General features: G+C 43.0%; 4 protein-coding genes across 6 annotated transcripts; 1 reads left to right on the forward strand and 3 right to left on the reverse strand.

Moving 5' to 3' along the window:
• The first annotated feature begins 20422 nt into the window (after positions 1–20422).
• On the forward strand, positions 20423–164864 carry WDFY4 (WDFY family member 4). Its single transcript, XM_064463735.1, has 62 exons — positions 20423–20539; positions 26508–26781; positions 33103–33217; positions 33822–33925; positions 35366–35512; positions 35893–36082; positions 37233–37422; positions 39511–39671; positions 40009–40461; positions 42063–42167; positions 43040–43230; positions 45805–46415; positions 50732–50825; positions 57110–57324; positions 59441–59538; positions 59919–60126; positions 60393–60469; positions 61178–61396; positions 62428–62612; positions 64999–65230; positions 67201–67352; positions 67899–68010; positions 68124–68314; positions 69922–70074; positions 70470–70543; positions 71384–71545; positions 73245–73336; positions 74330–74429; positions 75201–75406; positions 76023–76192; positions 76740–76865; positions 77324–77485; positions 77600–77797; positions 79321–79438; positions 79998–80155; positions 80599–80837; positions 83098–83207; positions 84148–84339; positions 84904–85043; positions 102555–102632; positions 103741–103944; positions 104743–104794; positions 106202–106368; positions 115388–115536; positions 116664–116784; positions 119162–119247; positions 120682–120744; positions 133728–133770; positions 134555–134674; positions 135239–135356; positions 136062–136171; positions 141326–141479; positions 142921–143012; positions 149641–149850; positions 150374–150521; positions 151357–151514; positions 153181–153339; positions 157210–157389; positions 160162–160344; positions 160958–161045; positions 163239–163350; positions 164454–164864. Exons 2-62 carry the CDS (start codon positions 26521–26523, stop codon positions 164518–164520), a joined length of 9573 nt encoding a protein of 3190 aa, XP_064319805.1. The 5' UTR covers positions 20423–20539; positions 26508–26520; the 3' UTR covers positions 164521–164864.
• On the reverse strand, positions 123320–124384 carry LRRC18 (leucine rich repeat containing 18). Its single transcript, XM_009504997.2, has one exon. It carries the CDS (start codon positions 124367–124369, stop codon positions 123590–123592), a length of 780 nt encoding a protein of 259 aa, XP_009503292.1. The 5' UTR covers positions 124370–124384; the 3' UTR covers positions 123320–123589.
• Positions 164865–172655: 7791 nt separating the features above from the next.
• VSTM4 (V-set and transmembrane domain containing 4) lies at positions 172656–213167 on the reverse strand. 2 transcript variants are annotated; one of them, XM_064463736.1, is made up of 8 exons: positions 213001–213167; positions 207219–207617; positions 200032–200097; positions 198510–198617; positions 194371–194404; positions 189360–189466; positions 188452–188513; positions 172656–176372 (listed from the first exon to the last, which is right to left on the reverse strand). In XM_064463736.1, the coding sequence occupies exons 1-8, from the start codon at positions 213053–213055 to the stop codon at positions 176247–176249; spliced, it is 957 nt and encodes a 318-aa protein (XP_064319806.1). In that variant the 5' UTR covers positions 213056–213167; the 3' UTR covers positions 172656–176246. The 2 variants fall into 2 exon arrangements, with proteins under 2 accessions (XP_064319806.1, XP_064319807.1); XM_064463737.1 differs by lacking the exon at positions 172656–176372 and adding an exon at positions 176380–183221.
• Positions 213168–232644: 19477 nt separating this feature from the next.
• Positions 232645–256233, reverse strand: TMEM273 (transmembrane protein 273). Of its 2 annotated transcripts, XM_009510519.2 has the most exons (6): positions 256016–256233; positions 251115–251165; positions 250213–250323; positions 247982–248006; positions 235751–235777; positions 232645–234949 (listed from the first exon to the last, which is right to left on the reverse strand). In XM_009510519.2, the coding sequence occupies exons 1-6, from the start codon at positions 256068–256070 to the stop codon at positions 234904–234906; spliced, it is 315 nt and encodes a 104-aa protein (XP_009508814.2). In that variant the 5' UTR covers positions 256071–256233; the 3' UTR covers positions 232645–234903. The 2 variants fall into 2 exon arrangements, with proteins under 2 accessions (XP_009508814.2, XP_064319808.1); XM_064463738.1 differs by lacking the exon at positions 247982–248006.
• Positions 256234–288358: the final 32125 nt, after the last annotated feature.

Raw genomic sequence — 288358 nt, forward strand, 5'->3', positions numbered from 1 at the left:
AGCACATGATTTGGTTCATTTTTTTCATCTCTTAAAAACAATGAAACAAAAATACATTCCTTGAGACTGAAGGATGTAGTCTGAAAACGGCTTTCCGTGCTCTCCATACTGAAAGTTCTCTTGCCTCCACTCTGGAAGGCAGTATTTCTATGCCCTGTCACATAGAAAGAATGTGAAAAATAGATGTTTTCCATTGCAGTCACTTATTTCAGAATCCTGGACTCCGCCAATTGCTGTACATAAAATACTGTAGACGAAAAAATAAAGTGAAATCCATTGAGGCTAGCCAGGATGAATGATTTTCCAGAAGGCCCATTTATGCACATTAAGATTTTCAGTCTGTGAGATTTTACACTTTTCTAGGTCTTATGAAAACATAATGTGCCTCTGAATGCATGTTTCTGAGTTACAGATGCGAGCCTGCTGATGAAACGGCAAGGACTGCATTACACTTGACAGTCACCTCTAGAAAGGCAAATTATTCTCCTCCATACCTTTCACAGATGTTAAGAACTACACCCCAGATGTCAGGCTCAGGTTCAGGCTTTTTCAGAAAAGTTAGCATTTTCAAAAGCCTGACTGTCTTTAAACCCAGGAGCTTTCTTAAGGACCATCCACAGTGGAACAAAAATGACAGCATTAGACGTCGCAAGTGAAGGTTTAAAGGTACATTCTCAGCAGAGATTTGGAAATACAAGGGGAGCTGGTGAAGCGTTCCTGTTTACACTGGTGCAGGGAGCCTGAAGCAAAGAGCTGGACATGCACACAAGGTGGTTTGAGTAATTCAGCAAGAAATCTACACCAAATACATGAACACCCCCAGCTTCAGCGTTATTGCTGCCTCCTATCACATTCAAGTGAAATCACAAGCTGTATCCAGAGCTTTCTTGTCCCTTCTCTTCATTCTGTCTGCTCAGAGAAGTCACACTGCCTCCCTTACACAATGAAGTCCTCAATGGCAGAGCTAACAGCCACTATTCTGAGAAGCTGGCCAAGCTCATGCAGAAGCTTGCAGCAGATCTCCTGACCTTGTTGATGCTCACTGTCAGCAACAGATTCTTGCAGCCTTCTCAATATTTTGCTTGCCCACTATTTACCACCTGAACCTGCATTGGCCATCCCAACTGAGAGCCCAGGGAGCGTGAACTATCGTTTCACATTCAGCTCATTCTTGCAAGGTGGGAGACTTACCGTCAAGAAGCATTCAGCCTCTTCAGCACTGCCTGTTTACAGCTCCTGTGAACAAGAGCTATAGAAGAAACTTGCAGGATTAGGTCCTACTTGGTAGCCTTTTTAAGAGGTTACCAGTGCTTTGCCGCAACATTGCAAAAGTAGGAAAATCCCTGAAGTTTCAAAAGCCATCAAGCCAGCTCTTTTCATGACTTCTAAATTCACTCAGAAATAAACCTAGCTCTGCACAGTTAATGAACCAAACAGAACAAACCCTGAGAGAATGACATATACCGCTATAAATTGAAATTGAATCACAAAGGTACACTACAGTTTGTCCCCCAAGCAGCAGTAGCCCAGAATCTAGAATAATATCTGTCTCATAACCAGACTTCAGTATATCTTAATATACAACTTCCAGATGAATTGAAAAAAGTGGAAGAATGGCAGGCACGCAGTTGTGAAAGCCTGTGTTCCTTGCTCTGACACAGACTTCCTGCACCACTCTAGTCACATCAATTAGCTTGTCTTATCAAAGCTATAATAGCCCACAGGAACGCTGGATAACAAATATATTAAAGACTGGAAGGAGATTAGACACCCCTTAGAAGAGGGAAGGCAAAAAGGCAGCACCTACAAAAGACTTCCTGAACTTCTACAGAATTGTGTAACTAAAAAATAAGTACATATAACTTTACTGGGGGTGAGGCTGTACGTATCTGATCCTGACACCTCCAGATGGCAGGAAGCTTCTTCCTTCCAAGATACTAACAGCTATTTAATGGGCTGTTGGCATTTTAAGAACAGTTCGGCACGTAATACTGCTTTTATATATATGAGGCAAAGTGACATTTGGCTGGAAGTATCTGTCTCAGAATCACAGCAGCTAGAACCAGTGGCAATTCCCCATTTTATAATGTTGAAGGAAAACCTAATCTTTACATACTTTTCTGACTGCATCTGCTTTTGCTCCTAAATGACATTAATCTAGCCTCTGTTCCTGATGGGTGGGAAGGTATCCCTCTGAGACCAGCATTAGGCTGCGAATGGCAATGATGCTCAACAAATGCCATCTCAAATGAGGAACTGGTGCTGCAGCAGGAGATCACATAATACATCCCCTGCCAGAGCACCTCCTCCAGGTGAGCAGGAGTGGAGACATCAGCTGTGCCCAGCTCCAGCTGATCGCTTTACAAACACTGCATACTACAACTCTTGGGTCTGAACAGCTCGAAGCAGCTGTTGCAAACACAGGGCAGGTTTTTCCTCCTTCCTTTGTCTTGCCCGCAGCTCACACAGAACGACTTTCCCCACCTCCTGCTTTCAGCCCTGGAAGGATAAAATGCTACAGCAACCTGCTTCTCCAGGATGCTGCAGGTAAAATTGTCACAACTGTGTCCAGCTGCTGTAATGAATTTCAGTATTAGAAACACAGCATTAGCAACCACCACAGGGGTGCAAAGCCTCTGTCAAGTCCCGGGACAGAGTACAATTTTTGAATCATCCCTGCTGCTCAGTCCTGACATTGGAGACGATGTTGCTGAACACAAGCTCAGGTCCCCTCCACCTACGCTTCGTTCTCCCCGCACCTTTGCAAGCACCGCTCGCTCCCGCAGCCCTCCCCAGGGCTGGCTTTGGCCAGCTGGGCAGCAGCCGCTGCTGCTCGGGGGGATCTCCGTGGGCAGGGGTAGAGGCTCTCCACCACTGCCGGGAAGTTTCCCCGCACCAGCAGAAAGTCCCCCTCCCCACAACATGAGGCGCAGGGGAAGGCACACTCACCTCTCCTGGCCTGCCTGATCTTGGGGCTCAGCATGCTCCCGGCGGGGTGCACCGCTGCCGGCAGCCTCAGCAGCCAGCCCTGGCCCCAGCCGCCGCCCCGCGCATCGCCGCGCCCGCCGCTCTCTGCTCAAACGCCACTTCTCTCCACTTCCAGCTCTGGCTCGGGGGCGACGCTTCACATGGGGCTACATAAACCCTAATGCATTATTTATCCAGCCTCGAATTAATTCCCATCCAAACTAGGCATTAAGTGCCTCGGTAATTACTGTCGATAAATCACTAGCACGCAGACACGAGGGCTGGACCTGGCTCCTTCTGCTAATTGGCCATGCATCAGTGTTATTAATATGCCTCTTTCAGGGAGCAGCGCTGATCCTGCACTCCCCCTCCGCATCTTCGTCCGGTCGCGCTCAGCAGATGCTTTGACTCGACAAGGATCAGATCAGAAGCTGAATATCTTCAAGCCTGAGCCAGGGGGAAAAAAGGGCACAAAGCAGATGCCGAGAAGCTTGTATATCTGATAAGGTTGTGCATTAGAAGAAATACCAAGTGCACTGGTCCAGAGAGCAGCGGCGTGCTGGGCTGCCTGCTGAGCCCTGCATCCCTCCTGGGGAGGTATTCCGGCGAGAGCCGGGGAGCTGAGAGAGAAACGACCCACTGCTGCTCTCTGCAAGGAAGAAAATTCTCTCCTGCCTGCACTGACAGCCTGGCCGGAAGGGCACAGGGGAATGCCATCACTCCATTTTAGCACCCATCAGTTTTATTTGTACTCCTTGCTAAGCTCTCCCTCACCCCTCCCTGGGAGGAGGCAAAGTCTGCAGTCAGTAATGGGGGGAGGAAAGGACAAACATTTGATGAAATAGTTAGATACTATTAAACAGATACATGGAGGAAAACTGAATCTGAGTAGTTGACACCACCTGCCTCTGGGCTGCTCTTAGCACAACCTCCTTCCTCACCATCCCCACCTAGCAGGTCCTTTTGCAGTGTCAAAAAGGGGGTAAATATTTCCCTAGCAATGTACATGCCCTGCAGTATCACCCTGCAGGTTTATATTGCTGGGATGCATTGACAAAAAGCATCTGAGATTGGCCGCTTTCTCCTCTGCCAAGAAGATCCATCATATCTTGGGTACTGAATACTGGCCATCAGGTCATGTCTCCAATAGTGCAAGAGGTACTCTGGCCCATTCCAGAGGCTGTACTTGTCAATGTGCCACAGTGGCTAAAGATGTTCTGGACCTTTAGCTGCTTTAGCAGCTGGTGGAACCAGCTGCTTAGAAGTGATTGTAAATCTCTGGGTTCATGTCTGGGTTCATGGTGGCCCTCTCAGATTTACACACTTGCAAATGAGCCTAGCGGTGGGATCTGAATTGGGGTCTCTGCCCTGAATACACAGGCTCCTGCAGTTATCTCCCCACTAATCATCTTTTACCTGGGCTTCAGCACAGTGAAGTGATGCCTTGGCTCACAAGACTAGTGAGTGTCCTGATACTGCAGATAACCAGCAAGAGCACTGGCAGAGGGAAGTTATGCTTCTGCCTTTCTGCCCAACCTCAGTCCCTGGATCAAAAAGTCATTCCCACCAACCATTTAACAGAATTCTTTCTATCCTCATATTTTTAGCATTTCTTGTCTGCTTTGATGGTCTTTATACACATCATTTTGCAGCTTGAGCAGGAAGCCAAAAGGTGTGTACAACAAAAACAAGAGATAAAGTTAACTGAACTTTTAACCTCATGGGAAACATGGGACGCTTCATCCTCCTAAGTCACTTCCCATGAAAGCTTGATTTCCCCTCTGGGGAAAGACATTATATAGGGGCCTATATAAATAATTATCATGTTTGTGGGTAAAAGGAAAACATTCAAACAAATTACAGCCAAGTTCAACACTAAACCCTAACTTCGAAGGTTTTTTTGTTAAATAAAAAAATACTCAGTGTAAACAGAGATAATCAATTTGATCCTGTTTGAAATGCTTTGCTTTGACATTTTCTTCTTAAACAAATTGCTGCTTAAAGCAATTTTCAAAAGAGACACATCATTTAAATGACTTTTTAAAAGTTGGAAAATTCTTCTTTTTTCCCCAGCTTACACAATAAATTCAGACCTGAATTTCTTCGATGTACTGTTTAGGGTAAATAAACTATTTGGGGGGGGAAGAGGGGAAGCTATAAAAAATGCCAGCTGAGAGAGAAAGAACCAATCACCTCCAGCAAGTGGTTCCATGCTGGCTGTGGTGCTTTGCTCTGGCAATTTAGAGAAATACTTCCTGAAAGAAACACTGAGAATAGGTCCAACAGAAAGGTAGCCTAGCAAGTGTCTAGAAGGAACTAGACCCTATGGGAATGTTTTATCCCTGAAGCTTGTGGACCGAACTACTTAGACTGAGCAGGATAATTAGGACAACATATCTCAATGTTATGTATTTACCGTAATTCTCCTGTGAGTGGCACAGCCCCTTTCCCTCCCACAGCTAGTTTCTCAGGGTGTGTGTTCCTCAGCTGTACTGACCTCACAGAACCACATCCCACAGGGATCCTGCCCGTGGAGCAGGGCTGGGAATGCACTTCATCTGTAACCCAAGTCAGCACTTCACCTGCAGCTGTCCCACACCACTGCCAGCTGCCCCTTCAACACACATACCTAGCAAGAGGCTTTTTGAACATATACTCTTTTATATAAAAAGCCTCTATGTAAAAGGTGACAGAGCTCAGAGTAGTCTGTGGTGATGCAGGAGGGGAAAAAAAAAAGGTTGATAATGGCTGATTTAGGTTCTTCTCTATACACCAAATTTTGTCTGACTCAGATACTGCTTCCAAATGGCAATGGTATTGACAACCTTAATTACTTGTGAAGGAGAGTAATTGCAATCTGAAGAGTACATAATTTACGTATACTGAAGTTCATCTTGCAGTTCATCTAGGGAGAATTATTTCAGTGCAGAAATTTCACTTAAAGGAAAGGATTGTAAAGATGTGAGAAATGAAGGAATAATATGTGAAAGTTTTACTTTCACCCTGTTTGCATCGGGTCTCTCCCCAATTATGTAGTCACATAGCAGAAAAAAAAGGGATACTGGTTTAGCCCAGCCAGGGATATATTAGCCCTATATTTCATTGTTAAATAAAAGCTGGTAAGCATAGCGGTGGTAGAATTGAGGAAAGAGAGACACCAGTTCTCCCCTAGCAAAGGTATCTTTGAGGGGAACTTGAAAATATCCTGCTTAGAGAATTTAGACAGAAATGCCAGAAAAGGCACATGTGCAGGCTCCCCAGCTTGAGAGTCCCTGAAGTTGGGTGCTGAGCCTCAGACTGAGTCCTTGTACCAGCAATTCTGAATAATGCCTGGCTGTTGCTGCAGAACACAACTCATCTGTGTTTTTGCTACTGAAGCCCAGGGTTGTGATACCGGAAAAATTATTTTGCAGAGGTACAGAGGGAGTGGCAGTAGAGTCACAACAAGCAGCAGCATTGTTCTTGCACCTAAGCACACTCTACAAGGACTACAGAAACCTACACTGGGCCCCTGAAGTGCATTAACAGCCCTAACAGCCCTGACCAGCCTCACCTGGCCACCACTCACACCCTCTGCCCATAGGCCCAGGAGCTCCATTTAAGCCCAGGCTCAGGGCTTTGTATCTAGTCTAAGCTATCTTGTAAGAATATTGATCTTCAGATCAGCTATACTGTTGTATAGGTCTGGTAATGGGATTTATGGACTATTTTTTCAGCTTGGCTTTACATCTGCCTTATTGCTGTAGATCTAGCAATTGCTGGATTATATCTGATATGGGTAATGTTCATCCAACTTAATTCTGACTATGAGCTGTGGGTGGCTTTCCTAGCTTGACCCTAGACCTGCTTCATCATTATGAATGCATCTGATGATCTGGACTCCTGATTGAACCTCGCCATTTTTTAAAGTCTTTCCTCCTTACCTCACTCAGGTACTGTAGCGACTATTCCTTACCTTGCTGTGTTATCCCTCCCTTTTCCCTGGGGAGCAAATGGCCCTTGCTGGTCATCCCGTTCCAGAGCTAGGCTAAAAGTGGCCCAATTTAGCAGGCTTCTTGGAGAGACTTAGGAAGATGCTGGAGTGTAGGTAATAAGACTTTTATGACTGACTGATCGGAGGCAAGAGGGGCGTTACTGATGGCTGGAGATACCACTGTGAAGGTGTGTACCAGTTGTTGGAAGCCACTGCTCTCATGGATATATCTCTCTGCTTGTCCAAATACAGAATGGCAGTCTATCATAGACTACTAGAAATCAGCTGACTAACCAAGTACTGGAGAAGCACTACTACCTGCTTTTATGTGAATCTAAAAATAAATATGCTCATTAATTATCTGCTGCCTGTTTGGAATGTGGAAAAACTCTTCTGTATATCACAAGTGTTTGCCATTGATTGCTAAGCATGCATAATGAAGGAAGGTGATGTAGCCTAGGGATTAGAAAACTTAAGGAGAGGGGGGATGCATGGCCTCCAGCCTGAATGCTGACTTATTTCCCATGGCTACAAGCAAGATATTAATTCCCAGGTCCCATCCACCTCCACGCAGTGTTTTGAAACTTGGGATTGGCAAGTGATACCTAAATGCAGAGGATGATAATAAGTTACTGCAGCACGGACACTCACAGAAGATATGATTCATCTGTTGGCGCCAAGGCTGATGGCTGGAGGCTATGAAACATGTTGGGTGCTTGAGACGGAAGAGTGCGTGGGCCAGTGAAGTTGCTGAATCTGTGTGGGGGGATTGAATGGATCTGTTTCCCCAGGCTGCACACACAGCATGCTGTCACCTACCAATTATTACACAGCATATGCTTTTTCCTTCCTCCTCATCTTCTGATTCCATCTGCAGGCCAAGGACTTGTTGTAACTAGCTGATTGATATATTTTCTTTATTCATCAGAAAGATGTGTCTGGATCAAAGCCCAAGATCTAATCACCCTGGACTTTGGCACCATTGAAATCCAGATCCAGTTTATTTAGATTGCAACTTTGGTTACAATCTGTTCTCATATGGTATAAAATGGAGTTGATGGAAAAGGGTCCAAAGAGACAAGGATCATGGTTTGCATTTTGCGATCAATAACTGCAGCAGCATTGCCTCTGCAAGACAAGTTAGAATAATTAACTGTAAGGAACTGTGGGAGTTCTGCTGAAGGAGATTGCACATATATTGACAACTTTTCAGGTATCTAATGACCAGAAGGATTTTCAGTTTGATGTGACCCCTGCTTCCAGGCTAAGTGATCACCAGTTCAAGCCTTTTGATGGTTTTCCAGATGAAAAGGGCTGCTGGTCTTCCAGCTGCCAGTAACCAATGGTTTTACTGGCAGTCTTAGGCGATATAGCAAGAAATACTCAGATTATGAAGAGAGAATTCCCCAGTTCTCCTTTTGAGACGGCCTCTCTAGTACCAGGTAAGCTGATGATACAGGATGGAGAAGGCTGTGCACATGTTCTGGGGCAGCTCTGGAAACTGGAAGCTTAAAGGTGTTTTTGATGAAAATTAATAGTTCAGGGATTATCTAAGGCCAAGAGATAAGAAATGGAACAATTTCTTTAGGTTTGGCTAAAAATTAAGAAAATGCATAAGGCTAATGGCATCTTGGGCTTCCCAGGGGTAATGCTTCCTGGAGGAGGCAGTGAATATGCCAAACACATCAGGGCTTCCAAGAGAGGACAGAACTATGATCTCATGGAATTACACTCAGGAAAGGGGGTTAAGGTGGAGGCTGTAAATAAGAATAACTTTGAATGTTTTGCAGAGTGAAACTAGGCAGTTTCTGGGTATCTTTCTAATTCTTTGAAAGTTACTCTTCCTTCCTCTCTAGTCACGTTCCACAAACAGGTCAGGACTAATTAATCTTTCATTTCAGGATGTAAGAGTGAATCTCTAGAGAGCAGCTACAGCTTGAGAGGAGGCTGTAACACAGCTGTCATAGACTTCAGCTGGGGCAAGAGATGTACCAAGCAGAAATACTGCTGGCAGCCAAAGATGGCTTTAATTTTTTTCTCCTCTGCAGTGATGAACATGCACAAAGCATACCTATATCCCTGCAAGGTCTCACCTACTACTATATCAAATACCTGAAAATCATTTCACTTCATTCAGAGAGTGCCCTGTGGGTAGGAAGAATTGGTATTTCACACGTGATCTGCAAAAGCACTTTGAGATTACATGTTATTCTTCATAGTAGATAAAGAAAGCCTGACTTGGTATTTTCTTTCCCTTTTTTTCTTTATACTTGACAAACATCAAAGATCTTGATGTGGCCCTTCTGGTTTTGCTGTAAACAGTGGTCTCTGACCATGCTGAGGGTGTGCTCTGTACTAATGGGAAGCAAAATCTTTAACAGAAATTCCTGATTCCTGAAGTTGTTGGGCAGTGGAACTGAAGAGGTGAGAAAGGAAAGGCTAGACAATTCTGAATGATCTGATAAAGATTCCCAGCTTTGTTTTGTGATACACCTTCATACATTGGAGGCAGGCAAGACTTAGATTGTAAATGTAAAAACTTTCTTAAAAACAACAAATCTCTTATAAGTCCATAGATTCCAGACTTCTCTAAGCATTATAAACAGTGAGACAAAGCATGTTCTCAGTTCTTATTTAAATTTGTATATTTTCTGTTCTGTACTAGTCTTTGTGGTATCATCCTTATTACACCAAGGGCAACTCAAGGAATGGAGGTTATATGCCCCCTTAAATACCAGAAATTCTCTTGCTATTGCAGTATTCCTAAACATGTCTGCAAGCAAAGTTTTTCTTCAGTAATGAAGGGAAACATAGGGTTACTGAGGCAGGACGGCTCCAAATATAGCATCTCATTTGCCTTTCACAGGGTAAGGAGATAAATTACATATAGAAGGGACGGTAGTTGTACGGACAATGAGTGCCTGTCTTAAATTTGTGCCTAGATGATAGCTTTATTAATGAGGCAGACAGAAATCTTTTTACCCTTGCAATATCTACTGGAGATGCCCCAGGGAAGATGAGAGACTTTGAAGTATTTGTTTCTGCTCCATACAAGATCTAGTAGATATTTTCTAATCTGAAACAGAATGGCAATGACACTGGAATTTGTGCCTTATAGCCTGGTAAAATAACGAGTAATGTAATTAAGGTAAATACAAATAAATTATTCCCAAATTGCACTTGGCTTGAAATCTGTGTCATACCTGAATGTGGGCTACTCAGATCATTGAGGACTAGGGCACATCACCTACAAGGAAGGGTTAAGGGAAACAGACTTGCTTAATCTGGCAAAGAGGCTAATGGGAGATCTAATAGCAACCCACAGCTAGTTAAAGAACAGTTTCAAAGACTATGAAATCAAACACTTCTTGGTAGTGGCAGATGCTAAAACAAAAAGCAAAGCCTCCAAGTTTCAGCTTAGAAACTCAGACTGGAGCCTAAGAAAAACTTTTCCACCAGGAGGGTGGTGCAGCACTGGGGCAGATACCCACAGAGCAGGTAAGATCAGTCTTCAGAGGTTTGCATGATGGCGATCGGTCTGGTGTCGATGCTAGCTCTGTTCCAAACAGCAGGCTGGACTAAGTAGCCTCCAGAAGTCCCTTCGGTCCAACATTTTTGTGAGTCTGTCTGAAAGTGTGGTTTTTGCTGCTATATTTGCTGGTCTAACAAAACGCCGCTTTTCTCTCCAACCCTTGCCTCACTATCACCTTCAGACTGTCGCAGGTCTAACAGAGCTGCTACACAATCAAACCTGTCACATCAGGGAAATAGCAGCTGAAGGTCTTCCCTTCATCATTGCCTCTTTCAAATGGATGATTCTTCTCTCAGAAATTCTCTATTAAATGAATTCTGATATTCCCTGAACTTAATTTCCTGATTCCAATACAGAAAAGCATTTAAAGGCTTAAATTAAACCATGAGAGGCTACTCACATGCTTCACATCAAAATACACGCTTAACTGACCTGCTGGATCAGAATTTATTGGAGTAGTTCATGTTGTTTGGATTTTGCAGTATGTAAGCAAAGCTTAGAGCCTCAAGCTTCAAAGGAAGCTACACGACCATGTCCCAGCTAACTGTTCTGTCCAGCCCAGGTGTCTGATTCTCATTGTATTATTTACGCAGTTATGCCTCCACTTGTAACTTGACATCAGTCTGCCTCACTCAAATCTCCAACAACATTTATCTGTTTGAGTTTCCCTGACAATCCTGGGACCAGTGGGGTGTGAAAGCCTGAAGAGATTACTGATTTTTCCCTCATTCGTATGTTCCTCTACACCCCCAGACCTTCCCTGCACCTTTGAGACAGTGACAGCAATATATCCTTTAGTCAGGAGCTGCAGGACCTCATGAATCAGCTGCATTAAAATGCAGTAACCTGGGCAATCACTTATCCTATCTGTTATCTATGGGCCTAGAAGAAATGAGGTCCTTGATTCAGAGAGGAGATACAGAAATGCATTATTTAAAACTTAAATGCTATCTCTGCAGAATGGATTTTTTTTTCTTCTTTTAGTGGCAGGAACCAAAGAGAAGTGGATGCATATTTTAGACACTGGGGACTGAGGCTGGCATCCTCAGGAACATACCTCCTCCTGCTGTCTCAGGGAAAAATATAGTCATTTAGGCAGATCTGATTCAAAATGAAACTAGGGTGAAAACTGGAGGCTAGGTGAAAAATGAAGGGAGCTAAAAATTTCAGATGTGATGTTATTTTAACACTGACCAATTTTTCTTCTCTTTCAAATCATTTTAAGTGGAGGGGAAGAAAATAATGACATTAAAACAGAACTGTACTGATTAATGACTTCTGGACTTGGATTTTGGAGGTCCAGGTAATATCTGTGGCTCTGCCACTGCTTGGCAATGTGGCCCTGGGTATGTCACTTCAATTCTTAATGTCCCTGTTTCCAGCCTGTGAAATGGAGATTGGAATACCGACCTCTCTGATAAACTTTTCAAGATGTGTGGAAGAAAAATGCCCAATAAAATGGGTTTAATAAAAGTAATATTACTTATTAAGCAAAAATGTGACCTGAAAATTTCTTCCTGTAAATATTTTTGGATCAAAATGTAACTGAAAAATGCAAAAAGCATTTTTGTTTTTTAAAGAATAATGTGAGATTTCCATGTGGGGAAAAATAATTTAGGGATCATAGTTTTTTAAAACGAGCATTCAGTTTAGAGCAGATATAATCCTCATAAAAGTGGTAATCTGCATCTTGTTTACAAGGATACCTGTTTCCTAGAAGATGACAAATATTTCTTCCCTTTCCCTTCCCCAGTATTACTAAGTGGAGCAGACTTATGTAGACTATCCAACTGTGTATTTATACAAATGTCTTCTCAGATACAATCTGTGGAGGTTGTCCACTTATAGCAGCTGCAACGTAATGAGTCTGCACAGAGATACTTCATTTGAAAACCAGAAATTTGTAGCACCAAAAAAACTCCCCATGGTTCTAAATCCTTAACAAGACAGCTCCTAAGCTTGTGTTTCTGTAGGGAATTTACAGCTTGGAAAAAAAAAAGTGTACCAAAAAGCTCTATATTACTGGATTTACAGACACAGAACTGAACTGTTCATTAAAGTTGTATGAATAGGAATTTTTTGTTGTTTAAAAACAACCAAATAACCTTCTAAAAATTATTAACTCCCCACAAATGACATTTTTCTCAGGGTATTCTCTTTTATGCTATGCTTTATTTAGCCTTACTAATATTTTTGTTCAATGTTTAAATGAAAATCCCTTTTCAAAAGAAAGCATCAAGTAGTTTACTTTTTAAAGTATTGAAAAAACCCTCTTCTATTAAATATCCTTTTTATTTTTTTCCCTTGCGAAAGCTGACCCAATTTACAAGTAATTTGCTTCCAGCCAAAGGTCCATTCTTCATTCACAACCTTTTATCTGCTCTGCTACATGCTGACACCTGTATAATTTGTGCCCCAGAGTGAGAGGGTCAAAGTAGACCATTATTTTCCAAGTGGCTTCTCTGCTGGGTGCCTGACCGAAACCTGTCCGTTCTAGAGGCTGGTGGGGGTGTGAAAATGTAATCCTTTATATCCTCAAATTCCTGAAAGTAAATAAACAGGAAAGCCAGTCGTTATGGTCTGGGCTGTGATACTCTCCTGTCTCATTATTTAAGATGGACTAAGGACAAGAAATGGAAACTGCAGTTACAACATGAAAATTAACTGCCTACCTACAGCTATATATGATTTCTGCTGCCTCATGTAAGAGCAGACCTGGAAAGCCCTTCTGTCATACTGCCACCTGGTGACGCTCGGAGAGGAAGGTACCAGCACAAAAGATGCTCAGAATGTAGTGCCCATGCAATCGCCGAGACCCACAAACCAGGCAATGTCTGGGGCACAGGCTAAAAGGCTGTAAGATATAGTTTCCTATTTATGGTCCGTATTGTGTGGGAAAGAAAGGCTCTGATATGTCTGGCAGGAATGCCTGCATTGGGCAAAGGCAGGCTGTTTGAATTTTTCTTCTTTATTCTCATCTCATTTGAGAAAAATAAAAAGAAATAAAAATAGAATATAAAACTTTAACAGAAATGAAAAAGGAAAAGAACTGAAATAGAAATAAAAACACCACTAGGGCCTGGTGAACCTACATTAAGTATTTAGTTATACGCTTGTCATCTGTGCATTTAGGATGGCTTTTAAGATGGATCCCATCTCTGAACTACTCCTTCAGCTGTGCAAAATAAAACACAAGCCATGAGACTGACTTTGACCAATGTTTTTTGCACTGGTAACTCTGCACAGGTTCTGGTACTAGTTTGTTGGTTCTGGTACTAGTTTGTTGCTACATAGTTGGCATGAAGGGGACAGACCTTGCAGATTATATTGTGAATGTATGTTGGTCCCAGACTTTTACAAGGCAGACTTCTGCTTCTTTCAGGTTAGAGGGAACTGCAATTCCTCTAATCATTGTGTAGTGACCGATGCAATGACAGACAATTATTTAAGTTTCACCTCATGACTGGTGTCTGTTTTTTAGGCAGCTTAACAACCCTTGCTACTGAGTAAGCCGCCTCAGACCTTCATGTAAAGCCTGCCATTCACATTTCCCTGCTTACAGAGAGACAGTTTTTCCAGGCAGAGAGAGCCCTAGAGACCCTGTGTCTGACTGGCACCCTAACACACAACCTTGCAGAAGGAATTTGCCTGTTTGTCAGCTCTGAGCCCCTGCTCTCCAGCCCTGGAAGGGTATTATAGCAAAAGGGACTCCTCTCCGACACATAGCCGCTGAGGAGTCTGTTGCACTTCCCTCTTGTGGTGAGCCTCTCTGCAAGGTGACCACTGCAGTCTCTACAGTTCCTCCCTTACTCCATGTGGTAGCAGCCCCTGCTTCAAATTTGAAAGCTGTGCTTTCAGGTTCTGCTGAGTACAGTGAGCTTGCAAATAATCACGGGGCCAATGGCTAGTTTCTTGTTGCTCTACTTTGTTTTTCTAACAAAGTATTTCTACGTGTTTAGTGCCAGAGTTTAATTTCAAGTCTAATATTACCTCTCTGCTGAGCAACAGCAGCAATTTTGTGTATCCTTATAGGTCAAGTTCCTAACATAAAAGAAAACACTAGCATAGAACCTGGCTATAAATTAGGTAGAGATTAAGGAGGTTTTTCTTATTATTTACCAGCCTAGAACAGAGTTATCTGAACACCGTAAAAGCAGTCCTTTCCTAGAAAAAAAGGAAAGCACAGCCTCCAGGGAAGCTACTCAGCTTCAAGAATTGTTTTTTAAACCAGATCATATCAGGTAGCAAAACTACTGCGTTCATCAGTTTCCCCATCCCTTCTGTCCAGAATTTTGCATGCTATGGCAAAAGCTAGCAATCAAATGCAACTGGAGTATTAGTTCTGTAAATAAGGAATTAGAGAGAGGAGAAGATACATGAGTCTAGTTCAGAGAGCTAGAAGAATATTTGTGGAAAAGCCAGGCTTATCCATTAATAGGGTGTGACATATTCTTAAGCATGCTTATTAGCTCTTTGAAGGTACCTGAGTAGTTATCACTGTGTGAAAGCAGCTTTCCTGGATACATGCAGAGTCTCTCTGAGGGCGAAGCTTATAGGAGAGTAAGGTTGCAGGAGCTTATAGACTTGGAAGCTGCAAAAGGAAAAATAATAATAATTAGTAGTGGACAGATCAGAGATGGAAATGTGTTTTCTCTCATACTTGTGTTGCAAGGATTTTGCTTAATTTGTTTAGCTCAAACTTCAGGCTCCTTATTTCCTCTACGATGACAGTTGCTGCAGACTGTGCAAGCTCCGCAACATCCTTGCCGAGAGTAAAGAGCAGTGTTAAACAGGAACTAGGACCAATTTCTGAAACTTAAGAAAGTGGTGTTGTCTGCAGAGGTTTTGGTGCTGCTTCTGCAGAGAATGAGAAGAGTAAATCTTCCAAGAAAACAGCTCTTGGTCAATATATGTTTATGTAACTATATCTTGTGCTTTTGTCTGAGGCTGTGTCTGAGAGTGGTATTTTCTGGTAGGTGCTATGTGTTAAAGTCTACTTCTCTGTTTTGTAAATATTTGTGAAAATTTTCCAGCAGAACTTCTGTATCATGATCCTTTCATTCAACAGCTTTTGAGCTGATTATGAAAAGAATTAATTCCTTTGTATCCTGTAGCAGCAGAAAGTTAATCTGAGGTCCAAGAGGTGGGAGAAGTGGTATGCCGTTATATTTTGCATTAGCCTTTCGACTTCCTCAATTTCAGTAGACTAACATGCCTTCTAGTGTGGAGATCATGCGTTCAGCCAAGCTGCCTCAAAAATTTTCCTGCACAATATTTTTCTATTCAGTAGGTGGCATTTAATCAAAATAGCAGCTTCCCAGAGGAACTTTCATATTTGATACGTCTTTTCTTCCCGGGGGGAAAGATTCTGTTCATTTGATCAAAGTGTTTGGTTCTGGCACTTTCAAACAAGAATGTTGTCGCTTTTGTTACAACCAATTTTTAAATGTGGTTTCTTTTTTCTTGTGTTTTTAAAAGTTGATATTGTTTCACTAACTCTAGAATATTTTTGTGGCATTTAGTTATGCATAGAATTAAAAAAAAAAAGTGTTTTAAAATTAGTTAGGGTATTTCTGTGATTATATAGTCCAGTGATTTCCCCCACCCCACCCCCCACCACTGACTACTTTTAAAGGAGCCACAGAAGATGAGCAAAGTGAGGGGCTGTCAAGCAGCAGAATTACACTTGCTGTGTAAGGGTTCATAGGAAACTACTTCAGGATTGCACAGATTGGAAAAGGTGGAAAACCACTGCACCAGTCTGACCCCTAAGATGCAGGCTGTTGGATATACTGTGGTTCATTCTGTTTAAACTACAGAACCATATGAAAAAAATCCCATTTTGATTTACAGATTTTTGTTGATGGAGGGAATTTGTTCCTATTTCCAATTAAGTATTTTGAAATAGCAGAATTTCATGTGAAAAATTATCCTTGTCATGTAACACCGCTACCACTGATCAAACCTTACCAGTGTCAAGGTGCAGGCTGCATGCCAGGAGGCACAGAGGATGGCTTGCGGACCACCTGGCCTTGCTCAGGTGGAAACTTCCCCAGGGGAAGAAAATGGATCCCTTTCCTGAGACAAGGTAAGAGCTTGACTCCAGCACCGACATTACAAACTGCCCCACATTTTTACAGCCACTCAGTCATGGTGCCAGAGTCGTCAGTGGTGTAACTAGACCTCCCGACTGACTCAGAGTGCTTAGGCCCGAGGGGTGCGGGAGGGCAATGGGCAGAGAAGCGTTGCCTCGCAGTTACACTTTAAGTCTCTACCAGCTACCAATCTCGTGTCTTCATCAGCCTGAGCTCCATTTAATTAATTTAAAGCTGAATTTTAGTTATCAGAGCAGGTGTACAAATATGCAGGTAAATGCTGCCTTACCTTCCTCAGAGGTGGTGGTGCTGCCTGGGGGTGGCAAGCCTGGGCAGGAAGGGCCCTGGCCCACTTGGGGGCTGCCTGGCAGAACCGGCAGAAGCTGGCTTTTAATTCCTGCCTCCTTGGGGCTCTGCCCTTCAGGGAAAACCTGGCCAAAGAAGTGGCGTGGCTGTCCCTGCTGCCCCGGGCCTCCCTCATGTATGTGCCGGGGGGGAGGCACAGAGATGCTGAAGCTCACAGACCTGTGGCTTTTCGCTTCATGGTCCCCTGCTTTCGCTTCTTTGGGAAGGTTTGCTGAAGGAACTGAATGCCTCCTTCATTGCAGATTTCAAGGTTTACTGAGAAAAGCAATGAGTGAAAATGATGGTTAAGCAGGTAGTTTAAATTTTTACATTGCTTTTCTCTGTGGCCTCTCTGTCAGCTTCTGTTCTGCCACTGAAAAGAGGGGAGGAAAAAGAAACAGGGCCGCTCCCCTTTACAATGTTAAAGAAATGAAAAATGATTCAATGAACATTTTTAAATCAACAATCTTTTTATCAAGAAAAAAGAAAGAAGATAGCTGAATTTTAGCAGCAAATATGAAGAGTGGAAAAAAACCTGCAGTTAGCTGAACTTTTGGGCACTACAGTGTTGAAAGGGCCGTGCGTTTAACTGGCTTTTTTTCTAGACTGAAGGTTATGAATGTGCAGCAGAAAAATGCATTGGCTCAGCAAAATCAGCTGCATTTTATTTCTTTAGTCTACAGGGAGAGAAACTTGCTGAAGGGAGAAATGCAGGCTTTTCGGCAAGGTTCTGTCCCATTCGGGTTTGCAGTTGAGCCTCAGGCAATGGCAACTGCACAGCAATTGCCGAGGACATGTTTGCTCTCGGTGTAACCAGTCAGCCCATTTTGTGAATCTAATGCAACTGAAATCTACTGCAAGCTGGGCTTCAGGACAAACCTGCAGTAGCGGACCTCCAGCCTCAAACTGAAGTGCTGTTCTTCTAGCCATTCTGGAGCACTAAGATAACTAAGATACCTCAGTGTGGGTGGTAGTATTACTGTAAAGGCACGAAACAGGGTTTTTCCACTTGTGTGTGGAGGTTAGAGTGGCAAAAAAAGAGAGAAGCTTAATAAGGATCAACATAAGGGACATTATTTGATGCTGAGAGACAGATGGACCTTGCAGTTATCTCCAGATCCTTGCCTCAGGAAGCCCACTGTATGTCCAGCTCAGGCAGGACATCTCATCTCCACTGGGCTGTACATGATCTACTTGAGAGTGCTGCCTCTATCAGATGACAGTTTCTCAGTCAGTAGTGGTAGGGCTACTTCTTGGGTCCAGGAGGTTACTAGTGCCCTTTCTAGAAAACTTCAACCAAGATGACGGTTCCTTTGAACTAGGTGCCCTGCACATAGATGTAAATGCAAGTACGTAAGGAACACGTGCCTTTTTTCCCTCTGAGACTGCGGGGAAAAAGGATGAAGAAAGGAAGGATTTTTCTCTCAGTTTTTGTAGGTGGAGGCACAATGGAAGTGGTTATTAAAATAAGAGCTCAAACTGACAAAGGGCATTGTGGCACCACCTCCTATTACCTCAGCTATTAGCTTGTCTTTACCCTTTGAGATATTTTTACCACAGATAATTTGGTTACAGTTGTTTTGCTCCAGTGAAGCAGAGATTAAGTGGAAGGGCATGTTGAAACTCTGGACTTTCGGCCCCTTCAGCAGTTAGCGCAGAAGGAAAAAGAGAAATGATGCTTCCTCTGCTATGTGGATTAGAAATCTGCTAATGACTGTGTGGCTGCTTGAGTCCTGACAGCATCTAGTGAGGGGGGCACCACTGGGTAGGGAAGGCTCCTGGGAAATAAACCTTTCTGATCAAACAGCATGGAGGGGGTGCTGCAAATGACCTTCTCTTTTGTGGTCTTAAACTGACACTAAAAGGGTGGAAATGGAGCCCGTTTAGGCTTGTTTCTGAGTTAGGAAAGGGAAAACAATGATGTTATCTCTGGGCTGGTATCAATAGTCTCCTCTGTGTCTCTGTGTTTCTGCCATTTATCTCACCACTGTGGTTTTGGCTAGATTGTAACTGGGAAAGTATCGGCTAATATGAGAACAGCCTAAGGCAGAAAAGTAGTGGATGTGTTGGCATAGCCTTCCTCCGGCTGTGTGAGCTTGCTTGGCCTGTGCGCAGAGCTGCCCAGAGGCCTCGCAGCCCCATCGGCACAGCGCTGAGCTCAGCCAGGCCTGCGTGTGGCTACTCAGTGGGCTCAGTAAAGCCTCCAAAGACAACTTCCACTGGAGCTGCCCTGGGTGTGGGTAGCTCAGAGTGTGACTTTGCATCTGCCTTGAAAACACCTTGTAGATTATACTTAGTTTGGCTAATGCTTTCCAAACCCTGGTCAACTTAAGGCCTCTGTGTGTACAGGCTGGAGTGGAGTATTTTCCTCAGGATCGAAGGTGTATCTCTGTTTGCAGCAAAGCTATGGAGCTGCTTAATTCCTGGCATAACCTGTAAAGGGATGAACTAAATCATGACTGTGTTGCTGCCTCTATTGTTGATATTCCTTTCAATGAATACAGTTCCACAGTATGGGATGAGAACAGTCCTCTGGGAATGTTCTATGCCAGAAACATGGCTGCATTTAGAGCCTTGTGGTGTATAGGCAATCGCTGTCCTGTTTTATTAATTAACCCTATTGAACAGTGAAATCAGTCCCTTCAAGATTTGCTGCTTCTACCTGCAGAGACATCAGGAGTCTCCAGTCTGGATATTGCCCTACCTTAGCTGGAAAAGAAAGTTTTCCTCCTGAATACTTTTTCAGGCATTTGTGTGAAGTAGATGTTAAAGCCATCTGTTTTCTGTTAACCACCTAAGACAAAATCCCCTCAGGTTTCAGTCACTGTAAGGCCATGGCCCCACTGATTCTCAAGGTGACCATAAAATTCTTAGGGAGAAGCAGTTTAGGAAACACTTGAATTTCCTGTGTAAACATGTTTAAACTCCACCTCCCCTTAAAAACTAATTATAAACCCTTTCAGATGTATTAGGGAGAACAAAACAACTAGGAAGTAGGCTTCCCCCAAAACCATAGATAATCTAGGCTCCTTTATGTTGTCAGTGAGCTTACAGTGCTTGTTTGGCTCTTGATCTGAGTAGCTGCCTTGACCATTTTAGTAGAGGGGTCAAGGACGTAGCATTTACCTCAGCACTCAAACATTTCTTTTAAGAGTACTGTGTTTGAGGAAGGACTCCGACCACAGGTTGCACGGAGAGCATGAGCTTTGTAGTGCTGTATTCCTGTAGTAGTTTGGTAAACCTTAAATCTAAAACCAAAATGAAACAACACCCACCCCACCCCCGACACCCCTTTTCTCTGTGAATATGGTATGGGGGGTAATACTTGGTTACTCTTGACCCAGGGAGAAATATGCAATGCCTGCCAGGTTTGTGTGTAAGCTGACTTGTTCTAAGCTGCTTTGAGAGCTTGGCAGGGCCTGAGCATGTGGCTCATTTGGTCTTCACTTCTGCTTTCCTCAGGAAATAAGTGCAGCAGCTCATCAGGTGATTCACAGTGGAAAGTTTAAACAGCAGAGTGGGAGCTGCTGCATACACCAAGATGCCTAGTAGAACAGAAGCAGTAACACTCGCTTCTCTGGATGTGGTTATTGACTGCAACAGGAGCTGCCATATCTAGGAGCCCAGGTATGTCAAGAGATATGCTGTGAACAGGCTGTTAACTGTTGAAGGAAACTGCCATATTATCTGCGATTGGCTTGTTACAGTAGGGTCATTTTCAAAAAGCAAAGGTTTCAGCCAAAGTTCACCCTAAACAGCAGTACATGGAGGAAAAAGGATCAGCAGTTCAGTTGTATCCTTTAATCTAGAGATGATAATAAGATTGCAGGTGTCACAGGTATATCTGTTGCTGATGCTAGTGTAGACTTGTTAGACTTGGTTCAGCTGCATGTCCTTATCTAATGAGCTGCTGTTGTGAGATGATCATAATTGCCCTGGTCTGGTTCCTTTGAGTTTGTTGCAACCATACTATCTGTGACTGACCAGAAGCATTCTGTTTGCTCTTGAGATGGGGGCATTACTTCACTTCCAGGACGACGACATCTCAAAAGCAAGTATATCTGTGTATATATATCTGTGCTTCTCTCTTGGCTTAGTAAGGGTATCTGCAAGTCAGAGAAGAAACAGTTCCCAATTAGATACTTAGAAGCTATTTTTTAAAACAGAAAAAAATGAAGAGTGAGCACACGAGAGACAGCCTAAGTCAGTTTTATAGCTACTTTTGGATTGCATTGAGATGGTCTTCAAACAAAAATAGAGAAATGCAGTTAAGTGTTTGAAACTGAATTAATAATTTGTGAAGTTGTACTGCAGAAATGCCTGTCCAACTTAGATGTACTCAAAAAGTAAAAACATACCTGGACAAATAAAGTCCTAGTGTAAATGAATGCAACTCATTTATTTGGTAGCAATAGTGTCACACCTTCTTGAAACAAGCTGAAATTATATTTATAATGCTTAAAAAGTAGCAGCAGTGCCCTACTGGAATGGGGCTTACTCTTTGAACACTATTCAACCTCCTCTAATCTCAAAAGTGTTTTATAACCCCTGTTATTTGTATTTTGTCAACTATTTGTATTTCAAGGTACCAGCCAGGTTAGACCCCTATTGTATAAAACGCTGTGCCAGAACTTAGGAAGAGAGAATACCTTCCCCATATAATTTACAATTAAATGGACCTGGCAAGGATGGGTAGGATATTGAATTCTGCAACTTGTTTTAATTAGTTGCAGCCCACGTTTCAGAGAAGATAAATAGAGTAAGATCAAACTGTAAATCCTTTTAGTGGTGTTTTTAGGTTTGTCTCATGAAATATATCAAATACGATCACTAGACATAGGACTGATAGGTGTAACTAATTAAAGAAAGGCAGAGGGAGCTTGGGGAGGAAGAACTGAGGTGTTCAGGAAGGACAGAGGTAAGACAGTAGTACGCACTGGCACAGTGCTCATTCTGAGGTACTGACATTCCCTGTGAGCAGGGTGGCATGAGCCACAAAGAGGGAGTTTGTGACTGAATTGGGAGAGAACGAGAATTTGTGAGATAAGCTGTTTCATAAAATAAACAAGCAATGCCTTCTACTGCTTCTGTTATGGCACCAGACAGCTTTCCTGGGGAAATAGTGGAATCCCTGTTATTAGCATTTAAAATGATTGACTGGCGTGACTGTGTAATGAACAGATTTATCTTGGTTGCCAAGGAAAAGAAGGAGGTATTTTAAAAAGGTGTCCCACAGTGGATTTTTGGGGTGCTTTAAGCCGTGTGTTTCTGATACTGTCATGGTTTTAGCTGGGATAGAGTTAATTTTCTTCACCCTAGCTGGTATAGTGCTGTGCTTTGAAATTAGCGTGGAAAAAAAAACTGTTGAGATAACACACAGATGTTTTGGGCTGTTGCTGGGTAGCGCTTGTACTAGTCAAGGACATTTCTAGCTTCCCATGCTCTGCTGGGTGCACAAGAAGCCGGGAGGGGAGGGGGCACAGCTAAGAGAGCGGATTCAAACTGACCAAAGGGATATTCCATATCATGTATCGTCATGCCCAGTATGTTACTGGGAGGGGCTGGCCGGGAGAGGGAGGAAGCAATCGCGGCTCGGGGAGGGGCAGCGTCGGTTGGCGGGTGGTGAGCGGTTGTCTCACTTGTGTTTCCGTGGGTTTTTTTCCCTTTTTTACCCCTTTCCCTTCCTTTTCCATTTTATTATATTAACATTAGTGTCATTATTATCATAATGCTTCTTACTATTATTATAATTTTATTGTAATCATTAAACTGTGCTTATCTCAACCCACAAGTTCTTTTGCTTGTCCGATTCTCTTCTCGCTCACTCCCCCCCCACCCCTGTGGGATGGAGTGGCTGCGTGGTGTTCAGTTGCCAGCTGAGGCTGAACCACGACAGATACTCACCAGAATCCTAGATTTTAATACTCAAGAAAAGGCTATTAGGAGAAGAAAATTTTTAAGCAGGTAGTCCTAGTACTATGGGTCTGATATTTAGTCTCATCTGCCTCTTGTTGTCTGGACAGTTGGAGTAAATAAGGAGAAAAGTTGTAGTCCTCATTTTGCCTTCATGTACTTTTGGAGATTAAAGATTTCCATCTATCAAATATCTAATCTCAATATCTAACTCAAATATCTAACATTTTTTTTGCAGATACTTACAATAAAAAGTGGATTAAACTCTGAAATTCGGTATGAGACTTGATTGTATTTTGGTCAACCATCTTGCTTGGAGGCCCTTCTGTGATAAGAAATGATTTTTAAATATATAAGTAAACTCCTTGATCTTGTGCAAACTGGGATTTTGTAGATGTATGGGATCATTCTTTGGACTGCTGGCGGAGTTAATCGCAGATAAATATAATTAAAATGTCACTAAAATAATAATGCTTGTTCAGCCCATTAGCTTTTAGTATCAGAGTTCTGCCTGTCCTGCCAGCTTTGGACAGGCCTTTCTTCCCTTTTGTCTTATCAGTCTGAAAAGGTGTAGCCACATTGCAGTGTGATTTTGCACAAGCTTAATTTAGAACAAAAGGGAAAATACATGAATAAGTTCCACTTCCTCTTTGTTACTGGACACTACTTTCTGAATGATAACGAGATTTATTTGATATATTTTCACTTTCCCATCTTTAAAAATCTTTACAATAATACAAAAAGTGTGAATAATAATATTTATAACTTATCAAAACTGAAATAAGCTGTTAATTTACACTGAGGATCAGGACACATAAGACTTTCAAAATATTTAAGCTATCTGTAATACCAAAGACACGTGAATGTTGGACCCTGTGATATTGTGATTGATCTAGAAGAATCATTGTCCTCCAAGAATAATAGAAAACACAAAGGATTTAGAAGTCAAATGAAACTGTAGGTGCAAGAAAAGGCTATTAGGAGAAGGAATATTTAAAGCAGATAGTGCAAGTGGAGGCAACAGTCTAACACTAGAGGACTGATACTTAGTCTAATATGACTTCTGTACTCTAGACTGGCATAAATAAGGAGGCAAATCATAATCCTCATTTTGCTTTCATGTACTTTTGGAGATGAAAGACTTCTATGTACACTCAAATGTCTTATATAGTCTGTTACAATTAGGTGTTTATTAATGAAGTTGTGTGTGCGTATATGGTTTTAATAGTTTCTGTGGAGAGAGGAAGAATTCTTTCATTACGTAGATTCATAGAGTGAGAATTTTTTGAGTGACCAGCAGTGCTTGCCTTAGCTGTGCCACCAGCAAGGAAGTCCTGCTAATTATGAATAGAAAGGGAGAAAATTGGTAAACACTCTTGAAGTGCCATTCAGTGTAGTGCAGTTCAAATATTGCTGTTGACTGGTCAGTCACTGACCTTCTGAGGCCAGCGTAAGCACTTCATTTCAGCACTTCATGCCACAGTTTCACCATCTGTAAAATGTTTTTCTAAAGGATTTTGGGCTTCTCTATACAAACGACCAAGGTGAATGTAGACACTAGGAGGGAGTTACTTCTTAGCACTGATTTCAGCGTAGCAGAGTAGCTTCCAAGTTGAGAAATTTCACTTAGGAAGAGAGTGGTGGCATTTGGGATGGGAGAGCAGCCTCATTGCAAAAAGTAACTCTGAACTATGCTCACTGAACCCCCTAGAACAGTACCCAGGCTTTCTCAACACTCTGTGCAGCTTCATGATGACTCAAGCGGGCTGAAATCCCATACCAGGGTTAAGTATAACATATGACAAATATAACTCCCACGCAGTCATGAGGAACAGAATCTTCCTGTTTACTCCGTGCACTGTCATCACACTTTTTCTGCTCACAGGACTGTGTTGTCTCAGCACAGATAATTAAGGAAAACAACAGCAGCAAAACACAAAATATTGCTGTGGTAGGAGGTTTCAGGCTGACATCCTTGGAGACTGATCGAAATTTTGTAGCCCTTCATCTCCTAATGAAGGACAGTGTATGGGCTGTGGTAGAGTAAGTTACCCTCTGCAGTGGTGTGAAGGATCATCATTTGCATCCAAGCGTAGGTGTCTGCTGGGACCATCAGCTTGCTGCAGGTGGTGTGGTGCACAGTCACAATGTAATGTCACCCTCTTCACCTCTGCAGTATGGAGCTCTGCCGTGAGTGTGGAAGTGAAACTTGTTCATCTGACTTGGAGCCGGCAGGATGCAAACAGTAAGCAAGCTTCATAGCTGATGGATGGTAAAGGAAGAGAATCCCAAATGTAGTATTAGTGTTGGCTCATAATTTCTAAACCAGTCTCACAATAGCCTTTTTCAAAATTTATTTTAAGGGTTGTATGTATTGGTAGTGCAGGAGATCTGACTAATTTTTTTAGTTACACTTGCTTTTTGACATTTTTATTGACAAGCTAGAATGGCAGTCAAAGAGGCACTATAGAGAAGGAACCTATTTCCTAGAAATGAAGGTATAGTGGTGTTTTCCTCTGAGGGGTTGTAATGATGTGTTAAAGATTCTTCTAGGGTCTCAAAAGACAATATACTTGGTAAGTAAAGTGATGAGCTACACTCATCTTGGTGACAACTCCCAGCCCACACTATGATAATTTATGTGTCATATTTTGAGTAGTCAGACAATGTCCTAGACGCCAATAAGCATTTGGCTGATTTTAATGGAAACTGGAGAAGCCTGATTTCCACTGGTGTAAGCATTGTGATTATGTAGGCTCTGGGTAGCAGGGTGAGCTCACAGAAGGCTAAGGCAAAGGAGCAGAGTTGCTGTGGATTCAAGGCTGTGTCAGTGCCTTCCCAGAAGACTATGGATGAAAACAGGCCTGGAAAGTAGATGAGAGGACTTGGGGTTGAGATAAGGGTACCAGAAGGATTCCTCTACCTATAGTGTGAGATGGACCCATTGCATATTCAATAGGATGGAAAGGAGGCTGCTGGAAGCACCTTGCTCCTTCATTGAGGCATATTCATTTCAGTTTAGAGGAACAGCAAAACAGGTAAAGTTGTAGTGAAAATACCTACCTCTTGTACAGACCTGTACATCTGCAGGATAGAAGAGCTGAATGTGGCTGCCTGTATGGGCCAGCACACTCACGCAGGGAATCCTTGGCTTTTCCACACAGCTCCTATTCCAGCCTGTGCTTCAACCCTACTCTAGGTAGGGCATGCATCAGAGATGTGCAGCTTAGTATAGCGTCCATACTCAATGAAATGTGTATCCTGGCTCTTGGGTAATGCTATTCTGTTAGAGATATGGTGATGGTAATAGTTATGACTTGTTTAGAGCTATGGTGACTGAAGTATAGGGAGAAGATTGGGCTCAGTGGCAAAGCTGAGGCTGGAATCCAGATTTCCTGCATGGTTTACCAGTTTGTCCTGTCAAAGCCCAGATGAGCTGTGTAGCATATGCACATGTGTCTCATGGGAGAGAGATTGTTCATGTGATTGCAAGGTGGTAATGCTCCTGTCCAGGAGCAGAGAGCTTTGCCATCAGAATTGGAAGAGTCAGTGGCTGCCGGCACTTCCATGCTTCTGAACTCCCCAACTCTAATAATTAAGACTTTCAATGTCTAGTTTCGTGGGGCAGTTGGCTGGTAAGAGATGATGCTAACTGTAAATAACACAATATCTTTACCTTCAGGTCTCATTTCGGCATGGACAGAGCAGCTGAACTCATGTGGCAGCTGGAGAAGTCACCTGGCAAAGCAGGACAGCAAGAGCAAAGCCCTGATGATGGAGACAAAGCAGAAGTGCTGGGACAGCCTGATCACAGCAATGACAAGGCACCTCAGAGCCACACTCTCCAGTGGGAGACTCTAAGCAGACAGTTTGTAGAGTATGAGCAGGTGGCTCCATTTCTTATCCCAGAGGAGCAACAGAGAAGGCTGCTGGACTTCCTTCCACTCTTCTTAAAGGTCTGTTCTCCTTGTTGCCTTTGGTGCAGATGCCAAGGATATACATTTACATTGCTCTGTCCGTTCTGTGGTCACCCTAACTGCCAGTGGAGTTAATTGGAGCATAATCCCTTTGTCTAGGTGATAATTACCTTCATTCCATTGGGATCCTGGGAAAACGGTTTCTTGTCCTCCTTTCATCTAACTAGCCTGCTATGTTAGCATGAGAAAAGTATATGGGGAGCACTGCTTTACTTTCATGAATGGCTAAATTCTGTTCTTGGAGTCAAGGGGTATGTTGGTGCATGTTTCAAAGTGAGTACCCTGTGAAGAGGTTACTTCATGTCTGCCTCATCTATTTTATTACGCAGGGCAGCCTGAGCACAGTTTCAGTCTGGGAAAATGTGGCTGTGGCATGCAGCCAGTTAGGGGAAATGCAGGAGTACGGTCTTAAGAAGGAATTTTTGGCGTAATGGCAGTGCTGATGTCTAATTTTAGTGCTTGAGAGAGGAGTTGTGTTCTAGGCGGGGAAACTGTGGCATGAGGAGAGGAAGGTCATACTGTAGGTGAGGTACACAGCTGAGAACTAGAACATCTTAGTTACCAGGCTGCCCTACCCACACCCTAGAGCTTCCATCAGGCAAAAGTTTCTGAGATGGCCATATTGTTAGGTGAAACTGGAAAAGCTCTGTAGTGAATGGGAACCTTATGGGTTGGTTTTGTTTGCTAGAGTGTGTGAAATGTACAGGGTGACAGAATGGCAGAGCTTAATACTGAGAGGAGCAGAACACCTGGCCTTTCTTTAAATGAACAGTGGCCATGTTGTAGTACAGAAGAATTGGTTTTCTCTTTAATTACTTTAGGTATTTATGTGTATGGAATCTGTGTTTTTACACTCTCTCACTATGTAAGTCTTTCAGAAAGAAAATAAAAGCTTCTTTTTGGTGAAACCATATTTTAATCATGGCATATTTCAGCCATCTGTACTTGTGAGTTTTCAGTGTTTTGAGTGACCAAACTGAGACCCACCTGTTCCTTACCTAGCTGAGCCAATTTTCTAAAAAGGAGTTAGTGGGTAGGTGAGAAAAAAAAGTTAGTGACATGGTCACCCTGTTTATATGAAAGCACTGTGGGACATAAGAAGTGATACTCTGTAGTGAGAGGGACATTTTGAACTGTGCATGCAGGGAGATCACTGTGCTCAGGGCTATGAAATGTTTGGTGTCCATGACAGTAAAGGGGAGGAATAACTTCCAGATAGTCATAACGTTTCGCTGAATGGAGCATGGACCTGTGAAGCTTGTAAATCTTGCTGCAGAGCAGGACTTTGAAATAGCTGGTAGATGCTGGTGTCTGTTAACAGCAGGTCACCCGCTGGTGTGAGTGTAACGCAAACAGCTGAGCTGCAGCTAGGATCTGGTGATGCCCGTGGTGGAGAGTTTGCTGTGTTTGAGTACAAGCTTGCCCTGGCCCAAGACAATGAAGACAAAATGAATAGAAGGGTCTGAAAAGGTAGTGAGTGTATAACCTGGAGCCTCAGAAGGGGCCTTCTCTTTTAATCCAAATGGCCCTACAGATATTTTATTACTGAACAAAGCTTTCACTTTTCATCACTTCCTTCAGCTTCTGGATTTGTTTGTCCCTCCTGAACCAAGGCTATATTTGGACAGAAGAGTTGTTGCTCTCTGCATACACGCCTGTCACTGGAAACGAATCTCTCTTTGCATATGGCACTACGTGTGCTAGGGTAGACTTTGCCCTCTTGGGAGCTCACCACTGCTTTATGAGCTCAGAAAAATTCTGGCTTTGCAAAGGGGCAATGTTCCTTCCTCAGCCTTCAAAGAATGCTCTTCAAAGTCGGGTCAGGACTGAGAGTATGGCATTTTTCTGTAGAGGAGCACCTTCTTATTCCATGTGTGTATATATATTTTTTTTTTTAATGGCTTGCTGAAAATTGCATGGCAACAAGTTGCAACATTTTTGCTTGGAGCAAGAGCCATGTGTTCTGCTTTTCCTAGAGCTGTTTTCAGACCTCTTGTCTTTTCTCCTCCTAAAGCTTCATGGAGATCATACATGCTTAATGCTTTGAGGGTAGAAATTCATCCCAACAAAGATAAGCTTTGTTGTAGAAGATAGCCTCTCCAAACTGCTCCCTCCCCCCCTTGTAAGTAATGTATTATAGGCTTTTTGTGAAATTCTTCTGCTGAGGCTTTCCTGCCTCAAATATACAGTGAAATTGAAATTCCCAGATCTCAAGGTTTCTGGCTTCTGTTGTGGCTTTAGTTTTTGAACACCATATAGTGAACATGAAGTAAGCAAGTCTTGGCAAGATGAAATTATACAGAAAAACTTCAGATTTACTGATCATTAACTAAGTATGAATAGTGAGAATGCCTTCTATGCAAGGATAATTTTTTTGAGTGAAACTTTCAAATGACAGAAGTTGTTACTGAACAAAGGTGATGGAAGCTATAAAATCCAGAAGTCTTAGGAATTCAAAATTGGGCAGCAAAGCAGGAAAATGTTTATTTCTCATGACATATGAGAAATAAACTTTAGTACCAGTGGGTCGAAGGACAGCTATTCCCCAGGAGGCAAGCTGAGTGTTGCTAAGGGGCTGGCAATGTTGTGTATATGCATGTCCACCATGTGTTTCCCTTTTATAGGGCTGAACTTTATATGCTTTAAGGTTGTAGAAAGTGATTTCCTGAGTTGTAGCAATGCTCACAAAGAGGGGATTTAAAATTCCTAAAGGATATTTTGGCTACAGAATATATTCAGAATGGAGATGCAAATTTATCATTAGCCTAACACTTGATTTTGTGTCCAAAGAGAGAGATTCTTCCCCTTCACTTTTCTTAGATGTATCAGTGGAGCTTTTCGGTGCTCTGTAGGTATTTGGGTTCAGATGTGTGTCTAGAGTATTTTGGCCTTGCATCATTGATTTAGGAGTACATTGTGGAGGATCTGGCCCTTTAGCTTTGAGTCATCATGTCCTTCCCCATATGACTTTTACTCCCTTTATACACCAGCCTTCTGCTTTGCGCTAAGCCCCTGGGCTGGCTTGCGGAAACGCGTCTCAGTGAGTTGTACGTGTTATGAAGTTCTTTCAGAAACTACCTTGCTTCCTCATGTTTAACAGGGGACTCTGCATAAGTCCTCTCCCTCCTTGGAGAATTTTAATATCTTGTTTTTCCTTTCCTTGTTTGATCATGCAGATGCCAGTGCATCTCTGTCTTTTTGTCTTAGAGTGCTTTAGGTCCTACTCAGTTGGCTGGAGAGAGAGAGCACTAACCAGGAGCTACCTGGGATGTGGGGGGTCGTTACTCACTGATACTCCTTGACGTAGAAGGAAAAGGTGTAGGAGGGAAATGCTAGTCATCTGCTTGTGATTCAAGCCTAGGATGGGAGTAATTTTAATGTGCCCTTTCTATTTTCCCTCTTGGTGCCTCAGAAAGTGTCAGAATGTACTATTACATGGCTGGCTTTTGAGCTAGCGTCTCACCATGAAGCATGCAATAGGAAGGACAGATGGCAACAGCAGACACGGGGAACTTGTGGCAGAATCTTAAACATGTAGAAACAGGCTTAAGAGGAAGAAAGAAAATCCGATTACATTGATACCATATTATTTGAATTTCCCCTGAAGGCAGACATCCTGGAATGGAGTCAGGTTGATATTCTTTCCGATACAGATCTTTTATAGGCTCAAAGATGAATATGGAGCTGATGAGGCCTGTTCTTAGAAAAGAGCAGATTCTAGAGGTTGGTGTCTGACCCACAGGAAGATCCCCTGTAAAATCAAATCAGAACATTAGTGGTCTGGTCTGTAGTGAGATGGAATAGCTAAATTTTTGCACAAGTAGCATTGCTATGAACCTTTGATTACTGCTTTCTGCTACGTTATGATCTAAACTTCTAAAATTTATCCTGCGTTTTCATTTAGCAGTAGAGTGAGTATAACAAGTCCTTTCTGAAGTGTTTAGGGGGTGTTCCTCTTTGAGGCAGAGGGACAGGAATCTATCACTGCTTTCTTCTGAAAAAGTGTATAGCTTAATGACAAACAATGTATATTCCTAAGTGGCTGTGGATTTCTTGTCATTATGTTTCTTCAGTTTGCTTCTGTTCTTTACAGATCTTCCCTTACTTCTGCATCAGATGCAGATGATTCAGTGGACCTTGCTCCTGCAGCTGATGGTCTCTGAAAATCATTTATGGTCAAAATCTGGAAAAAAAAAAAAGCTTGTTTTTTTTTAAATATTGTTGATTGAAAATTAATTGATAGGCACACTTTTTTATTTCACACTTCTGTAGCCCAGGACAACAAAAAAAGAGTTGGGTGCAGTTCCAGAGAGGTCAACATAGTAAAATGAAGCAAAAAGTAGGTGCTTGTCTGATTGCTGACAGACAGCTGGCACTTGGTGGGGAAAGAAATAGCTTGTCCACAAGCCACCATCAGCAAGGAAAGAACAAGTAATTGAAAGCAATGGTTGGGAAGGAAATAAAGTGTGTAGAGGATCATCTTTCACAAAGAGTTGCACTGATTTCTTGGCAGAGAGTATTATGGGTTATCTGCTCCAAATTATTTTAGGAGAACAGATGTCTTATTATTTTTGTTACTCTCCTTTCATCATCTGGCCTTGCAGCTTGATTTTTCTGAGCTTTTAGAAGGAGGAGACTTTTGTGAAGAAACTTTTCAAGGTTGCCGGGCACAGAGGTGTCTCTGCCTGGTATTTAGAGGTGAATGCTGCACTATTGCTGATACACTGATGTGTGTAGCATCAGTGTTCTGTATCAAAGTGTTGGTATCTGATTGTCAGAGGCCAGTTGGGTGTCATAGTATTAGTCTACTGGAATATTTTTTTTTATTGCTTTTGAATTTTTTTCCCCCAAAGTCAAGGCTAAGAAACATTTGAGAGGGGATCTGTTTGTCATACTCAGAGCAGGGAACCATCAGTTGTTTACTGTTGTTCCTTTTGTCACTTTTGCATTGATCACTTGTCCATTCTTAAACAAGTAATTTATAAACTTATTTATAAATTGTTTATAAATTTGTCAATAAATTAATTTTCCTTGTCTAGCTATGCATTTAGGACTATGCCTTCCTGTTTAGGGGTGCTTATTGTAGCATAGAAAATGTTTAGAAATCCTTATCTGGTAAACATTTACTGTCATCATGTCAGCATTTTAGAAGGGCATTTTCTCCTCTGTTAGCACTGATCTGTACTCATGGTGTAAGCTGGCTTGTAATGTTGTAAATTCCTAGCCGGGCAGGGTTGTCACTCCTTATCCTCCTTAAGCACGGCTGTACATCTTAACCTCATGGGTGGATGGGTTAGGCAACTCTTACTGCTGCAAAATCACATCCAGTGCCTTTTCAGCTAGAATATTCCTGGTTTTTTCAGCTCCTTTCCTCATGTTTTCTTTTATTTCCTTAGTTCGCAACAAATATTAATTCTGTCTGGCAAGAAATGCTGATTTTATGAGCCTTACTTTCCTCCACAAATAGAGTAGAATTGAGAGGCAGCAACTTTGTGCATGTATTGAAAAAACCAGCAACACCCCCAGCCCCCAACCCCAAATAAACAAAAAAACCCAAAGGATTTTGTTCTGTGATTTTTATTAATTTATTTACTTGAAAGAAATAGTTCAGTTTCAGGTGAACCTTGCCTAGTATACTGCTACCTGGGAGCAGAAGTCCTGTGTTTCAAAAAGACACCTTGGTTTCTTTCTGACAGATGTGTTGCAAATGCTCCGTGAGAGCAGCAGTTCCAATCCCATTTCAGTCTTGAAGTAGCTGAGACTGTGCAATGACTTGCTGAAGAGGGAAAATGCATTTTTTACTTTTAATTTTTATTCAATTGAAAAGTCAGGTTTTGTTGATGACTAGCTTCAGTTTTGGGGAGACCAGTTTTTGGAGAAGGATGTACTTTTACTGAAAAATCCTTGGACAACTGTAGCTGTAACCTCTTCAGGGTACAGGGTGTTTATGTTGTATTTCAAAAGGGACTAACGTGCTTTTTGATACAAATAATTAGTGGCACAGGGGCTATGACAAACATTTACAGTGTTTTTGTTGGATTCAATGGAGAAAATAATGTAACAGCTCTCTAGTAGGTGCATTATGTGATTCAAAAGGTAGTTCCAGGTTGATTTTCTGTGTCTGTAGTGTCGGGCTCCTGCCTGTCTGGCAAATACTGCGTAGTGGACTACACTGGCTGGGGAGGGACTTTTGCAGGGGAATGTTAGCTTTATGTTTGTTTGCTTATATTTATTAGCACTTCTCAATCTTCCAAAGACATGCTCTATCAGAAAGCCTTAACAGTAACACTTGAATTTCAGGCCTGGGAAGAGTCTGATGGAGTAATTGTATTCCCCAACATTCAGCTGTTAGCCAGTGAGGTTTCCAAGCTCCTGACAAAAGAAATTAAGAGGAACCTCAATGGCAAACCTGCAGGTAATGATCCCATACCATATCCACTGGCTCCACTTACTCTGGGAATAGGCTGTCATTCAGCCTTCCTCTGTGCTTACCTTGAGGGAAATAAAGGGGGAACAGGAAAATGCTAAGTGTAGCACAGCAGATCTTTTAGTAGGTGTGAGCTAGCACTGGTTTTGGATGATTGCACTGAAGATCTGCCCTTGTATGTTGTGCTGACCTTGGTTTTGGAACTTTTGTAGCTGGAAACGTATAACAGTGCAGCTATGCAGTAAAAGAGAAGGCTACACGCTATTCTGAGGAGCTTTCTTTAATGAGAAAAATACTGCTAGCCACACACAGCTTTCCTGGTGGCCGCTGCACATTCTTTGCACTGATCAGCTGGCAGACTTCCTGAACTGAGCTGGTATTTCCAGTGAAGATCGTCCGTTTGAAACATGTAGTTTACATGAACCGACCTGAGCGTGATGCTGGATGAAAATCCTTTTATGTCCTTCTATGCACTTCAGTGGACTTGTGCTGCTGTGATTTTGTTAAATTTGTCAGATCTGTTAAGAAAGGATCAATGCAGCATATTCATCTTTCATGAAGGATTTAAAGTTTGATGTTTTTATGGTAACAGAGGAAGCTCGTCTGGCTTTGGAGCAATTGCTACAACGAAAAGGGGAAGCAGGAGATGGCCGTTTGCTCCTGAAATCGGTGTATGTGCTCTCACAGACTGACTTGGTAAGAGAAATGACTACAAAGGGTTTCTTTTTTGTTTTGTCTTGTTTTGGTTTTTCCTTTTTATTTCAGAGAAGCTGGGTAGCCACCCCAACAGTGGAACACGTAAGTCTCATAATGTTTGTTATCCCCGCTGCTTTGTGCTTCAGCATGCCCATGGTATACAGTCAGATAGAGGACACACTACCAGGTTTACAGTCCAGGCTTTTCTAAAAGAGGGAAGTAAGTGCTCAGTGCTTTCAGATACCCTTTTTGTTTTGATCATCAGGCACCTGTTTTTTTCTAGTGCTCCTTTGATTTATCTCCACCACCCACTTACGTATCACTGCTTTTAAACATTTTTTTTGTCACTCCAGCTTACATATCAAAAAGATGACTAGTAAGGACCTGTCTGTCTGGTAATGTAATGGTTGGATTTTCCATCCTCATATCCTCTCACTTCGAAGCATTTCAAAGCATTTCACAAACTCTACTTGTACAGCCATCCTGTATGCAGACTGGTCTAATCAGTACACCCTGATGGGCATCAGGGATGCCTGACATTGAGCTGAGCAGTTTGTCTCAACCCTTTTTCAGATATGTGAAAATAAAATCTTACTGTCAGCTTCTAGTGGACATGGTCTGTGTCATAAGGTGCTCTATAAAATTATATATTGTTAGAGCATGAAGTTTCTGATGAGGTTTGGTTTTTTTTTCACAGATTTAAGACATTACCATTTTTTGTAGCGCACACACTCGCAAAACTTCATACCACAAACCTCACTTTTCTGTTTAATTTGCTGCTGATTTTTGGTTTTATTATCATGTGCCCAGCAGGCACACTGGGACTTCTCTAAGTTGTACACTGCCGTAGTAAACATGGAAAGAAACTAAGTGTTGAGAAACACTGTGGAGAAACAGTGCCTCTTGTATTTCTAAAAGCTATAATTAGAAGTGTGCGTGCAGTTATTCAATGTTACAAAAGGAAGGGCATTACAGCTAAAGTGCTGCTATGGTGGGTCAAGGAGGGAGTGGAGAATTCATGCTTTTAACATATCAGGCCTCTGTAGCCGCAGGTGTCCTGCGAACTAACAATACAGGGGGCACTGTCTGCTCCTGGACTTACTGCTATTTTAGCTGCTAGTTAATTTGCAGGTTGTGTGCTTTATCGACTATAGGTCTCCTTCTGCAGAACGTAGAAAGTACCTCTGTCAAAGCTGGAGTTCAGCTGGAGTGAGAAGTCCTGGGAACAGCTATAGCAACACGCAGTCAGTGTGTTTACTTCTGCCAGGTGTTTTTGTGCAGCCATGCTGTGTGACTGCCATGCTGGTGTGCCCTAGAGCACTTGTAAGGACAAAACACTCCAGTAGCTCTTTCATCTGCCACGACCACAATCAGTGTGTAGAAACACAAGGAAACTGTGGGCAGCTTCTGGAGGGGCTGATTTTTATTTTCCTTACTTAGAGAACTATGTGGAACATCATTGGATCTGGCCTTCCAGCTGCTCTGATGCAGTGCCTGTACCTTTTCTTTACTTGTCCTCTGAAGAAAGCCAGTGATGATGGAGAGGCAAGTGAGGATGACATTCAAACTCAGGAAATGCTTGTTAAGGTGAGATGTGGCTCTGGGGGTTCGTTTGCCCTGAGTAGTCAGGTGTTCACTTAGGCTTTTAGCTGGTGATTGATTGAAACTGCCAAAAAAGGGAGTAAATTTGGACTGAAAACCATTGAACAAGCAGCAGGAGCAGTATAAAACAATCTGAGATGATGCTACTATATGTCTTTTTTTGTTAAACAAAACACATGACTTTGTAAGTGGGGAAGAATCCATTAGGAATATCCTAGTGGTAGTTTTACTTGTTCATTTCACTGCATCCTTCCTCTCGGCAGTAGTATAAACTATAGCCCCTGCTCCTTCCCCAGTGGATTTTTCTTAATCTCCCAGATATGTGTAGAGGTGTTTATTGTATGTGATGTTTGTTTGCTTTTCAGATAATGCTTAACATGTACAGAGAGGAACAAGGTGTAGAGGAACTTCTGGCAGCTGATAAGCTTCAGTCATTAATTATAGCAACTGCTTCCCTCTGGGACCAGTGTAACCACTCATGGAAAGTACCTACGGGCCATGTGCTGAGAACAATTTCAAAGGGTCAGACCAAAACCAGCATTGTCTACCTACAAGGTTTGGTTTAGTAATCTGGCTTCTCCTTTCCTCATAGCTCCACTGAGAATCAATTCTCAAGAAGAGTCTTCCTGGGATAGATTTTTATTTCTACATCATCTGGTAGTCAGTCAGCTGCAAAGTGTGGGCTCTTGGCTTTCTAGACAGGAGCTTTATTTCGTACTGATAGCCCTCTGGGAACTGAAGTTTTTTCTACACAAGACATGAAAATACAGGGAAGAGCCAATCCTATCTGATCACACCAATGTAGGCAAGGACAAGATGTATTATGGTATTGTTAATTTGTGTGACTCAATGTGTGACACTAAGGCTCATGCACACTCTAAATACAAGGTTGAGGACACTGCCAGAGGAACGTTATCTTTTGGGACAGCATCATGATTGGTTGAGTTACATCCTCGTTTCTTCCTAGGCTTCATTAGAGTAAGAATTTTTTTTTTTTTTTGTAATTAAGAAGTGCAAAGGCCATGAGTCTCAATTTTAGAAGGAAAAAAAAAATTATAATCCACCCTTTACTGTCAGTATTCCTTGTCATGGGGTAACTGCATATAGGTACATTTATTTTTTAAAACAAAAGTTTGGCTTCCTCAGTGAGATTGAAAGCCTAAGGAACAATAGTGATAAGAGTCCATTTGTGCTAAGAGACATTTTGAAACTGTCCTGGAAGGTCTGGCCATCAGATTAGACAAGAAAACTAGGCTTCATTGCTCAGAGCAAGATGTGTCTACCCCATTACATATGCCTCATTGAGCAAAGAATTAATCTGTGAACTCTGCAGAGAATGTGTGATTGACTTAGTATAAGACAATTAAATATGTCCGCCTCAACTTACCTTGTACTTAGCTGGATTCACTGTATATGAATTTTGGTGAGTACATGGGTTGGAAGTTTATACTCCTGAAATTGAATCAGCTTATGAGGTTTAAGCAAAGAAACATGAGCATACTATAAAACCAGAAATGTTCTTCATGTAGCCTCTGAGATGAGTGTGATGTTCATATATCCTCTTGTCGTCTCTTTCTAGAACAAGAGTTAACAGCCTCCTATTTTGCTGGGAAATAACTTTTCAAGCTTGTTCAATTTTTGTGTAACTTTGAACTTGTTTGACTGTCAGTTCTTAAATACCTGCTATATTTTTTTCCCCCAACAGCTGTGGACTGCATCAAAATAGCTGTTCAGAATCTCTTTAAACTGGCTGATACCCTACCTGCTTGTGATGTGTGTGAAGCTGCTAGTATTGTCTTGTGCTTTGTGAAAGATTCTTATCCCATATCATCAGCTTTATTAACAGAGTTTGAAAATAATGATGGCTACCAACTCCTGCTAAAAATTTTACTCAGGTAAGTAGAGGGGTTTTTAGTGGGCTTCTAGAGGATGGTAAAACTTCATTTTCAGAACACGTGGTGGTCTGTTGTAAAATATGAATCATGTAGGTAATCCTGTGTGGATGCAAAGCCAGTAATAAAGACCCCGATATGGGTCTTCTGTTGCTGTTTTAGGAAGGGAAGCAGTACATAACTTCTACTGCAACCATAACGGAAGTTAACGGTAGGAGAAATTTGTCTACAGGTGGGATAGGGACTTACTGGACACAAGACAGAGGCTCTTCATCAATTAGTATTAGAGGGGATGTAGGTCAGGGACATTTGTCTCGGTTAAGGTGAGCTCCTGATCCAGGAATGCAGTCAGCTAGGGAGGGAAAGCTGATCTCCTTGCTGTGCAGAAAACGAACAAAGAAACCTGCCCAAACTTATACCTGAAATGGTTACGTTCTTCAGAACTGAGATGAATACGAACATATCGGGACAAATCCCCACTAGTTATCCTAATCAGAGGTACGAAGTAGAATCTTCTACTCTCCTTGTCTCCTTGCATTGTCTAACCAGGCTCTGAGTTTTGCTATGTCAAAACAGTGCACTGTACCACCTCCCCAGAAGCACTTAGGAGCTTTGTTCTGGTTTTCTTTAATATTATATAAAGAGAGCATTTCCAGATGTTCTCAATCTATTGTTGTTTCCATTCTGACTTTGCCTTTTCTTGTGCTTCTCCAACACTTCCAAGAACTTTGGTCCCTGACGAATGTGCTAGACTGAAGGGAGGTATTTTGTAATTTAGATCTAGCGGATTGTAATTTGAATCATAAATCTGAAGATGTCCATAGGTGGGTATGATTTCTGATGTTTTTTGCATGGCACAAAATTATTAACCTACAATTGGAAAAAGTTTTGTCTTTTTCTGACTATATTTTCTTTAGTTACCATAGATTGTCTAGCTTTCCCATACAAATAATCTGTGTCGAGATGTATATTTCTGATTACATTCTAGCCAGAGAAGGGCAGAAACACCTAGTCTTTACCATAAGGGCTGTGACTGCCCCCATCCTTTTTAACTGATGCAATTAGGCTGGAGAGACAGAAATAGCATACAGGTGTTCAGGGCTTCAGGTTAGTCTCCCTTCTCAGCATATGCTGGCAGAAAGGAATAGACCGAGAGATTCTTTCCTGAATGTTCTGTGTGACCACGTTTTCTCTTCTCTGATGTTCGGAATTTCTTTTTCAGCTGAAAAGAATCTTGCTGATAGCACTCTTTCCTACCAAAACAGACAGCAGCATTTGTCCTGGTCCCCCCCACCTTTTTTGTTTTCTTGATTTGAATAAAACAGAACATATTTATTTTTCTTCTGAGATCTTCCTAACTTCCAGGATCTGTCTATTGCCATGCCACTGACCCATGCCCAAATGCTGCAGCTTTCCTTTAAGAACTGACCCCTCTAAGCAGTACAAAATGGGATGACATGATAAACAGCTGTTTATCTGCCCTTTGACAGGCTCTCACTTTAGACTAAACTATGGCAAACCCAGGGTTACAGTTCAAACTGTTTCCTTACATAGGAGAGGCTTCATGTCTGACTCACAAAGCTCAGGCAATACAATATTTTTCCCTTCCTAAAGGCTGAGATTTTTCTGTCATTTATCTCAGTTAGCAAGTCCCTTACCTTACCAACCATAGACCTCCCTTTTAATGCGAAGAGTTTGGTTTAATTCTTTGATCTCTCACAAAATTTAAGTTTTTACTCCCCAAAAGAGGCATTCTTTTGGAAAGAATTACTTTAAAAAAAAAAAGTACATGTAACTGGACTAAACTCCAACATTTATCTTCCTTTTCTTCAGAAGACTCTTACAGTGTCACTTCAGTTTTCTTCTTCAGTTTTTAAGTTTTGTTCTGATTCAGAATGTGCCACCATGGTGTGGAGTTACTGTTTGCAAGATGGTTAAACAAGTCACAGAAATCAGACAAAAACAGTAAAATAGAGTGGGGAGGAGTGGGGAGTAAAATGGGTAGCTCCTGTGTGCTCAGTACCTGGTGATATATATAAAATGTTTGTATTAAACGCATGAATATATGACTGTCCTAAGTTTTGTTCCTAGATGTGATGGGTTGCAGCAAAATGAAGGAGACCCCTATCTGGATGAGATCTTGGACATGCTGACTTGCCTTACAACCTGTGGAAAAACTGAACTGAAAGTTTCTGGCAATATTGTACACCCGCAATTACCGCACTTTGATTTTGAACAGACGCGGTCTTCTGGTATAGTGTGTATATATTTCTCTATGTGGCTATGCAGGCAGGTCATAGAAAAATGAAGCGCTACTCATTACATGTCTTAAGATGAAGAAGTATGAGATAGCATCTTCTGATCTATGTGCTTAACGCTGCAGGAGCCTCAATGCTACCTACATCAAACTGGACTAACCGTGTCAGCTGTAGGGTCTGATCCAAGGTTGAGAACATGCCACCTAATCATAACCCTCATGTCTGTGACTCCTATTTCCACCCTCAGACATGATTTAACATTATAGTTATGGTGCTTGCAGTCTTAAATAGCCTTGATGTAAAAATGATTTCACTTGGTTTTATCCCACAGGAATGACAGTGAAAAACCTCCAGGCTTTTCAGGTGTTGCAGTCCATTTTCCAGAAAAGTAATGATGAGCACCTGTGCAGAAGAGTCTTGGCAGCAATTGGTACCATCTGGGCCTGGGACACAGTGAACTTCTTTCTTCTGGAATGGACACTACAACCTATCAACCAGTTTACTGACATAATCCATTTCAAACCACACCCAGTCCAAGTCCAGTTCTTCAGACTGGTGGAGTCCATAGTGCTAGACCTGTCCTATGTCCCCCATGAAATTTTGAAGAAGGTTCAGTATTTGATAAAGGAAAACATGGTGCCATTCTGCACCTTAACAGCTCTCCGGTGCCTTCTCAGCATGACCAAGAAGGACGTGTTATTCAGTGACATATTCCGTGACTCTGGGCTTTTAGGCCTACTGCTGGCACTTCTGAGGAAGCAAGCCAAAATCCTGAGGAAGTCAGGTACAACGTAATGTCATTCATAATGGCTGTTGAAGTAGGCAGATCAATAGGGATGGATGAATCTATACAGCCAATTTATAAATTTTATATACTGGGTAGCTGGATTTTGTCTGCAAGACAAATGGCCCAAGTTTATGACATACTAAGCTGAGTCCTCTCTGAAATCTTAGCTGATTATCATTCTGTTCACTAGCCAAACAGTTCTGGGCTATTCTTCACCAGTATACGATGAATTTTTCTGGAGGGTACCATTCAGCCCACCCTTTTAAACAGGTCTCAATTTGGGGTTCTCTAGAATGCCAGCTTGAGAGTAGAGGAAGAAAGAGTTTTCCACAGTGCTTAGTTCCTCAGAAAATAACATTTAATCCTGAGGACTGATGATGGAAAACAGTTTCTTGAATTTTGGCCATATATTATCCACAATTACTACCACCCATTGCCCTCTGATATAGTTACCTCCTGTTATGAAAACAGGAAGATAATAGTCCTGGTGTGGTAACTGTGGGATACAGCTGACTTAGGGGAGAGACTCACCTATTTAAAAGTTTATACCTGCTATTTTAAAGGAAAAAAAATGCATGATAGCATTTTTCTGTGCTTATGAATTGGGAAATACCTCTAAATTTCAGTAATAGTTGTTTAAAAAAGCAGAAGGGAACCAAAGTAGTAGGTATCACTTCTGATGCAGCAAGAACAATTGAATTATTTATACGCATTTATTTCAAGCAACAGAAAGTTTATGAATTGTAACAGAAGTTCTGGAGTGCAGACGTCCGTTACCTGCAAGGACACTTAGATTGGTATTCTTTCTATCAGAGAACAAGAGTTTTGTGCAAGAGCACTGAGATAAGGATTGTAAAGATAAATACCAAGAAAACGTACCTTTGATTATGAGCTGGTGCATCGGGGCTTTCTTCTGTCTTTGCATTAATATCACTGCCTTAGATCGCTAAGTGATCTAAACTTTGTTGAATGGCTATGTATTTTGTAAATTGAGACACGTGGATGGAGGAGGGCAGGTAGGAAGACACAGCATGAAATGATCACTACTTTGCTCTTTCAGCTTCCAGAAGTTTAGCCTGCAAACTTCAAGACTTTTAGATCTAAAAATAACCCACCTTATGCTGTCTGATCCTGGAAATACTTGCCTTTGAACATGCAGAGGGTTTCTCCTCTTCGTTTTTAGTTTAGGCATTTAAGTACTCCCTGCTACTATAATATTTTACAATTTCATAGCTCATAATCTGTAATATTCTTTTATTTGTGTGTGTTCTTACCAGGTATCACTAAGCATGTAACTCTACATCAGTTGGGAAGAGGAAACACCTCTGTAACCAGTATTACCTATGGTTATGCTGGAGATCTGGGCTGCAGAGCATAGAATCAGACCTGTGTTTCCCAATCCCAGACTAGACTGATGACTAGATAATGCCCTGTCTGTATTTTGTTGCTTATTTCAGGGTTCAAGTAGCCTGTAAGTAATACTTAAGAGAAAACTAGAATTTGATGGAAAATGGGTTTTCCTTTTTGGTTTAATGTATTTTAGCTGCAGTTAACTATGTCTTGTATAAACTGTATTATGACTTCTAATATATGGACAGCTGGAACCCATCTGCCTGGCCTGGAAGAAGGCACTGAGAAGGAGTTAAATGCTGTGATGCTGAAGATGGTGGCTGCCCTTACAGAGGGGTCTGTGAGGAACACTGGTAAGACATGACATATGACTGCATTACCTTTGTGGTATTTGGTGGTAAGTGGCTGCAATGCCTCTTAAGGAGCAGCAACAAATTTTCCAACTTTTGTGCTTTAAGAAGTGGAGGGCAAAAGCTAGAAGTGTAGGGATAACAGAATTACACCAGGAAGAAATGTGATAGAGTTGTTCTCATCCTGCATAGTGAGCATTATCCCAGTAGTCACCCTGCTTCCCTTATCCATGTGGATACCCCTGAAGCATTTGCATAGAAAACACAAACTTTCCTTGTGGAAAATGAAACTGTGTATGAGTTTTGTGTATTGTTTGTTTATCCAGATTTTCTACCATGTTATCAATTATTTGAAATCTTGATGGGATCAGACACATGCTGAGCAACACTCATACATTTAGTATTGGCATACCTAAGAGGCGTATGGGTTGGAAATCTTGTGAAAAATAGTAATACAGAAGTGAACTTTTCTAGATACTGGAATCCACTCACTTAATTTACTCTTGAATCCTAGAATCATCATGTTTGCAGCATCTTACACAGTGCAAAAATATTATCTCAAACTATCCAGCAGTCCACTTCATAAACTAGAGATATTTAAGCTGAAAACTAATGAGGAGCCTTTTCCTTTTCAGTCATTATTGTATTGGGAATCTGTCATCTCTGATGATTGGAATCCATGGTCATCCAGTCATTTTATCCCTAGTTGCTCCTGTGCTGTTCAGTTTGTGTCATCTTTAGCTTAACCAGCTCTTCTTGCCTCTCCTGCCGTATTTGTAGAAGTGTGACACTTCACACCAACACTGCAAATTGGCATGTGAAAACTACAAATAAATATTAGTTTAACTAACAAATGTCACCATATTTGTCCCCAGTTGTTCTTAAGGACTACGGAATGGTACCGTATATCAAGATATTTTTGGATGATGAGTGCTATAGGAGTGCTACTCTCAGCATCTTGGAGCAGCTGTCAGTCATCAACTATGAAGAATATATGAGCATTATTATTGGGGCCCTCTGTTCTTCTACTCAAGGGGAACTAAATCTGAAGCTAGATCTTCTGAAGGTAATTAATGTGCCTTCCCACTTGGTTGTTGCTTTCTTGGCAACTGCTTGGCTTGTTGCAAACTGCTCTTAATCTCACCCCTAGCCCTGTGTTTTTTCCAAGAAGGTAAGTGCAGAAGAAAAAAGAACCATGGGCCAGTTACTGATTCTGGTAAATTCAGGGCTTTGATTTTTAGCAGTGTGTGTGTGATTGGCACCTTCACTCAGTATCAGATTGTGAAGTATTTTGAAGACTTAAATAGTAATGCAGGGCAGAGAAACGGAAATGGTGAGGGCACAGCTGTATGAGCAGTTCTATGTAATGTGACAGATAAAGGAGAAACAAATGTGAGTGAAAGTGGAGGAGATGTGCAGGGAGGATGTAAGAAGAGGTAAAGGAGTAAGACTGGGAGGAGCAGGGTTGGCATGAGATGAACAGCTTGATTCTGATAAGTTTCCAAGGTTGAAACTTTGTTATCTTTAATTTTGTCATCTCTTGCATACACCAGTGTCATGGAAAAAAAAAAGTGAGATGATGGAAAGGAGGTGTCTTATGCATTTTAGAGGAAAAAATTAGAACTATTCATAGCCTGTATTGAGTTTAAAGAGGGTCTGATCCATAAGCAGTGAGGCAGGGGAAAGAATCAGTGTGGTTTAGATCACAGGCATCAAATGGAAATGCAGCGGTGTTGTAAGCACTGATTTACAGTTTCATTCTACCTTCTCTACAAAGCGTGAACTGAATTCACCTTTCAGTACAATATAGCAGCTGCTTCTGTGATAAGAACCATGTTACTTAAAAAAAAGTGACAAAGTTTATAGCTTTGATTTGAAACAGTAAACTTTAACAATATTTGTGGAAAAATTGAGTACAGTGTCCAAACGAATATGAAAATAAATGCAGCTTCAGTGTCTAATTTTGACAAATGATAACTGTATTAAAGCATAATGTAAGCAAATGAATTTATTATCTACATCCTTTGGGACTGTGATTGTGTTACACACAAATTCAGATTGATTTGCTAATATATATTTAGCTGTTAAAGCCTGAGCCCAAATGCAATTAGCACTGCCGTATTCCAGCGTGGCACGTGGGCAATTATGAGGAATAACAAATAATGGAATGTGAAATAAATTCTGTTAACGTTAACTGAGTTAGGGGGTTTCCAGCAGACATCAGTTTTATAGATTCAGGACAGAGGAATACTAACTCATAGGCGATTAAATTCTAACTGAGTTAGAGCTGGAGGAAATGTGGTTACTGTTGACCTTCTCTGAAATGTGTTAAAGCCATCCTGATAACTTCAGCTCTGAATTATTGAATTTACTCCCTGTTCAGAAGTCTCTGCCTGGTTTGATACATTATAATACAAAATTGAATGACAGTAATAGAGTTCCCCTCCCTCTTCAGTTCTGTCAACCCTTTCTCACAGTCCTAAGTCCTGTTACAGGGAGATATATTTATGTTAGAAACTGTTCCTATTCAGCAGGTTGTGAAGTGAACCTCTTTCTCTGGATATCTGATGGGAAACTTTATATGTAAAATTAGCCCTTTCCAATGTGAAGAGGTACAGACTCAAATCTGAAACGTCCCTGGTGCCTGAAAGAGCATCATATTCAGAAAATTAATTGTGGAACATTCCCAAAACCTGGGATGGATTACATTCAAATAGAGTAAGACAGTTTCCCTGAAAGCTCTTTTTTCTCCCTAAGTTTACTTTCACCACTACAACTTTAAATAACTTTTCTAGATTTGTTTTAAAATGGCAAGCCCATAGCATTCAAAATTTACAAGTGGTATAGGGTGGTGTTCATGCATGTGTAATATCGTCAAGTGGCATTCACCTAAAACCTGCTTTAAGTCCATTGACATTAAAGAAAATCTAATGACTTATCTTGGGATCTGACTCTTCATGGCTTTTTTCCTCCAAAGTGTTGTGCAAACTTTAAAAACAGCTTTGCTGAGAAAGGGAATTATAACTGCCTTTCTTAATGAGCAGAGCTTGCTGCTCGCAGTATTCTTTGGGCCATCCTGTGTCGCTTTTTTGAAAAGGGTCTGCTCAGTCCTATAAGCAAAAGGCTAGTGTGGCTTCTCGTGTATTCAGGGCTGTAGGAAGGCTTGCCTATAGAGAGCTGTGCCTCCTTCTCAGTTTCTGTATAAGGTTATTTACAATTTAATTTCTGTTTTCATTTATTTAAGGCAAAGGCAGATTTCTTGAAAGAGTCTGAGACTGATGAAAGAATAGCCAAAGGTCTGAAGCTACCAGTCAAACTGACTAGGATATGTAACACAGGAAATATTTCTTTGCTTACTCCTCTGAGCACTATTCCTTACCAGTCAGGCTGACTCCATGGTTTCTCCTGAGGGTGAATTCAAATCTTGGTTGTTTGACCCATTGGGAGTACGGAGGAAGGGAGGAGGAGAAAATTTGTGCAGTGGTGACCTTTGCTTTGACCAACTATTCCTTTTTTCTTCAAAGAGTGAAATTTCAGTGAAAGAGGCTTGGTACAAACTTGGAATTTTAAAATATTCTAAAGTTTCTTTGTCCCTTTGTTTAAGCACTACTTCTGTCTCCTTTCTTGCCAATGTCTGTAGTCACTCCTGAGGATACTGGAGAGTCCCAAGAGCCATTCAGCTTTCAGAACATGCAGTGGATTCAACGGACTCTTGTCCCTTCTCTCAGACATGGAAGGTGCATTGCAGGACCCTCCATCTGGGCTGTGGACAGTAGTTGGACAGAATTGCATATTGGAGCTCGTTTTCTACACTCTTCAAGGGATAACAGCAGCCCTGCACCTGGACCCTGTCAACAGCAACTTCTTCCAGAAGAATGGTCTCTTTGAAAAGATGGCAGAGGATCTTGGGTCACTTGGATGCTTCTGGACACAAGGGGAATGGCAAACCCCTCTGACCCTTGAGAAGACAAGGACATTTACAGAATTCTTGGATGCAGCTTTCAGCTCTTCAGAACCTTTCCCAATGTGGCTAAAGAACTGCATATGGATTCTGAATTTTCTTGATCACATGGTCAAAGGAACCCTCCATCTAGAGAGCTACTTCGAGGAGAGAAAGCCAGAGATGGGAGAGGCATCAAGAGATGATCAGAAGGGACCCCAAACTCAAGAAGAGCATCCTGTTGCTTTCAAAAGACCAGGCAACAAATTACCTGCCTCTGCCTATAGGTTATGGGGAAACTCTGAAGAGAAGTAAGTCTTTATTTACTACAGGAAATAAAATAAGTCTGGTATCTGCATTTTATTTGCTAGTAAACTGAGGTAAGGTGTGAAATAACCTGCCTAGAGCAGACAAATCAGGGGCACAGTCCCAACTCCCAGGCATCTGCACACAAGAAATCACCTCTTTTTGAAGGTAAATGGTGATAAACACTGGGGCATAAGTGTTCAGTGGAGAAGTGGGACACACAACCCCAAGAGCTGTAGAGTTTGTGCTGAAGGTTCTGACACATGCAATGTGGGAGCAGGGCTGGGCTCTAAGGAAAGGGTTGCTGGGACCTGAAGCTTGCGTTTAGTCTCGGCTTGAATCTGCCCCAATCAAGTTTTACTTTTTCAATTATGTGGAAAGCTGTTTCCAGTCACCTGATAACTTGAAATAGTTTTTATTTTTAATGTATTTTAAATGCTGCCCCATGCGTATGTGTCCAGGCACATGTGTACAGATGCACATGCTCTCACTTATTTACTCATACAGCTGAAATACAGAAAATTGGAAAAGGGATAGTAATGCCGTCTGCCTCATATAATGTGGGATTACATCAAAATATATATCCTTTGCAGGAAGGAAAGACTACACCAGAAATCAACGTAGGTGTCAACTGGAAATCAATTCTGAATAACTTGTATTTCATAACTTGTGAGATCTTCTGCCCCTTCAAGCTTTATCTTGGATCTCTCAGTCCTTTTCTCAAAAATGTTTCTGGTTGGAGTTATGCTTAAAAAGGCTAAGTTTATAACTGTGAGATCCCTTCAGGCCTTATTGTAGCTTATTCTACAGTTATCTTCCAGCTTAAAGACCAAGTCAGGTCTGTCACTCATAGGTGTCACTGAAGTCAGCAGAACTTTTGTTCCCTGAGTACTTAGGCAGTCTGATTCTGGTCGTATTTGTACTTGCTTGAAGCAGCTAGAAAAACTTGGAGTAGATTAATTTGCTCCTTGTGCAACTTGTTTTAAAATAGTCATGGAGGCTTTTGTTCCTTTTTACCACTCTTCAAATTATACCGGAAGCTTCTGGTTAGAGGCTCAGTGCTGGGAAGAGGACTTGGTGGCTCAGGAGGAATGAATAATCTTTTCAAAGTAGATCTTCCTAGCCCTATTTGGGAGAATGTGGGTCAATGTACAAGAGTGTATGGATGGTGGTGACTGTGAGGAGTCCGTAGCCTGTAGCTTAAGTGTGTGTATAAGGGATGCTCAGGGAAGATAAGGGAGAAAGAGCAGACTAGTGGCCCTGCTTGGAAGGGTATGGCTCTGTCTTCTCCTTTGGCTTGTCCTTCTCAAGTTACTAGATCCGCAACATAAAGCGAGGCTTCCTAGGTCCTTGTGTTGTTTTGCCTGCTGGGCTGTGAGGCTGTGCCATAACTGAATGAATACCACTTGTGAAGAAATTAATCATATAAATTGGGATCTATTCAGTTCACAGTGTCTGGTTTGGGAGAGTGTTTAGCTTTGATTCTCTGATGTGAAGGCACAAAAGGAAGCCATATTAGCTAGAGGTGGCTGGAAAGTGCCCAGGACAAGTGTATGCAAACACAGCAGAGGAACGTGTACTGGCAAAATGTCAATCTTCAGGCCACACAGTCTGTATCCTTTTCCAGCAGTAAATTTTCTAAAAATAAAAACAAGAAATCAAGTTCCCAGAGTTTCTGCAAGCCTGTGGTTCCCCTGATGCAGCTTCCTCTTAGCTCTACTCCACACTTGCACTTCCTCGGGAAGAAGGCTTCAGCCTGGGGCTATGCAGCTTCAAAGGAGGAACTTGAATGTAGTGAGTGTAGGTGGCCTGTGATGCCCCATCCTGCAACATGTATTTAAGATCCCTAAAGGGAGGGAAAGGAGGTCATCCTACAGGAGCCTGTGACAGAGGCAAAGGAAAACCAGCATTTTAACTGGATAATATTCTAACCCCTTTCACTGTCCAGTGGTCAATGATGCTGCAAGCTGCTGGGCTGTAGGGAATCGACCCTTTCATTCACATCTGAGAAACAGCCCTCTGTGTTCCTGCTCCTGCATTAATGTTTGAAACACCTTCTGTAACTGATGGGGTCTCTGTTTTTCCTTTTGTTCCTGGCAATTAGAGATATCTTACTGCAAACTGTGTTAACTGAGGCTGATCTCTCTTTGGGAGGGAAGCCCCTCTTTGTGCCCACCCTAGCAGAATGGCTGCTGCAGCTGCTGAAACCACAGACTTACTGTGCTAATGGCTCTTCAGGTTCTTTGTGGCATCTAATTTTGTCCCCAAACTGTCCTATTTGTCTTATCTTTAAGTAGTAGCCAGTGCAGAGCAGACATGGGATTCATGCCATGGTACTGGTGGAGTAGATGGAATGGAATCATGGGGCTGACTGGAGAGCCCTAAGGCATGAGATATTTGCAGGAGTGAGGAGTTGGTACTTGGAGACAGCTTTTGTACCAAGACAAGCCAGAAAATGAGGGCCTCTTGGAAAACCACAGAGAAGGCTGGAGATAAGGCTTATATAATATTCTTAGAGAGGGGCAACTGTGCAGTGCTGGTAGGGAAGTTGAGATGTAGTTTGATGCTGGGTAGGGACTTTGGATTTTCCTTCTTTGTTCTTCCTTCTTAAGAACCCTGGAAAGTGCTAAACCTGCCAGGCAGTGCTCAAAAATAAGAAAACAGCTCCTTATAGTTATGGCAATGTCTTTACTATTTAATGATTTAATTTATTTTTAAAGGGTCACTTTCTATTATTGTCTTCTGATATTCAATATTTGTTCACTCACATTTTATCTTCGCTATGCATTATATGGCTTATAAAAGCTTTGGAGGTAACTATATTTCTTCAGTGCCTAAGCCTTTAGGAAAACTGTGTGTTAGGAGAACTGGACATACTGCCTGGCAATGTACTTCTACAGTGCTGGAGATGGAAGCTGGAATTGAATTGAAAGCTTGGGAAGTCAGTCCCTGAATACAGTGGCTTAGGATACAAATGAACTTGTTCTGGGGAGCACAGCCACAGCAGGAAAACAGACTGGAATTTTGATCCTATTGATTCTAGTGGGCCTGGATTCTTCTTTTTAAAGGTGGTTCGGGTATTTTGGCAGAGATGGGAGGAGAGCATATTTTCAGTGTGTACATTTAAAAACCCACCCACATTCATGCCATGTCATGTATGTGTCCACACTGGAGCCATTGCTGCAGTAAGAGTTTGCACCAGATCTGATTTTGATTCATTACACAGGAAATACTGCAAATGAGCAATTTCTTTGAAAGTATCTTTCTTGAGGGTGCAGTAAGAATTATTTGTCACTGTGTGGCAGTGCGCTACACATTACTCGCTGCTCTGTCGTCTCAGATGAGCCTTTTTGGAAGTGGCTAACATGCTGATTACAGCCTTTTTACCCTCCTTTAGGTCCCTTGTAAAAGCTTTTATTTATACTCCCTCCTTTACCTGTATGCTTTGTTTTATACAGTCCATAAAGCATATTGTGCTTTATCTTTTCAGTCTAATTATGGCTGTTAGATGTTGCCTTTGCTTTTCTCACAAGGTCTGTTTGGGACAAATGTTTGACAGTGCATCTCACAGCTCCGGGTCAGAGGTGTACCCAGAAGTGCTGATGATACTCTGAATGTGGCAAGCCTGCAGCACCTAAACTGGAGTTATTGCTATGCTGTGGCTTCATCTCCGAGATAGATCTGACCCTTAGCCTGCATCATGGCATAAGCAGATCTTCTCTGTGGTAACTCTGATGCCTCAATTCCTTCCTGTGCCTGAAAGTACAAAGGTGATACATGGCAAAAATGAAAAGTGGGGGAGAAGCACGGATATTTAACTTAGTTTTACTAGTTTAGGCAGATTCTGGTGTTGGAAGGGGAGGGTGGCGTACTGATTTCATCAAGACTGTCTCATCTTTGCTTATTGCTATTATGGGTTGAATGTACTGAAGTTATTGTCTGATGAAAGCTACAGGCTGCTTGAAAATAGAAAATATAACACTAGTTTGGGGCTGATGCATCAAAGAGATCCCTCTGGTTGTCTGTTCTCTGTCCTGCAAGTACCTTCAATGGCAAAGCTTGTTTAAAGAGGCTGCTGCACATCTTTGAATGTTCAGGTCCCTGAGATGTGAGCTCATGAGCGGGTCATGTCCTGCCTTTGTTACTCAGAGGAGGCTTCCAGCTCTTCCAGGTCATCTGTCTTGTTTGCTTAGTTTCAGATGCTGAGCCTGGTTACTGCTAGGAGGATTTAGTGCTGTACTCTCCTGGAACATTGTTGGACCCTCTTTGCTGTTGTTAATGATAATCATGATTCGAAGCCTTACACGTCTTTTTTCTGCAGGTGGGAAATGGGAGACTGCACCATTGTACATCCAGGTGCTGTCTGCGTTATGGTGAGGTTGCTGCCAAAGCTGTACAAAGAGGGACACTCTCAGGTGAGTCTGAACATATCGAAGTGCCATCTAAACAGTGTCTACTACTCTTCTGTAGCTTCATTTCCAAGAATTGCTTACTCTTTGTAGATGTGGAAGTATTAACATTTACCTAGAATACTGGCAGGGGGAACAGCGCAAACTTCACTGAGTCAACAGATAGAAGACCAACAACGGCTCTTGGCTATCAGTTTAACTAAGCGTTTCTTTACCTGTCTGATGCAGCGCATGTGTCTTGGTCCTAGAATGCTTACTGCAAAGGCACAAGTGTAGAAGTCCCTTGAAAAATTGTTTAAAATATTGCTAATGGACCTAGCAACCAGAACAGTCTGGCTTTTTAGGCCTAATGGTCCATAAACTTTCAATGCAGCTTAGAATCTGCTTTGCTTTGTCAAACCTTCCATGCACAACCCCCTCTGAACAAGCCTATTGCCTATATTGTATCTGCTGTCTGGTCAAAAATATTTGAATACATGTAAAGGACATACAGAGAGATTGAAATAAAACCAGCTTGTTCATCCAGCGCTATGGAAGGTGGGAATGCAAATAACTGCTGGCACATCCCAACCCTGTGTATCCCCAAGCCATCAGCTAGTGAAATTTTGTTAATTACAGTAATTAATTTCTGAAAAACTAGTAGAACAGTTGGATGAGAGAGTTTCTTGATGACACTCTATCGGAGTTGGTTCTAGGGCTGAGGTCTATGAGAGGGAAAGCCCCTCACCCTCAGCAGATGGCAGTGTTCTGAAAAATATGAAGGGCTAGAGCTCAAATTCCAGTCATTTCAGTTCCATATTTAAGTGCATTCATCTCTCTTTCTTTTCTCGCTCCTTTTTTCTCAGTCAAAAAGAAATTATTACTAATAGTGTTTGTTTAGTATTGCTGTTGTGAATAGGATTGCCCCAGGTAAAATGGGACCACTGTTATGTGGGGCCCTGAGTCAGATTCTAGCTAGGAGTGAACACGTGTTCTGAGAAGTTTTTCATCAAGTGACCCACAAAAAGGGTAGAGGAAAAATAGATGTTTTCTGGCTAATTCTATTTAAAAGTGGGTGAGAGAATTAGTAGATCCTCATGTCCCATAGCTTGGGTAGCTCACTGATGCTGCCACGTAGTGACACAAAAGGTGGGACTTCAGTATCTTTAATCATAACATATACTTCTGCATGACCCTTGTGAATGAGATGCCACTTGGAACACAGGAGTCAGGCAAGAATGGATGCAGAAGGTAGACCTCAATGGCCAGTGAAGGGGAACTGCTTGGTAGAAGGATAATAACTGAAGGAATTTCCCTTTGAATGGATACATTCTGTCCCAAACATGGTACTATTCTTTCTTTCAGTGCAACAGCTATATGACAGATAATTTCTTTATTGATGGAGGTTTTTTACTGCGGGCTTTCATTTGAAAAGCTGAAGGGGCTTCTTGCTCTGGGTTTAATACTGAGTCAAATAGTACATTTTTAGGAGCAATGATGAAGAACAGACAATAACTCTTCTCTTTCTGCTTGTTTTAGTGCTATGATAGATTTTCTAGGCCCAGGTATTCAGGAGTAATCTGGAAAAATCTTTGGAATCAGTTCAGGTCTTGCAAATCCTTTGCTTTCACAGAAATGGCAATGAGAGAGCACTGCTTTTACAGAAACATTAATGGAACTCAATAAAATTAATGTACTTTGATCCTGACCTCAGAGATAATATCCATTTCCTGCCAAATTTGCTGCTTATCAGTGACCTTTGTCAGACCCAAACAGGCATGGGCTGAAGCAACATTGAGCCTGTCAGCATAGAAAAAACAGTAGCAGACAGTAAAACAGGTGGTTTTGCACTTCAGCCACTTCTTCTGACTGTCTAGAATGACAATTAAAAGCTGAGGAGAATAGATCTGTGGTTGTATATTACTGCCATTCCTAGATATGATCAAGAATCATTTGAATGTCATATGGGTATGAAAATTTGCTTAAAAGCCTCAAAACCCCCCAATAGACAGTCTGTGAGTCAGTGAACTCTGTTTAGAGGATATTGCTCACATTCGTGCCTAGGACTAGTACTAAGCCAGTTCCCATCAAACTGCATAGTTTGACCAAATACAAGGTGGATTTTCATTTTATTAATATGCTGCCTGTTCCGTGATGAAAGATAGCCTTGTTGCATGTTTCAAAAACTAAGTACAAGGGAGACAGGTTAACATCCACTTTAGATATGTGGCTCAGGATAGTCACAGTTTCCCTTCAGACATGTCTCATCCTTGCCTGGCATTTTGGAACTGTGGCTTTTAAGACTCCAGAGTGTCATGCCAGATCTTTCCCGTTTGCGGTGTCAGATAAGGAGATCTAGATCTGACAAGACTGGGTAAGGGAAAGAAAAGAACTTGAGAAGAGAATCAAAGCATAATTCAGTTCTGTGTCATCATCCTGGCAGCTTCCTTGTGAGTACGGACAAAAAATTCCTCACATTATTCATTATGTAAATTATCTATACTTTTGTTAAATAATATTATTGCTTCCACAGCTGGATTTGTCCTCTCTATTTTTATCCATGTCTCTCCTGTGATAAACTGGGGTCATATTCAGATAGTTGTAAAACTAAAACGTGCATCAATAAGGACTTTGCACCTCTTTAGAAGACCTTTATCCGGGTTTTAAATTTAGCCTACACTAGTTGTTCTTACTGCAGATGTTACCAGCATAACACTTTCCAAGTAATTGTATTTCTTAAAAATGTAAATTCTTTCTAAACTGAAAGGTCTCTGACACAGTTAGATATGGCCCACAGTAGACTGTGTGACATTTGAGATATGTCTTCAGACATATATTACTAATATCACTGCTACTGTAACTGTTAATATCTCAGTGAATTCCTAAATTATTGCACTGCATTATCTGCACAAGGGAGTTCTTTGGGTATTTGGCCAGAGCTTCATTTCCCTTTGGGTTGTGCAGCCAAGGCTTTGGGAGGTAGGAAAGGAGAATGGACCAGAACTCTGGTAGGAAGGAGGAGACTAGAAACACCCTGGCAGTGGGTTCTCCAGCCTGTGCTGGTAGCTGAAGGTCAGCTCCTTCCCCTGGACGCTTTCTTGCAGGCTTTGCTCCAGCCTTGTCTCCTGGGGGACTTTTCTTTGCTGAGCCTGTTCTGATTACAGCACAACTTGAAGAAAATGCACAGCCTGTCTGCATATTCCTTTACGAAGTTATTTTTGGGCTTTTAGTAAGAAGTTTGCTTGTTCATTGATCAACCAACTTCTGAAGCTTTCACTGTTTGTACAGACCAAGCAATTTTCCTCCTGTACTTCCAAGCCCACAGCCTGTCTCTGAAGTTGCACTAAAATCTTGGTAATGTACCCTGGATTGAAGAGATAGCAACTCTGCCAAGAATCCCTGGCTAACTATATTGAAGATATTTTTCTGCTTCGTCTTTTTTTTCGTGCAATCATATCATTTGTAAGGTGGCACACAGAGACAGCTCTGCCTTCCTCTTAGGTGTCTGATGAATGTCATATGATAGTGCTGCACAGTAGCTTAGAAAAATGAGGAGGAGACACTGCATTCAGCTAATAGTGCGGGGGGCAGAATACTGCACCTAAAGGTAATCTGGAATTTGGTGAGCAAAAGGTCTGCCAGATCACAGAATTAACAAAAGGATTCTTAACATTATGAAGGCATTTTGTTGCCTGGCTTCAAATCATCAAGACTTGCAAGTATGTTTTCTCTAGAAGGGATGGACCAGAAGGCAATAGTAGCCCTGGTATTCACATGAGCTGTAGCTTCTCTTACACACAGGCTCTACTAAGGGGAAATGTGAAAAGCCTGATGGAGATGATATAGTTTATCTGAGGCATTTAACTAGGCCCTATATAGGTCATGTTTTTAGAAAAGTAGAAACAGTTCACTCAGTTCATAGTGTTTTTTTCCCTGTCTACTTGCAAGGAATGTATGAATACAAGTTATTCTGTAATTTTGTCAAACGAGTTATATACCCTCAGCAAAATAAGTTTTGCTTGTTAAGGTCAGTGGGTGAGAGTTAATTAACAAAATATTGTGATAGAATGGGAATGTTCTGGCAGCTGGGAACTATGCACCAGGAATTTGACCTGTGATGAATCTATGAATTATTTCCTTTTGATAACACCTTAAGGAAAAAAAATTGCAGGTGATTTTAGAAATGTCTCAAACTCTTTACAGACAATGGGTTTTGAGCTGATGGATGTCTACCTTTTCTTTCAAAAGCATGATTTAAAATCCTGGGTCACTTGGAACTCTTTGAGGCAGCACTTCTTTCGCTGCCTTGATTTCTTCATTAGTAAAACTAAATCTCTGGGGTATGTTAGGAAGTTAATTCTGATTTTCTATGAAGGGCTGCTAGCTTTTCAAGTGAGACATGCTCCCGAGACTGAAAAGTAAGTTTGCTTTATGCAATTGCACACAGAATTATTACTGTATCATTCTTAAACCTAAGAAAATGACAACCTTTTGAAATGAACCCACACTACCAAGGGTTCAAAATTCTTGCTCGTCTTAAACATAGCATAATAATTTTCAAGACAAATAACAGTGAATTAAATTCAGCTATCAAGTCTTGAAACTGTGGGCTCTTAGGAGCAAGAAACTGGGAACCACTTAAACAGATTGGACAAATTTCTAGGTGACATTTCTTCCTTAAGATTCTAATCTGAGGCAGAGCTCTGAGCCCAACTACATTCTAACCGCACCTTCAATATCCTGATTCATGGTGCAAGTAATATGTGTTAGGAAAATCAATCCAGACATATAGAAACACACAGCCTGCTTTCCTGGCCACCATTAATAATATTTCCACTAAAATATCATTTTACTGGAACTAAGGTCCATGAAAATGACACGTTTTATTCAAAATGAGGCAATACTGGTATTGACAAAGCTGCTAAGCTGATGAAAACAATCAATTTTTTTTTGTATGCCATTATGCTTTTACTGGATTTATTTTGGAGTAAACCAGTGGTTTCACTTAGTCAAGACCTGCGTCTTTCTCTGTTTTCATGTGGTTTTATACATCCAGATACTTTCCTGCAACCAGTCAAAAATGGAGTAAAATAGTAATTAAAAGATCAAAAAAGTTATAAGTGATGCTTTGATAAACTGCAGCAATAAGTGCCTCTCTGTGAAGAATAGTGTAGTTTAGTCTGGTGGATGATTTCTGTATCTAATGAGACGCAGAGTGAAAGTTGTGCCACTGAGAATGAACAGTGATTCAGAGAGAAGAAAATGTTATCCAAAGAACTCACCCTTCAGATATCAAAAATAGGGTGGGTTGGTTTTTTTAACAAAAGCAATATGTATGTTGCATTGGATGTGCTATAATATTATTGTCTAGGTGCTGTAATTGGACTTTTGTTTGCTGAGCACTTTGAAAACAAATAGCTTGTTGGCTTTGAATTTGTCCTGTACTGGTTTTGAGTTTGGTCCGGATGCAAAAGAGCTGAATTCCTTTTTACACTTAATAAGCTAGCTTATTTTGAATCCAGTGAAGCTGCTTCTCATTCATGTTATAAAATCAAATCCTAATGTCCTAACCTGCATGTCTTCCACTATTGTTGTCCTTTTCTTTCAAAGTTTGCATAGATATTTCTTAGAAGAGCGTATGAGAAAGCCAAAGAGCTCTTGGGGGTGGGGAACAGTTCATCGTGTAAGATTTGTGTTTAAATAGGTGATGCACAGTTAGTTTTATGTGAAATCTAGTAAGGTCAATGGGGAGGCTCCGTTTCTAATTGGGAACAAATTGCTCTAAAGATAATTTATGAGAATTGAGATATTTCCTTAAAAGCATTAAGAAGTAATAATGAAGTAAAGCTTCGATTCAGCAAAACATGTAGAGAAGTATTTGAAATTGTGTTTCATGATACTGCTAGATACCGTTTTGTTTAATAACAGTGCTTTTAGAACAAAGAGTAGATCATGTCAACCTGACTCTCCACAGGATTAATGTTAAGTATATTCTGAGTTACTGTGTTGGTCTTGGAGCTTATGACTAATAACCTGCCCTCGGTGGGGGTCCCTTCTTTTGAAGGAGAGCTGATTGTTCTCTTCCTTCATTACCATAGTGTTGTGGCAGCTTGGATGGCCAAGCAGCTACTCAGATGAACATATGCACACTGTTCAAGCACAGAGCTTTATAGAACAGCCATGTGGTTGTACTTGAGCCTCTGGCCTTAGAGGCTTCTTTTCTGGGCTGGATTTTTTCACCCAGAGATTTGACAATTACCATATACAGTTTTAGTTCCAGCCTGCTGACTTCAGTTCTGCATCTGTTTCAGCTTTCCCAGGAAATCCAATGTGCTGTGGTTGACCATATCCAGTCCCTGGTGAAGTCGGAGAAAAGCCGCCAGGTGATGTGTGGATCAGGCTTGCTGAGCACCATCATAACTTCCTGTCAGGCTGCCTTCCGCAATGAGAGCCATCCACTGCACCTGCCCCTCACCAGAGTGTTTGAGAAGCTTGCATCACAGGCTATTGAGCCAGATGTGTTAAGGTATCAGATTGTATCTAATGGAACCAATTTACTTTAGTGATGCAAATTTTTTGCAAAGTTTGTGTAATAATTGGATACCTCCTGTAGTGCTCTGATTCAGCAAGACTCTTAGCCTTTTGTTTCAAGTCTCAGTTAATACTGCTTCTGTATTGATCACACGGTATATATACCTAAATGGCTTACTGAAGACTGTATGAGTCCATACCGTTCTGCTGCATCATCTCTGCAGGGGTTGTAAAGCCATTTATGAATGGTAACTAGTTAAGTAATTGCAAAACAACTAGGCTTATTCAGGATTATTCTCTCCTGGTATTCATACGGAGGAGCTGTTTCCTAAACAGTAAAAGTGACTTTCTCTTAGCTCAGATCCATGTAAATGGCAAATGCAGAAATAAAAAGTGTAGTCATGCTTCTCAATCTCTGTTGTTTCTACTTTGAGGATGTGCTTTCTTCTGTTATGCTCACAAGTGCTAGGCATAAGAGTACTTACTAGGCAGAGTGCAAATGGAGTTGGATATGCAGTGGAGGATTAAATTTATTTTTACTCAAATACAGAACAGAATTTATTTTTTAAAAAATGTAGTTTTTTCTGAAAGATCAGTAGTGTTCAAAAGTATTTCTGAAGAACATAAACCTTTGATTTTTTTCCAACGGGAAAACCTTGAAAGGGGAAGTGTAACGCAAAACAAATATTTGTGACAAGACAATGGAAAACATTCCTTTTGTTTTATTTGGGATGTCTTTAAAATTTGGTATCCAATAAGAACTCATGGAATCATAGAACAGCTTGGGTTGGAAGGGACCTTTAAAGGTCATCTAGTCTAACCCCCCTGCAGTGAGCAGGGACATCTGCAACTAGATCAGGCTTCTCAGAGCCCCGTCCAACCTGGCCTTGAATGTCTCTAGGGATGGGGCATCCACCACCTCTTTGGGCAACCTGTGCCAGTGCTTCACCACCCTCAGTGTAAAAAATTTCTTCCTTATATCTGGTCTAAATCTACCCTCTTTTAGTTTAAAACCATCACCCCTTGTCCTGTCACAACAGGCCCTGCTAAAAAATTTGTTCCCATCTTTCTTATAAGCCCTTTTAAGTACTGGAAGGCTGCAATAAGGTCTCCCTGCAGCCTTCCCTCCCCCAGGCCGAACAACCCCAAGTACCTCAGCCTGTCCCCGTAGCAGAGGTGCCCCAGCCCTCAGATGACTTTCTTAGCCCTCCTCTGGACCCCTTCTAACAGGTCCATGTCCTTCTTGTGCCGAGGCCTCAGAGCTGAACACAGCACTACAGGGGGTTCTCACCAGAGCAGAGCAGAGGGGCAGAATCACCTCCCTTGACCTGCTGCCCACGCTGCCCCCGATGCAGCCCAGGGTGCGATTAGCTTTCTGGGCTGTGAGTACATGGTGCTGGCTCACATCCAGCTTTTCATCCACCAATACCCCCGAGTCCTTCTCTGCAGGGCTGCTCTCAATGTTTTCATCCCCCAGCCTGTACTGATACCAGGGGTTGCCCTAACCCAGGTGCAGGACCTTGCACTTGGCCTCATCGAACCTCATGAAGTTCATGTGGGCCCACTTTTTGAGCTTGTCCAGGTCCATCTGCATGGTATCCCATCCCTCAGGCATGTCAACCGCACCACTCAGCTTGGTGTTGTCTGCAAATTTGCTGAGGGTGCACTCGTTCCCACTGTCTATGTCACTGATGAAGATGTTAAGCAGTAAAGAGTACTGGTCCCAATACGGACCCCTGAGGGACACCAGTTGTCGTTGATCTCCATTTGGACATTAAGTCATTGACCACTGCCATCTGGATGGGACCATCCAGCTAATTCCTCATCCGTCAAAAACATTCCACCCACCAAATCCATATGTCTCCAATGTAGAGCAAAGGATGTTGTGAGGGTCCATGTCAAAGATCTTCAGAAGTCCAGATAAATGGTATCTGTAGCTCTTTCCTTGTCCACCGATGTAGTCACTCCATCACAGAAGGCCACTAGGTTGACAGGCACAGAAAGTTGGCCTCCAGAGAGCTGAGCTGTATTTTCATGGTTGCTATGACTCTGGAGTGTCTGCCTTGATTGTTTTATCTTTTTTTGGTTGCTTTCTTCTTCTTTCATGTTAGGCAATTTCTTTCGTTGGGAGGTTCTCCATCACTACCTTCCAGGACCAAGGCCCTTTCGTGTCAGGGGAGGGATTCAGCTAACGCAGCTCGGAATGAAGGTAAGCACACAATGAACAGCCTGTTGCTGATACAGTGGTTGGGTTATAGATGTCTCTGTAATGACAGGAAGCAGCTGTTGGAGTAGGTTGCTTCAAGACAGTCACAGTGAAATTGGTGTATGCCCGGATGTTTTAGACTGGGTATTGCCCAGGTTGGGTGGTACTTGACCAATGCTGAGAACTGATGTAATGACCAGCAGAGATCAAATTGTAATACGTGTACTGAAGCCAGATGCTGACATAGGCTCAGACTTTGGATGTGTTAGCTGAAGAGCATGCAGTGCTGTTCTTGGCAGTTATGAATTTAATACGGGCAAAGCCTGTGATTCAAAAAACTACTGGAGACACTGATCTGATTAGGCACTACATTGATCTTGTAGGTTCAGAAAAGGATGTGGTGGACAGTAAAACAGATTGTCAGACAGTTGTGCCTGTCAGCAGCTCTCCTTGGGTGTCTAAGGGATCTGCGTTGGCACTCCAGACTGCAATGAGTCTCATCTCCATGTCGTCACCTCGAAACTTCCAGTTCCGCAGCACTGCTTTGGCTCCATCGTTTGTGGAGTTTGACATGTCCATGGAAGGATATGGGTAATGCTATGGTTGCTTTTCTCTTTAGCTGCTCTGCAGTCTCCAAGCCCTTATTCTGGACACAACAATTAATCGTGTCTCTCTCTTAGTCAGTCCTTGTGCCCTATCGCTGCCTTCCTTGCAGCAATGTTGCCAGCTTATTTTGTTATTGTCTTATTGCTGAGAGCCTAGACTCTGCATTGCTACCATGATTCTGCACTATTCACTGGTGACCTTCAGGGATCATTTTACGTTTCTGATGAATGGGTGCTTGCTTGTTTTTGTAGGTGCTTATATCTCCCTACCCTGGCCACTGTGATGGGACCGAGTGCAGAGCAATCCGTCTCAGGAGGAATTGGCATGGGTAAGCACTTTGACTCACCTACAGCTTCCTGAAAGCACTGACTTTTCAGCACCACTGAAAGCATTCAACATTTGTAACAAATGGCAGTAAATAAGCTGTGTGTTTCGATAGTCTTCCATCTCTGTATCCCAGGCCAGCTCTGAGCTGTACAACTCAGGCTGCTCACCAAAATGTAGTATCAGATGCAGCTTAGTAGTGTGATGAGTTAACATTAACATTAGCAATAAAAATTTAAAGCAAACTGCCAAAAAACCCCAGTCGTAACAAGTAAAAGCCACCAGATTTTAGGGTAATCTCCCACAGGAGTAGAAACTGTCTGTAACATGAGATGGGATTCTCCTATAGATCAAAATCCTCTATTAGGTGAACTGGGAAATAGCTGTACCTCTTGCTTCCTGAATTTTGTGAAGCTTGAGAAAACTTGTTTCTGTTTCAGTACTTCCCAATTGATGAGCTCCGTCGCATGGAGATCTGGTAATTATTTCTCATCAGACAATTTTAGGTCACTTATAAATGTGCACACACTCACATGTGCAGCCTCTATGATATTGAAGATAGACAGTGAAATCTAATAGAACAGGAATTAAACCTCATATTCCAATGTTGGTTCTCACACGGTTTGGGCTACAAATGACACGGAAAGCAGTTTGGTGATGTCTACACAGGGAAACCAACTTCCTTTCTGCTTTTTTTGTTTCCTACCTGCAGGCATCAGAATGTTCCCTCCCTCAAGTGGCCTGACTCTCTCCTGCTGGTTTCTGGTTAGCAAGTTTGCTTTGGTGCACAACAGTCACCCACTCCGTTTCCTCACAGTCGTGAGGCACATGTCAAGAACAGAGCAAGAATTTGTTTGCTTTTCAGTAAGCTTCTTCCCGCAGGACCGTTCTTTGGTCATTTCCACAGAAGAAGTGGAATTCCAGCCGCTTGGTAAGGCTCTTCTCGGTCATGTTGCAGTGCCGTGTCCTCTGATTATATGGAATTTGTTAATGAACAAATTTCATCTTCTTATAAGTACCCAGAATGTTAATGAGACTTTTTTATGTCTTCAATTTTCTTCTGGCAGCCTGTTGTGATTGGAAACCTTGGTCATATTTCAGTTTTAAGTTTGCTGTAGGCACTGAGAATTACTTTGTGGCCTGCAACATATGATAAAACTTAGATATTCTAAGGAAAACTTTTGAATGTCAGTTATATGGTTGTGTGCCCTTGTGAGGACTGGGCTTGAACCGGCTGGTCCCTGCATGTTCTGTGTGGCAGTTGACAGGTTTGGAGAGTAGAACTGAGGAGTTTGGGAGTGATCTAGCTTCATAATCAAACAGCTTATTTCCTCTCCTCACTTTTAGAATGTTTTCTATCATGCCAGCCTATTAATCTTTTTTACTTCTAGACATTTATCCCTTTCTCCTTATTGAGTACAGTAGGTGCTTCAAATGTGAATGGGATTGAACATTGCAAAGGAGGTTGGGAATGGAGTGGGAATAGAAGCTGGGATTTTTTCACACACTGTTGACGTTGTGTGAGTGCTCCGATTCCCTGAGACGACATTAAAAATCCCAGCTTGCCTCTTTTCATAAGAACTACAAATTAATGTACAGAGTTTTAGCATCTCATGAATTCACTAGGAATTTTTTTCTGTCAGCTAACTCAGTGAATATCCTGAGGGGTTCTCTTAGAGAATATGTTGGCTTTGTCCTAGTTCAGTCTAGTTTTGCAGCATTGAGGCAGCTAGCAGGTGTTATTTGGGAGTATAGCACCCTGTTTGCTGGAGGGATCTTGAGAGCTGAGCAAGCGTCAGGTCCTGATAATAGACCATCAGGGAGTGTTTTAAAGACATTGAACAGAATAGCACCAAATCACTTTCTACCCACAGAGAGTCACGTTCACATTTGATAGCTGTGTCCCTGAGGCAGGGGAGGGTGAGACTTTCTGTTGACTGACCCCTGTTTTTGCTGTTACAGATATCATGGAACCCGAGGGTGAGGTGCTAAATCCCTCCCCGCTTCCAGGGCAAGTCCAGTTTGGCTGTGGCAAACTGCTGGTCACTGGCCAGTGGCACCATCTCACAGTGACAGTTGCTAAGGAAGCGAAGAAGAGCTGCATTGTGTCAGCCTATATAAACGGTCAGATGATTGGCTCTGCAAAGGTAAAGGCTCTCTGCATAGATCTTATGCCTGACATTTTCCTTTCCTTGCTTTTCATGTTCATCTCCCCATGCACATACCATGACTTTTCAGTCATAACCTGAGACACTCAAAGCATGGTGATTCGCATACCTGACATGTGCCACTCTGCACCATGCGTGAGTGGAGTCAGAAATCTGTATAAACCCAGGGGTATTTGTGGTGTTTTTCAAAAGTATGTTATCAGTTTATACCGATGCTTTGAACTACTTCCCCCCTCCGCCCTCAGCATGCAGATAATGAGGGCAATTTTGACTGGGTGCACTCATCTGAGAGTTCGGGTTAGCTTCTTTGGAGGTACCTCAGAGTTATGTTGATGAAATTCAGTTGTACTCAGGCCAAATTCTTCTGAATTGGCTAGTGTGTTTGAGGATCTCTCAGTTTACACCCAAGATTCTCAGAAGTTGTCAGCTATGAAAGTACATCACGTTAAGGTGTGACCAGAGAAGCCTAAACTAAAGGTCCTTTGGATTTAGGCTAAAACCTGCAAAGGTGATGAGTTATGTAGGGAGCCTCCATTTTTAAAGAAAGGCCTGGAAAAAGGGAAAGGTTGCAGAGAAATAAGCTTTTGTGACTGGCTAGCTCTTTGCAATTATCCCAAGATGGATGGAATTTCCTCAGGCATCTTTCATGGGCTTGTTTTAAGCTGTCCTCTTCCTGTTACACCCGTTGAACAATCAGCTGATGAGTCAGTGGACTTTTTCCCACTGCCATTCTAAGCATTCAGGAACAGATAGATGTCCCTCTGAGTTAGTTGTTCAATGTGTGAGATAGCTCTTGAATTAAAATAATACTTCTTTCTTCAGTTAATAGAAATGAAAGAAGTGTTTCAATTAGGAGAAACTTGTAAACTTCAATGATCTAAACTCATGAGTTCATTGCAAATGTTGGTGTAGCTAGTATTTCCCCTAATGTGCCATTTCTTGTGGTCTTGTTACATAGGAGTTGGTTTCAGGTTGCATGAGATACCACAAGAAAGCAATCCAAATGCACCTGAAGGGCTCATAATCTACAGGATAAATGAGAAGAGCCCATAGTTTATATTATCATTATGCTCCTACTTTTGAAGCTAATCTCAAATTATTTCTGAGATTTCATTTTTGGATTTTGAATGCCTCCAGGCTGGCAATGTTGAAAATGCAGCCTATTTTTATTGCAGCTCTGGTTGGTGTGGTGCTTTTTTGTTTTTAGACTCCTTTTATTGAAACTTGTAACCTTGGTCTCTTCTTTCTTGTTCCTATTTCTAATCAATTTCAACACATGTAAATCTCACTTGTGTGTTTTTTATACTTCCCTTGTAAAAGCAACCTGTTTAATTCCAAATATTCTCTTTCCCATACTTGAGAAAAATGATCTGTCTTCTAAATGCCTTTTGGGACCTATATCCATTTCAAGAATGAAAATTTAATTTAATTTGCCTTCCTTCAAATGAGACTGAAAGTCATCAATAAAACTAGGCCTAAGCATTGCAATTGATTAAAGAATTCACAGCAAAAGTGTTTAACATACAGTGAAACAGCTCATAATAAATAAAACAAGCCTTTAGTAAATAAATGATGGTCCCAGTGCTGGGGTCTCTGACATGAGGGAAGCCTTCATCTTGAGGTGTACAGTGAAAAAAAGATTGTGTAAGAAACAGGAATTGCACAATAGTTGTTAAATACCAAAAGCTATTTTTGGGTTGTGGGGGTGGGTTACAGTGTTGTATCAAGTCCTGCCTTCTAATATTGACCAGCTCTGTCTTCTGCATCTCAGTCGTCAGAGAACAGTAAATGCTAGGAGTCTCTCATCCTAACAGCAAATTGTTAAAGGTGGGGCAAAGCCCTGAAGTGCAATACAGTTTCTATCCAAAAATTTCCAACTACTTCCTACTAGAGCTGTCCATGTTTAAATAAAATAATGGACTCAATTTAGGAGGCTGAATCCTTATTTTGACAATATAAAAAATAAATGGTCCAATTTACTAAATGATGTTGCTTTCACTGAAGCTGACTGATGTACTTGGACACTCTACAGTTTTCAAAAACTGTTTATTATCTAGGTGCCCAGTACAAGGTGTGATCTGCAACTTGACTTTCTGTGTTGGAAGTCACAGTCTAAGTAATGAAGGTATGAACAGGAAAAATAAATCTGGGCTCAAGATGGAGGTTTTTTTGATAACACTTGAAATTATTTTGACTGCTTTTTTGAATAAAAAGTAGGCTTGAACGTTCCAAAACGTTTATGCTTGTGATACTTCTGAAAGTCCAGTTTCTAAACAGTAGCTGGTAATTGTGTTGCACGACTGACTGGGACTTCATTGAAGAAAGAATTGGCAAGTCCCCTCAGTGAATTCTTCCTCGGTTGCAGATGCAGTATCTCCAGCCCTTACCAGGTAGCTGTATTTCCATGGAACCCTCTTCCTTTATTGATGTCTATGGGTACATAGCTACTCCTCAAATTTGGAAACAGAAGTCCTCTTTGACCTGGCGCCTTGGCCCTACATACTTGTTTGAAGAAGCCATCTCTGTGGAAACCATGGAGGTGATTAATAAGCTTGGCCCACAGTACTGTAGCAATTTCCAAGCAGTACAGCTTCAAGGTATGTGATAATTCTCATATCCATCACTATTTGTTTGGCAGGGCAATGGTCCTCTTATTCTCATAATCTGCTTAGTATTCCAGCTGTGCCTAGAGCTCTTTCTAAAAGCCTGGAACTCTGTATTCCTGAGTGTTGTACAAGACTAGTAAGATACCATGAAGATCTTGTAACTCACTGTAAATTGGGCAGAAAAAGAAGGGCAGGAATCAAGCCGCAGACAGAGCTGGAGAGTAAAGAGGGATAATATGCCCTTGAGGTGTAAGACTGCAATTTCTGTTGGACAAGCATTAAAGCAGCAGCTTTGTAACTGAGACATTCTGCATTTATGGTGCTACAGAAAAACATGGCAGAAAAAGAAACATAATTTTTAATTGCAAATGCCTGCAGAGTTGGAGAGAGCATAGGGGAGAAGAGGGGTAGGGGAATAAGTTACATTCCATTTAATGAAGAGGCTTTTTAACTCAAGTATACTGTTAGCTTCAATTATTAAACAAGCAGACAAAACATTTCAGTTATTGATTACAGTTTGTTCAACAAGTAGTGCGTTCACCTCTGTACTAGATCTCGGGATGAAATGGCATGTTCATCTCCCATTTGAAAAGAGCAGAATAATCCCATCTGGTGATGCTTCAGCCTAAAGCAAAGTGAAAAAAGACTGGCTGGAAGTACTCCTTCAGAAAGCTGTCTGTCTAGGCCAAAAAAAATCTCCGCGTCAAGCATGGGAAGGGGTTGTTGAAAGAGAAATTGTATCAAAATACAACCCTAAAATAAGAATATTACCAGTAGAAGTCAGAATGGCCATCTGACACCAGTGATGCCCTGATGCAGGGAAATCACAGGGCACTGTACAAGATGTGATCTTGTCACTGTGAAATGATCTCTTCCCCCCCACCTCCACCCCCCTGCCTCTTTCTTTGTTTTTGGTTTGGGTTTTCTGTTAGTGGTGGTTTGGTTTGGGTTTTTTGGTTGGGGGGTGGGGAGGTGGTACCTAACATCTCCCTATTCCATCAAAAAACCCAAATAAATTTTTCTAATGGAAATTTAGACTTAAAGCTTCAGCACAAACCCCGAGAATATTATAGTTTATTTCTTAAAATTTGTTTTAAGGAAACAGCAGTTGAATTGTTTCAGCAGTGTTGCATCCCATCTCATCAGTATCTCTTTGCTTCTCGCTAATCAGCAGCAGCTGTGTGGCGGCTTATCCATAAATCCATTTCCTACTGGAAGGGAAATAGGTGACACAGTCTTGGGACATTTCTTCCAGTTAATCTTCACGTGGAATACGTGCTAACTCTTCTTGTCTATAAGGGCTGTGTCACCAGCATTAGTAAACAGTTCTGTAAATCAACTCTTTTCCCAGTCTATAAAATTGTCAAAAAGGCAAGATTCTTTTTAAAAAGAAAGGTACACATAGTTTTTCCAAGTGCAAGCAGGAATAGAAAACTCTTTAATGAAAAGCATGTGAAAATTTCATACAATCATTGAACTGCTGAACCTGGTAGTTTTTACGAGCTTCTCATATGTTGTGAGTTGGCAGCTCTGAAGTTTTGCCTCTGCCCTTTTTCTTCCACATGAATCCTTGCTCCTAGTACCCTTGAGAAAGCTCACAGTACCGTGAAAGGCATCTGAAATGTTTTCTCTGCTCAGAAAGCTTGCTTGTTTTGTGTGGACAGAGAAAGGTTTATTCTGCACTTCTCTGAGCTTCATGAGATACTGGGAGAGAGGATGCAGGATTTATGCAAAGCAGTACCCAGAGGAGACAAGCCAAGCATGTCTCCTACTGGCGCTTATGCGGGCAAGTTGCCATGGACTGTGTTGCAAAGGGTGAGGGCTTTTTTCTGATTATAGCCAAGTCAAAGTCAGATTCCTGCCTAAACTTTAGTTTCCTCCAGTTATTTTTCATCTGCCTCTCTCCTCGCATGTTAAGCATGCAAAGTTCCTTCAGAGGTTTATAGTCTCTCTTGTTTCAGGTGAGGACCAGTACAGTGATCTTAGTCCTACACCTCTGGTGGCAGAAGAGAAGATTTCTTTTGGAATCAATGCCATGTGCTCCTGTCTCACTACGGTCCAAGATATAAAGAGCTCCTACAATGAAGTAGATGGTCGGCTGATTGCTAAAGAGGTCACAAATTTCCCTTATTTGTCTTAAACACATTGTTGTCTTTTTTCCGATTGGTTTCCTACAGCAAAGTTTTCGACTTTGCCTTAATTGTCTATCTTCAGGGACTTTTCTTTTCCAGCTTCTCTTCCCAATCCTTAACTCCATTCTACCTATGGTTTTGTTTTCATCTGTGGAGAGGATTAGATTGGACAGTGTGAACAATATGTTAAAAGCCTTTCTTGAAACAGCAACAGAAGCCACAGTTTTCAGGTCTAATGATAATTTGTTTCAGTCTGTGATCTCTTAATGCCTTCACAATGATCTTTCACATGCTATTCTAGCATTCTTGCCAATGCCAGGCTTACTAACATGTCGAAGTAATGGGGTTGTGTGATATTTTAGGTGGGTGAAAGTTTGTCTTAACAATCAACTTTGAAGGAAAAAAAAAAGGTTTTCATAGTCTGACAGTAAAAAAATAATCTAAAGGACTAGAGCGTCTCCTTGTTACTTTTTATCTCTGTAATACTACCATGTTTTTTCTTAAGATGACTCTCTTATCTGTTTTAGATTGGGATTAACTCTCGGGACAGTGCAACTCCAATATTCCTGGCTAAGAATATTGCAGGACACCTCTCGGGTTCCTTGCGGACAATTGGGTCAGTTGCTGTGGGCCAATATGGTAAATGCACTATGCCTTAATGTTTCATATTTTTTAAGAGTTGGGCCTTTCTCTGTCCAATAACAGATTTAGTCCATGTAACTTCCTGGTAGAGTAACTCTGCAATTTCCTAGGGGTAAGAGTGTTCCAGTCCTGTCCAGCAGCTACTAGCCTGAACTTCATCGGAGGCCCTGCCATTCTCCTGGGTCTCATTGCTATGGCCCGTGATGACCACACCATGTATGCAGCTGTCAAAGTCCTGAACTCCATCCTGAACAGTAGCCCAATGAGTGAAAAACTGATGAGGCACATGGGTGGATACCAGGTAGATACTCTTTTACTCATTCATTCTGGCTATAGTCTTGTCCCAAAACCTATCAATGGCAATGAACCAAGCATATCCTGGCTATCGGTCCCTATGGTCGGAACTTAGTAATTTATGAGATCTTTGAGAGGGGGTATAGGATAGTGTCCTAAATCCTGGGCTTACAATCTCTGGGAACCTCTGTAACAGTATATCTGCTGATGTGAACATGATGACAGATGCCTGTTGCTCAGACCTGACCTAATAATCGGAAGGTGTTATGCTGCCCGTATTAAGATTACTATAGTTAGTCAAGTCAAGGCAGCAGTTTTGAGTGACCACCCTTTGCCTTTTACCAACACGACTCCTCCCATAAGAGACCACTTCTCAGGCAGGTCCGTTTCCTCCCCTTGGCTCATCCGGCATAAGATTCCTCTTTACAGAGTGCCCAGTTTAGGGCTGACAATGAATTCCTATGACTCAGTCTTAACTGTGTATTAGAAATTGTGCTGATATAAATAAGTGCTGCCTGGATTTCAAACTATATTGATTAGGTCTGTCCTAAATCTTTCAAACCTGAAAGCTATGCAGACTGAAGAGTTTGGTTGTCTCAGGGCTTTGGAAAAGCAGGGCAAATTTTAATCACTATATGCAATATTGCATGAAGTTAAGGCTCAAGTGTGATGTTTCAGTTCAGTATCATTTACTTTATGCTGCGTAGGCTAAGCAGAGTCTTATGGAATAGAGAAGATTCCTTAACAGAGATGTTTCCAAATGAGACACTTAAGATTGGGGTTTCATGAATGATTAATTATATACTTCCCATTTTCCCAATTTGTGAATTATTCATAAATTGATCCTGATCCGTATAAATACATTTGTTGTATTTAGATATAGCTTGCCCAATCCTTTCTTGTAGGTGAATGTCAGCCTTCAGATTGTGCATAGGCTGTTCCTTTTGACTTTATGCTAAATAGTGTTCTTTCCATGTGAATGATCATCATGTTGCAATGGAGTGGGTTTGCTCTTTGTTTGGATGTCTGAACCTTATTTTTTTTAACCAGCCAACTAATAAAAATGTGTCTTGATACATATTTTCAAATTAATGCCTATTGCTCCCAACCTATTCAAAATGTAGTGGCTTTCTGAACATTTTTCTCACTGTGTCAGGAACTCATTGAATATTCAAAGATAGACTCAGTTGAAAAACTGGCAACGTTTCACACAAATGTCTTTTGTTTGAATTAATTTTTTTTTTAAAACTAACACCATTTGCAAGCAGCTGGGAATACATCCACGAAGAATAGGGTAGAAAACTTACTGTGGTTATTTACAATCATATTTGTATGTTGCTTTTTGTAAATTCCATTCAGCATAATATGGCGTGTATTTTGCTCCTGTTTGATGCCACCGAGTTGTCAAACTCCTTCAAAAACTTACCCTTTCACTTACTGCACAAAATTTTATGCCTGGACTGAAATATTCACTTTCTTCCTGATGCTTGTGTAAGATGTATGAATGCATGACTACTACAGCCAAGTAAACTGTGCATTTGTATTGAATTAAAAAATTATATATTAGTTTATAAATACAGACTTATACTGTTATTTAATCTTTTTTTTTTTCAGTTGCTGACCTATCTTTTGAAGAAGAAGACCCAGCTGTTAAACAACAGGATTTTACAGTTAATATTCTCCCTAGTGGGCACAGCTGAGCTTGGCTTTGAGTCTTCAGTCATCAAAAATTATAGTGCATTCCAGTATGTTCTCTGCAATTTTGAGGTAAAACTGCTACTGTTATTTTGTGTTAAAGATAGCTTTATAATATGAGGTTTGTTCATATCACCTCCTAGATCCAATATTTGGGGTGGGGTGGGGTGTGGTGATGTTCCACACTGTGGTTCACCAGGGGAGGTGGTCCTGCACTGGCAGGTCCTCTGTCACCATGGCATACCTCTGCAGTTTCTGGAGTGTTCCTGCAGATCCTGAGGGCTTGCTCAGGAGCAACTCCTCACACTGGCAGGGATTTCCCAGTGCCTGCAGGCTGCCATGGCAGAAATGACTGAGCGCTTATGATGTTGTTCTCCCTGAACTACTTGTAACTGTTTCTCTGCCACAGGTTACTGTCCCCTCAGCTCAGCAGAGCAGTAAAACCTCCGCTTTCCTTTGTCTTTCAGCTTTGGATGAAAGCACCAGAAAATCTTGACCTTGCTCTTTTTTCACATCTTGTGGAAATCTTGAAGTCCTCCAGGTACACAAGCTAGTGTTTGAATCCGTAACATGTGGGACAAGCTCATCTGTAACCTTAAGGTGGAACTGTGAGGTGGATATGAAGGGTCCAGTTCTAGTTGGAATCATTTGACTCTGGGAGTGAATCCTTCCTGTATTGCTCTTTCAAGGCTGGAGTTAGTGTTTTGATCAGCCCCTGAGATGACTGTGGGGCCAGACTGGGAAAAGCTGTCTGGTGACCTGGTTCACATGGAACCACTGCTGTACAATGGAAGTTTAAATGTCTGCTGGGGAGGGGAAATCTAAATGTTTGAATAAGGTATGAAATAATAAAAAAATTTATAAGTGAAGTTGTGTTTAAAATCAAAACACAACCCAGGAAGACTTTTTTATATCAGTGTACTTCTCAGCTGTACTCAGCTGCACTACAGTTAAATGTATCTGAACAGACATAGCATGGCAGAGGGGCTGAGTAGAGCAGGGTGCTGGATTCCTTCTTTTTGGTACCAGAAAGCTCTGTGCAGAGCTGCCTGGTGTCCCTTGCTGAGCTTTACAAGAACAGCATTTATTTCCACCAACTCACTGCTTGAAAATTCAATAATGTTGTTTCTTTGAACTTGTTGAAATGCAGCATTTTCTGCAGGAGAGGACAGATGGGAAGAGTAGCAAACACACAAAGAAGTCTTCAGATCTCCATCACTGACACATATTCAATTTGTCTGACAGTGTTTGAAATGTTGCCAAAGCAACATTAGAAGCCAATGGTGCAAAGTATCAGTGCAACCTGAGAATCCTTTTAGCTGAAACCCAGCAAATTTGGTTCCTTCCAGTAAAACCTTTTAATAGTCCCTGTGTTTTACAGAGATGGATGTCAGAATGCTGTAGTTGCCTACCAGGTGCAAATGGTGCCCAAGCTCATTTTCCTTTTCAATGACCCTGAAATCAGTAACTCCAGGATCACCGTGGCCTGCACTATTCTCTCCCATCTGTTGCAAGGATACTTTAACACAAGAGATGTTGTCAGGTAACCTTCAAGTGTACAGATTTGTCTCAGTTTGCAGATAAGCTATACTCCTGACAGCGTTGGAGAGAGCTCTACAGTAGAACTCCTCTCCCCTTATCTTTGGTAGGGGCCCCCAGATCTTTGGCAAGTGCAGGATCCCCGCTGATAAAAAGCTTTTTCATGCTTTCAAAACAGAGTTCAGTCCAACTTTTGTATTTATGTGATGATGGGTTGGATGATGACCCTTAACAATGACAGCACAAACAGTTCTGCTGGTATGACTAGGACTACTCAAAGTCTGTACTTAATATTTGGTTTCATTAAAGCCTGCCCCTAAAGCAATACTTTAAAAAGCAACAACTCGGCCCCAGTGAATTACATACCTAATCCTGTGGGCTTGGCTTATATCCCAGTAGCTACCCTTTTTGTTCTTGCATTTCAGTCAGTTAACATAGGGTAGTCAGGATTTCATGAAGCAAAGAATATATAACCTTGTTTGCTTTCCACAGAGTGTAAACACTGCTCCATTTTATAGTCTCAGCCTAGTTGCATCAGCCTGTAGCCTATGAACTGAGGAAGGTCCACACAGTGCTGTCTGCAGCCACCTACCTCCAGGGAAATGTACTGCACAGACAACAGCTCTGTTGTTTAAAGCTATTTGTCCAAATAAAAAGTAGAAACAGAGTTGTATGTGGAAGCTGTGGTCTGGGCAGTCAGGCCTTAGCTCTGTTGAAGAGCACATGTGCCTCAAGTAGTTACTGTGGAGTAAGCTAATACGTGAATTTACTGCTTGCCATCTGTTTTGTGGAATTACCCGTATGTGTGTTCCTACCCTGGGCTTATATGTGTTAGCCTATTCTTTTTTCATACAGGTGTGAGCAGTGGATTTACTATATCAAATTTGCCATATAGTAAGGAGTGTGAATGAGCATTTTTTTTAAAATACCATTATTTGTTATTCTATGGTAACTTGATTGGTTGCCAGGCTGACAAAGTGCTGAGTGAGTGGATAAAGACAGTCCCTATCCCTCTCCTTCCAGCTCCAGGAGAGCAGAGACTATAGCAGGCTCTCAGCAGCACTGAAGGGCGCTGTGGTTTCTGCTGGTCCCAAACTTTTGACACATGTAATGGAAATTGCTGTGTGGACCGTTCCTGGAGAACAAGTGGTGTTCTGTCCCTTAAGAAATGCCTTTCTTGTGGGCAGGAGGAGGTTATGAACTTTCAGTGCGTATGTCACATTGATTTATCTATCCTTAGAACCAGGTAATGTGCTAAAGCAAACTACGAGTGAAAAGAGATTGCCAGTCCTCCTCCCTGAGCAGCTGCTGAGGTTTCTTTGCTCTCTATGTGCTTGGAAACCAAATGGTGATACTAGTGATATCTGAATGCCACAGGGAATTCAGAAGCCTTGGTATGAACAGAGTGCTTAATTCAGTAGTGAAGTAATGGTGAATGGTGAAAGATCTTTAAAATCAAGAAGTAAAGAGAAAAATGTTTCCATAGTAGTATAGACACTACTTGCATCTGTAGATAAATGTCCTTTTTATTTGCTTCCTCATTTATGAACTTTTGTATTCCTATTCCAACCCTATTTCTGCAGCTGTTAGAAGTTCTGATGGTTGTTATTAACAGTTGTTACTTTGAGATTACATGCAAATCATTAATTAAATGAATGTCTGTCTGTCTGCTGACCAAAACTGGTTCCATCTTTCTCTGGAAGGATTGGATTGTTCCTTGTTTACACTTTGAAACCTTCTTCTGTGGACGAAAATCAGATTTACCTGGATGGTGCAGCTGAGATGCCCAATGAAGGTGAGTAGCTTTGGAGTACGTGTTCTGATAAATAAAGTACTTCCCTCCTTTCCCTGGGCATGATGAACCCTAAATGCAACGTGGTGCTTCTGCCTCCAGTGACAGGAAGAGACATAATTCAAATGACTTAATGTGGAAAGGGACAGACTGCACTGAGGTGACCTGAAATTGTGGAGAAAACTTGTATTGCTGCAAAGGCATGGTGCGAAAAATAGTGACATGACAGTCACTGTTGATATATCCAGGAAGGCCTGACCTACAGCAAGACCCTCCTCCTGTTAAGGGAGTTCCCCTTTTGTCCCCTCTCTGCTGATAAGCCAGCAGTACTTTGGTTTCATTGTCCAGAGCCTACATAATGTTGGGTTTCACAGATATACACAGAGATGAAGGCCACTAAATTGAAATCACCCCCAAACCGGAGCAGGAATAAAATTTCACCTGGCATCCGGGATTTTCTGTGAACACTTTGCTACACTTACAGTTGTAGCAAATAATAATGTGGAGCTCTGCACCTTTTAAAGTATCTGTGTATTTATGCCAACTTTCTGTGTGGGAACTTCCAGTCAGCTGGCTTTTTTGTTGTGACCTTTCACTTGAGACTCTAAACAATATATTATATTAAGGAGACACGGATAACCAGTTTATATATACAGACATCACAGCTAGGCAATACATGTCAGATTTCCTGTTTACATTTCCTTCTCTAGTTTACCTGAGATTGCTTCCTGTGGATTATTATTCAACATGTAGTCTGGATGAGTTTTAAGTAACTCTGAAGAGAGGACTTTGACAATGTAAGCACTGGTCATTTCTGATGTTAGCAGGCATTCTTGTGTCTAAAATCTGTCCTCTGCATCTTTTTATTCTGAAAAAAAAACCCCTGATATAAGTACTTCCATTGGGCTAATCTGGTGCAAACAAGATTGTTCATCACAGCAACAGAACATGTGTTTTGTCTCTTCATTACTCTTTATTACTTTCTGATATTTGTAGCCTTAAGCCAAACATCTGGAAAGACAATCTGGCTTCGAAACCAGTTACTGAAGATGCTGTTAGATGTAATGTGCTCAGACAAACTTCATCTGTCCTCTGAGTAAGTAGAAACAAATAAGGAAGGTGTGGACAAGTGTCTCTGTCTTCTAGATTTTCTCTTTACTGGTGTTTGACTAGAACTAAACACACTGGTAATATATGAGTCTCAACAAAATAGTAAGTAAGAGCAGACTGGATTCAGACAGAGACCTTTTTGTCAGTGATTTATCTGGCATTCACACATCTGATCTCCATTCTGAAAGAAAAGCTTAATGTTTGCAGAAGTAGTGTCAAAGGAGGAACTTGGATATTGCTGTTTCTTCTGCATTGCAAGGGTTGAAGAAATCCCAGCTGTCTTTGAAGGTCAGTTCAATCTAATGTGGGATTACTTGCACCCCTCTGTCGTAACAATAAACATGCAGTTACTATAGAATCATAGAATGGGTTGGGTTGGAAGGGAACTTTAGAGGTCATCTAGTCCAACTCCCCTGAATCTTGGACTTCAAAATTTAAACTGGAATTGTGAATTTCATAAGATCTAGTCTGTGATGTAGTTTACCTTGGTTATTGATATACACTCTCAGGAGCTTCAGGTTAACAAACTTTTTTGTCTGACAGCAATATTGGATTTAGTGGGAATTAAGTGGCTTGAACTGTGTGGATGAGTCTGTTGTTAAATCTTTGTAATTCTATCTTGTGGTAAACCTTTAATGAGATTTTTTTTCTAGAGAAACTTGAGCTTCTAAATCACTTAAAGGAGATTTTATTTAAAATATTTTCTGTCTTTCACCATGTCTCCTTTCATGTTCTTTTATTTTCCTGTTTGTCCTAGGGAACAAGAGGAGACATTTTTGGCGCTGGGGCCAGACTGGTTTCTGCTGTTCACACAGAGCTACCTGCACTCTAGTACGGTTGTGCTAGGAATCAAACTACTTCTGTGCTTCCTCCACAATCGTGTGCTGCTGAAAAAATTCAAGGAGGGGATAGTGGCTGGGCGCTGGCTGGAAAACAGCTCCGCAGGGTTGAGTATTCTAATGGGTATGTGTTGGTTTAATGCTCCCAAAACAATCCCTTGATCCAGCTCAGTGACAGGAGATCACTGAAGTAGGTGATAGGAGAATTCCCACTGATCTCAGTAGACCAAGAATTTATATTACTTTCTAGGGCAAGCTTGTGCCAGTACCTCAGCTTTTCTGTGCTGAAGAGTGGAAAGAATTGCTTCTCCCTTGCACAATAGTTGGCATTTCTGATTAGCAGTTGCAGGGTGACAGGCCTTTTTGATTTGCATAAAATCAGGCTAGATGATAAGCCTGTGGGGTGTTCAGATGACAGCTTGTACCCTGAAACCTTCAGTTTCTTTAAGACTTGTTCAGCTTGCTTTTTGATAACTAGACCTGTGGTTCTGAGAAAGGGAAGAGAAAGGAAGAAGAGTAATTCAGGGAGAATCTTCTGTAACAGTTTTTCCCACTGTCACTTTTGTTATCTGTTAGTCTGAGGAAGGTTTGTGAACTGTTGATATTGCAGCCTAGCAGAGTACTGACTGGCCTGGGGCACAGACAAATAAGGATAAATTTAGGTCAGTAATCCTTCCCCCAATATGGCATTCATTTTTAGACACTTCCTCAGAACGTTTTCCTTTTCTTTTCTTTTAAAGATAATTTAAAAACTCATCCTCCAGTGCCTGACAATGGCTCCTTCTTGATTTTTGGGTTTTCCGTGTTGCAAAGATGTCTCACCGATCATGTCCACATCCCTGAGATCTACTTGCTCGTGGCAGGGCTCTTTCTGGCAACTCCACAGCCTGAACCACCCGAAGCAGCCAAGGTACCAAAAAAATAGTGGACAGCATGAAGCTGCTATTGCTTTACTACTTTGGCATTTTGTGGCTTTTTCTGTGAGAGGATTCTCAGGCAAGGTAACCCTATTTGGTTTTTGTACAGCTAAAAGTGGTCATTCATACTTTAAAAATTAAGTTAACTTTGATTTAAGGAAATTTGTGTTTGCAACAAACTTGTTCACACAGGTGTTAAAGGCCATTTACCTACTGTACTTTAGAAGGCAATTCAGATTAGCTTCCCTGTCCTTACATTTTCAAGACTCATTAAGATCTCGGAATTAGTGGATTTGGGTACTTTCCCCCAGTGTCCTGAGAAGCATTAAGGCATTTTTGCCCTGACAGTGCCAAAGATATCTTTCAGAAGAGGACAATCCATTAGTGCTATCCTGGGGAAATGCATTTGATAGGAGAGGGAGGAACTGCTGGAGGTGAGGACATTTTGGGTTTTTTCTGATGTAGAGAGAGCAGGCATTGTTTTTGGTGTACCATCAATAATTCCCATCTCTTCTTGAAATTTATCTCCTCCTATTGTAGAAAGATCTTGACTCTATGTTGCAGTGGATCTTGCAGCACCATCTGTCAGAGAATGTCCTCAAAATTGGGTTGTGTGCAGAGGCAGCTGCTTTACTGCTGGAAATGGTTAGAGTTACTGTGGACAAGGTAAGCCTTTTGTTGCAAGGGCAGTGCAGTGTGAAGGGCAGAATAAACTGCCTGAGAGTGTCAGATGTCAGCGGCAATCCTTACCTGTAACCCCTAGCTGCCTTCTTGCCCTCACAGGGCAATAGTGAGCTTGGACTTCAGAGCAACAGCACTGCTGTTGGCTTGGTTACGTTACATAGCCGATGATGTGATGGGCTCATGTTTAAGAACTTCTGGACACAGATTGATCTGACCCACAGTATTACCCATTTTGTTCGTTCTTGATGACAAAAAGTTGATTCCTTTCTGATTGGGTGTGTCTTCAGTCTACAAGCTGTGAGTTAGCTGCTTGTGCTTTGCATGACTTCTCTGTGGCCATGTCATGTTTGCTGAGCTGCTTAGGAATACCTAGAGAGGAACAAAGATGAGATTATATGAGTGAGAGGAACGCTGCCTTGACTAGATGCATGTTTGTTCAGCCTATTGCAGATGCAGAAGCCTCCTGGGAGATTGCCTATCCAGGGAATGTTATCCAGTTTCTGTGCTTGATCTATCACAGTTATACTCAGGACCCCGTGTGGCACTGTCCTGACTTCCTGAAAACTTTGGGTATGATTGCTTTCCATTCTGGACCACCCAAGGTACGTGCATTTGAGCCAACACAAGCCCTTCAGACCAGAAATGGGTTGTTAGGAGGAAAAATCATTTTAGTGGGGAGATTATGAGTTAAAATGCATTGCTGTCTGCTTCCACAGGGAGGCTCTGAAGACCTTTTGTCTCCTGATGGTCCAGCCATTGCTGAAGGGAAAGGCTGTGCTGATCCCTCCTCTGTCCCGCTCCTACCACACCCTGCCAAGAAACAAGTGTGGGATTTTGTGCGAGTCCTCCTGATGGACAGTCTTCTCAACATCCCAGCAAACAAACAAGGGCATCCACTTGAGCTGCTTCTTGAGGTCTCGCTTGTAGTCATCGGGCTTTGCTTCTCTACCTTGGACTGGGGGTGGAAGGACAGGACCTATCCTGCTAGTGGCCTAGTGAAAAAAGTGCTAACAGTGATGAAGAGGTGTACTCAATCAGCATTTTTAAGGGTCTAGAATAAGGCTGGGATCACAGCTCTTAGAGAGCATATACTACTTCCTGGCAGATCTGGACAGCCTACTTAGTGGAAAGGAATTCCTACCTTTTCAGTAAGGAAGAAAGGCCTTTTCTGCCTGCACTGCATACGTGTGAACTAAGAAAATGCTGCCCTTAGACAAGAACAAGGGCATTTTTTGGGCAACCATTTAACATTGAAGTAAGGCATGAAAAAATTTCTGTTTTCCATAGTAATACCTGTTTGTCATTAGAGCATTTTTTAAATTTTTTGAGAACAGAATATTTCATATGGAGCGTTCCTGTGTACTGATTTTTTTGAGACAATTTCTTTTCAGTGCTCGAATAAACCAAAACCAACTGTCTCCACTTTTAGGACAGATTAATATAAGCTGTAACAGCTGAGTCTGTATTATGGTTTTCAACAAGCACTAGAAAGTGTCAAAGTAGTCTGAAGAGAGGGAAAACAGAAAATTTGGCCTTCAGCTCCAAATTGTCTATAGTCCAGGTGTCCCAGATGTGAGTTCTGATGCAGACTTAGCTTAGTAATACAAACAGTAATGAGTATAAGCTTGCCTGCAACTGTCATGAGTTAAATCATCTTGTGGAACAGCAGTTCCCTAAAGGCTTATACAATAACATCTCAAAGCTTGGTACAATTTGAAATAGAGCATGGCTATTCTGATTATCTGAATCCTGAGCCTGCTAAATGGAGCTAAAGTTCCCTGAAGGCAAGATCTCTTGGGAACCACCTGTAAACCCAGGTTCTGGCCCTCTGCAAAACCTTGTTTGTCTTCAGTGTCAGAGGGTGACAGTGCTGTCAGCTAGAGAGTGTAAACCTATGTAAGATTTCCTCTTTTCCCAGCTCAGGTATGAGATTCTGCCATCTCAGCTGCTGCTCAGTGACTGTCCACATATGCACTCTTGCTGAATTCTGTATGAGAGGTGCCTTGTTGCCTTTGCACACAGGAGTACACCAGACCTCTGCATTTATGTGTTACTGTGGATTAGCTGTCACAGATAACTTCTCAGCCTGCAGCAGCTGTTTCATATGCCCACACCAAGGGCTAAATTGTGCAACTGAGGTGGAGTAGTTGTCCTTGCTCTGTGTGTGCTGTTTTTCCCCTCCTCTTCCTAACACAGTGCCTAGGTGTTTAAGGGAAATGTTGGGCATCTTGAATTATCTCAGATAGTACTGATAGTCTTTTGGAATTTCTACTTGCTTCTTTGAGCAAAACTTTTATGGAGTCTGACTATTTGGCAGGCATAATCTGCCGAAGATCCAATGAAAACAAAGGCCTTTGAATAAAGGCTGAAAGTGAATTTCAGTCTGATTTCCTGCCTGTTTTCCTGCTGTACTAATATGTATATGGTCACCATATAGGCTTCTCCAGAGGATGCCAGCAGTGAGCAGAAGAGATATTTTCAGACAAAAGTTTTACTGTCTGCTATGGATGTCTTCCATGTTACCAGCCAAGGCGAGGGTAAAACAAGACCAAGAGGTGAGTGGCGTATCAGATCATTTGCCAGCCACTATTTAGCATGTAGCTTTAATTGCTAGAAAGGTTTGGAAACAGTAGCTAGAAGGACAGCCCAGCCTGCTGAGCCGGACTGTCCATTTGTTCCTGCTACGCCAGTTTGCATAAATCACTGTAGTTCTACCATTTTTCTAGAAAGCCTCTTCTATTTTTCTCTCTCTTTGAGAACAGGTTCTGATCATTAGAAAGGGAGTATTTAGAAAGAAACCTAGGTTTATACTTGAGCACTTCTGGAAGCAACCCTGATAACTTAGTGTTGCTGCTCTCCTTTGAGTCATTAGTTAGACCAGTCCTTCATGACAGTATTTTAGTGAGATTGGTTCTGTCCTTAGGATGGAGCCATTATTTTCAGTCTGAGTAAGGTATTTCTACTAGATCTGGAGTTTTTTTAGACATATCCCAACTCTGAGGCATTATGTCATGAGATTGTTCCTTCTCATCTCTGTTAACCTCACACCTCACAACAATTCTTTTTGCATTTCAGCTTGTTTTGAAATAATCAATGCTCTTGTATTCTCAACAGGGACCAGTGATCCTTATGGCACCCCAGAATCAACCGCACCTGTATCCATGATGAATATTACTTATTGTGTTCAGAAGCTGGTTGAGAAGCTGAACAGCAAAATGTTTGCTGCTGACCCCAAGCAAATCCTGATCTTCACTGCCAGACAGATCATGGGGGTGAGTCACATGAAATCTTTTTCCAGCTGTTATCAACATGTTGTAATGTGCTCTGCTTCACACTGAGGTTGTGATACCACAGTTCTCAAGAAGATGGGTCTAATCCATTTGGTGAGTGTGATTATTCCTCTTGCACGAGCACTTAATGGCTCTAAATGACAAGAGCTGCACTAGATGGTGCAGCGTATAGAAGGATAGTTAGCTCTTTTGTGCCACTGTCTGTTGGCTACGTACATGTTGCTGAACATGAATAAATTAATCTCCTTCACAATTCTGGGGACTTCAGCAGAAATACAGGAAAACTGAATTTGTATCTAACAGGTAGTTCAGGGGAGTTTTGCTGACGTGAGTTTGCAACAGCTTAAATTAAGTGAGAGGAGTGGATCCTTGGGGAGACAGTTCTTTGAGCAAGCCACGTACTGTTTTCTTTTGTGTTTTCACAGGTCTTGGAAAGCTCCGTTTCTCAAAAGGAAGTTTTCCTCAGTGCCCTATACAGCTGTTTAAACAGAGCTATCCTATACTGCCTATCCAGACCACAACTATCGCTGCCCGAACAGTTTAATCTCCTCAACACACTCAATGTCCTGCAGGAGCAGTGGGACATTATTTTTGCAACTTATAACTCAAATAATAATTTCATCATCTGCCTAATGTACTGCCTTTGCCAACTGAATTCGGGCAGGTACAAATGCCTCTCAGCATAATGTTTGTTTACGTCTCTGTGCTGTTATCTATGGGAGTGGGTGCAGAGGGGGAGATTTCACGAAACTTAAGCAATATCCATTTTGGGGAATCACTAGAAACTGAGATTGAGCTTCATTCAGCTAGACCAAGCAAGCATTTGACCCACCGGGCTTAGTGCTCTGGGGGTTTAAAGCACAATTCTGCTCTACATAGCGCAAACCTTCCTCTCTGATTTGGAGTCTGATGAAGTGGCAGAGTAAAGCCACTTAGGGAAAGATAGTTGATTTCCTCATGCCCTTAAAAAAAGAATGAAAACCAACAACAGAAATGTTTTGGTGTAATTTTTTATCATTTAGTTTGGAGGAGGAGGTTACTAATATGCTTAGTATTCTGGAGGCAACGGATTATCTTTTAGCAAGAAAGTGGAAGAGAGAAACTGTTCTTCAATCAGAAGGCTATTTTCTCCTTGAAACACTAATGAGCAGAAAATTTCCTACCACCTCAGAGGCAGGCTAGTATGTGTGTTTGTGTGTTTATGGGTGTAAAGGTGGATGGTAATAATGTAATGCTTAATTCCTTTTCTTTTTTTAATTTTGAAAGGGTGTTTCATTTCAGAGACACCCAGACAAGCTTGCCTGGTTGTCTAAGCAGAACCCTTAAATTTGCACATAGGTTTAATTGCTACTCTTTATTAACCAAAAAATCTGTGTGCATCTGTTTTACTCATCCAGCATTTCCAGCAGCTTGCTTACTTCGGAGTAGTAACTGCAGTTAACAAGCCTGAACTGATTTCAGTGGAGCTGGCTCACAAGCCCATCATTAAAATGAGAATCTAGAAATCTTCCTGGGATGTGGGCTACCATCACTCCACGAGCATGCACGTGGCCATTCTTTGAGACACCTGCATGGATTAATTTAGAGATATGTTTTTTCTGATCAGCAGCTATTCTTGTGTGGGTACCTTTAAAACATACATACAACTGTGCATGGATATTGTGGATCTTTCTGTTATGGTTATTGTTATTTGGATCTGAGGTGCAAAGTCCTCGTCACACTGAATTTGGGAGTTTTGCCGTTGACTTGGATACGGCTAGAACATCCATACCCACTCTGCTGTTCTTACAGGTGATGTGTCAGAGGGACCCTTGTTAATGTAAGCTGCGGGGTTATTTTGGACAACTTTGTTTGTCAAAAGAAGTAAATATTGGCTAGTGCTTTAATCACTCTAATGATGTTTGTTTCAATGAGAACCTTCTGTGCTGCTTAGATGATCTGAATTGAATCCATTTATACAGTATCACGTCAGAAGCACATGAGCTGCACTTCCTGAGGTCTTTTCTTGATTGTTCTTATTCCGGTCAGATAATAATTTCCAGGCCCAAACTCTTGAGATGGGGTAAGGATTGTTTGTATGTAGCAAGAGCATAAACATGAAAAAAAAATATTACAGAAGGGTTGGTGTTAGACAAAATCCAAACATAGCACATCCAGGGAACAGAATTGTGGTATTTAAAAGAAAATCAGAAATAAAAATGGCAGCTTTGCATACCCAAGAGAATTGACTCTCCCGTGTAGTAGCGCCTGTTTACAATTGAAAGAATGTACTATGTTACTAGTGGCTATATATAATATATATCTTAATGACAGCACTTCTGTACCAAGTGTACATTGTCTGGATACCTTTGTGAAGCCTATTGCATTTATTTTAAGTATTACTGTTGTGCAGAAATTCCTGGTGTCATTTACCTACTGATGGGTCAATTATCTGACACACACCCTGCACAGCCCCCAAAGCAGCTCTAACTCTTGGCCATAGCGATGTTCTCAGTTATAAACACATTCACATGACACTAACTTCATGGTGCTAAAGTCTTTAGCTTTTTTGTGCTAAGTGCTTTATAAACTGAATGCGGCCCTGTGTTCCAGATAATTGAGATGAATGGTAGATAAAAGTGCACTAAGGGCAGGGATAAGGCATGTACAACAGTGTTCCATAGGATCTTGATGAGTATTCCTTGACTTTGAAAACCAGACTGGCAGTGATTTAGTTCCCACTTCCTCTAAGTTCTTCAGTATCATGTGATTGGTGTAAACCCCTGAGCGTGGGAATTTCAGTCTACTAAATGAATCAAGTAGGAATGGATGTGTAGAAATACCTTTACCATTTCCGCTCTCCTCAGTTTGTTCTAAGTCTGGTTTCCTCATCTGCCCTCTTTTTCTTTTCTTTTTTTTTTTTTTTTTTTTTTTTCTGGTCACAGCTATCCAGAAGGTTTTGGGATGGATGCAAAACCAAAGTTGGCTTCATATCATCAAATTTTCCTTGCACCCAGTGAAGAGGAAAAGGGCAACCTGCCTACTCCAGATGATGGTAATTTATGGCACTTGTTGCCTTTGGCTTACAGAGCAGGAAAGTGCCTGGCCTAAATAGTTATCAGAGCAGCTCTTGCAAGTGCTACTTAATTGTCTCTTCAGTGTATAGACACTGCAGGTACAGCAAAGAGAAAGGAAGGTTGTGCTAAAAATTACTTCTGTTCGCATTATCTATTTTTGTTTAAAATTCACACCCTGCATACTCAGTAACAATGGATATCAGTTTGGAGGTCTCTTCCCCATGTCCCCATGGGGTGGACAGTATCAGGGCCCAGATATATACTATTTTCTTTTTTCAAGGCCTATACAGAACTTGTGTCTGTCTGTTGTACACAGGAAGAAGCGTTTTGATCATTAAGAGAAACACTAGAAAAAATTTTGGGCAGGATTCAGGGTGGGAGCTGTCAGCTGAACCCTACAGCAGTGTGATGCTCTTTTTTTTTTTTTTTTTTTAAATATATATTGGCTTAGATATGATGCAACCTAATAAATCTTATTTGCAGGGAAATACAGCAAAACAGCTCAGCACTTCTCTGTACAGCGTCCTGTTGCTGTGTCAAATTGTTTCATGACTTGGTTACCTTCCCCCACTGTCTCTACCAATGTTTGGTAACAGGATACTTTAGCACTCTACATATAAGATGATCATAAAAATTCTAATGAGATGGTTTTCCAAGGCAGAAACTAGTTAGAATCATCTGTCACTCCTACTTGTTTCTTTCAGGGAGTTGAAATATAGTAAAAGAAATGTCCTGGTGTTTTCCCTATTAGACTAATTAGTCTGACTTAGAACCTATGGAGCCTGTAGGCAAAAGGGAGGAACTCCACTGACTGGACCAGTGCTGTTGCAAATGAGATGCTTTTGGTTTATTTGCTGTTTGATTTGTTACACACACACAAAAAATGGTTCTTCATTTGTAGTTTCTTTTGTTTCCTAGTCCATCAGGAGATTCTGAGAACAGTAGAAATCATCTGGAAGCAGCTCATTTCTCAGAGGCGGCAGGCTCTGGAGGACACTTACAAGATGGATCTTTCTGTAAAAGGAAATGACAAAGAAAGGGACATGAAGATAACGGAGATCACTCCTTTATGGGAAGAAATTATGACAAAAGCTTGGCAACACTTGATAGGTCTCTGTTCTTCTATGGAACACTAATTGTAGTAAGCAACAACATTGCAGTAAATGTAGCACCTAATGGGAAGTGGCTGATTCCTTGGTTATACCCTTCCTCTGCACATCACCTGCTAGACAAATCAGATTCTCAGTTTCTCTCACCCAGGATTGTGATTGCTTTCTATGTCACGCCCCAGCCCTTCTGTAATCATCTGGTGGTGTTGTAGGGCTTGTGCTGTACTGCAAGAAAGAGAAATCTCCTTAGACTGCATCCCATTGGAGAATTTAAAAAGAGGATGATATTCGGGTGAAGAACGGGATCCCAATGTGTGTAGTGCTGCTGCAGGAATTCAAAGTTCATATCTTTATAATGACACCGGTCTATGGCAGACCTTTTGAGGCTTTTAAAAAAAGACTTGAAGTACGTGTTAATTCAGTGCTCCTTTTATCCATAGAAGGACATGCCAGCTGGAGTGAGGCACTGCCGTGTTGTTGTCTTGTATACGTGGATACAAACCCTCTAACTTCCCTCAGGCTCAACTTCAAGTCTTATGAGCTTTTTTTCTGTTCTGGCCCACAGCATCTGAGAAGAAGATTCTCCAGAACAAAGGAGGGCCAGGCCTGTCACAGAGCAAGCACAATTCCTGGAGCGAAAGCCTCTCTTCAGCTATTAGGTTGATGCCTGGCCGAAACACAAAAGAAATAACATGCAAATCTGAGGTAACTTCTGCTTTTTGTCTTTTCTGGCTCTGTCACTGGCTTGGCCTTTGATATGGCTCTGGAGAGTTTGCCTGGACTTCAGAGTCTTCTGAGTATGTCTGTTGTCATGTTCCATTGTAAACTAGACACCTATTTCAGTTAAGGTTCCTTTTCTAGACTGCTAGAAAAAATCACTAAGAAATAATCATTGATCTGAAGAACTTGAGTTGGCAGCCTTAACATGGAATCACAGAATTGTTTAGGTTGGAAAAGACCTTTAAGATCATCAAGCCCAACTGCTACTTTTCGCATGAGGCCTAATTATTGCGCTTTAAAGGAAAAACCTAAGCAACGTGTGTGTGGTTGTTCTCACAGGGCTCTGCTTGTATCAGAGCAAGGTGAGGAGATGTTGGCTTTGCTGCTGCTTTTGAGTTACATCTCTTATGTAAAACTTGTCCTTTGGACACTGAATTAGTAGAAAGGATAAGGTATTGCCATAGTACTGTCCTTTCATTTTCTGTTCAATGTGAAGTATTAAAGGTCCAAATTTTAGTTTAGTCTCAAGAAATAAGGAGGCAAGTGTTTATAGAAACCAGGGATGGGTCTGGAGGGTATGCAGAATTCCTACCGCCAGCAGTGCTGCTAGACTATCTTTTCCATGCATAAGTTCCTCCTTTGCTCAGAGAGGGCCATTTCCATGTTTTTGCTGGGCATTTGTCAAGAATACAAATAAAAAGCACCAGTCAGATGTTACTTGTTTGTGTGTTAGGGCTAGAGTAACCAGCTATAGGGTAGGGTAGCAGTGCATTGGCAGAGCATTCAGAGCTTTGTAGAGAGCTTAGAGTCACAGAATCTTTAAGGTTAGAAAAGACTTCTGAGATCAAGTCCAACTGTCAACTCAACACCACCGTGCCTACTAAACCATGTCCCTAAGCACCACATCTACATGGCTTCTAAATACCTCTAGGATGGTGACTCCACCACCTCCCTGGGCAGCCTGTTCCAGTGCTTGATAACCCTTTCAGTGAAGAAAGATTTCCTAATATCCGACCTAAACTTCCCCAGCACAGCTTGAGGCCATTTCCCCTCATCCTGTCACTTCTTACCTGGGAGAAGAGACCAACACCCACCACGGTACGACCTCCTTTCAGGTAGCTGTAGAGAGCAATAGGGTCTCCTGTGTTACTGCAGTGCTGAACATGTTACGTTCTTTTTTGCTCCTGCTGAGGAGACAGTGAGTCTGTTACAGCATCAGTTTAGGGGGTCTTAACCTTCTAGCTCAAGCTGTAGCAGGTTGCAGCTTTATCCCCAGTGACGACTGCTTCATTTCCAGGTGCGTTGATCAGGAAGGCTATGATACACAAGTAATATGTCTGATAGTACCCTACCAAACCGCAGGTTTTTTTCTCAACATGCCACAGCATCCTTCTCATTCCTTAAAATCACTTTGCTGCTTACAGAGTGAGCAAGTTCTTCCCAGGTACTCATGTAGACTGTGATGTCATACTACAAGAGCATCGACTATTTGCCCTGGGGTCTGTTTAATTATTTTTAAAAATTAATTTTGATTATTACAGCTGATTACACCTCAGTGAGCAATGTAATTGATATTTGTAAATGTATCCCAAGGAACATTTTGTACAACATGCTTTTTGCTGTTGAAGGTTAAAGACTCCGTTATTGGTTTTTCCCTAAATATGCCTACATCATTAGTTCCTCCAGTGAAAAGGTTGCCATCTGGAAAAGGCAGCACGGAGACATTATTCAGGCACAAGTGCATGAAATTGGTGTTTCTGCATCTTCTGTCTCTCTTCTGCAAGGAAGCGGCTTGTAATTAAAGGAGCTGGGTTTGGAGGAAACATTACTCATTTGGTGTTATTCCTTATCATGTCAAGGACTGACAGCTCCACAGCTCTGATAAATTGTTCCTCTCAATGAGATGCGAAGCTACAGTTCCAAATGTTCTTTTCCACTCTCCCTCTCCCCCTTTTTCCCTCCAGCCTATCTTTGAATGAGTTTGATTCACTTTTCAGAGAGATGAATTCTAAGGGGAAGAAAATTAATTTCTCTGCTCCTCTACAGCCCCCTTTCTCCGTACACTTCACAGGCAAAGTATAAGGTGGGATTTTCAGTTTCAAAGAAGTTGGGAGAACAAGTTACGTTAAAAGTAAATGGTATTTGTGCTTCTTGCTCCTATATTTGACCTTACTTTGGTAGTTACTTTAAAGGTGATGTAATGTGATTTTTGTATCATTTGCGGTGTCTCAGGTTCCTTCTGTATTCACTTGGGAAAAATCTTCAGATACTGGCCTCTGTCTTCACTACTGCTAGTCATGGACCTATGTCCTATAGCAGGAGGCACCTGGCTGAAACATTGAGGTAAAAGTAACAGTATGAACTACATAGTGAGTGACAAAGCCTTTATATCTCATAGCAAAATAAAAATCTTTGCATTTACTGAGAACTAAGCACGGTTGTTTCTAACTGAACAAAACTTATTAAATTTGAGAAAAGTGCAGAAATGCAGCCAGGATCTCAAAGCTTTGCTCAGTGGAAAGAAGGCTGGTTACTGGGTTGTTAATTTGATTCCTTTAAAGACTGAAGATAAACAAAGAAGTTAAAGCAGTACTAGCATTCGCTGCAGATTTAAAAAACAAACAAACAAAAAAAACACACAAAAAAATCAAACCAACAAACAAAACCACAACAAAAAACCAACCAAACAAAAAAAAATACAAAACTCCCCCCTCAACACTATCAGCTTTTTCCCTGTTGTCATTTACAAGATAGCAAGAGTGCTTTTGAGACCCAATACTCAATCTGGAAAAAACAGCAAAATGCAAACTCTTGACTCCCGCAAGAGATCAGGCCCCATGTTTCTGCTGTACTTTCACTCAGGATCCCCAGCATAAGTGAAGGCAGTTCCCTGCTATTTGGTAGCAAATGCCAAAATCAGCAACCAAACGCAGCTGTGTTTTCCCTGTACTTCTGATTCCACTTTGCTCTCTCATGCTCTGCTCTGGCTTTTTCTGGAACGCGTGATCAGTCAGAAAGGAGCACGTGATCACCTTTCTGGTTGCAGGAGGGTGATAATCTGCTGTGGTAGTTGCTATCTTGTGCTGTCTTGGGAGTAGCCATGCAGAAGCAAGAGGAGCACTGTACAAAGTCAGATTTTTTTAATGCCTGCAGGTGAAGGATTTGGGTAAGTTCACCAGCAGGAGAGTCTGTAAGCCTCTGAATATGTTGCCAAAGGTTTCCAAATCATTGACTTTCCTGTTTCAAAGTGAGCCTTTTGATCTCTTGCTCTTTCTCCTCCCTTCCTCCCCCAATCCCCCCTCCAATGTTGCTGTCAGAATCTAGGATATGTATTTAATTTTTACATTAGCAATGACTGATTGTTTTTGTCTTCTTCAGCAAGCTGCAAGAGCAGCAAGGGACCACTATAACAATCATATTTCAGTAAATTGTGAATCAGTCAACAGCTTCTACCATGCAGCGTCCTGAGGTTCTTCCTGAGGATGAGTGCCTGAGCAAGGTTACAAGCAGCATAATTCTACCTACCATAAGACACACTGCCTCAGGGCTGTAGATATAGTTGTTATCCTTCACGAGCACTGCAGAGCCTCCTGAATTATACAGCAGGCCTGATCATGCCTGTCCTCTCTTGTTTTGATTCATTAGTGGCATTCCTCTATGCCAGAGGCCCATATACCTTGAGAGAATGAAATAGAAAAGGTCTTTTTAATCCCAGTGTTCAGAATGAAGATGTTAACAGAGACCTTCTAACTTGTAATTGCAAACCCATGAACTTCATCATAGGAGTTTGGTCAGCAAATATACGCTTGTGAAGACAGCTATAGATGAAGAGCCAGCATCTGACCTTTGTGTGCTGGTTTTGCCTCTCTGTCCATTGCAAGAGAACTCCTCCTAGTTAAGTCAGGAGAATGCAACCTTTGAATGCTAAAGATCTTTGAAGAATTTAATAAATGCCTTGGTTTCTGCTCTGCTGCCCTCAGTGCATGCAAGGTTACAAGAGCTAAGAGCAAAACTAACCCATTTAATGGTGTAGCTCTACAAACCAGAAAATACAAAGTCCTAAGTTTGGCTTGACTGGGAGTGATTAATTTTTCTTCAGTTGCTTTTGTAGTAAGAGCCCATCTCTTGTGCTTACTTTTGTAAGCAACAGGCGGATCATTAAACCCACAGCAAATCTGTAAAAGATAACTGCATCAATCTGCCAGAGAGCGCCGCCTTTGTCTCTGTGGATAACTTTCTGAATTCAGGAGCTCCAAGAAAAGACCTCTTGGCTGAGACTTAAGTCATTGTCAGACACAGAATCTACTTCAGTTCCTGTTGAAAATTCTTTCTTTTAATTTTTTACAATGTAGTATTTTATTTACACTGACAGCTAAGCAGTCTTGATGTACCTGCCAAAAAGAAACTGCAAGTTCATTAACTCGTTTAGGAAAGTGGGTTGTATATTCCTACCTTATTGCTGAGCAAGAAGATAGTGATATGACCAGGGACCACTGGAATTCTGCATAGTTCCCTAACAACAGATATCCTTGGTTAAAGTAATAGCAAATGTCCCTCGGGCAAGCTCCACTGAAAGCTCTGTCAGGTCCTGCCTCTGTAGTTAGATTCCCAAGAGGAAGAATCAAATCTCTTCCAGGACTCAATGTTTCTTCTGAAGTCTGAGAAAGGCTGAGGCAGGTTTCAAACAGCATGTTATTTCAAAGTCTTTAGTACTTTATTTAGTTTTAGATTTATAAGAAATTTAAACTTTTAGGTTTCTCATTTGTTTGTTCACCAGGATTTTCTCTTAGGCCAGCAGCTAAAAGTGGTGTTGTTACAGAAAATTATTCATTTGTTACATGAAAAAGAACAATCTTTTCAAATTTCACAGTCAGCAAAAAATTTTTAAAAAATTGTTTCACATGTAACACTCATTTTTAAGATAAGTATGGCTAGGATATGAGTATCTCTAGCGATTCATCTGTGGCAGTAATGCATTGTATTTTGGGAAGTATTTAAATATAAAATTTCTATTGACTTCAGAGGGAGTTAGCTCCCAGGCTTAAATCCCCTCCATGCTGGAAATGTAGATCTCTATAATACTTAGGAGTTTTTAAATGTGTTTTGCACAGTACTAAGACTGACTTACTTAGTACAAACACTAGCTGTGTCACATAATCAGCTAGTCCTGTCAGGCACAGAATTAGTCCTGTCTGGGGCAGGGCTCTCACCACACACGAGTCCATCGGGACAGAGCACTGGGGCTTCATTCACTCCTGGCCGTCAGTCTTGCTTCGCACTTTTTGCAGCCATCTTACAGGTTTTGCATTTAGTGTGGGGGAAGGGGGAGAAATGATCTGTTTTAAGTTAATACGTACAGATCACACTCGCCAATTCCTGGGCGAGATGCCTGTGTGCAAAAGTCTGTGTTTTAGAGGGTAGATTTAAACAAGGCTTTTCAAGCAGAAGTGTTTAATGTTGAACTGGAAGGCTGATGATGTATTCCTAGGCTCTTGTCAGGGCACAGAAGGCTCAACCCCAGGACGTAAAATCAGCGTTCACTCCAAATGCTGTGTGTCTGTGGGTTTTGACTTCTGCAGGAAAGAAGCCTTATCCTAAGTCGACGGACGTGAATCTACAGAGGCTTGGCTGTTATCACCCAAGATGTCAGTGGCAACACTAGCAGCTGAACCCAGAGCTAAACAGTGGACCAGTGCCTTTAAACACTAGCTACCTCTTTCCTGCATTATTATAGCATCTTTCAATGAGTGACTGTAAGATCAAGGCTGATGCTGACCAGCCTGGGTTTTCAAACAGTAGTAGAGCCACCGCATCAGAGAGAGTTCAGTGGGGAGGTACGTGAGGCAGTGGAGGGAGAGCAGGGCTGAACAAAAAGAGCTTGCTAATTTGTGATGAAGGAGGGACAAGCTCAATTTAGCAGTTCATGGTAGGTGAAATGAAGAAGATAAAAATATTTGAAACATAATCACAATTATTATTTAAACAAATATTTCTCTTACCAGGCACTCAGTTGGTCTTTTATCAGCTTTTCAAGTTAACTGAGTTAAAAAAACCCCAAACATATAATGACATTTCTTTGAAAAGTGCATCATTTGTGTAGCGTCTTTATCTTCATAATAGAAGGATAATTAACATCACTAATTATCTAATTAAGTTCATTAACTATCCACCAACAGTGCACCGTGAAGTTGACATTATGTTCTTCTGTCAACAAATGCTTTGATTTCTTAGGAAGTAATTAAAATGTAAATTAGCATGTCATTAAATGCACAAGGGAAGTTTGGAATCAAATAATCATTTCAAAACTGCTCATAGCACACTTTTTACTTCAATGAAAGCAGGCACTTTACTATTAATGATGTATATTAAACAATTTCCATTATAATATTATTGTCTTGTTTAATAACTGGTTCAAAGCTAAATTACAGCTGCAGCAAGCTGGAGAAAGTTTCTTCAACTTTGAACAAAGCAATTTTTATGTCCTCTTAAGCAGATATCTGACACACTGCTCATTTATCATTTTCTGATTGTTTACAAGATCATAAAGAAATAATTCAACAGGTCAATAAGATAAGAACTACATTAAAAGATAAAGTGCAGAGCTATCTAATTTCGTGTAATACAAATCACTGAACTTTCTGAAATATACGGGAATAATTTCCACCTTCGTTGAAGATAGCTGTTCAACAGAGAAGGTGGAATGTAAGGGTTGTATGATGATGAATACAAATTATTAGGCTGACCCAGACCAACACGCCACTCACCCTACAGTCTGTCCCCTAAAAATCCAATACTGGCTGTATAGAAGACAGTGAGTGACGGCACAATGCACAGTAGGCAGTCTATCCTCGCAAAGGTGTTCCTTTCTTGATTAGTATCAGTTTCATCTTAAAACCTGAATACAATAAATAATCTCTTCCCAAACCTTTTGTGGATAACTATTTTAAACTCAGTGGTGTCCTGTTGCAGTGAATTTAATTCATGTAATTATACATTATATACATTAATACATTTAATTATACATACTTCATTTAATTATACGTTGTATGAAAAGATGTTTTCTTTTATGTTTCCTGCATATTTTTTTTAAACACACTTTTGCCTTCCAAGCTAGAGATTGTCTCTGGTTCAGGCTTAAGCTTGGATATAGGATTTCAGTGAGTGGAGTTTAATGTTTAAAGCTGCTGGCATTGAAATCTCCTCTTTCAAGAGCTGCTGGTTGCAGAGTTTTATTTTCACATAACAGAGATGATGCCAAATGAGTTGAATGGTGTTAATGTGGATGAAATCAGAGTTTTATTTGTTTGCAGAGGAACCCTAGAAACAAGTGCTAGCAACTGAAACAGAATTCTTTTTTATTCTCTGCTGAATCTAATGAAAGAAAAATAATTTTTCATCTTTCTTGGATCAAATATGTCCATTTTCTTCTGGAATTTTGATGCAACATCTTATAATAATTACAGAAAGAAATTGTTTTAATTAAGATGCTTTATAGGGATTGTTTGAGTCAAAAGCCTGAAGTGGCAATTTAAACCGGATCAAACTCACACTTCTGTTTTAAAACTTTGGGTGGAATCAACATTCTCATCCATAGTTTTCCCACAAGAAAATGACTTTTCATTATTTTTTTAGTTCCGTATTTGTTCTATTTTTGAAGACAAATAATGGTTTTTTCAATTGTGCTATTTATTATTAATAATCTCTATAAGGAGAAGAATTATGGCCAAATTTGCTTATCAAGAAGCTATGAGTTTATATATGGTGTCTTGTCTCATGCAGGGAGCAGTACAGAACGCACATAGGAGTCTGAGTGCCCAGAAAGTTAAGTGTGAGTTTCTATCAGACAGCAGGGACTGAAGATACCTGAGTGTAAACTGGATGGTGCTACATGCAAGTAGAGAACAGGAAATCAGGGGAGGTCCGAGAAATCCCTGCAAGATGAGTATAGGATGCTGACCTGTGCTGAAGGCTGTGACCATTCAATTCTTGTTGTTCTCATCCTTGCCTGTCATGTTACATCCATGTTCTCTGCTGCAGGGTAGCCTGTCGAATCCAGGATTTTTCTACAGGCACTGAAAAACTCCAGAATTAATCTTATCACCTTTAAATGTGTGTCTTTTTAGGAAAATGGGTAATTTTAGAGGTCAGGGAAGAGATGTTTCTTTGAAGGCTTAGAAGTACACATTTTTCTTGAATAGAAGCCACAATTCCGATGTAATCAGAAAACACCAACGCATAAGGCTTTCAGTTACATGCATTGAGATACTATGTAATAAAGCCCTAAGTTATATACACCTGTAGGACTTCATAGAAAATCACCATTTTAAATAGAAATAGGAAAATGGAGACTAAAAACAAGTGAAGGAAAGAAGAGGCCCTGTTGTTGTTCCCTATAATGCCAAAGTCTGACCTTCAACTTTTGCTAGAGGTAAAAGCTAATACCTCTGCTGTAACAGGATGGAAACTGAGCCCTCAGGAGGTTAGGCGAATTATCCCGAAGTCACAGAAGTCATTCTCAGAGGTAGAATTCAAGAACACATCTCACCTCCTATTGTGCTTTTTTTGCTATTAGGAGAGAAGTTATCTGTTCTCCCAGGAATTCATCTCTTCAGTAGTATCATCTGTTGAAGGAGTGTGTGTGTATGCACACATACGGACATATACACACATATATATATATATAGTTGCTATAGAAGTAGAGCTGCTTCTGTGCTGCCTGAATTTAGCTGATAAATAGAGTGTGGAAGTCTCCTCACATCTACACCATACTCTGGGTTTATCCTCTTGAAACCCACCCCTGTGCGTGGGTACATTTATGATGTACTGAAATATGGAGGTTTTTCTCATTAAGTTTGCTATTCCCCAACCAACTGGCGATGCCAGGAATCCATCCATGATCCTTAGGAGCAGTTGGCATTGTGCATTAGCCTCCTAGCGGGTTGAAGCACAAAGCTTCCATGCAACACTTAACTGCTGGAACTACAGTCTGTTGAAAAACTAAATGAATTTTGGCAAAGTAGCAATAAAATCCACACGGCAATAATAATTTTGTGATTCAAAAGAGCCTGCAAACAACCCTCGGTGTGGAGAGTATATGCTAAGGACTAGGACAAACTGGTCTTTGATCTGCTAAGGAAAATGTTATCTGCCTTAGCTTAATGCTTGTTATCTGGTGACTAATGAAACCATTTTTCCTCTTGTGAAATGAACCTGCTTGCTTCCTAGCTGAAAGTCAATTATTTGAAAAGTAGTTTGGTCACAAAATGGGTGACTCTGCACAGGTTAGCCGCGTACCTGGTCTCTGATTCACTGCATTAGATTGAGCAGCAGTAGTAAACTTGGAGATGTTATGCACTTCGTCACTGTATCCGGATACAACAGATGGTGAATTGGAGACTTCACCTAGCTCTAGTAATTTACTATAACACTCGGATTCTTCTCTGTAAAACTGCTGTCCTAGATGTAATCCTATCCTCTGCTTGTGAGGCTGATGAAGAAGGGATTGATTTATTCTCTGTGACTTAGCAGAAAAGGACCAGAAGTGCTGGGCTTTAATTGTGTATGTCAGGAGGGGAAATTCTAGTTAGATGTGTGGAAGGAGCAGCGTAACAACTGAAGTGAATACAAGAAGATAGTTTTCACACCTCAAAGTTTAGGTTCAAAACTGCTGACAACCTAGCTCTGTAGCTGTGGAATTCATAGTGGTTCCGGAATTTTCTGTTAAAAAGGTTATTGGCTTTAGATGGTGACTGCAAAAATCAGTTTCTTTTGTGAGAAAGTATCTCCTCCTAAGTCCCATCATCACTGACAGAAGATCCAAACTAGTTAGGGTCCGTGCAGTCCAGAGGGCAGAGCTGGGATACACGGCTGTTGAGAGGAGCAATGCCACACCACAGGTAGGTGCCGTTTGATGTTGAGCTGCTGGAAAATACTTAACTAAAACCAATTTGCTCTTACAAAATGGCATTTTCTTTGTGTTCTATTCCATCAAAAATGCAGCTTTTCTCTTTGATTTAAGACGGGAAGAGTGTACTACACTAGTATCATGTCACTTTTCTCATTATAATGATGCTAATTTCCAGATTCCCTCTTTTGTAGTCATCACACATAGAGGTTTTAAGCATGTTTAATCGCCACTTCCAAGGTCCAAGTGCTTCCATAGCAGACAGCCTGTAAACAAAAGTTGTGAAGTATATGCCTAAACATACCTGAAACACAGTGATTTCTTGAATCACCATCGTGAAATCTGTTTCTGCCATGCACAAACTCTGCCACTGTCACATATGCCATTTCCGTACAGTTTGTGTCCCTAAGAGCTCCTCACCTGCTGTTCTGTTCTTCTATGTCCATGGAATACCTTCTAAAAACCTAGTGATTGCTTGAAAAACTGTAATTAGATCAAAAAGCCTTCCATGTAGAAATGTGAAAGTTCACATTAGAAGAATAAGGTATGTGGACTCTTCCTGTGATACAAGATCTAATATTTGGTAAATCGCTATATTAGAATATGATCTGACAGTGGGAGCATAAGAGTAGAAGGGTTCGTCAAATTGTTTTCCCCCTCCCGCTACTGCATGCTGTCACCATAGACACCCTCTCTGTGGGCTTATCAGGCTGTTTCAGATTAATTCAGACTGGGTTTTGCCCCATCACCAACCTCCCTTTCCCCACAACCAAGTCGTAGTGGCAGGATGTTCCAGAAACCCTTTTGTCTTAGTTTCCCCATCTGTAATCTAAAGACTTTGACCTCCTTCATAAAGGCCTCCGAGACGTACTGGTGAAAAGCACTGTATAAGTGTTGATATTTTTTGTTATATCTGCGATGCTGTATGAATGCTTTTACTGCATGTGCTAATATTTACAATACTTGTTTTGTTCAGAAGAGCTAAAGTAGTAGGCTAATATCATTAGCTCTAGTCCTTGCCAACAGATGATTAAAACACATGCTTCAAAACACGTGTGTGGGTATTCTCGCTATCATCCGTGGGACTGTTCCCTTGGCACAGTGAGGGATCTGGATAGTTGGGCTCCTCCAAGCCTTGTCTTGAAGTTTATTTTTATTTATTAAGAGTTTTGGCACATACTGTTGTGTGCGTGTGTGTTCTGTAATACAACACATAGACTTTAATTCCCCAGAGAAAGCCCCAGAGCGCAGAGGTCCAATGACGTAATGTTTCTTTAGGAAAGAACCATGGCATATGTGGCGTCTGTATCATGCAATATGAGTTTATTATGGCAAGCCTGAATATTTATAGGGTGCAGGAGTGTTAAGTGAGAGAGGGGTGTATATATATATAAAAAAAAATTAGACATAAAACATTCTAGAGCTCAGCAGAGAACTGTTAATATTTTTTTTTTTTTTTTACTTTTCAACTATTTCTTATTGCAAGCAGGGTTTCAATTGCTTTAGTTGAAAGAAATTATAGAACATCCACTCTCTGGGTTTTTTTGGCATGCTAATTTCTCTGCCAGCATTTTTCTCCTTGCTGGTTTTCCTTTTCCCCAGTCCTAATAATTTTCTCCTCTATTTGCATGAGGTCTCCATGCAGCAAGAGGAGAAATGGTTTTTGATTCTGTGGTTTGTTTTTTCCAGTAGGGAAATAGCTTGTAAATTCCATCACCTTTTCAAGCTCTAAATATTGGCTGGGGAATCTGAGGCAGCAGAATGACCTGATTCTACTTAGAATGTGATTGTCTAAGGCTGCGAAGTAGAGAAGGCTGCATGAAAAAGACTTAAACCATGGTATCATACTCAGATATTTAGGCCAGGATGGATCAATATCGCCTTTTGGTCTTCTCTTCCCTAGAACACAGGTCATATTTCTGCATTTACAGCTGCTTTTCTGCATGTGAAACTCAAACCTTATATGATATTACACAATATTATCAAAGCTGGCATATTGTTTCTGTTCAAGATCGGTATTACGCTGGCACTGTAACATTTAATCTCCTGCATAAAGAGTTGCCACCTACAATTTTTAATGGAAACTGTTCATTTGTTTGCAACTTTTTTGCACTAGTAGTTCATTAAGCCTTATAGTGTGATTGTTCTGACTGAACACTGAGTAAATAATAGCCTGGTCTGTATTCTCCATGTTTATTGTGCATCTTTTTTCTGGTTTTGTTTTGGTCTGTTGGTTTGTTTTGAGGATTTTGTGGTTTGGTGTGTTTTGGGTTTGGTTTGGTTTTCCAGTCACAGTGATCTCCAATTCTGTTAACTGTTCATTTCGTTTTACAACCAGACGGTTTTCTTGTGGGGATGATGATCAGAGACACGTTCCTCTGGCTGAGGATGGTTAGCTGTACCTCATTTGGAAGCCAAAGTGGCTAGTCTTCAGTTCACTAGACGTGGCTAGCAAATTTTTCCTTCTTAGGCCCCTTCATGTATTTCAAGGGCTAGGAGCTGTGAGTCAAGTCAGTGAGAATCTTTCCAGTGTGGGCTTTGACCTTAGGGGTCTGATTGGTGACCATGAATGAAATACAGACTATAAGTAACTTTGAAACAGCTGCCAGTAGAGCACTGGCTCGGCTTGAATAGCCTGTGGGTATCTGAAATGGTTGTTAATACTTGGAGGAATTGGTTGTATATTCTGAATGGCTTCTACCCTTTGTCCACATGGAGCTGGGATCTCAGCTCTTCTCTACTGAGTCCGGCTCAACAGCACAGAGATGCTGTTGCTTTCTAGGTCAGCCTTTATGGGAGTTTTATATGAATTATGGAATAGTTTTGTGAGGCCACAACTGTGATTACAGGTTTAATGATGCTTTAAACAAACAAAAATGTAATGACTTTCATCAATGTAAAACAGGAGCTTCCTGCAGGGAAACACCAATAAATGTGACTTCACGGCGGGGGTACAGACCTGGCTGGCAGCCAGCAGTAATCGGCACACCACATAGACCTTGCGTGTTAACTTAATTATAGCACAGTGCAAGCAGCAGCTAGACAGTTTGCTGTGAGGAATCACTGCCAGCGTGGCACAGAGTCCATGCATTTAAAAGTTACCCATCTGATCCATGGCTTTAGGTAGTGAGAGGCTGGGACGTTCACAGCCAGTTTAGCCTCACCAATCGACTCTCAGCAATCTCACCTTTGTCAGGGAAGCTTGCATGGGCATGAGAGCCTTTGCCTGGCACTGGGGGCACTCTAACCACTCCTGTATAGTCTCTGAACAGCTTCTGCCTTCTCTGTCACTACTGATCCTCAGGAATTTATCACAGGAACAGATACTTCTGCCATTCTCTGTAATGCCGTTAACGGTCAGCCATTCTAATTCCTTTTATTTTTTTATTTCTTGTTTCCTTCTTTTCTTCATTTCATGGCTCTGGTGTACCTATTGTAAGTTCCTGGAAAGGGTAAGCAATCTTATTTTGGCTTCAAAATCGTGTTCAAGTAAGCCTGCGTCCTCCATACACATTTAGCTGGCACATGGAAAAGATATTTATGATTCAGTTGGATACTGTGACTTTTGGGATTCTGTTTGTTTCAGTAGTGATTAGGAGTGTCATCCTGAGACAAGTCCCAGTGCACTGTGCCATTGACTTCAGGGGGGAAAAAAAAAGGTTGTTCTTTCAGAGAGCTTTTGGTTTGGAAAATTTTAAAGCAAGTACACCCAGAAGATCAGATGTGTTGTCAGGTAGTTGTAACAGGATAGCTAGAATCTTTTCCCAAGAAATACACTGTCAAGCAGGAGAATTTTTTACCTGTGACTGTTGGTAAGAAGGCTGTGATATTGAACTTCCCCCAGTAGCTACTTGTCAGCAGTCACATGAAGAGATACTGAGCAAGGAGAGAAACAGATAGGGCAGCTATCCTTGTGTTTGCATAGGGAAGTCTGAGTTACAAGGCTGTAGAACAGTCTCATGAGTGTCGGACAGCCTGTTAAAGCAGAATCCCATGCTGGTTCTTCAGTTGCCTTCATGCAATAAGATAAAACAAGCCAGAAGCTTACTCAGCAGTTGTTCAGTGCTTCAGCTATGTACACAGCCTTTCAGTATCCTTTGTCTCTCTGAACAGGCAAAAAAATGTCATGAGAACAAATGGTTTACTTCAAGTCTTTTTTGGGACTTGGAATTTCATAGATGGCTAGGAGAAAGGGGGGAAAAAACCTAGCATTTTCAAAGCTGCAAGCTTGTCTTTAATCAAAGTTTAACAGGTGAATTTGAGGAATTAGTACGATAGTGAGTATTCTAAGTGGTGTTTTGTTGTTATTTACATGATGTTAGTTTGGCACCTGAGGGATTCCATTGAGTTTAATAATGTTTATGCTGACCTTTTCAAAAGAGAGGCTCAGATAGGGGTTGCTGTCTGAAATTTTCTGGTTTGTGTTGTGTAAAGGTCTTGGCTATGTAAACCTCGTGAGCCAAAACCTGTGGGTTTTGGTGGAGTAGGTAAGTAGTAGTCCAGGAAGACTGGACATTCTTCAAGAATGAAATCTTAAAGGCACAGAGCAGGCTGTCCCCACGTGCCAAAAGATGAGCCGGTGGGGAAGACCAGCCTGAACAGAGAGCTTTGGCTGCAACCGAGGAACAAAAAGAGAGTTTATGACCTTTGGAAGAAGGGGCAGGTAACTCAAGAGGACTACAAAGATGACATCAGGTTACGCAGGGAGAAAATTAAAAGGGCCAAAGCCCAACTATAACTTAATCTGGCCACTGCTGTAAAAGACAACAAAAAAAATGTTTCCATAAATACATTAACAGCAAAAGGAGGACTAAGAAGAATCTTCATCCTTTATTGCATGAAGGGGCAAACATAGTGACAAAGGATGAGGAAAAGGCTTAATGCCTTTTTTGCCTCAGTCTTTAACAGTAAGACCAGTTGTTCTCCAGGTACCCAGCCACCTGAGCTGGGAGACGGATGGGGAACAGAATGAAGCCCCTATAATCTAAGGGGAAATTGTTAGTGACCTGCTACATCATGTAGACAGACACAAGTATGTGGGGCCAGATGGGATCCAAGGATACTGAGGGAACTGGTGAAAATGCTCACCAAGCCACTTTCGATCACTTATCAGCAGTCCTGGCTAACTGGGGAGGTCCCAGTTGACTGGAAGTTAACAAATGTGACACTGTCTGCAAGAAGGGCTAGAAAGAGGATCCAGGGAACTACAGGCCTGTCAGCCTGACCTCGGTACTGGAGAAGGTTACGGAGCAAATCATCTTGAGTGCCACCACATGGCACATACAGGACAACCAGGTGATCAGGCCCAGCCAGCATGAGTTTATGAAAGGCAGGTACTGTTTGACTAGCTTGATCTTCTGTGACAAGGTGACCCACTTAGGGTATGAGGGGAAGACTGTGGATGTTGTATACCTAGGCTTAGTAAAGCATTTGAAACTGTCTCCCACAGCATTCTTCTGGAGAAACTGGATGCTCATGGCTTGGATGGGTGTACTCTTCAGTGGGTAAAAACTGGCTGGATGGCAGGGCCCAAATTGTTGTGGTGAATGGAGTTTAAAACAGTTGGCAGCCAGTCACAAGTGGTGTTCCCCAGGGCTCAGTAATGGAGCCAGTTCTGTTTAATATCTCTATCAATGATGTGGATGAAAGAATCGAGTGCACCCTTGGTAAGTTTGCAGATGACACCAAGTTGGGTGGGAGTGTTGATCTGCTCGAGGGCAGGAAGGTTCTGCAGAGGGATCTGGACAGGCTGGATTGATGGGCCGAGGCCAATTGTATGAGGTTCAACAAGGCCAAATGCTGGCCCCAACACTTGAGTCATAATAACCCTACGCAATGCTAAAGGCTTGGGGAAGAGTGTCTGGAGAGCTGCCTGGTGGAAAAGGACCTGGGGGTGTTGGTCAACAGCTGGCTGAATATGAGCCAGCAGCGTGCCCAAGTGGCTTGTATTAGAAAGTGTGGCCAGCAGGACTAAGGAAGTGATTGTCCTCCTGTATTTGGCACTGGTGAGACCACACCTTGAATACTTTATTCAGTTTTGGGCCCCTCAGTATGAGAAAGACATTGAGTTGCTGGAGTGTGTCCAAAGAAAGGCAACAAAGCTGGTGACAGGTCTAGAGCAGGTCCAATGAGGAGCAGCTGGAGGAACTGGGGCTATTTAGCCTGCACAAAAGGAGGCTCAGAGGAGACCTTATCACCCTCTACAACTACCTGAAAGGAGGTTGTTGCAAGGTGGGTGTTGGTCTCTTCTCCCAGGTAACAAGTGATAGAACAAGAGGAAATGGCCTCAAGCTGTGCCAGGGGAAATTTAAGTTGGATATTAGGTAAAATTTCTTCACTGAAAGGGTTGTCAGGCATTGGAACAGGCTGCCCAGGGAAGTGGTGGAGTCACCATCCCCGGAGGTATTCAAAAGCCATGTAGATGTGGTATTTCAGGGACCTGGTTCAGTGGTGGACTTGGCAGCACTAGGTTAATGGTTGGACTTGATGATCTTAAAGGTCTTTTCCAATGCAAACAATTCTATGATTCTAAGAGAATGAAACCCATTTCATTTCCCTACTCCATGAGTTTAAGGATTCCACCCCACTGGACCATTATTCATGATCTTAGCCTGTGTAACTCTGAGGTTAGTATTATAGTCTCTGTTCTGTGGTTGGACCGGTAGAGGTTTAGGGCTATGGTGTGTCTTGCTGAAGATCACATAACAATCTGTTTGCAGAGTGGGGAATGCAACTTGCAATCTCTTGACAGCAGTTCACTAGTCTTGTGCTTGCATAGAGACCCTTAGCTTGAGAAGTTCATTCCAATAAAACAGCAAATGAAATGTATGACTGTTAATGTGGGTTCACTGTTTTGTGAGTCTAGTGCATCCTAGAAGGAAGTTCTGTCTGCTTTGTAGGCTGCTTTGGAAAACACGTATTTCCAGAAACACCTGAGTTTAGGGCATGTCTGTGTTGTGTAGTGGAGCAGCAGCAGTCATGTGTGTCGTCTTGCACTAGTACAGCTCTACAGGTTTCCAGTTCTACAGCTAGCTCAGACATCTCTGCACCACAATCCTGTTAAACAATGTTATTTATACTCGAAGGCACTGGTTGCCAGAGGACTTAGGCTCCTGAATCCCAAAAATGTTTTTTGAAGCCGTTGGTTTCCTGTCTGCAAAAAGGGCACACGGACCATTCCTTTGTCTGCACTTTCTGCTTATGCAGCAAGGAGCAGGTGTATAGCTACAAATCTGGATCCTTACCTCAGTTGGGACCTCTACAACACGTAACTGTCCCTTATGCTACTTGCAGTACAAACTAATTCAGCTCCAAAAGGAGGAGCCTTACATTTTATTTGTGGTTTTCTTTCTCCTTCTGAGTAGTTTCACTAATGACCCTTGTTAAGATCATGAATATGTATATCTTCTTGGTGTAAGTGTGCAACTTGCTTTCAGATGATTGCCTCATGACTGTACTGTCTGGAGAGCCATCAAACTTGCAGATGCAGGCCATGTTCCCTAATTATTCTTGGAAAAGGCAGATCAACTAATGCCTGCTTCTGCCCCTCACCTGCAGCACCTTGGTGTGATGTGTTCTAATGTTTCTTCTAGGGATTTGTGTCATGTATGGAACGATACCGAAGAACCGGGCAGGAGGTGTATGCCTCTTTGTACAAGAACCACGTACAGGTAAGTAACAGGAATATTGTGCAACAGCTTTCTGTTGTTGAAAGGATGCTCTTGGGCTACCACGAGAAATCAGGCATTTCAGAAGTGAGATGAGTAGTATGCCCAAAGAAATGCGGGGAGTTGATGAGTCAATACTCCGTTCTTGACATCACCACTGCAGTGTGGTATAGCGTCACTCACCCATCAAATTGCAGATCCTTACTTTATCTTCAGGAGCCTTTTTTCATAGAATCATAGAATTGTTAAGGTTGGAAAAGACCCTTAAGATCGTCAAGTCCAACCACTAACCTGTCACTGCCAAGTCCACCACTAAACCATATCCTCAAGCACCACATCTACCTTTCTTTTAAATACCTCCAGGGATGGAGACTCCGCCACCTCCCTGGGCAGCCTGTGCCAATGTTTGACAACCCTTTCAGTGAAGAAGTTTTTCCTAATATCCAAACTAAACTTCCCCTGGCGCAGCTTGAGACCATTTCCTCTCGTCCTATCGCTTGTTACTAGGGAGAAGAGTCCGACCCCTGCCTCGCTACACCCTCCTTTTGGGCAGCTGCAGAGAGCGAGAAGGGCTCCCCTCAGCCTCCTCTTCTCCAGACTAAACCCCTCCAGTTCCCTCAGCTGCCCCCCAGCACACTTGTGCTCCAGACCCTTCCCCAGCTCTGTTGTCCTTCTCTGGACACGCTCCAGCCCCTCAAGGCCCTTCTTGTCCCGAGAGGACCAAAACTGAACACAGCACTCGAGGTGGGGCCTCACCAGTGCTTTTGTTTAAAGTAATTATTCCACTCTCACAGTGGCAGAAATAAAAGTGAGGACTTTGTCCTTTTTTCCTTAACAACCAGTACAACTTCTCAAGAGGTCTCAAGCTCATAGCCAGTAAAATCACACATTCTTGTATTTGTCACTGTATCTTAGTTTGACTAGTAGCATCTGCCACAGCACACCTTCAGTGGTCAGTTGGACCTGTGATTGCAGGATCTGCAGCGCTCCCTCTGCAGTGGTCCCATCCGGTAGTTTTGGTAGATCCCTCAGAATCACTGGGGTGGTGCCACTGCCAGATGGCAGGAGGGGAGTGTGCAAAAAGGTGGCACGAAGTCATTCTGTCCCACAGATGCTGCAGTGTGGTTACAGCAAAGCAGCCAAGGACTGGATGATACTTGAGGAGCAACTTTTCTACAGAAGGGGCCCCTGGGGAGGTGCATCACAATCCTTCAAGCCACGATGGATTCTTGATTGTTATGAAGGGCCTTCACGAATGAGGAGGAGAATTCAGCATGTGAACACCCGAGCGACAACAATGCGAATGAAGAGTGAGGTAGAAAGCTGTTGCAGGAGGTGCACAATTTCTGTAACAGTTGCTGGTGACTTTATACCTGCCTCCTTCCTCTGGTTCTCATTACCCAACTCATCAATATGCTGTGCCATGTATAGAGAACCCACTGAACATGTCTGATTTTGAGAGAGTAAGAGGGCCTGCAATGTGTTTCGCAGGAACAAAATGATTTTCCCTCTTTTCTGATATAAAATCTCACCAGAGAGATGAGAGTATAACCTGACCGTACTTTTCTGCTTGTAATATCTCATGGGTATAGTGCTTCCCAGCGTATGCAACAGAGTCCAGTTAGAAGGTTGCACCGTCCTGTTAGTTTTACATTTATTAAGGTTGCTAGAACTGGTGGATGGTCAAAAAGGGAATTAGAGTGGTTTGAACTAAGCATTGAACTGTATATGTGGGGTATCTGCCTCTATAGTGTCTGAGTGCCAAATCCTACCAACCAGAAGCTGAAGAGGTTCCCATCTCTAGGACATTTCAAGCTTTTATGAGAAGCTTGGATTCTGGCTGATTTCTGTAGACTGGGTGCTATGTTTTTTATTCTATAACTGGCCTGATGCAGGGTCTTCTTTGAAAAGACAGTAGTCCTTTTGCTTAATTTTTGACATTTGTTCCTACATTTAATTTTTCATTTGGGTCCTTGCAAATGAGTTTATTTGAATTTCCAAGACATTTATTGGCAACATAGTTCTAAATCTGTGTTTTTTCTCTGCAACAAGGTTCTGAGTTATGTTTACCTGCCTACATATTTCACTCCAGTCATACCTAGTCTCTTTTCAGGTTCTGCTAGCAAACAGAAGTGCAACAACCCCCACTGCTGAAGTGAATCCAGGTAACCTTTTAGGACTAAATTAAGTCATCAAGAGGAAGGACACAAACAGCCGAAGAGAATTGGAGTCAGTGTATGGAGTCCCAGGCCAGAGTTTAATCTAGTGAAAAAAGCTTATTGTCAGTCCTCTGGGCTAAAAAGTCACTTGAACATCTGGGAAAAGACTGATGCAATTATTATAGGTGGTGTATAAACTGTCTTCAGAATTTGTTGCTTTCTTCTTGCCCCCAGAAAGAAATGGAAGCAAAAAAAGCTGTCTTGAAATGAAAGCTTTGGGTGTTCTTGGGCACCTGGAAAGCTCCTAACTGCTTAAACTCAGAAGGAGAAGCGCAGACTTTTCCCCTGCTTTTAGTAGACACAGCAGTTCAACCTCTGAAATAGTATTTTAAATCAGGTGATCGATGGCTCAGAGAAGTGGTAACAGGAATTGGAACTTTCCAAGAACGTGGACCAAGAAGATTAACATGTCAAATTACTTTTCAGTGTTCAAAATAGAACCAGATTTTTCAAAATATGGTCATTATGTCAACATTTTTCATTTTCCAAGGCCAGGTTTTTTGTTACGTGAGACATGAAAAGAATGTGGGGGAGGGAAGAGAAATATGGTAAAGTAGTAAATAGTTTTTCAGAGAGAAGAAAAAAAAACAAAACAATGAATGTTGAGAAAGAACTGGGGTTTGGAAAGTTAGCCAGGTCTAAGGCTGTGGATTTCAGCCACCTGTATGGCTCTTCCAAGTCAAGCCTCTAGCGTACACTGTTGGAAATAGGCAGTATTGTTGTATATTTTTTAGTGTGATAGGGCCTAGAAATCAAACGAGAGTGGAGCTTGTTGTTCTAGACTCCAAACAAGATTGATGTTCTAGGTAGTTTCTGCATGAAAGTGGTTGCAGCCTACCTCAATAAGAAGGCTGATCATGCCTCCCCTAACTGCATGCACTGCATGAATTTGCAAAACTCAGGACATAGCTTGGGCAAGATAGGAGTGAATTGTCCCTTCTTCGGTTCTTTTAAGATGCTGCTCAGTGCTTGTCCCCAAAGGACTAACATCTTCAGTTTTTCCTAATTTCATGTATGTGAACAGATTCTCTTTTTTTAAACTATTTGCTTATCAGATGATCAGCCCAACACACTGCAGAAATGAGAATAGATACTTTTGTTTAATATGTTTGAATATTCAGTGACTATAGGAATTTAGTTTGAATTATGACTGACGGCAGCTACTTGGTTTTAGTTCCCTGAACTAAGCATCCTTTTTTAACAGTCACAGATTTTACTTGTCTCTTGCCTGTTTTTTGCAGATAAATAATGTTATTTCCCAAGGTAGAACAGATTGGGTGAAAGACTGAATTGCAAATACTTTTGGTGTCATCCGGTTGACACTAAAACTGTAATCTCTTTTGTCTGATATAGGAGAGCTGACGTTAAATGGAGCAGAAAGGGAGATGGATAAGAAGGGGTCGGATTGTAACCAGCTAACGTTCTTCCCTGCTCTACATGAAAGTTTCCATTCAGATGACTTCCTGGAACTGTGTGTGGAGAGGCAAATTATATTGCAGGAGTTTGCAGAGAGTGAAAAGGTAGGAAAGATGAACTAGAAAATGTTCACTGGGGAAATGGCCTTTTAGAGGGTGAATTGGATGTGGAGGCCTCCCTGTTCGTTTCAGTTTGCGGTTCAGGTGTATTCAGGGTACAGTAAACATCACTATATGTTTCCTTGGAGCAATTACAATTTTCCAGCCTCTGTATGAACTCCTACATAGACTTACTCTTGAAGAGCATTTAACATTAACTCTTTGAAGTAACAGAAAAAAATTTGGGCATGTGACCAAGGTATTCTCACACCTGTGAGACAGTATTGTCTGAATTTGCCTAAGACATGGCTTATTGTGAGACTCAGAATTCCTGTCCTGCTTCCCCACATTCACTCATGCTCTGAGCAGTGCCTGGATCAAGTTTATTTATTACCTCTGAAAAGGTGTGCCAATTTTGTATAGATTGCTAGTTAAGTGATGTTTAAAACTCTTCCTGCTGAATACCAAAAAATGTTTCTCCTTCCTTGTGTCACATGCCTTTTTGTTCTCTGTCTCCATATGAGTACTGGACAGATTCTTCCCTCTAAGGACATAGAGACTTTCCCTGCTTCCCCTTTGATGCTTCTGTTGCATGTCATGTAGTCCAAACAGTGCTGTTCCTTCTTTGTTCTTGTGCTGGACTGGGTGCCCTTCTCCCAGGTTTCTTCCCAGCATAAGGAAGAGGGAGGTTCAGGAACGCTGGGGGACAACATGAGCTGTGGAGTAAATAGGGGTGACTCTGTTAGGGGGGCAGTAACTTTGGTCTGGTGTTCTCAGTTTAATCCCTTTGCTTGAAAGCCAGCAACCTGCCCTTTGCTTCCAGCATAGTCCCCACAATGGTGACTCCAAATCACATCCTTGATGTTGCATACGCACTGCACATAGCCATTTTCTGCAGGACTGTGAGACATTTTGTCATATGAAGTGAACCTGGCCTTATTCTCTGATCTTGTCTAGTGCACCCGTTTCTTCCAATTCTTCCAGTGGCATCTTTCCCCCTGTTGGCCCAAGAGTTAGCATTCCATAGTGGAAGCCAAGGGTCAGACTTGGAGTATTTAAACTCAGCCATGACAGTGCTGTGATACATAGATATAGAAATAATTATTTTATTTTTATGTCTCAATACTATTGCTGAATTTTCTTGACGCTTTGCCAGTGGCTGGGGCTCAAATTTGTGCTTTCTAACATGACGGCTTCCTCATGCTATTACAGCTGTTGGTACACTGTCTGTCTATAAAACATAATTCATTTTCCTGCCCCTCCTCCTTCCTCCCCCCGCCCAAATTCCTCTCCCCAGCAGAAGGAGACAAGCATGAAAATGTGAGGCATGTTTTCCATGTGCTGATCTCATTTTGAGCCTTCAGGCTGTCTGTCTCTTCTCCATGTAACTCTGCAGGAAGCCATCAGAAACGCCAGGCATGTTTTTTTCCAGCAGCAGTCACCGTGTTGCCGAGCTGACAGAAGTATTAAAAAAAGCAGTAGGGGGTGACATTAGCTGTCCTGCGCTCACTTAGTGCGCCGCGGTCCTGCCTTGTAAATGGCTGCCTCGTGAGCACTTTGCACTTTAAGCAGGCAACTGGAACCATCTTACCTACTGCACTGCACAGAAAAGTCATTGCGATGCTTTGGCAGATAATAGATTGATTTCTGAAGCAAAGGATTAGCCCTTCTCTGGAAAGTGGTCAATCTTTTATAATGTCACCCTGTGCTATTTTTTTGCATTACCATTAAACAGACACCTTTGTATGTATTCAGATTTGTGAGACGGCTTTTTGCAGAAGCAGCAGATCAAATGCTGTTGACATTGTCTGTTGGTTCAGTCTCTGTTCCTCCGCAAGTTAAACCAGGAGAATATGGGTGCAGGTGGGGTATTGTTATGCTAATATCATCTAGTCTTTTGTTTTATCTTACTTGAAAAACAGACTAGAAAATGCTTCTAGGCATTCCTGTGAAAATATTTTTAAGTATTTAAACAAGGTAAGTTTACCACTTGGACTGCGAGAGAAAGGGACTATGAAGAAGAAAACAAATGGCTATAGTTTGAGTACAGGCTAAAGGAAGGTACTGAGAATGGTTAGTCCCTGAGAGAGTGGAGACTAATCATATCAGGGAGCAGTCATGCTCTGTGTGTTTGAACATCACCCAGACAATGCAAAGTTCAGCCTTTAGATGTGTCTTTTTTGTCGCTCTTTTTTATACAGGGACCACTGGGCAAAAGGACTGCTCTGGGTGTGCGTGGGAAAAATGGGACTTTGAACTCAAAGCTGGGAATTGAGTCACCTCATTGCTGAATGTTTGGAACTGGTGTTGTAATTCCAGTAGTGTTAAGTAGTATCTATGTGTATGTGCCCAAAGCACAAGATGTTTTTTTTCTACACACAGGTCTGTAATTCACTAGATGAGTATATCAGACTGCAGGTGTAGGCTTACAGGCGTTGCTGTCAGGGCTGTCATCTCAGAAGTTAATGAAGTATCATACTCTGGCTCCTTGGTTATACATTTTGCTGAAGCTCCATTGAGGTATAACCTTGTGTGTACAAGTGAAGATTATATTTTGCATGTATCTTCAGTATACTGAGACTGTACACACCATAGGCATGGATGGAGATGTTATATACGATGTGGGTGATGTTACACAACATGCTGCTGTAGGATTGTGCAAGAGAAATGCAAATAGGAATCTGTCCTGACCTAATCTATCTACTCGCCTACCAAAAGCCAGAGCCAACCCTTTAAATAACCCTGGCTTACCAGCAGAGACAGGGAGATTGGATTCCTATACCTGTAACGTGAGCCCCCAACTGCAAGATTGCCTCCCTGATCTTTACAAGCCTAACGTAGTCCTGCCAGGTTGCTAATGTGCGGTTAGCATGTAAGGGATGAAGAAAGTGTAGGAAGGCTTGGGGAATGATTCTGATGTAGAAACTCTGAAATTTGGTGAAAAGTAAGCCTCTGTTTGCCAGCAAGTCATTTGAGACAGTAAGAAATCCAAGCAACTGGGGTAATGAATCTGAAGTTAACAAGAGGGCATGAACTAGAAGAAATCTGGGCACAATGCGTTTCCTTGAAAGAGGGGCTGGAGGGAGCACGGGAGATGCCAAGGACAATGATAGAAGGGACTAGCATAAATCAGTTTGAGGGAGTGGGATCCATGGATGGGAGAAAGGAGCTGATTAAAAAACAGGCTCAGCTGAAAGAGGGAGCAGTTGTCAGGTTCAGCATCTAGGACTGGCAGAACTGTGCAGCAGCTCTGCTTCCACTTGGTGGAGCCAGTGTTTTAGGGGTATTGCACGTACCACGCAGCTACGCAAGGCACCAAGACAGCCTGTTTTCATGGGAGCACTGTTACATTTCCATCCCAGTGCGAGGAGGCAGCAGTAAAGAACTTCACATGTGCTGATGTGCAGTGGGAACAGGGACTAGCTATTGTGGTCAAAGCAGAGGATTAGGAAGCCAGGTCCTCGGCACAAGCCATTTCCCTTTTCTGTGCCTGTTTCTCCTCCTCTTCCCTCTCTGCTGCAGGAGCAGAGATTGTGAAGGCTACCTCACTGCAGGAAGGAGTGCTGAAACTCTTCCTGTGTTCAGATGGGAGCACCTGAAGAAGGACAAGTTGTTGCAGATGATACTCCTCTCACTTGCCCTATCTGGGTTTCTGCTGCAGTCGAGAGGCTGCTGGAAGCCCCTTCCCTAACCCACGCTCCTCCACCCCTACCCCAGCTCCGTGAACAACTGTGCTGCTATGTGCAAAGGAAAGGATCTGACTCGTGCTGTAAATGTCACAAAAAAAAAACCAAACCCCAGAGCAGCTTCAGTCAGATCTTTGCTCTTCTGGATGTGCTCCTTCACCGTGCTACTTGTGCTCCACAGATACCTCCTAATATTCCCCCTTTGTATCCGCTTTTGGTGCGTTTTTTTGGTGTTTGCCTTGACGAAAAATGACTTTCAATCTTAAGGCTGTCAAGCTGTTCCCTGGATCTCTGCAGAGCTCCTGACAAATGCCCAGGGTCCTGACGACCACCTCAAGCAAGCACAGCTGGTCCCCTAACAGTTAGTTGCTTCCTGTAGCATGATGCAGCAGGGAAAGGAGCAGGCAAGCTTTGCTGTGGTTATTCCTGAGAGAGTGATGGGAGCAGTGGGAATGCCATGAACTTGAGTGAACTGACCTAAGGGGAAATTTAAGGGTTCATATTAGGTTTTGGCAGCATTTTCTTTTTAAGAGGAGCCTGGAGTGAGAGAGAGAAGTCTGGGTGTGCAAGAGGTATGAACACAATTCTATTAGAACTGGCTTCCAGATGCTATCATCAGCTAAGGGATGCCAGCTTCTCAGGCTGGCAATGGGCCGGGACAGATGGCAGCTTTCATCACAGAAAGCAAGGACAAAGAGCCGTCCCGGTGCCCATGACCACGTACAAGACAAGAACCACCTTCTGCCACCCCCACTTTCTCCTAAATATCTGATACTCTTTCCTTGTAGCATTTGGGAATTTGTTAAAGCCTGAGAAATGCATGCTGAAGAAATACCTCCCACGTGCGGTTTTTGCTCCAGTGGAGTAAGGGAGGGAGGGTGAGTGGAGGTTACCTGCAAAAAAGGAATGTGTCCTGGGTCTTCCAAAGCAAAGTTGTGACTGCAAGGCCTTTTTCTAGCCATTGAAATGGTTCCACTCAAGTCTGAGCAGAAGAAAATTGATCCCATGTTTGTAACAGTTAGATGCGATCAAACTTGAGCCTAGAGCCCCTACCGCTAAAGAGTAGGTCAAGTAGATTTAGTTTCCTTTGGTCATTGAGCAGCTGGAGAGAATGAAGCAACCTGTCATGTATTCTTAAGTTGTGATTAATGAGACGTGTGTGTGACAGTTTCAAAGTAACGTGAGACTTCAACAACAAGCAAACTAACAATCATTTCAGGAAAGGTCTTGTGAGTGGCACAGAGAGGCGGACCTATATTGCTCTCACGTACCATGATAACACATATCTGTTTCCCTAGCAAAAATTGTGAAAGCAACGTATTTGATTTCACATGCTCCTGGTCATTTTAAACTCTGTGGCCCTAAATAACATTGACCTTACGTTACTGACAGGTCCTTTGCAGCTGATGCACCCTGGAATTTATCAATACACAACAGAAGGGCAGAAGGAGTATATATCTGCAGGTTTCGTCTCCGTGGTTCCTGATACAGTGAATGCGTTCCTTTTCTGTGTATTGTGCAAAGTTTTTGTACCTTTTGCTGAGCAAGTCATTAAAGACAGCTGTGAGTGTTTATAGGGAAACATGAGATGTGACAATGAGGAGGAGGAAGGGGCTTCAGGAAGTCCATTAAGCCACTGGTTGCTGAGAAGGTATATGAGGATCAATAATCACTCTGTACCCAGCACATTTCTTATAGTCTTTCCTTAAGCTTCTGTTACTAAGACGCAGGACAGTTGTATAGGTGGATCTCTGAACTGACTTGGAGTAGCCATCCTTTTGTCCTTATCCTGTAAAAAATGCTACGCTCAGGAGATTGTGTGGCATGGGTAGGTGTGTTCCAGTGACATGATTTTGTGACCTTAATTTTCTTGCATTGTATTTTTCCCTGGAGGGGCCGTGCTAACACTACTAGAGTCTGCAGGAATAGATGGCTAACCACCTCCAGGGTTTTTGAAAACTGTGTAAAGACTGTTTGTGTCTTCAGGCAGGTAATTCCTTTGGAAATCTGGCTCTTGAACTCCAGAGCAGATATGCTTTTATAGCTATTTGCTTAAATACAACTGGAACATTTACAAACAGCTCTTCTGAAAAATAAGAAAAAGGGAAAAAAACCCATACCTTTAGTTTTAATTCCCTCGTACATCTGAATGAACAGAGCAATCAAGAGATGAGGGGCTTTGGGCAATACCTTAGAAAGTAATTATTCAATTACTTTGTGTCATGTTTGCTTCATTGATTAATGATTCTAGTGGCTCATAAACTGGATTCTGTTCTGTTTTGACAGAAAATGAAAGTTTTTATTTAATCTATACAAATTTCAGGCTGCTTGGTGTTTCAATGCAAGACTGTAGGTACAAGACTGTCCTGGTGGGGGTTCTCTAGTACACCTCTTTGTCAGATCTTTATTACTCACCTGGCATAAAATGAGCCCTGATCTCCAAACGAGAACAACTGACTCAGCCCAAGGGCTCTAGTATCTCTAACAGCGCAGATATATTTAATTCTGTTGGGGGTGATAACATAAAATTGAAGAAATGGATTTGGCACTGGTGACTGCTACTGGTTGGATAGTTCAGAAGATAGAAGCTTAGAGTTGAAGGTCTGAGAAAGAGAAGTCCATGCTCTGTCCCCTCTCAAGGCCTACTAACATGCCCCAGTCCTGCCTTAGGTGGACTAACAAAGTGATTACTTGTGACAGACCATATTAGCGATCATAAGTAGGCCCCCTTCACCATACACGTGCCTCCCCAAACCACACACATGCTCTCTGGCATACGGGCTGGGTTTGCTGAGGTACATTTCTTAGAAGTCTGGATTTCAGTTTTGTGTCCATTTCGCTATTTTGCACAACTATCTGATGTTTCAATATTCAGTTACCTTCCTTTTGGGAAGAAGCGATCTTTCTGCTATTTAATTACTTCAGGAAACCCTGTGGTTCGCTAATGTGAGCAGAATTCCCCAGTATTCTCACTGCAAGCATACGTGCAAGCATACGTGCCTCTAACCACGTAACGGCATGCAGGCACACAGGCACTCCGGTTCAGAGTTCTGTGGTTGGCACGTCCACCCAGAGACAGGCATTCTTGCGGGACCTGCAGGGAGGTGATGGAAAACAGCTACCTTCTTGTTAGCAATAATTTAGAGGGGGAAGAGAAAGAGATTTAAGGAATTTCCATTAAAAATTGCCCACGGAAATCTTCCAGCGTTGTTTGTTTTGTTGGTTTTTTTTAAACCCAGGATGAAAACAACCTTTTCTGCCCACTCAAGTGATTTCAAAATGAAACCCTCCATTTTGTTGGTGAAATATTTGGTTTTCAGTAAAAAAAATTAAATGTAGAAACAAGATTTTATTTCAATTATTTACAAATTTAATATTTATGTTCTGCTGACATCCAAGACCAAAAGCTTGCGTAGCAGTGCAGGTCTGCTTCAGCTCACCCGAGTTAGTTGATGTGTATTTTGGGGTGGAGGCAAGAAAGGTTGTAGATTTGGTTTCAGAACTAGTGAGGTAGGAACAAAGGAAAAAGCGAAGGAGAACCATAATTACTGTACGTATCATCATGTAGACTTTACATGGTCTGGTAGAACCAATGCGATTTCTGTGTCTTTTTTGCACACACAAAATGCAGGACCTCTTTTCTTTTGAAGTTTGGCAGAGGTAAGTTCATTGGGACCTTAAGAGAAAAAACAGACTTTGTGATACTTTGCATACTTGTCAATCAGTTCTCTCAGGAACATTGCACTAGATTTCTGAACCAGCACACTTCTCCTGTTATATAAATACCTCTCAGATCTAACCTCTCTAGTTAGATCTGCAGCCCTCTGGTCCTACCAGTTTCAGACCGACTCAGATTGCAAAATTTTGAACTCATTTCTGGATTGTACGTTGTTCAGGATTGTGCTGATGTACAGGGGGAGCTCAGCAGTGAGCAGTTCTCTTGGTATGTAAGGTAGTATTAGATTTTGGGAGCATTAGTGTGGTGTTGTAGTATGAATGTTTGAAGGGATTTTGCAAATAGAGGGTTCTTCACCTGAGACTGGGCTAATAAGGCTGACGATTAGCTCCTGCCTCCTTCCCAGGAAGGTAGAAGATACTGGTTCAAAGCTCTGATCCAAACTGGGTACAGCAGTGGGTTGACCTTGATCCTCCCAGCTGACTGTGCTAACCAGTGGACTGCTCTTTTGGAGGTGAGTATTTACAGAAGACTGAATTACAGACAAGAAAAATAAGGAACGTTATGCCTCTAAATGTTAGGACAATTCTTTGCAATGAATTATTGCTTGATTTAAAACCAGACCTTTACTTTTCCCGCAGCCCACACAATTTTCTGGATCATTGGGCTTTTCTGTTCTCTTTAGTGGTCTGTTTCCTTTCTACACCATCTCTCAGCCATAGAAACTGGTCCAGAAAAAAGGGGCTTTTTCTTTATCAAAACCAGTCAATTCCAAGAAGCTTTCTACGAACTGGCGTATATGACCAAAGAACTACTTTGTTGAAAAATTCCCAATGCTTCTAAACTGTAGGTTATAAAGTCTTCTGCTTTAAGGGCCAAGTTAATTTGCTCAGGAGAAAGAAAAGAAAGTGAGCCTTAGGATGCTGAGGGAGGGTTTTTAAACTGTTCCAGACTGTTTAACTAAATCTTCAAGACAATTAGAAGCATAGATTCATATATTTTGATTGGCCTTCAGTATAATGTAAGATGGAAAAGTGCCAGCGCAAGGAGTCTAGTGTTACTGAGATTTCAATCCACTATATGCTGATTCAGCTGGCCACGGTGAGATACCAAGAGTATTAGATCCTCTCCTTGCTCATTGCTCCCTGGGATCTCTTTGCAGGATTTTTTCAAGTATAGCTTTCACTGGGATCTAAATAAAATTTTTGCTTTTTCTCTGTATTCTAAATATAGATATATTTATTATATGCCACTGTTCTTCTGTACGATGCTGTGTAAGTCATTTCTTTCCCCAGTGCTTCAGCCCCCCACCTGCATAGTAAGTATTGCTGTCTAAAAAAGTTTTGCAGGACTAACTCCTGCAACATTTGCAAGCTCTTCATGTTCTGTAGTGATGTTGCTAAATGTAACCATAGATAGATGGGGAAGGAACAGATTTACTGCGGGGAAAGGGCATCAGACCCTCCCACTACAACTACCACGGAGTCATGCACTGTCAGCCATAGGGTGATTGTTGTAGCTGCATCCCTATAGACCTGCCAATCAAGATGGCAACTGCTCTGGTACAAACACGTGTCCTTCTGCATCATTGGGTCTTGCTCCCTGCTGGCCCTGTCTTGAGTGTTACCCACTCCTGATTTAATTATGCTTGCTTCCATACTAGGTCACGTTTAAGTGCTCTGTGGCAGTTGTGCAGGGACATACAGCGTTGGAAGGAGTGCTGCTCTTTGGCAAGGACCACTTCTACATCTGCGAGTGCTTTGTGTTATCCCCTCTAGAAGAAGTCTACTGTACGCGTCACTGCTTGTCCAGGTGAGTAATTTTTTCCTCCCAGAGAGCTGCTTCGGTAACTTCAGTATTGGCACATGGAAACCTGAATTTGCACAGACTTTGGGGGGATTTCAAGGGGGGTATTAGCAAAGCAAGACGTTTGCCGTCCTTTCCATCTGTTCACGGAGTTGTTTAACACAACTAACAGAGATGCTTGTTCACAGGCTTTGGAGGAGCAACAAGGACTCCCAGCTCCAACAGATGGAGGTGGTGGGCAATCTAACACATACGTTGCTGTTTTTCAATTCTTTTAAAGTGTTGTTAATGTTTCTTTCTGACTGGCTCCCATCTTTTATTCATATGGAACAGTCATTACAAGAGCCTTTAGCTTCATTGTCTCATAAGTTTTTATTTGTTTCTCCAAGAAAGAATCGTAATTAATATTTGGCACACTGCTATCATTTTTGACTCATGATTTATTGAACTGATCAATATTGAAAATTAGTCTGTTAGACTTAGCTCTTTGCGTATACTGTGAGCTCATGTGCAAAGCCCAGTGGGACAGTGAGTAACTCGGTGTTTTTACTCCCTGACTGTCTGCTCTACATCCGATTCTAAGTCCAATATCAGTCAGTCTGATCAGGTGACTTAAGGATTGATTGGACTGGGTCCAATAAAAGCTTAGGTTGTTTTTCTAAGGGATTTGCTCTGGGTTAGGGTGTAGATAGCAATTGCAATATAGATACACAACTAAAGTAATAATGGATTAATTCTTTAATTATTAGTTCCAATTAGCTGCTGTTTATAACAGCTATGTGTCCATTGATGCTTGCCCTTGACCCAAGCTTTCAAGTCTCTCCCACCCAGCTCCTTCCCTTGCTGCTTCTCAGACTTTACTGTGTGCAAAACATTGCTGTCTGCCTATTTGCATGCACCAAAATAATTCTAAACCTACCCTTAGCCTCCACAGGCTCTTTATTTTATTTTGGGAACTAGTACAAAACCTGCCTTCAGTATTTAGCTTTGTTTTCAATTCATGTATGCCCCAGCTGGTCTTGCTAGCTTAGTATTTTTATTCTTCTTTAGGGAGGACTTGGCTATTCATGAGGACTCTCCTGATCTTTTTTGTTTCAAATTAACTTCTCTGTCTTTATATTTTTCTCTTCCAGCATTAGTGATCCATTTATTTTCAACTTATGTCATAAAGATCATGCAGTGGGAGACCAGATGTGTTCCCGTTATTCATATCATGATATAAAAGAGATTCATCTGATGCGCTTTCTTCTGCAGGTAGGAGCTAACATGCTTGGTCATTTGAGGGAAAGCTGCAACAGCAGTAATGACGTGTGACCAAAAACTACTTGCACAATTTTTACTAAGACTGCTGAGATGTCTTCACTTGAGTCGCAAAATGCTTTTGTTCCCATCATTGCTTCATCAGCCTTTGGTAACACAAATTCCTTCCTGTATTCACCAGAGCGTTTAAGCACCCTTGTTGGCTCATTAGTTGTTAGGCTAACAAAGTTGTTCGCGGTTTACCTCAATGTTTTTGAAAATAATAGTTGAAGTCAATTTCCTGTGTTTGGATGGAAGCTGCAGTAAGTGTCTGACTTTCACTATACTCAGCTCCCACAGACTTCGGCAGTTTTGGACATCAGTGGACTATGGGTACCTGTAACATGCTTACCGTGGGCCTCTCGGAATAACATTCAGGTGGTACATGTGAGTCAATACATGAGTCATAAGTTGGAGCAGAAGATTTGAATCTGCCTATAGCTGCGCTACCGAGAAGCTACTCATTACCAGTGGTACCCTTTTAGTTTTGTCCAGTTTAGATGAGCCTGCAGTAAGAATCACAGAAGAGTTGTAGCAAGAGCTTGTAGCACCAAAGCCTGTACTTGTTCTAGAGGATTTTGGTACAGTGTAAAGAGTAATTCACAGATTTTGTTTGACAAAAATATGGAGTTTTGAACCAGCCATATCTGTTAATTTGAATCCATTTTTGGAAGGTTGAGATTCAACAGAGAATTAAGAAATCATTTTGAAAATTCAAAAGTTGGAGAAAATGGGGTTGAAAATTGTGTTCTATCATGTAGTATGGCACTCATCCATGACTCAGCCCTGTCCTATTTTCACTTATGTATGCAGAATGGACAGTTTTAGTAGGTGAGACATGCTTCAGGGTGTAGCATATCTCAGTGGTTAGCTCACTCTCCAAGCATGTATAGGAACGTTAAGTCTTGTTCGAGTAACTGTGTGAAGTTTATTTTTTTTACATCACTGTGAGCAACCTGAGCAACAGAGCTTTCACTTCTTCTGTTTTGTGAACAGCATCAAAGTTGCCAGTGGAACCTTGCTGTCTTCTCATATATTCACATGTCTGTGTATGCAGGGATTTTTTTAAACATGTGAAATGGAAATATTTTGTGTGACCCAAAGGGAAAAATGGAGATGAGTAAAAACAGTCTTTGAATGGGCCTGGGCAAAGGTGGGGCTTGTTGGTCTGAGGTATTTTGGTGGGTTTTTTGGTTGTGGTTTGGGGGGAGGGAGGGTTGTTTTGTTTATTTTTACTCTGTTTCAGTTAATGAACTGAAACCTCAGGTACCTGTATCAGGCTCTCAAATTCTTGCACTGGGACTCCAGTGAAAAAATACTGCAGAAAAAGAAGGAAACTGATTCCACATGCTTTCCCTGTAGGACAGGTAGATCAGCTGTTTGGTCAGCTACCGTGCCTCAGAGAGCTGATCTGTTCGTGTGCACAGCCCAGCTCAGAGCGAAGCACTGTGAACCCACACGGCCCGATTCTGTAACGGTGACACTTGAGCAGACGTGGTTTGGAAAGCCAAGCTTCAGAGCAAAGGCTGCAAGCTGTTCATTGTCATAGCTGCTCTCATATTACCTTTCTGCTTTATACTTCATTGGTGAATCATGTATGGGGCCGTTGCCATTGTGGTGTTTTTCTAGGTTTGTATTGCACCTGCCCTATTTGGATTGAAACTCATGTCTGGCTTTTTAGACACTATGTGTTATAGCTTTACTTGACTGACTTTGAGTAAAAAAGGACGACTCACTGAGTAAATAATAGGATTATATGCAAATGCCCACATGACATTGTGGAAGAAAGGGGGCAAAGTTTTCAACTTTGATTATTTAAAGCTTCAGTGGGAAATGTCATAAACTTCCCTTCCACCTCTGTGGCTTCTAGTCAGGAGAAATTATTTTGGCATTTCTGTTGAGCTCACTATTTGTTTAGAAAGCAGCATGGTTGCTTTCTAAAAGAAACTCTTATTTAGCATGCCTTCTTTATGTTATCTTTCTCATGTAATTAGAAGTTAATGGTACTAGTGTCTTGTTAAACACACTGAGATTTCAAAATAAAAATGCTTCAGAAGCAGCAGGAGGAGGTTGATGATGGAACCAATACCTGGAGTTTGGTTTTGCTTCAGAGAAGCATTTGAACTCCTAGTCAGCCCAGTGGGAGCATTCCTATAGTTGGAGAAGTTGGGATTATTAGGCATATTTTGCCATACTTTTTCACGCTTTTCAAGGCCTTTTTTTTATTTCATTTTTTAAAGCCCTGAAGGAACTGGCTAGGCCATGTTGGACTCTTTGCAGCATTAGTCTTTGCTCTGCAGCTCTTCACACTGTAAATGATTTACCTTTCCAGGAGATCGCCTTGGAAGTATTCTTCAAAAATGGTTACTCCAGATTTCTTGTCTTCCATGACAGCGACCGAAATAAAATATTTAAGAGGTAATTACTATTTCATAACAACATGTGAACACCTGGGTGGCACTCTTGGTCTCTTGACCCTATTTATCCTGGCCTCAGATGTCTGTTGTGTGCTGCCCCAGGGGCTTTTTCTTCAGTTGCAGTTCCTTGGTCTTTAGCAGGTTACACTTGAGCAAAGCTATGAAATTTTCCTTTTGCTGACTTGTGAATTCTTTGGAGCATTATATAGTCATTGGTTTGTCAAGGGAGCTAATGCATGTGCAGGACTCCTTTAGCACCCAGTGGCGAGTTGTGTGTCCCTGCATCCCAGGAAACAGCAACTGTAGCTGTGCTGCTTCCTCTCGCTGAGCTGAGAGCATCACCTCCATCTCACCTCACAGTACTGGGTGAAAGAAGGTTTCTTCCTGCTTTCTTCCAACACACTAAGTGTCATTAGATTCTTTAGGAATAAAATGTTTTTGTACCTCTGACTTTGCATCTTTGGTGTGGCATGAACTTTTAATTTTTGTTTAAAATAGATTTCTCCTTATGCACTTGCCTTGTTTGATGGAACTTGAATGTAAGACTATGAGGTGACTAATTTGCACTCTGTTTTCTGGCTTTGTTTTCCTACTGCAGTTCTGGCTGTAATGACAGGTTTATTTTCACTTTCCTTTACACAGGAAAAATTCTTCAATATGTAGTACTTCCTGTGGCAAATTCTGCAGCCTGGACTTGAAGATTGGGACTGTTAATTTCTTAAAAACCATAGCAGTTCCTTCTGCTCCTGAAATCTCTGAGCAGTTTCTAATGGAGCATTACTGAAAAAGTCAATGCAGATGTATCCAGTCTTCCTTTCTAAACTGGCTGCATAGTGTGGCTACTTAGAATTACCAGGTTCTGCCTCAGAGACAGCTGCTTTGTTTAGCCCTTTTCTTTGCTGTCTCTCAGCTCTGACAAACATCTCCTGGGGGAGTCGTGCAGAGGCAGTTCAAGATAATGTTCTGATCCTCAGCTGCCTGCATTGCCCCTCAACTGAAGGTCACCAAACCTATGTATTTCAAGGTTTTAGTACATCTGACATCATAAATCCCCAGTGAAATTAAATAGGAATGGCCAAGATGTGAGTTAGTATTCCTTTCTGCCATTTTTGCTAGATAAATGCCTGAGTGGGTTCTCATTCTCTGGCTTGAATTAATAGGAACTTAAAGCACCTGCTCATAAGTCCATAATCCTATATATCAATTCAAGTCCCTATTTGGGAAAGAAACTGCTTTTATCCAGCCCATAGGCAACTTCTTAATATTGAACGTATGCTTTTGCTGTGTTGTCTTTCAGCTTTGTCCTAGGTTAGAGTCTTAGTGAAATGCTGTAGAAGGAAGTTGCTGTCAGGACATGACATAGATTATATACATATGTAATGTATACAGATAACTCTTTAAATAATTAAAATGTGACCTTTCATATCTCCTATAGATTTTGCTCTTTCCAACCTGCTTTGAAGTCAAAGGGGATAACAGAAGAGTCCCTGAATATAAGGTAAAACATAGGAAGCATTGGATAACTGTAGATAATAACTGCAATTGTTTGAATAAATTGCACCTTAAAAAGATTCAGAGGTGTCCCCAGAACTCCAGAAAGCATTCTAGTGTACAGCATACACAGTACAAAGTCATGAAGAATGTGTTGAGTAGCTGACTGTGCATAGTTGATTAATAATTATTACCTCCTTAATATGACTTTATTGGTAAACTCTACACAGATGGTTAGTGTGGGAAAGAGACAGTCGGCGAGGTTAGAGATAATCCATAATGCTTCTGCGTAATGGTCTCTTTATTGTGTGGTTAGGGCAGACAGTGACAGATGTACACATGGTTGTTTTGGCATATTATAGTAAACGTGAGGGGAGATTCCAACTTGCTGTCCCTCAGATTTACCACTGCAGGGAAAAAAGCTTTCTCCTAGTGGGAGGTGATTGAGAGCATGTTTCATGCTGACCTTGAGTTACTTGCATACCTGTAACTCTTCTCAGTTTGGATATCTGAGGAACGCAACCCTAAGTGACTAATTGGTGTCCTCTGAAATGATCGCCTGGAGGTTGGAATACTGCTGAGACCTGAGGGGCAGCTTGCCCCTATGAGTTGCTGTGGCCTGTGTCAGAAGTAGTCTTTTTCTTTTTTTTTTTTTTAATTTTCACCTCCTATCCTGTAAGTGAACATTTTCACCCCTGTGTATGAGCCATCAGCTTGCAAAAAGTATCAATGAAGTATGCAACCAGCTCTGGCTAGAGCCTGACCTATGCCAGAGGTGATGGTTGACTCTATGGAGCGTGATCTGTGTTCTTTGTAGAGTAACCAATAACTGGCCCCAGGGTTTCCTTTGCCCGTGCTTGCTGGGTGGTCAACGGGTGGGAATGTCTTGAGGTAAGATGCATTACAGCTGCAGGACCTTTGGGCTTTAGCCGGGCTTGTTATTGTGAGAAACACTTGACTCATTTGGTTTCAGACATTGAAGCAGGCTGTATGTCTAGGTCTGAAGTAGCCTGTCCTGAATCCCACAGGGCTCTGCCTTCAGTTTTACTCCACTGCCTGTGAGAGGACTCTGCACACCTTTTTCACTCTGAGAATGTAAGGGGCCTTTGGCATAGCCTTGGCTGGGCCATGTTACAGCATGAGATGAAATAAAATAAACATAAGACAGTGCACTGCCTAAGTAATGGTCCCAGAAATGTTGTCCTTAAGTGGAAAGTTAGAGAAAATTACCACAGTGGGCATGCTTCCCTTTACCAAACTCCAGTCTGGGAACTGAAGTATTGAGGACTTGATGAGTTTTTTTCCCTTGTTTGAGTTCTGGAGCTGCTTCTGTGTTAGAAAAATTGAAAAGCAGCACAAAGAGCTCTTTCCCCATCTAGGGAGCAATGGCCATCTTCCATAGCATCCTAGCTTTCCCTGCCCTGTCTGAGACAGGGAGGCAGGTCACACTAAGCTCTTTGACCAGACACACTATTAATAACTGCACAGCTGAATTATGGAAAGAAGAAATTACCAGTTTGATGTATCATATGATGTAACATTTCTGGGAAACCCCATATCAGAGTTCCACCTAGTCCATAGGAATAATACACAGAAGTTCTGACTCCCAGGCTCTACCGTAGCCATTTAAAAAATGGTAATGGACTGTTACTGGACAACTGAGTACTTTGCCCCTGGCACTTTATTCTTCATTTAAATACACTTAAATGTTTGCCGTCACCATATGTTATGGCCACAGCCAGCACCTCTTCTCGTGTCACGCTTGACTGCTTTTATAATCTGTGCATTGCTTGTACCTGTATATTGCTGTTTGCAGGCTGTCAGTACTCTCTGCCCTAGGGATGTGATTTAAGCAAGTGAATGTGTGTGCTCAGGTGCACACACGCATGCACACATGTGAACAGAAAGCTAAAAGTACTGTGGGGACGCCAGACCTGATTTCATCAATTCACCATCTGACTTCTGGATCATGAAAGACGGCGACTCTTCTCTTCGTCACTGCTTAAGTGATATGCCCAGGACCCTTAAAAAGAGCAATCTTTTCCCTATCTCTTTTCCTTATCTCTTCTCCCTTCTGTACCTTCCTTGGAGCGAGGCTTAGAGGCAGACAAAACACTATGAGTATAGGTACTGGTGCTGATTGTGTTGTGCAAGTTAGAGATCGCTTCACACAGGTATAGCACCCAAAATCCCAGATAACTTGCTTATGCAGAGTCTGGCCCGCCCCTTGATGGCAAACAGGATCACTGGTTTTTAGCTCTAAGCACTGTGTTTGCACTGCTTAGGTACTCCTGAGCATAACATTTGTGTCTGCTGCCTCTGCTGAATTGGAAGGGGCTCATGGTTCCTACACTGTCAGTGCCTGTCTGAGGGGTTGGTGGCAGCCACCAGCAGCAGAAGGTTCCCATCTCTGTTCCTTTTCCTCCAAATGGTATTTACTGAGACTAGTTTTACTGTGTCTCACCCTATGAAAATGAACAGAACTAATGTTTGAGGCTCAGTGGTGGCAGTGGAGTTACTAGAAAAACCTATCTTCTTGAAGATTCTTTCACTGGCTACGTGACACACAAAAGACAAAAAATAAAAAAAGCAAAAAAACCAAACAAACCCAAACATGAAGAACATGCTGTAGGAAGAGGCCTGGGAGAAAATAGTCCTTCTTTTCCCAAATATACATCTGTTTTAGTTGTTTTGGACTTAGTTTTAGAAGCAGCAGGTCTGTGTGGTCTCTAAAACAGAGTAGATCTTTAAAGTAAGAAAACTGCAGGAAAAGGGAGGAGGAAGGAGGTCAGCTTTTTATTAGCTTGGGCTGGATTTCGTGGCACATGGTCTGTGGAGTGCCTTGGTATTTTTCAGGCATGTTCGCCTCTTAACCTCCATTCTTCTTGGTTACCCTTTGCAGAGGAATTGGGTGTAAGGAGTAAAGGGAAACTTGGCTTCTTTGAGGGGCTGGGTGTCATGTTCTCTAACTTGTTCAGCTTGTCCCTCTCATCCTGACACATCTTCAGGCAGGAAGCGCACAGGTCTTTCTTCTGTACTAAGTAAAGTGTTTCTATGCGTTTGATGGAGTCTGTGCGCTCTTCTTGATTTGTTGAATCTGGGAGAGGGTTTCTTTGTGCATTCAGTTTCTTGAGCTTGGGGAGCTTTTTCACACTGTTTGGGATGGTGGTCAAGGCATTGTCAAAGAGACCTATCTCCTTAAGTTCCTTCAGGGCCCCAAGACTGGTGGGAATACTGTCGAGACAGTTCAGGCCAAGATTGAGAATACGTAGGTTCTTGAGAAGGTTCAACTCTTCCGGCAGATTTCTGGTGGTCAGCTTGTTGTTGCATATATTCAGGTAGAAAAGGTTCTGAAGTGTACCTATTGTCTCTGGTAGCTCCTCGAGCTGATTACTATGCAGGTCCAGCCAGCGCAGTTTCTGGAACTTCTGGATGCTGCTTGGAATCTTTTTTAACATGTTTCTGCTCAAATCAAGTTCATCAATGTCAGCCAGTTTCAGAATGCATGTGGGGAAGGTAGTGATACCCATCTTGCTTAAGTCAAGACGACGCCCTCCGTCAAACGATATCCGGATGGAATTTTTTGCAATTTTCAAGGTGACCTTCTTCCCTTTTGCTTTCCCCTTGGCCATCTCTCCACTGAGAGACAGACATACACACCAGACTCTGTGGATGGAGTGTGGGAATTCCAGTAAAGCCTTTGGAAGCAGTCGCTGTTACTCCCTAATTAAAAAAATAATTACGTAGTTATGAATTAACATGTGACTGCTGGACTCTTCAGAAGTCCTTTTTTTAAGGTCAGGACTTTTCAACCCTAAAGCTGCAACTCTAAAAGTTCTTCCTGAAAGTGTTTTGAGTAGGTGAAATTCTAATAATTTACAATATTATTTTACTGCACTGTAACGTTTACATTGCATTACAGGGCGAAATTACAAATGGGAGAAATTTGCTGATTTTCATCCCTAGATACTGATTTGAGATCAGCATGTAACAAACCTGAATGCAGTGTGGTGTTATCCATCAGCCATTTGAGGATCAGAGCAAAATATACTGTGGGTCTCAATCCAGTCCTTAGGGACTGCACCGAAAGAAGCTATCCAAAATCGTCCTTATTCTACCAGGCCAACAGGTTGCCTTCTTTACAGGCCTGGATGCTGTTGAAAGATTAAATATTTAAAGCAAATGACTAAAAGCCTTGCTTTAACCAGGACCTCAGGAACATTTGCCAGAACTGCTTGCAGTTCACACATCACCTGCAGAGCAGACTGCAACAGGGGGGGTCTGTGTTGGTGCTGCTTAACGACATGTTAAACCAGACCTTGGTAAGTGTCTCCTGCGCTTTGAGGACAGACTCCGGATACTCTAACCTTGTCTTTCCATCCATGCTGTGGGATAGATGGACTCCCGCTGCAAAGGTGCCCTGCCCTCGAAAACTGCGTGCGGGTGTTCTGGTCAGGCTTTTGACTCGTACGATGCTCAGCATCTGCTACGTGCTTTGTCGAATTGAGGCCTGTATGAGTAGTTGTCCACTGCGGTCTCAGGTTTCATGAACTGTCTCTCTAATCGAAGGTCATCGAATACAGCTGCTAATTATGGCTAGTGACAAAGGAAATAGGCTGCTTCCCTGGAAATGGATGACGATGTCCCTCTCAGCCAGTGTGCAGAGAAGAGCGCTGGTTACAGCTGGCTAATCGCAGGATGGTCTGGGTGCTCTGGCATTTAATTGTGAGGAGTCAAATCGCAGCTTTGATGAATGATCGTTTGGGACAAAATATGGATTTGTCTACAATACATTTCCCTATTAGAAAGGCTTCATTACAAACCCTTCAGGCTTTTTGGCTACTCATTAATCATGTGCAAATACATGAAGGGGGAGCTTAGGCTACAACTAAGGCATTTCAGCTCCTTTTCAATTACATGCCATAGCCAAAAATAATGTAAAAGCAAGGCGGATCTCTGCCAGTTACCACCCTCCCTCCCAGGAGCTCTGTAATGAGGCAGATGCTTCAGAAAATCCTGAAAGCAGCACAGTGGGGTCAGTCTTGCCCTGAGGATATATTCCAAAATTGAATCTTTGTTATTTTATATAAAAATATTTAAACACAGTTAAATTTTCCTATGTCTGTCGCTCACACGTTACTGTCTCTCACCAGTACTTACAGGGCCATATTACCATTATATCTGAAGGCTTTTCAGTCTTTGCTGTATTAAACCTTACAGTACCCCAGGGGCAATAGCAACGCTATTCTTTCCATAGTGCAGGCTGGTAGCAGAACAAAAGTACTCCACAGTGGAGAATAAAGCACTTTTTCCACCTTTGTTGTTGATAGCTTAAATAATTTGCCCAGGAGTGGGTAGGAAGTTCTTGGACATCAAAACAATAGGTTTTTTTAATCACAATTCACTCATTTTAAGGATTTGATGCAATATTCTTGTTGGCAATTCTGTGAAGATAAAGTTCAGCTGCATGGGAAATGCCAGAGTACCTACTGCTGGTACAGGACAGCCTGAGTCCCTTACTGGTGCACACGGGTTGACTACCATGCTTCAGAAGATCTGCAGGGAAGCTTCCTTACACCTTGGCAAGATGGAAAGAGAGTTTGTTTCCTGCAACCGATATGAACCTGGTGACTTTTGTGTCCAACTTTCTTTTTGTTTGAATTTTGTTTTGGGTGAGTTGACCAAAACATTCAGTGCATTTTGATCAGTAAAGTTTTTCAGCCAAACACGCCTTTAAAAAAAAATCAAAAGAAGCCTCAAGCAAATATACTTTTTTTTTCTAAATTCAAAATGATAATTTCTTTTAAAATGCTTTTTAAAACAGCTTTAAAACTTTCAGAAAGAAAACATTTTGTTCCATTCCTAGTAATTTTTTTCTATTACTTTTCATTTAAAACCAAAGGGGGAACGTTGATCCAAAACAGTTTCCTTTCTTAAAAATACCAGCTAGCCAAAGCATCAGCCTGTTCTGCAGCTGCCTGCCCTTGCTGGTCCCCCGGTCCTCTGCGCTGTGCGAGCCTGGGAGCACTAGAGGGAGCCTGGTGGAGGAGGTTGGGTGCTGGAGGCTTGTCAGGAATAACTCCAGTTTAACCTTTTGGGGCTGGGTACTCCTCTGTCAATACCCCTGGCCAACTTGTTACAGAGTTTGAACCTGGACCTTTCAGATTTTTAAGAGGTGGAAACAAACAGATCGGTGTAATTTTCCTGAAGACAGATCTCTCTGTATGATGCCCTGGATAATACCCAGGCTTCAAAGAGATTTAAACACCTGAAGGTAGGGTCAGGTTTCTTTTAGTCAGACTTTTTAAAATCCTACCACAGGCATCCAGGGTGCACTGATGAGGAAAACAGGAGTCGCTAGGGAGTGCTCACGCTTTACAAGTGCTAGTTCCTTCGGTTTAAAAGCGGGAGCCACGTTTCAAAATTACTAAAGGGTCATTTTCAATCCCAGAGATAGGGATTACCATTAGAGTTCTGCAGAAACACTGCAGCTCACCAGACAGCTTGAAGGGGGTGAATAGCTCTCTTGTCTCTGCATGCTTGTAAACTAATTATCAGTGTTTCACAGGGCTGTAGCTGGAGATAATGGAGCTTACTTAGCCATGTCTCATTTTCTTTAGCTCTGTAGAAGAGGGCTCCAGTTCTTTAGCCACTGATATTAAAAATTCAGGAATCGCAGGAGCCCTCCTTGCTGTAAATGTTAATTATGCCTGTTCGATCTCATGCTTGCAGTGCACCTCCTGGGATAGCAGAGGGAGGCGTCCATGTGTTGCCCTACTGCCTAACAAATGATGATGATAAGAGGGAACTCTACTCATTTTCGCTCAACCCTCACCCTACATCCAGGTTCACCTTCTGAGTTGCTGGCAAGCTTTTGCCCAAGGGTGGAGGTGCTGTATTTCAATGTGATACGGTCTTGCTAAAGAGGACCTTGACTAGAAAAATGCCTTTTTATCCACACTTGGCGAAATCTTCAGTCTGGGTTGTGCTTTTGAAAGCCCAGGGCTAACTCCGGAGTTTTATGAGTATTTCTCAGGCCCAGAGTGGATCAGGCTGGCCTGATACAGAAATAGAAATGAATAGAAAGTGTGTGTCAAGGGCATTATGCTGTCTGTGGTGCCTTGTGTTGCTGGGAGCTGCAGGGAGGGAACAGACCTTGAGCATCAGGACTAGGACTGTCAGTGTCTCTCTGAGGCAAGGAAGGATCAGACATTACTCCTTATGTGCACTTAAGCACTTGCACAGGGCCCAGTCATGACCCGTTGTAGCTTAAACCTGTCCTAAGGAGGAGATCCGATCCTAGAAGAATATGGATTTGGACTCTGATGGTGCAGTCTCTTCTATCCAAACCTTTCTCTTCCTTTCTCAGCATAGGGCTGGCAGGAGCAGAACAGACCTTCTGCCTGAGACACTGTCTTGGGTGTTTCAGGACCTCCTTCCCTGTGGTTCTGCCGGTTCTCTTCCTCCCATGGGTTGCTGCTTCCTACTTCACTGCGCCCAAAGCTGCAGAGAACCATCTTGATCCCATCTTGAACTAGTCTGTGAGAAAAATTTCCTCTGTCATTCCTCCTGGAAGCCTGCGTATTGCAGAGCAGACTTGCCAAGCCCAGCGGAGCTCCGCACGCCCTGCACCTCTCCGGGGGCAGGAAAGCAGTGAGGTGACATGTTCTGATTCACCCACGGGAATAGCTCTGTGGAAATACTTTCATATAAAGCTTAAAACCAGCATTCGTACACTGAATGGTTTTGCATGAAGCCAAGCAGTTCCAGTGAGAGTAGGTTTTTATTTCCCTGCTTACAAGCCTGTTACCATTTCTTAGTTGTTAGATACGAGCTGTTGTTGAAGGGAGATTAATTCACTGACTATCTTAAATGCAGTCTCTTACTAACAGGCAGGTTTAGACCAAATCCTGTCATGAGCAAATAGATAGAGAGGGGTTTTCTTCCTTAATTTTCTTACTTTTCTAGATCAGTTCAAAGCCAGTGTGCTATCCCATAGTGCAAGGTCACGTATAAAAGCAAGGCCCATGAAAAAGAAACAAAAATACTGTTTCATCTTAACAACTCTGCCAGACTGCCCCCCTGCATCAGATCTTACCGGCTAGCAGCTAGGAAGATTTAGAAGGTGAGGTATAGATGTCACAAGCTGCTCGGTTTTTTCGGTAGTGTGAGATGAGCCTTCATGCTCTGTTACTGTGAAGTCGTCCTCTGCCTACTCTTCTTTGAGTAATGTATTAGTCTTTCAGTCTGTAAATAAAGCAGGGAGCACAGGACAATTTCCTTTTCACAGTCCTGCAAATTCTGAATCGTACTTACTTGATGGAAAATGGCAGCCCTTCAAGAAACTTGCATACGTGAGTGTGCGGGGCAGGAGTGGCAAAAAGGACTTCCCCAGCTCCAGGGTGTCTCTGTTTAATTCTTCGTCCACAGCCTGAGAGACTCTTGTTCCTAAGCAACAGCAGTGCTAGGCCCTTGGAGATCATTAGCATAATGCTTGGTTCCAGCATGCAAGTTCAAGCTGGAGGGAAAAGAACTGAACTAACTGCCTGCAGTGCCTTGGAAATGTTAGATTTCAAATTATGCAGAAAGAAAAAGCATCTGGACCTGGTTAGAAGCTGTTCGTCAGCTTCTAATGTTGCCTTAACCGTCCATTTTAGTCACTTGGCTATTTCATTTTACTTGGCTGTTACACAGTGTGAGATACTTTTATGGGCGTGCTAAAACTTGCAACATTTGTGATACCATCCTTAGAACGTGCCAGATTGGAGAGATAGGGACACAGATGAGCTGCAGATTATATTCATCTATCTGTGACCCTTCAAAAGTGCAGTTGGTACAAAAATTCCCCTCTGTAACGAGAATTTACTGGAATTTGCCTCTATGACTGGGCCTACCAAGCTCAAGCTTTTAGTAACTGGTTTCAGTAATTTCAAAATAGTATCTGGAAAAAAAAAAAGAACTATTGAAGAGAAATACCTGTGTGTTTTGTGGCAGGTATTGTCCACAGGAGACACAACGCTGAGATCCCTCTTGCTGATAATGGGACTGGAATATTATTGGCATAAAGAAGCTGAGAATGTTGATGTTGTTGCCTGATTCCAGGGTTGGAGGTTGCATTTTGCTCACCTCAACAAATTCACTGAATCTACCTGATTTTTTTCTTCTGCGACCTGAAGTGTGCCTGGGTGCAGCATTTGCACAGTGGAAATGTTATCCCTTTGTCTGGATTAAGCCTGTGAATACACATGGTGCAAACAGTGTTCTGTAAATGAGGGAGATTCCTTTCCCCCTCCCCAGCCCCTTCAAGACATCCTACTTCAAGGAACCCTACTTTAATATTATACTTACTTATAAATTATTTTGTATTATACCTCTATTCTTTGAGCACAGAGTAAGAATACCCTGAGGGTGGAATGGAACAATCAAACAAGGAGGACCCTGTACCTTTTTTCTGAAGTAATCTAACCTAACACTTTCCTGAGGCTTGAGAGATACCCAATTGTTTCACAGGGAAAACTGATGTTCCTTTTGACCTCTTCTTTCCTCTTTTAATAGTAGGAGCTAGACCCAGGTTGTGGCATACCAGGAAGGGGGTTTTCTTCATACTACTGGTAATTGCAAGGATTCTTTAAGAAAAGTGGTTTGAAGAGACCCTTCACACTGTTTTGCAGACTTAAGAAGTCTAGAGGATGGAAGACACGAGGCAAATGAAAGCAGCTTTGTGAAGTCTAAGAACCAATTAAGTTTATTGGAATTTTATTATTCATTTCAGTGGAGGCAAAATCTTATCCTTTGAGATTATCTCATCTGCAATGAATCTCCAAATGAGTTGAGGTCCACCTGTCTCTAGCAAATGGAGAGTACTGGCTATCACAAGAGTGAGATCATAGTCTGATGTTAATGGAAGAGGGATTAATAAATCACTTATGCACAGTGTAGCCAAAGGTGGATCATCATTAGTACACATCATGCTTAGATGCTGCAGTGCCTAGTGCCCTACAAATATCTTATAGATTTAGATCTAGATGGATATGTAGGTACTTCTCTTGACTTCACGTAACTTCACCCCCTCTTGAAGTTTAGTTATTTACATTTATAAAGCACTTCTCCTGCCTCTTTTTAAAACCAGCCTTTGATTATTTATTTATTTTTAAATGCACTTGCTGCAGTTGCTTTACTTTGAGCTTTTGCTGTCCTGGCTACGGGGTGTTGGCTGGAGGAATGCTGATTGATTACCAAGGAAAAGGGAAGAACAGGCTTGAGCTGCCTGCATTGGAATTCATGTTCCAAAACCCCTGCGAGTCAACAAGGGAGAATCGGAATTCCAGATCTCTGGGGACTTGGGCAGAGCATCCTGCCTGGCCCCCTGAGACCCAGAAGGACGGCTCTTACAGCTGAGCGCCTATATTTAGCTTTACGTATTTTCATGATGTGGTGAACTCATTGACCTCTTTGAGTTATATAGGAGCTTCCAAAGTCAGCAGAAAGAGGATTGATTTGGCCCTTGTAGAGTCCTTATTAGCTGTTCAGGGCTTGTGACGAGCAGAGCAAGAGTTCCCCTACAGGGTCATGGCACCCACAACTCAACACATATTATGCAAACTTGCATAACATACACACAGACTAGCCCAATTTAATCCTGTGTATATTTTAGTTCCATTGTAATGCTCCCACTTTAAAATGCTGGAGGACTGATGGATTGAGCAGGATTGCACATTACATAACTCCTTGCTTTCTAACTCAGCCAAAATAAACCTGGGCAGTTTTAGTGAGTCTGCCCCTGTGGAAAGGGAAGAACCTAACCTGATCCCTCTGCAACAAATGCTGTAACCCAACCACACCTCAAATAGTGCCAGGAGTCCGGATCCTGTTCCAACCCTTTGAGATACTCTCTCTGAGTTCCAAATGTCTGTTGGAGACCTTACAAAGGACAGTGGGGAAATCTACGTATAGTGTGAGAGGGATGAATTGTAAAGGATCAGCGCTCAAAATATGTGTTTGCTACTTTAGAATTCCTACATTCTTGAGCTATGTGTGGCTCAAACTGAGGGTGCAAAACCACCATAACTCTGTTCTAGTCAATGGACTTTCTTCTGGTTTCTGTTGTGTAAATTAGGCTATCTTATAATCTCTTCATTTTTTTGGACAGAGAGTGAAGATCCTATTTTCCCACATCAGATATGAACTAACCTTTCGTTTTGCCTGGTTTCTCTAAAAAGAGCCTATAATTGTTAGGTTTTGTGTGCTAACAGGAGAACTAAACAAAGCTTAGGAGTTGTAGGCCATGAGCTAGAATTAGTCCTGGGTTTCATGTTTGTTCATTAAATAGGTTATTACTTAGGCTATACAAAATCCTTCCCTCAGCTACACACTTGTCTCTGAACGGAGTGCCTAGGCAAGGAATAAAATACTATGTTGAGTAAACTGTAGTGTTTTCCCTTTATGTACACTATTAACTGGTCCAGGATTGAATAGGCAGTAAAGTAATGATTCATAATCATGACGGGTAGTTTACAAGAATTTGCTACTGCAAATTCAATAAAATACTAATGATCATAGACGATTCCAATATTTTATTTAGATCTTTGAGGCTGCTTTAGGCCTAGCTTTGTTAATTTCTGGTGTGATCCTATACAGAGCATAAGAGTGCAAAACAGCAGCCAGTTATACATGTATCAGTTTTATAATCTACAGCTGAACTGATTTCCTTACACTTTGAGATGTTAGTAATCCTGTCTCTGAGCTGGCACGTTAGGATTAAAGTTGTACACTCAAAGAGAAAAGCATCTCCTACCACCAGTTAGCATGTCACTAACCCTGTTTACTTTGGCAGATCTTTAATTTTACAAACTTTAAGTTTAAAATGTTTAAAGTTTCTTTAATCCAAAAGATGTCACTTGCCTCAGTTTGGTCTCTAGGATTTGACAAGAGCAAGTCCATGGTCTTCAGGTAGTGACACACCTTCTAGCTCAGTGTAGTTGAAATGTCACCTTTCTTTGCTCAGAACCTTCAACCCTTTCACATTTTCAGGTGAATTCCCCTGTTTAGAATCTGCCTTCTGCTGGTTTGTTTTTTGTTTAAAGTTTCAGTAAGAAGTTGCATTTTGAGGACAAAGAAAGTGGAAAAAACATATTTACTCTCTTACTTAAAAAAAAACAACTAAGAAATGGTAACCCATTTTTTAAGGATTACATTAGTTTCAAAGTGCTTGATGCACAGAGAATACCTGTGATATGGAGACTGAGAGACCTCTGTTTTCAAGCTAGTATTTTCAGAATGCTTCAGAAAAGCATGAGCCTTTGAGAACACGGCTTCAGAATAGAAACAGACAGCCTTAATGATACCTGTCACTAGCACTCTAGCTCTACAGTGGGATGAGAGCGGGAGCACAGACTGGTTAGCAGTGTGGCTTAGCTCGGAACAGCTGAGGAGGCTGCTGTGCCCAGGTGGCCATCTGCCCCTCCTGCACGGACATCTTCTCTGCCTGCGAGTCCGCTTCTGAATGCTTGTAGTTTGCTGTGTGGCATCGCCACTGCAGTTTGCAGCGATAACTTAAGGCAAACAGAATCCATCCTAAATGCCACCACCCTACTTCCTTCTTTTTTTCTTTATTAAATATCATACTTCAAGTGGCACTGAATTCAGGAGCAGACTGGCAAGTGGCTTAGGGAGAGTCAGCATATCACAGGGCGAGCGACTGACTGATGAACTCATCAGCCATCTGAAGCTGGGCCATCTCTGTTCATGAGGCAGAGCCTGCCTTCCTACTGAAAGCAGTAAGGAAACCTGCATCCTGCAGCACTAACCTAACTGATGACGCTCTGGTTTTAGAATGATTTGGTCAATGATGAAACTTCAGCATTCTAGTGTTGGTGTTCTCTCATTTCTGTGGGATGAGAGCAGGGGGCACAGGGAGCACAGAGGTTAATATGTTGACTTTCTCTTGCGGTTGTGAAGCAGGTTATTTCAATCAAATGTTTGTCCATACAGGAAACACTCAGGAGGGGAAAAGACAATGCTCCAGAAGTGGCAGGTAAGCTAAATCTTGGTTGCGCATCATTAAGCGAAGAATACCAGCACCTGTCTGTGTGTCTGCACATGGACATGCGTACGTATGTACTTCATGGCCTAAGCTGCTCTCTTGCTGCTGGAGGTGAGGTTATTGGCAAGAAGATCAGAGTATTTACACCTGGTTATTGCAGAGGTTTTGCATAGGGTGCTACTGTCTGGCAGATTAAGTGTGATTCTATGCGTGTTTTTAAACTGAGACTGAAGAGAGCCACCTAGTTGATCAACCCTTCACAGACCAACTGTACATCTAAATCAGTGCACCTCTTGTTTTCCCAGATGTTTTGCTGGGCTGAGAGATGCATTTAGTTTCCTGTACCCCTGATCTTGGTGACCCAAGACATGTTGAAGAAATCTATATCTTCTTGTTTATACGTAGCACTTTGTGCAGCCTTTTCTGTACAGGCAGTTGTCCAGGATTTTCCAATATACAGATTGCATGAATTTGGCTCATTTTTAAATTTGGGGGAAAGTGTTTCATTATGAAAATACAGCATAAAAGCAATGGGTTGATTATAGACAAATGCAAATGGCCTGTCTGAACAAGAGCCAGAATGAAGATTCAGAATCTGTTGAATGGGTTGTCATATATGAGATATTGTGCTGATGTGCATGGCAATGGGTGACTGATTACATATAGTTCTTGTCCTGGTGGGTGTGGGAACCACAGGACTCTGAGGGTGCCTTTGAGGCATGGTATTCAGGGGTGGGGTTAGGAGATTTTAATGCTTGTTTCCTTTCCCTGGCAGAAGAGGGAGATCAGCAACTTTGATTACCTCATGTACCTGAACACATTGGCTGGCCGCAGCTATAACGATTACATGCAGTATCCTGTGTTTCCATGGGTCCTTGCTGACTATCACTCCGAGGTCGGTGCTTGCTGCAGCGTTCTGTGCTTTCTCTGATAGCAACCACACAACGGTTTGTTGAATGATGTCATTGAAGCAGAGGGGTCTAGGCTAAGGGTTCAAAATTTGAGAGAGTTAATTTGAACTGTACTGATTATAGATTAGCCTTATCTTCAAATTGGCATGCTGAGGACCACATTCTGCCTCAGAAAGGCAGATTAACATCTCTCAGCTACCTACCTAGTTAAGGCCTGGCTGCATTGGCTTAGCAGTCAGGCAGGAACAGGCTTCTGTGACCTGACAAGGAGGTTTGGACAGAAAAGCCTTGAGAGCAATGTGCAACCTGACAGGTCCTTCATTTGTGAAGCTCCTTGTACATGCTGTCCTTTCAGTGGCACATGCCGCCACTCTCTTTCCAAGTCCCATCCCAGTTCTGGAGATGGATGTTTTAGTACTGCATTTGTGGCCTTGTATAGGTGAAACTTCCAGCACAGCCACTACCCAGTGTTGCTGAGCTAGTAATGATGTCTAAAATGAATCTTAATGAATCTTAAAATCCACATCTGTGCTGGTTTTGCTTTTCAGACTCTAAACCTTACTAATCCTCATACATTTCGGGACCTGTCAAAGCCCATGGGAGCTCAGACTGCAGAGAGGAAACGCAAGTTCATCCAGCGCTACAATGAGGTGGAGAAGAGCGAGGGTGAGTGTTTTAGGAGACTAACAGACAGCAGAGGCTTGAGTTCCCTAGGCCCTTGGGAATGCTGATAAGTTCCTTGGAAAAGGTCACCCAAAAACTTTCCAGAGCTGTGGTGAAGGAAAGCACCACATCAAGGAGATCCTTCTACTTCTGGATACAAACTGGTTGAGGATTCAAATAGAAATTACTCCTGCAAGCACTGCCTTACATGCCTTGTACTGCTGCATTCTGCCCTCTTCCCTTGGGCAGGAAGAGAAGCTACAGCATAAAGCAGCATTCCCTAGAAAAGACTGCTCTGTTAACTAAGCTGCACACATTTGTCTTGCCTGTTAGCTGAGCTGCGTGTAGAAGACTGCTGCATGCAGCTTAGCTAACAGCTACTGTAAGAAAAGGAAACAGGACATTAAGGTTGTTGACCTCTGGAGATCAAGACCTTTTTTGGTACTAATGGGGAAGGGGATGGTCTGGAAAATTAAAGGCCTTGTTCTTCAGAAAATGAAATGTGGAATGCAAAAAAAAAAGAACATACAGAGGTGGTAGTAACTGCACACTCAATGCAAATATGCACAGTGTGCTTTTGCTCACAGATCCCTGAACACATCTGCTTTAAAGATCTGCATCCTATTTAGTTGTGCTGTGGTAACTGGATGCTCTGGGCTTAAAATGGTGATATTTTGCACTGAAATCTGATTTGTGTCCAATTTGCAGGAGACCTGTCAGCCCAGTGCCATTACTGTACTCACTATTCATCAGCAATTATAGTGGCATCTTACTTGGTCCGAATGGAGCCATTTACCCAGACCTTCTGTTCTCTGCAGGTAAGGGGGCAAGATAGTTTCCCTCCTACACCTCATTATGAACCATGTAGCACATCATAGTGGCTGTGTAATGAAGAGGGATTAATTCTTTTGACATTTTCTGTATACTCAGTGTGGATTCTGGGCTCACTGAAGGTTCTATCCTGTGTCTGTTGAATTCAGTGAAAACATCTTAATGGGAGCATGATTGATGCCTGATGATCTTGGTTTTTTCTGAGGGAGAAGGATTATTTAGTTTTGGTCCTGTGATGCATTTTATGAGAGCTGAGGCATACAAACACAAAGACAATGTTTAACTAATTTTCTGAACATAAGGTTCTGACTTTGAGGCATATGAGACTTTCACGGTAGGGATTCTAAACCCAAATGTCCACACAGGAATGTGGTTATGGGTAAGGACTTGGAGCTGGCTGCAGTGGCATAAAGAGCGTTCCTAGGCCAGATGAGGATGCACAGGTTCTGGTGGGTGGGGAATTATAGGGATCATGGGATCCACTCCCCGAAGGAGAAGTGGGGTGAGACTCCATCCAGTGCTCCAGAAGGAATGTTTTGTTTTAGCTTGTTCTGAACTTGCCACTGGTTTAGGGTGCCAGAAACACTCCCTATGGGACTGAGGTTCATGGATACTGAACTTTGTGCTTACCTTCCCAGCTGGTCAGCATACAGGCACACCAAATTTCCTGACTGCCCTCTTCAGCAGGCAGTTGGGGACACACAAGCACAGACGCTTGGGCTGTAGCAGTTGTGACCCTTATTTCTGTAATATGTGTTTTGTTATAGCAGGGTCTACCAGGACAACAAGTCCTCAAAAGTGTATTTTTTCAAGGAGTCTTTTCCTGAAATCTGTCTATCCTTATGGAGCAATGTAAGGGAGAGAGCTAGGCCAGAACATGCCACACTCAGAGACTGCTGTACATATGGTGAGGACTGGCCACGCCTCCTGCAGCTCTCCAAGTGCTTTGCTGTTGTGCTGGTCTTTTTTCCCCTTTTTTTTTTTTTTTAATGAACTAATACAACTAAAGCGCTGTGCTAATTAAGTAATAAGCCCTATGATACTGGTTGTTACCAGCAGTAGCTGATGGGTTAGTGAACCACCTGGGGCAATGGTTACCATCACCCACTGTGAGCCATATGTTAGCTGTAGTCATGAATGACTGTGGAGCAGTTATTTCTTGTTGTAAACAACAAAGGCTGCTGTATGTCACCGGCACACTTTCCAGGCATAACAAGTTCCCAGTCTGAGTAGCTGCTTTGCAGCAGTGTTTATGTGTGATCTAGCAGGTAACCAGCTTTTTTGTGGGGATACTTACCTTCAAAGGCTGCTGGTCCCATGGTAGCTTAGGAATTGCTGACTGCGAGGTGCAGTCGGGCAAACAGCAGGCCTGAGAACTGTATGCTCAAGTCAAGAGCAGGTTGGAAAAGGAGTAATCCCAAACTTAAGACCTCAGAAGGGTGCTGAGTTGGGAGCTGTGAAAGCTTCTCAGCATCTTAAAAGGTGGAAAAACTATGCTTATAACTGCAGACTGCCAGTCTGAACGCACATGACAAGGAAATGCAAAAACTTGGGTGCACACCTTGTGAAAACTGATGTTGGCATACCATCCTCTTTCGCAAGTCAATGATTTGATTTGCACCTGACCACAGAAGGCGGCAGTGAGGAAGCATTGCCTCTAGTAAGAGAACTGTACAGGAGTTTACAAAACCTTATTATTTCACATTTTATTTAAGTGTATTGAGATCTGACTCTGGAGAAAAGTGTGTATGTGCTTTGCGTATTGTACTCGAATGGATGAAAGACTGGCTCATCAGACAGGTGTTGGATGGTACCTTCCACTTCACCTTAGTCAAGTACCTCCCAGAATTCCTTTCAGGTGTCGATCTCAGCACCACAAAAAAAAGCAGCAAAGGTTTCTGTGTTAAGTGTCTTTGTTGGAAAGGCTTTCTAGGACTCTATGCCCTCAATAATTGGTGACACTGGCTTTTGATTCAACTCAAATTTTATCCCCTTTTATTCTTATCCCACTGTTGCATTTCAGCTAGCTAGCTGACCTTCCCTGGCATTTACCTCTCAAAAAGAACAGGGTTCTTACTCTTTGTTATGTCACTGACTCTTGAACAGTCATTTAGGCACTGTCGGCCGGCAATTACTTCTCTGGGGGTGTGGTAAGTCTTTGCACCCTTGTAAGCATCTCTTAGAAACATTTTTTGGTCTTTGGGTTTAAAGTACCGCCAAGGATCTTAGGATGTCTGGTTTTATAAACATGAGTAGCTCTAACTTCTCTCTAGAGATCACTTTGACTCTAGTTGCTTTGTATGTACCCTGCTGAATTGTAGTTCTAAAAAGTATATATTTCCAGTATTCCTGATGACAGTATACGGCCCCTACTCAAAGGAAAGAAAAGAGACTTACTGTATCTAGCTATAGAAAAGCCATAAGAGTTTATGTCAACTTGCAAACTAAAGGCATAAAGCAATTCTTGATTCTCTTTTTCCCTTTCAGTGCAGTTTTTGCATGCAGAGAGAGAGAAAACTCATTAATTCTGATATAAATATATGCAAATAAATTTATTAATATAGGAAATGGGAAAATCAGTTATTGCTTCCTTTATAAATAATACAGGCTTAAGTTTTAAAGATATTACTTTTCCCTAAAATGAATTAGACAGCCAGGGAAAAAATCACATTTTTTCGTAGTGGTAATATCTTTAACCAGATTTGTCGCGCTAACAGCATTTCCTATGTATATATTATTTTTATTTAATACAGGTAATCTTTTTATTACAAATCATATTGTTTCTCAGGAGATTACCATCAGCTCTCATAAAAGCTGCAAAAAAAGATGAAAAAGCATCAATCACCACCAGACACAGCACGCTGTGTGCAGATTAAATATACAAAGCTCTTTAATATGCTTCAATGAGATACTTGTTAGCTGTTGATTTATTTATAGTCCTTCTTCTACTCTGTTTTAATTTCAATTTGAATTTGACTCCAAGGGTCCCTGCCTAATAATGATCAAGAACAAGATGACCTTGTGCATCAGATTAACTCCAGCTAGGCTACTCATGTGATTAGCCACTTTTTCATTCAGTCCCTGGAGTGGGTGTGGGAAGGCTTCACAGTTGTCAGTGGTATAAGGAAGGCGGCCATCAAATACAAGGAAGTAAAGCACAACTATGCTGTCATTTAGACATGAGGTTGGACCGAAAACCTGGTCAGAATTCACCTCAGGATCTTTCCATCTGGAATATGTGTTGACTTTTGGCTGGAGTCTATCTCAAAAGACAAGCAAGGAGACATGGCTTCAGAACAGAGGGTTTATTGACTTCTGTGTTTTGGTTGCTTATCCATGAGGGTAGTTTCTCCCCAGCAAAAAATAATGGGAAATACTGTTTCCTGACGTGCAGTTCCCAGACCTAGCAGAGTCTGTAGATTCAAAGGAGTTGCATCATAAGTGTGCAGGTACTTGGAGGGGTCAAAGGGGCCGTGGTCCTTACCATCAGAATCCAATGTAGGTACTGCTGCTCAGGGTTTGTCTGGTCCATGGGAGTGGGATCCCATTCTTACAGCATGAGGATGCTTAGGTGTTGTTTTCCTATTTAATAAACTGCAAGTCAAAGACTCAGCTGACTGTTATTGTGCAGAAGGACAGCATCTTCCTCATCTGGCACATGCAACAGTCTACAGGCAGAGAGAAAACTAACCAAAAGCTATCAAGTTTCCTCAAGAGGTCAGCCATAAACAGAACCTGACTGCACCTCATATTCATTAACAGATTTAATCTTGCACCACCTCTGCCTTTTAGCGTCTTCATTCTGCAATCCTTCTGTCTCGTTCCTTTTGCCTAGTGAAGGAGCTTTGAGGATTGAATGGCTGAGGATGAGCAATCATTCCTACGTTCTCATTGCACTGTGGAACTGATTAAAGATACTTGTTCTATGTCTGACAATCTCTCTTGAGCCCTGGCAGTGGGATGTAGTTTTACGCCCCATGACATATAACACAAATTAATTAACCCCAATGAGAAATACATACATTAGCCTGGGAGCATGCTGCAGCTGGGCAGCTATACTGCTGTCAGTACCTGAACTGGGTATTGAGAAACAACTTGGTTCTGTCACTTCATACAGTTAAAAAGTCACCGTTTTTCTGAAACAGCTTGTTCATTCTGACAAACTCATTCAGATGATCTCCAACAGCTGATTCTTTGATTCCATTATTCTAGCAATTTTATTTTAAAATAAATCCTTTCATGCTCAACGTAGGGATCCCTGTATAAAGGTGAACCTGGATTTTCACAAATAGATACAGTATCTGAAATATCATCTAAAAGTCCTGCAGGAATTATGGTTCCAATGTAAGGCACACACTCCTGAGTCAGTAGGTTTGATTTTTGTTGTGGGCCGCTTTTTTCTTATTGTTTTTTCTTTCTTTCTTCTTGAAGCCTTAGTTCAGAGTGATGTCCAGGGCTCTAAGGCTGCTTTTGTCTAGTGTTTGACTCTCATTAAATTAAACATGTTCAAATGCTCTCAGGGCATGAGGTAGTTTGTTTCTCCTTCCTTATACAGTAATTCAGCTTGGGACCCAGACATTCTTCCCTTCTTTATGCTGTCCCTCCTTCCCATGAGGAATGAACACTCCCTGCAGGCTCCTGCCCCCTGGGCCTTTCCCGTTTGCCCGGAGCTGATGAATGCTGTTTCGGTGGTACCCTCTTTGCCCAAAGGCTTTTCTCCGGAGGATCGCACATGAGTGTTCACAGCTATGTGGGTCACAACTGAAGTGAAAACACTGAAGTTGTCTCCACCACTTGCAAATCACTTCAGGATAAAAGGGGTGAATTGCCTTCAGAATCATTAATAATGGGTATGCCGATATTCTCAAGCTGCCCATGATCATTTCTGCTTGCCTCTCTGTTACTGGAAGCTATACTACGCCTCCAAGCTTTTATGGTATTCTCAACCTACATACCTACAAATCAGGACTAAGGCAGCCCCTAATATAAGATCACAGTCTTATATTATGAGGCAGATCTTGAGATATCACCTAACCAAACGTGGCGAGCTGATTATTGCAGAATTGGCTAAGCTTCTTCAGCTGCTTTTTGTTCAATAGAATATTCACACTGCAGTCTTTTTGTCTGCTTCCATTTCACAGGGTGGGAGTTTTGATGTTGCAGACAGGATGTTTCACAGTGTCAAGAGCACATGGGAATCAGCATCAAGGGACAACATGAGTGATGTCAGAGAGCTCATCCCTGAATTCTTCTATCTGCCAGAGTTCCTAACCAATGCTAATCACTTTGAATTCGGTAAGTGCTAGAAGGGACTTCGGTGTTCCCCATCCGCTCTCCAGCATCCTGCCAAGGGAAAAGATCCAGATCACGTGCTGGGAGCTGGTCACTAGACTATGCTGACTGATAAGGCTTTCTAGTGATGACAGATCAATTTTTATTAAAAGAAGGCTAAAAGAATACAAGCTTCTCATATCTGAATGATATCAGAAGAGCCATGTTTCTACCTCAGAAGGAACGGTAGTTCATATTAGTTACTGCGCAAAAGAATTGCATATTTTGTCAGACAAAAGTCAATTTTAATATAAGCAATCTAGTTGGCTGCTTTTGAAAATCTGGTTTGTATCATCACGTCTATCTGGCTGTGAACAATACATTAATTTGACTTTTGGAGATGGATCGATTGTTAAGTGGTGTAGGTGAAAGGTCTTTTATTAAATCTCGTGTCTCTGGTGATTAAAGTTGCCAGATGTCCTCACTATCGTCCTGAAAAGTTCTGCACTCCACTTTACAGGAAATTCACATCATTTGCAATGTGAAACTGCTTTTTCTGGTGGACACGGGCTGGTTAACAATTAAGGCAGAGGAGAAATACTTTAAGAATCATCCTAAATTGTTGATGGCAAAGGATAAGTAGCCCATGGTGTTGAGGTCTAGCTATAATTGTATTTAAGATCACAGTGAAATGAAACATGCTAAGAAAAAGGCAGATCGTAAAAAAGATGTTAAAAGATTGTTAACAGATAAGAAAGAATTGGGGTAGTTTCATCTTGAAAGGAGGCCAAGAAACAAAGCCTGGTTGAAATCAAGACCCAGTGACTGACCTGAGTGGAATCAAGTGGAGGGACCTAAAAAAGACACCAGAAACTTGACAATAAAGAGAAAAGATACAGGAAGATTTTACAATAGACAAAGACACGAACGTGAATCTGTTCACTGCTACACTGTGAGGAAACTTGCAGTCCCAGACCTGAGCCTTAACTTAGATTTTAATTCATCCAGTTGCGCAACACCATGCTCTGATTTAAGAACATATGCTCGCCTTCTGAAAGGAATCAGATTGCAAAATACTTGAGAACAAAATCCCTCCCGGTGGCTGCTTTAGTAGGAATATCTGGCAGTTAGGCCCATGGGATTATGTATAAAAAGAAAGTTGTGCCAACAGGTCTGTCTTGTCCGAGTTTGCAGTCTGTGCTAAAATAGTTTGTGCTGAGGATGTGAATATTTTTACTGTATTAGCGACAGTTACTAGAACATATGCTCAGTGCTTTATTACTAGATCCAAAAGAAGGAGAAATTGGTTCTGTGGTGTTCTATGGCACTATATTTGATGTAGAACCTGAAATAGTATGTGTGAAAATCACCTCAATTTCCTTTGACTTCAGTGTTTTAGAAAAGCTGTCCCTATTAGCAATGCGTGTGATTCTTGTTTTTAATTCTCCCTTTGTAACTCCTGCAGGCTGCATGCAGGATGGAACCGTGCTGGGAGATGTGCAGCTTCCTCCTTGGGCAGACGGGGACCCCCATAAATTCATCCTCCTGCATAGACAGGTCAGAGGATATCAAGATTTGTGACAAAATGCTGAACTGGGTCCCTCTGAAAATGAAACTCTGAAGGCCAGAGTCATAAACCAAAATGGTAGATCCAAATGCATCCTGCCTTTGCAGAGTTTGTGCTGGGTTCTGAACTTTGCATGTCTACTTGTCTGCCTAACAATTCACCCTGAATCAAGGCTAACCAGGTGTCGTTTATATCTAGGTCTGTGGCATGGGCCTTTCTCAGCCCGTAGGCGTGTGTGAACATAACATGATGCATGCACGTGGCGTTTATATGCCTGCAGTTCCATGTGGTTGCTAACCAGCTGTGTGTTTGTTTAAACCATCTACCTCCATCTCCGAGTCATGCCAGGACTGCAATTATTTTTTTTATATTTTGACAGGGGGGAAAAAACCTAATGTGATTTCCTGCCTTTAATGGATTCAGCCTTGGCAATTTGAAAACAAATAGTTTTAAGGTCCTGAGACTTGCTGCAATTAGTGCTACCTATTAATAGTTAGAAAGTCTTACTTCTGCACAATGTCACCTGTTATGTAGAAGTGAGTGCAAAGAAGGCTGTTGCATTGAACGCAGATTTTGCTGCTGAGTATCTTGGTGCAGGTGTCTCTTTTTGTTAGAATTAAAAAGGGAATGGGCTGCACTACAGTGCCCCTGCATTAGCTCATTGGATTTCCTCCGGCAAAAGGAGTCAAGCCGTACTCGTGAGTGCGTGCAGGTGGTGGTTGTGTACAAGAAGCATGATGATCATATGTGTGAGCATTGGTGGGACTAAACAAATAGCTGATGATTTTCAAGGTATTGCATCATCCTGGTCTGTCATGTGTACCTTCAGTTTCTGCCTCAGTGGGTTCTTCTCACCCCTCCGATGCCAGGCAGGCCCCGTCCTTGGGGGTTCAGCTTTTGCTTTTGATAGTCTTTGTAGCTGATTGCATCCAAACCTGTGGCTACAGCCATCTTCTCTGTTTTGATATCTCCAGATAAGCCTCTCCTCAGCTGACCACTCCAAATGCTGTTTACTAAATCCCGTCTCTGACTTCCTTACTGACTGCCTTAATTTCTTGTTCCTGTTTTAAAAAAAGAGTGTCCTGCTCTTGTCTTGTAAATATTCCTTTCTCTACTGTTCCCTTAGCCATTGACAGCAACCGCCATGCTCCCATTAAGTTACCATTACTTTCATGTCCCTTGCTTTGCATTTCTCTGCTGCTTTCAGAGTCCGTGCTTTTTGTGATCATCCATACTACTAAATAATTTTCATGCTTTTGGACATTCTCTTGAATCTTCATCTCATTCTTTCTGATGTCCTGATACCTGGTTTCAAGTCAGCACAGAGACAACTGGAAGGGGGCCATCTTTATTGTCTGGCATTACCTACAAATCTCCTTCCCCAGGCCCTTATATTTTCAATTTCTGTATGGCTCCACTCCTCATAGAATCATAGAATGGTTTAGGTTGGAAGAGACTTTTAGAGGCCATCCAGTCCAACCCCCTGCAGTGAGCAGGGACATCTGCAACTAGATCAGGTCGCTCCGAGCCCCGTCCAGCCTGGCCTGGAATGTTTCCAGGGATGGGGCATCCACAGCCTCTCGGGGCAACCTGGGCCAGGGTTTCACCATCCTCAGTGTAAAAAATTTCTTCCTTACATCCAGTCTAAATCTACCCTCTTTTAGTTTAAAACCACCACCCCTTCTCCTGTCACAACAGGCCTTGCTGAAGAGGTTGTCCCCATCTTTCCTATAGTCCCCCTGTAAGTTCTGGAAGGCCGCAATAAGGTCTCCCCGCAGCCTTCTCTTCTCCAGGCTGAACAACCCCAACTCCCTCAGCCTGTAGGCTCATACCTAAAGTGTCTCTCCTTTCCCTCTTGAGACCCTACGTATCTCTGATTTATTTGTTCTGGCCTCTTCTTACATCTCCTTCTCCCTGCAGCCACCTGGGTGCTGTCAGTAATCTAACCTTAGTCCCACATTAGCAATGCCATTTTTATCCACGTTCAACAAAAAAAAAGAAAAAAGAATCCTTTGTAAGCTGGTCTATGGGCTGAGAATCCATCCTGAAGAAAATGTTCTTCTATTAAACCAGTTTTAAGAGAAGAGGTTCCTGATAGTGTGCACCATCTGCTTATCTTTCAAAGAATTAATTGTTAAAACATTATATTCCAAAGACAATCAGTGCTTTGTAGCACCTGCATCCCGTTCTGTCCCTATAGGTTAATGATGCTTCAAACATTTTGGCTTGTGAATAACTCTGAGTATGAGACTGAGCCTGTTCAACTCTGGATACATTCACACATGCTCAGGTTACTCCTGGGAGTGAACACAGATACGATCCGAGCCTGTGCTTGACTACTTTTTTGTGCAGTAGTCCTGCCTTTGTTTCCTTTCCAGGACTGTTGAGCATATAGTGAGATATCTCTTTTTTTTGGTTTAATAATTAAGATGCTCCCTTTAGTCTCTGTTGCGATCTGAACACTTCACTTTAAATACGTGTGAGAACAATAATGCTAAAAAAATACTTGTTTTTATGTTCCTACTTTACCTATTTTGAAATTGATAACTTTTCTATATACTTATTGAAAATGGTGTTTTCAATCATTTTGAAAATGCGATTGAAAGTAGTCACTGACCACATTTTTGCCCCAGAATCCTTCCTCAAAAGCTTATGAATTAATACTATTACAAGTTATGTGGTGTGGAGAGCAGCTCCTTACTGTTATTAGCAGGTTTCAAGTGTCTCCCTGCCTAGTAGCTTGACTCAGTGCTGTGCTGCCACACAGTTTAGTAACCTAAGCCAGTACGTTGAATTTACAGCATATTCAGTAACTATTCAGTCCCTTTACAGAAGCTGCATTAATCTTCGTGTTCTTTGTTCTGCCTTGTATTTCTGTAGCAGTTACATGTGTAACTCAGACCACAGCTCGGTATTACTGGGCTGACAAGCACACAGTGAGTACACCTGCCTGGGAAAAAAAATGTACAGAAGAATTTTTCACCAGAAAACTAGTCAGGTTGGAACGGGAGTGTGTCAGTAATAACAGGAAAATGTCTCAATAGATCATTTCACCTTTCTGTCTTTGTTATCAAAACATTTCAGAAGGATCTTTCATTGCAATGTTTACATTAGATTACAGGCTGAACTGAAAAGAATTTATTTTATGATGTAGCTGTTATAAGTAATATTGAATGGTGTATAGCTTTGTTACTAGTGAAATACAAGGATGAAGTTTTTCCAAATTTAGATTTGGGCAGGGAGGATTTTAATAAATGAAAAATTTTGAGAGTTTGGCTTTTTGTTCTGATTTGGAAAGAAAACACTATTCAGTGTCTGAATATCCCCCAGAACCTGGCTTCCATTTTTCAGTCAGACTGTCCCATGCCTGTTTGCAACTTGAGGGGCTAAGAAGAGAATGTTTTTGCCAAAGAACTGAGAGACAGAGAGATTAAGAGACACATTCAGACTGCTTAAGCTCCTGTACATAATAATAGGCGACACTGAGTCAGGCACCTCTGAAGGTGCCTAGAGAGTGATTTAAGAGGCTCAGGGCTCTAGGCACACTGAAAGGTAGGGGAAGGGAAGAGAGCCAAGTTTTTCTCAGTGTCTGTAACCACATGATGATACATCTACTATGAGGAAGGAGATCCTTGTGTAAGTGCTGTGTGCACTGCAGGACTGCTGCTCGAAGTACAGTCCTTGCGAAGATGAAGAGTTGAGCCTAGGGAGTGCCCAATCCCTTCCTGTTCAGGGAAGCAACTCAGTGCTACCCACTGCAAATAGGTGTTGGCCACTGGGGTCAAACATTGTTCCCCAGTGACTTCAGTGAAGGCCTGTAGATTTTGGAGTGCTCTGGTTCCTTTCTCTGCTCTGTCTCATGCTGTCTCTGTGACCTTCCAAGGTGCTTGGGCTCTGTTCTCCAGTTTCCCAACACTGCCCTTCCCTACCAGAGGTACTGCAGACAGGAATCCATGGATGCCTGAAAGCTGCTGCATTTTTACACTGACATTTTTTAAAATAAAATGTAGGGAGAAATGCAGTGGCTTGTTTGGAGTATAAAGTACTGAGCTGTGCTCCTTATTGCTTGTGTAATAGTGAGCACTCCAAAGGCACTTAGTTACAATGGGGAACATCTGCTTTCCCCTTGTACTTTGGAGTAAGGGTGCAGTTTGGAGATGAATCTATCAATCATCGCTGCATAGCGTGGTTTTGCTCTCATTGTCGAGTGATCTCAGTTTGTGTGAACTAGATTTGTTTTGGATGAAACGAAACCAAAGGCTGCGCTCCAGATGCTGGTGGCATTCAGCCTGTGGGAGCAGACTAGATCTGGTTAGAAGTAAAGCCCCCACAGTGCACGTAATGTGGATACTGGGCCCTCTCTACCATCTGTTCTGTTCTCAGATCTGCCTCCACTGAGCTGCACTATTTGATAACTTTGGTACAGTTGATAAAGCCACACAACTTTTACAAATTAATTCAAATCTCAAATAGAAGTTTAGCAAATAAAAGTTCATGCTTATAAATTCATGTTCTTAATGATTTGCCAGATGTCTTATGTGCTGTCAGTCCAATATTCTCTCTCCAGCCATAGGTGGCACTAGATGTTACATGGGAGCGTGCAAGAAATCTTGCTGTGGAAAGTAAGTTGATTAGCCTGCCTGGTAAAGTTCATCTAACCCTGAAGTAAAGAGTTAGAGACGTTGAATTCTGAAACTTGAGGGGTTTTGTCTCCTCTGAAGTCATCCACAAGGCTGAATGTACTTGTTACTGGTATCATGGTCGTTTTTAGGAGGCTTCACAGTGAGTTTGGTGCATCAAACAGATCCAGGTCAACACTGTTCTGAGATTCGGTTATTGCTTTAAAGAATAAGAGAGCAAAGAATTGTTCTTGACATAAAACTGTGAGTAGCTCCCTGTTTCATGCTTAATAAGTTAGGAGTCTAGTCTACTAAAGAAATTTATTTACTTCCTCCAGAGACCGCAAGTTCTCCCTCCCTGGCTGGGCTTGTCATAGTGCTCAGTGAAATACCGAGAGGCAGCACAGTTGCAGCTCTGTTGGTTGCTTTGTTCTGCTCCGGCAGTGATGCCAGGCAAAATTTACAGTTTGTAATTCATGGACTAACTGCTTTTATTAATGAGGATGAGTTCAGAGTCTGTTCATAAGTATTTTCCTGTTGTTTGCAGGGGACAGATTGTATGCCATGCTTGTTCTCTGAGCTGCCCTGTGATCATTATAGCTGTGGGCAGGGTCATTTAAACCAGCTGCACTGGGCTAACTGTCTGCTCTGTGAAATGAGCCATTGTTCTGGATCCCATTAGCTTGTTTATTTCTGCTGTGCTTTGGGTGGGATGGTCTGCTTGGGAGACCTTTAACTGAGCATCAGGGATTATTGCACAGTCAAATGATTTGGAGATAGGAAAGTTTTTTTAATAATGCTTAACACCGCTGCTTGAATCATTGGGCAAAGCCGTTTGGGAATGCACAAAGATTTGGTGAGGCAGGTGATGGCAGGGGCAGTAGCATTTAGTGAAGCCTCACGGGTAAGGCTGGTTAACCTGGACATGGGCAAAGGTTCTGCTCAAACTTGTGTCCACAGCTTATGACCTTGCTGTCTGGGTCTTCCAAGCACAAGTTTTCCACTATGATTTCAATGAGCTTTCTAGGGAGCCCACATTGGGGTGGATGTTTTGCCTTGTAGCATCTCTCCCAGTCTTCTCCAACAGTAATTGTTTCTTCTGGTTCCCTTAATCCACACACCTGTCGCTATGGGTGGCAAATGTAATCAAAGTTAACCATTTCTTATTTCGGGGAGAAGAGCTCAGACCCTGAGTTTTTCCAGAATGAGGAAATGTGGTGCTGCAACTCTCTCTGCTTAAGCCCTACGAGGGTAGCAAAATGTTTCTTGATCAAACCTAAGCAGTCTTGAAGCTTCTCTTTTACAGGTGCCCTGCTGCACCACAACTCTGCTATTGCAAAACCCGTTTCCTGCCTTGGCTTATGATAACCCTTGCCGTTTCAGTACAAGCTTTACATTCTCTTTGCTGATTCATGGCATGCAGCCTCTCCTTCTGTACCCTTCAGACCCAACTTAAAGCCCCTCTGCTAGTCATCTCCCTTTCCAATCTATGTTTATATGGATCTTCCCAAATAAAATCTCTGCTACTCAGTGCGATTCATAGCTAAGGCATATTTCTACAAATAGACAGGTAGGTTTATCTACACAGCAAAGTGGTGGTACCAAATACTAACAAATGTTTTGCTCATTTAAACCGTCTCATGCCAGTAACAGTATTGGTGAAGACAGGATAGCACAGGCTTTAATGTATGCTGGAAGCTGGAGGGTGTGCCAAGATCTCTGGAGTGCTTGGTGGAACCCGCCTGTGTCTCTGAGGATATTGCTCCTGGTGTCTGCTAAGTCAAGCACACTACACTCTGTCCTTCCTTCTCCTGTGGGGATCCACCTTTCATCTCTGGTCATGTTTTGTGAGGATGTGCTGAGAATGATGGTACTGGAGGAACGGAAAGTGTGAAGATTCACTTGCAGAGAATTTAAGTCTCCAGCAGGGACTGGAAAGTGGTAATGCATTTGTAATGGGTGCACTCTACTGAATTAATTAATTTAATTTTGGTTTCAGGCACTGGAAAGTGACTATGTCAGTGCACACCTACATCGCTGGATAGATCTTATTTTTGGCTACAAGCAGCATGGCTCATCTGCGGTGGAGGCAGTTAACACCTATCACCCTTACTTCTACGGAGACAAGATGGACCTCAACGTTAAAGATCCTCTGATTAAGAGCACCATCCTGGGTTTTATCAGCAACTTCGGACAGATACCGAAACAGGTACCACTTTATTATGAGAATGGAGAGCATAATTTATTCTGATCTTGTAGTATTTCAACTGGAAAGCAAGAATAGAAGCTCAATCAGAGACATTTTCTGATGTAAAACTGTGGAAAGATGAAGAATAGACTTCTCCATATTGTGCACTGCATCAGTATGCCCCCACATACATGTGTGTGATTCCATTGTCTAACCATTCTGTTCTGCTGTGACACCAAATCTGAATTCTGCTCCTTCAGTACAGTCACACGAGTAACCGCTAGTCTGGCAATGGGTGCCATCAAATAAAAGGAGCTCAGAGTCTCCCCTGTACTTTTCTCTCTTCCGAGTCACTGGGATTAGCTTCCCATCTGTGAGGAAGGGACGTAGTTTAATGGGAATGTAATAAGGGTAAGATTTTATTTTAATGAAGAGGTTCACGTATGATAGTCCTGGAGCCTAGGATTAAGGATTTAAACAAAGGTCTCTCCTGCCTGATCTGGCACATAAAGATTCATTTTTTGATGCCATTCCTTTGTTCTAGCTCTTCACAAAACCACATCCATCCAGAAATGCCCAAGGGAGAAGTTCATCAGGAAGAGAGACTGTTCTGTCCCTGCACTCAAGCGGCATTCTTCCTCCCTTGATGAGCAGCCTGCAAAATCTGAAGCCCTCACCAGTTACAGTAAAAGGTGCTGCAGGGGCTGTGCTCCATTTTCTGAGCTAATAAGTGCAAAATTTCTTGCATGGGGTGAATCTGGATTTTCAAGAACACAAAAAATAATCATGCGACTTTGTATGAATTGATACAACCAAGATCCCTTCTGCCAACTGTTGTTTGTGTGTGTGTTGTGAGCGGGCATTGAAAACACTCAAATACTCAGGACAAATCTTGAAACTTCTGTTGTAGAGTTCAGAACAGATTTTTTTCTTTTTATAAAACACCTAAATCTTTTCTGTCTTCTACATTCTGAATATGTTAAATTGAAACATAAAGCTTACAGTTTCCCATTCTCACTCTCCTTTTTTGCATTCAACAGCAAAGTAAATACTGTCTGTCTTTCTCCATTTCTGGATTTTAAAATCCTCATCTTTTTCTTAATCTGTTACTTTCCTTACCATGACAAGCCTGGAAAATTTCAGTGTGTCTACTTTTTCATCCCATGGTGGTGTTCTTGATATCGCCCATCTTTGTGGGCTCCTGTAGCTTTACTGCAGAGGCTGTTGGTGGCGTGCCTGGCATAAGGCAGTCTGTCAATGAAAAGGAGCTTAATGACAGTGCTGGTAAACCCCCTTCTTTGGAGCATGTCACTCCCTCTGCGTGGATTTATGTGGTCTGTTGGAGAGGAGTGTTTCCACTGTTCTGTCTGGAATCTCAGTTGTAGAGTAGAATTCTGTCTGTGGGCCTGGCCCCAGCACTGAGCCCAGCTGTGGGACGTGCCAGCCTCACCACACAAGCTGTGCAAGGAGGAAAGTTAACATAAGTGCTCTAAAAACAACAGAATTAAATGTTCTCTGTCTTGTCAGACTATCCCAAGGGAGCTATTGGACAAATTGTTCATACTGAGAAAGGCATTCTGGCTGTCGAAAGAAATAAAGTTTTGATTCCTCCTCTTTGGAGCAAAACATTCTGCTGGGGATTTGAGGACTTCACCTGTTGCTTTGGCAACTATGGGTCTGAGAAGGTAAGAAAGAAATAGCCTAAGCTTTCCAGAAATTAATGATATGTGTTGTTTTTGGCTGGTTTGGGCACCCATTTCAGAGGCTGTTGGGGGGCTGATTTCAGAGGATGCTGTATAGGACTTCCTCACAGTCACGCTTCTTGAGGAATCTCAAGTTGGATATCCCAACAGGGTACAAAATCGTCTACGCTGCTGAAAAATGTGGCATTTCCCCTCTAAATTATCTCAAGTTTTCCTTCCAGTGTCTGTGTTGTCCGTCAAAATGAAGGAAAAACCCCATTTCATAGGTTGTAAGGACAATACAAGGTCTCCTGGCCACTGATTAGAAATTTCATTGTGCAGAACTTTCTGCTGGAATTAAGATGGGACCATCTGCCAATTCCCCTCTGGCTCCCAAGCTTAGCCCAGTGCATTCATTCAAAATAATAATGTCTTCTATTCTAGAAAGTTAATATTCTTACTTCTTTGCTGTTAAAAATCTATGGTCTATGTCATCGCACTGCTTGTTAGGGCACTTGACAGATCCAGTTTCTTCCTCGACCACAAACACACTGATTTTTTGGACGTGTTTGGGACAACGTTATGACAAACAGACACATCTGAGTTAGCTTGGGTACCAGAATAGCAGAACGTGTTCAGCAAGATACTGGCTTGGGTATTTGCGCAAGCCACATCGTTATGTTTTTACAGACATACCCACAGTCAGTGGAAGTGAAAAAACCACGAGATGTATTTTACTTTCTGCTCCCTGTGTAAAATTGTTGAGAGTTTTCTTCTTTGACTTCAATTAAAAACAGTGCTTAGCAATTCATAGTGCTGCTGTAGGTACAAATTGTTTTGTCTCTTCAAAAGTCAGGGTGTCACTGAGCCTGGTGACACTGAGCACAGTGAGTGTGATTACACAGTCGCTATGGGAAGTAGTCGGGAGCCCAACTTGAGTTCTCTCTGGTTCAAGAGTGTCTCTGGGCACGAGCTTAAAAGAAATTTTTGTCTACACTGTAAGTAGGTAAAGGCTTGCTCTGCCTGTGGTATGATTTTTGTAGCTGTGCCATCCAGCTCCACCAGAATCCCTGTTGTGTGGGAGAGAGCTAACGTAGAATGTGAGCAGAGGGATGCCTGTGCTATGATTTAGCAATGTGTAATAGACTTGACCTTGGTTTAGGCTGGTTTGGGTGCTGCTAACAAAGCCTTTGGCCCAGAATGGAATTTAGTGCTTTGGCTTTTGGCTTTTCCACCCAAGAAGGAGGAGGGTTGCGGGGCCTGGCACTAACACTGTTAGCAATGGCCATTGTATTCTGAGCTTTCTTTCTAATCTACATTGAATGTTTGCATTCTGTCACTACATGGTGGCAGAATGAGTTTGCTAGAAGTTATGTAGGAAGCCTGTGGCACAAGAGGGATTGGGACTCAGGTCTCCTCAGACATAAAACACTAACCTTTGTCCAGCCTTTCTGTTTGGCCCCTGGAGGATGGCACAGCTGCGTGCAGCCACAGCCTGTGCACGTACATATCATGCAGCTGTGCTGTGAGCACAGATACCGGTTAAGATGAGCTTTTCTTTCTTGCATTTGAAAAAATTGAGACTCAGTTCTGAAAAATGGAACCTGGTATTGATAAATGCATGGTATCACCACGTGATCATTTGACTTAAAGCTGCTTTCCTGTACAGAACGTGACTACGTTTGAGTGCATGGCAGACTGGGGAAAGTGCCTCTGTGCAGTGTGTCCTTCAGCAACTACCGTCATCACATCTGGAACAAGCTCAGTTGTGTGTGTCTGGGAACTCTCCTTGGTCAAGGACAAAGTGAAATGTATAAACTTGAGACAGGTGAGTATTGCATCCCTTTTGCTATGGAAACTTAAGGAAAACCAAAAGATTAGTTCCTGTCTCTCAGGTGACTGGCAAACACCTTCGGGTGAAGCAAGAAGGCAGAAAAACCCCTGTAATCAGCAGTATCGCGTGACAGTCTGTTATCAGGTCAGGAGCTGATAATATTCCTTATACCCACAGTTTATAGTTACGACTTCTGCCTGAGTTTTTTTCCCCCCCTTTGGTAGCATTTCCAAAGTTTATCATGATAAAAGAAACAGTAAAGATAAGGCATGTGCTCTCCTCACTTGAAGGGCAGCCAACCCTCGGATTATTTTCAAAAACCAGTATCACCTGGAGAGGCTTATAGTTATTTTTGGGCTGCTACAGCAATGGGCAGGATCTCCAAAACACCCTGCAAAGTTATCTGATGGGGATGAAGACTCAACTAGGCAAAGTTCTTCCTGAATTCAGACATAAAAAGTTTAGCTGTTACTCCATGAGGTAGGGATGCATCCAATAAGAATGGAACAGTTTGTGTCCTCATTGTTCAAAGTCCTTTAGTGGCTGTTGATTTGGAGCTCATCTATAGTCATCAAACAGCTGTATAAATGCTATTTCATTTACAAAAGAGAAACTCTCATGCAAGATTTGTGTGGTTCAGCTATGGTGGGTTCTCAGCTTTACAAGTAAAGCTAGAGTAGACCTCTACTGTGTCTGAAAGGAATCATGGGACCTTTTCCCGTAAGAAATCAAGAGGAAGAAAATGCTCTGCTACTTTTAGGCAAACTAATAAAGCGCTAATTGATCAGCAAGGTCTCCAAGTGTTAGAAGCTTCTTCTGTTCATTTGCTCTGGAGGGATATTCAGACAATATTTCAGTGGTTCCCATACCCTGAGCCAAAACATTTTATATGTCATTAAATTATGTGAACACTTCAACATCTGTTGGGATGCCAGAGAAGTATTTAGACCTTCATTTATCTGAAATTCTTGTGTGTTGAAATTAGCAGGGAAACTGTTTAGAACCGCCTCTCTTCTGAGGTTTATGACATTTCCTGCTTGAGAAGAAACCAGAAACATAAGACAGGATCTTCAGTGACAACTTTTTAATCCAGCTGGTTATTATTCCAAACCAGAACGTGGACATAGAAATAGAAGAAATAGCAGTAGAGAAAAGCATAAGTGGCAGTATTTATCAGCATCAAACTGATACCGGTCAGGGGGTCAGTTTGAGTTTCAGGCAACTGTCTGAAGAGGCTGTCTTTTATCTCCAGTATAATGCCTTTCTCTTTAACAATCTAAAATCAGCTTTGCTGATGTGTTCCACTGTGATTAATCTGGTATTACCTAAACTCCACAAAGTGGCATGAGATCATTCAATGACAAATTCTGTATTTTTCCCTTCTCTTTGCTAGCAAAGGCCTTTTTTTGATGACTGGCTGGCATAGATGTAAATTTGAACTAAGGTTCTAAATGTCTTCCAGTGAATTACTTGCTGCTTTCATATAATTCACTGCTTCATGGTGGCTGCTTTTTCTGCTGAACAAAAAAAATTGTATCATCTTTCCTGAGAGAGTGAGCTTTGCTTAAGTAAAGCTGATGTGCTATAAAGCGGATGCTATTCACTTACCAGCTGTCTCATGGGACTGACACATTCTGGTTGAGAATGTAGTAAGGTACAGAAATTATATTTCAGCAGAAAAAGTCACTTTTCCCTCTCTAGCAGGGGCTGCTTCCACAGTTTTGTGAACCACTGAAGATTGAGCATAATAGCCTCAGTATTGATCCATGCAATTTACCAGTTGCTTCAGAGTTCATGAGCAGAGTGATTCATGCCATCCAGCCCTCAGAATTTCTGGGCCAAATGAACCACCAGACTGGGAGAAGCATCGGGCAAGCTGCGCTGTCTGCCACACAGACCTCTCAGGGAGCTGCTGAGTGTGCCTGTGAAGCGTCTGTGTCTGTGTTAGCCAGTTAAGTTGGATGGTCAAACTTGGTTTAAGTTTTCATGAACTACACATTCCTACAGTGAAACTGGTCATCTTTTGTCTCTTGATATTTGTGAATTCACTCTGGAGACAGGCCTCACGGTTCTTACTGCAGATATGCTGCAGGATATTTCCCATTAAGGGAAAACCTGTCAGTCTTTGCAGAGCAATAATGAGAAGACGGTAGAGAGCTAAAAGTATGTGACGGTTTTTGCATGAATATGCTTTGAGACCCTTGTGCACTGAAGCTGAGATTATAACTGGTCTCAGGTCTAGCCCTCTCTTCCACATTCAGCTTGTATTTAAAGCACTTCACTGCCAGGTAGGGTCTTTCTGGGTTAAAAAGAAAAAAAAAAGTGTTTTATTAAAACTTTCACAGGAGCTTAGCTTAGCTTGACTTGGCAGTTTGTCACAGCAGGTATATGTTCTTTCATGCTTTGGAGGAAGAAGAGGAAATTTGGAGCCCTTGAACCCGCCCTATCCCAGCCCTTTTTGCAGAGTTCTTGTGCACTTCTCAAGCACAGGCACTGGGTTTCGCCCAGTCCTTTGTAAAGAGACTGTTCTACAGCCAGTCCAAAGCTATTGCTGAGCCTCCTTTTCTAATCTCAGTTGACTGTTTCTGACCACTGAAAATGACTGTTGGAGACCCCATTTTGTGCCAGGATTTTTAGTCAACATTTCTAGTGTGTGGAATAAATCATAAGCTAAAGGTTGTCTCTCGCAGTTGCAGGTCACCTTCAGTAGTACATAGCCTGTTGCAGCTCAGCTTCTTCAGTGGATTAATGTTTGAATACCGTTGTCCTAGTAACCTTGGCAAGTGGCAGCACATGTTAGCCAGCAAGAGTTCAGGCTCTCAGTCACACGCTGGAAAAGCCTATAAGATGTGTTTGCAAAAATCACCCGGGACATGTGGCTCTCCTGCTCCATGCTGAACTGAGACAGAGCCTGAAGGTGTGCTAATTATGTCGTGTAGAGAAAGCCAGCAGGGAAAATGCATTGACTGTTAAAACCAACATTAAAAACTGGTCGGTCTGATTTTTCACAGTAAGGCAGCTAAAAATGGAGGCCTGAAAGGCCTTTTAGGAAAGCTGTGAAGGACTCTTCCTCTGTTGCCCTACAGGCCTTACTTCCCTTGGTGGTTATGCAGCAGAAATGTATACTGCTGTCACTCCAGAATGCTGCATTAAACACTTGCCATCAGTATACTTCTAGCCATGATTTCTCTCTGTGCTATTGAGTAGCCTAAAGTGTAAACTTCTTAAATAAAACTCTTTAAAGCTAAATGAAACTGGACAATGTCTCTAGAACCTATAAAACAAACAAACAAAAAAAGGATGTTGGATAATGATGAAAGAGAAAGGAATTTTTATATGGCTTTAAAGTAAAAATTATCCCCAAATGCTGTTTTTCTTTTTAGCTAGAACTAGAAAAAATATTAATACTTGTTCAGAAAAACAGAAAGAAAAGACTGGAAGGTTACTGAAATACAACCTGATAAGTTTTGTTTCAAAATGTTGGGTTTTATTTAAATATTGAGAAATAGTAATTTCCAAGCATACATTTTACTTAAAACTGCATGGACTGAAGTGAAAAGCAATGTTTTGTTGCTGAGCACAAAGCACTGTCGTAGAGTCTGAAACGTGTACCAAGGGCTCTGAGTTAATGTGCAGCTTGGGGCAAATCATTTAATCTCTGGAGACTCAATTTTCCTCAACCACAAGTTGAGGACGAGGATGCTTCTAGAAGATCCTTTGGGATTTACCCCTCATACCTTTTTCAGTTGTCCAAAGAATGACTAGGTTGCTTGTTCTTACTAGGCAAATGACAGCAGGACTGTGGTTCCCCTGTAAATCAGCCACCTTCTGCTGTGGTTTATTGGCTGCTTTTTCCCCCACCAGGCTTTGTATGGGCACACTCAGGCAGTGACCTGCCTTGCAGCATCTGTGACCTACAGCATCTTTGTGAGCGGATCCGATGACAGAACCTGCATCATCTGGGACCTGAACCAGCTGACGTACATAAACCAGCTTCCTGCCCACGAGGCAAGCCTCTCTTCTGTTGCCATCAACAATTCAACAGTAAGATCTTCATTTATCATCTTTCTTCTGATGTATCCATGAACATTTCATGATAATTTAATGGGTGCTTTTCCCAACATAAAAACATCCTGAGAGTCTGATACATTGATTTTTTTTCCTTTCTACAGAGATTGCTAATAGGGTTCTTAATGATGAGAGGCGAGCACTAAAAGCAACATCTTAAACTGAGTAGCTAAGAAGTATCTTTGTATGGGTAGATAGCAGGATTAAACTACTTTTAGTTTGTGGAGGATGAAGTATTACCCTAGTAGCTCCTGGATTTGGCCCACCCATAACCTTATTGCCTCCATTATTTCATTAATTTCTCCTGACATTCATGCAGCAGAGCCAAGTCAACTGCGATGTTAGCCCTCCGTCTGCTACCTCAGCTGACAGCTTCCTTCACTTTTGTGGTGACAATGTTGGCTTTACTTTCTCTTCTACTCTCAGGTGTGGGGGGGGACCCTTGATAGCAGCAGGTATACATCTGTTGTGGACTGTGCCTGGCCAGAATTGTATGCGTGTTGATAGGAAAATATTCTGTATTGGATTTTACTGTAAACTCTCTGGACAAGATTTTTTCCAACCTTCTACCTCCCAGAAATCTTGCTTGCACATTTATATTTTCTCTCTCTGTTAATGTACTAGAGTAGGATTCCAGCTGCTCAGACAATCCAAGGTTCGATCCAGTACCAGAGCTTGTACCAGGAGAGGCACAACAGTTCATAGCAGTAAGGAAGTAGGCAGACAATCTCTACTTAGTCTGTGCAAAAATAGCCATCTCATATCAGAGCTTTGTTAACCATGCAGTCTGACGGTTAGCAGCTGAGGGTGGGAATTTACGTAGCCTGTTCAGCGTCAGCTCAGCTCCCAGCCCCACGGGTCCCGGGTAGTGTAAAATGGCCAATGGCTTCATCAGGCCAGTTCCGAATACCCTGGTGATCCCTTATGAAGCCAGCTGAAGCAGTGCCATGTATTCAGAAATGAGGGGGAGGGCTGGCACAGACCATGGGCTTGAGACCCCAAGAGGACCGAGTCCTCTCCTTTATGCACCAGCCCACCATCGACAGCAGCTTTTTCAGTTGGAAGCTCCTTTTCTGGAGCTGACCAAAACCAAGACGGTCTGTGCCAGAAACAGTCTGGTGATTGATGCAAGAGTGATCCAGCTTGTTGGAGTGCAAATGGTTAAACTGATTGGACAGTTGTCTGCAGAAAGGCTCGTTTAACAAGCAAAACACCTTAGGAAAATATGACTGAAACTTCAAGATAAAAAAGATGAGGGGGTCCATATGCTATGGACGAAAAAAGTCTTCACATTAGCAGAACAGGATATTTAATTCTGAAATGCTTTTTTGTTTATATTTTCTATATATATTTATATATTATAACATGAAGATAGAAACAAAATGTTTCCATTGTGCTAAATTAAATATTTTGATTGACACAAAACTACATGTTTGATAGCCAGGTTTTTTCCTGGAAAATCCAGAATGTTTTGAAGCAAGGTTTTGAAGGAAATTTCTGAACCACATACTTTCCTGTGAAACAAGAAACCTATGCAGCTCTTTGTTATGTGACTGATGGTTTTTATACTGCTTGAGCACCTAGAAGCTCCATTTATAGATCTAAACCTTATGGTGTTTGGTTCACGTAGACACAAAATAAAAAGGCTGTCCCCAAAAGTTTATAAGCTAAGGAGGATTGTACCAGCTTGCTGTAACTAATGATTTCAGTTAGTTTTAAATCCCTGCTCTAGACCTGAGAAACACTGTAGATCATTAACAAATGCCTGGACGTTATGTACTCACATGCAGTATAATCTCTTTAATTATTGCCAACTCTGTTTCGAATGCACTGTCCTTGTTTGATTATCTTCAGAATTCTGCCCTGAAGTGTGAAGAGCCCTGGCCCCAAATCAGGCAGGGGTGAGGTGCTGTGTTAGCTGATTTAAACCAGATGCATGCTGCTCATTTAAGGGCACGCTGGCCTTTGCCAGAATCAGATGACTATGGTGATGGTGTTCTATTTAGCTGGTTCTTAGTACGCATCAGGGGTGGAAAGGCTAGGTGGAATTTCAGTTAGCAACTTGATCAAAAGGCACTTTTGATAAGGTCGTTTAAATTCGTTTAAAGAGCAGCATTTGCTCTTGGTTCTGTGTGTTTCTTGCCCCTAAGGGATTACCTGGGTTTCTGCTTGCGTGCAGCCTGTGCTAAGGCTGTGCACCTGCACAGAAGGGAGAGGAGAGATTCAGTTGCAAGAGATGCTCTCGGCATCAGAAGTGCAGCTCACAGAATGCTGAGCTGGTCATTGGTCAAATGCAAAGCACAGTCTAAAAATGCGATGACATTAAGCTCCCTGTGAGGGGCAGAGGAGGATTGTGAAACCACCAAAGGCTTCGCACTAAGCAGGTGAACACCGTGTCCTTGTTTAAGAGAATGCTTATTTGTAAAACTTAAAAGAGCACTAGTCCTGGCTCAGAACCTGTGCTAGGTGTTGCCTGTGCACAGTCCCTGTCCCTGACAGCCTTTGTTTCTGCATTATCTTGCTAAATCTGAGACAGTTCGTTTGGGTTTCTGCAATGTAAAAATATCAGAATTTTTCATGAGGAAAAAAAGTAATTTTTTAACTATTTCTGGTTTAAATCGTCTGCCCAGAAGAAAAACAAAAGTCAGAATTTAAGTCAGAACCGCTCTGTAATTTACAATCGGCACTGAATAGCTGTGAGGAGGATGAGTGTAGGATCTTGAAACACTGCCTTCTGCTTTGTTACAGGGTGATATTATCTCTTGTGCGGGATCTTACCTATATCTGTGGACAGTCAATGGCCAGCTTCTTGCAAGCATTAACACCACCTGCAGCCCCGAAAGCCGTATTCTTTGCTGCTGCTTTGCAGAGGTGATGGACTGGGACATACGCAGCATCATCATCACGGGAAGCACAGACGGAGTGGTGAGGGTAGGTAGATGAGGGAGAGGAAAGGGAATCCTGATTCACTGTAGGCCAGAGGCAAAATTCTACGTCCTGAATGGAGGGACAGAGCTACTAAAATCCCATGCCACTTTCTTAGCAGGGCAGCACAGGGCTTAAGCTAAAAATCAGAGTAAAAACTTTGCTTCCTACCAACTCTGATCCTCCTGAACGGAGGATTCTTTGCCATTCAGGAAGAGTTTTGGAAATGTGCTTTCTTAATTCTGTTGTGGTTATAAAAGCAAACATTACATTCCCCGTCAGAAAAATGTTTGAATTTGGTTTCTGAGATTTGGCTCATAGCTCAGTTTGAGTCACACTTTCTCAGGAACAGGAATTCACTGCTGGTTCCACCTCCAGCCTGGTGGGAGAGCTTCCTGGGATCCTCGTCAGCGTGGCAGCCCCCCAGCCCCCCCAGCTCCCCGCATGCACTTCTCCAGTGTGATGCCAGCACAGCGCAAAGGAGAGACAACTGCGAAATCCTGTTCTGACATCGGAAGTCCAATTTCCACCCCTTGCCGGGAAGCAGGCTGCCACACCTCTCTCTTGTTGCATTGTTATAATCCATGTTTTTTCCATTTTTGCCTCCTTGCTGGCACAGCTGTGGAAGACTGAATACACCAATGCCCCGGGCCAAGCTGCGGAACTGAGACCGCAGAGAGGCACTACGGAAGAGCCAGGCAACACGGGTATGACCACGGGCTGGGCTGTGAACTGCAGGGTGACTGTGTGCTGCAGATCTTGTTTGGCTGTGAGGAAGAAGAGGTGGTGTGAGCACAGTGGCGTGAAGGGGAGATGGTGCAGGCAACTGGTGCACTGTTACTGTAACCAGCAGCAGCAGTAGTGGGTAGCCACTGTCCTACCCTAGAGACAGAGACCAGCCCTGAGCCACCAGTCTCAAGGGCACATCCTGTCTGGATGAAGCTGGAAGCTCCTTCATAGGCTCTGTCATGGGTTTTATCAGGCTTGATAGACTACCTTTCTGCATAAACCTATGAAACCAATGAACTCTCCTGGCTCCAGAAAGCCCACTCCCTTGGCACCTCTGCTGATTAGCCTGTACTAAAGTATCCTGGCACAAGGTCAGAGTGGGCAGGGCCAGATCCTGCCCTGGGATGGCACAGGGAAGTTTGTTGCCTTTGCCACCTTAAAGGAGGTCAGAGGCCCTTCAGACTGGTCAGAGGCCAGCAGCAGGCCCTACTGCATGGAGCTGTTTTTTCAAGGCTGTGCCAAGCTGAAGCCAATACCCTTGAGTCCTTGCAGAGCTGAGGTTAAGATGATGATGGGGCTACGGTGCTGACATGTATTAAAAACTTAAGCTCATTTCTCTGTTCTAACAAATACTGGAGCTGAAACCTGTCAGGGAGCTTTAAAGGCACATCCTAAATAGCACGGCTTGCTTATCTTCGCAGCACATCTTCAAGAGAAACGAATTGTGGCGTTAGTATGTATAATTTACACCACTTATTTGCTGCGATCCTCATTATGGACATTCTCTATTACTTCAATCTTAGGCACACGATTTGTGTAAATATAGAGCTAGAGATGTAACATCTGCATAAAAAGATATTATACAATAATTGGGCATTACCGCTGAGATCTTCAGAAGCGCTGTTCATGTAACTTGGCATCTACATTACTTAGATTGCTACGTTGAAAATCATTATACATACAGAAGCATATGGGAAATGCCAAATGAGATGCCCATCCAACCTTTTGTCATGTCTCTGAGAGTAGCTAGAGCCAGATGCTTCTAGGGAAGGTGCAAGAACACCAGAGATGCCAGATGTGAAATAGTCTGGTGGTGGTAGCTACAGGTTTGGTTTTGTTGCAGTCTCTAACTAGATTGCTTTAAATCAAAGCAAAAGACTTAAAATTCCTTCCCAAATCCTTCTAGTACTACGTAGTAATTTTGCAGCTTCTTTTTACGTGTACAAACCTCCAATGTGTTTTACAAATTTCCTACATTCTGGCCCGTAACTTCCTGTGGCGTTTATCTCCACGTCCTATTTTCTCAGGTGCAATTGCATAGGACTGTCTTTGAGCAAACTGAGATTACAGCTATTTTTAAAATTTATATCTTAAACAGTTCTCCAAACTAGGACTTAAAAGCTGCTCCTGGGAGTGCAACAGAGTCAACAAGCATTGAGCAGGCATCTGGTGATGCATAGAGCACACACCTGTTCACACAAGAACGTAAGGGCACATGTTCACAGACGCACAGAGCACCAGCATTCCTCATTAAAGAGTTGAGAGGTGTAATCAAAGCAGCTCCCTTAAACCATCCAGGTTACTTTAGAATTATTTTAAATGGCCAAATATTCCCAGGTCTCATTCTCTGCATTAAAGAAAATAAAATTAATACAAAACACAGTCATTGAAAAGACCAAAGTAACTATGATTGAGTTACGTTGTTAGGCGTGTGTGTATGTATGTGTGTATATGTGAAATGTTCTCAGCATTTAATTATTGGTTCTGTTATGAGCAGATTTAGATAAGTTGATAATACCAGGGCTTTATGTAATTTCTTTTTACTAGGCAATTATGGGCTGTATTATATCCTGGCAGCAAGGTATTGTGGGGCATCTTATTAAGCATAGAGCCAGTGAAAACTGATGAACAATTTTGCTGAACTAGGCATGCAATTTAGAAAGCAATAATACACAAATCCAATTTAGCACACAATTGATACAGCCGCACGTCAGCACATGTAACTATCATAGCCACAAATTAAATTGGGATGGGCCTATTTTGCAACAGCACAGGCTGAGATTAAATATATTTGTTCTCAACGTAACAACTTGCTGACCGTAAATAATAACAATCCCATCCATGCTGCCCCCAGACACTTCCTAAATATTTATTTTTAAACCACACAACAGGTAACAAGTGTGGAAAACATCTTGTTCTCTGTCGGGAACTGAATCCCAGCCTTGCCTTGACTGGAAAACCAAGTAAGAGCAGCCCAGCAGTGACAGCGCTGGCTGTATCCAGGTACTGTCCCTCCCTTTGCATCTCGGCTGGTGTCCGGCAGAGGGCACGGCGCCAGCCTCGGGGTCTCCACTGCTCAGCCCCAAATCAGCAGGTTGTTTTATCTTATTCTGAACTTTGTATCACTGCTGGGTTTTGGGTTTTTTTTTGTGGTTTGGGTTTTGTTGTTGAGTTCTTTGTTGCTGTTTGGGGTTGCTTTTTTTAAATCTCAGTCACATCACTCTGTCTTAGCCAAATGCAGTTGCTCTGGGAGCTGGCCTGGCTAACTCTATTAAGCGAAGGATGTTGGGATCGTCAGTGGACAGACAGGAAACAACCCAGAAGAAATAGAAGCTTTTGACCAGAATAGTTGTAGAGATCAGTAGCTGCTACACTGTCTCTGCACCACAGAAGAAACACTATCCTAGGAGTTACTGGAGATGCTTTCTCCTTAAAATATAAGCAGGAAGTTTTTGGCCGAACGACAACTTTGTTGTTAAAACTAGACTTAGTTTGCACAGCCAGCAGTACGTTAGTTTATTCAATCCCCCTCCTGCTGTTTCATCTGGCTGTAATATCTGTCATTATCTCCTACCCCAGGATGTTACAATGTACTGTAAAAGAGTTGCTGTGTTTCTCTCCAAAAGGTTTGGCATTTTGATAGCTGCTAAAGCGATTCCTATATTCTGCACGCTCAGATTTAGAGCACTTCGAGGGTGATGCTTATATGTATTGAAAGTAGGAAAGTTTGGCACTGCATGCAGCAGAGATTTCAGTGGCTGAACCCATGACAATATGTGCTAACATGTCTGAATCCTGAATCTAGCCAGCAGATTTAATTAACATTCATGGATTCTCAAGATCAGTGGAGGGTAAGAGCTGCTGATCTGGCTAGATTGTCCACAAATAACCCACTGAACTCCAGAAAAGTTTGGATCTGATTCAAAGTTCGGTCTTTGAAGTATGAATCTTTGTCTTCTCTAATTCATTGTTCTTCAAATTTAACATTAACGATAACCTGCTCCCCTGAATGTTGCATCCTCCTAACCGATAGACATACAGGAGACAGCCTCCTATTTGGATCTTGTTCTTAAACATTTTTCTCTTCTTTTTCTTTCCTTCTCAAGAAATTCCTCCAAGCTCCTAGTTGGTGATGACTGGGGAAGAGTCTGCTGCTGGTCTGTAGATGGGTAGGAAGAAATAGCCAAGAACTTTTGTTTTTTCAGCCTTTTGGATGGAGAGATTAACCTTCAAAGCACGAGAGAGTCAGAGAAACCAGAAGCCTATGGTGTGGGACTGAATCTCAAAGGAGTGGTTGGACTGACCCTGCAGTCAACTCTGATTGAAATTAGAGACTGGACTCCAAAGTTGTGAGAGACACACTGACAGACGTGCACATAGACAGTGCGATTTTGCAGTATTTGTCACGGGAAAACTTTTGTATTTTAAATGTTATTTTAGATACTGAATTTGGCATAATACATTGTATTTCACAAAAAAAAATAGCTAGCAAATAAAACTGCCTTGATTATGCCAAAACTGCCTTGATTACGCCAAAGAGCAATGTAGCTTAAGAAAATTAACATATTCTAATTTTAATACCATGAGATCAGAAAATACTGAGGCTTCAAACAGACCTTAAGTGAGTTTATTGCAGCACCTTTGTTCTTCTTAACATACAAGTATGTTAATATCTCTGTTCCTACTCTTCCTCCATCCCTGAATCTGCATGAAAATGTAGGCATGCCTTCTGAAAAGCTCTTTTGTTGGCAAAGTGAAGGTAGGAATTCCCAGGTTGACAGCGGGGCCCAACCCCCTGTGAACACGTGTTATGGTGCAATTTTTAGTTTCCTAATCTCTGACTTGTTTTTTTTCCATAACGAGCTAGGTGGGTGAAACACATGGAATGGGTGAGGATGAAGATCTGACACAGCTAATCAACATATTCTTTCATTCTCCTCCTTCACTTCCTTCTTTCCTAGCCTTGTTCTCTGGAATATCAGTACATGAGGCACTTCAGGCTTTACCTTCAGAATCACCCTGCATAGTGGAAGTGGGTATATGTGGTATAAGAAGGCTGAGGCCATAGTGTAACAAATTTAAGTGCCATTTGTGTCCCTAGTGGAGATGGAGAAAGTGTGAAAAATCAAACTCCTTAACATTTTATGCAAATTTGAAGGTGCTAAACTGATAACTCTCCCTCTCCCCTGCCCCTCCTTGACCTGGTAAAGAAACTGAGTACCTTCTCTTACGCACAGAACGGCTGAGTAGCCGCTTATGCAGAGCAGCTTCCTGAACACCACAGACTGGGTCAGGGCAGGAGCCAGGATGAAGAAGGAGGACACTGTGGCCATGAAGGCCTTTGTGTTTGTACTACCCCTGAACAGGCAGAGCCAGGAGAATTCCCTGACTTCGGCTGTCCTGGGACGGGCTAGCACTGCAGGAGGGAAGCCCTGTGTATGCTGCACTGGACAGCCAGAGACTGAGGAGCGTGAGGAACTGCTATATGCCAAAATCTTGGTGCTAGAGACTTGCCGACATCATTAGGAAGAATCTGGAGTAGAAGACAGGTCTTTACCGGTCTTCCTCTAACACCACCATCAACTTTCTTCTTCCTGTAGGGCACTGCTTTGTTCGTGACTCTTCTTTTGAATTATGGTGCTGAACGAGCAAGACTTCCCATGGCAGACAGCTTCCTTCCTTAAGAGTGCTGAGACATGTTCCCCCCGCAACCCACCCTGCAGCTCAGTCTAACCTCCACAGTGAGTGTGAGGTAATTGCCTGTGGAAAATGCAGTCATTAGAGGCTAGCTCATGGTGCAGACATACAAGGAAGGCTACATTATGTCTACACAGATGACCTGGCTGGTTATCCTTTCTACCCTCCAAGCGTGTGACTTGCTCACTCAAACACTAGCCTTTCTGTGCTCAGTGAAATATACTCTGAAAACAGGCCAAAACGCACCAATGTTTTTGCAATCAAAGTAACCCTGTTGGAGCAAAGGTGGGCCATGCCTGACTTTCCTTTTCCTGAGGACCGGGGAAAGGTCAATTGTCATAGAATTCAACAAAATTAGAGTACACTCCTTTTCTTTCCCCCTCTGCGCATTCCTTAAAAATAAGCTGTGATTTGGATACACAGACAGCAAGACTTGGACTCTGGTCAACTGTGCATACAGCTTTACCGAACCAGGATCAGGATGATCAAGAGCCATGAAAGACGCTTACTACCTGTGTTTTCATCTACCCAGTAAGCCCCCTGATAGCTTGCTAATTGTGTCTCCTCCTTTAGCCTTTTCACGCAGCCTGTCTTTGCCAATAGCAGCTACTCCCATTCCTAGACCGGGCGCTGGCACGTACTTCGCAGCCTGGGCAGCAGCACTAATGGTTCCTGTTCAACCTGACTTTGGTACAAGAGGCAGCCAGCTGTAGGCTAGCCATGCACGGATTCAACGGGCTTATCTCTTTGTGCCTAACATCAGTTGTCTCACATCCTCAGGAGAAGGACAAGGTGCATCAGCTGTTGTTTTGGATCACGGAGAACAAATCCAGAGCGTGCATGTATGAATGGAAGTCAGCAGGTAAAGAATGAATGTCTTCCCGAGTCATTCAGGCAGTTTTAATTTGGGATAGTATAAAAGGCAAATACATAGAAATGGGCTGCAATTTCCTCCTGGTGAAAATTCTGATTAAGAGTGATTTGCTGTACACCAGTGCTTGGTTGAGAAAGTTTTGGTTTTTCTCTAGCTCTGGAGAATTTTTCCCCAGAGCGATACATCACGGAAAGAAATGCGTACTGTAAGTACCCAAAACACCACTCCTGGCTTGCAGAGTCAAGATTACAAATATAATCATGTTGCAGTCATAAAATTTCCTAGGTCTAATACAGCCAGTGTGTGTGTCGGTGGCAGAGTGTTACCTGGTCATTTTTCTGCAGGCAAGGCTCTGTGACATGAAGTTTTTGCTAGTGATTTGTAATACATGGTTGAACAATTAGCTGAAACCAACCCTCTTATAAGCACCTACGTTTGTATTTGTGTTGGTTTCCTGTGTATTTGGTAAACGATGAATGCCCATGAAATTCTGTCAGCTCTAGGAGTGGAGGTAGCTTTCACTGGCGCATACGCAAGGCTTGGTGTTAGCTCAGGGGCAGCAGTGGTGCCTGCTGAGTGGGGATCCTGATGTGATACTGGTTCTCTAACAGCTGCATGGGATGTAGGCGTAGCAGTTTTGGAATGTGCTTGAAAAAATTAGGCAAGCAGAGCAATTCCACAGCAAATATTTTCAGCATAACTCCATTGTTACTGTAAGTGGCACAGTGAGAACATCACCAGCGTTGTAATTATCTCAGAACCAACTTTTGCAAGGGGTAAGTAGCTCAGGGTGAGAATTACCCTTAAAACAAATCCAATCCCATTAGGATAAGAAATGCAGAAATAAGACATACTCTTAACTCTGCCCTGTAGGGAAACCAAGAAGAGAAATGTGGAACAGCAGAACCTTTATGTGACTTTAAAAATCAGTTTAATCTAATTGTGGACCATAAACCCTAAAATGCCTTAATCACAGTTATTTGGTTATTACACAGACCATCTTGCTTCCTTTTTCAGCAATAGAAGTCTTGTAAATGTTACAGTGAGCATTAAATACTGTCTGATTTCTGTTGGCTAATAAACGCTAGTGAAGCAATATTTGCAGAGCTGCCTGTGCACTGCAGGGCTTTTGCTTCCTCATAAGAAAGAATTTGCTCAAACCTTTTTCGAGAAATCCATGCAAACCAATCTGTAACTCCCACAGGAAAGCTGCTCTGCAATTGTCACCACATGCTACTGTTCCCAAGCCCTTTTCAAACAGGTATCTCAAAGCTTGTTACAAGAGGGTAATGGTAAGATCATCATCTCATTCAGGATCGCTCACGACTGTCACAAGGGAAGCTACCTGAGAGCCATGCGAGCTAGAACAATTCGCCAGGAATATGCTCCCTTCTGCATGAAAATGCAGCCTGTCATGCTTCTCTCTTATCTTTCAGAAGGGACATCCCAAAGAAATTGAAAGATAAAAAAGCCCCGAAAATTTCTGGTCCTGATCCCAGCTCTCTTGTCTCCTCCTGCTTGGTACTAAGCACCTCTGAGGCAGGTAGCTGGAATGATTTGTTTGCTTATGGTCACACTCATCACTTAGGGATCGGACTAGTGGTTGCGTTACCGGTGTCACCCTTCAGATGTGTGCATAGCAATTACTGTCATTGAAGTCAGCCAGGCTGATGGGGAGGTGTGAGAGGGAACAGGGCTGGTGGAGGAATGCCAACCTTCCCTGGGCTTTTTGCCTTACAGACAGGTTGTCATCGGAGCTCTTCCCAACCGTCAGGAGGCTCCTGCAAAATTGACACGTGAAGTTTTTAAAAGGGAACCCCCTCATTCCCTGCACCGGAGTTAAATGTCTTACAGAAACCTGGTGTCCAGAACCAGGCCGCCTTCAACAGTACATCGGGTGACCGCGAGTAACGCTTGCTGTGATGAGTACTGAGCAAATGTAGGCCTTGCGATGGGGACAAGCTGCACCTGTGTTCAGTGACGACGTGATGTGTTTCACGCTCAGATGTTGCAGCCTTATGCATGTGGAGGGTTGGTGGGGCAGGGCAGTCCCTGAAGGAGCAACGCTGAGCGTGTTGGCTGGGTAGCTGGAGCTGAGGATGCCAGGTGAGTCTCTGCAGTTGCAAGATCATTGTGAGCTCTTACTGATGGGGGAGAAGCTACCTCTGTGCAGGTGACTGCAACAGCAGCATGGGAACTTTCCCTGTTTCCAGTCAGAAATTGTTTCCTTGTTCAGTTTGGGCAGGAGGCTCTAAGGACTTTGCTTCTCCCTCATACATCTGTTCCCTGGCCAGGAGGGAAAACAGAGAGTCATGCTGCCATAGCTACTCCAGTTTTGGTGGGATGCTCAGCTCCCATGGGGGGAGCACAGGGATTAAGGCACTGGAATGAACAGTGAGCGTGACCTTCGACCACTCCTGTGCTGCGTCCATTCCCCACAGTCTCCTGGTTGTGGCGGTCTCAGGTGGAGAGGTGGTAACAAGTTAGATCTCCTCTGCCAATGTCAATCTCTTTAGATCCCCTTAATTTACTGACACTGCTGGACTAACCAAAATAAAACGCAGCAAAGGTGTAGTCATTTAAAGTTCCCATCTTCGACCGTCACAGTTGCAGAGCACCAGATCTGGTAAGCAAGCAAAAGGCATATCTTTATTGTGGCAGTGGGACCATGCATGTTGTAAACAAGGGGTTCCAGTAGTGTTATTGAAATTACCAGAGTTGCTGCCGGGCTATGAGGTAATTTGGTTGGGAAGGTGAAATCCTGATTTACTCCAAAGCCTATGTCTGCTGGCAGGCTGGCTTCTGCCTGTAACCTGGCATTTGTTGACTTTGGTTGTGCAAGGGCTCAGCTGCCACCTTGCTGGGTGTAGCAGTCTGTGGTGTTCGTGGTGGGTGTCTGTTTGAAGCTCTGGGCAGCTCTTGGCTCTTGAGATCCCGATTATGAGCTGAATATATACTCTGTATTTGGGCTGTATATTTACAGGCCCTTCCCCGTGGCAGTGCTGGGACTGTGATAAGTGGGAGGAGGCCCACTAGAAATCTACTCAAGCAGGTCTAATTGAACCAAATAGAACGGCTCAGTAGAGTGGAAAATAGTCCTCATATATCTACCCAAAGATAATGACCTTTTAAATAACAGAAGCAATTTTATTTCAATACTCCAATTACTCTGAACTCTCAAATGTCAAAGTGCCGAGCACTTTCAAAATAACTTAATTTAGACATTTATAGCACTTAGACACTGCTAGTTTCTTATCTAACCTAATTATGGGTTGTACAGGAAATTGCAAAGCATCCCAATTAATGTTATTTTTTATAGTGATACATAGGAATGGCCTTTGCCATTTGCCGTCATCATGTGCACAGTGATTTACTAATTTTGGCTTTTGAGTTAGTTCCCTGGCAGGACAGAGCTCTTCTATCCTCTGGTTGCTCTTTGAGAGCAAGCAAGGAGGAAGTAGGGGTAGGAGTGGCCGTAGCTATGTTTGCCTGAGGGATCTGAAGGGCATGTATTCCCGTGAGAGCAGAGTGCCATTGCAAGGCATGAACATTGAAGGCGTAGAGGTGCTATATAGAATAATAATGGCTGGCTGTCAATCTTGTTGATCCTCTCTGATCTGAGTACTTAGACCAGGATTCTCCACTTACTTGTCTCCCACAGGACTACTGAAAGGGAATGAGATTTATAAAGCTTCCTAACTGGGTGCCTGAGAAATCCCTCCACAGACAGTGCTGAGCAGTTTTCCTTCTACTTCCTATGCACAACAGGCAGAATCGGAGGTGGAGGAAGTGGTGTACCACCACTGAGCAGTACCTTGTGACTCCTTGTTTGCTTTTGCGGTAAGGGGAGGACACATGTCCAGTTACCATGTTTGAAAGTGATAACTATTGCCCATCCCCGTGTGGTTTTTTTGCCCTGTGTATTTTACGTGTTGTCCTCATTCTGTGCTGTGCTCCCCACCCTGTGAAAGGACAGAACCGTTAGCAGGCAGATAAGCTCTTGAGGGCATCCTCTTTCCTGAGAATAATCCAAAAGGATCAACAGCTAATTTCTCAAAGTTGTGAGGCTGTGGGTAGCTGCATAGTAGCTGCTGTCAGCTGTGCCCAAGACAATGCCAGCCCAGAAAAGGAAGGCAAAAACCCGCAAAGGTGATGGTGTTGTGCAGCTCTAAGTTCAGAGCCCTAATGAACCACTGTGTTCTCATTTGCTTCCCTATGGTAAAATATTGCTGCAGACAAGATAGACAGGATTTTAACATGGTTTAACAACTCAAATTAAATCCAAGAGGGAAGATCTGAGCGTGACTCAACAGCTTATGTTCAAGAGGGGCACAGGGAACAGGCGTGCAGGGAGGTAAGAAGTCCCCAAAGTTTTTCCCTAGCCAGGACCAGAACCCAAGTGAGCTTGCCTGGGGACTCTGTGCACGACCTTCTGCTTCCCTGGTGTGAGACGCAGGAGAGTCCCAGGTCCTGCACAGCAGGGAGAAGTGCAATTGCAGTGACTAGCTGTGTTACGCACTAAAATGTAAACCTGAGCAGGTCTCAGCTGGAGGCTTGAAAAGGGCTGCCAGAACATTTCTGACTGGGGTGGTCAAAGACTGAAAAGCCTCTTGTGGGGATTGCAAACATCCCGGTAATGCTGGCGAGGAACAAGAGAGGCTTAACACAATATGGTGCCAAGACAGGTAGGATTCTTGCCCTACCAATTGCTAGTAGTCAGTAGAGCACGTTGCTTCAGCAGTTAGCCTCGGAGCGGACATGCTGGAATGTGAAACTGCTGTGAAGTTTGCTGAAAGAGCTGGGGCGCCAGGGGGAGAGGTTGTTTGAGACCCACATGTTGGAGCTATGGTATGTTTTGTGCATGCACTTCAGCAGGCATTTTCCTCTGCGGGCTGTGCTCAGAATAGGATCTGGGAAGCCAGCTCAGAACCCAACCTAAACATTCCCTGAACTTCTAGGGCTGTTTTCTCTGGAATAATTTGTTAATCTTTTCCAGAGAAGCAGTATTGGGAATCATTTGTTCTTTACGAGAGGAAAGCCTGACAGAATTGAGGTTGTTAATTCCCTTGTCAACCTTCCCTTCAATAGTCTTCAAATATTGAGAAGGCTGCTAAGAGGAAAGGGAGATGTTCTATATGTCTTCCGGGGAGAAGGCAAGAAGATACAGCCTATATGCTAGGAAACATTTTGAACGATTAGGGCTGTGGAAATGGATGGTAAGGAGAGTACGGAACATTATCACTGTAAGTTTCTAAGAAGAGCCAAGACCAACCTCTACCAGGTTAAATCAGGCCGAGTTGGTCCAACCTTGAGATCAACTGGTAGACTAGATGACAATCTCAAAATCTGTTCCATCTGCATTTTCTCTTTTTTATTGTGAAAGGAGTAACACAAACATGGAGTCTTCTATTTACATGCAGTCTTTTGATCTACCCTGCCTCCCAACCAAGATGGACGCAAGCCAGGTGGTGGAACAAACCACACCAAATGAGTATAATTCAGATTAGCGCAGGAAACTCAGAAAAGCAATGGTTATATAGTGAAATTTAGGAATTTTGTGTTTCACCCTGGCAGGTTAGACTGAAGCCAAAAAGGATCTTTGCACTCTGATGTCACTCACCAGAGGTGTTTTGGAGATGCCCCCAAAATATAACATTTGACCTGCAAATCGAACATCAAATGAGACCTCATCCGGTATGAGTCCTGCTATGCCAGCAGAACCTGCCCAAACCCTGGCTAAGGACACAGGTTTATTGAACCTCTTAATGAAGAGAACCCCACAATTACGTTACAGTTATTCTAAAACAAATAATTTGCTTGTAATTACAGAGATAATTACATTCTGACCACACCTACCAATTAGAAAGTTGTAATAAAGAGTAATAAAACACCTTTTCCTTGGGCTGCAGAATCAACCCCCACACAGCCCGCGACACTAATATGATTTACTCCTATTTGCTGATGGAGGATTCTAGTAATAAAATTTAATGTGGAGGAACAAGGTGCATTTAACCAAAGCTGTAAACATCTCTAATTCTATTTAAAGCTATAGGGTGCAGTACATTAACATTTAACAGTCTGATACTAAATTGGTGTGAAGCTAATAGAGCTGTATTTATTAAAATTTCAGCACTAGGCCATGTTTTACCAATGACAACAGAAGGAGTAACCAAAATAGTATGACTCAGCAGACTCCAACTGCTGCTTAATAAGGTATTAAGAGTCTTCATGGGAGCTCCTGTCATAAAAGAACAGTGGACCACATTCAGCTCTGTTGCTGTTCTGCTGAAGCCAGAGGGAGTTAGGCCAGAGATTAATTCGGCCTTGTGGTTCCTATTAGAAGGAGCTAAATCCAACTTATTCTGCGTTTTTCCCACTAAAGCACATTATATTCAATGAAATTTTCTTCTCTGTAGTCTTTGAAACGAGTTGCTTTGATACTTAAAGGTGCAAAATTAATTGCAAGGTAAAGGATGATGTTTTTCTTTCTCCAATGCTATGACCTGTCATTAAATCTGGGTGGACACTGCGTAAGAAAAGGCATAGGAAATGTCTGCTCAGGAAGATGGGTGTCCTGGTCTCCTTTCACTCAGCTGCTCTGTTGCCTTTCAGGATTCTGCTGCCATCTGAAGCTGGTCACAAATGGAAAACGTCTTAAAATCATGAAATTTTCTGCAGAAAGAAAAATTCAATTCCCAGCTATTGGGGTTGTCTAAATGCTGAGTACGAGATAAACACATATCCTTGAATCATTCTCTAGCAAGCAATAAATCCTACACAGACGGAGAGAACTTATCTCACCAAAAAAAGTAATTTATTTAGCTCAATGAACTATTATTTTGGGGAATTAGATATCAAACATAAACAAGAATATATAGAGTATTGATACACAAAGAATGGCATTCACTAAAATACTAGGGATAAACATACAGTAGCGGATTTTTCTGAACAACGGGGACAACGGCCAGTTGAACGCACAAGGAATGTTTATGTACCAAACTTCAGAAAGTTTTCACAACTAAGTGGTCAAATCATTAATGTGTTAGGGTTTTATTTTTTAATTCCAAAGGAATCACTAATAAATTCTACACTTTTCTAAGGCCTTCCTTACAGCTGTCTACATAAGAGACGTCCTCTCTGAATAGTCAAAGTCTGTCTGTTCCAAAATTGATCAATATTTTCCAATATTTGATCACTCTTTAGCACCAATTTCATTTTGGTCAATGAGTTGATTGCTGTTGTCATTGAAAGTTCTTCACCTGACCAGAGAACAAGGAAAGAGACCACGCCATTTGTGTCGGTGATTAAACTCCTGGCATATTGAAAAGGTGAAACAAACATTTTCTTGACAGCTTATAAATGCAAACATTAAAAATGCAAATAATTACTAGCAAACCTGTTGATAAAAGCTGGCCTTAGTTTGGTAATAACTGTTTCAATGAGGGACTAGAGCTGGGATTAGTACTGTACATAATGGCCAGCCTGACAAGCTTTTCTTAAATTCTTTTTTTATGCAAAGATTTTTATCTAACATGGAAGCAGGTGCCGGGATTTTACATTTACACATCCTGGCTACACAGTAGCAGATCACGTATGCTGCCTAATCTCTACACCCGTTCAAAAAAGTTAAAAAGCAGTTTATACGGACTCCTTCTGGTGAAACCCTCCCAAAGGCAGTGATGTGCTCTCTCCCTTTGCCATGTGCCCCTATCCCTGCCCTGTCACCCCTGCTCTCCTCTCCTGCCCTCCCATGGGTAACAGGAATAAGGGCACGAGTGTTCCTGCAGTGGTTCCCAGCTGTGCTCTGAGCCCTCGTGAGAAGTTGCTCGATCACTAAAACGGCCTGACATGCGAAGGAGAAAGCAACACGGCTCACCTCGGTTAGGATTTCAAAACCTAAGGCCTGCAAGTGCTACTCAAAATCCACACTAAATACTGCTGAATGAGTGGCCTGACAAGAGGTTCCCTTCCAGACCTGGAGAGGACCTGGCGCATGCCAAGTATCAGATCTCCGTGGCCTGATGGTGAGCTAAGGAGCCCACGCTTTTACGTCTCCGTTAACTCTGTGGTTACTCAAGGGCTAAAGCTTCCCGAGGGCTGAAAGATGTTGGGCACCCAGATCTCCCTGAGCTTTGGTGGAATTTGGGCACTGGAGATTTAGGAGCTGGAAAACATGACTCCAGCTATCCTTCATGACTGAAATGCCCAGGATGCCACAGAATAGCCCATTTTCCATGAATGTGTATCAAAGCAGAACGAAGAATCCCTTCTCAGTTACTGAGAGGTGAAGAAAAAGGAAGAGTATTTTGTGCTCTCACGTTAGGCTCATTCCCCTCTCTCCTGAGCTCTGGCATTTCCAAAGAAATAACTCGAAACTTTGCGAGCAGGGCATTAACAGACTCTGCTCCGTACTCAAGGAGAAGCTCTGTGATTCCTCCTCTAGCTCAGCAGCCCGGTAATGCAGGTCACAGGAGGAACCTTTTGCAGGTTTGGGAGCACAAATCTAGACCAAGGCCAAAAGCAGCGTCCTGGATCTGGCATAGTCTTTTACTCACGATCAAGTTTTTCTTATTCCCAATCAGAATTAAAAAAAGATCAAATTCTGGAAAATGTTCCCAAGCTATAAATACTCTTCCTCAAATAATCGGGGTTTAACTACAAATGCTTCCTTTGATTTATTTTGAAATGTTTGATTTCTAGCACTTCAGAGCTTTACTAGAAGTAACACAATTGTCTAAAAGCAATGTCACTTAGAAAGGGTATTTGAAAATATAGAAACCAAACCTTTTCATAACTATTTCTGGAGGCGGAAAAAAGCAGAAAAAGTAATTTCAGCTTTTTTTTTTTTTCTGTAGAAAAAAGTCTCAGCTTTACTGAGTTAACATTCTTCTGACGGGGGAAAAAAAGCATTAAAATAACAAATCTTCTGGTCAGTGGTCTGTGTCTTCAGCAGCCGCTGGTGTGCACGGATCCTGCCACTAGTCCTTCTCAAGCTTGCTAAGGTGTTGGTGTTTGCAGCTGGACTCATCGCATTAGCATCAAAGAAGGAATAACGTTTAGTATTGAAAATGCCCCAGGTGGAACGTCAGTCCATTTAAAACTGGGGGGGCCAAACACTACCAAGGGCGTCTCTGGGATGTCACGCGTAGACCAGCTGCTTTTTTCTATGATTACTTTCAACCACGTTTTGTTTAAAAGTCTCATAGAAAAATAGAAGTGCATGAATGGAAATAAAAAAATATGGACATTTGTATGATTTTTATAAATAAACAGCACAGTAAGAATTAAATAGAACACAGACAAAGGACATTTATACAGGCATGAGCTATTACAGCTTGTTCTCCTCAAAGAGTATCTGTGCATAGACTGTCGTACTGGGAATGCCTTTGGCTTCCTGAATTGGCTTCATAAGTTCAAGTTCAGCATATGTTAAATTCTCCTCTGCGATTTTCGGCTAGGAAACAGAACCAACAAATAACAGTTATAACGTAGTTAATACTGAATGTAAGACACCCTAAGTATTCTACAGAGTGGGCTATATTTCTTTTCTCACCCATGATGATTTTTCTGTGCTGTTAATCAGTTTAGTCTGTACTAGTTAGTTCACAGAAGATGAAATAAACATAATCTTAAAGATAAGAAAGAGGAAAAAGTAGGATTTTCAGGTTCATTTCCAATTTCTCCTTGTTTCCCAAACACGGAACATATTGGTTTGACAATTCAAATACTGCAAATTTGAAAGATGTGCATTAGCAAAATGTTCACTTTCTTTAATCCTAAATTCCCCGATTTAATTGTAGTTATTGCAGATTTCACAATTTGAAAGATATATACCAGATTTGTTTCCCAGCTGTTAACCTTGGACCAGTTACATCCCTAATCACAGCCACTCACAGTTCTTAAGAGAATCAAAAAACATGTTAAAAATATGCAGAAGGCAGCAAAAATTGACAGAATTGGGTTACTGTCATTCCAAAGGGTTTTCATCACTTTTGCCATGCTGTAGATGACTTCAGAGTTCAGAGCAAAGGCCATACCACCAAAGCTGGCCGATGTATTACGCTGGTTGAGCTTTAGACTTAAAACTACGAAACTTAGCTAAGAGATATATTATCAAGAAAACAGAAAACACAGGAAGTTCCCCCTGAACATGAGGACAAACCCCTTCCCTGTGCGGGTGCCAGAGCAGGGGCACAGGCTGCCCAGAGAGGCTGTGGGGTCCCTTCCCTGGAGACATTCACCCCCCGCCTGGACGCGGCCCTGTGCCCCTGCTCTGGGGGTGCCTGCTCAAGCAGGGGTGGGACGGGGTGAGCTCCAGGGGTCCCTGCCAACCCCTACCACTCTGTGGTTCTGTGATATCAAATTCATGTCTGAAAATATAGCAACAACCAAAAGAGTTGCTGTGGAATTGTAAGTGGGGCCCTGGTACCTGAAACTGATTTCAGCTCATCTCTGGAAGATTAAAGTCTGTGCTCGCTGAAATGGGTGAAGTGCTAAGGCCCTTTGCGAGTGAAGAGCTGGAGAATTTGTTCTTTTAGCTTCTTGGGTACTGTGTTCTACCTGAACATAACTGATGTCCTCAAGTTTAAGCCTAAAAAGGACAAAACTAAAAAAAAAAAACATTTCAGCCATGCAAATTTTTGCAGTCACAAGCCTATATTGTAGAAAAGGTGGTATCTCTGAGACCAAGGAAGGCTTTGCCAGTTGTAAACTGAAAACTGGCTCAGAGTTCATAAACCAAGAATTTCTGTACAGAACTTAAATGTTATAATGAAGAAATTGGCAATATTTTCTAACGCCAAGAGTTTCCTTTATGTTTCATTTACTGCTATTTATTTTTTTCTGATTTAACATAAATGATTCCTGTTTCCTTGAAATGTGTTTGAATAATTATTAAATTGTCTTCTGGCTAAAAAGATAAACATCTAATATCCTCTGAAATCAGTCCCCGTGCTCCCCTGCTTCCTGTCTTCTGCATTGCTCTGCAACCCTCTCATTTTGGCTTGACAGTTGCTCACACTCTGCATTTCAGATTGTTTCCCTATGGGTGGATCAGTTTCCACTTTTCCAGCATTAATTTAATCTTATTTCTTCTCTGCAGGTCTGATGCTGAAATGCTTCGTGCAGCTGCTGCTGCAAGAGGTGTCACTGAAGTCAGTTGGTCTCTGCAAGTGAGTAAAGGCCGTCTGCAGGGCGAAGTGTCTGCAGGACTGTAATCTCTGCATTTGATTATTCACACGGTCTCCCCTCCCTCCCCCTCTTGCCTGGGTAGTCCTATATTGATCTCAGCTTCCAGTCTTCATTCACTATCAAATGCTCCACTGTTGACTACACAGAAAATGTCCCACTTTCATTGAATTCTCCGGTGTAATTATGTAAAAGAACTTCCTGTGGATCCCAGCCTGATCTCGTATGTAACAGAAATAGAATCACGCATTTATTTTCTCTGTTCGTGTATCGCGACTGGACTGAACCGCGATGTTTATAAAGACATCTGTCCTATACTGGCTTTGGCTTAAAAAGTTAAGAGAAAACTCTTGGTCAACCACTCTGATACTTAATTTTTATATTCCCTGCTTTTTTCTAGCCGGAGAGCATCAGCCTCAGTTTTCTAGGCATTTAAGTTGTTCTTGCCTTTTATGATACGTTAAAGACTCCTTTTGAGATTTCAAAACGATATTTGCCCATCTGCCCAGCAGGTAGCACAGAGGCTAAATACAGGAGATAAGTTGAGGCTGGACATCACAATAACACCAGCAAATGTTTATTATCGGTGTATGATAGCACGTCTGGTCTCTGTTTGAAGGTATTGGGAGTTTTGCTGCCAACTTCAGTGCGTGTCACCTCAGACCCTCAACGCAGAATGATACGCTGCACGCGAAAAGCCGCCTAAAAATGAACCTGATGAAACTTTACAAACGAGCTGTTGGTCACTGCCAACGTAAAACTCTACATTCCCTCAGGCTGACCCAGTGCATCTTTTGAAGTAGAAATATTTTCATTGTTCTGTAGAAATCAGTTGCTCGGGGCAAGCTAAATCTGTACATGCTTCCCCCTTTGCTGTTTAATTGTATTTCATGTTACGTTTCCATTTAGAAAATGCCGTGTGTCCTAAAATAGCCACCCCAACGCCCAGCTCATGTAAATTTTAGAACTAAGATTTATGAAATCATATTGTCCAGGTGTTTTATTACATTATCTCAAAATTGCATTGTTTTCCAGTGTAGATTATCTTTTTATTCTTACTTTATTCTATTATGTTTGGATATGAAAAATAACACTAGATTCCCCAAAACAGGTCATTGGGCAGTAGTGGCTGATGTGTAGCTTTCATACATTTTTATGATGTTCCTATAGTAAACATAATTTAATAAAACCAAAACACACTAAATAAATAATTGCATCTAGAAAAGCAATAAAACCAAATAAAATTAGTACTTTCATAAGTGGAAAAGGTACTTCAATTACTGCTACAAGCAACAGCACACCATAAAATGTGTAGAATAATTTCCCTTATGCATATTTCTAGTATGTAATAATTTGATTGAAAATATGAGGAAACACACAGGAGGTTCAAAATTGTGAAGGGTATACAGTTTTTCAGCAAAGGATGCGTAATAACAGTGCACGGAAGCCAACCCTACTTTAACGTACCTATGGTAGCCAGGGCTTTATTCCGTACGCTCTTCTCTACTTCATTTATCAACCACATGTTTAATTTGATTTTGCTGGTTTGTTTGTCCAAAACCAATTTTTTTTTTTTCTGAACAGGCAGGGAAAAAAAAACTAATTCTACAGTTTCATCTCTCATTTGGATGGGATAGCATTTTGGCAGTGTAAAGCTGGAGTCCTGCCACCACCTCCTCTTTGGAGCAATGGCGTGACTTTAATAACTGATGTTATAGGTGGGACTGATACTAGGGCAGAAGAGGAGGCGACAGTGAAGGACTGGCCATTCACCTCTCTCTTTCCATCCTGGCTCTTCGCTTCGGAGGTCGATGGGATTTCTGTGGCTACAACAGCCTTTCCCGAAAAATTACACCATTGTTCTAAAATAACTTTGAGATGATTTCTTCAAATAGAATTCCATTCCAATGTGCCGTTTCTAGATCTAGCCTTTATCTTGTATGTCTGTTTTCTCATCTTGGGATCACACATTTTGCAGAAATGTAAACTGGGAAGAGTCATCGCTTTCCAGTGTATCTTCTGGCAAATGCAAAATTATTCCTTTTCCAGACTTCTTCCAGTTTAAATTTAGTTTATTCCAGTCACAGGGGTTCCCAGGGGCAACTATTTGAAAGAGTTCACTTACAGGAACATTTTTCTTAATAAACAATCTCCAAAGTCTATCGTGAATATTTAAAAGAAACTAAAGTATGTGTGTATATATATAGTTTTGCTTCTATTGGGTTTGTCCTGTATGTAGATGCATTAGAAATCACCTAGAATGGCTGGGCTTTTTAATGAAAATTCCTCTGATTTTTATGTCGTCGTTACCAGGGATGTCAGCTTTGCTCTTCCTAGGCTTAGCTGGTTTGTTTCTTGGCAGCCTCAAGGATGTTTACTGTGAGCACTGTCAGGCTGAAAGCTCTTGAAGTTTTAAATGAGACTACTTTTATCTAAATTTGTAATTAGGTATGAAGAAAGCAAGCAAATAATAACCTCATAAATTTGTCTGGAGAAACAACTGATGCCAACTTGCACTTGTGGATTGCTGCAATCTCACTGTTCCATGACCACACCAGTTATCATGAAGACAAAATGAATGTGAATTTCTTATTTAAAAAAAATTAATAATCCCCTAATTCTAGTTTACTATCAAAAATAAGCAGAAAAGGGCTCACTTCCCAGTTCGCTTCAATCTTAAATTTTAGTAACTTTTGCTGCAGACATTTGCCTTGTCTGTATGATCACATGTGATGGAGTTTTTGTTTGGGATATGACGCAGAATGACTTTCGCATGGGACCAGGGCACGCAAATCATGTTTATAGACCAAACAGAAGTTTCACCTCTCAGCTTTCTGGATTTAACAAGCATGTGTCCCAGGTTCCAGTCAGAGCTTCGTAATATTTTTAGTAACTCAGGTTTCCTGCAGCAGCCCTTGCAGATGAAACCCCGCCCGCACCGGCACGCCCAGTGCTCGTGGGTGAACGGATTAGGTCAGCAAGGATAAAACCTTGCCGGTTATGCATAGGTTTGCTGGTCTGATTGCCCGTACATGGCAAATTGCCACCTATGGACTGGCCACGCTGTGCGGGAGGGTGCGCCCTGCGGTGCCAGGGGGATGCTGTAGGAAATGCAGATGGGAGAGGTACAGCGTCAAGAGGTGGTGGTGAGGTTTGTTTGAGCCAGTTTCTGGGAACTGCGCGTCTCTCCAGGTTACTCCGCAGCACAAAGCAAGCAGCCCTGCCCGAGTGCCGTGAAGTAGCTCTTTCTTAGCAAGCGCATGCTGAACTACCATTTTTTCTCTCCCTTTCTCTTGCAGAGGGCAGACTCAGATCTTTGTCCTTTTCCCTTTCATATTTGAGAAACATCCTGTTTTGTATTCACACTCTAAAGAGCTCCACAGGAAAAATGCGGATACTGTCCAGATGGCACAGCTCGGGAGCATCCTGTGTCACCGCCTGAGCACACTCAGTCAGAAAGCGTCTAGACGGGGCTCTCCAGGCCAACTGGATGGGCTTTGGCCACAGGGACAGATTGCTGCTTCTCTCCGCGTGAATGCCGAGATGGGAGGAAACCGCATGCCGTGTGCAAGTGAAGGCGAAGGGGCTTAGCCCATCTTTTCCTCTGCACATCTCCTTTTCCTAAGCATCTGGTTGGGGTTTTTTTGGGAAGCTGTGGAAGGGGATGGTGTATGGCTGCCAGCTTGGCCATCGCTGGGGCGCCAGCTACGGAGGTGACGGCAAGAGTGTTCTGAATTCAGCACGTGTGATGGACAGGCTGCAACTCCCTTGCCTGGGCCACCGGGGAGGGGGAGACAGCACATGCTGGCAGTGGGGTTGGGCAGGATTTTGCAAAGTTAGTATTGAGGAAACTCACTGCAGCTTCGGAGAGAAAAGGATTAGCCTTTGACAGTCCTGTTTTTTTAACATACACTGGAAAACCACTCTCTAGAATGTGCGGTCTTTCTTGTGCTGAAATCAGTGGTGCTCCTCAGGGCCAAACACTTCGTGCTCATACCCTTTGAGCTTCGGTGGGACGGCTCCCTCATCAAGGCAGTAGCTTAACTCAGGAGTCAGAAAGGGATTTTATTTAATTTTTTTCTCTTCAGAGCTGGGGCTGTTTACCAATGTCAGTGCCTTGATTGCAGGCAGAAAGCCAGAGATTCCCCTGGAAGAGAGGAGCTTCAAAAATTACTTCTGCAGACCTTCATGAAAAACTGAAGCTGGATCTGCAAGATGAGTTATCCCCTAGAAATGCAACTGTTGGCCAGTAAGAGCGCTGAAATATCAAGGGAGCCATTGTCTTCTCAGTGCCAAAGCTGAGAAATATTGACATTGGAAAATGCTGGGAGTAGGAAATATAACTTTTAGTGCCACTATCAGTTTAAACAAACAGGTTCTTTCCACTAAGACGCCTATTTTTTGCTCTCTAGAGTAAAAAATACTTCCCAGACTCCCTGGAAATGGTATCTACAACAATTTGTGAGGCCTCTTTCAGCATTGCATCTAATTTTGTTATTGAATCCCACAGAAGTTATGATAACAAAGTCAGGGACAAAGATGATTTATTAAGTCCCATTGAATGACTTTATTTTAAAGAAACAAAATCCCACAAATGTAGGGCAGGTTGTGGCTCTAAGGGGTGAGCCCATCCAACTTTCTTCATTAACAGAGTTAAATATACCTGGCAGAGGTTTGTCCATCCTGTTTTAACAGCTTTTGGGGAAGCCTTTGCCAATATTTTATTCCTTTTACAATTGCAGAGATATGCTGGGATTCTAAACCAACTTTGCTGGAAATCAGGCTGACTTCTTATCCTTCAAGAAGGCCCAAGGAAGTAATTAAGGGTTTTCAGTTTTCTGGGGACGCTTTTATTACTCCAACTGTGTTATCACAAAAAAAAAAAAATTATCTGCTATGGGATTTTGTAAATACACAAATCTTAGCACAATTCTAGAAAGAGATTTTATGTATTTTTACAAACTGGTCCTTTTTGGGGCAAAGATAGCAACCTGTGATCTGAATGGGAAAGCACGCATATAACTCAGCAGTTTGGAATATGTTGTGTTCTGAGTGTCCACCTCAACGTATAAATGATATTCAGGGTCCTATGGATATCTCACATCCTAAGGAGAGACTGAAAAAAAAATAAAAGGATTATTCATCTCACAGAGAGAAATTGTGTGGACTGGATGGAAATATTCAAGAATCACAGGGAGTCAAGGAAAAGGCTCACCAGTTCTTTGTATATCACACGTACAATGTTATTTGAAATCTGTGGAGATCAGTAATGCCTTAAGAAATTGAGAACTGAAATCATCACCCATTGTTACGTATTGTGGAGGAAACAATTCTTCTAACAGAGGATGGCATTGGTTTTAATTTAAAATCATCCAGGAGAAAAGAAGACCTGATTGTTCCCAGATCCAGAATCCACAAATTACTGAACGGATGCGTTTCACCTTTTTCCTTCTCAAGGAAAGGGACAGTGGTACCTACAGGTTAAGCATAATGAGGAATCCTACTGTTCGTGCAAGACTGGTTTGAATGATGTAGTGCTTAATTGCAAGATGAAAAATAAGATGGGGAAAAAAAATCAACTCTGCCCATCGAGAACAATCTTGCAATGTGTAAATTTGCTCCCAGCTTGCTGCGAGGCTGAAGCTGCAGGGCAGCAGGCTGGAGCGCGGCTTAGAAGGCACAAAGTCCCCAGCAATCAAAAACCAAACAAAAGCAGCTCTTTACATTTCACAGCTCTGACACGGTGATCAGACTGCGGATAATTCACTCACAAATCTAGACCCCCTTCCCAAAGAGACTCCAGTGTCACTGGTTCTGCCATACAGTGGACCTGGTTCGTTTGCTGTACGATGGGGAATGCGCTCCTGAAACCGGAAAGTCAAAGGGATTTTTCAGGTGAAGGAAAGTTAAGCTTCTGGGCACCTTTAGGAGCACCTGCCTTCATTATTCGATTCAGGAGTATACACTGATGTAAACACTGAGCTAAACGTGTAATGCGGAAAGCTTGATTTTGCTGTGTACCTGCAGGCGACGGGACCAAGTCACAGCCTTCTCAGTTCCACAGGTGACAAACCTATGACAAGTTCCTGCTCAAAACAACACCCTTCTGCTTCGTGTACATGGCAGGAGCAGGGAAGCTGTCCTTTGAATGAATACTTGCAAATTCCAGACTTTCAGACACGTTACTCATTAGAGTAAGCGCTTTCAGCGCAGCGGCTGTCCTGACCTGCACCGGCTGGCACTCAGCACGCTGGCAGCACTTAACCCATAATGACAAATAAGGATGGGATTTTCAAATCTGCGGAAAGAAACCTGAGCTTCCCACTTCTGTTACTTCTGTAAAAACCTGGGAATCCAGACCTCTGAGCTGGCTTTGCAAATCTCAGCGTAGAATATGTAAGTGGTGCCTGAAAAAGGCAGGCAGGCAGGCAGAATGAGTGCAGAGGATTACATTTTCACTCAAAGTTAACAAAATGACTGCCGGAAATTTCCCTCAGTCTTAGATAACCATACACCCTTCCTGTTTCTCAAGTAGCTTTTATATCACCATCATCAAAAGAAAATCTCAGCAACCATGTGGCGCCGGGCCACCAGTGATCCAATCCATGCTGAGATAAACAACGCTGTCTGCGCTGTGTGAGCTGAAGGTGGGAGGATGCTTCTCTTAAATAGCTCAGCTGTGGTCACTGAAAGCAGCTCTGCTTCAGAAGTCACACAGGACCAGTGTGTATTCTCTGGTGGGGAACAAAAGAGGCCAGATACACTCCAGTAAAGAGGTTATTCAAGAGGTTAGTCAGTGTAGGAACAGCAGAAGCCAACTCTCATGTGCTGTGTGCTTTACATGTTACAATGAGATTGAAGAACTAAGCCCAACGGAATAATTTATAATACAGGATATATTTACCTGATTTCAAAGTGGGATGATTATATGACTTAGAAAAGGCCATGTAAGTCAGCAGCAGAATCAGGAAGATTCCCTATAGCCTGTCTTATCCATGCAGGTATTCCTCCCCTTAAAATTTAGTGTGAAAATGATGAAGTCAACAAAAATTTTGCCTAAGTAAAGATTGCAGGATTTGGTCTAACCTGAAGTCTCACATCTTTCTGTTGGCTCCAATGAATCACACAGGAGCTCCTGAGCTTGGTGGTGCAAACCTTCATGAAAAGACACTGAAACCTTTTCATTTAGATTATGTTCTATAACTGACACTCTTGGGCTGTGACAACTAATCTCCAGAAGGCAATGAAAGGCTTAACCGAAAATTTGGTTGAGGAAGTTTAAGATTTATCCCTACCAACTCAAAGGGCTAAGTACTTAAGGCTGTAGCAGAACAGCCCTTAGAGAGCAGAATTTGTGGGCCCCTAGAATTTTCTTCTTCCTAATGACTCTCTGTGCTTCTTGCGTGCTATAAAAAACATCCCTTTTTGCATTTCAGCATCTCTATTTCCTTTGATCTGTACACATTTCTCATTGATGCTAATAGAGAATGACACTGATGGGCAATATTTTTTGCAACAAGGGGAGCATAGAATTGTTATTCTGGCTAAAGCAAAAGCAATATGATTTAAGCAGAGTTTTTAAAAGGCTTTACTCAAGGCTGTGCAATTGAACATGATACTAGGCTTTCTCTTTTTTTTTTTTTAATTTTCATTGAGATTATGTCCATATTTTATCCAGGTTATTGTATTCTTGTAAAATTATAGTGCAACCCACTCTAGCACTTTAACAACAAAAGAAATTCTCTAGCTTATTATAAACATCTTTCAAGAAACCAGAAGCATATGTCCTCTGGAAATAATTTTGCTGGTATTTAGGTTATTACAAAAAATTTCCCAAAACACTGGAATTATTTTGTAATGTTCCCTTATAATCTAGCTTGTTTGCTTAGGTTTTCTAGAACATTCTCCTGGTGCCCGGTGTGGTACCTTACTTGGGTTGCAAAGGGAAGCTGCAGAAGTCCAGAGACTCCGCAGTCTGAGTCTGTCTTTGCAGTGATGATCACCTAGTAACTATGTGCCATCACTGAAAAAAGACCTACTGCTGACTTCGGCTGTGCAACAATTACAGTTGGAAAGAAAAAATTCTTTTATCCTGCAGAGATTTGGCAGGATGACGATGGAACATGTTTTGTGCCAAAGCAGACTGAAAATCTAAAATCTGAGAAATTTTTGAGAATTTAAAAAAATGGGGAGGCAAGTATGCTGAAAATCAATAAAATGTTTCATTTAGATGAATTTGTTATGTCTTTTTCTCTAATTATTACCATTTTGTTTCTTTGTTGAAACTTCTTTTACTTCAGTTACTTTAGGTTCCTCACTGAAAAATCATTTAAAAGCAGAAAAAATTGATCTTTTTTTTCTTTTTTTTTTTTTCTGAAAATACTAAAACATAGAGTTTAACTAACTGTGTTGTAAAGGGAGGCAAGAGGAACAGAAATGGGAAACAGCTCTGGGGTGTGTCCTGCTCAGCTTCTGAGTAGTTTCTTATAGGCTAACCTGGGTTTAGTTTACTTTGCCCCTTAAAGTATCACTAGGTGAGTTTGGGTCTTGAAAATCCTTTGGATACTATTTGCTGGATTACTTTTTGACTTAAAACTAACTCACATCCATAGCTTGTGTGTTTTCTGCCGGCTGCAATGTGTCTCCAGGTGCGCTTTGAGGTGAAATATGAAAGGGAAAAAAGCAGAGCTGGACTCGAGTCCAACAGCAAGGCGTTAACGCCGGGTCTGCTGGCTGCATGCGGTGTGCGGATCCTCAGTCACTCTAGGATAAACAAAGCTGATTTCATTGTTCGAAAAGGCTTTATTCCTGCTCACCTCCAAATAGTTTGAACCTTGACTGGGGTCGCGTAGCAGGAAGGGAAGAGCTAACAGCTATTTGTGGCCCACATCCTTGGATTTATTCCAGAAAGAAAAAGCATCTGGAAACAGATTTACCTCAAGTTTGGCATGTGTTGATGTGCTTTATTGACCTGCAGGAAGAGTCTGAGTGCTTTAACTGATGAGAGCTTTTCCTCAGAGGGCTGAAGCCTGTCTGATATCTGGCGGAGCCGCGTGCCTGGGCACAGCAGCAACTAATGCGGTGTGCACGGCCACGGGTGGCTGGCATCCCCTGATGCCAAGGGCCCTGTCTTTGTCCTCTCAGCACAGCTTTGGCCTGACACAATTACTTACATGGATATAAGGTTTTTTTTCACAGACATTTAAAACTCTACCTTTTCCTCTGCAGAAACCTGGCCCGTATGAGCAGAGCCTGGCCAAGGTGCAATCCCTGCAGGACCAGCAGAGGAGAGGTGCGCTCCATATCCAAGCAGAAGTATTGCCTAAGATTTTAGCGGAGATGTTCTGAAGTCACCTGGCATTATGCCCAGGTACCCCGGCTTGTACCCTGACCATGCTTAAAAGGGCAGAGGTTATTTACTGACAGCTGGTGGGAAGGTTCCCAATTCTAACCCCATCTAAAAGTGAAGCCGTCACAGAGGCGTTCAGGTTATTCACATGGCCTAACTTTAGGAACGCACCTTCACCTAAGTTAGGGAGTTAGTCACTCTGGGCTCTCTCTATTGCCAGAGAAGGGAGAAAGGATCCCCAGAAGGCAATTCAGAGCATCTAGTCTGAATTAGTAGGAGCATTAGGCTCCTAGTCTAACTCATCTCTCTTTCTATTGACTATACAGGGAGCCTAGCAGACCAGCCTCTTTACAGAGAGAGCTGAAAATAGTTGGTAAAAAACTCTGTCTCTGTTACCTTGGACGTCTTGTCCAGGTATTGCTTTGTTACTAAAGCAAAGAAACACTCTCCATCTGATTTGTTTGGCAAATATCTGCAGGGTTTTTTTCATACAGAAACTCCTATCCAACAGAAACTTCCATATGAGTTTTTCTTTTCCTTAATATGAGCTATATACGTACATCTCATTCCTGCAACTTCAGTTATTCCTGATTCACATCACTGTAGGAAAGAAACAGGTCCCCTGTTTCTGACTTGAAAAGTCTCAAAAGCAGCGTGACCAATGCGGCTGTGATTCTGTCAGTAACTGGTATTCTTTCAAAAGCACCAGCTGCCAGAAGCATGTGAGAATCAATAACAGGTTTCATTTAAGAACAAGCTAAATTTGTAGACACGATGACTGCTAGAAAGCTGGAAAACAGAATCCAGTGTAACTCAATGATCAAAATTAAAAGAGCCAAGACAATTCATCGCTTGAAAAAGTATTACTTAGGAAAAAAGGAACTGTATGATTTTTAAGCCAATTTATAGTTCCTGCACCTAGAGTTCTGTCAACATTACAGCAATTGTATTGAGAGAGAAGAACATGGAGAAAATAATGTCACAGAAAATTACTTACCAGGATCAATTTTCTTTGAGGTTTCAAGAGCTTGGGCTTAGGAAAATTATTGGCTATCGGAGCTATGGGAATAAATATTAAGGGATCATTTCATTTTACCATCATTCACTGTCATTTTAGTATATGCATTAGCAATTTATAAATTACAGATTAGTAATGGATTAGGAACAAATGCACGTACTTATACCAGAGTTTAACTGTATTTCAGGTAACGTATCTTACAATGAAACATAGGGCCTATGAATTAGAAACATTCTTAAGGTTAAAGAATCTGATATGCAAAACATGCTGTTTGTGTGCAGAAGCCAGAGCAACTACACCTCTTGACACCTGGTCACTTGTGATCCAATGCACAGTAAAACTTTGGGTCCTTTCCCTCCTCTCGCTCAGTGGCCCAGCGCCGGCAGCAGCGTTCAGAGAGTATGCCCAGGAGTTTGTGGGGTTCACCCTGGGGGCAATTGCAAATCCTCTTTGAAAGTGAGGCTCCCCAGGAGGTTGTTTATCTGCTCGGCTTGCTTGACTTCTCGAGTGCACTTGCAATTTTAAGAGTGCAATGTGTCAGCTCTCTCAATCTATCCCCAACATGAAATTTCGTCTTGCCTAACTTCAATTTTCTCTCTGAGCAGGGTGAATATTGATAGTTTCCTCCCTCTTCTCTGATTAGTGGGAGCTGAGAATTCTCGCCTGGACTCAGTGACTAGCTTCTCAGTAGCTAAAGCTGTAGGGAGGTGAGAGCCTGGTCCCAGCAGCAGGCACAGGCCATTCCTCCCCCCGCTACGGGAGCGAGCCCAGGTCACCCCACATGCACGCGCCGTGGCGGAGTGCAGGAGTCCTGACCTCCCACGTCCTGCTGGCCCTCCGTGGCTGTGCTCGGGATGGGAAATACCTCTGCAGCTCTGTTTTCATACCTTTTGCTGGGATGGCTGGTGGCTGCTCCACTCTCTCTTTCTTTTTCTTTACCTTCTTGGGCTGTAGAGGGGACGTGCTTGTCACACTGGTAACTGTCTCCCCGGAGCTGCAAAGCAGAGACCCATAGGTGAGGGAAAAGTGAAAAGGCAATGGAGGGAAAGAGTTTGTCCCAGTGAGCTCATGCAAACATGTCACCTTCCATGTGTAAGAGTCCCTGACCAACACCTTGGATTTTGACCTGGCGATATACTGAAAAACCTCTTTCAGGAGTTGGAAATGCTCTGGGTCTTGTGTTTTTTTCAACCATACAGCCTGGCTGAGAAACTCAGGAGTCCGATCCGTCCTGGCACAGAAAATGCAAAGGGTCAGGTTTAAACAAGACTTGTTGCATAGCACCTATTCCTTAAAAAAACATGCCTGACCCCACTGCTGCACCAAGGATGAGGGCCAGAGGCACAGACGGGTTAGGTGACTCGCATAAGCTCACACAGAAAGCACACGGCAAAGCAAAATCTTCGGTGTGGTTTCTGGGCTACGGCTGAGGGGCCAGCAGGCCAGGAGAGCGTGCAGCAAGCCCTCAGACATCTGGAAAAGCTAGCTTTGTAGAAGAGGCTGGTGCACTCAGGGCACCTAAAATGGAGAACCTGTGCCCCGGTCTCTGAACTCAGGCCTTCTCCAAGTACATCTGTGCTGAAAAAGCACTAGTAGGTATAAGGGAAAAGTACAAGCTATATTGTAAACAGAGTCCTGTCCAAGAAAGTTTCTGCGTTTGAACTGTTACTGTTTAAAATCCTCTAAGTCTGGGTTTTTTACCCTTAGCATCTCCCAAAGTCTGAGGTTTCCTGCTTTGAATATTTAAGGCTTGGATATGCACTGGCAGCAACTGTCAGCGAGTGTCGGCTCAGCTGCGGGAGCTGTGCAGGTGCTCCCAGCTTGCAACTAACGCGAGATAAAATTGTATGGGCTTAACTGGTAATGAAAGAAATCTTAACTTACAGCTGGGGTGGGAGGAGAGTGTGTGGCAGTTAGCTATGCTGATGCGGTGGTGGAGGTGACTTGGTAAGCAGCTGTTGCTCAGATGCATCTGACCATGGGCTCGCCCTGGGAAAGATTAACGCAGTATGGTTGTGGGGACCTTTCTGCTCTGTGCTGGTGAGTTACACCACGCGATGGGATCCAGCCAGGGCCTCCATAGGCACAACGCTGACAGCACTGAATTCACTGAATTTTAAATCATTTGTCCCAAGTTGCTGTTCCTCTCCAGGTTCTTTTGCATAATGAAACATTCTCTTTATATTAATAGAATAAAATACCCAAACTGGGCCAAAGCCTTAATGAAAGTTAAGATGTCTCTGCTATTGCCCACACAAGAATAACAAAATAACAGACATTATCATTTTACACAGCTGTAAATCCAAATGAATGTCACTACCATTGGTAAAAATCACTCTGGATTTACACTTGCATAGATTACAACAAGCCTCTGGTTTGCTGATTTTCCTGAGTTCTCTTCCGTGTACTCAGCCCAAAACATAGGTTTGCTGCCAAACTTTTTTAAAAGTGTTTAAAAGATAAAATGTTTTCATGATTTATAAATAAATCACGTCAGTTATGTAAACTGAGGGTTGTATTAAAATAATTTCCAAGCCTGCCTGCACACACTGCCCACAACAACCATTTGTTTCTATATTAAAATCAAAACATGAAGTTGTTTAAAACCAGCGGGAAATGAAGCTGTCCTGCCTAGCTCCATTGCTCAAACAGAGCAAACTGCAAATAATACCAAAAAGGGGGCGAGAATGACTGTTTAATGTATTTTTTTGTTTTGATAATCCAAGGTCATTGAAGCAGATGTGTAGCTTAAAGATACTTTGATTCTGCTCCAGCTACTTTAAGCACAATATATGAAAAGGCTTAGTGTCAATTCATTGCATTAGTTATTATTCCCGATTTGCCACTGAAGAAGTGAAGCTACAGAGAAATGTTTTTGTAGCTTATGGTTTTCTTTTAAATGCCAGGGCCGTACAGGGTTAACTAATTCTGGGAGATACAATAACTGTACTTGCTGTCTTAGAACTGGGCTCCTCAAACCAAACAAGGAAGCTCAGAAAAGACTCCTTGGCTCTGAAACACTGCCTCTTTGTAAGCTTGTCTTGTTCTACGGCTACAGGGAAAGTTGGGGTTTTTATCTCCAGCTCCTCCTCCGGCCTCCTGGCTTCTATTTCAACAGTGTCACACTGCCCATTTCTTGAAGGCGCTAATGATTTTTTAGAGAACAAGGAAAAGACAGGAGTTTGAGGGAAAAGCTCCCGTGGAAGGTGTCTAACAATCATGGCACCAGGACGGCGGTTTCCCTGGAGGTCATGGCTGGTGTTTCTGGAACACCCCTTGCCAAGAGCAGGCAAACTACTGCCATTCGGGGCTTTACTATCCTTACTCGAGCCAAGGGTGTGGGACTTTTTCTGTGGTTGTACAGGCCAGCTATTCCCTCTTGCCTGCAGCGGGGTGACACAAGCTTCACTGTGGAACCAAGGCATGGGACGGGGAGCTTTCTGAGAGGAACGCTTTTTTCACCTCAAATTATCTGCCTCCAGAAGAGCAGTCACTGAAGGACCGGAGGGGTCAAGCCAAAATAAATAAATAAACGACAGAAAAAAAATTTCCTGTTTTCAAAGCTACACCTCCTGGGGGTTTCTGGATCTGAAAACTGACAAAACGAGCTAATAACAAGGAAGATAATAAGAAGGAGGATATTTAAAGAAAAGAAAACCCCAGAAAACAGAATTAGGTGGTTTAGAAAAGCCAAAATAACTGTACTTTTTATTTAGGTATATATTTTTAAAATGTGGGAAAGAAATGGGTTTTGGTTAACTAATTTTTTTCCTTAATTTGTTATTGGTCAAGTAGCAAATCAAAACCCAAACATTTGCTTTGTTCTAGTCAGGAAATCTGGATTTCATTTTCTTTTCTACCAAGGCCATTTTGTGAGACCCGGGGCAAATCACTTAGCCCTTTGTGCTTCAGATTCCAATTAAGTAAAAACACCATTATGATGTCAAGACGTGAAATATTTTAAGATGCTTAGGTATTACTGCAGTGGGAGTACCGACATTTCTTAGACACTGGACTATTAATGTAATTTTGAAACTGGATTCTGCTCTGAGTTTGAAATATCACTAAGGGAGTTGGAGCTGAGCCTGTCTAATCAAGACTGAGTTTTGCACAGCGTATTCATTTTGACTGGCAGGAATCTCGCGCAAATTAGCTCATCAGTTTGGCCTAATGGATATTTAGACACTGGGTTTTGCGTCTAAATGTGTTGAATTAAGTTCCAAGACAAGGAATGCGCAGGTGAGAAGAAGTGAGTTCAAAGGAATTGGTTTGTGTTTTGAGCAGAGGAGTGGAAAATAAATGGTACTAAGTGCAAAACGTAACAAAAACGATGATACTGCTGACTCTTTCACGGGTATTTATCTTTAAAGCCCCGAAGTCAATGCACTTCAGACATGCATCTGTGGGATCAGGGCTTTCATTAGCGTAGCTCGGCACACTGAACTACATGAAACCTTATTTTTCCTCATATAGAACCGTGTATTTCTTTCCCTTCCAGAGGCTCTGTTTTACAGTGAAGAAATCCTGTTGGCTTGTTTCCCCCCTGCTATTCAGCCTCCTAAGTTTAGTGTTTGCAGGAGTAACACTACCACATCATTTATTCCCAGAGAGGCAGATTCCATATTACAAGTCTTTTTATCTGACTGCCATGCTCCATTTTGTCAGTCATCTTTTCAGTTGAGTCTCATTTTTCTCCCCTTCGTGTGCTCTCTACCAAGCTACTTTGATTTCCTCCACCTCCCCCTTCTTTTTTTGTGTGTGTTTTTGTAATTCCAACTTTGTCCCAGCAGCTAATAAAGAAGGGGAAAGAGAAAACATCCAGGGAAAAATGAAAACTGCTGAGCTGTCTCTGTCAATTTTTGGTGTGGTGCAATGGCCGGTCAGGGTCACAGAACAAAGATCTTTCCATGAATAACACGCAAGTTTCAGTTTGCGCTGGCCTTTCCTGAACTCTGTTGCTTTGTTGTGACTTCAGTTACATCCAAGCGCTGGTTAGATTGAACACAGCGGTAATCCCATGGGAATGCACTAAAAATTACCCTGGTTTTGGATCTAGGGTCTCGGATATGCTGTACTTGGCATTGAACCTCATAGTATCTATCTACTGAGATATCATCGTATCTCAAAGACACTATGAGAAATAGTATCTCTGATACCAAGTGGTACCGGATTTAAACTACAAGTAAAAACACATTTTGTGTCGCTGAAAACGGAAACAGCTGTTCTTCTGTGTTGTTCTGAGGCATCCCTCTTTAATCTTTTTTGTTTGTAAAATACTCCTGTCTTCTTTTCTTTACTGCAGTTCCAGCACAGTTTATATCTAAAGAAGATCATACGATGGAAATCCGTCTTATCGCACCACACAATCAAAAACTTTCGGCAGCAGGTGGTATTTAAAGGGACAGCGGTTAATGACAGCAGCAGAAGTAGAATTTTTCCCATCTCTTGGCATCTTCAGCTGGGAATAGGCTGCAGGCCTAGAAAATCTGCTTTTTGAGCCCCACTCCCTGTTCCTGGGTGCAGGAATCACTGGGTAACATTGTGGTTTGTTTTATGTACAGGGGTGGTTTAAGTCTTTGCCATCTGGTGAGGTGTCAGGAAACCCTAGGAAGCTACACAGGATGAAAGCAGGATTCTCCAGAAAGCAATTCAGAGCCTCAAGGAGAGGCTTGTCACTGAAGCACCTGCAGGACCTACAGCTCGATAGCCCAAGCACATCTCCCTTATCATGCACAGCAGATGTTGGCCTGCAGGAACGTGTATGAGTCATGGACCCAGGACCCTTTATCCTCCTGTAGGCATTTTTGGAAAACTTTACTCATCTTCTTTAACATACATAGCAAAACACAACCAGAACCGGTGCCTTGGGTTATAGTAAAGAGAATTGTAATCTCCTACCTGTTCTGGGGGCATTTCACCAGGTAATGCTTCACTGTTAAAAAAAAAAAAAAAGAAAGCAAATGTGGCTTCACACCAACACAGTTTATGAGTTACAAATGGGCGCTGCAGATAGACCTGCACTGCTGAGACCGTGGGGGGAACAGGTTGCTACACTGGCACAGCTGCTAACCATCGCCATACATTATATTCTGTGTTAAAAGGTAGTCTGACTCAAAGACACAGCTAGGCCTGGGAGAGGGGAATGTATCAAAGAACACCAAAAATCTGCTGTGGAAGCGCTGGGCAGCACACATTCCAGTGGTCGGCCCAGCCAAAGACAGCTTGCTAAGGAAAAGCACAGCAGGCCAGTAATTTTACTTTGAAGACTTTTATTTCCCTTGTGGTGCCTCTATTTATTTCCAGAAGCCTGAAATAAACCATGCACCCACAGGAGCCACTGCTGTTCCTAATGTGAGCTAGTCTGTGGCCTCAGGCATGCAGGGATTGCCTCCTGGGATGGGATCAGAGGTCCAGTCCAGCCACTATCCTGTCTCTGACAGCTGTGTGTGTGTGAGCTGTATAAACCCTTCTGCTTCATATTCGTTTGAAACAGTAGTCATGAGCGAGGGCCCCCCAGCTGCCCCCCAGCAGCCTTTTGGGACCCAGGGTTATTAAGATGCTCTTTTGTGGCTTAGTGGCTTCTGTGCCCTGCCCAAGCTGTGCCACGTGCTGAGTGCGGAGACATGCAGGCAGGAGGAGAGGCTCTGGGTCTTCTGGCTGACCTACTGCCAACTTATCTCTCGGAAGGAAAGAAGGGTGCATCCCTGGGCCATGATGTGAAGTTGAATACAACACAGACACCCCACTCCCTTCACATCCTCTGTTCTTCAAAAGGCCGTGAAAGCCAGACAACAGTGCACTTACATGATTATGCCCCTCTCGACAGGAAAGTTTTCATGTTTGGTCTTATCTAAATTCTCCCATTCTAAGGAACCTACACAGCTCCTATCAGGGTGCATTTTAGTCCTAAGGAAAGGGGACCTGAGAGCACTAGGAACCGGGGCTAACACAGGGGCCATGTCTAAGTCAGCCAAGGTAGCGTTTCCATCTATCTGTCCGGCCTTTTTCAGATGTACAGAACAGTAGGCCTGACCCTTCGGCAGTAAGGGGATGCTCTTGCACACCGTTGACATGCTTTTATGCATCTCTAGGTATGTATTAGTTTGCTTTGCCCTTTGAACCAGGGATTGGGAAGAGCAACCGCTCCCATAACAAACGGGCATAGGTTTCTACCAAAACCACAGAGGGGTTGCCAGCTGCAACCATTACTGCTTCCCACAGCATCTCACAGCTGCCCTGCACTCTGCGCCAGCCCCAGCTGCAGTGCCCATCCCATCAAACCGAGAGCTCCTCTGGTGAGGAACTGGGTTTGGTATTACCCTTCTAACATCAGAGGCCTGAGGTGAGCCAGGATCTGCGCAGGTTTCATAGACAGACACTCCAGAGGGATCAATTCTAGCTTCATCTACTGCAAATCGCAACTTTTAGTTCAGGTATGAGCTGCTCTTTGTCCCAGGCTGGGCTGCTCCTGTACAGGGCTGGGCAGAGTTCTCCCTCCCTCTTCTCCTCGCACTTACTCGGGTGTCTGCCTCTGCTCCCTGGGTGGGGTCGAGTTGGGCTGGGTTCTGGTGGGGCGTGGCGGGGCGTGGCGGGGCGTGGTGGGGCGTGGTGGGGCGTGGCAAGGCAGGTGATTCTCCTTGTGGTATTAGGGCCGAGGAGCTGGGGGAGGAAGCTGCAGTGGTGGGAGCTGTTGGTGTCTGTGTGATGGGGTGACTGGAGAGGCTCTGGGAGAAGCCCTGATGGAAATTTGCCCAGCAAGGTGAGGTCAGGAAATAGTTTTGATTGTCCTGGGCCCCTGGCCTGGTCTCAAGGGGCAGAGCAGAGCCAGGCTTCTCTAGAAGGACCTCTGGGGAAGATGGTGTGGCAACTGCCTCACTGAAGGTGGAAGAAGGCTGTGCTTGGAGCCTTCCTGGAGGCTTGGGGTGATGCAGAGGGAGGACTGCTTCACTCTGCCTGTCTTCTTTCCTCAGGGAAGGATGGACATCATGATTTCAGAGCAGGCTCTTTTCACATGAGTACTGGCATCTGCCTGGTCTAGCCCAGGATGGAGGTACAGAGTGCTGAGGATGGAGAGGAGGTAAGATAATGTTTTTTGAGGAGCAATGCCTTATTCTAACAGTCTGAATGAGAGAGCACTGCTGTTGGCTGACAGGGTGGGTATCTTGTGGTCAGACCCTAACCCCTGGAAGGTGCCTCTAGAGGCGGCAGAGGAGTGTTGAGGGAGGAGGGGGCTTTTTGTGCCCTATTCTCATGTGCTGAGTGCTGCTCCCTGGGGCAGGGGTTCACGGCTGAGCCTGCTGCTGTGGCCCAGAGGTTGTGGGCAGAAAAAGCAACATGGGGCTGGTGGAGGCTCTGTCCATCACTGATGTTTCTTCCACTGTTCCATCAGGGAAATCTTAATTCCCTGATGCTTGACTAGATGATGAGCCAATTAATGTGGGTCTGGAAAACACTGATCAGGTGGTCCTAGCTGACAGACTTGCCTGAAAATCTTATCCTTGTATACTGAGTGCCTGTCTGCTAAGCTTTATTCTGTTATATTTCCATTGGATCCATAAGTTCAATGCTGCCAGTGTTTACTGGATAATGTTCAAAATGGAAACAAAAATTTGGTGAAGCCCTGCAATTATTCAGATATGAAGGTAGTGAAGAAAGGTTTTAGCAGCTCAGAAGAAATTACTTTTTCTCTGTTGTATGTGCTTATTCTATATTCTGTATTACTTCTTTATTTAACTGTTGTCGGTTCAATGTCCAGAGACCTTTTCTCCAAGCTGTTTCTATGCTTACACCAGCATAAATCACCAAAACCAGAAGCAAAATCTAGCCCAGTGTCCGCTCAAGAAAAACCAGGATACATGAGTGTGTCTAGTGCTTGTGGCTTCAGGGTGACTCACCATGACCAACGTACTTTACTGTGGGTACCCCCTTGGCACAAAACCTTTGTCATCACTTAACAGGGTAGGAAGAATAACACTGAACTTCCTCCTTCCTCTTGGCAAGCAGAGCTGTTGGGCTCACTTAGAATCAGAGTTGCTCTACTGAGCACGCTACCGGGAAGATGGAGCCACAGCCTGAAATGTATTTGTGGTCAGGCAAGGACTTCTGTATACATCTATTTTTGGCTTACATGTCTTCTCCCTCATGTATCTGAGTCACTCATTCCTTCTTGGTATGTGCGTAGTGCTGAAGAGGCAGCAAAGTCACAACTCTCTCCTGTCATTAACAGGACAAATCACTAACCAAACTCTTTTTGAAAGCTTCTGTTCAGAGATGGTCCTTACGCTCCCTCTAATGTGGTGGCTGATAAGCATGCTAGTATCTCATCCTCACAGCTTGTGTGAGGTCTCCAAATAAACCACTCAAACTGAAATGACAGTAGAGCTACTCCACAGATCTGAAATAGCACTTTTGATTACAGTAGGGCTGTTCTCGTGCAGGTTTAGCCTCTCTGAGAAGCCCTCTCTGAGGGTAAGAATGGAATGGTAATCCTTGATCTTGAATGATTGTTATGAAAAGGCACATCTGAATGACAAAATGTTGCTTTAGTTTTAAAGAACGCTACGGAGGAGAGCGCTGATAACAACCCCTATTTCCCAAGAATGTTGACAGCTAGTCAGGAAGGGAGAAGAAAACAAAACAGAAGGTGACCGTTTCGAAACCCCTCTGAACTTGTCTGCAGAAGTGTCACTCACGCAAATCGTTAGCTAGATCTGGTCAGAATGCAACTTAACGATACAGCGCTTGTTCTTTGAAAGAAGTTCCAAAAACCTTCCATTTATGTTTAAGCAAAGCTGAAAAATTTTGAAAAGTCCAAAGCAAATTTAAAGTGAAAATGCTATTCAAAGGCAGCAAACTGCTTTTGTTCTAGTTTTGCTGGCAGAAATGATCTTTTCTACCAGTATTTTTTTGTTTGTTTTAATAAAATCAAGGCAAGTAGATATTTATCTTCCCTGCATTTTCTGCATTCTCCTTCCCCCCCCGCCCCGGTCCCTTTTTGGTAAGGGCCTTGCAGTCAGCAGGAATGACGCTTCACTCACCTGTGGATCTCCTCTTGTTCAGGAGTGACTGACAGAGAATGACAAGTGTAAAGAGGAGGACGCTGACGATTCCTATCGAACACACGAAGACGGCATACACGTACAGATCTGAAAGCCAAGCACAAGTGACGGTCAGTGTTGCAGCCGTATGCTTCGTGCTCACAGGATAAAAAAAAGTTACATCTACAAGGTCTGAATAGGCCCTGGCCCAAAAGGTTTAGGGTAATAGTTCAGAAGTAATTTAACCCTCTTCCCAGCATCCTAATCAGTTTAAAATTTGGTTGAAGTCTCCGTAAATGAAAATAGGTGTAGTTATGAGGGCTTGCTTTCTGGATGGAGGAAAGGGCTGGTTTGGGGGGGGGTTCTCTTTTCTTTCTGCTACTTTTTTGGTGGGGCAGCTAAAATCCAAAAGGACTTCAGTTAGATTATTGCCCAGTTCAAAAAGCTGTACTGTGTTGTGGTTTTTTGGTTTTTTTTTTTAAAAAAAAGTGGTGGGAGTGCTGAGTGGTTGAGGAAGAAGGAGTAAACTCTGTGATTGCTACTTCTGGTGGCAGCACTGGCTGGACATTTTTGTGTTGTTTTTTTCATATTATTTTTTTTTTAATCAACGGCCTCAGTCTCCCTTTATGGCTTTTACTGAGGTGCCATAACACATTCCCACTAGAGCTGACAGGAGTTGTACCATGGCAGATCAAGATGGAGTATTTTATTCAGAAGGAGAAGAAATGTTTAATGACTTATTTCTGCTTTTACTAGAACTTTAAATAGAGTACTTAAAGGATGCTCTACCCATTAATGTCTTGAAATGTCCTTAGGGAGGTATAATGGCTTCTTTCCTGCTTCACAGAGGAGAAACTAAACCTCAGAGGTCAAGTGTTCTTGTAGAAAATAGCATTGCTGGAACCAGACCCCTGACCTGCAGTTCTGTGCTCTGTTCCCCTTACACAAAACAACAATATAGTTTGTAAATTGTGGTTTAAACAGTAAAGGTCCCCACAGAATCAAGGCCAGCTTGCAAGCGAGCACTACTGCCTGGCAGTTAACGCAGCAAAGTGGCTGTGAGCTGGTGCTCCACTGGCGCTTCACGTTGGGGCAGGAGGAGGAGGGAATCCCAGCTGGCTGCAAATTCTGGAAAATACTGCTTATCTGGAAACTCAAGGGAGCTTTAGGCTGCTCGTGCAGTGCTGGCGAGCCGTTCCGAAGGGTAGTGGGAGTGCAGAGTGCTTGGTACCTCTTCAGAGACACTGAGCACCTTCCTGGGTAAGGGGATTTATTTGCATTGTGTGAGTAGCCAGGCATAGGTTATCCTCCTATTGACCATAACAAACATATGAGAAACTGGAGCCTTCCCTTCTCTTTTCTCCAGCACCCCTTGTACTCTGTGGGATGCTTTCTCCAGTGAGACCCGAGTTTGCACAGGAACTAGCAAAATTAGGCCTGATTGGGGAAATTTAGTTGTTAGTTCAGTTCAGTGCTACAGTACACCTTGTATACAACCAGCAGCAGTTAGATGTACGTTTACCTTCAAAAAACTTCCAAGCATCATGGTTTTTCTTGAAAGTGGGATCATCAGAAGATTTTGAAATCACTGGAAAAAAAAAAGACAGACACATCAAGAACTGAAAATGTGTGGCATAAAATATTGGGACCTCTTGAAGTAAATGTAGTTCTGCCTTAGACTTCAGTGCACCAAGATCTTGCCTTATCTCACAGGACAATTACCTTTCAATGAAACGCTGTACTTATAAAACAACATTACAAAAATGTCTTCCAGCAAATCTCATCTGGCTTGGCACCCCTCACAAGTGCTGTATGGCCTCCCTGTTGTCATCTTATTCTGGGAAGATGCAATGTGTGGCTCTTCAATCATGAGGAAATCATGAAGCAATGCAGTGAAGTACAGCAGGAGGATGGAAACACACTTCAGAAGAGCCTAGGCCTTAGAACAGGGTGGCAATGTGCTTGTGGCATTGTGGGGATTGTCTGGGTATCCCAGGGAAAAGCGGCTATTAATGCTTCATGTAGCTGATTTCATTCTCTTTGTTCTCAGTGAAGCAGAACTCCTACCTCTAGTGTCGCCATTCGCGTTTCTCTCCCAAAACAGGCTACTTCTGCGAGAGGAGATGAACAACTTTTGCTCAAGAGAATGGGAATTTATTTTCCCTTGTAGTTATATATTAAGTTATATATTAAGAAGGATTTTTAACACTGTAGTCTGAGTCTTAGAGGTTAAGGGAAACAAAATAACTGGAAAAGCAGTAGCTGCACTGGAGGACACACCTCTGAAGGCTTCCTGAGAATTGACTCGGAGCCATTCACATTAAGCACAGCTTTTTTTAAAAAAAGAGGGAAGTCATTCTAGCAATGCTTGGCACTGAAGTAATTTCTGCACTACGATAGCATTTACCCAGCTTCAGGACTGGCCCTATAGGTCCCTGATTTTGTCCAACTTCCCTTCCAAAGCTCTCGTGGATGTTCCTTGGCATGTGAACTGCCCTGCGATTCCTACAACAGCACCCAAATATCCCATTAAAGTGGAAGCACTGCTCATGAGTTCTTTTCCTTCCTTCCTTCCGAAGTTGGCTTCTATGCCATGCCTTCTAAAGATACATGGATACGACACCCGTAGGCAAAAAAGCCACCCATGCATGCATGGACTTTGTGAAGCACGTCCAAACGCTTCAGAGAGAGCCTATCTGAGCTGGGAAGCAGAACACGTCTGCCTACCTCAGTGTCCTTGGCTTAGGTGCAGGAACAGATCATCCTGAACATATTAATTCATGTAAACTGCTCTGTCACTGCTGTATCAATGGTCATTGCCTGATGAGTGCACAACAGCCTAACTTCTCAGCCGGAGTAATTCCCCTGCCTATGGGTGGGGTTTCCTTCCTTGACAAGGCAGACTGCACGACCACAAGTTGTACCAGCTCACCTTTATATCCTGCAAAAAAGGCTGACCGAATGACTGTTCTAATTCAAGTAGGAGGGAAAATCGCTGCAGATTTTGCACAGAATTGCACTCTGTGCTTCAGGAAGAGGAACAGACTACAGAGCTCTGGGCAAATGGATGAATGTCAATATCATAACAGCTGTACAGCCTAGTACTAGAATCCAAATGCTCTGACTGCTGGATCACTGTTTAAAACCCTCTCTGCTCTCCCCAGCCAGATTGTTTATGCGTGCTGACATTTTTTGATGACATCAGATTAGATGATCTCACTTACAATCCATGATATTTTTTTTTTTTTTTCTGCTAGTATTCATTGCAAGGGAATACAAGTCTGGTGATGTCCTTCACATTGCCAATGAGGTCTGAACCTCCTTCTTACTGGAAAGTAATTCATTAAGGAGTAGGGATGTGAGGTGTGGGTCTACCCCAGTGGATACGGAACTGCTTTCAGGAGTAATGAAGTCTTCTGTTTAGTTGTGACTGAAGCTTATCCTGAATATTCTAACGGAGCTACTCATTTGCTACATGAAAGCATCACACGTGCAGATTTTCAGCAAGTATTTTAGAATACCTTGCCTGAAAAAAGGGGCTTTTGTTCATTTGCGGGGGGCAGAATCTTACATTCCTGTATCTTGCAACATTTTTACTGTTAGAAAATGCCCCAGGTAACTAATACTTAACAGAACTGAGTCTCTGTTCTACGGGAAACTCTGACACATAAACTTCCTGACAAGGCAGATTGTTGCGATCATCTCTACTTGTTTGTGTTGTCCAAGCCAGTAGGATTATAGTCAGGCTGCCTAATTTTCTATGTTTGTCCTCCTACATGTAGTCCTGTCTCTTGGATTGTAAACTATCTGGACCACGTATTGCTGTTCCTAGGGGATGCGCAGTACCTTGCATAGTGGGCTTGAGGGATTACCCAGCTGTAAATGATGGTTTGGAGGTGCTGCGTATTCTTCTGAGAGGACTAGTCTCTATTTTGAGTTTTCTGATAGGAAGGCAGTGGGAAAACCATCTTTCTGATGTCTCTTTTTTCCTCAAATAAACTGTTTTCTGGTGTATTCTGTGTTATAATGAAGACCACCAACTTGGTTTTAGGCTAACATTGACCACACAAGTCCAGGAAAAGAAAAGATGCCTTTGATAAGAAGATGAGGGAAGGGGAAAAGGTTCACCTTAGCTTAGAGGGAAGATGTTGTGTGGCTGGAACAGGAGGTGATTCTTGGCAATCTCAGGACACAGATTTCTCTTTGTTTTACTACCAAGATTTAACAGCAGCCTTTTTATAAATCCTATTTGATGTCTTTCATTCACCACCCCTAAAGGGGCAAACTGCAACACTTCAAATTTCAGCTGGGCCTTCTGAAAACACTACATAGTTGCTGTAGTTGACACGTGATGCCATGAACAGAAGACCCTAAGGATTTCATCCCCATCAGATGAGGCTCCTTTTCTGAAAACATGTATTCTGTCCCTAAAGAAGAAGCCAGGTATGGAGCTAAACTTTTAACTGCCATCATCACACATTAAGGAACTGTAGCCTGTAACTCAGTTGCTTTTCCACAACTCCGATACGTGTATCTGTATAAATCCGTGTCGCAAGAAAATGCATTTGCAACTTCTTAATGGCCTACACATGTTCACACCTGCAAACTTGCTAGCAAATAACAAAATCTGAATATAATAGCAGTAGATACTAAAGACCCAGTCATAATCTGGTAAGGTCTTTTGCTTTGAATAGTGGTGGCTGACAAAGGCTAGGTACTGAACTGCTTCAGGTTTTTCTCTGCTTCAAGAGCAAGTCAGATTTTGAAGAAGCAGAATGACCCTTTTCTATTCCCTCTGGAAACTTCTGTCTTACACAGTGGCCTCCTTTTCCTGTGTGAACAAAAAAAAAAAGGGATGTAAATCCTATTTCTGCATCCACTTCACCTGCAAGTTTCTAAGAAACTTGCCTGGTGCTTTAGCATAAAGATAGTAATTTTGAATGTGGGCATAACTGCAGACATATTAACTGGAACAAAATGCTAGACAAAACAGCAACTATGATTTCTTTGAATACTGTTACCTTATTTGACATAGCACAAGCAGTACCATTTAAGTATCCAAATGTTTCAGGCAATTTGCGTTACTCCTTTTGCTGCACCCTGGATCTAACTGTAATATAAAGAAATCCCTTTGCAATAAAAAGTGTAACTGATCATAATATAAAATACAAAGTGTGTTTGGAATAAAATTTCCTTGAAAAGCCCAACCGCTACCATTGGGGAAATTGGAGGCTTTATCCCCACTCCGGAAGAGTTGCCTTCCCTCCCAGGCACAGCGAGTCCTGTACGCTCCCGCTGCATTACTGAATGCTGGCTAAGGTGGGCCTTGGTTTTCAGTCAAGAAGCTTGTAGCAGTAGAGCAGTTGCTACGGCGTTTGAAGACATGTCACTTTTCAGATGTCTTTTAGCATCTTTAGTCTGGATTTAGAATTAGAATAAATACTCTTCCAGGGAGGGGGGGTGTCTGCCTCGGATCCCCACAGGGCACACTGTTGGTGTGTTTAGTCTACAGGTGGTCCTGCCTTCCTCCCTTGTCTCAGGTTTCCTGCTCTGCTTTTGGTTATATGTTTGAAGCAGAGGGAAGAGGTACAGCTGACCAGACAGTGTGAGAAAGACAAAGTCACGAGTCTGAAATCCCCACCCTGATTCATAAATCATACTAAAAAATGGGTGGGGGGAATAGTATTTAAGGGCTGGACTGAATAGTTACAGTTTTCCTTCTTTGCAATAACTAGATTGATCAGAACCCCACACTTTAGCTAAGAGGAGCAAGGAGAAGTTTCTGAGTTATAGTTAGCAATAGCCTGAGCGGCTATGAAAGATGCAGAGTGGTTTTTTGTGAGCAGGGCCATGACAGGTGGTCTGACAAATTTTTATATTACTTTTTCTTCTGCTGCCTTTTTACCTGGAACATGTCATTCCCTTTCCAAGCACTACTGGACAGTGGTCTATTTTGCAAGTCCTTCATGTAAGAAACACATTACTTGTTATCCACTCTATCTTTCAGTGTATTACTCTTGGAGAGACGTGGTCTGGTGCAGAGGATTTGAGGGGAAGGTATAGTGTATGCCCCCAGCTGAAACAGTACTTTCACTCACTGCTTCTCTCTGTCTTGACACCAGACCTGGCCCTCTCTAGCTCCCATCCCTCAAGTTATCCTCAGAATTTCTTCCCCAAAGCACTGGAAAAAGGTGTGGTCTGTCCTCTAGGAGACTCCAGGATTGTATGGTGGCCTCCCAGCCCTGCTCGTAGGCCTGCCTGCCTCAGCCCTGGCCATCCATGCGAGGTGCTGTTGGAAGTGACAACACCTGGTAGTTACTCTCAGCCTCTCCTCCCCCAGCACGGCAACTGAACCGTTTGATCTCTGTAGGTTGAGATGTGAGCCTTGGCTTCCCTTCCCCACACCAGCTTCCAGCTTTGCCCCCCTCAGAGGTGAGAGGCTGAGGCAGTTGGGGTGACCGGTCCTCCTGCTTGCCAGTTCCTTCTTGAGAGTGGCTGAATCTCTCCTTTCAGCCGAAGGGGTGAAGGAGGAAGAGACAGGGAGAGGGGGAGGAGAGCCAGCTCCCAGCCAAGCGCAGGAACAGCAGGGAAGAATGACTGCTGAGCAAGATAATGCGTGAAGTCTGTAGGCCTAAATCATGCAAGCAATAAAGTTTCATTTCATATCCCTGGGTTACAAGACTAACCACTGTGTCATGGCTCCAGCCACCCAACATGGGGTCAGTGCTTGTAAAACTTAATGCTCTCCAGAGATTAAAATGGCTGAGTTCAGGAGATGTTGGGCTCCGGTGTTTTTTATTCCTCCCCATTCGAAAACAAAGGAGTGCAAACAGCAAAACAAAAAAATCAAACAAGAAGCTGTTCTTTGAGCTGTGAAGCTAATGAATTCTGTGTCCCATACCCTAATGGCTCCCCTCTCCACAGCAACCTTAGTACTGGCCAACTCCTCCTGTGGTATGTCCAGGAGCCCCAGTTTCTGACTGCAATGTGGAAGGTCACTGGAGACATGGTAACTCAGGACAATAAGTACCTTTTTTGTTCTTACAGCTTTCCTTCGGTAAGGAAATTCATACAGATCTTCTCTCCCTCCCGCCAGCCAATTTCACATTACTTGTACAACCTTAATATCTTTAAGAACATTATCTCATTAAAATCAAGCCATGACTAGGATTTTCTTACTATTTTCTTACTAGGTTTTTCTTGTTTAAAATTGATCCATGGTGTTTGCTACTAATCGAAACAGAACTTCAGCTTTGGATCATTAGTGTTTTATCATTGCTAGTAATAATCAGTTAATTACGTTATGTTAATGCCAAATTTAAACATTTCTGATCAACATGAAGCTGCTCTTTATCTCCTGTTGTGTTGGGTTCTTCACATCTTTGCTCTCATACTTCTGACACATCAAAATGACAGCTTGTGATACCTGAGAGCTATCCACAGGAGAAGATCATACACTCACAAAGATTATTTTTCACTGTCACATTTGTCTCCCTGGTGTGTGTATAATCCAAAAGTGATACAGAAACCTGAATGACAACAGTGAAGTTGGTGTTGACAGAATGTGCTTTGGATCAAGACTACATAAACACATTTGAATCTATCTTGAAAAGGCCTGTGGTCAACAGAGTTCCCTCAAAGCAAAACGGGTTTCAGAGGACAGTTAGGGCCAGTTTCCCCAAAGTATAAGTTAGGTAAGTGGGATTAGGGTTTCCCAGCTACAGGAATAACCTTTGCAGTCTAAACACAACAATATAATTTAGCATCAACCGTAATGGCAGAAACTTTGATTGCTGGATGAGCCTCTTGAATTTTCAGGCTTATGGACCAAGCAGTCACACTTGATTTTTGGCATTATCTTTAGCATTGGCCCTGTGGGAAACCAATTTTTCTGTTTATTAAACCATAAGCCGGGGGGCTAGTTTGCCAGCTAGCGCTTATGGCACAACTGCTGAGCTCAACCGCTCCTTCAAAAGAGTCTGTTCTCTAAAAGCCAGTTTCCCCCATCTCTGCAGATGTGGGTGTGCTGGCATTTGATTTGTGCCAGCCCGTCCCAAAGAGAAGGGCTGTTTTCAACTTGGTTCAAAACTCTCACTGCTTGCTGATCATATCTTCATCTGAGGTTCAATACCAGCAGGCTGGTCACTGCTTTTCTAGCTCTTCTTTCTGACTACAAGTGCTGTAAACAAAAGTACAGAAGTGATACTAGAAATGTTACTTACCAACTGCTGCTAGACTAGAACTAAAAGCTATGGAAACACCAAGAGAGAGGAAAAATATAGCTCTAAAATATAACATTTCTGTTTGTCTGATTCACTGCATATTTTCCGAAAATGAGTTAAATTCTCTCTGTGTCTGCCTCTATTTAAATAATAATGGCATTTCTTTATTCCCACTACCAAAGTTGTAGAGACTTGTAGCTGAATGTAAGAGAGTTTTAATTACTGCTATCCTGGTAAAAGGCAAAGGAAAGAGACTATCTTCTACAAATCTACCAATCTTCTCACTTGTTTACATCTTATTATGGCCTGAATAATGTTTAAATTGTAATGTGTAAGTAAAGAAGTTGAGTATTAGGTCGTCTTCTCATATCCACAGATAAGGCTTAAAAATAATCTAACTTCAAATGCCTTATGGGTGAACTTGCAAGAAAAGAAAAGGGATCATGGGACAAGAAAAACGATAGAGTTGAAATCAGTAGTGTCTCACCTCGGATTTCAGTAGCTGCTGTGCCGTTTGACCATGCTGTCCACTTATTCCTGTGTTTGCCAATTTCCTGGACTTTGCATATATAATGTCCTTGATCTGTTTGCTGGAGGCTTAGAATAAGAAATTTGTACATAGTTCCATGTTTCTCTTTAAGGAGATGAAGTCTTTGCTTGTGGAAATGATGAGTATAATTTCCATAGTACTGGACAGACCCAAACTTTGTCATTTTGATCATCAGGTACTCCTGGGTAGGTGATGCAGCAAAGACCCACCGCACAGCCAGCAAATTGTCTGTCTTTCTCTTTTGAGAAATGTGGCAGTAAAGGGTAGCATTATCTCCCTCGGAGTATCGCACTGTTGGTCCGGGAGAGACTGTCACATTTAAAGCCTCACAAACATCTGCAAAGGAAATAAAAGACACTGAGAATCCTCGGTACTGGCACCACAGCACCATAACCTGCCCTAGCACGCAAGTCCGCAGCAGGTAAACTGATGGCGTTCCTTCAGTGCGTGGCAGTTAATGAGCTTTCAGAACCTGACATCTTCCACCTCTCTGTGAATGTTAGAGATAGTACAGGGCCTTCCTTCAGCGAGTCTGCTCTAGTATTCTTGCTGTTCCTAATTAATAAGCTAGGGCTGAAGTGGACACCTTGCTGCTGTCAGAGGCCCAACTTCACATCATCTTTTGTCAGTCTGAACAAGCGTTAATCTAAAACTAGCTTGGAGCAAGAGCCGAGAATGTCTTTTGGAGAGCTGTTCCACGGCCAGCTCTTCAATGACGGGCATCCTTCTTGGGATATCCAGCCTAATGTTTCAATAGCCAGTGTTTGTCCATTTGTTCCTGTGCCAACTTTAAGTTTAAAAAGTGTTTTCTTCTCTAGTGCTTTCTTCCTGACTCATATAGAAACCAATTATCTGGTATCTCAGCCTTCGCTTTGTTGAGCTAAAGAAGCCGAGCTCTGTTAGAGTCCTCTAGTAAAGTAGCGTCTCCACTTCCTTATTCACCTGAGTAGCCCTTCTCTGCATTGGTTCTAGTTTAAATGTTGCATTTAATTGTAATGATTTTAATTTTTATTAGTGAGGGTGACTGGAATTTTATAGACTGCCTAGAAAGCAGCTCTCCAAGCTCTCCATGCGAAATAGCCATGGTACTTCCCAGGTTTGAATGGGATATACCTTGCCTGGTATATCCCAGAATTACGTTGTTCTTTTTCATTATATTTTCACATGTGATTATGTGTCTGTTTATAATTAATTAATATATTTGGGCGTTTTCCCTGTATGTCATTTGCAGTTCTGTTCCTAGTGTATCAAAGAAATTCTTACTAATCCCCGAGTACCTGACTTTGTGTTACTAAGTTCTGCTCTACTTTTGTTACTTGATCCTGAGTTTTTCCTACCTGCTATCGCACTTATGCTAACTTGACAGGGTGACGTAATTTCAGTGTGCGTGCTTCTGCCTACTTTCAGAAATAATTTGTGCAAACCTTAGATGACACTGTTCCCTAGATGGTCACTGAAAGACTACTAACCTCCCTACATGCCTGTAACCAGCTCCTCACTTTACAGTTCCCCATGGCCTCTGTTTAAGTAATATTCTCCTTGTCATAATCAAATGGTCTTCAGTCTGGGTCAAATCTGTCAGATTAGTCCTCTGGCTACAAATTTCATTTAATCTGACATTACTTGCATGACAAAATATGACATGAGATTAAATTGGGACAAATTATTGTTTCATTCATTTCTGACTCTTGTTTTTCTGTTCTTTGGCACGAACCTAGCTTACACCCGTTGTTTGTCTCCCTGCTTTGTTTCTAACCATGGCCGTTATAGGTGAAGGTTGAAAGAAGTCCATAGCTGCTCATTAGAGAGAGATTTTTCTTTCCTGACCTGACTGATTTATGCTGGGCTGATTCCTCTGAGGCATGGGAATCAACACTCATTTTATTTCCTTCCTAATGTACATTAAGAATGTTCTTATTAGTCATAACAGGGACTGATCTATTTTTGACCATTGGTATATTGTGGCAATGCGTTCCCTAAATGACTTGTAGTGTGTAATCTACCGGCTTGATGGCATCCACCAAAGAGAGAACCGTATTCCAACAGTGACCAGGCGCTCCTGAAATGCACTCTGCAAAGCATGAAACGTCCTCTAAAATGTGACTATTAGGCTTCCTGTTATGTGAATATACTGTACTCAATTACTAATGAGAATTGCAACTCTGGGAGAATGATTTTTTCACTTCTGGACATTTTTCTAGCACATCAGCTAGGAACGTTTTTAACAAAGGCGATGAGTGTTTTGGCAGAGACTCTTGTCTGACATCAGCTCCTGAAACACAAACATATATTTATCTTCAAAATAAGCAAGGAAAGTATTCCCATTCTATTTCTGAAGGAGTACTGGAGGCAGAGACACTGGTTTTATGGCCTCAGTGAAGCTGTGAAATGGAGCAGTGAATCACCTTAAAGTAAGTCCACCAAATTCAAGTTACATTGCAGCTGTTTGAGAAAGAACCCTCCGAAAATTAATAGTATAGTGATTATTTTGGGTCATTTCAATAGAAACCTCTACTGAACGGTGTATTTTTCCCAACTAGACATTTCTTCTTTATGGAGAAAACAAGTTGTATAAAGAAAAGGATTTTTTTAAATTTCTTTAAGAAACTACAGCTAAGCACGCCTAGATTACTGATGTAATTATCTGTGCATGATGTTTGTGTGTGCATTTATGTAAGTGCAAAGCAAGAGATTATTTTGGATTGTCAAAAGCACACAAATAGAACAGGATGTTGACATTTAAAATTAACACTGAATACCACCAACACTTTCCAGGCATGAAACTTCAGTTATTACTTGCTAGAGTTACCTGACCTTGGTGCCTGACAGGCAGATGTGAAGGTAAGATGGCTGCCTCTGCCATCAAAATAAGATTAAATTTTGAAGGTTGCACTGCTCAGTAAATAAGGAATAAGTTTAAGAATTTCAACACTTTTGGGGGTTCTCATAATTATTTAGTTTATAAATGTTTAGTAAATAATTTATAAGAATGTGGTTTGGGTAAATGAAAAACACAACCTTTTTCTACTGAAATTATTAACATGTTGTGAAAACTGTAAAGAAAAACAATTATGTCATTTTCCTGACATGTGAACTTCTTGTTTAAAAGCTGGCTAGGATTAATTGTGGAACAGAGGCCCAAAATAAAAGGGAAAAGAATCATTGCTTCATTCGAAACTAGGCAGGACATAGTGCCAAAAACTACCCAAGAGAAAACGCAGAGCAACTCAGATATTGTGATGATGGAAGCTTCTGCAAGAAGATAAAGCAGCATTGTATGTGGAGTCTCTGATCCCCTTCTAGCTGTTTACACTCATACAAACATTGGTATTTTATACCTAAGGCTTCTACTTTTCCTCTGGGGACATGCCTTTTCATAAGGAGATATCAGATTTTGTAGCCTTCGTGTTGTCTGATCGGTGGGAACCCATCTCGCCGTCTTTCTTCTGCGGCTCCTATTGGTGCGGCTGTACAAGTGCAGCAATGGGGCAAGCTTTGCAAATTTCCTCATGCTCTTACCGTGATCTCATCTCATCTTATGTTGAACAGGATGCTTTATATATAACAGAAAAACATGGCCCATTTGCCTCTACCCTCCCACTGCCATTGGAGCGGGAACAGTGGTGGATTTTTGAGGAAAGAGGTCATTTACCTCTACGTGGAGAGGAAAAGCCTCATTCAGGGCTCCCAGAGACTAGTGGAAATGTTCCTCCTGTCTTTAGCAGGCACTGGATCAGCCCCAACATGAGGTCTACCCTTGTAATGGGCTTCTTGCCAAGACAGGAGACTCCTCCACAACTTGAGAGTAGGCTTGTGTGCCAACAGAGCACTGAATTTCTAGGCTTCAGATTGCTGCTTCAAATGAGGAATCATTGTTTTTCTTCTCCTGCCTTCCCAGTATAGCATGACGTAGCTGCTCAGGTGGAGCTCACCACAAGTTTTAGTCTTGCTTCTGCTTGGAAAGGGAAACTATTTATAGGAAAGGGGAGGAGAGTGAGTCAAAGACGTGAGGATTCCGTTGCAGTGTGCTTAATCACCAAACACATCTCTCCAATTTGCAACCAGCTCACTTAGTTGGCCCCATCCTGATGTTGTAGCTGTTTGTTTCTTTGGTACCTGCATGTCTCACTAGCTTGTTGGGAGTCAGGGACGATTACTACTGATTAAGCTCCGTTTTTAAAAAATCCTGTTTTAAAAATAGTCCACTTCTGCTTACACCAGTTCAAATATTAGATAGGTTTGGACTTTGTTGTCTGCCACATTATATGGCAAACACTTTTACAGCACTGTCAGGAGTAACGAGTTATACTTAGAGCAGGCAGAAACCTGTCTGCCAGGGCAGTCCCCTCTGCCTGCGCGGGAACAGTAGCAGGGGACCCACAGCCACTGCTGGGTCCTCACGTTTGGTGAGCAGCTTCAGCGCGGCTGTGTTTTTGCGGAAGAACCCCAGCTGCTTCGGTGGGGACACTCATGAGGAGCGCTGCTCCTGCGCTGTACTGCTCACAGTCCAGGTTTAGTGTTATATATAGGCCCCTATTTCTTCCTCCTTGGAGACTTGACAGGCAGAATCTACAACCCACCCTTCGGGGCTGAGTTTTTTCTTCAGCCCCTGCTGACAGCTAGGGATCTGCCTATCCCTAGTCTGTCTATCCTTTCTCTCTAGTTCTAGGGAACTATAGAGGCGTGCCATCAGGGTAGTTACTGTCTGATGTTGGATTTGCATGACCAGAAGCATATGGGATGTCTTTTATCCCTGTTGCAGCTTGTTCTGTGAAATGTTATTGTCAAACCCTGCTTTATTTTGACTTCTCTACGGTTAAAGAGTGAGAAGGGCCAGGAAGAAGCAAAGCTCTTTGTTTAAACAGAAATAATTAGGAACTGACTAGCAAGATCACCAAAAGCAACCAGCTGTTCTCAGTCGAACGGATCTGTCTGCAAGTTTCACAAGTCAGAGGCTCCTTCTCTGAGAGAGCTTCTGCAGTGACTAAAGATGGACTTGAACCAAACCTCTGTCGCCACCGTCTCCTGCCCTTTTGAGGTGAAGATCCAAATCCAGCTCTTTTATTAACCTTAATTGAGCAGGGCTTCCCCACCCCCTAACCCTCACTGCGCCTTGAAGATCAGACCCGGACTCTGTGCCCATTTTGCAGCCTTCGGACACAGCGCCGGCCAACGCGCCCTTGACTTTGGAGGCAGAAAGGTCTTGAGCGGGGAGGTTTTTTTATAAGCAACCTACTGGTTCCGTTCCCACTGGATGTCTAGAGGCACCTGTGGAAAAAGCAATGCCCAAATCTGCCTTTGCCTCAGCTTTGCCTGCAGTTCCTCATGCAGCGGGACACCGTCCCGCCTGGGGCAGAAGGGGGCAGAGGACACACAAACTTCTGCGTAGGAAAGGCGGGGAGGGGGTTGGGGGGTTTCTCGTTGCTGCTGAAGCGCGGGCGCGGTCGGGGCGCTGCCGCGGGGGCGCGGGGAGGCGGCGGCGGGGCGGCGCGGGGGCACCCGGCCGGCTGCGGGGCAGCAGGGACCCCTCGCTAAGCCCCTCTCTCCCGGTGCCCGAGCCCCGGGCGCTGCCCCAGACCCTACCGGGGTGGGGGGGAAACGGACCCCCAGTCCCGGCTCCGCGGCGGAGCCCGGGCTCCCGCAGGCGGCCGAGGGGGGCTGCCCCGTCCCGGGCGGGCGGGGGCTGCCGGGGCTGGGCGCCGGCCGCGGTGCCGCTTACCTGGGGCCGGGGCCGTGGCCAGCAGGGCGGCCAGCGCCGCGGCCAGGAGGCGCATGGCCCGCGGGGCGCCGGGTCCCGTCCCGTCCCTCCGTGCCGAGCTGCCGCCCTCCTCTCCCGCCCGGCCTCTCGCCGCCTCCCCGCCCGGTCCTCCCTTCTCCCCTTGCCTTTCATCTCCTCCCCTTTCTCCTCCTTTTTTTCCGCTTTCTTCCTTCCCTCCCTGCTCCTCTGCTCTTCCCACCCTCCTGCCCCCTATTCAACTCTCCTCCTCTTTTTCTCGCCTTCTTTCCTGTTTCTTTCCTCCTCCCCGAGCTCAGGCCTGTGGGGCGGCACTGGGGGCAGAGGGGGCTGCTCAGGCCGGGGGCTCTGTGATCCCCCCCGGCGCAGCTCCCACAGGACACGGATCGGCGCAGAAAGCTCCGCTCCCCGACCACAGAAAGCCTCTTTGCAGGGCGGTGAGGCAGCCTGGCAGGCAGGGGCTGTGAGGCAGGGCGGCGGGACGGGGAAGGCTGTGTTATGCATCCCCTCCGCTTTCCTGGAGGTGTCTGAGAACTTGCAGGCCCTCATGCCCATCATCACGCTCCTGAACTGGAGCAGGACCACCGTTTCACAGAATCACAGAATGGTAGGGGTTGGAAGGGACCTTGTCCAGCCCACCTGCTTGAGCAGGTACATCTGGAGCAGGGAAGTACATTTCCAGGCAGCTCTAGTTATCAGCTGTCTCCCTTTCTGTGGGCCCTGCTGGTGGCAGCCTGGGGGCAAGGGGGTCTGGCAGGCAGGAGCGGCCCTTCAGCAGGTGTGGGGATGGATGCTGTGGGCTGTTCGGGCACCTCTGCTAGGACATTGCATGGGCACCTCTGCTAGGATGTTACTTACAGTGCTCTGGTGTTGGGAGGACTTTGCCCTCTGCTGTGGCAGCGCAACTACTGACCACTGACACTCACCCTCTCTTTAAAAAAGTTGTAAATTAATTGATATAGCAGCTTAAGGTGCATCGTCCCAAGGTCACTATGCTTTTTTTGCCAACGGGTACTATACTTCTAAGCCAGAAAGGACAAGGGAAGTTGGCACCTGGTGGTCTACTCCAGCCCTTCCCCTTTGCTCCTTTCGAAAGCACTTATCATTTGAAAACCCACAAATCTGCAGAGGCACTGGTTTAATCCATCTACCAGCAGGTACGATATAGTATTCACATTGCCTGAAGTGTGGATGATACAAACACTTTGGCATTTCTGCTCCCTGGATAGGGCAATCAGTACCGATTTAGCTACTCCACCCCTCTCCTAGTACTACTTAGGCAGGATAATACATGTCTGCTTTTAAGCATCACGTGTGCTCGGTCTGATCCTTACGAGACTGAACACTACCTTTAACACCATGCAATTCATTTGCTTCAGGAAAGACTTTTCTGTCCGTACAGCAAACACTCCTCGCAAGAGAATGACGGGTCTGGATTATGCCCAGACCTGAGGAAATGGGGGGAGTTTAAAAGTTGTACTGGGGAGCTAATTAGCAAAGGGAAGTCCTATCAAAGAGAGAAGCTAATTCAAAAAGAAACAGACAAAATCACAAAAAACTGTACCAGCAGTAATTTGGTTTATTTGGTGACAAATAAAAATATTTAATTTGGTGGTCCTGGTGGAAGCTCCAGCTCAGGAAGTCCTTGGACAACCAGGGGTGACTGATTTTGCATACCCTTTTCCAATGCATTTGCTGCTTGCCATAGTTGGAGAAAAGGTATTAGACTCGATGGACACTTTCCCATATAATTCTGCTAGGCTCAGTCATGCCTCGCTCCATGTCTCTCATAAAGTCCTTCAGTCTACTAATCTTTTAATGGTGTGTACAACATACTGATGTAAAGACACCAATAAGGACTGCCTAAGCTCTCCTGTGAGTCCCTGGACCCAACAGAGCTTAAAGATGCACTGTGAGAATCAGCGTCCGTGTTTGTCATTGTTTATCCACCATCCCAGTTACTGTTGGCACTAACAGTTCCTTTAATTGCATCAGGAACCCTGCTGAACTCTGGGACAGAGCTACGCTGATACAGTTGGTGGGAAGGCTTCATATGATCTATTTGCCTGTGATAGAAGGTAGAAGAAGGAGAGTCAGAGGCCCATCTAGGCTTCTCCAGTCTCAGGTGCCTGCCAGGTTACTGAAAAGATATTGTTTCTGTTTTGCAGCTTGTGATCTCTGCACCTTTGACAGTTCCCTGTGTGTTGTGGGTTCTCTCTTTTGTGTAGAATTATTTAGTTCATTTCTGCCCTGCTGAAAGGTCGTCTTCAACATAAGAACATGAAAAGTGCTCCTTATTCTTAAAGGGACATTTCTTTTAAATTTCAGAATGTACTTTTAAAAGTGGCTTAGGCTGAGAGTCTTTTGTACTTGTCATTGCATAAAATAGCTCAGGTGATGCTGCCCTTTTAGGTTTTTTACACCAAAAGAGAGCTTTTCTTTGCACAACTAGGAGTAAGCTACTATGCATGGATCTGCATCTCACCACTAACACTGCACGCCCGCAGCGTTCGTTAAGCAACCCAGCACCTGACATACCTAAATAAATCTACATTTTGCCAATCTCTCGGCTTATGCTCATGGGTCAGACAGCACTAGTCATGCTAGTGGGCTGTGGAGTAACATAGACTGCTGACCTCCCGTCTTCTCAGATTCGCTGCTCACTTGTTGGGTGATTTTATGCAAACCTGTTCCAACCTCTGGGCTGCAGCTGGGTGATCTGTAACCTTCCTTTGTGCCTGGATGGGAAGGGTTTGCTAGTAGAACGGGGGCAACCTGCGTGAGAGGTTACAATTATGCGGTTTGCATTGTTTAACTGTTAAAATCTTTCATCCCTTCAACCCATTTGTAGCAGCTGAGATGTTCTTGCTTTTGTGAAATGTTTGTTCAAGCTTGTTGATGCTTCTTACCTGATACCATCGCAGTTTGCCCATGCACCAAACATCCCAAGGGCCAAATGAACATGGATGCAGTACGTTTCCCTCTTTCCCCCACAGGCCAGGCACACAGCTCTGTAAGCCAGTTCACCTCCATTAGCTCCTCTGGAAGCCTGCTGACGCACGTGAGCGGAGCCTCTGACCCGCAGGATATGGCTTTCTCGGCTTTGGCAGCACCTACGTGGCCTCGTTTCCTGCTGGAACGGGTCCGCTTTGATGCAGAAAGTGCCTACTCAGCACTCTGGTGCAGCTGACACAGCTCAGACTGCCTTTTCGCACGGAGCTTGGAGCCCCTCGCTCCCTAGGGGCAGCGTTACTGAAATCGTCAGCCTCACTCTGGGTGAGACCTGCTGTGCAAATCTCCTTTGCCTCCTTATAGAGTCACATCTATCAGGAGAGGTAACCACAGCCTCTTGGCTTTTGCTGTCCTGTCCTCCCTCCCTGGCTGCTGTTCTTAACCTGCCTTCGATTGAAAGGTCTTACTAAAGTCCCCAAATCTGCCTGCAAAAACTCGTGCAGGATTCCTGTGAGCAGAAAGTGGCTTGCCCGTGCAGCAATAGCCAGTGCAGCGGAGGGATGCAGCAGCATCCTCTGCAGCCCGCACAGGGCTGCTTTGGCTGTGCTCTAGCTCTGGGACGGATGCCTCCACGAAGCTGCAACTGTCACTGTGTGTAGGTGGACTGGGGTGGGCCGGTTGCCTGCTTTCTTACACAATACGTGTGTGAGTTTGCTATCCACCTACAGCAAAAAGCTGTCTGAACTTCTCTTTATCTGGACTGATCAGCACAGCTACAGCTTATCGTCCTCCTACGCCTCATCCAGGCAGCGTGCAAAGATGTCACCTGCCTGCCTGAACCTTAACATGGAGACATGATTATGGCCAGGTCGTCTTCAGAACCCAGCAGCTGGTAGCTCCCATGGCCCAAGAAATCCTAATTACAAATGAGTGTTCAGTGATTAGAGATGTGTAAAATCCAAACTGATTCAGCGTTGTCAAGCACGGAGGGAGTTTGGATCTGTATCCAAACTTTCCCACCCCTTTAAAGGGCCAAATTAACTTTGAACTGTAACGGTCCAGAGCTTCCAAACAACATGGTTTAGCATTAAAAACTCTACCTTAGTAATTTTCTATGGCTATTTCGTGGACTGCTGTGTAGGAAATACTTTTTTGTGGATCCAGCTCCATGTCAATGGGACAGACACTACGTAAGAGCTTCCAAAATGTAAGCATCATGCTTTTATAGGTCTCTGCATGTTAAGCAATGTTTACACTGTGTTTGGGGCTTTGATGCTGGTTTACTTGTTGTCATTTATGTCTGACTGATTGGCAACTTGCGAGATAGCTTGACGTTGTTGCTGAAGTTTTCCTTTCCCTCAGTGTAAGGTGTCTTTCCTCTGGTTTTGGGGTTTTTTTTTTGTTTTTTTTCAGGGTTATGAATGATACTGGTGTATCTAGATAGGATCTAATCTTTTGTGTGGTGCTGCCATACTTTTCTGGATAGGTGGAATCCTTCAAATGGATGCTATAACATGTGTTTTCCCATTTTCTCATTCTTCAAATGAGAGTACATTTTTTTTAGTTCAGGAAACTTGCTTTTGTTACTACTTTTGTGATTATGTTTGGGACAGCATAAAAGCACACAGGATTTATTATGTTGTTCTTAGTTCTTGCGTCAAGCTTGATCATTCCAATTTGCAGGGCACTGCTAATCCTGAAAAAATGAGCTTTGTGGATGTTTTGCAAGAGTGTTTAAAGCCTCTGTCATGTACTTCCTGCATCTTTAGGTGTGTGCAAGAGTTGAAACCTGATTAAATCTTACTGTGCATTGTCACACTCAAAGGCAGAGCCTCGGCTTCGTATAGCGATGCATAGCAGTGTCATTTGAGGACCATTAAAAAGTCCATTGCAGTTCCAGTTCTGTTCCCCAAAGATATTAAAATGTTGCTTTTAGCTGTCCTTATTTCTGGCAGTAGGTGAGCAAATGTCATACCAAGATGGATTTCAAAGCCTTTTCAGTGCATTAATATGTTCTGGCTATGCATTCTCATGAGGCATCTGTCCCAGTTAAAACATTACCGACAGTCCTTTGCCCTGAGCTACCCGCTGTGAGGCTGCTGATCCCCCTTGGCCCAGCTTGGAGCGGGGATTGACTCCAGACCCGCACCCTCGGTGAGAGTCGCCCTGCGAACGCCCTGTGCGGTCCCCTGTTTTGGCTTGCCTGCCTCCCCAGGCAAGCGTTGCCAGCCAGGCCTGGGGAAGCGCAAGCCTCTCCTGAAGGCTGCAGGGGCATGGTTTATCTGTGAAACCTCCTGTTTCATAGAATTTGTTCTGTGCTTTCCACACAACCTGTGTTGGCACCATGTTTAAAACTTTGTGTCCATAATTTGTCTCCAGATCTTCGATCTAAGAGACATCCCGCTCTTTGTCAACAGGAGAGGTAAGAAAGACTCTAGTAGGAAAGAGCCATGACCCATCTGGCTCAGTGCCCTCTTTCTGACTGTGGCTGCTAGCAAAAACTTAAAGAAGTGCAGTGTGGGCAGGGCAGACACACGGTACTGCACTCCCAGGAGACTTTTCCTGCCTCCTATGGTTTGCAGCACTCACTGTCTCAGCAAGGCATTGTGTCTCAGACCCTCACGACTTGGACCCAACAACACTATGTGCTCCTTTGTCGCTTTGTCCTGGGCTGAAGAGATGGAAGTTTGCCAGCATATCCCTCCTCCCTGGTCAGGGTGGCTCCGTGGTACGGGATGTGGCCCTGATAGGAATAAAGCCTGGTGGTTACAGAGGGAAAACTTTCTGAGGTGAAGCAGATCATGAAAGAATCGCTGAACCTGCGTGGGGGCATTCAAGCAGCCACTGCTGTCATCTGCCGCTGCATGGCTCATGAACTATGAAAGCAGTGAACCAATATCAGAAGGTATAATGTACTTGTCTAGCATTCATCTGGCTGTGTTTAGATTGTCTTAAGTGTTCAAATGTTGTTTCTTAAACAAATTTCCCAAATTATCAAATTTAGCCTGGATGTGCCTTAAGAATTAAGGCTTCCACATAAATTCCTTAGGCCCACCTGCTTCTGCTCAGGCCAGAAATATGACAAGAAACGTGTCCCTTGCTTGCACCTGGTATTTCTGATCTGCCCTTGCCCAGCCACACATACTGAGGAGAAGGATGGAGGTAGTGTCCAGAGAAATGAATGGTTGTGGAATGCAGGGTTTGGACAAAGGTGAATTAAGGTGAAGAGGTGGATGAGATATGAACCAAAACTGCTCCCAACTGACATTACATGCTCTTTTTTTCCTATGCGTCAGTTGTTATTCCTACCTGCAGAGCTATGATACATGCAGACCCTGCCTTTTCCAGGAAGTCTCTTCGGGAAATTGACTGTGAAGCTCATACTAACTCTGTTACCTAACAAGTGGAACCAAATTACTATCTGCACTTTAGAAATTGCTAATTCACCTTTGGAAAGAGCTGAAGTTCATGACTTGAAAGCAATTACAAACTTCAAAAAGCGTATGCATCAACTGGTGGGACCCTAGAGGAGAGCCCAGCAAGGAAGATCACAGCTCTAGAAGACACGGCCTTTGAGGAAACACTGAAAAGCAGGGGTTGCTCAGTGAAGCCTGGAAAGCATAATAAATCTGCAGGTATTTTACGGGCCTTGCAAAGAGAGGGAATAAACAACCACCCATGTCCACTGACAGTAGAATGAGAAACTGCAGATCTAAATCGGTACAAATGAGATTAGATATTAGAAAATGCTTTTAGCCATGAGGTTAGTTAAGGGCTGGAATAAGGAGATGAGGGGCCTTCATTCTGAGAGCTTTTTAAATAGAGTTTAGAAAAATATTTGTCAGAAATGGTTTAAGTATACCTAGTCCGCTTTTCAGAAGGATGTTAGACTAAATGAGATCTGAAGAGCTCTTCTAGCCTTATTTTCTTTGATACTATTTATTTTATGTTCTCTGTATGTTGTCTCCCTTAGTAGAAATACTAACCCCTTGAACAGACCACAGAAAAGATGTTTAAGCTCTTCACATCCCAAGAAAAAACATTTTGTCTCTGACCTACTTTGTCCTACGCAGACATCGATAGCATCTTGCCTTCCTATCTCCATTTTCTACCATGTCCCCCAAGACTTTCTTCTGTTTCTGCTTTGCTTGAGTTTGGATAATAAATCCTGCGTCTCCTGTGTTTTGCATTCTTTTAAAACATTCCAGGCTGGAAACAAAGTACCCACACACGTACCCACAGTGCAGAGTTTGTTGTCAGGAAAGCAGGGAATCCTTCCCTAACCTCAGGAATGTCCCTGGAAGATGTGCTTGCCTTTTGCTCTGTTGTCAGGAATGATGTTGCTACACTTTGGCAGCTGCTAACTTTAAAACAGATACTTTAAACTTTAAAACAGATACTTTAAACTTAAAAACAGAAGTAAAAACCCACTGTTTCTTAAGGAATTCTCTCAGTAAAGATCTTTACCAGAGGCAGTTTAATCGGTAAGCTCCAGTCAAATTTTTTATGCTATATAGGGTTGAGTAGTGGTCGAACTTGGACCTCTGAGCTTCAGGAGGAGTTATGGATGAGACAAGTGGCTACGTTTCCTGCTGAGCAGTGAAATAATGAACAAATATCTGTCCAAATATCCAGCAGTCCAAGAACTGCTTAGAAAGTTAAGTCACTTGTGTTTGTAAGATGGTGTCTCTGAAGAATTTTTGGCACAGCTTTGAACAAACAAAATATTTGACTTTCATATCTGTCAAATATTGAATATTTTAGGATATGTTGCCTTTCATGTTGTACACGAGGACATATAGTATCTTCCTTTAAGTGGAAAATGGGCTGATACTGTAGCAAGTTAAAGGCATCTCCTTCACATAGCTGTCAGGTGCCAAATATTACGTGTTCTTCCTCTTCTTTCCTTTAAAGGTAAAAATAAGGAGCAAAAGAAATGCTTTATCTGTTCTTTTTTAAAGTACAGAAGTTCAGGTGCCATTTGTTAAATGAGTTTTCGCAGAGAATATGAAAGAAGCCACATCTTGCATACCGTACATACCGTATACTTGGATGCATCCTTTAACCAAACATAGACATTTTTCTTAGCAGTGTTGTGGCCACATGGGTAAGATATAGGGTTGCCATATCACAAACCTAGCTTGTATTTCTTCTCTCTGAAAAGTAATCTTGCATAAACTCTCAAATTTTCACTACTTATTAAAAAAACATCTGATCTATTTTTCCTGCATTCCCCTCCTTACATGAGAAGGCAATAGACAAAGTTCCTCGTGTACCTCCTAAAGCAGGGAGAAGACAACTGCTTCAACACAGGGCCTTAGAAAGGCACCACATTATTTGCACTGTTTGATAGAATGAGGAAGGTCCCAACCCATTAAAATTAGAGATTTTGATGTGGTGAAGTAGCAGCCAGATCCCTTTTGGCCGTGTCCCGTCTGATTTGCTGGCTCCATGGCTACACGGAACAATAGTCTGTGCAGGGCAGCGGGGACGTGGGCAGAATTACAAGTGAGCACCCGTGAAATTCCTCTGTGTAAGTACAAAAAGGTTTTTTCCTCTGCACTTTCTCAATGACAAAAAAACCTGCATGAATGATTTTCTGTGACTAGGGCAAGACAGCTTAGAACTCAGGATTGCCCCCTGGAAACATGACAAATTATTTTTCCCACCTATGGAGGTATTAAAAGTTTATTGTGTTCATTTTAAGTCAGTTGTTCGCAAAGCTCCCTTTTTTTATTTTCAAATGGAAAACTAATATTTGCTCAGTTTGAAAAAAAAAAAAACCCACACAACTGGCAGAGACCCTATGCATGGGAAATTTCTACTCTGATAGCTAAAGTCTGACAAAAGTTATTAATAATAGGAGTGGAGGGTTATGATGAGGATTGGTGATGAAGAGTGCTGATAAGCAGTGGCTTGAATGCAGTGCCAGAGATGGTACGGCAATGGGACCATTAAAATGTAAAATTTTGAGAAGGCATGATATGAAAAGCTTTGGGCAAGGTGCCAGCAAAGGTTACAACAGCAACGCTGAGAGCAGCAGAGCTGGCACAAGTCAGACTATACTGACGGGCAAATCATCCATGGCTTCGTGTCTGCTGAATCTCAGTAGTTGCAGCAGGATGGGGGCTTTTCCTGCCCCGTTGGGATTTGTTGGACAGCAGCTAGGAAAGAAGGGTGTCATTTACTGATTTGCCACCATGGTGAGTTAGTACATCCTTGAGAAGATGGTCCGTGACAATGCTTCATCCACTTTTTATTTTTTGGCATCTGGCAGGAGAAAATGGAACGAGGGGTGTCAGAGGGTGAAATTTGTAACACCACGACCAGTACATCACTTTTAGGTGAAGCACTTCAGGGTCTCCAAAATAATCCTCCCTTGGTCAGGGGAAAGATCACTCCGTAGGCATAGTCGATACCTCTCTGTTGCATTTTATGGGTCTGTAGGATTATGTTTAGAAAGGTAGTGCTCTTATTTGGAGCAGCCATTTCATCAAAATGTATGCTGTCCACAGCAGACGTTGAGCAAAAGCCTTCCAGCTGGGAGCGTTATTGCTGAAGAGTGTAAACTGGGTGTCCCACGCTTGGGTTGACTTCAGCAGGCTGGTGGAGGGGCTCAGAGGTTTCCGTGTGCCTGAGTGGTTATGCAGAGACACAGACAGACAGTGGCAGGACTCGGCTCCTTCGCTGGCACTTGCAACATGCAGATCTTTAAGGGAAGTCTGTATCTGAACCTAGGTGACCTCTAAAATTAAATAGGATAGGTGGTTGAAAGCATCTAAACTCTGCCTGAATGACACATGAGGTATATTAGTACCTTGTTGAAAGTCTGCTGGTGGTTCTGCTCTTGAAGTCTGATTTATTATTTTTTTCATACAGACTCCTCTCTGACTGTCAGTACAAAGGCAGCCAACAATTTGACTGAAAAGAAAAGCTAGCCCTGCAGTAAATGGCCACAGTGCTAAATGACCATAACACAAGCCATGGCATCTGTAAGTGATTTTCAACAAGGAGTGTGTTTGGACAATACTCTAAAGGAAAAAGATTGTAGGGGGAAAAGGGAAGCAGGATACTATCTTTTAAAAGTAATAGCACACAATGTAGGCTCCAAAATGTTCCATAATTGTTTGTGGTATAGCCTCAGGGTAGGGAAGTATTATCATTAAAAAGAAGTAATTTGAGTGAAACTGGAGATCATAACATCCCACTTACCAGTTGCAAATGCACGCTGTCAAAACACAGGTTTCCGATAATACACAGAGACTTTCTCTGCTTCTTTTGATCTGTTAGCATGTAACAAATATATTTTCCTTCTCCAACACTGAACTTAGGAAAGTAAATAAAATCAAAACCATATTTAGAGCACTGGCTCACAGAAAACATTATGCTTATATATATAAGGCATATGTTATATTAGTCATTATAATTAAAATAATATACACATCTGTTTTACAATGAAATGTGAGTAATGTGCCACTAATTACTAACATCTGTAGTTCCTGCTAGCTATGATACTTCCATTTTTAAATGCTGCACATTCTGTGGATTAATGAAATGTGCAAAAGCACACTTTAAATTTTAATTTAAAAATTATAATACCCTGAGAAATACTTTGATTTTGCTTATATCAGCACATGTCAGGGACTTCCTGGCTTTCCATGGGTTGTTTGTTTTGCTCCCTACAGCCACCAGAACAGATGTTCAACAACTGGACTGGTAATTCTTCCCTGTGTTCCCAGAGAACCAGGCCTCAGCTTGCCTCCTCTTTAGGGCAAGGGTAGTTTTCCTGGGGACCTGTGTCTTGGAGTAGTTGTGTCCTTTCAGCTCTGTTCAGCACTCTGAGAGCTTGCTTTTTTGCTGAAAGGGGTCCCTAAAGCCTTCTTTAGTTGTTTTGGTCACTCCTTCGCTGACGGGTGCTCTGTCTCGATCACACTTATCACGTTAAAATCAGCAATAGGATTTTTCCTGCTTCACCAAGTCCTAGAAAATTGTTTCTGGATTTTTAACCGTCCATACATCTAAATCTTATAGGTCTTTAATGGGCTTTGCCTTTGACCTATTTTATCCTCAGTGTAGTGCTAATACTGTTTCTGGCGTTACGCTGACTTGCGCATCAGAGACAAAATTCGTAAGCATCCCGCAGCCAAACCATGCTCTGCAGCCGTGCTCTCCAGACTTCCCCAGAAGTAGCAGTGTTGTTGTTGCCATTGTTGAACTTGCCAGGCCTTGCCTGCCACCTCCTCAAGAATTATGGCTCTCGCTTTGTTTTAAACATTGGGCATGGTTTTGGCTTGTGTGCCGAGCCACGCACTCGTGTTTTGGACTCTGAGTTCCACAGGCAGAGCCTGTCTTGATTTCTTTACTTAGAGTGTTTTTTATATACTATCATGGCCACAGTATCAAGGCAGCCTGCACTCCGTAAGCTTCAGTCGAGTCTGGGTGACTTCCTTGGCTTGGCAGATTCCAGATGTTTTGCGGAGTTTATTTCTGTGTCTTTCACAAGCCCGTCTCTGACTTCTGTGTATGTGCGTGTGTCTTAACGCCAGTGAAGAACTGTTCTTTTACCAGGGTCCTGGTTAGTCAACTCCCATCTTCCCCAACTGCCTTTCTCATCCCCACCAGAAAAAAAAGTTCATCTTTCAAGTCTTAGATCTGTTACAAACTCTTTTGCATTTTGTAGTTTCCATTCACCCTGCATTAACAAATCTTGTTCCATTTCTGCATGGAATGCAGTCCTCCTCAAGTTTCTGCAATCCATTTTCATTGTGAGCCTCTTGGCTGTCTTAATTGAAAACTATTAAAAACCTCAAGTGTTTGAGATCCAACTTTTATCAGAAATAAATTGACTTTCTGCCCAGTATCCTTCTGGTAGCATTCATTTTTTGTAGCTGTAGAAACTGTGCAGGTCTTCTGTAAGGGTTTTTTCACTAGTAGGGAGTTTACCCACTCTGTTGTTCATTCCTGCAGAATAGTTTGATTCTCCCCCGAAACTGTACTTTGTCTTGAGATAACGCCAAGTCTGGGAGCCTGACAGACTGTAAATGTGATATCTGAACGTGTCAGCATTGCTCGGCGTGAACCTCCATCGAACTGAACGTTTCCTTCTACACGTCTCATGCCAGCGCTGGTTAAAGGCACAGCTCCACACGTGCTGCGAGCACTCCTTTTTCCCCAGGACATTTACCTTTCCACCCCTCTCTTCTCTGCCCCACAATGACATTGAGGAGGAGGAAAAGCAAAAAAGCTTAATGCACCCTGCAGCCCAGGCCTGTGAATTCTTCCCAGCTGCTTGCGGAGTGTTAATGGACACTGTACAGACCAAAAAGGGAGGGAGGGAATCTGTCCCAATAGTCTTTAAAGCTTCGCCTGTTCGTTAATGACACCTTTGAGAGCTAATGAAATAGTTTTCAGATACGGGTCTGGGCTCTGCTAATGCTCATGAGTGTGAGCGTATGAGTAGTATTGCGTACTCCAATGGGAAGTTTACTTGGGCAAAATTCCCACTGAGGTCAACTGGGCTCTCTCCAGAGCAATCCTTGCCTAATAAATCCCTTAATGGTAATAATTATTGAGTTTGGGATTGTGGTTAAATATAGGAATATTTTAAATTAAAAAATACATGGGCTGTGCTCTCCTCCTGACTGCGCTGCTCTTTCCTGCAGTACTTCCATCAAGTTACTCCCCGTCTTTGCTGGTATATAGCTGCATGCAGAATCATGCCTCCTATTACCACTTGAAATAACTCACGAAAAAGCCTCAGTTTTATACCATTTATTTCAAATATGAATGTATGGCTTTAAACTAGTGAACAGCATGGCATCTAATGAGTCCTGGAGTATCTTAACCATAAAATAAAATTAAGGAAAGTTCTTATTTTCCCTAAATGAGGGTGTGATGGCAGAGTGGTTACAACATCTGGCTTTTTGCCAGAGGTATAGATTCCCTTGTGCTAGCGATGAGTGTTTTCAAGACAGGTAGAGAATCAGATGTTGCTGCTTTGAGGCTTGCCTTGGTCAACTGACGTGTAAATGGGTACCGGTCATTCCAGCTGGGGAGTGGGAAAGACTGTGGTAAAAACCTTTCTATCCTGTTAAATATTGTTTACCACAGGGTTGGCACGTATGGGGTGTGCCAGCTTGATGGGCTGAACTGGCTTGTCTTAAATTGTAGCCGTTTTCCTACTACTTCTGCTGGGAGATGCATATTTCAAGTGTAAACAGATATGTCTTGTGAGCAGCAGAACTAATGAAGTCTGCTTCCCAGCAGATTTGTGTTATGCGCTTGGTTGACTTATTAGTTAAATAAGGCTATGGCTATTATTAGGTGTCAGAGAATCTATGAAAAGCAATCTAGAGAATGCCCCAGCCTTGGGAAAAGCTTCGTATGGGGCTTTGTGTCTTTGTAGGCACTAAGATCCACACTGTAGCGAGGACTAATAAGGTATTTTTCTAACTGCATATCGTCATGAAACGTACTGGAACATAACCGTCTTGCAGGCTGCTGCCCTTCTGTCCAGTCCTGATAGAAACTGGCCAATCTATTCAAACACTGGTGGGAGGAGGCTGCCTTGGCCTGAGCCCCAAAATTCTCTGAAAGAAAAGATTCTCCAAATCCCAGCGCTTTACGGTGGATCCATGCTGCCAGACATGAACTCTGAAAGGCTCTGCCGTGGGCAGATTACTACTGGGTGTGCCAGGGGGTGCCCTGAGTTCAGTTGTTGCAGCGACCAGTGATCATGCTCTGAACCCACGCTACAGTCTGGCTGCAGACAGCAATGTGTAGGCATCAGTCCGCTTAAGCTGACTCTTTCAGTTTAGGCAAGGTCTATATTACCCTGCTATGGTAAAGTCATTAACGTTGCTCTAATACTGGATCGCTTCTCTTATGCCTTTTTACATCTGCACAACTCGATTGCTTTGATTTTTCTCTTGAGTTCCCCAGCGTGAAAAAGGCTGATTTTTACCCTTACAACGAAGTTGCATTGACTTCTTTAATGTCATTGCTTTAGTATCAATTGGCAGCGTCCAAAAGGACTAAAAGGCATAATCCCTTTTTAGGTTTTCCTCCAGAATGAAACAGAGAAGAAATTCCCAGCTGACAGGCCACAGTCGGGTACTACTGTCAGATGCGATGATTTTCCCAGGAAGCTGCAGTATGGAAAATGGGAAGCTTAGGAACTGTGAGGAGAGTCATATCCACGTATACTATAGATTTCTGTAGTATGTAGAAATTCTGCAAATAAATATGTAAATATTTCTCTTTCTCAATGAATTCTTAGAGTTCTTGCCCAAGCCTGAGAAAGCATTCTATTCTCCAGGGTCCTTAAGCATGTGCTTAACTCACGGAAGAAGGGATTTGAAGGAGAATTCCTGTAGAGCCCTGTGTACTTCCTATCAGCCGCTTCCATGTGGGAACCAAGCCATTTATGTATACAGTTCCTGACTCCGGGGCAATTAAAATCTCAGCCATAATGTTATATTAACACAGAATTCGGTGTGCCTAATGACATATTAAATCTTCCTAAATTATAGCTAAATTACAAAAAGGACTAATTTACCAAAACCAGTTAATAAATGTTTAGAAAAGGAAGCTAATTGAATTATCCCTTGTTTGTCAGAGACAGATAATCTCCTTGTGAGAAATCTCATTTTTTCTGAAGCATGATTAATTGGTCTGACGAGTCAGAGATTATGACAAATTACGCAGGAGGAGATAATAAATAAGTCAGTAGGAAAGCTTGAGAGCAGAGAACTAGCAGCTGTTATTTCATTTGAGGCTTGGTGCCGCTTCTGGATTCACCCTGACCCTTGTGCGGTTTCCTTGCTGCTGCTGCGGACGAGCCACGCAGCCGTCGCAGCCACCCTTTGCTCCTTTCCCCGACATGCTCTGAGCCTCAGCCCGATCCAGGTGAAGAACATCAACTCCCCAGGAAGGATACCTGAAAAACCCCATGTTTCTAGGCCAATGACTGGTTTCCACTAACTGAAATGTCAAGGACATGAGATGAATTTTTTATTTTTCCTTAGTCATGGTGGGAAGGCATTTACGGCTTACACAGAAGGTCCAGTCACAGCTTCATCTTGTTCCCATTAAACTCAACGGGGAAATCAGAACCAGCTGTAGCGGTGCTCAACTCTGAAAGCAAAGTGTGTCTAAGCCCTTCACCGCGGCGTACCTAAGGGACTGCACTGCACAAGTCTACGCTCCTTTAGGAGAAGGCTTCAGCGTATGCACCGAGACCGCTCAATTTTCGTGCATGTCGCCGGCCTGCGGTGCTGTTGTGGCTCGTGCTTCAAGCAGTTTATTCATTTTGCCGATGTTATATCATGTAGGCTTGAGAGTAATTTTCCATTTGCACCCTCTTGTATGTGTAGATTGTGCTATTTAACAGGAACTAGTTTTGAGTAATTGACTCATTTACAGGATTTGGAAAATAATAGCTAACTTAGATCTAATTAATAACAATGTGCTGCCTTGGAAACGGATGATAGTACTCAGGGAAACCAACTGTAAGAATCATTTCTACGCAGGGGATGCAGGACTAAGGCAGTGATCTTGTTGGGTAAGTTTAAGAGAGGTCTCAATATAGTGGGGGGAAAGGGAATGGAGGATAGGCTAACTCATTACTGTTGGCACTGCCTAGTAGCTGGATATACGTGATATTTGCATTTAAATGCCAATGCATACTTTTCATTACACCTCTAACTCACCTCTGCCAGCCTCTAGTGGAAATCATCTGCGCTCCCAGCAATATTCAGTGGGCTTTTCCTGCACTACAACTTGGAGTAATTTGGAGAGGAGATGCAGGGCTAGGCTTTTGCCCTTGGTAAGCCAGGAAATTCTTGGTGTGTGTCCCGGAGAAGGAACTGCCGCTGTGGTAGCAAGCAGGTATGGGCCTATTGTTTCCTGAGTTTGTGTTTGTAACCCTGAGAATTCAAAAATCCCTAAGCACTCCCAGAATAATCCTGACAGTTTAGAGGTTTTTGGTTTTTTTAATCAGTACTATTGATCTCCCAGTTTCTGAGCCTTTATGATGTAGCAGGGTTCAGAGCTTCTAACTGTTCCCTACAGCCTCAAGAGCAAGGTATATTTTAAGTTCAAGTGGGGGTTGACACAACCACATGATCTGAAGACCTGGTGTCTCGGGCAGAGTATCAGGTTGTGCAAATCTTCAAGTTAAGTCATGACTGTTGGCAGCGCTCTGCTTTTTCTGTTGTTCCTGACTCTGCTAAAGCAGTGATTTGAGGACATTGTTAAGTTCACATCTTCTGCCTTTTCATGTGCAATCACTTTTGCCTCCTTCCCAACATCAGTTAGTTCTCTCTTATATTTAGTTCTCCAATTTGCTTATCTGAAAAAGTGATTTCCCAGGCATCCACAGCCAAGTCGCTGCGAACCTGCAGCTGTCCCCAGTCCCATACCAAACGCGTCTAGTCGGCTCCTCATACCAGGACCGCCTGAGGTACCTCAGAGCCTCTCCAGCTCTACTTTGGGTGCCACATCCCTTTGGCAGGAAGGAACAGAAGCCTCCAGTGGGGAAAGGCCCAAAGGAAAGAGCCGGGTACCTGTAGCCTTTGAGACCTGGGGTCAAGGGCCCTCCCTCAGGACAAAAAGACGCCAGTAGCTTCCCAACTCTGTGGGTTGGAGTAGCAATGCCCCAGAGCTGTTGGAGATACCTGCTGCGTGAGGGTCGGATTCACCAACCAGCCTGACCAGCCTTCATGGTTGCTTTGCCAGTTGCTGGTAGAACCACTCATCCCGCAAACACGCAGCAGCCTTTTCTTCTAAGTAGCTGGTTTGTGTTTTATATGCATTTCAAGGTGGCAACCCCTTCGAAGGGGTCCCTGCAGGAGCCCTTGTGCACTTACCACAGGCTCCCATTTCTTCCCTGATGTCACTCTAATGAGTTTAAATATCAAGTGCTTAAAACATACAGGGGTTGCTCCCAAAAGGGGTGAATAGTCAGTGTTTTATATTCAGTGGAGCATTTCAGCCAGTTTTAATCACAACAGAATATGTTTGCATCTGCTCCCAGCCCTGCGAGTCCTCCCTCAGTACTGTGGAGTAATTGAAGAATATGATTAAAGGTAATTATTTTAATTGCCCATTGACTCAGAAAGATTTCTGATAGCGCTGAGTAGAATCTGATCCATAAAGGAAAGGCCTCGTGGATTGTCTGCATCAAGACAGACCGCCATCAGCGGTGTCAGGGATGAAAATGAAACATTGCCAGCCTCCTGCGTGTGCTGCATGTTTTACGGGGGGAGGAACGCATTTTTTAACTGAAAATGTGCGCTGTGCCGGTTTGCCTGTGAAGCATTTGGGCTAGTTGTTAGTTCAACCCCAGGGTAACGTCACTGACTTTGCTGAGGCTCCTGTTTGATGCAGTTGTGAGTGAAAACACAGAGTTCTTCTAGGGCTTCAAGCCTGAAATATGATAGCCGAGGCCGTATATATTCAGTACAGTGAAACACTTAACACCTAAGCATTCCAAAACCAGCATTTTTGCTAGAGACAGCAGTAAAGAAGAATGATGGTCTAATAACTGGGTCACCCACGTTGAACATGGAAAGCGCTGTCTGTATTCTTTGCTTTGCTGATCCTGCATTGGCCTTTGGCGCAGCACTTGGGCTGCTCCATGTCTCGTTCCCTCTCTCTGTAAAGAGTGGACTTGACTTCTTAGGAGGACATGAATTGCTTTCATGCTGTGTTAGTAGCGACCATGCAAATTCACTGATATAGTGAAGGGGAGGGCAAAGGCCTTTGTAATTTTTTTAATGTATAAATATATAGTATCCGTGGAATCAACCACTTCTGGCTGTGGAAGGAAAGTACGTCAGAAGATATTAAATTCAACAGGACCACTTTTGGCTTAATCACACTAAGCAGAAGTAGGGTGGTGGGGTCTTCTAGGAGAGCATTGGCACATGCTTGCAATGCTCTTAGACTTCATCTAGATGTTTGCTATTAGCCCCTGGTTATTAGCAAAGAGGTTATTGGAGAAGGTGGACTTCAGTCAGACCTAGACTGGCTATTCTAATACTCCTTGTGTGACATGAGTGCGATTTTCAGAAATCTGAAGCCTCTGTAGGTTGTATAGTGTAAACATCCTTTCTTTATCAGGTTTGCTAGGTAGGCACTTTGCTTTTGTTTACCCATGTTTGGTTGGTGAGTCAAAGCATTTTTAATAGTCTCAGTCTTTTGTATTTGATTAAGTGCAGCTATAAGAAACAGAAAAAATACTCTTGACTAAAACAATCTGATTTTTCACTTACAGGCATAAGAGAGGCCAAGAAAGATTCAGGTTGCAACTGTTTTGACTATTATGACATTTGCTATCCTTTCTGTTTGGGAGGAACCTGAATCAGACTCCTCTTCCTCACACCTTTCAGAGCAGATTTATATCAGTGAGATCTGATTTACAGGGCTCCTCGCACAGGCACTTCTTTTCTACCCATGTAGTTGTAGTGAGTCCAGAGGATTTTTTGCCTGATTTATTACCAAGTTGAGTGACTCCTGCAGTTAGTCTCGATTTGCACTGATGCAGCTGGTGGCAGGATTTGACCTGAATGATCCCACTGGTGCTGTGGCACATGCATTGTAACTGCAGTCAATGCTTCGTCATTATCTCTTTAGAAATGCATGCTGCGTATGCACCTCTTAGCTCACTTCTTGTGTCTACAAGAGTCTCTTCTGAATAATTCTATTCACAAGCATCATTATATTGCTGTGCATCTGCTGTGAGGATACTGCAGGTCCAGGATGACATAACTGGGGCCTGTGTCCAAATCCTGCCTCTGAAGTCCTTCCCACTGTTATCCATTCAGGGGGATGCCAGTGAGCTCAGCGAGAGCTTGGGGTGCTCGGCATGGGCAGGTGTAACCTGCCCTGGACAGGCAAATAGGCAAGCGTAGATACCTGTTGTGCTAGTTGTGCGCTGCCTGGGCTGCATCCTTGATCAAGAATTAGTAGAGCTATTAGCGTCTTTTGACTGAATGCCTCTAAAATGCTCCCCTTTCTTCTAGTTTTCCTTCATTGATTATTTCCAAGCAGTGCTGTGCAGCTTGGCCCTAATTCAGGAGCTGCTGATGCTGCAAGCGGTGCCGGCAAAGCTGGTTGTAGGAATGGGCAAAACCAGCAACTTGGTGGGGTGGCAAAATGGTTGCAGCAGCCTCATTTGTCGGTGCAGATCCAGGGTGGCCGCTGCAGTTGAGGGGTGGGAGGGTTAGGCTCTATGGGGCACTGACTGCTGCTGCCACGGCGGTTCCCACGCAGGGCTGGCAGTTACTAAGTGTGCCTAAACCTCTCAGGGGCGGCAGAAGCAGCAGCTCTGGGGGCACCCCTGTCCCCCGCTGGCTGTCTCAGCACTGCCCATCCTTTTCCCATACCCAGGGAGCCAAGGCATACACCGTAACATTTTGGGAACTCATAATCTAGTCACCACCCCAGCACATTTGCCCGATCAGGATTACTAACTACCCTTAATTTTCCAAGCCTTTCCCCTCTCCTGCTTGTAACCTACCATTTTTTGTTTATTTTCATCTTTATTTCCCATAGTGTACTGAAACGATGTGAAAGAAACATTTGTTCACACAAATAGGGGAAGGCAGCGTCTTCCCTCCCTGACCACGTGCTCTCTTCTGTTCCGAGTCTTAATTAAAATGGAAGATTAGCAGATACCTTACAAGATGCTTTATTCACTTACACATGTACACACAGAGTTACTTGCAAGTATCACATTACTGCTGTAGTTTATTTGTTAGCAAATACTGCTGATGAACTGCAGTGTTAGTGAACTGGGTAACAGACACCTAGAAATCCAGGGAAAACATTCCAACATAACAATTATCTCTGAAAATAAATCTTGCATTTTGTTGTCCAAAATGTGTGGGAAAATTACCATCCAGTTTCCTTGTACATTTGGAAAATTGCCTGCTTTGCTAAGGTCAGAACAAAAAGATATTAAAATCCATTCAGTTACGGTTACAAGTAGCTTATTCTTCATAGAAACAAAGTTCTGATGTATCTGCTCCTATAGTCGGGCAGTGTTTTGACTCAGCATATCAGCTCTGCCTTTAAAGTGTGGGTTTAGTTACAGCTCTTCACAATCTGAAAGTTGATTATTGGATGGGAGGCCCTGGTTTCTATGATTTTTATCAAGTGATATTTCATAATAATATACAGAATTTCCAGGTTGGACTTCAGTCTAACATTCACCTTTTCTTTTTTTTTTTTTTTTGAGTTGGATAACTTCTGTTGTATCACAGTAGTGAAGAACTGGAAAGAGCTTTATTATGATCTGCCATGTGGCATCACTGAGAGCAGACACTGGCTTAAAAGTTAACTTTAGGAATGTGTGTTAGATGAGAGATTAAAAACCTCCATATGTCTATAGACACTGGCCTGAGCTAAAAGTTTAGGCACATCTAATCCATTTACAGTTTGTGGTCTTTGGATCTGGCTAGTGGTTATTTGTAAGTTGCAGTAAAATAGTGTAACATCCTGCTTGGAGTCATCCTGTGATGCTACGACACAACAGCTACGCCCGTGAAATATTGTGACCTTGCTTAATGCTGTGCCTGCCGTCTACCTGAGGCTCTCGGGCCTTGGGGTCCTGGGGGTCTCCTGAGAGGAGCTGCAGGAACAGCGGGGGACGCCCAGCGTGGCTTTGCTGCTGCTCGAGCGCTGCCAGAGCTCCCACAGCTGATGTCTGCTGCCCTGTCTTTACAAGCTGAAAGGAAAAGCCTGGCCTGAAATACGAAAATCTTCCTGCTTCGCTTGCACCTTGTCATGACAATATCTGGTATAATAAAGCATTCTTGAAAGAACTGGGTTTAAATAAACCGAACAGAATCCATAGCATTATTTTCTCCACTGAAACCAAAGCTACAGGCTCACGGCTTTGGTAAAAGCTGGGATGTGCTTACAAAATAACTTTGCTTTAAACCATTTTAAATTATTGAAACTATTCTAAATGTTCTGAGACGCAGCTCTATTTTTTTCTTGTTGTCACTCCCACTGTAAGAAGCTTGTAATTGGAGCCAGGCAGAGCAATTTTGGTGAAATCAAATTCAACAAAATATATAAGGCTGGAACAGGAATGGAGGGGCTGGGAGACTGAAATTATGCACCGATTCTGACTGAACTTAGTGCATTTTATTATACTAACAAAAATAAGGATGGGTGAATTTTGGAAATGTCAGGTTAGCTTATTTATAAAACGTTGGTATGAAATGTTTTGATTCAGATGTCCAGAAACTTTTTTTTAAGTATGAAAAACTGTTTTCATGTCAATGTTCTAAATACAAAACATGAAAAGAAAATTCAAAAAGGAATTTTTCATTTTAAATTACCACGATTCATTTAAAATGGCTGAAATGAGCATTGCCACTGACAGTTAAACAACAGACGTCCATCCTAAAGCTAAAAAAAATATATCACTTCGGTGTGAATGGAATGTTTTCACATTAACACAAAACATGTATTTCCTGAAAACCTCGAGAAGCCTTGCTTTATTTCAAACTCAAATTAATGATTTTTAAAGCTACTTCAGTCTTTATATACCTAACGTGAAATATGGGCACGACCATGAATTCTGCTTTTGAAATGTATTGCTGCCTTTTCGATTACCCTGTATTTAACTGATTTTAGGGAAGAATCATATACTTATCACAGTCTAAGCAGGATCTATTAATGAGCAGAGCTCATCTGTTTTATTTTCCTCATACATTTCCTTCATATACGTGCTGTTGGGGATGGCAGGCTTTTTGTGTGCAGGGGATTGACGTTTGCATGCACTATAAACTCTTCCTGTAACCAATCAATCAGTCTTTCAATTAAAGAACAAAGAAAGGAATTGGTACTGGTGAGATTCCTGCCTGTGCACAAGAGACTTCTATTGATCCTCAGACCAGGTAACTGTTGATTGCAAAGGGATTATTGATCATTTGTACTTTGGTTTCCTAGCACATTGATGTCATCTCTGAAAAGAAAGAAACACCAGAGGTTAACAATAACTTTCTGGCTTTGGTTTTACCTGGGATGATCCATAGCATCATTGTATAAACTGAGCTGGGACGTACCCAGATAAAAATTACAGGAATTCTAGCAAATTATTAATTGAGCTGCTGGAATTACATGCACGAAGTTCCTCCCACTCAGCTTTTCTTTCCCTAGATGTTTCTTTGTAGCCTTGAGGGTATCTGCCTTTCCTAAGTGAATGAACAGAACAAATGTATGATTCTGGCTGCCGTGGTGACTTCCAGACGCCCTCTTCACTGCCCAGAAGGGAACCTCGGGCAGCAAGCGATGTGTTTCAGGGCAGCACCCTGCTATAAGAGCCGCTCCCCGAGTTGCAGACTCTGGATGATCGTCGTTTGAGCCGCTTCCCGCTATCGCCTTGCTGCATTAGTGGGGAGCAGCTGAGCAACTCCTGGATCCATATTGTGGCTGAATCTTTCCAAGAGCTCACGACTTGAGGTACCTGCTAACGCGGGGCAGCTGCATAGGGCAGACAGCCTCCCAGTGTGCTTGGGCCTTATTTCAGGGTATTCCAGATGTACAGCTGGGAAGCTGGAGGACAAGGCAGTTGAATTACTTGCCTTAGGCCATGCAGAGTGTCTGGCGGATCTGGGCTGTCAGCAGGAACCCAGGTAACCCCAGAGCCTTTATTACTGTGCAGCCTTTCCCTTTAGCGAGGTGGATGTGCCTTTTAAACTTCTTTGCCTAGTACTGTCACTTCACCTCCCCGCTCCACCAGGCTCCCCTTTTTCCCAGAACATACCTGTTTTGGCTTGATCCCATATTTGACCTGCAAAGCATAGAGAGTGAGATATTAACTGACTTTCAGAGGAGTAATCAAAAATGAGCATTCAAAGAAGTAACATATTAGGAGTTTGGGAAATGCAGGAACTTTTCTTCCTTTCTCTTTCTTCACTGCTCTTAATCTTTTATTCAGTTTTACTCCATCTAGCGTCAGTGCTTGGAAATAAGATCTTTCCTTGCCTTGCAGCCCTCAACTTGTTTATATTAGATCTCATGACTCCACTGGGAAATGGTATTCATCATAGTCCCTTTCCTTCACTACTACTTAAGCATTTTCTGGTGACTTTGCTAAAGGAAGAACTCACGGGAGATTTGGCAGGCAGGGACGTGCTTCTTGTAATTTGCCTCAGTCCTTTTTTCCTTCTATGAGAGAACTTTGCCGCACGTGTCTTTTAGAAATCCGTGCTGAAATTTTCTGTTCATGTGAAATTCATCGCCCTGTTAGTGTCTGTAAGAAAGAGCTAACACCTGATTCTCATCTGTCTAATGTGAACTGGGCACACAGGCCACAGGAGACCATATGGTGAGGCATATATAGGCTGGAGTCAGAGGGATTTTTTTCTGCTCTGCTCCATTTCCTCCCTTATTTCCTTCTCCAGTTCTGGGCTGGGGTAAGCCAGCATAGCTCTATAAGGTGGCAGCATCTGTACTGTCCTGCAGCACTTTCACAGCTGAGTTCCCAGGCTGCCTGCTTTGCCCAGCCCTCAGGGAGCTTCCAGGGCATCCAGAGAAGGTGTCTGCTGAAGTGCAAGGAGGGAAGCTCGCCAGCCTAGCCAGTACCTGCCTGCAGCCTGGTGGCCACACTGGCGGGACCTGGGGGTTGTCTCAGCCCTCCTTCGCCTGCACAGCTCTGGTGCTTTGCAGACACAAGGAATTCCTTTTAGTGCCATAGCTCTGATCTTACCCAGGAATCACGGTTATGCAAGCAACATCTTTCACCTTGTTCCAAGCAGTTTGTGGCAGCTTTTTCCCAGAAAGGAGAGGCATTTCAAAACATAATTAGGGCACCTGATATGATCTGTGCTGATGAATTTATCAAAATTTCTTCACACAAAATAACACACGTTTAAGCATGTGAACTAAGTTACACAAACTTCTGCCTGTCTGGAACCATAGCCATTAAAAAACCCAACAATTCCCCCCTCTTCTTCTGACTATGACAACAGATTAATGCAGAACAAGGCCAGTGCAAAGTGATTTGAGCTAATTGGGGTGAATCGGCATTTAATTAGGTTCAGGGATGCTCACTTGATCCATTCCCCTGCCTTCGTTGGAGGAGGAGAAGAAGGTGGCAGGGGACTGCTGGGAAGGGCCTTGTCTTTCAGCGCCGTTCCTAAGTGATTGGCCTGTGGCCCAGTCCTAAGTAACTCAATTCTCTGCACACAAAAAAAAGCAAAGAGGAGACTGGCTGGGAGGCCAGTGCTCTTCTCTGTAGCCCCATGGAACAATAAGTCACCTAAAGAGAGTGGTTTTCTTGCTGATGCTCTCAGGTAATCTTCCCACTGTTGACGATGCCCATTGCTGCAGGAGAGGATGGTCCAGCCTTCCCCAGCACCTCAGCTGTAATATTTCACTACTTCCCTTGTGCTAGATGTCCTTGAACAGCCTGATGTCTCTGAAAATTATTTTTATGTTATGCCACATAGGTTTTTGGCAGGGCCGGTTCCCTGAGGCAGGGGAGATGTGTGACTTGCCTGACCAGAACATGTGGCTGTACTGGGAGGGAGGGGGAAGCAGGGCAGGACTGTCTCTGGAGATGGGACACTTTGTTGGTCCCACGCTTTGCTCTCCTCCAGAGTCACGGAAGCTCACTCAAAGGAACCAGTTCACAAACACTTTAAAAACAGCATTTCCACCTAAAGGGGTAGTTATTCTTCAGCACTTGCATTTCAATGTCTACATAGTAGAGCAGATTTGGGACTGGGCCAGGTGTTGTTTTTAATACACAAAAAATAACCTGGTTACTTTTCGGCCAGTGGTTTTCTTTTTCCATTTACCAGTCTGTACAAATTTTCCACTGAAGCTGTGGGCGTCTGTGTTTAGACCCATATGGAAAGCCTTTGAGCCCATAAACTTCTGTGAACCCATGAGAAATACTCCATGAATCCCCAAGCATTTGCAGCCCACAAGGCAGGAGTCAGCATCACTTTGTGTGATGCTTGCTCGTTTCTTTCAGCTTGCTATTTGCTCTCTGACACCAGGCTGTAAAGTGCACACGGAATATGGAGGTGGACAGTTATAAGCAACAACCAGAAGAAAAAAAAAATTAGCTTTGCTGAATTTTTTCAAGTCTCTCAAGGCAGAACTCTTGGAGAGTAAGAGATCAGGGACCTGAAATAAAATTATCTGACAGACTAGTTACATGATCTTCAAAAAGGATCCATAAATAATCTTATTTCCTGAGAAGTCACTGAAAAAAAAAGGCTCCTAGGAATCCATCTGAAATTAGTGATTCCCTTTTCATATGTTTAGTGTGAGCTTGTCAAGAAATTCAATGGGGCACAGGCAATTCTGTGAGTTGGAATGTGCAAGAGCTCTGACTTGATGCTGTTCTTCTCTGGCTAAGACCTGTGGCACTCTGAGTCTTGCATCAGGAGGCCTTGTGTTGTTTTCCTTTGTTTTTAAGCTGCCCTTTAGCTATGATAGCAGCTTTCATTCCTAGCTAATCCCATGTTGTCACCTCTCTGACAAGCCCTAGTCAACATAAAGCTACTCAGGCTGGACGGCAGACGGGCGCTGCCGGGGAGCAGAGGCTCTTTGCTCGGTGGCATCTAATGTTTGAGTTACCCCCGGTCTCTGTTGACAGGAGTGAAGGCGGTACCTCCCAGAAACATTTCTGATTTATTTTTTTTTCCCTAACCAGACTCACAGCAGCTCCGGTGAAAGGCAGTGTTACTCGTTTATTGCTGGAATCAGTGGCACCAGCAAGTTTGCCAGCAGAGACCGCGGTGGCTGTGGAAGGAATTGCCTCCAACAGGTGCCTGAATATTACCAGGAAAGCATTCTCCTGACTCAGCAGGTTTGCGACCGACTCTTACAATCAAATGATTTAGAGCTATTCAAGACTAGCCTCAAACAGTTGTGCAGGGGGGTAGGAAGGAGTAAGGATTTCTTTCTGTTTGGCAGCTGTGAAAAGGTCAACTGCAAATGCAGCCCCCGGATCTGAAGGGAGCCCAGGCGTCCTGGGCCAGATGCTCTCCCAGGGAATGTGGAGAGTGGCCAGCGGGGAGTAAAAAATAGCCAGAAGTGTGACTCTGCCCGTCAGGCTGCTAGCTGGCATCAGTGCAGTATGCTGCATCCTGGAAAGGGTTTTAATGAATTCATCTCACCCTAACCGTCTGAGCTATACGTGTGCATATATATGTGAAACTGTCGCCGCGTGCATCCGTGTCTGCATATGACGTATTCCCGCCATTCAGAAACGGTGCTAAGAGGAACTGAGAGCCTGAAAGTGCCTACAGAGTGTCTTAGTGCTGCTTTGTAAAGCCTGGTGTCCCCAGCACAGTGCAAAGCTTACTGCCCTTGGTTTTGAACTGTATGATATAAAGATTAATCTCATTTTACAGAAAGGGTAACCTGAGCCAAAGTAACTTGTCCAAGGTTGTTCAGAAGAATCAGAAGAACAAGCTTAGCTAAACAGGACAGGGACAGAACCAGGTAGAAAAGCCAGTTTATCTAGTCACTGGTGACCATTGCCTCAACACAGAATGAGTATCTACATTTTGTTTCTGCAAATGTGCACGTGCAAGGAGTTGAGACAGCCGTTGCTGCTGAGGTCATTTGCTAATTTTTTGACATTTACACGAATACACATAGAGTTGTTTAGGCCGTCTCTGTTCGCACTTACGTTTATTTGCAATAGCATGCATTATTATGGCATTTGTGCAGCATTTGAATATTTTTCATTAAACTCCATTCCAAGGATGCATACTGAGGCAATGACTGCAGCCTTCAGTCTATCAGCCACCCACTAATCCCTGCGTGGTTGAGCAAGGAATCGGGCCTGCTCCAGTGCAGCAGACTCATCTTGGGCAGGTGGTATCTGCTTCTGAGAGAAGCGCAAATGCACTTCTGCCTAAGACGACTGCAGCCCTCAGGGTTGTCTTCCACTCCCCTTCTCCCAATAGTTCTTTGCTGATATTTGGCCATGGTGGCAACGTGAAGGGAGGCTCTGCAGTTAAAGCAAGCCACAAAGGAATTTTTTTTGATTGATTTTACAAGGCTTATTTAGGTCATGGAGGAGCCTAAGTGTCTTTGCTGGCTCTGTTTTTCCTTATTTGTAAACCTCTAACAACATATGAAAACTTTACGTTGACCTGATGATTGGGTTGTTTGTAGAATATATTGGTTGGCAGAGTGAAAGACCTTGTGAAGGGCTGCTTGCGGGGAAAAAAAAATTTAAAAAGAGTGGCATTTGAAAGAACAGCTTAGGATACAGCTGAGGGATGTTAAGAGAAAACATTCAAGTCTTTGACCCCAGAGGTGTCAAAGATTCTGCTGAATCTGCATGACTGATTTTCTCCAGATCCAAGACGATGACAATGATCATCGTAGTTTAAAAGGGATATTCCCGGGAGAGGAAAATAAAAAAGACACTTGTTTTAGGAGAACAAAGACAGATGCATGCAACTTAGTAGCTCTAAGGAAGTTGAGGATTACTGAAGAAATCCAGGATGTTGTTTGGATTACTGGGGATTTAGAGAACGGGGGTGCATGTAGGGTGCAGCTAACATTTGCCCTTTGATGCTTCACTTCTGTTGTTGCAAGGCTTTATGACCATGCATGAGAAGGCTACTCTGAGCTGGTCACAGCTCCTGTAAGGAGGAACTGTAGCACTGAAACTCAGTTTTGCCTCCTCCACAAGTCGAAAAGATACTTGGGGCACACAGGAATGGAACTGTGGAAGATGAAGACTCGAGGCCAGAGGGTGCACTCAGACAGCCCTAAACAAGGACAGGGATGCAGTCAGTCTGCCCAAGAGCAGTGGTCTGCAAGGTACGGGGACAGCTGTGGCATACTTTCTGTTGTATAAGCAGCACCATTTCTAGTCCTCCACATGGGAAGAAACAGACATCTGCAGGCCACGACAAGGGGTGAAGAAAAGCCCAGTGAGCACTGGGAAAGCCAGCCAGGATGGAGATGAGAGAATAGATGGACTAGGAGGCAACAGAGCTCTGCCATTTCCATCAGCTACAGTGATGGTCATAGGCAGGTGAAAGCTGGATAGAATTTGAAGCGTTTTGGTATGTTCTCTAGCACTTTTTCATATATTTTTTCCCATATCCCTCTGCCAAACCTTGTTCTTGCCAGACCAGACAATGTTTTCTTTCTAGGGCAGGAATGCCATGGCTGCACACAAGGGCAGAACTGAGCTGAGCAGGCGAAGGGAAGTAGCTGGTGGGCTGGGGCAGACCCACTGGGGTGTGTTTTTGTGGGACTATATGAAGTGACTGTTGAGCCAGGGAGGCCCACCCATGCTGCAGTGTGAGCTGCCTTCTGCTGGGTGTCTTTCTGGCAGCTCTAGTTTCTGACAGCTGAAGCTCTTGGTTTTTATGTTTGCTGTTGAAAAGCATCTTGGAGGGTTTGGTCTGTTCCAGGCACTGTTCTGCTAATGCAGAAACACGGGACACCTCAGGAAGGACTGCCCATGAGCGACCTATCAAGTGCTAATGGTTTTGATTGGCTTCTGATAACTCTTCCATTTCATAAGCCACTGATTTGCTTTTTCTCCTTTCTTTCTTTCTTTCTTTTGTTTTCTTTTTTTCTCTGTTGCAAGGCTAGTGAGTTGAGTTGGCAATTTGAGTCTGTTGCAGTTTTAGTGCATGGCAGGCAGAGTCATGTATTACATTTAAAGAAGAAAGTACTTTTTGCAGATTAGGATTCTTCATTGTTACATGTCCAAAGGCTAGGCTGGGAAGAGACCGAGCAGCCGAGACTCTGCACGAAAGGCTAAGCGAACTCACCTTTTCAAACTATTCCATACCAACACTTGCACTTCTGGTAAGATTGTTAACACTCCTACATTTTCCTCAGTATACCACTGTGCTTAACAAATCCCTTTCCTGTGCCTGTATTTCTTACCTGCATCCCATGTGTTGGAAGAGGTGAATCAGAAAGATAAGAGACAGCTGGAAGCAAGGGACTGAGGTGGCTTGTTTAAGCAATAGGAAACTTGGAATGTGGAGACTGTAATCTTGCAGGTGAAGATGGGATGCTATAGTGCCCTGGAAAGTGCCCTGGGGACCATATGATAGGCATAGATTTATGCCTGGGAAAATGTGTTCTTCTTCATATCCACCTGCAGGTGACAATGTCTGTTACTGTTTCGTAGCGATAGACAATTCAGTGGTCACGTATTTTGTGTAATGAGTCATTGATTTCATCTCCTTCTGCAAAGGGGTCTGAACAAACCCTATGTTAACTTTTTAATGGAGGTCTTAGCAGGAAGGCCACAGCTGGAGTGAGAAGTGGAGAGTGAACCGGCCTCATTCCAGCTATCTCCAGGCTGAAAAGTGGGATACCTTACTGCTCAGAAAAATGTCCTCTTGAAGTCACGTCAGTGCAAAGAACATATCTGTCTCCAAGTCTGACATATTTCCACAGCAGGGAATTACTGCACTGAAAAGTAATTAAAATTCACCAAATTTGCTCTAGCATGGCTTAAAACAACCAATACGAGTCCCTCTTTCCTGCTGTCTTTGTATAAAATCTTCTGTGGAGAAGACATCTTAGCTACTCTGATTAGGAACTTAATCAAGATAATTCCTTTGCAGATTTATTTTTGGCATCATGCTATTTCAAGTGCTTTTGCCACTGAACTTGCCTATAGTAGAGCAGCAGTATGTGCTTGCATCTTAAGCAGATATGATTTCAATGGGTAGTAGAGCAGCTGAGACAGTATCGCTCCCTGGCTGCCGACTGAATGTATAGTGTTACGTGTGAATAGCTGGTGCAGTATCTGAGTCGCTGCAATGCATTTCGGTGCCCATCGTCCTGTGCAGGCTGGATCTTGATCCTTTTCCCTTGTGCACCACTCTTCCAGTGACACGTTCAGACAAGGCCAAAGCCTCTTTTCTTTTAATGTGTATATACTTATGGATTTAATTTGTAGATTTTCGGCCCATTTTCCAAAGGAACGCCCACTTGGGGCTCGCTTAAGTACCCTAGCATCAAAACTAGGTGAAATTTATTTGTGAGCTCAGACTCCGGTGATTAGACACTTTATGCCTCTCATTTGCAGCTGATCGTATCAGTGATATAACTCACGCCTACTCTACTGGCTTCCTGTTTGGTAAACGTTACATTCTGCGATTCACAGTATTTCAGACCGATCTGGACTATTTAGAGTGGAAAGAACTGCTTTCCTCTCCAAAACAGGGGATTTTTCTATCTGACTTTAAACCTCTTTGAAGGATATGAAAGTGTTAGATCAGCTCCTGTTCGCTACGTCTGCCTGTCAGTGCGTCTGGCTACAGACCCGAACATGACAAAACGCTAGGAAAAAGGTTCTTGCCTCAAACGTTTAGGCTGAGACAGTTCTGCTATTTGAAAGACACTGCAGCTCAGCAATCAAACTTGCGCATGATTGCCCAAACCTAGTCTTTGCCATGCCATCCATCTCTGGTATTTATATTTTCAAGTGGATGATTTCATCTCCTGTGTAATCTGTGGCACTGTTTTTAGAGTTAGACAATGAGGACACCGGAGGCTTTCAAGGTGAGGTAATATTCCAAGCCCTCCTCCATCCGCCTAAAGATTCTCAAATCTACCTTTTGTTCCCCAAGCATAGTCTAGCAAAGGAAAGAGAAGTTGGTCCCTTAGAAGTCAAGTGGGAAAATACAAGAGAACATCTAGATGCTGCTTTGGGTAACAAAAGAAAGTCACTGATACACTTGGCACTTGGCAGATGCAGCTCCCAAGCTTCTCTCCTCCATCAAACACCAAAATGACTCGTGTATTGCAATTAAAACCTGATCTCCTGGTGAGTGATTTACATGGGGGCCTGTGGAACCCAGTGAGTGGCATGGGGAGTTTTTGGGTGTGCTGTTGCCCAGGATGTGTTGAGGCAACAGATTCCTTTTTGCTATTGCAGCAGGTTTTAAATATGTACATTTTCTTTTTTAGTAAACGTTCTCTGTCTCTTCATCCTTCTCCTTGTCTCTGTATGTCTCTTTGTCTCCTGTCAAAATAAATCTGGCTGCCATGCACTGTAGTTAACTCAAAATATTGCTAGCATTAAATGTGCCCAGACATTTTTATTAATACATTAAACTTGCATGAAATTTTTAGGTATTATAATTTACCAAGCTTACACCAAGATGGCATTTGAAACTGACATGAGCTATTAATTAAAAAAGAGGACATTAAATAGTTGTCATCTAAATTACTGTTTTGTTAGCTGACAGAAGCTTGCCTCAAGCCTCTCTCTCTTCTCAAGTGTTAGTAAATATCCCACTGAGTTTAAGGACATCCCATTATGAATTGATTGTTTAAATCTTAACATTATGTACCTGACTAAATAAAGTGGTAAATGCTGTTAATTGAGCTGTCAGTGTCATGTGGGAGTAGAAACGCTTGTGGTTTAAGTATTTGGGAAAGTATCAAGGGGGACGCATCAGAATGCTTCCTGATTTGAGTGGAAACCTGTTCTTGCAATATGGTGGCTCGGTTCGGTACCAGCGACTCAAGGTTCTAGCATAAAAGAAGATTATCTGCATCAAGGCCTTCATCTGGTAGGAGGCTGAGCAACTCCATCGAATATGGTGGTACTGTGCTGGGTGACTCCCACTCAGAGTATGTCCCAGGTAGGGAGAGAAATTATTGAGTGGCTTGCGGAGCTTGTGGGAATAATGATACGGAATTTAAAAGAAAATTTGGCTGAAGGTGGATTTGCTGAGTGCTCTATCAATTAGATTAAGTTTTGGGTTTTTTTTTCCCTGAACAAACACTAATAATCATCACTGGTCAAGCAGAAAATGAAGTCATTTGCAGAAGATACGGCAGTTCTCCTCTCTGATCCAAAAGGGGTTGTGTCTTGATTCTCACTTAGGGTTTCAGGTTGCCTGTATCCCTGAGGGATTCAGGATGGCTATATAATTGATTGGAGTAAGTCTAGAACTAGGTGATTTTTCAGATAGTGGACTTTGCTTTATCAAAGGGTTTTCCAGGACTAGCCACTTGGCTAAAAATGCCTCAGTTCCCTGGGGATTCTAATTAATGGCAAGTAGCTAAAATCAGTTTAGACCTAATTATCACGTTTCTCTCATGACCTGAATAAATCGGAAACTATCCCTACGACCTATGGGGAAAATAAATCAGATATTTAATATTATCAGATATATTCAGATTTATCAGCTATAGATCAGATTTATTATTATCAGATATAATAAATCAAATACTCAGAATGAATAATATTTCAATGCTCTTTTCAGGAAATAAACGGGGGGGGGGTGATTGTGGTGGTTTTGTGTTTGTGGGGTTTGGGGGATTTTTTTGGTTGCCATTGTTAAAAATGGCTACTCCCATATATCTCCTTCAGAGGTATAGAACCTCAAACAGTTGGATGAAGAATGTTGCCATACAGGACATGGCAAACGAGCCAATTTTTTAGGTCAAGTTTGGTCCTACAATGAAGAGATGCCAACATGGCTGAGTCCTATGGGAGGCTACAACATACTTCAGCTATTACTCGTGCTATAAAGGTCCATTTCCAACCTTTAGGATATTTCCGTTAGATATAGGCCAATTTAACATGTCAACACAAACTCCACCATCTGGAAGGTCCCTACCTTGAAGAAGGTTAGGAGGAAAGATGAAAAAGCACATTGAAACCTGTATGCTGTATTTCCTTGTGATTTTCTGTGAGTAGATTGCTTGGGGTGCAGAATGATGGTGCAAAACCAGTTAAACTAGTTCTGTATCAACTATCTGAGATGTGGAAAAGTATAGCTTTATTTATAAAGCAAAAAACTATATATACTTTCTTGCTAAAAATTGATGCTATCTTGAGGATATCTACATTTCACTAATCCTGCTAAGGATTCGTTTATAGGAGCATTTTTAAAAGTTTGCTATGGATACGGTAGTATTTTTACTGTCAGAGGTTTCCTCAAGACCAGTAGAAGGCCATACTGTTTCCTCAGATTAACACCCGCATTATAGAATCCCCTAAGGAGCCACCAAGGAGTAACACATAGATGTCCTGAAGCGAATAAGAACAAAGACGTTTTAGTAAATTACTCACTGCCACAGTAGAATTGAAAAGTGCAACTTATTAAGAAGCAATGGTGGATTTCTAGTTGTTTTCTACTTAACTGGAAAAAGTAATCTTTAACATACATAGTTTTGCCCCCAAACACTGTGGAGTTACAGCTTCTCTCACTGGTCAGTGTTGGTGGTTCTAAGGCAAAGAGTTTGTGTAGGTGTCACGTTTCCAGCCTTAAGGCCAGAATTTTGACATGAAACCTGAAACTTCACTCTACCTTTTAGCAAACACCTATAGACTGGGACAAGGAATCATCAACGGGGTCGATGTAAGGTCATCATTAAAGATGCTACCATGACAGTCAGTCACATCCTCTAGAAAGATCAGAGGATGGTATCATAGATATTCAAACTGTCTCTGAAGGAAAATATCACACATAATAAACAGCACGGGGAGGTAGAAAAGTCCAGTGTGGAGCAGTTAATAGATCATAACATCTGCATTTCATCCAGGCAGTAAATCTACTGCCTTTGCTGTCTTTTCTTGTCTTTGTCCCTCTCCTCCCTTTATTCCCTTTTCTCCTGACTCTGGTCTCTGGCTTTTCTGTTTCGGCTTAGCTCTTTCTTACGTCCTTCCCGTTCATTGCTCAGCCTACACTGTCCTTAATACACCAGAAAGTTTACTGGGTGTTCTATGTTTGTTCTTCTGGCCATATAACAGTCCTAATCTATTCTAGGTTAATACACAGAAAATGCCAGTGTCTTGCAAGAGAATAGTGTGTTACTTGAAAGGAAACATTCTGTGACGGCTAGCTGTGTTAGGTTGGGGGGAAGTGTCTCCCTGGGAAAATAAGAGATGCTTCACAGCCGGGGCCCTTCTCTGTTGGACAGGCAAAACATTGAAATACTTGCTGCAAGGGGTGCCTTTGCTTTGATCTTCAGTTGAGTGTTTACAAAAGCTGTGCTCTCTTTATGGGGGACAACCGTGATGGGGACATCCTTCTATCCAGCTCTCTGAGAGAGGCCAAAAGCTATTTCTTAGGTCATTGAATACAGCTGTTGCCTTTAGTTCATGAGAATGCTGATTAATTTATGTTTAGGGTTTTTTAGTCCCTTATAAAATATCTCAAAGGGACACAAAAACGCGTCCACATCCATGGATTACCATAAGCCAACAGACAACTTGAAGTCCGGAGTCCCTGCTCCTGTACATCTCTATCCTATTGCCTGAGCAGTCTAGCGCTGCCTCTTCTGCCTGCAGCCCATCGGGCGCTCAGAACCTAAAATGGTCTTACTCTTTCTGGGCAGTGGGGAGGAGGGTGAAGGGCAAAAATGCTTCCCTTCCAGCAGGATTGATCACTGCGTGACCTCAACCTGTAAGAGCCTGGAGTGAAGGGAGTTCCCAGAACTGAGATACAGACACAGTAACAGCGAAATTTTTGATGAAGCCATTTACACTGGTTTCCATCTTTGTCTTTCCCTTTTTTTTTTTTTTTTTTTTATTTAAAGGGCTTGTGATTATATGACGATACAGTAAAAACTTTGTTTCAGAAAAAGATGTGGAAAAGTTCTAGCAATGTCAAAAAGCATCCAACTTCAGCACTTTAAAAACAAGGTCTTTGACTTTGGTCCCTTAAAAATCCTTTCTTTAAATAGATTTGCTATTATAAGACATAGTACCAACAAAAAAAAAAAAAGAAAAGAAGCTTAATTAAAAGTGTTTGAAGGATTTTCTTTTTAAAAAGAATCTGTCTGCTGGGTTTTCTTTCCTATTTCTGAAATGTCAAAACTGTGTTACACGGAGTTTCCTTTTTCCACGCATATTCACTAGACACACTGCGTATCATGGTCCCCTAGAGGCTTGCGTGTGTGTTATCATTCAAATCACAGTTGTAGGGAAGCATCGTGCATAAAGTGAGAAAGGAGATAAACATTGCAGCTTCTGCACCACAGCGCCCCAGAAAACGCATGGGACAATGGCTCTTACCTTCTATCCATTTTGCCATCTGACTCTAAAGAGAGAACAGGAAAATGTGATTAGTTAAGAAACCAGGAACAGAGCGGTGATAGGCCTGCTCAGAAGTTGTGAGGATGCAGCCAGGAGAACATACTTGCAGCTGGTAAAGGTCCAGCCATCCTTTCTGAGGCAAAAACTCTGTGATATTAGTAGCGTCATGCAACCTTCCTAAAGCCCTTTTTGATTCTTCTAGCTGGAATACCTCACGTCAATTTTCTCAGAGCTGTACCTTTGCTAATATTTTGGCTGTTTTGACTGTGATTGCAATACATTCCCAGAGTGTCATGAGAAACAACTTTGAGAGCAGATGCTTGACGAGAATGAGGCGGAAGCAGTTTCTCTTTAGGCCTGCTACGTAATGCCGCTAAAGCAAGCATCGGCCATCGTCTTGCCGGAAGCGGCATTGCTTTGTCGTTGGTATCCTCCTGGGGTACCGGGGGAGTCTGTTTACAAAATTATCCTTTAAAAGACCAGTGTTTACTGTCAATAGTATGAAATCAAGTCATGACTGATAGGCTGAGCTCACTGTGGCAGTACTGGGCCCAGAGAGCTCAGCCTACTTCGCTCCAAGCTTAATAGTTAAGACCACTCTCCTTTCCTTTTTACTAAGCAAAAATCTGTGACTACTGTTGAAGCGGTGTGTCATGGTGAACTGCTGACTTAGCAGGGTCCGACACTTCTGGGTGCTGGGAAATTACCTCTCATTTGTTGTGTGAAGGTTGACGCAATGGTCTGGCCACAGAAGCAAATGTTTCTGGATACAGTGGACGGACAAGCAGCTCCTGGTCCTGTGCTGTAGCAGCCTGACTGAGTTCTCTCGCTGCATTTTCCTGTTTAAGATCTGGCACATTTTCGTGGTGGAAACTGGCTACATTTATGGGAATTTCTTTGTGTTTAAAAGTGGACTGTAAAAGCTGGCACTTTGCTTGCAACCAGAGCTGCAAAAGTGCTTTTAGACATTCACTACGGAGGTGCCATGAAGAGAGCAATGCTTTCAGTCCCCAAACTTTCTTATTGTAATCCCTCTTTTTTCAGTAAGGATTATTTCCCTGCATGCTTCATGAGATTGCCTTGCTGCTTCCATTTCTGCTATGGTTTCCTTCCAAGCCAGATTTTCATGTGCTACTAAGAGTACAGACCTCTCTTGACAAGCAAAACCTAGGTTGCAAAGATTTGCCCTAGCAAGGTCCCAGGATTCTTTTCTGCAAAAAAAAGAACCGTTTATACTGATGTTCTGGTCAACCTCTTAGGACTTTGCGTTTCCTCATGTGCCCCCATCTGTTGCTATTGGATTTGCTGTGCTTTTTTATTTCTAGCTTTTAGCTGCGGTTGAGCGTTACTCCGTGCTGTTACCTCATTCCACAGATGAGAGTTGTATTTCAGCAGAGAAAGAAATCATCACAGCATTTGCTCTACAAGTGCTCGGTAAAGCACTTCGGAGCCCTGTCAAGAAAGAGAGGCTCTGTGCAGAGGATGGAGAGCCATGGACCTGCATTGCCTCTGGGGAGGCCGATGGAACAAATTCTGCCTGTCACTAACTTCTGTCTACTGAAATTATGAGCATTATTCAGTTTAACTTTAGATTTTGGATTTGAATCCAAAACCATGAGTTGTAAACTGCTGGTCCAAAGTCAAAAGGAGCTGTTGCTGTCAGCAGTCGTTACGTTAGATGGAAGAGCTTTTCCCTGTCTCAGATGAAAAACTTGCTTTCCTGTGGCAACTTGAAAACCAGTCACAGTGGAACAGTTATAGGGAGTTTTGCTACGTACTTTGATGGAAAGTGCATATCTTTGAGTCAGACAGTCACATTTGAAGGAAAAGTCCTGAATCAGTAAAATAAATGGTAATTTTGGCTGGGAAGCGTGAGCAAGCCTCTTGCCCATCCTGCGCATCCAACAGGCTCCTTAGCTTATGTTGAAGAGACAGAATTTCATTTTTAAAATTACTTCTTCTAAAGGCTACTCAGGCAGTAAGCCGAAGTTAATTCCATTCCTCTCGTAAGGTGGAAGGGCAGATTTAGTTATACTGAAATGTGAATCTGCAGTTTTAGGGACTCCAGCACTTCAGGCACTTGAAATAATTCTTCAAAGGAAAACCAGAGCTGTAGTACATACACGGTTCCTAACATGAAAATCAGACCTGCTGTACCAGAACATGAGATCTAGATCTCTGGATAAGAAATCAGGAGTATTTTTTCTTACCTCCAAAGTAATTGTCAATCATTTGTCTTTTGATCATGCAGATTATTACTGCTACAAAACCAATTGCTAGAAACACTCCCAGAGCAACTCCTATAATAACATACGTGAAATCTGCAAAAATTGAAAACAAGCCCATGTTAATAATAAATACAGTCTTTGTATTTCAGGTGTGACACAACGTTTCCAAAGTTCAAATGCATCCCTAAAAAAAAACTATATATATATATCTTTTCTTCTGAAGGGGCTGATAATGCTGAGCCGGAGTAGGTAGCTGAGAAGAGGCTACTCTTTCAATCCCCTACACATCCACATCACTGAACCACGTGAACCATGTGGCTAAGGGGGTCAATGCGGTTTTACGCTAATGAGCAAGTTTAGTCTCTGGTGCAGGTCTCAGCTGAGTTCTAGAGCTAGGGCTCTACCTCCGCCTCCAAAGTGAAATTCCCCATCCCCACTCCCTTACCTCTCTGGATCCCGCCAAACTCTTATTCCTGCCTCCCAGCCTGCTGCCCTGCCTGACTATTCTGCCTCTATAAGTCTTCACTGGGAGGAAGCAGGAGAATTTTTAAAGTGTAAACTATGAACAATATTGTGATTGTGGGCTTTTTTTATCACTGTGTGTGCATAAGGGTCCACCTTTGCCTGTCCAGCAGGAGGGTGCCTGTGTTCAGGATTCGAGTTCCAGGCTCTTTCCCTATTCTCATTAGATTTACTTAAAAGTCATGTAAAGGCCACAGTAACACAGCAGGACTCTGCTGTGCTAGGCAGAGTACAAACGCACGACCAGTTGGTTATCTTCTAGATATAAAAAGCATGTAAAGTCTTCTAAGCATGTTTGGTTTTGTTATATTTGCTTTGCCCCAACTTCCTGTCTGAAAGTGAAAATCTTATCATGAACTCACCTATTTCCTCCTCTGGGTTTCCAGAAGCATAGACCTTTGCTCTCCAGAAGTCTGAAATACAAATATTGTAGCCTGTTAGGACATGAAGCAGAACGCTCTGTATTCAAGAAGAATGCTGTATCTGGCTATTTCCAAGTGGATGGTTGATCCTGGTAAAGCTTAAGAAAGGATGTGAGGCTTCCTGGAGTAGTGCGATGTGATCAGCCAAGTTAATGAGGACCTCCCGGGAATGTGACCACCTCATGACAGTTGTTGGACAGAATAGAAAACACAATTTTAAAATTTTATGTTGTCTTAGCACTGTTTCCATTCCAGAGTTTCCTCACTGCAAGCCTGACAGCTGTATGCAAGAGAAGTTGCCATAAATCAAGGAAAAGATTACAGATGCAGCAAAGCTCGTAAGACATGCTAACAAGGGAGGATATGACACACCCCAGCACCCCTCTCCAGAAAACATGAGTCCCAGTCCTGCCTGTAGCTCCAGTCTTCCAAATGGGATTTATTGCTGGCAGAGGAGAGACTTTTCTTCTTCAACAAATTGTTACGGGCTGGAAGGAACCTTTTCAGAGACTCCCATGCCAAGTTCCCTGTTCATCAAAAGGACACCCTCCCAGCCCTTCCCCTTTTCCATAAAGTTGTGCTGCCTGATGCTCAGAGTGTGCAGGCCCTCAGAATGGGGTGGCTTTGAAGAAAACAATTAATTCCTAACTACTTTTTGAAGCAAAGAGATTCAAAGTTTTCTGAACAAAAACACACACACAAAAAAAAGGAGAGAAGTCATGTTTAGTTTTAATATTGCTTTCTTATTATAGGAAATTGCTCAAAGTGTATGCTTAAATATTTTTTTCAGTGATGGGCATGCAAGGTTATTTTCACCCAAGTCTTTTCAAGGGACTCCAAATGACTAGGTGGTGTGTAGCTGCTTGAGGTGCCAGGAGCACGTGGAGGCTTTAAAGGTACGACTCCTGCATTTTACAACAGTATGCTGTGCAATTTCTGTCTCCGGTAATGCTTCAGGTAGAACATGAAGCCCTCTCCTACAGCTGATGCTCTTTGGCATCCGCTGCCTGGGTGACGGTACCCACGGGACCTGGTGGGACGATAGCTGTTTCGCACGCAACATTGTCTTTTCATGGGCGCTCCCCGCCGGCGCGGAGAACTGGGGTGGCGTATCACCTGACTGAAACCCAAGTGGGATTTTAAGGTCTTGAATGCATCCAGCTTTCCTACTGTTAAGGGATCCAGCTCACCTCTGCTCTCTCCCCTCCATTTCTTGTGGAGAAATAGTTCTGTCGTCTTGAGGTTTTAGGGTCTGTGCTTTCATTTCTTGTCCGGTAAATGAATGCGAGAAATATGATTGCTTTTTAAATTGAAGCATAGTCCTTCCACTCCAAAATCAGCCATTTTGGTACCTTTACTGAATTCCATCTTGAGTCTGTTTTTCAGACTGCTGAAACTCTCACTTGAGCTGAGTGTGGACTCTGGCGCTTCCACGGTTATGTCAGAAAAATCTGATATGTTGGGTTGCTCACAACAGATTTGTTTTTATTTCCTGGTCTTAATCACATTTCTAATCCCAAATTTTCATAAATTATGAACCAAGCTTCAAAACTTTGGAGACAAGCTTAAAAAAAGTCTCGAGTTTTAAAGCAAATGTATTTTGGAAGCTATAATTCTGAGCTGAAAGTCCTTTTTTTTGCCAAACTTCTCTTCATAATTAAAACATCTGGAAACTTTTTTTATACAGGCAGAAATGTTTTCCCTCCAAAAACCCCATGACACTTGGAAAAGGGTGTTAGGAGGGGTGGGGAATCCAACTGCAGGTATGATCACAAAAGCTGGCTGTTGTAAATGGCCAAAACCAAAGCTACAAAGAAAAAGAAATTTAAAATAAAAAAAAAAATTCTAAAAATTCACAGTGGGTGTAAAAAGCATAGCTCCTGATTTTCCAGATTAAAAACCAGTCTCTTTGCTCTTGCCTATAAATTTATTTCATTATAAATTAAAAAAAAACCCACCTTTCTTCCATCTTCTTAATTATTCTTTGTGCTTATATGAATAATGTTTTAAATTCAAACATAATAAAAGCGATATTGTATTACTTTTATTATCCTAATGATCATAATACATAGACCTTAATGTATGCTTTCTAATGGAATTAAACCAGTGACAGATTGTGTGTTTTATGGCAGAAATAATATTTTACATGGAATATTTTATGTAGGTCAGTTTAATATATTGAGATTAAATTATTAGTTTCTTTTTAAAAAGGGAGGGAGGGAAATCTCTGAAAACCCACAGGACTAGAGAGAACATTTTCAATTCATACTTTCAATATGGTTTTAATTAAGGTTTAATATCATTTACTGGATGCTGCTTAAATACCGTTTGCTTTTCAGGACTGCATTAGATAGCCAGCTTCTGTTTGTTTCAGTTTCTCCTTAGGTAGGAAGAAGTGGACTAAATCAAACACACGTGTCTCACTGTTTGACCTAGATCGCAACCTCAGTTTAGATCTTTTGGGGGTGTACACAGACCTCTCGGTACAGAGGGGGTAGACATGATGCCCCAGGTTCTGCAGCGCTCCAGTCCCACCGCTACCTTTCTGACCCCGTATCTAAGTACACTGTATTTAGACTAATGCCCATGCTTTGAACAGACCCTCTGAACTTGGAGAATATTTGCTTCTGGGTGGAAAAGCCTGGAGGTAGAGCTGCTGAGCAGGTGATGGACCCGCAGATAAATACACGGGGCTGGGACCCCCTGGTCTGCGACCTCGGTTTACCCTCGGGCAGGCTTAGCCTTCCTCAGGCCTGCTGTGGCCTATGCAGAAGACAGCTCTGAGCCACACCGAGGGACGTCCCGTTCTCCCCGTGCCCTCTGCTACTTACTGCTCCCGAGGCGCCTGCCCCTCGGTCGGCGCAGGGGGGAAGGTGGTGCAGGGCACAGCTTGGGCATAAGATCAGGGAGCAGTAACAGCTCACTTTCCCCACCTTACAAGATATTGTGAACAACTCCCGGCCATACCCTGCAGTGATAAACAGCAACATGTGCCTTGTCTTTCTCAACGCACAGCACTTGCCTTAGCCCCTTTGCTTGTTGCCTTCTGCTTTCATGTGACTTTCTTCTCCCTTCCTCCCCCATCTCAGGTTTCTCCTCATTGCAGCAGATAGTGGCTGCCCCTGGGGTATTGCATCAGCCAGGGGTTCAGTGCCATTTATCTTTGAGGCAGCAAATGGGAAAGGAAGCGAGTATCTGGGGAAACCCAGAGGCAGGGAGAAGAAAAAGGGATGGCTTGCAGTGGGTGTCTGTGCAACTCCCAGAGTCAAATAAGGAATGCCCATGACAACAGAGAGGTTACAGGCAATTGATCCTGCTGGAAATCGTGTCTGAAAACCATTATTAAAAAAAACAAAAGTATTTTTGCTGGTATTTAGTGTAGCAAGATTCCCACCTACATGTAAATTTTGTCAGATGGGCATCCAGGCAAATGGGGTCCTTCCTCGGTCCTCAAATTAGAGGCACCTTCCTTCTCTGTAGTAATAGATGTGGATAGGAGTCACTCCTACGTGAAGACAGGAATTTGTTGATCTCCAGTCCTTGCCAGGCACCCTTCCATACAAGACCTCTGGATTTGCCGTTGTCTGCGTCTTTCGTGGAAGCATATTAACGCATTTTCCTCGTGCAAAGTGCCTTTTGCTGTAGAACATGTCCTGCTGCTCTTGAGTCTGCACCTGGTTGCTCGAGACAGGTGCTACTGTATTAATTACTGTGACTCGTGCCATTTGCTGAGCAGTAACTAGTCAGTAACTAGGGAGCAATCGTTGCTGACTTTCTCTTCACATCTGTAAGAACAGTTAGTTATGCATGTCCTGTGTGGTGGACAGTCTCCATTTCTCTGGAGTCTTGGAAGCATCTCTACAAAGGTGCAGAGGGCTTGAAGGGCCAACAAAAAAGAATAGTGAGAGTGACAAAGTGCTATGTATACCCTGAGGAGGACGACAGGAGGATATGCACTGCTGTAGATCTATGGATAGCTTTGCCTACAGAAGCTGAGGCAGGAGCAGACATCCAGCGGGTACAAGAATAGCCAGTCTGCATGCCTCAGGTGGGGCAAACTGCCCTCGTGGGAGTCCCCAAGGGTAGATGATGATTTTCTATGATTTTCTACATGAAATAAGGTGGTGTGGGAGGTGTCCGCCAGGTAAAGATCAGGCTTTAGCCACCAGGGGGGGCCTGCCCCCTTGCCTAACGTCTCCGAGACCACAGTAACCCATGTAAACCTCTGTAGCTGCTGCCAGCTCCATCCTCCCCATTAACCCAAATTAGTCCCAACGTTAATATCACCCCTGCTGACACTCCCTATCCATGAGCCCCACTTCTTCCCTGCACAAAGTGGAGGTGAGTAACGGTGAAATAAGAGGCAAGTTGCAAGTACGAGAAAGCCCTGCTTTGGACTGGCAGGAAGCGTTAGCAGCAGCCCGAGGCAGGAGCATCAAAGTCCTGTGAGAGTCGCAGAGACCAAAAGTGGCTTGTAAGTAGCACGCACACAGATGAACTTTTTCCTTCTACTCTGCTGAAGTGCCGTTTTCTATACAGTGCCAAACGGGAGGCTCAGCAGCTCTGCGAGCTCATCTGCAAAGACGCAGGTGTTTAACTTCATGGTGCCTTCTGGGCTGCGCACAGCTGACCCCTTAGCACTCGGTCCAGGATGTGTTAGCTAGAAAACTCAGCAAAATTCCCCACTGTCTCAACAAATGTTCTTTCTCCAAAGAACAGAGTTCTAAACAAGGTTCTAAACAGCATGCATACAATTAGACTGCGAAATAAATAACCCAACCAAGCTCAGGAAAAAAAAAAGCTCCCAAAAGGATGGAAAAGAAATACGATAGGTCACTTACGTAAGAGAAGAAGAAATGCCATTAGGACGGGTATCCAGCCTGTTAGTAAGGTCATTGTGAAGTTTTGACAACAGGGTGGTTTAACCCAAATTTTCTGAATTTAACTCTTCTGCAGTGCCGTGAAAAAAAAAAAAAGAAAAAGCTAAAGCAGGTCACATGACTGTACTGGGAAACTACAGTCACATCCTGAGCAGTTACTTTTGCAAACAGAAGTTCCCTTTTTTGGGTTGAAGTTCAGCATATAAATAAACTCCCTCTTGAAAATGTTCTGTGGAGAAGGTAGACGGCCAACATTCACAGCCTAGTTCAGCTCTTTTGCTCTCCAAGGGATGTTTAAACGCTAACATTTATTTTCACAAAATTGAAACAGTTCTACCGCAGTGGACTGGTCTCTGCCGAAGTCTTCTAAATCCATAGAGATACAAGTGGGTTTTCTGTCTGAGAAGGAGAACCTTCTAGGACAATCTCTTTCAATGTTGCCAGCTTTTTTTTTGAATGCCAGCATAGCGTTTTGAGGAGATGAGTACTTGGCTGAACATTTCCCTTTCATAATCAGCTTTTTCAGGAGCGGAGTGGAAGAAGCCATTGCAAGCCGGTTGCTGAAAAGAACTTCTACCAACAAAAAATGTCTTGACATATTAGGAACTAAAGAGCAGGAACTTAATAGCAGATGATGCTTCTAATAGGAGTCAAGTTTATTCTTTGAACCATAGTAAAAAATCAGATTTTTCTGTTCTTCAGGAAAATTCATCTTTTCAAACAGGTTAACCTGTTCCAAAAATGAATGACAGCAAAACATACAAGTAAATATTAATGCTTTTTGCTAAGTGAACCCATTCCTCCTAACTTATTTCAGGTCCATCCTTCAGAGGTGGAAGGCACAAGAACATGAGCCTCATTTTTTTTGCAGTAGAGGTCTCTGGAGGGTCTCCGTATTGCTTTTACTTCTTGCATCTTGATGTACCTTTCTGCTTTAGATCAGTCCTTTGCTGTCTGGTGTCTTCATCTCATGTGGATGTTTATAGACTCCGATCAGAATAATCTGAAAAGGATCACATCTCGAGTGAGAAGTTTAAAGAGAAAAAACTCTTGGATATTTCTTTTTCCTCCTGTTGGAGAGGAACCACCAGCAATCTGGTCTCAGCAGAATCTCACATCTTTAGGCTGGATGAAACATCTGTCTTGCTGAGTAAATGACAGCTGTAAAGCCCTCCTTCCAGAAGTCTGTTGTTAGTGGGACCATTGTGCTCCATAAGGAATGCTGGTGACTGCAGGTGTGTGGCCACCTTGGTGGAAAAATGACTGCAAATGAGCAAGATGTTCGCAAGTGTTTCGTTGCTCTGACACGCTGTGAGTGAAATCTCGTGTTTATGACTTCCAGGTGTTTGTGGAGGGCTAAGCAAAACACGGAGTTAGCTAACATATAAAACTCTTGAGGCACTAAAATATAAATAAAGATGACCAATGTACCCTCTGAGGTGGCTTTAATTCCTGGCCTATTTTGCTGTATGAAGCATAGGTGGAACTGCCTGAGTGTGGTAGATGTGATAGAAAGTATTTGTCAGTGCTTTGACCTGCTGGGGTGGTTTGCATGCATACGTGCAGGTGTGTGTCATTCACTTTTGCTCTTTTCACTGTTCCTGGTTCTGTCCGGGATCAGAGTTGAAAACAGCAAAACCAAGCAAACAAAAATACCTGCACCAATTGGACGGAAAAGATCGGGATCCTCTTAAGAATCCCCCAATGTTTTCATACCTCATGCGGTTCATCTGCAAATGAGCCCAAGCTCCACGGTTCCCAAGAACCTCTTAGGGAAGGATAACATGAACGCCAACGCTATCTTTTTTTTTTCTTTTTTTTTTTCCCCTCTTGTTTTTTGTTAGTTTTGGGTTTGGGTTTTTTTGTTGTTGTTGTTTCCCCTGGCCCAAGTCAGTGGTGTCAGGGGACTCTTGTATTTCAGAGAAGCAACTAAACATCTGAGTATTTGGCTGAACTCTCTAAAGCTGCTTCGTTTATTCTGCTTCTCCACAAAATGCTTCAGATAGCTCGGCTAGCTGACTGCACACTACTGACTACGTATGCTTCGCTGTTCTCATTCATAGCATACCTCCAGTGAGAAAAAGCACCGATCTGAATAAGCCAGGCTTAATAAAAACCTGCTTTGTAGTGGGTTTATTCTGATTCTTGACCAAACTGGGAAATGTGGTTTCAAGCATAGTCATCACTATCAGCCTTCCTTCTATTACCCACTCTCCACCATCCGGCCACTGGGCAGGATATATATGTTTAATTAATTCTGCTTTTACCTTTGACCTGTAAATAGTGGGAGTAATGTCAGATTTATATGTTATATGAATAACAAGGATTTCTCAGGAGACCCTATCCTGGTGAAAGAGGCTAACTGTAATTTTCAGCTGTGAGTAATTGTATATAATATAATCCTAAATGGTTTTTCTTCTGTAATTTCATTAGAGTTTAGAAATTTAATTAGATTTTGAATCACTCTGAAATAAAGTAGCAAAACACCCAGAGACTAAGAGCAGTGGTTATTTTGTCCTCTGAGGCCAGAATTCTTGGTCTCAAATTGGCGTGTGTTCATTAGGAGGAAGTTTGCAGAAGTTCTTGATATATTATTGTCTTTCAGAATGGACTCTGAATAGGTCTTTGGAGAGCATTAGAAGAGCACACAATTATTATACAGACTCTTTTTGAGGTTTAAGATCATCTGCCTTGCATATACTTAATAAAAATATGCCTCTAAAGTTGTTTAAGAAACTGTGGAGATAGGAAAGATGCTCCTCCAGTGCCTCGGTGCTCTTCCTGGTTTATTAGCAACTCCAGTACCTGTGTATGATGATACAGAGAGGAGCTGTTTGCTTTACTTTAATGATTAGGTAGGTTTATGGTTATTTTTTATTGCTACACGTATGAACTGTCATGGTGGCTGTAATTAGAAGCACACTAAAATGCTGTTCCTTCTCTTCCATCCAAGGCTCAAAAGAAATCTGTCCTTGTGGCAAACTTTGATTCTCTGTGGAATTCGTCCCATGTGCAAAAAAAAAGGATTCAAACTGCACTAAACAGGACAAAGCAGAGACCAGTGCAGCAGCTTATGATTGTGTGGGGTGCCAGGATAGTTGCAGGGGGTTCAGGAAGGCGATCCTCTTAAAAGAGTCTGAGAGACTTGACACGCAAATGCCTGTTCCCTTTTTGTTTTAACTAGTGTAACACAATTTGTGTTTGTGGAGATGGCCTGATTTATACTGCTTAACGAAAAAAAGGGATTTGGGCATTTAGGAACTCCAAAGCCTTTACCCACATAGCAGGGCCTCTTCTCTCATTGGGGTTAGTTCCTTGAACCAGAACTAGCTGCATGATTTTCTGAGGGTAGGTCCTTAAAGCAAAAGCATGTAACAGATTGAGGCGTCAGACAGAGAGGAGAAAATTCAGATTACTTTCAGCATGGCAACAATATAAGGAACCACAACAGAGCCATAGACAGCATGAATTAAAGCATCTCACAGAAATAAGCAAGGGGAGAGGAAGCAAATGTGAAATGAAGAAGTTCAGCAGAATGAATCTAGCAGAAAACAAAAACTCTCTTTAAATAATGGCGATCCAACCTATTTGAAAAGAAAGAGGAAACTCCGATGCAATGGGATGCTTGTCAGTCCCGAAGTGGGAAGTCAAAAAGAAACCTCCAGGCTGACCAGGACATTCTGATACTGACTGACCTATGTGTAATCATTGGTAGTATCCCCTAGTTTGGCCACAGCAGGCAGACATGGGGTGAAATGGTTCATTGGTCTGATCCAAGGGGCTGTTCCCTTTGTTTCATTAAGAGCTCTCCATAAGAACTCATTATCACACAAATCCAGTCCTCGGGCTCAAAATCTGCTTTCAGAGTGTGGCAACGTAAGTCTGGGAGTCCAGCTGAAAAGATTCTTAGAAAAAGATTAAAAGTTTTTTGTGCGCTTGGCTTGAAGGATATCGATGGAGATTAGGCAACCTCAGGGTAGTCTGGTGTGTGTGGACATGCTGCCTTCCATTAACTTGTCATGTCACATCACAGAACAAATTGAAGAAAACATGTTCAGGCTGGTTACTGCCAAAAATCATGGTTCTTTTGCTATGGGCATCCAGAACAAATGGAAACTATGTTTGAAAACTCACAGCTGCTCTTCCTTTGCTATTTTCTCCATCTCCTCCTCTGTCAGGATTCTGAGCTGCTGGGACAACTGGGAGGGATTCCACATCTCAGCAAGCAGCAGAATCACAGATGTCGGGTGTGTTAACAAAGGGAAACACGCCTGCACCAGTTATTTAGTGCCTTCCTCCCTCAACGTTAAGGATGGGAAACCATTCAACGTTTCAGTCTTGTTTCGGTTTTTTTCTCTCCATCTCTGTTTCCTTCTCAGTGTGAAGGAACATGTTATGTTACAGAGGCGCTGGTACATTTTAAAAACATGTTTTCTTGATTTTACTTGAGAGACACTTTAGCTTAGTGGTATTGCCAACTCAGAGAAGTGCAAGGAGTCAAAGAAAAAAGCCCTGGGACGTGTGTACTCAAGCCTCTTTCATGCAATGTCAAGAAAAAAAAATGCTGAAGCAGTCCCTGGCTCATCTGAGCAGTCTATTAATTTGCAGATGTCCTGCCCCAGATCTTGCGCTGTTCTTAGGTTTATCCCTCATGGAAGTCATAACTTTTACTGAGCTTAATTTCATCCATACTAGGTGTATTTGGATTATTCATTCAGGTGAGCTGCACCTACGTGTCATTACTCTTTGCTTCCCAGTGAAGATGATTTTTTATATTTCTAAGCTAGACTGATTCTGTGTTATGCTACAACAGGGAAAAATGGTGCTACAACAGGGGAAAATGGTGCTACAATGGGGGAAAACGGTGTTATAACAGAAGGCTATTTCTTCCATGGTGAGGGAAAGCACCTGCACATCACCTTGGGAAGCTGTATATCTTTTAGGTTAACACATAGCAATGAGCATATTAGATGCTGGGATGGAACAGGCAGGTAAATATAAATGTGAGTTTAAAAATAAAGCTTTTTGTAGGAAACTATATGGCTAATCTTTCTACTTGAAGGGTGCATATCTGGTATTTGCGTGAAAACAGTCAAATTCATTCTAGGCTGTTTCAGACTCCTGCCCCTGTGCCGTTGTCATGGCCTTCGATCCTGGGGAACCTGCTGATACTGTTTCCTGATGACAGAGTTTATAGCTCAGACTCGAGTGCAGACAACAGGAGTGTTCATGGTTGCTCGTCTCCGGTGTGCTTTTCCATACTGACACCCTTCAGCTGAAGAGCTTTGGCACCTACGTGCGGTGTAGCAGGGCTTTCCGTGAGGTGGTCTTGTGGTCAGGGTGGTATGTTTTTTCCCCTCGTCCTCTGTGTGTGTGTGTGTGTTTGGCAGGGGGAGATCTGGTTAGCGCTAGTTATGTTATAAGCCACTGAAAATCTTCCTGTCTTGTCCAGACCTTGTGCTGCATAGCCATCGTGGCAAGTGTCTGTCTGGCATTTTCCCTGCATCTCTTACTGCCATTTCCTACAGGCTGGGATTCCAGGTAGCATCCAGGGAACACCAGCAATGGCAGCATTTCTTCTCCTCTTCATCTTCTTTAGACCAGAGGATTTCAATTCCTTTCTGGTTTCAGCTAAAAATTTTCTAGGAGAGGTATCAATCTTCAGCTAGTGCATTTAGCCCTATAGGTATGTTCTTGGGATTACCTTTGCTGACCCTTAAACATAGTCCACAGCCTCATATGTAGCTGTAGACCACAATCAGAGAAATGGTTTTACAGAAACTTGTAATCTTACTTATCTTGTCTTAGACAACCATAGCCAGACCTGTAGCCTGTGGTATAAAACGTCTATAAAAGTTTGAGACAAATCGTCTAGTACAAAATAGTTTAATTAGGTTAAAAAGATTAATAATAAAGACTCTTCCAGGCTTCTTACAAAATCACCAGCTCTCTCAGCTAAGAGAGTCTAGAAGTAGGAGGACGTGTTCACGCTTGAGATGACTGGGAAGTGTTTCAGTTAGCTAAGGAAATAGGAAAGAGGTCAGAATCCTGCCTGAGACATCATAATCTGTGAGTCACTGGGAAGGATGAGTGTGGGAACACACAGAGCAAAAGTTTCACAAGTCAAAGGACCTGAGAAGACCAAGAATTAGGCCTATGTTCTTCCAAAAGCAAGGTTGCAAATAATAGTCAACAGAGACAGAAGCTCTGTTTTGTTTTGTAGCTTGATCTTGTTTTATTATCAATAGAAGCAGGTCACATGTTAGCAGCAGCTTGAGACCATCTGAGCTGACTTGCTTTGTTGCCTGAAAGGGATTATTTTCCACTCCGATATCTCTCGGGAGTTAGCAGGTGGGAAATTTCTTTTAAAATTACAAAAACTTCACCTACCGGAAAAGACCTAAACCCTGTCTCAAATTTAGCTGAAATTGTTCAGTAAGTTCAGACACTTTTGGGAGGACTGAGGGACGCACACACAGACAGTGTGATCCCATGAGCTTTGTTGCTGTAGGGAAACATGCCATAGAGAACCTATGGCCCCCCATCTCTCACCTCCATTGCCTCTTGGAAATACCCTGCAATATTTCTGGTCTGGTTGTCTAAAAAATGCGTGTATTCCCTTGTGGATAACTCACTGGTTTTTTGACTGTGTGTCCCCCTCTGTTGCATGGATGGATTTCTTGTGTTGAATAGAAACCATCTATTACAGTATGGAAAATTCAATCGTCTAACTCTGATGATGAGGCCTGAACAGATGCTGTTACAAAGTCAGAGAACCAAAGATGGATTATTTATTTATTTATTTTAAACCAAAACCAAGCCACACACCTAGGAAACACTACCAAAATAACGTTAGAGGAGCTGTATTGCTCTAAGATGAGCTTTTCGGTAATGCTATTTTGAGCTACCACGTTAAATTTCAGACAAAAGGTACATTGATTCAACCTGTTGCGTACTTCCATGATAGGAGGGACTTTAGTAACATGGTCCCGTGGTATGCAGTCCTCCCTGTCCCCTCTATACCTGCCTTCAGGAGCAGACCTTCACCTCATCTGAAATGGATGATGAACGAGGCAGAATGAAGAAGGCAGTGGTTCAATAGATCTCTTTATTTCCATCATTCAATGGGACTAAAAGGCCTCATTTATTTCTTACCTACCCCGTGTGCCAAACGCAGAACAAACTTGTATTAATCCAGCAAAGCTGCTCAAATGCATCAGCAGGTGCCTTTCTCCACTTGGTCCAACTCCATCAGAAAGCTAGGCTGGGCTGGGGAAGGAGGTGGCTGCTTGTTTTCCTTGGCTGGCTTTGGCGACCCGCTCCTCTCTGTACAGGTCAGCTCCAGGCTGGAGGTAAGAGTCTGCTCAGGGAGAGCAGGGACCTTCTTCACAGGGCACGGGGATTTCAGTACCTTCGGCACGCTGTGGGAAAGCCTCTCTACATTGCGTTTGTCTCGTTGCTCACATCCGAGTGAGCCACTGGAGGAGGAGGTTACTGCACATACTGTATATTCTCTGGAACACTGCAAGTCACAGTGGAGATACTGTAGCGTTTGGAAAGGGGCTAGAGGAGCTGGGAGGCTGCCGGAGTAAGCAACAATCCCACGAGGCTGATTAAAGTTGTCCTCGGAGGAGAGTTTGGCTGATTAAAGTTGTCCTCGGGGGAGAGTTTGGCTGATTAAAGTTGTCCTCGGGGGAGAGTTTGGCTCTCTGAGCCATGAGTTTAGGACTGGGTGAGCCTAAACGAAGGCTCCAGTACTCACTGGGTATCTTGTCTGCTCCTCTGATTATCAAGCGCCTCAGCCACTGGAAGGCTCGGTGTTGATAACGTCCCTTTACTGAGGCAGCGCTGCTGGAATTCCTCCTGTGTAGGTTTTCATACGGCATAAACAAAACATCCCAGGCAGCCCAGCTTTGTCGTTGTTGCACATTCTGATACACTCAGCTGTGTCTTAAAATACCTTTGAAGTGTATGGTGATAACTCAGAAAGTTCCTAAGCAGCCTCTGAAAACGCCTGGGTGTTTACTCTTTGAAGGTGGCATGTGTGGTGGTGGAGCAAAATGCAGTGCCCAGGAGAATTCGGAGCAAGAGAAAAAAAGGGTAAATTATGTCCAATTCCCATCCAACGTTCTTGCATCTCCTGTCTGCCTGTACTCTGTATAAGCACGTTGGCCTTTAACAAAGTGAAGTCACTGTGAGTGCTTTATGTCAGTAAAATGGGGTAAACATTTCAACAGGCTTTGTGGTTATTGAGAAAAAAAAAAAAAACCAAACACCAGAGATAAAATCTGCACTAGCGTTGTACTTTAGAGGAAGTCAAACCATTAGAAATTTTGAAGTAACTGCAAAGGCACAAAGATTTGCTTAGCCCTCCTCAGGCAGTATGTGATTCTAATGTAAAGGGTTTTTTTTTATTATTTTTGGCAGATGATTTGGTTTTGGATTTGTTTTTTTGCAGATGATGTTTAGAGTTCTGCAATTCACAGAGGTTCTGGACTGGGAGGCAGATCCCAGCCACTCTCAGGGTATGTCCTGCTCACCTTAAATGCCTCCTGCTGCTACTGCTGTCACGGTACAGAGCAGCATCATATTCTGCTCTGCAAGAGGTGCTCTGTACTTCTGAAAATCAGCCCGTGTATTCTACTGCTAACTCAGGAGCTGGAGCACAACCTTTAGCCAGTGTTCATAAGCTTATGAACATAAATAGCTGTGTTAAAGGTAAACCTAAGGGTGCCCAGAAAAGAAATTAGTAAGTCAAATTATATGAAAGGAACGGCACCATAGCCAAAACCGAGTGTTTCTATTGTTTTTCTAAACCACTTCTGGTTTTGTATATTAGTACTTACCTAATTTAAAGCGGGACTCGAAATGAGCAGGGCAGGACACCTGGTGTAGTCACAGTTCCTGTTTTTCAGGTTTGCCTTTTCTTGTTGTGTTTGCCTTGTAATTGTACAGCTTCTTAAGGTGTTTGGGATATTAACAGTTTTTAGAGGTACTAGGTATCCTTTTCTTTTAAGGGTGAACCGTAAGAAGATGACAAAAATAAATTGCCCACCTGTAATAACACTTATTTTTAATGGATCAATTAAGCTTTAAAGGGCAGAAACAAGGGAGGTGGATGGGAGGGGAGGGTGGTAGAGCTGACAGATTTGTTCTTGCTTTCAGTTGCAGTAGTGGAGGTGATCCGGTGCTTTGCTCTTGTCAGCATGTGTCTGTTGTCCTGTTTTAATTATGCCGGTGTCAGGAAAGTGAAATAGGTCCTTTGAGTCCTGCATAGAACAGGATACGGTTTTGGAGGTGGTGGGAGAACTGGGAAACTTAATTTAACCATTTTAGCTAATGCAGCCACAGAGACCATTTCTTTCCATGCACCAGCTGCAGTCTAGGGAGGTGTTTGAATGAACAGCCTCATTGCTTCCCAGAAGGACAGGACACCAGGATTTCCTCTCTGGCTTCTCCCCGTGTTCGTCCAGGGGAATCTACACTCACTGGCCTCTGCGGGTAGCAAAAAGGTCACTTGCTGGGCTGGGTGTTGAAAGTGAGGGAAGCAGGTCTTCACCGTGTGGTGCTTTAAGCAGTTTATTAGTATTTCAAGAATAACGGTGTCAAAGGCATAGCACCTGGCTCTGAAGATAGAGGATTTCGGGAGAGAATGTGTCTTTCAACGAGATATTGTTGATTTCTCTTCTAAAAATTGTGCTGACTGCAGTTCCCTTTGGTACCTAGATACCCCTCAGAGAGCACAACTCTGCTCCTGTCTCTCTAGTTTAGTAGGAAGAAAACCATCCGTTCTTTGTCTGCCTACTTCATCTCAAATCCCAAACTCCATTAAGGTGAGAATAAGTGTAAGGCTGACAAGACCACTTGGCAGATTAAAACCAGTGATGTAGGGAATTCTGGGCCATATCTAAATATAAAAGTGGCGAATGCATTCAGTAATACGTGTTTTCAGGAAATAGTAGGAGTATCGTAATCCACTGCTCATAGCTAGAACCTGCTGCCACAGAGCCCTATAAGTACATGAAGCTCTTCCAAAGCCACTTTGCAGCTTTCGTGGCTAGGCAATAGTGGAAGGCTCGGGTTTCCTTGTTGCTTTCCTCCTGGACAGGAGAAGTTAGTTTCTTCATGGCCAAAGGTCTGCAGGTTGTTTCCTCCAAATGTCCGACTAAGGAACATGTGTGTTGGAACGGATGAAACTTTTTTCGTCTCTTCTGTTCCTAGGTGTAAAATAGGGCTTTCAACAGAATAAATCTTTCAAGAACATGCCATAAACATGGGAAGTTTGAGCTTCTATCAGGAATTGACTCCTGAAAAACACCAGTCGTTCCTTTCTGAGAATGTAGGTGTAGTGCCCCGTAAGAATTGTAACTGAGGCAGTTCATGTCCCTGTTATCCTCTCTTGGCTGCCTGTCGTGGCTTAACCCGGCAGGCAGCTAAACACCACACAGCCATTCTCTCACTCCCCCCACTGGGATGGGGGAGAGAATTGGAAAAGGAAAAGGTAAAACTCTTAGGTTGAGATAAAGGCAATTTAATAGGACAGAAAAGAAAGGGAAAATAGTAATAATGATAAAAGAATAGACAAAACAAGTGATGCACAATGCAACTTTTCACCACCTGCTGACCGATGCCCAGCCAGTTCCCAAGCAGTGGACCCCTGGCCAGCTTTCCCCCTAGTTTATACGCTGAGCATGACCCCATATGGTGTGGGACATCCCTGGGGTCAGTTGGTTCAGCTGTCCCAGCCGTGTCCCCTCCCAGCTCTGTGTGCACCCCCAGCCCCCTCGCTGGGGGGTGGGGTGAGAGGCAGGAAAGGCCTTGGCTCTGTGTAAGCCCTGCTCAGCAGGAACTAAAACATCAGTGTGTTATCAACATGTTCTCATCCTAAATCTAAAACACAGCACTTTACCAGCTACTAAAAAGAAAAATTAACTCTATCCCAGACAAAACCGGGACACTGGGTCACCCGCTGAATTGCATTTTCGTGATGTGCTGTAACCAGAGGACAGAGCGATCCATTGCACTGGCACAGCAAAAATTCATTGTATCCAGGGATTTTTTTTTCCCTTTACTAGTCAATTCAACCATCAAAAGGGGCGACATGAAATGTCAGATATGTAACTTCCACAAGAAAGCCTGGTAAGTTTCTGAGTAGAAATGTTCAGCTTGGATTTTATTTTTTAATGTATGTTTGTTTTAATCATAAGGGAATCATTTGATGCCAGACAAGGGCAGCGATGACTAGTGAATAGTGGACAAATGGGCTCCTACAGCATGTTTATATTATTCCTCAAATGTATAAACATGATGCACTTTACTCTTGAAATCCTCTTGGTGGAAGCAAATTTGGATGCACATAAAACAGAGCCACGTGAACAAACTATCCCATTCTGCCTCAAAGTAATTGCCACTTACTTCGTTTATAATATGAGCAATGCTGGTGACATGACATTAGACTCAACTGCATCCTGTTTTGGTGGTAACTAATATTTGTCCTTACACTAGGCATAAATAAGCTGGGGCTTCTCTTGAGATGAAGAAGATATTGCATCTTTAATGGAATATAATAGACATAAACAAGCCAGTTGCCCTGCTTTGAGATTAGAATTATGTGATTTTTTTTTTCCTTTGATATTTAACAAACACTGAAAAGCACTAGAAGTCATTAGGCAATCTTCATAAACTCCAAGTTAAAGTAAAACAACCATTCATCATTCATTTCCATGCAGATTCCCCCCAAATACATTATCTGCCTGTGAAGACAGTCATTTTGCTCTTCAGCCCCTGACAGAGGCTTCTCAGAAATCTCAGTCTCTGCATGGTGGGGCTGTGCCTGCCTTGCTCTGGCATGCCGAGCACAGTGAGCGGAGAGATGTTTATGGGCAAACGAGGAAGAAGGGCACCAAAATCCAAATTTGGATGTCCGAACTGAGAGACTTAAATATGTTTCTAGTTACCTCCCTGCTTTATTTTAGCACTTATATATAGATTTAGGTGGGTGACCATCTGTTTTAGCTCCCTCAACAGGAATTTAAGCATCTACATTATGGTTTGAGAGACTTAAATTAGGCTAGAGAATCTAACCAGTGCTGTCTTTCTGACTGATCAGGCCTCAGGTCTTTCCTGTGGAGGCAGTGTTAATGATGGGTAATTAGCAGAAACAGCATCTCCATGTATAGTCACTTTGCCAGTAAAATCATCACGATATGTAATCGAGTGAGAGCCAAGGCATTCAACTTTGACTGCGTTACTAAAGTCTGCCTGTATAACAACAAAAATTAATCTTAAGGGAGGGATAAAAGAAGACTGCTCTTCCCACTAAATCCTTGAAGCAGCACCGATCAGGGTGATGCCATTCCCCTGTATTGTCCGTCTCAGCTGGGTTTGCAGTCTCCACTCCCCCGCATCCCCTCATGCAGCGCACTTTGTGAATCAGACTTATTTGAAGGTGTCTTTAAAAGCCTTACGTGGTGGACAACAAATGCGAGGTGGCCATCGATCACAGCTTATGTGAAGTTAACGTAGTCTCTGGTCTTCATTTCTCTGCGGAAATCAAGCCTTTGGCCTTAACATGTTTCTTTATTTCCTTGTCCCTTTTTTGTCACTTCCCTTGTTTGTCCATCAAAAGTATATCAGGCGGACTAGTTCAGGGGCAATACAGGGTTGCTTAAAGGTGTTGATGTCTGGGGAGGAAAGAGCAGAACCAGCATGTGAAGTATTCACGGGCTGACTTTGAGCAATGTGAATTTGTACTATGCAAGCTGCACCAGAAAAGGGAATGTGAGGTTACGGCCGTCACTCAAGCCTGGGCAGATATCTGTCATTCCAAACCTATGCTGTGGAGGACTTTGGTTGAGGGGGAGCATTAGGGAGGGGAAAATAGAAAGCGGAATACAAGTTCTCAAGATTGCAATCTATTAAGAGGCAGAAGTGCCATCATCACAAACTCACCTATTTCTCCCCCAGGGAAAAAGTGGAAACAGTACAGATAACATTACCGCAGGTCTCTTGGTGTGAATTTTGCAGGGCTTGTATAAATCTGGTGCAGTGTACATCCATGCATCTAAATTTAGGTTGGACTCCTGTGTTCAAGGGCAACCTGAGGTAGACTTTTGCCTCACTTAGGCCCTTATTCTTTCCGAGGGCTTGCTGTAACCCACACCTGCGTATGGACACCGAGTCTCTTCGCGGGTCCAGCAAAGCAAGAGTTTGCAGGGGGAGGAGTGAGGAAGAGATCACATCTACATATGCTCGTGCTGGCCAGAGAAAATCAAAATTAGCCCCCTTTGGTGATGAGTATCCTCAAATGCCACCATCCATGCCTGGGATGCCAAGGGGAGAGGTCTTCGCAGAGGTGTCGCTCCTCCAGCCTGTGGGGCTGTTTCTGCCTATAGCACACAGCTCTGGGTCCTGCCTGGCAGCCTTTCTGCAACCCATTTCAGCTTGTTTTGTTACACAGTGCTAAACACACAGAAGGCGTCTGTCCTCTCTTCAGTACCTGTGTGGAAGTCCCTGCTCACCGTGGCAGGGCGTGCAACAAGTTTGACTCTGCAGGGTGTGCCGTATTCTTCGTTTTCCAACAGCCTCTCTGTGCCTCCCACCATGAAATGCTGCAGCAGAGGCATTTCTGAGGGTCTTCACTGGCATAGATGGAGTAGACTGATGCCTAGGTGTCATATTTGAAAATGAATTCTGCTCCTTCAGTGATTTCTTTTTACTTGTACACTATTTTTCCATTATTTTCTTCTCCTTGGCTATCTAGGGAAGTCCTTGCCTTGATAACACCTGCCTGGAAATGCAGGCTGGGCTGGAGCTGATATCTTACTGACTTGCTTGGATCCATTCTCATCTCTTGGGATCTTCAGTATTAATTGTCCATTTTCTCCTTTTCTGAGATTTTTTGTTTTCCTGCCAACCCCTTTGGCTGTACTGTCTCTTAACAGTGAATGGCAGCAGAGAGTTTTGTTCAAAATTTATTTCCCTGATGCCCAATGATGGAGCAAATTAATAAAAACCTGAGTCAACACCTCCCACAGTGACTCAAAAATGGGAAGGTTTTCAGTGATCCCCGTGTTCAAATGGTCTGACACTGATTAGGGGAGGCAAGAGTTCACTTGCTATCATGTTTCTTTGGCATTCAGTTATCTAACTCACCAAGGGAAATTCTTGTCTGAGTTACGTGTCTACAGTTTAACGAGTCACTGGTTTAGTATCTTATTTTATTTTCTTGGTGTCTAAAGGATTTTTAAATTTCCCAGGTCACCAGCAAAGCCCAATCCAGAACATTTAAGGAACATTAGTAAAATTATAAGGTGTCCTTCATCTGTGAGGAGGACCCTCCCCAACAGAGACCTTTATGATTGGCATTAAGAAGTCATTCTTTCATCCTTGCAGCCTTCACCAGGGTGAAATGCGAGCACTGTTACCAGCACTCTGTAGGGATAAGCAACAGCTTAGGTGGGGCTGCAGTATTTACTTGAAGCTGCAAGGACACCAGACTTAGGGCGGCACAATCTGATCGTTATTCACTCTTGAGACAAATGTCTAAGGAAGAGTTTGATATAGTCCTGTGTCACAGGGTTTCTGTGTGGAACTGTGAGCAGGGTTTTGTGGGGGTTAGGATCTAGGGAGGCCATGGGGGAGGGAAAGACATTACCAGAGGTGAGAAGAGTTAAATAGCTGTAGGAGGATGCTGATGTTCACAGAGCATGGGCAGGGACACCTTCTCTGGCTATAGCAAAAGCAGCATGGCATGGCATGACATGGTAGAGAAGAAAGGAAATGCAAAACTAAGGGTCACACTATAGACTATGAAGTCCCATGGCTGGGGGCGGGCATAGGGGGACCAATGATATACAAGCAGATATGTTTTGTAACGCAGATTCTGGGACTCTTTGGCTAAGGAAAACTCAAATAAACTTTCAAATGTTGGCTCAGACAAGAGGACAAAGTCATAACATCGCAGGAAGCAAGACCGGAGATGAAGGTGAAAGTACCACAGTGATGTTAGTCTAAGCACAGATCCACTAAAAGAGCTTGGGCTTATTCTACAGAGCTACAAAACTGACACAGTGTTTTCTAAAGAAGGCCTGTAGCAGTCAGGTACCTCTTGCAGTTGCATCGCCTGGACTGGGCATCCATATCCCCTTTGCTCTTCAGCCTATCCTCTATCTGTTCAGCAAACTCTTGCTACCCCACTTGATGTGATAAAAGAAACTGCTAAATCCAGAGGCTGCTGAGTGCTGTGCTGCCTCTATTCAAGTCTCTAATGAGCTCCTCCTTGTAGCTCTAGGTTTAATTAGTTTTCATTGCAATATTAATGATCCAAACAAACCATTTTAACTTTCCTGTTGCACAGCTGGAATCTTCTTATTTCGCATTCTGCTCTATAAGGGAATCGCACCAACTTCCTTTCCCCTCCCCCATTTGTCCCATTAATATGCATTAAAATCACAGTCTCATTGGCATAGAGTTTCAGACCTGCTATAAAACTCTAATAATTTCTAAAAATGGCACAGCTGAACTAGTGACAGAGCCTCATCCAAATAATACAAAGATAGATTTCTCCCAGAGTTTGATGGCAGTGATGATTAATACTTCATTTATTTATTTACAGTCTATCAGCATTTACAAAGATTTGCTCATTCCTCTAAGCACACGTACAGTCTCTCTTGAACTCCACAGTATTACAGCAGAAATGTCTAATCTGTTAGTCTTCACCAAAAATGCCGCCTTTCTCTCTTCTTTTTTCTCTCTCTCTCAGCAGAAGGGCATGCCCTGCCCTTCCCAGCACAGATGTGAAGACTGGACGCCTCAAAGTCTTCTCCTACCACAATGGAATAGGGGCATCTCACATTTCCCTCCGAAATCCCTGATAGGGAATACTTAGAGGAGAATCTTTCTCTCACCTTCTGGTGTGTTTCAGCTCCTGGACTCATTGTGATTTGCAGAGACTGAAATAAATTGGGTTGTGGATAGTCTGGGGACCTTCACCTTGAAGAATGCTAGAGAAGACGGGACTCTCCCATGCTGAAGGACTGACGTAGAGTCTTGCCAGCACCTTCTCCTTCCAGAGCCGTAGAAATCATGGGAACATGGGTAACAAGGAAGGTCCAGGGTCTTATTGCCCAACCTCCTTCTCAGAGCTGGTCTATAGCTAGAACTAGATCTAGTCAGTTTTGGCTTTGTCTTGTTTAGAAATGGACATTTTCTAGGAGCCTGAGGATCTGTGCTCTGCACATAGGCCGTCAGCAGCTGCATAAAAGGGTTTGCCGACCATACTGCGCAAGCAGAGGTCAAAATACAACTCTGAACGTGCCAAAGAGATTTAGTGCCACTTGCAAAGAATCATTTTCACTGGGGCTTAGTGAGCTAAGTGCCTACATTGGTTTTGAAAACAGGACTTTAGAGTGTGAGCATGAAGATAAAGGGGTAAGGTCTGATTGCTCGCTTTGGCATTGTCTGAAGGGTCTAAGTTCAAGAGAGCAATGAGTGACTTGATTGCAGAGCGCCAGCCCCGTGGCCCAGGCAGTGGAGAGCTGGAAGTGCCTTAACCAGAGCCCCTGCTCTGAGAGCCTGGTGTAGGCAGCCTTTTCTCATGCACAACCCCCAGCTCACCCCTTCTCAAAGAGGCGTGTCCTCACAGAGCGTTTTTCCCTTATAAAGTCATCAAGCCCGACGTGAGCTAGACACACACTGCTGTACCTAAACCAAGCGTTTATGGTACCATAGATTTACTTGAAAACCAAAGCAATTCAATAACTGCAAGCAAGAAGTTTCACCGTCGAGGCCTCCCCTTTCTGCTGTTGGAGACTCGTCCAGGAGATATATTGGGTACTGAGGGTCAGGACTTCACTCAGCAGCCATGGGCTCTCTCCAGCTGTGTAGGACTGTGAAAATGAAACTCCCCATCTCCATCTAGCTGTGTTTTTTTCTGTCTACCTAGCTGGCTGAATAGAGGCCTTTAGAGGGTGGCCATCTTGACTGATGGGATTCATGACCCATTTGCTTAACTTTTGTGATCTCACAGGGGAAAGATTTCAATATGTGGAGGGTTTTTTTTGCCAGAACATTTCTCTGCAGCAGAAGTTTCTCGAATGTTTATCTCAGTGAGCTGGTTTTGGTAATGCTCTCGTGCTGGTTTCCTTTCATTTTTACAAGTTTGTCATTCATTTGCTGCATTGGAGAGTAACTGTGAATGGTAACCTACAAAAGCACATTGTCAGCAAGGTGAAACGTGTTTGTCCAAAGTGATCCTGCTGGGAAGTTGTAGATAACTAACTTGTTTGCTCCCAGGTGAGAAAAACAAGAACATGTGTTAACCCTTCAGAAACTGTGAGAGTAGCAGGGGGCAAGAAGGAGACAGGGACAGGGAGGATGCTATGTCCTTGCTTATCTGCAAAAAGTGGAGAAAAACCTTACTTGAACTGAAAGCAGTATCAGAATCGTACCCTGACAACGTGAGAGGGTTATGCAGCCTGCACCCACAGGTATGTCTGCTGTGATGGAAGACCCTTTCCCTGGTCTGTAAGCACAGCTCATTGCTGGACCGTGTCCCAGCTGGGAAGGGCAGCATCAAGAAAGGAACATGATGGCAACAGGGAGATAACTACCCCAAGGTTGCATATAGGCAAAGTTCCCTATAATGCCTTGCTGTGGTTGACAGCACCACAATATGAAAACTAGCAGTGTAGACACATCTATTACTCCAAATGCAACTGTCGGTTAAGATTAAAATTAGTAAGATCTCTTATCACCTTCAGCTAGCCACAGATTACCACACAAATATCTCTCTTACTTGGTTTCCTTTCCCTAACAGTAAATATCTCTCTCCACCTCTGGGAGCATACTGGTGCCTCCCAAAAGCTCAAATGAAATGGTTCACTGAAACCAGCATATGTGGCAGATGTGTCTGTTGGCTGAAACTGAACCCAGGGCATTCTAGCTTCCACTGGTATTTATGGCTAAGCATGCCAGCAAGGTGTCAAACAATAAGAATATGTCCATACAGGTCGGCGTGGCTTAACTTAAATGAGTTTAACATCACTCGTTTCACTGGAATTTAAGGCAAAGCATTTTACATCGCATTTGCTGTAAGCTGCGGCCGTGAGCCCATGGCTAGCTGGCATGGTTTGGCTGATAACTGGTGGTGGTGGTGAACCTGTAAGCTAGTTTGCTCAGATTGAGGTCTGAGTTCTGAGAGCATATGGGTTACTACTTATCAGTACCTACTTACCATGGGGCTTATTGCTCTCTCTGGTCTGACAACATAATTATGTGTGGTTTCTTTCTAACCCAATTCCATCAGAAAGGGAAAATTTAGGTAAATTTTGCACTGGGAGGACTTTCATTCTGTGCTGTTTCTGCAGAGTCAGGCTTGGGGGGTCCTAAGGGGCCAGCATAATCCAGAGGGGGAAGATGGGGCAGTAAGGTTAAGCCAGAAAACTGCCGGACACTAACCTCCTGACTGGCTTGACAGCAGTCGGCACAGCCCGCGTAACTGCAGCTTCAGTGACCTGCTTTGCTCTTTCTTCAGTCAGTCCCTTAGCCAAGACAGTGCTGTCAAGCTGAAATCAAAGTAACTATACCAAGGGACGGATCTGTTTTAACAAATTGTTTTCTAAATTGATTTAAATTGGTGTTCAAACTGTGTGCACGGCTTCCTTCAGTGACAGAAGTATGATTTTACCTCTTTCTATTCCCGATAGCTCTACAGAGCTAAACCACCTGAGAGGGGACAGGCTTGTGTCTCTCCATAGCTGGGCATTTCCACTAAAGCTGAGCCAACTTTTGATAACAAAATTGTTAAGTGATGTTTCAGATAAAAGCCTTGGGTGACTTTCTGCTCCCAGACTAAATCACACGGCACATAGCAAAACATCATTTTGTCTCATACCAGAGCATGTCTTTCATTCCTGGTGTGGCCGACAGCATCTCTTAAAACCACAAGATTTCAGGAGAGCAGAAGTTTCATATTATTTCTATTTCCTTGGCACTTTGAATCTTTGCAACGCCAGCCAGCCTCAGGTTTTTTTTTTCTGCAGAAGAAATTCTTCTGTGAATGTGAACTTAGGTGTTTTTTGGAGGACGGAGGTCTGACTGCCTTACACAGAGACCATTTAACTGCACCGCCCTCTCTTAAAATGAAAGAATCATTCCTTGTGCTAAAAGAAACATAAAAATGTATATGTTTTGGCGATAAGCTAGTGTGTCTGCATTAAATCCTGACTCTCTTGACTCTCAATAGAAGCATTAGGGCCAGCAACCTTGCCTTGGGCGCAGATGCACTGAAAGAAAAACCCAGACACCTACTGGTGATATCAGCAAGGGCATTTCCAAAAATGAATGATACGGCAGGAGCTAGGTGCATTTATAGTTGTTTATGAATAATTAATGATTATATTAGAGGTGTAGGGTTGACTGGGCAGGCTTCCTTCTCTTGAATTGAAATCTCGCCTCAAAATATTTGGCATTTGGATCGTGATTGAAAGTTGCGAGGCACTTCCACATTGGAGCTCATTGCAGGGAAAGACTTGAAGCTGTCAATTGTTCCAAGAGCTAATGGAGGCATTAAAAATGTAGCAGCTTACAGGGAGAAAGCAGGGCGGGTGGGGAACACATGTTACTAGCATATGCTGTAACTGGACTGTAAGCGGTCTCCACATATTCATGAATGATGGCTGACCTCTACTCTGCTAGGGCACATGTGTGCACGTCCATCATAATAACACACTCTGAACTTACTCCATCAGAGGCCCTTGGGAACATAACCCCTGTATCTGCCTCCAAATATAGCTCTGCTGGTCTGCAATATAAGGCAGCGGGGAGAGCTGCTGCATTGAGGAGCCATTTGGAAACTGTGCTGCAGTGATATCCACCGAGACCTCTATGCCTGGTTGGTGACCTTCTTCGCTAAGAGGCAAATGTCTGCAGCTTGTAAAAGAAAAAGATGCCTCTGAATGCCTTTCCACTTTTAAAAGCTCCTCGGTGGCGGCTCAGCAGAGCAAGTGAAACCTGCAAGTGGCAGTGCTTACTGTACTGGTGCTGCGTGATTGCATGCAGCCATACGTCTGGGCAGGGAGGCATGTCCCGAGCAGGGGGCTGGGAGTAATTCCTGGAGATACCTCTGACTTAGAGACAGAGCTTTGACCTGAGCCAAACCACTAACTAGGAACTCTTTCAAAGTCAGTTCCTGTGAAATTAAGGCCAGTTGCCTCCTTCTGCCTCAGTGTCCTCCTTTGTTACCCCTTTGTAAAATAAGACTACATAGGAGCTCACAAGGGATTAGGGAAGGCTCATTCATTTGTATTTAAAGTACACCGGGATCCTTGCTGGAAAGTCCCTTATTAGAGGAATAATGAATACAAACAATAACAATTCTGTTATCACTGTGAAATTGCAGGGATTTGGTCAATATCACTTGACTACAGCTTTGTTTGTCCTGTAGATTACAACAAAGAACAAATCATCCTCTCTTTTGTTTTTGAACATGGAAGATGAAAATGATATACTGCTGTATTTTAAAAGAAAATTAAAACTTTAACTCTAAGGTGTGTGTAATAAAATGGCACTTTAATTCTCTAGCGTGCCATGCAGGCTTCTTCTGTTAATTTATTCTCTTCTCTTCTTTTTGTGCTTCATATAATATTCTGAAGTTATTAATGTGGCAATATATTTGACCACAAAAACCTGCCTTCTAGTGTTGTTAAGACTGTGAATTAACTCCACAAATGGAAGGCATTTCTGACTTCAAGGAAACAGATCATGCTTGGGATAAAAGGATTAGCGACGTGACAGATAGGCAAGAACTTCTAATGGAAGGCTTTCCCAGGTGCCTTGCCACGATGTGTGGGTTTAGGTCTCATGAGCCCGTGGGACTCTGGTGGCCAGTAGTGTGTCTCTGCGGTGCAGTGTAGTGCAGACACCCGTGAACACCACCACCTGAGCTGCCGCAGCTCCTGGGACGTGGCTGCGTAGCACAGCTGATTTCCCCTGAACCGCCATGCGTGGATACCTTCCTGTGCCAGAGTGAGGGTGCTAGGTGCCACGCTGAGGTCCCTGCAGCACACTTCCCAGAGCACAGCACGCTGACCAAATTCACTTGGTAAGGTGGCACTTCAGCCCTTAAATGACTTGGCTGTCACCTGTCCTAGCTGGTTAACCCAAAACCCAGCAGCAGCCGACAAAAAGGCATGCAGTGGGATTGAATTCAGTTCCATGCAACCTACACCAAATACTCATAACTCTTCAAACACTTCCAGGACTACGATGTGGACCTAGAAATGCCCAGTCAATTTCATCTTGCACCTGTGAGGTAAGTCATCGAAGGCTGATGGAGTGCTGCACCTTGTAGTGATTGTAGCATCAAGCCCTGAAGTCACCAGTGCCAGCCTAGGCTGTAGGTACTTGCAAATAGCTTTCCTCATCTGGCTCTTTCCTTTATGCCTGTGCTTAGGCATTTGCAGGACTCATCCTGCATCCGAGGTAGAGTTTACACTTGGTGCGCACGGTGCAGCCCCTACAGAGGGCTGCAAAAAAAAATCTGACTCTTCAATAGAAGCTGCATAAATATTTTCCATCCTGGCATTTTTACTAAGTAGCAGATGTCTAGCTCTCGGTGGGCAGGGATTCTTGTCTTTAGTAGTATTGTCATAGAATCATAGAAGCATAGCAAGTCCTGAGCTGAAAGGGACCCACAAGGACCATCGAGCCCAGCTCCTGTCCCTGCACGGGACAAACCCAAATTCACACCGTGTCTCTGGGGGCCTCGTCCAAGTGCTTCTTGAACATCGTCAGACTTGGTGCCGTGATGCCTCCCTGGGGAGCCTGTGCCAGGGCCCCACCACCCTCTGGGGGAAGGACCTTCTCCTAATGCCCAGCCTAACCCTCCCCCAGCACATCTCCCTGCCGTTCCCTCGGGGCCTGGCGTTGGGCACCAGAGAGCAGAGACCAGCCCTGCCCCTCCTCCTGCCCTCGGGAGGGAGCTGCAGAGGCCATGAGGCCGCCCTCGGCCTCCTCAGCTCCAGCTGAACAACCCAAGGGACTGTAGCTGTTCCTCATACAGCTTCCTCTCTAAACCCTTCACCAACTTCGTGGCCCTCCTCCAGCCACTCCCTAGTAGCTTTAGATCCTTAATGTCCTGTGGAGCCCAGCACTGCCCACAGCGCTCAAGGTGAGGCTGCACCAGGGCAGAGCAGAGCGAGACAATCCCCCCCCTCGCCCGGCTGCGATGCAGGGCTCGATGCCCCCCAGGGCACGGTTGGCCCTCTGGGCTGCCAGGGCTCACTGTTGGCTCATGTTCAAGTTGCCATCGACCAGAACCCCCAGGTCCCTCTGCAGAGCTGCTCTCCAGCCTCTCGCTCCCCACCGCGTACGTACCTCCAGGGCTGCCGTGCCCCAGGTGCAAAATCCAGCACTTGCCTTTGTTAAACTTCATACGGTCGGTGATTGCCCAGATCTCCAGGCTGTCCAGATCCCTCTGCAGGGCCTCTCTGCCCTCGAGTGTCAACAGCTCCTCCCAGCTTTGTGCCATCAGCAAACTTAATCAGTATTCCTTCCAGTCCTGCATCCAAGTCATTAACAAAGAGATTGAAGAGTGCCGGCCCCAGGATGGACCCCTGCGGAGCCCCACTAGTGACTGGCCACCAGCCTGATACAACCCCATTTACCACGACCCTCTGAGCCCGACCCATCAGCCAACTGCTCACCCATTGCAGTACGTGTTTATCCAGCCGTGTGCTGGACATTGTGTCCAGGAGGAGATGGTGAGAGACCGTATCAAAAGCTTTACTGAAACCCAAAAAGGTTACATCGACTGGCTTCCCTTGGTCAACCAGGTGGGTGACCTTGTCATAGAAGGAATTCAAGTTTGTTAAGCTGGACTTTCCCCTCATGAACCCGTGCTGGCTGGGACCAATGACCACCTTGTCTTTCAGGTGTTTTTTAATAACTCCCAGAATAGTCTTCTCCATAATTTTGCCAGGCACAGAAGTGAGACTGACAGGTCTGTAGTTACCGGGGTCATCCCTGTTGCACTTCATCAAGACTGGGACGATGTTTGCCAGCTTCCAGTCAACTGGGGTCTCTCCAGATTCCCAAAAGCATTGAAAAATCATTGAGAGAGGTCTCGCTGTGACATCAGTCAGCTCTTTAAGTACCCTCAGATGAATCCCATCAGGCCCCATTGACTTACAGGGATCCAGCTGGAGCAGCAAGCCCTGCACACGTTCAGGGTTTATTAGGAGTTTATCACTCCCACAGTCATGGTTCTCTAGCCCAGGGCTCTGGGGGTCCCTGGGTCCATCATTGGTGTTGAAGATCGAGGTGAAGAAACCGTTACACGTCTCTGCTTTGTCTATGTCCCTGTTTGTGCAGTGACCGCTCTCATCAAGCAATGGCCAGCATTATTTCTGGCCTGCCTTTTGCCATTAACATATTTTTAAAAGCCCTTTTTATTGTCCTTCACAGCGCTGGCCAACTTCAACTCTAATTGAGCTTTGAGTGCACGAATTTCCTCCCTAAAGTGGCAAACAACATCTCTGTAGTCCTCCCATGTCACCTGACCTTGCTCCCACTGGCCATATGCTTTCTTTTTTCACCTTATTTCTAGAAGAATATCCCTGGTGATCCAAGCCAGCCTTCTGCCTCACCTGCTTGACTTAATCAAAGATCTTCCAACTAGCAACATTTCTCAGAAACCTAATTGCTAATGACTAGTGATTTTCCACCCTCTTTCCAGGCCTTGGTGGTCAGACCATCCGTTCCAGCTCTGTTGTGTGTCTTTACCTGATACCTGAGCTCCCTGATTCTTGGCACAAGCAAGAGGGGGGTTGGTTAGTGTCTCTGCCGGTGGCTGGGCAGAGGCAGGTTGCCTTGCCCTAATCCTTTGTTGGGCTACTTCTGAAGAAGAATGAGGTACAGTTAAGGCAGATTTTTCATTTTATGAATGAGGAGTTGAACTGTAACGACTCAGCCCTGTCGCTGCTTGCAGGAAGAGAGCTGTTAAGTGGGGCCAAGCCACTGCCACCCTCCATCCTCCAGCCCTTACACTCAGCACACTGAGCGCTGAGGACATGCACTTTTTCCAGGGCTGTCAAATGAACAGTGAAACAAAACAGACTTAAAGGCTCATTTAACAGGAAAACAGCGCCTGTCTTTTAAGCGAAGGCAGTGTTTGCTTGTCGCTCCTGTCAGCAGCATGGGCTCTGCCCGAAAAGCCCTGTAGGCACCTGGTTATGTAGAGGGGGAGCTATGTTGTTGTGCTGCAGTACCGGCAGTGCTGGCGGGCCGTGGGGCGAGGGGAGGCGGGTTGGGTGTCGGGCCTGGGGATATCACTGCCAGCGCTGCTCAGAGCCCCTCTCTCGCACAGGGCGTGCTGCCGCGGCCCTGCCATTTCATACTCTCCTAGCCACAGTAGAAGGAGGGCATCGGCACGGGCAGATTTTCTCTGTGAGGACAACAGGGTACGTATCTCTTTAGTTCATCTTTCTGCGTGAAACACTGTTTCCTGACTGATTTTGAAATGCAATAGAACACCCTTCTCTTATGTGAACGTCTTGCTGGCAAGAGATGGCACCTGTCTTGCTCAAACTTGCCAATGGTTTCAGTCTCCACCTTCTTACTTCCCCTTTTTAGCCTAGCTCTCAAATCCCGTCGGGTTGCAGTGGTCAAGAATGACACTTGGGTCTGACAGCAAAGGGTTAAGCAGAGGCAGCCCGGGGGTATGGGGCTTGCCTGGCACTGAGAGCACAGCAGGGCTGCTCGCAGGGCTGCTCGGGCAGAGTGACAGTTTGCTTGGGAAGGCTGAAATGAAGGGACTTAGAGGAGAACGCTTAATTTGTTTAGGCGTCTTTGATCTGATCCTGTAAAATCTTAATCTGCTCATATTTCCTGTTGGAAAATTCACAAGGAGTCAAGAGAAATAGGATCAGACCCAGAAAATTCAGAAGAAAAACAATGTCTTTGGTTGTTTTGTTGCTCTTAGTTTTCCCTTTATTCTTCCCTTAGTTGTGTAGGACTTTCCCAGTATCCCTGCTCTCTTTACATCGCCTCTTGTGTGTACTTCATTTGTACACATTTGTACATTCCTCTCTCTGGGAGTCTCAGCCATTGCTGTGTTTCAGTCCCCTTTCTGCAGGCCAGAGTCCTGCCACCTCCCTTCAGCTCTCCCAGCAGTCCATTCCTAGGCTAAGCTGGTCAGGCAGGCTTCCCCTCTCATCCGTGGGGAGGACTTTGTCCTGGGACCATGATTCTTCCTCCGCACAGAAAGGCATTTCAGACCTCCCAGAGGTGTCTGCCCTCCTCCACTGCTGAGAAAGGGAGCTTAGATGGACAGTTTAAACTTTTAAAGGGCAGCACTGGATGTCACAAACTTCATCCACTGGATCTCATCTTCTTGCTCCTACAGGATATTTTGTGCTAGAGCTTTTCTCTCCCTCACATCACTGATGGTGAACCATCCATGCATTCAAATGCTGAAACAAGTGTTCTTGAGTGTGTCTATCCCTGAGGGTGAATTGTTGCATTCCCACCCCCTCCCAATAACAGTAATAATAATAATAATATCTTCTATTTATAGAGCTTCAAAGTTTCCCAAAGAGCCACCTTTGGGATGGAACATACCCACAGTTAGATAGCACATAGCAACCCTAGACAACAACTTAAGGCAGATGAATGTATCCAGTTGAAGCTGAAGATGAGATTTCATTTGGCAGAAGATAATTGCAAAAGTTATTAATTATTATTGTTGTTGTTGTTTACGCAGCTCTAGACTCAAGAGCAATAGGCACTTTCTAAATACTACCGGTAGGTAGACGAAAGCACAAAAGCATTATGATCATACCATAGTAATTTGCAAAAGGCAGAATGTGCTAATAAAAAGCCTCCCTTGGAGGTTCTCCCATCTAGGACTCAGCAGAAGCTGATGACTAGTCCGTAAGGCTGGAAGCAGAGAGAGCTAGATTCTCTTCCTGGCTTTTCTGTAGATGCCCAGTGTAACCTTGGGCATGTAGTTTCGTTACTCTGAATCTAACAACATGTCTACACAGCATGTTGTAGGTGTTTAACTACAGGTGAGATCTGGAAAGCATTCCAACTCTGTGATTTTATTCAAATTGACAGTTGTTGGGGTTTTTCATCTTAAGCAGCTGGACTGGGTGTACATGGGGCCTGGATTGATAGATCGTCCTCTCTGAGTGCAAGCTTAGGTGCTCGCTTACTCTGGTACTGGCCACCGTGGAAACCCCTAATATACTTGATGACTATTATTAAAGTCTCATGGACTTCAGAAACTAATGATTTTTGAAGACAAACTATGAGAATTTGGTAACTAAATTTTTTTTATATTGATGCCAAAATAAATGATGAAGTTGTGAAAGGTAAAAAGGAAAATGAGAATCAGGTCGCTGGAACAAACCACACATCAGAGCATTTAACGTTGAACAATGTAAAAATATTGATTGAATAACATTTAATTTTTACTCATTTCTATTTACACCACCAGTTCCTTGCTTTCTTTGTATTTTCTGGTCTTGCATTACTAACATGGAAGTTTTGTATTTGTTTCTTCAATTATTTTCCTAAAAATCTGGAGGCTTTCAGAATTTGTAGCGATATTTTTTTCTGCTGAAATGTTTCACGCTTCTTGTGCTCAGCTATGCTGGAAAAAGACTAGTCCAAGGTCTGCCTCTGGAAGGGTTTCTGTTGATTGGAGCTGGCTCAGCCGTATCTGCCAGGCTGCTGCTGCTGCAGTCAGCATCAATTTCCAAAATATCCAGCTTCCATGTGTCACACTGGAATGTCTGAGGGGCTCTGGTCCCTCAGCAGGGTTGGAATATTGAAATCAATGGGACTTGTGATCCCACACGGACACGGACACCGTTGAAAGCGTCGTCAGTGGAGACATTAAGCCTTGCCTCCTTGTTCAGGCCTGCCTGCGTACAGTCATTTTCTTGATGGCTTTCAGGTACACCTTGGATTTGGGAATTACTGCCGTATTTTGAAACAGCAATTCTTTCTGTCACTAAAAAAAGATTGCAATAAAAATGCACCTTGAACTTGCAGTGCTTAAATGCTTCGGTCTGTGCTTTACACTGTGGGTAAACACTTCTGCTGAAATCACTGAGAATATCTGTGTGCGTGACATTATGGATTTGCTTAGAGCCCTGATTCTGTGAACGTGCTTAGTTTTGTTCCTAAGAGAAGGGCCCCTGATCTCTGCAGGGAGATAATTAACCACATACATGTTTGCAGGATTAGACTTTTTATTAGTAAAAATGTTATTATTTGTTTTCTGTTTATCTTTTTGCCTGAAATGTCATTGTAAAGTTTAAAGGAAACCAGTTGTGACTTTTTTTAGAAGACAATATTTATCTTTTTATTCGCATTGTATTTTTCTTCAAATGTTTGACAGCGTAAATTTTCTAATGAGTTTTGCAGACTGCAAACCTTTAAAAAGTGCCTGAAGTCAGCGGTTTATATGACCATAATTCAAACCACATGCCTTTTCCTTAATCGAATGAGATTAAAGAAGAATTCCTTTGTTTGCATTTGTCAGTTTATGAATACCAGCCACTTCAGTACGTTTTGTACAGTGAATTTCGGTCCCAGGAATCACTTTACTGCTAAGAGTAGTCTCTGATTACCTGGGACTCATCTGGTTAATCCTCATTAAGGGGTTGTGACATAGTTTTCAGGCCTGGGGGATCATTAGGGGGGTTTCTGATGCTGCCTTCCTACCTACTCCACCTATCTCACCGACCCTGTTCTCCAAGTCCAGCTACAGGGAAAGAATGAACGTCCATCCCTAGATTTCCAGCCCCGCCAACTCCCCAGGCAGACTGTGCCAAGGACCTTGCAGCCAGGTCCCGGGCTCTCTCGCCCAGCCCAGGTGTGCTGCGGGCAGAGGAGCTGGGACTGGTTTCTGCAGCAAATCTGCACAACTGAGCCCTGTTTCCGACTGCCCCAGTTCTTCTTTTCTCGCTTTTCTGCGGCGGTTACTTTCTGTTCCTCATTTGGCTCCTTTCTTCTCAGTCATTATTTCGCACTGCTCGGCAGAGGAGCACATTTGCTATCTTTCAGACCAGGTTTTTAGCTGTTCTTGGCCTTTCTGTGTTCACGTGAATTCATCCCACTAACACTGATAATCTCACTGCATCACCATCTGTTGGTTTGTTAATCTTCCATTCCTGACAATCAGCAAAACCTTGTACACATTGGCTTTTTCTGAAAGGCTGAGTATAAACTTCTAGTTCTCTCTCTAGTGCTTCCTGTTTTACTGAATGCCAATTTTAGATTACTTACTCTTCCTAAATGTACTATCATTTTAGAAATACGGTGTTATAATTCCTCGGATTACCAGAATGGGGAAAAGGCAAGAGCTGTGATGCTTTTCGCAGTTAGCTGCTGCGCTCCGATCTGCTGGCGGACTGGAAACAAGTTAGACAACGGTGTTTGCTGCGGCTTGCATACTAGTGGTGCCCATTTTTCTGCCAAGATATGCAAAACTGAAATATTTTACAAAACCTTTTGTGGTTTCCAATACTCCTTTTCTGGGAAGGGTTTTGAGCTAGGAAGAGAGTTGGTCTGAGAAAGAGGAAGTGAGAACTGAAATTCCTTCCCTGTCTGGTTCACAGCTGGGCTGAAACCCCTCTCCTAAGCCGAGGTGGCCTTCCCCTCGCTGCCCACAAGTGCTCCAGCACAAAACCATGCCGGTAGGCATTTTGCTCCCCAGTATTTTCTGAACACATTCTGCAGTGCTATGAGTTCTTGAGATAATGCAGCCATGATTTCAACCTTCAGTGACTGATGAGGAATAAAATTCTCGTATTTTCTTCTGCCATGTCTGACTGTTTCCTCTTCCTGGCCCACAGCAAGTGTGCTCTGCAAACCACAAAACGTTTCTGCAAACCACACCCGTGTAATTCAGGCAAACTCATTAGCTTATAACAAGTATTAATATTTTATCTTTTCTCTCTTCACCCCTCTGCACCCAGAGATAAGCCTACATTTGAACCACAGCTACCTTTGCAGTACCAGCTGTACTGCAGCATAAACATTGCTTCTTGTAAAACATTGATATTCCCCAGCATCTGGTGGGGGGGTCAGCCCTGCAAATATTTCCCCAAACCCATCTCTCACTTGCAAAGGAACCTGGCACAGGACACTGCCAGTGGTTCTGTGGAAACTTCCATGGCAATTCATCGAACACGTTGTGTGAAATGCGAAGTACAGCATGAAATCTGGACCGGGGTGTGGGGGCTGGAACAAAAATCATACTGGCTAGTTCACCTTGCCTGTGGTGGGGTGATACGGTGCAAAGGACTCTGAAAGCAGCCATGTGACACCTCTGGGTTGACTAGACTTCTAGCTGCTTGGGCTCTCATATGATCCCCTAAAAATAGCACCTTATGTTTCCCATCGTTGCTGTCCAGCTATTTTAATTAACCTGTGGTCTCTGGTTTTTGCTTTGTGATTTGTAAATAGGAAATATTTACACTAGGCCAGGAACTCCACATTCCTTCCAACCTCTTTTCTTAAATTAGATGTGTTTTGGCTATGTTTATAAAATACTTAATGCATTTCTCCTAATATCTCTAAATGGCACTGGCATTTACATCACTATATAATGTTTTTAAAGAGAATTAATTTTTAGATCACTGAGACTATTTACATGCCTTTTTACCCTCATCTGACCTGTCACAAGAGTGCTCATTTCTTGACCTTTAGTTGAAAGACTGATTCGTCGTCTGTTGTGGGACAGGCTGAACCTACCCTGCAAACTGCAAAGTGGCGGCAGTTCCTGCCGATTCCACTGACGGCTTGAAATGGAAAGATTTCCAAAGTAAATCGGTGGCCAGTGGGCAGGTCAGTACCGACCGCGGGTTTCGGCGGTATTAGATGGTGCTGCCTCTTTGCGAGTTTGTCCCAGGCAGAACAGTGCTTTGCAGGATTAAAACTTTACTTGCAGGATAATTTAGCCATCTTCTGGTGCTTAGCATTTCCTGTAATAAGTTCTTTTTTCCGCCACATCTGTCTTGCACTCTCGGCAGGGTGTTTAGTAGTGACACAGTTATACAAAAACCTCTTTTGGGGATTCTGCAGATACGATCAAGGCACCTGAGGCAGCACAAGACCTCGCTCCTGACTGAAGAGTCAGTTTCGTTTAGGGGAAATAAGTAGGATGTGGCTGTGACCGACATCCTTGCCAAAACTGTCACTGAGGCTGTGGCTTTAGAGTCCTTCTAGCATATATTCTGTCCCTAAAAGCCATAAGAGGGCTGCTGACCCCCAGCCTGGTACCATGGCTGGGCACCTCGCAGAGTTTTAGGATGAGTGTTTGGGGCTGGAATCCAGACAAGTCATCTCTGAGTCAGCTGAGTCTGGGTGATATTGATGGGGCAGCAGCAGGGAGAGCAGATCAGGCTGTGGAAATTCTTTTAAAATTGAATTTAAGGTCGTATCCACAGAGTTAAAAAGATGGACAAAAAGGTGGTGGAATAAATGTCTGCCAGCTTTCACAAATGCAGTCAAAGCTGAAATGTAGCAAAGTTTGCTGATTTCATGAGAAATCTGATTTCAGAGAAGAATCATAGCATTTTGTTTGTTGGAAAACAGTACCTTTTACTACTTTCTGAGGGCAGGATAAAAATAATTTTCATATCGCGTTATATTAAACAACATATTTTAAATTCTGAAAGGTGAAATCAAGGAAATATTTCTTTTTGCTTGAACTGTGCTGAAATTTTTTTCCAGAGCTTCCTTTTGGAGCAGATTTTTACTTTGCCGGGCTTCATTTAAACCTGCAATAAGGACAGGCAGAGGTCTTAAAAAATTAAAATTTCTGTCCTTGTCAGAGCTCTGGGAGTCCCTGGAGTTAGGACCGATAAACTCCAGCTACAGGCAAGGGTTAAGCCCTGGAGAGAGGCTGTGGATGAGTCCTGCACCTGCCTCACTGCACAAACGCTGCACAAGGGGCGGATAAGCAGCCCTTCCAGCAAGGTGGAGACATGGCCCCAAGGGAAGAGGCCGCAGGACTGCTGCTGGTGCTCAGGTGCTGGGGACCCTTCTGTCCCCACCCGCCTCTGCTCACCTGGGTTCATCAGCACAGAAGCTGGTTCAAACCTGGATGTGTACTGAGACTGGACCAAGAAGATACAGGCAGAGGGGAATATGATAGAGATCTCCTTGTCATTTCCCCTCACACCAGGTGCAGCAAAGCCTGTGTTGGCTAAGAGGAGGTGCTGAGCAAAAAATTCAGCCTTGATCTTGTTCCCCTTTGGGTGAGAAAATTCCTATTGCAATAGTGAGACATCTTCCGTCCTCTGGACCCTCAGGTCTCTGCTGCCTCCTGGAGTCAGGGAAGGAGGGTAAGTCCGAGCAGAGCTTTTGCACAAAATCCATCTGCAGGTGGAAACAGTGATGCTTTCACATGTAGTAGAAAATAGACAGATGCTCGGGCAAGTCTAATGCCTCCCCAAGGAGAATGCAAAGCTGGAAATCTCACCTCACCTCATTTTCAGGTGTTGTCTCTCCTCCAGCAAGCTGTGAGATGCAGAGATTGCAAGAGGAGGAACAAGTGAAGCACCCCCTCCCCAGAAACTGGGAGCATTTCCATCGTTAGAGGGGGTGTGCATTCACATCAGCTTCAGCATGGACGGAAGGGATTTGGGTCCAGGCTGCTGACATGCTGCAAGAATGGGACAGAACTGGCAGCAACCTCCCCATCCAGATAGGTCTCATGGAGGTGGAGCCCCCCTTGCTGGAAAACAAGCTAGTGGGGCTTGGGCTGTCCCAGGGAGGCAGGTGGAGCAGCATCTGGTTTGCACCATGCCTCCCTGCTCAGCACTGCCATGCTGCTGCACCCTGGGGCACATCCAGGAGCAGACGTGCAGGTGCTAGAAGCACCCCCAGAGAAATGCATGCCTTGCAAGATGTCGGGGGGGGGGGCACAGCAATACCTACCTGCAAGCGTGGGGATCAACACGCAGAGCAGACAAAGGTGTTGTCCTGCCGTGGGACGTGTTCTAGTCCTCTGTTCACTGCTTTTGTTCACCTGATACTGCCCCGGGGCTGCTCTGTCCAGCCGATGCTCTGCACTCATCTTTCCGGTGCCCAGCGATCAAGTTATCGCACTGATGGTGATAACAGCCAACAAATCATTCAGCCTGTGGGTGCCAGGTAAGAACTGAATCTGCGTGGCTCTGCTGGATGAAAAAATGCTGTAAACAAACAACTGAAAACTCAATATAGGCCTATTGCTCTCCCGGGTTATTAAATAGGCCCCTTGCTCATTAATGCCAAGAGAAT

The sequence above is a fragment of the Phalacrocorax carbo genome, chromosome 12 (genome assembly GCF_963921805.1).
Source record: "Phalacrocorax carbo chromosome 12, bPhaCar2.1, whole genome shotgun sequence".
In the NCBI taxonomy this organism is placed as follows: domain Eukaryota; kingdom Metazoa; phylum Chordata; class Aves; order Suliformes; family Phalacrocoracidae; genus Phalacrocorax; species Phalacrocorax carbo.

Bases quoted from the DNA above. Each gene is read 5' to 3' on its own strand.
- WDFY4 (XM_064463735.1), top strand. From the start codon at position 26,521: ATGGACAGAGCAGCTGAACTCATGTGGCAGCTGGAGAAGTCACCTGGC. The intron at 135,357-136,061 runs GTGAGTGTTTTA...TCCAATTTGCAG, and splicing joins TGAGGTGGAGAAGAGCGAGG to GAGACCTGTCAGCCCAGTGC. The intron at 157,390-160,161 runs GTAAGATCTTCA...GCTTTGTTACAG, and splicing joins TTGCCATCAACAATTCAACA to GGTGATATTATCTCTTGTGC.
- LRRC18 (XM_009504997.2), bottom strand. From the start codon at position 124,369: ATGGCCAAGGGGAAAGCAAAAGGGAAGAAGGTCACCTTGAAAATTGCA.
- VSTM4 (XM_064463736.1), bottom strand. From the start codon at position 213,055: ATGCGCCTCCTGGCCGCGGCGCTGGCCGCCCTGCTGGCCACGGCCCCG. The intron at 194,405-198,509 runs GTGAGTGAAGCG...TTTTTTTAACAG, and splicing joins GAACAAGAGGAGATCCACAG to TGAAGCATTACCTGGTGAAA. The intron at 189,467-194,370 runs GTAGGAGATTAC...TCTGCTTTGCAG, and splicing joins GTGAAATGCCCCCAGAACAG to CTCCGGGGAGACAGTTACCA.
- TMEM273 (XM_009510519.2), bottom strand. From the start codon at position 256,070: ATGACCTTACTAACAGGCTGGATACCCGTCCTAATGGCATTTCTTCTT. The intron at 251,166-256,015 runs GTAAGTGACCTA...TTTGTATTTCAG, and splicing joins GGCATTTCTTCTTCTCTTAC to ACTTCTGGAGAGCAAAGGTC. The intron at 234,950-235,750 runs GTATGTTCTGGG...CTTTCTTTTCAG, and splicing joins ATGGGATCAAGCCAAAACAG to AGATGACATCAATGTGCTAG.